At 45.3% G+C, this 288,358-nt stretch overlaps 2 protein-coding genes and 2 pseudogenes across 4 annotated transcripts; all 4 read left to right on the forward strand.

Annotated features, from left to right (window-relative positions):
- Positions 1 to 49,070: 49,070 nt before the first annotated feature.
- On the forward strand, positions 49,071 to 164,161 carry Col15a1 (collagen type XV alpha 1 chain). Its single transcript, XM_045142240.1, has 41 exons — positions 49,071 to 49,241; positions 49,325 to 49,416; positions 86,086 to 86,633; positions 87,335 to 87,409; positions 88,721 to 88,801; positions 94,030 to 94,174; positions 97,952 to 98,064; positions 102,917 to 103,051; positions 104,562 to 104,708; positions 106,446 to 106,595; positions 107,036 to 107,167; positions 112,627 to 112,680; positions 115,184 to 115,279; positions 116,983 to 117,108; positions 117,589 to 117,651; positions 127,452 to 127,487; positions 127,887 to 128,027; positions 128,209 to 128,277; positions 128,936 to 128,971; positions 129,080 to 129,163; positions 130,891 to 130,956; positions 132,938 to 132,973; positions 134,015 to 134,077; positions 136,296 to 136,364; positions 136,474 to 136,509; positions 139,618 to 139,671; positions 139,773 to 139,832; positions 140,497 to 140,565; positions 140,678 to 140,719; positions 142,906 to 142,951; positions 145,482 to 145,562; positions 146,317 to 146,366; positions 146,838 to 146,930; positions 147,721 to 147,865; positions 153,277 to 153,341; positions 154,305 to 154,433; positions 154,579 to 154,638; positions 155,800 to 155,859; positions 159,854 to 160,039; positions 161,678 to 161,793; positions 162,756 to 164,161. The coding sequence occupies exons 1-41, from the start codon at positions 49,231 to 49,233 to the stop codon at positions 162,967 to 162,969; spliced, it is 4,074 nt and encodes a 1,357-aa protein (XP_044998175.1). The 5' UTR covers positions 49,071 to 49,230; the 3' UTR covers positions 162,970 to 164,161.
- A 16,086-nt stretch (positions 164,162 to 180,247) lies between these two features.
- Positions 180,248 to 180,420, forward strand: LOC123458031 (annotated as a pseudogene).
- Positions 180,421 to 198,762: 18,342 nt separating this feature from the next.
- Positions 198,763 to 267,517, forward strand: Tgfbr1 (transforming growth factor beta receptor 1). Of its 3 annotated transcripts, none has more exons than XM_004656956.3 (9): positions 198,763 to 198,885; positions 232,791 to 233,036; positions 236,978 to 237,220; positions 243,450 to 243,680; positions 248,866 to 249,033; positions 252,239 to 252,395; positions 254,468 to 254,592; positions 255,912 to 256,042; positions 263,080 to 267,517. In XM_004656956.3, the coding sequence occupies exons 1-9, from the start codon at positions 198,798 to 198,800 to the stop codon at positions 263,203 to 263,205; spliced, it is 1,515 nt and encodes a 504-aa protein (XP_004657013.1). In that variant the 5' UTR covers positions 198,763 to 198,797; the 3' UTR covers positions 263,206 to 267,517. The 3 variants fall into 3 exon arrangements, with proteins under 3 accessions (XP_004657013.1, XP_045007229.1, XP_045007234.1); XM_045151294.1 differs by having other exon boundaries at positions 236,990 to 237,220; XM_045151299.1 differs by lacking the exon at positions 198,763 to 198,885 and adding an exon at positions 231,156 to 231,268.
- Positions 213,694 to 214,861, forward strand: LOC123464447 (annotated as a pseudogene).
- Positions 267,518 to 288,358: the final 20,841 nt, after the last annotated feature.

The following is a 288,358-nucleotide window of genomic DNA, read 5'->3' on the forward strand; positions in this document are numbered from 1 at the left end:
GGCAGGAACTCACTCTAGCACAGTCCACCAAGAACAGAGCTGCTGTGTCCCTCCCATTCACTTCCTTTGGTTCTTTCAGCCATCTCTTCCACAGTGGTCCCTGAGCCTTGGAGGGTGTGATAGTGATTTCTCAGTGCTGAGCACTCCATTGTTACTTCTCAGCACTTTGGACATTTTTTTGAGTCACCCCAGTGGTCACTGCCATCTGAAAAGAGAAGCTCTCTGCCCAAAAGTGAGAGTAGCATTAACATATGGGCATAAACATAAGTGTTTAGAGGACATTTGGTGGGCATAATATACCCATTTAGTCAGACAATGTTAGTAGTTCCCCACTAAGGCTTATGAACTCTTTAGCCATAAGCTTTTGACTAGGTTTTCTGTGCCAGGCAGGAATTCCCTCCTCTGGAGCAGGACTCAAATCCAATCAGAGAGCAATTTGTTTCTCGAAAACAGACATGCCACCATTGCAGCAGTTGGTACATTGTGTGTGGTGTTTTTGTGAGTAGAAACCAACAGGTGGAGTTGTTGGATGTTCTACTCTGAGTATTTGCATCCTCTGCAAACCCATACATGGAAACCTAACCCTTAAGGCAGTGGGATGGGGAGGTAGGATCTTTGGGAGGTGACTAGGTCAGGAAGATCTACTCTCATGAATGAGATTAGTGTTGGTATAACCTAGGCCACAAGGCACGAGCTTATTTGCTCCTTTCACCATGTAAGACAAAACAAGAAGTGCCACATATGAGCCAAAAGTTGACCCTCACCAGGCAGAGCATCTGCCAGCCCCTCAACCTTGTCTCCAGAACTGTAAAAAAAAATTTCAGATTTTTAAAGAAATTATTTTATTTTTTGTTTGCTGGGTGTGGTGACACATGCTTTTATGAGAGAATGAAAGACAGAAAGAGAGAGGAATGTGTGCACCACCTTGTGGGCATGTGCAACCTTTTGCGCTTGCCTCACCTTTGTGCGCCTGGCTTACCCGGCACCTGCAGAGTGGGACCTGGGTCCTTAGGCTTCTCAGGCAAGTGCCTTAACTGCTAAGCCATCTCTGCAGCCCATTTCTGTTGTTTTTTAAACTAGTCTCAGAGGAGGGAGGACATCTGCAGAGAGGGAGAGGGCAGGGGCTCCAGGGAGAGAAGGATGTGTCAGACTGTAGTCTTGAAACATAGATTGCAGGTGGAAGGCTGGGCTCTTGCACATGAGAGGTGAAGGACCAAACACTGGGCCAGGTTCCTGGGCTAAGACACTTGTTCAGGCCGCCTGGGAGCCTTGGCAGCCTGCCCTTCTCCAGGGAGAGGCAAATTAAAGAAAGAAACCCAGTATTTTCTTCCGTGCCCAGCCCACCCATGTGGCCTCTTCCTGCAGGCGTCAGGAGAATAACTGTCCCAAGCCCCTCTGTTAGGAGGAAGATCAGAGCCCAGGACAGTGGGAAGAAATCGGGGCCCAATGCACACTCAGCGCTGGCCCACAGCTGGGGCTCAGAAAGTCCTGTCACCAGAGATGGGGGAGCTGGGGTCAGATGCAGAGGCTTCAGGCCATGGGGTATGTAGAGGGCTTTGTGGTAGAAAGGCACTGGCTCAGTGTGGCAAAAGGACACCAATGTACCAGTGACAGTCATACCTGTGCCACGATGAGGATTAATGAGGAACAATTGAGAGAAAAGCATGGAGCACATAGAACTGTACTTACTTGCTTTGGGGCTGTCAACTGTGCACTGATGTCAAGCAGTCTCTCCTTGTGACTCAGCATGCTGGTGTAGATGATGGTGGAGATCCAGAGTGGCAGGGCAGGACTGACCAACTCGCCACCTTCTTCCCTTCCTTGAATTTCTCCACAATATCTGCATCAGACACTGCGCACATCAGTCTGGAAGTATGCTTCAAGGTCAGCAGTCTAGGCGGGCATGGTGGCGCATGCCTTTGATCCCAGCACTCGGGAGGCAGAGGTAGGAGGATCATCAGCTTGGGCTAGAGCAAGACCCTACCTCAAAAAAAAAAAAAAAAAAAAAAAAAAAAAAAAAAAAAAAGATCACCAGGCTTATACAGGGAAACTGAGGCCTACAGGGTGGCCATCTTCTCCGGGCTGCAAGTAAGACAGCAGTCGGTTGCACTCCCCTTGGACGGGACCCACGCCTTTCCATCTGCCCCATCAGCCCCGTCCAGGTAAGGCTCTTCCAGGTCTAGACTTTCCTGTCAGCAGTGGTCCCCTCCTCAAATGCCAATCAGACGTGCAGTGGCCCTGAGAACCCCAGTCTCTGAGAGCCCTTGTTTTGAGTGCATTATTCTGGCTTTCCCTAGAAGGGCATTGAAAAGTACTTGAAAGCCACTTCCACCTGTGTGTTCCCTGCAGTGCTCTCCTTCCCTGGGCCTTTCCGGGGCGGGTCTGGCACAGGTGAGCAGTGTGAATGTGCCTGCTGTCTTTGCTAAGGTTGTTGAAGGTGGTGAGGGTGAGTGGCCCCTTCCCCTCAAATGGTGTGCATGCCTCCCTCCCCCATCCCCTTCCCTTCCCTTCCCTTCTTTTCTTCCTTCCTTCCTTCCTTCCTTCCTTCCTTCCTTCCTTCCTTCCTTCCTTCCTTCCTTCCTTCCTTCCTTCCTTCCTTCCTTCTCTCCCCCTTCTTTCGTTGGGTGTGTGTGCACACCAGAGGACAACCTCAGGTGTCATTCCTCATGTGTCCTCTACTGTTTTTGTTTTGGATTTTTTTTTTGAAATAGGGTCTCACTGTAGCTCAGGCTGACTTGGAACTCTCTCTGTAGCACAGGTTAGCCTCTAACTCACAGGGATCCTCCCACCTCAGCTCCTGAGTGCTGGGATTAAAGGTGTGCGCCATCACACCAGGTTTTAATGTCATAATAACGTTTCATGTGCCCAGCAGAGTGGACTCCTCATGGAGCAGGCTCCTATTGTGCCCTCTGAGCTGTGCAAGTGCCCTGGGTGTGCAGCGGGCGGAATCATGCCGCTGCTCCTCTGACGGTGTGCCCTTGACACGGGTGTGCTCAAGGCTCTAGTCGGGGCTCTCACCATGTGTTCCGGGCTCATTCGGTTGTTCTACTGGCAAGAACTCCAGATCCTACCTTCCAGTTTCAGATCGGAGATGCAATTAAATGAATTGGAGGTAGGTATGCGCCACAAAAGGGATGTAGCGTGGTAAAGATAAGAGTGACCATTGAATCAATGCAAAATGAACCATCCCACTCTGGTCTCCTCTTGTCCAGTGTCTGAGTTCAACATTAGACACGACGCTTCCTCCTCAAAGCCTTCCCTGGCCCCCTTTACCCTCTGGGCCGGGTGGAGTATTTCCTCTCTGGGATGTTTCCCTGCTCCAGTCTTCTGCACTGCCACTGTGTCATTCATGTGACTCTTGTCCTGCATGCAGTGGGTCCTTGAAGTGCAGGGACTTCCGAGGGAACAGTAACCGTAGGCAGTGAAGCAATGTGCAGGTCAACTGGTAGGGTCACAGCAGCAGATTCTGTGTCTGGTGCTAAGGCACAAAGCAATGGTCTCCTAGGGTCCAGAGGTGTCCTGTAGCAGCAGGGAAGTGATGAGGGGCTGAGAAATGGGCATTAGGGGCGGTTCTAGACTGGTAAGCAGCTTTGGAGGAAGTTTCGGAGCCTGAGGTCTGAGCTTAGGACTCCAGTGTTTGGGGTTAGAGTGCAAGGTCTTAGAATGATCTTGAAAAAAAGTGAGCCGTAGGTTCGGGTTGGTATTAGGATGGGTCCGGGGCCCATCCACAGAGGTCTGGCTCACAGGTATACTCAGCTGGGAAGAAGAGGGGTTGGGAGAAGAGAGAAAAGGAATAGTCAAAATACAAAGGATGGGCCTGGGGATATATCTCAGCAGGGGAGAGCTTGCCTAGATAGCCCTTGGCTCAATCTCCAGGTCTGCAGAACAAAGAACAAAAACTGATGTGTGGAGCTGGAGAGATGGTTCAGCAGTTAAGACACTTGCCTATGAAGCCTAAGGACCCAGGTTCAATTCTCCAGGTCCCACATAAGCCAGATGCACAAGGTGGTGCATGCATCTGGAGTTTGTTTGCAGTGGCTGAAGACCCTGGTGTGCCCATTCTGTCTGTCTCTCTCTCTGTAATAAATAAATAAAAATAAAAACTTAGGGCTGGAGAGATGGCGTAGCGGTTAAGCGCTTGCCTGTGAAGCCTAAGGACCCCGGTTTGAGGCTCGCTTCCCCAGGTCCCACGTTAGCCAGATGCACAAGGGGGTGCATGCATCTGGGGTTCGTTTGCAGAGGCTGGAGGCCCTGGCGCGCTCATTCTCTTTCTCTCCCTCTATCTGTCTTTCTCTCTGTGTCTGTCGCTCTCAAAAAAAAAAAAAAAATAAATAAATAAATAAAATAAAAACTTAAAAGAAAAAAATAAATACTTATATGTGGTTCCCGGAGTCCAGAGTCTTGAGCAAAGGAGAGCTTGGCATTCTTTTCTCTTTTCCCTTCTTTTATCATTTCTTCTTCCCCCCACCCCCGCTTTTCTGACAGTGTCATTCTATGCATCCCAGGCTGGGTTTGAATGCCTGATGCTTCTGCCTCAGTACCCTGCAAGAGCTGGGATTGTGGGAATGTACCACAAAGCCAGGCTATGCCAAACTTTCTGACCTGAGTTCACCCCTCCTTAGGCAACCTGGCGGTACCCCATTCCTGGGAGGCCACCATATTGATAATGAACTTAGTGTGGACGCCCCATCAGCAGAGGGCGCTACAGCGCAGAACTCCTGGACTCGAGCAGTCCTCCCACCTCAGCCACCTGAGGAGCTGGGACTACAGGTATGTGCCACAGTGCCAGGTTATGCCCGACTTTCTTATAGAGCTTTTTGTAACTTCCATGCCGAGGAGACCACCTCTTTCTCTGTACAGAATGCCTTGTTTCTGCTTCTCCCAAGTGCCGCCATCCACCACTGTGACCCCAAAGCCTGCCTGGCTAAACCATTTGGATTTTGCACTCTATGTAAGACATGATTAAACCACGGCTACCATGGTTTCTTTGAAGACCTGGCCATGATGAAAGGAATGTACTTACTGTGAGAGGCACCAGCCTGCCCTCTGTCCTTCAAGCCAGGGGACTAAGGGGCCAATTCGTCATAGGCTTGGTGAAAAGAGGAACGAAGCTTATACTATTTACTGAGAGCTTGTGGATGTATAGACATGGTCTCAGGCCTTTCAGATATGTTATGATGTGTTCACATTTACATGTGTATATGCACAACAGCCCAGAGAGAAAAAGCATTCCAGCTTCTATCTCTCCAAATAAATGAATGGATGCTCAGTAAGAAGGAAACACAGTTGTATCTGGACTCAGCTCAGTCCTCTGCCACGTCCCTGCACAGCAGACACACCCGGAGAGGGTTGGCATGGCCTTCTCAGAGCTGGAGAAGTACATCACGACCACCAAAACTGACATGGCCCCAGGGGTTTCCTTCTTTCTGGTGTTCCTCCTTTGCTCCAGGAGCCACAGTTACCATAAGTTTGAGCAGAAGGAAAGGGCGCACCCTACCCAGGGACCCTTGTTGATGGGAAGAGTGAGGCCACTGGTTCCCACCAGGGGACCTGTGAACCTAGCTGAGAGGACGCCTGGCCTGCCCACGGCGCCTGCAGAAGGAGCCAGCAAGCACAGTTGGTCATGGGGAATTTGATGAACACAATCAGCTGCAAACTCCTAAAAAACAAACAGGCCTCCATCCAGAGGTTTGAATAACAAGCCCCTCCACCAGATGGCTTGCAGGAGCCTTGCCAGGGGGACAAAATAGGCCCCCTCGCCCTGAATTTCCTCTTTGTTCTCAACCTTGCTCTCGCTGAACGTCAGTAGCACGGCCCTCCCTCTTGTTCGCCAGCCACCCAGACAGGGGAGCTTAAGGCAGCTTTGTGCAGATTATGATTTGAGGACAGGGAATTGGGAAAAGGAGCAGCTTCCTTGTCCCAGGCATGACTCACCACATGCTGAAGGAATCGCGCAGCTGTCTGCATCTGGACCTGGAATGTGGGGACAAGGAACATATTCCCAAGGGGTCCCACACCCTTGTGGGTCCAGAACAGGAAGTCATAGCAGGGCCACCCTGCACGAGGCAGAGCCTCTGGCCACCTCTCACCTCTCTCAGAATATCTTCACGCTTGAGTTATAGGGACCCAAACACCACACCAGGAGCAAACGTGACCAGTACATCTTGCCAAACTTAGCTTCCCCACGTCTCCAAGGAGAACACCGGTATAAAAGCAAGTCCTCTGCAGATCTGAGTCCTTGCTGTGCACCACAGACAACTTACTTGACCTCTGTAAGCCTTAGTTTCTTGAGTACATTTCAACGAGAAGAATGGGTTGCATTTTCAACATTCGTAGCACAGTATCTGGCATGCAACAGGCAGGTAAACACTGGTTTCCTCCCTTCTAGCCTTCCTGTGCAAAGCTTTTGGTACCAAGCATCTCTCCTGCCTTCATTGATCCATGAGTCAATCTTTCTTTCTTGGCAAAACCTCCAGATGCATCCCCTTTCCATTTTCCTAGTGGATTCCATGTCTACCATTGTTATTTTAGCTACTCGGTTTGCCAGGATGTACTTGGACTTGCTAAGCTACCGTGGTTTTGTTTGGAAACAGGCAAGGCAGGGTGTAGTTACAGTGAAGTTGCATCAGCTCATCGTCTGACTTGCCAGAGTGCTTTTAGAACTTCCCTCCCCTCTCAGAGGCAGTGCCACTTGCAAAAATTGTCACAGGGCTGGAGAAATGGCTTAGAGGTTAAGAGCTCGCCTGTGAAGCCCAAGGACTCCAGCTCAAGGCTCGATTCCCCAGGACCCACATTAGCCAGATGCACAAGGGGGTGCGCACATCTGGAGTTTATTTGCAATGGCTGGAGGCCCTGGTGCATCCTCTCTCTCTCTCTCTTTCTCTCTCTCTCTCTATCTGCCTCTTTCTCTCTGTCACTATCAAATAAATAAATACATAAATAAATTAATTAATTAAATCTGCCTCTTTCTCTCTGTCACTCTCAAATAAATACATAAATAAATAAATAAATAAATTAATTAATTAATTTTAAAAAATCGCCACAACCACAGATGAATCTACTCACATGGCTAGGGCTTTTAGAGTGTCAGCCAGGATAGGATGGCCTTGGTGCAGTAACAACTCTTAAATGTGAAAGGCTTGCAACTGTAAAGGTCTGCTGTCACCCAGGCTTTATGTCCCTTCTCGGATGTCAGGGTCTCTGCTGACAACAGTCTCCTATAGGAGATCAGCACTCACCTTCTGAAATGTCTTGGTCACTGCAGCAGAGGGAGGAGATGATAAAGAGTCATTCTGAGGCCCTTTAGTGCTCCTGCCCTTTCACTGGCCTAAGCCGAGACCTGGTGTTGTGTGGGAACTAACCCAGGCGGTAACGAACAGCACCAACATCAGTCGTGCAGAGGACTGAGTATCAAAAAGGATGGAGGAGGACAATTTTGGAACCCTCTACTCTGCTAGTCACCACTGATGACTTATTAGTCATTGGGAAACAAGAATACACCCGGGTATTCCACGTCTCCCTTCGTCCTGCTTCAGTGGCCCTCAGTTTCCAGTGTGCATGGGACTCATTGCTGGGTATGGCGTGCCACTGTGGACACACTTCTACAGGGTTGCAAAGGATTCTGACATGCGCGGTTTTTCTAGCATGTGCCCAGTTTGGAACTTAATCTACTTCTGGTGTGGTTCTATTAGCTGTAGCTGATGTGGTGCCTGACTCTCACTGTCTTGAAGCATTTCCTCCTCTTCCCTTCTGGGCTTCTCTTCCACTGCAGGGACCACTATCTGCATACAACTGTGAGGGACATGAGTTTGATTATTCAGATGTACTCACAATTATCAACCTGTTGATCACTGAAATGTGTTTATAATAGTTTCCTCCAAACTGGTAAAGCTGGGCTGGTAAGATGGTTCAGTAAGTAAAGTGCTTGCTGTCCAAGTGTGAGGACCTGAGTCTGGATCCCCACCACCCATGTAAATTCCAGGTAGGTATGGTAGCAGGAACCTGTAATCCCAGCCCTCAGAAGGTAGAGAGAGGGCAAGTTGGCTATCTGGACTAACAAAATGGGTGAAATCTGGGTTCAAATGAGAGAGTCTGTCTCAATAAATAAGATGGAGAGTCATCAAGAAAGACATTCTAGAGCTATGTGTGGTGGTGCACGCCTTTAATCCCAGCATTTGGGAGTCAGAGGTAGGAGTATCGCCATGAGTTCGAGGTCGGCCTGAGACTACATAGTGAATCCCAGGTCAGCCTGAGCCAGCGAGAGACCCTACCACGAAAAAACATTAAAAGAAAAAAAAGAGAGAAAGACATCCAACATCAACCTCTGGACTATGCACATGCACACAGGTGAATGTGTACCCCCCCCTCCACACACACACCACACATGCATATGCATCCAAAAACAATCCTAAAATAAACCTTGTGGCTTGAGAAATGGCTCAGTGAATGAAGTCTTTTCCATAGCTGAGTTTAGATTCCTCAGATCCTACATTTAAAAAAAAAAGAAAGCTGTGGCGGGCTTCTATAATCTCAGTACCTATGCAGTGAGATGGGAGCTGGAGATAGAAAAAATTCCTGGAAGCTCATGGAACAGTTTTCTTGGCAAGAAACCTTGTCTCAGAATGAGGTGCAGGGTAAGGACCAACACTAGAAAGCTGCCCTCTGAGCTCTAAATGTATGCTGTGGTGCACGTGCACCTGCAGTCACACACACGCGCATATACATCATATACTCACACACACACACATGTCCATATACCAAAGTGATTGCTTTACAAAGCTTCTACCTTTTCTTATTCAGCAATTCTCACTATGAGCCTAAGGAATTGGTTAATATTAACTAATATTTTCATTATTCAGAGAGGCTAAGTGATTTGTTCAAAGATAGAGAGCAAATGTTGAATGAAGTCAGGTTTTTAAACATACTTCCACTTGGAATCGATTTCTGTGGCTTTTGCATTGTCCCAGGCAGCCTGTGGATTTGGACAAAGAGGTTCTGTTTGGAAAGTGAGTTCAAGAGCACTGAACATTTCCCTGGAAGGCACAAGAGGGAAGGAGAGGTTTAGACCCCAGAGGTCCCTCTCCTCACTGCTCCTACCCTGCCGTCCCTAAGAGTCAGGGCATGGGGCTGGATGTGCCTGGCCCCTACAAGGATGACTTTGAGCACACAACATTCTAGGAGCTGGATGGTCAGGAATTCCTGCTAATTAGACATTTATTCACAGAATAAACATTCCCCCTAAGAGCTCTCAGCAGTTGGCCAAACGTCATGGTCCTCCCCCAGCTTGGTCTGAGGCCATGAAATTCCCATTATTTTAAGATGAATTATAGTATAAGATATTCATTCACATGTGAATTGTATGTGTCAGTATGTAATATGGGCAAGTGTGTAAGCTTTATAACGTTTGTGTGGGGTCATACAAAATATCTAATTATATTTGAATTTCAAATGAACAATTGTTTTTTAGTACAAGAAGTCTGAAATATTGTATAGGATATAGTTATACTAAAGAAAAATCTGGGTCCAGAAAGATGGCTCAGCAGTTAAGGCTTTGCCTAACAACCTGACTTTGATTCCCCAGTGTTGAAGTCAGGTTTACACAGCTGATAGAAATCACCCAACCAAGACCAGTTTGTGGGGAGAAAAAGAGGTTTATTTTGGCTTACAGGCTTGAGGGGGAAGCTCCATGATGGCAGGGGAAAATGATGCCATGAACAGAGGGTGGACATCACCCCCTTGCCAACATCAGGTGGACCCAGGAACAGGAGAGTGTGCCAGACACTGGCATGGAGAAACTGGCTATAATACCCATAATCTCACTCCCAATAATACACTACCTCAAGGAGGCTTTAATTTCTGGTAGCTTTCAGCAGGGGAGACTAGCATTCAGAAGACCTAAGTTTATGGGGGACACCTGAATCAAACCACCACATCCCACCCCTGGCCCCCATAAACTGATAACCATACATGACTTAAAATGCAATGCATTCATCCAACTTTAAAAGTTTACATTGTTTTTTAATCAATCCCAATGATATTCAAACATCCCCATAGTCCAAGATCTTTTCAGTGAGCCATAATACCAAAAAATCTCCCCCAAAACACATAATGGCATGAAATAAACACTCATACTGCAAAAGATGGCATTGGGTATGACATAGAAATATTCAGCCAATATAAAATTTAAAGCAGAGCAAGTCCAACAACTGTAGCCAGTGACAACTCTACAACTCTGGTAATTCTACCCATCAACAAGTCTCTGGAATTCCAATTCCACCCCTCCAGGTCGGCTACTCACAGTCCTGGAAAACTTCATCGGGGCCAGCAGCTTTTCTTAGCAGTCATCTCGTGGTCCCTGCATCTCCACCTGGTCTCCACTGCAACCCACAGTTCATCCTCATAGTTCCACTGGGTCTCCATGCAGGCAATCCTGCTGCACACTGCCCATGGCCATTTCCAAAACACAAACTCAATGACCCTCTCTTTCCTGCATTTCTTATACTCCACAATACCAGGTAGGGTGCCGATTTGTCAATCCAGGAGAGAATAAATCAGATTTTGAAGAACAGGACACTCCTTGAGCACTCAGGACCCTTCAAAAGAGTTTATATTCTTCCTGTTGCCCTAGTGCAGGTCAGCTGGCCCAATCTCAAAGGTTGTAAGTTCTCAATTGCAGCTGAATGGGCAGCAGTTCACCCAAAGATTTCACTTTCTCTGTGCCATATCCCTCTGTTGACACCAGTCCATTTCTACACAGTGCAACCCTGCATAAGTTCTCAGGATATGACCATAACAGCAAGTCTCTCACACGAACTGCTTCTAGCCCAGTCCAGGCAAAGTTCTTTTTCACCCTCATAAACCAAACCTCACAGTCCATAGTTCTTACTTACATCATTCAGGTCTTCCAACTCTGATCAGAATAGTCCATCAAGCTGTACTTACAGCACTGCAAGGTGTCTCTTAGGCCAAGGTTTAAAATCCTTTCACATTCCTCCTGAAAATCAGCTCCAAAAGGCCAAAACCACACAGCCAGGTGTTTAGTAGCAATCCCACTCCTCAGTACCACTTTACTGCTGCAGTCAGGTTTGCATTGCTGGTAGAAATCACCCAACCAAGAGTAGCTTGTGGGAAAAAAAAAGGTTTATTTTGGCTTATAGGCTCAAGGGTAAACTCCATGATGACATGAGCAGAGGGTGGACATCATCTTCTGGCCAATATCATGTGGACAACAAGAACAGGAGAGTGTGCCAAACACTGGCTTGGGGAAGCTGGCTATAACATCCATAAGCCTGTCCCCAACAATACACTGCCTCCAGGATGCTTTAATTTCCAATTGCTATTACCTGGAAACCTAGCATTCAGAAGACCTAAGTTTATGGGGGACACCTGAATCAAACCACCACATCTAGTACCTACATAAAGCCAGATGCACAAAGTGGCACATGCATCTGGAGTTCATTTTCAGCAGCAGGAGGACCTGGAACACACATTCTCTTTCTCTTTAATAAATAAACATTTAAAAAAGAAAAATCTAAAAATCAAATGTAACCAGGCATCTTGTGTTTTATTTGCTGAAATTGTATCTATATGCATGTGTCAATGTCGGTATCTCGGGGTCTTCTGAGTGTGTATACATTTGTGTCATGTGTCTCAGAGTGTGTACAGGGGTTAATGTGCTTTCATTTACCTGGATAATAAGGAATCGCAGGTAGAACCAATGGCTCCATCACTTGCAGCTTCTCTCCAGCCAGGCCAGCATTCCTAGAGCAAGAGAGGCCCGGTTGGGCCTTGACTGTCAGGCTAAGGAGCACCATCCATGTGCCTGACCTGTAACAGACACTGTGGGGTTCTCTATGGCATAAATGAATGCATGTGTGAAGGAGAGAAATGACTCTGCGGGAAAAGGATGGAGTGGAGGAGGAGGGAGAAGTGTAGGAATGGGGCTGGTCACAGTTATGTGGGATGCCCTTGAATTTGACATGGCAGAGGGACTTTGGGAGCAATGTTCAGCTTGCTGTGGCCCTAGGCCTAATCAGGAGCCCAATCAGGAGGGGTCCAGGTTGGATAAAGAGATTCAGAGGGTATGAATGGGAAGAAGAAAAAAGTCCTTAGCGGGGCAACAGTCAAGTCAGGTCACTAAGGACACCACGAGGGATGGAAGCAGTGGCTGGGAAGGAGACTTGGGGACAGCAACATCTTAGGAATTGGAAGGGGGAGTCTGAGATGGTCACAGGGCTGCCAGGGGCTAGATGAGACACTCATGTGCCTGGGAGCCCCAATAGGACGAGATAGGGGGTGATATTTACAATACTGGCCAATCAGATCACAGGATAGTGGGATAAAGATTGGAGGAGGTAGGAGGGAGCTGGAGATGCTTATGGGCTCAGATGGCTGCTCTGTAACTGCTAGAACAAAAGCACTAACTATTTTGTCCAATGGGGCGGTTGTACATGGCCTCCCGGCTGCTGTAGTTCTGTATTGAAGAAGCATACAGCAAATGGCAGTGTAGGTGTTCAATGAAAGTGATTCTAACCTTTTCAGGGAATAAAGATGCTTCTAAATGTTCTGGGAAATTCCCCTCCTGAGCAGAGGTTCTATTTTAGGAAGTCAGATTGTCTTGTTGGGAAGACCCGTCTTTTCTGCCATTGAATCCCTGGGAATTTCAAAGGCACTGGGCCCAAAACTTGCTGTGGCTTACAGGACAGTTGGAGCCTAAGTGAACAATGGCAATCCCACGGGACAGTCCCTGTCAGGGTCACCCTCTGCTGGCCTTCCCTTCCTTCCGATAAGGCCTTGTCATCTGTCGGGAGCCTGGGGCTTCTCCTGGGTCTGGCACACAGTATGTGCTCTGTAAATGTTTGCTGTGATTATTTTTGTTATTGCTTTCCCTGGGCCTGGTGTTTCCTGAAATTGAATCATTTTTGTGGTGACTCTAAAGTTTCGTTTATTTTAGTTTATCCAGGCCTCGGGCTAGCACCTCAGTGGCCCTGCGTTCCCAAGGCAGGGGATACTAATTCCAACACAATCTCTTTCCGGTTCTTTGAAACACTCATAGCACAGGGGAAGGTGGGTTTGCTTCAAGAGCTCACTTAGTTTAGATAAACACTTGGCCTGTGGTTACACAAACAGTCATACAGGCACCTTTTCATAGGTACTGAGTGCCAGGAGCCCGTGTCTATTCAGCTAGTCACTGACTCATGCACCTGAAACCTCCCACTGGAATGTCAGACAGACCACTGCTTTGTGCCTGTTGGGTTCACTGTTGCAGATCTATTGGTGGGACAGTGTGTATCACATAAGCTCTATTTAATATAGATCTGTTGAATGAAAGCATGATAGATGAGCATCTTATCTGTGCCAGGACGACACAATGTCCACTGTCCTCAACCATGTGCTCTTATAGAACACCCTCAGCCTATCCCCAACCCACAACATCTTCCCGAAATGCACAGCAAATAACACAAATGCCATGAGCTAGGTAAGCACCCCTAGTGGTCACTGGAGCCTGGAGGCTTGTCATTTCCACTAGGAAGACAGAAAAGGTGTCCCAGATTCAATGGCATATGATTTTGGTTGGGTTTCAGCATCAAGCAATAGCTGGTGGAAGGGACATAGATAAACCAAGTCCCAGAGGTGGGAAACCTCAGCCTAGCAGACTGGTCAGGTCTGACAGGCCACCAGGTCGCCAGCTCCAGCGGGGCAGGCTCCTCCATGTCTGTCTCCACTACAGTGTATACGGCCTAGCATTTGGCATGATACAGTCCAAGTAAGTTGTACTATGGGAGTGAATGAATGACTTGAGAATGGAGGGAAAAGATGGAATCTAGAAATCATTTTTGAGGTTTGCTTAGCAACCACCATGGGTTCACATTGCCGCCATCCTTCCTGGAAGTGTGGGTGCTCTCACCTGGAGGAAACCTTAGGTCCAACTCCCATCACCCCCAAGAATTTCTACCATGTGATCCTATAGCGTGGGCTGAGCTCGGTGGAGGGGTGCCTCTCCCCGCCTCTGCCTACCCTCTCCCCCCATGAAGATAGGATTGTTTGAACTGCCAGCCTTGGCGGGCGGGGGGGGGGGGTTGGTGGGTGGGTAACACACAGACAGAAACGTGGCAAGGGAAAGACCCTGAACATGGAGCCGGAAGACTCGGGCTGGCCTGCTGGTGCTGAAACTGACCTACCATGCTGTCCTCAGATGGTGTTATCGCTGATTCTAAATGTGACTCTAACGTCCAACAGAACTGGTGTTCCTTTACATCTCCGTGTCCCTGTATCTGATTTGCACAATGGGGGTGTAACAGTGGCTTTCGCACGGGCTTCAGAAGTATTAAAGAAGACACAGGGGTGATGTTCTTAATAGCTTACTGGGCAAGTTTGTGAGCCCTCAGTGAAGGTCAGCTGCACACTTTAGTAAGGCTGCCCGTGTGCTCAGTTTCTTTGTGCAACAGGAAGAAGGCTCCCCACCCGGGTGTCACAGGGAGTTGGGGTGGGAGGCAGTGAGTGCATGGGCACAAAGCGGTCACAGAGGTGAGGGCATCTGCATCATTCCCATCAACTTGGCCTTTCCCTGCAGGACACGCCACCAGCTTGGGTTCCCGCGTCACTCGTAGCCCGTCCAGAGCCCGAGGTTTTCTCTCCCTTTGGTGACTGACTTCTGAGATACGCGGGTCAAGCTGGGGAAGGAGGGGGTGGAGAGGATGAAGGAAACCAGCAAGAAAAATGCTTTCAGCAGGTCCTTGGAGAGCTCAGGCCTCTCTGTCCCTTTGTCAAAGGGCCTGCCCAGCCTTTGAAATAACCATTTCCTGCCTCCTGGCATGTCCACATCAGAGAGGTGGGAGGAGTGCAGAGCTTCGGTCCCGGATGCTGTGAACAGGAGTGGACCACTTCACTCGGATGTGCACCTCCTCTTCAAGCCTCAGCTCTGGAGACAGGCCCCTTTTAGGCAGCTGCTCCTGCGGTTTGCCTTCGAATCACCAAAGGCCCAGCTGCCGATGACCATGCAGGGTTCTTTTAAGAGACTTGGCTCACCTCCAGCACAGCTAAGATGTCCCAGGGCCCACAGGGCATGAGCACAGAGCTTTAAGATGCTCCAGGCCAGTGGTTTCCAGAGGGCACCTGGCCCAGAGTTGGGGCCCTTGTGCGAGGCTCAAAGACCCCTAAAGGTCTCAGATGTCTCTGCTGTTGTCTGTAATGAAGACAAGGTGGTCTTCTGTGGGAGCTCTGGAAACAACAGCTTCCTGTTGAGTTTGTCATCAGCCTGCAGCTAGATGAGGCCCTTTGCTCACCTCAGTCACTGATTTTAAGTCCCAGAAAATGGGGATTTTACAAATGGAGATGGAGATGGAGAAGGCTCAGAAGGCTCCAGGCTTATCCAATGGGTTACATGTGGCCAAGCATAGGTATGAATGCAGCCCAACACCGAATCATTAACTTGAAACATTGAGCTGGGCGTGGTGGCGCACGCCTTTAATCCCAGCACTCGGGAGGCAGAGGTAAGAGGTTTGCCATGAGTTCGAGGCCACCCTGAGACTACATAGTGAATTCCAGGTCAGCCTGGGCCAGAGTGAGACCCTAACTAGAAAAACAAAACAACAACAAAAAGAAAAACATTGAGTTATTTTTGCACTCTTTTTGTAATTTGATGGTGGCATTCTTTTTTAGAAATTTCTACTTATTTTCACATGTGTGTGTATGAGCATGCCACTGTCTCATGCAAATGGAATGTCGGATGCTTGTGCCACTTTTTGTGTCCAGCTGAACATGGGTGGCTGAAGGACGAAATGCAGACAGGCAGGCTTTGTAAGCAAGCACTTCAAACTGCTGGGCCATTTCCCCAGCTTTACTTGTACCATTTTGAGTGTGCGCTTTGAAGATGGCAATGTTATCTCACAATGTCAGGAGGCTGGACCTGCCCAGCTGGGCACTTGGCCAAGGCCTCACATCTAAGTGTCTGAATGCTAGTCAGTACCCTCTCCACCATCTCCTGGAAGCTAAACCAAGGGTCTGGCTACCCCAAAGGGCAGGCACATTCAGAGTTACTCAGGAAAAGGGCCTTGGTAGAGAAATTGTGGGATTCAAGTGCTCCTTGTAGGAGGAATAAGAAAAATGTGGTGGAATCCTTGGGGATAGCCACCTGTTTAGGCAAGCTGGGCCCAGAGAAGATTTTGCCCATAGTCAGCCAGTGAATTGATAAGAACTTGTGAGGCCATGGGCCACAGGGAGCTGATGGCACATGCCTGTGAGTCTGCCTGGCAGTCCATGATTGCCTGTGCCTCAAAGGCTACTCCCCGGCCAGGGTCAGACCACACATCCTGACTAATTTTCCACCAGCCCCACCTTCCTCCCACCAGCTACGCCGGGCCTCCGCTTGCCAGACCACAGAGGCCACAGTTCAGAGCTGGCAGGGCCAGCAGTGCGCATCTTTGGCGAACTCTCCCCTAACTGCATTTTCCAGTTAGCAGAGGGCTTCCACATTTGTAGATTGAGCCCCGACATAGTTCTGAGAGCTGGGTAACATCTCTTAACACAAGAGAGACGGATGGGTATGGTCACATGCCTGCAATTCTAGCATTTGGAAGCTGAGGAAGGATGATTACAAGTTTGAATTGAGCCTGGGCTACACAGTAGGTTCAAAGCTAGCCTGGGCAACTTAAGCAAGACCCTATCTCCAAAAGATGAAAACAGGGCCTGGGAAGATGACTCCGTGGTTAAAGGTGCTTGCTCTGCAAGCTTACTGACCAGAGTTCGGATCCCCAGCACCCATGTAAACATAAAGTGGGACACAAGGTGTTATTTGTGTAGGTAATCCCAATGCAATTAATGGGAGGAAGGGTCAGAAAAGTCCCAAAGCTCATGGGCCACCTAGACTGGCCTTCCCAGTGTCAAAACAATAAAAGAGACTATCTCAAACAAGGTGGGTGAGAGGGCCAAGATTGTCCTCTGACCTCTACATGTGAGTAGTGGTACACATGTGCCCCTCCACACTAGCAATAACAATAATGATAATAATAATAATAACAACAATAATAATAATAAAGCTAAAAACAAGAACAAAATTACAGAAGAGGAGAAGGCAGTTCTAAAAGGAAAGGTAGGGCCCAGAAAGACTGCTTGGTGGTTAAGGCACTTGCTGACAAACCAAAGGTCCCAGGTTTGATTCCCTAGTACCCATGTGAAGCCAAATGCACAAAGTGGCGCATGTATCTGGAGTTTGTTTGCGGTGGCTGGAGGCCCTGGTACTCTCATCACCCCCCACCTCTCTCTCAAATAAATGGATAAAAAATTTTTGTTTTATTTATTTATTTGAGAGCAACAGATAGAGGGGAACAGGGAGAGAGAGAGAGAAAATGGGTGCATCAGGGCCTCCAGCCACTACAAAAACTCCAGATGCATGTGCCCCCTTGTGCATCTGGCTTACTTATGTACTGAAGAATTGAGCCTTGAACTGGGATCCTTAGGCTTCACAGGCAAGCGCTTAACCACTAATCCATCTGTCCAGCCCAGATAAAAATATTTTTAAAAAGCTGAAAGCAGAGCTGGAGGGATGGCTTAGTGGTTAAGGCATTAACCACTAAGGACCCAGGTTCTATTCCCCACGACCCACGTTAGCCTGAGGCACAAGGAGGCACATGCGTCTGTAGTTCATTTGTAGTGGCTGGAGGCCCTGGCACACCCATTCTTTCTCTCTCTTTCTCCTTCTTTCTCTGTTAAATAAATAAATACAAATATTTAAAAAGAACCTTCTTTTATATATAAAAAATTGAAATCAAAGGTATCTAGTTCAAGGTCACGCTCTCACCTAAGAATCACTGGAGCTAGAGGTTGGAATTGGCTTATCCTGATCTATCCCACCACTGTGTTCTAATGCCTGTTGGAACTTACCAAGAGAAGAGAGCAATGATGAGTCAGGGGCTAAACTGGCTTGTGTAAAGCACTTTGTATGCCACTAACCACACCACCATTAGCCACATCTTTCTTCCTTAGAGTGGACAAAGACAGGTACTCCAAAGTTATTCCCATGTTAACCAAGATTGCAGCTGCACTTCAGAACTCACAGTGGGATGCAAAGATGTGGATGTTCAGTTTAAGAAATGGTTTAAGCCCCAGACTAATAACTTTTTCACTGTGACCCTGGCAGGATGGTCTCCTTTTCTTGGACCTCTGCTCTGCATATGTCAAAAGAAGATGAGAGTGCTTACCCTGAGGGTTGCAAAAATGTGCAGGGCTATGATTTGTGAGTTTCTCTTTAAAAGTTTAAGGAGCACACCAGTGAGTTTTCATAATCAGTGAAGGCAAGGTGAACTTACTTGCTAATGATCATAAAGCAAGTCTTAAGTAAGTTTTGCAGCTCACCACATACATTTGAGCAATAGCCTTGTTGACTCTGAATAGTTTGAATCTGAAATGCTGCCCACAGGCTTATGTTTTGAGTGCTTGGTTCCCAGCTTGTGGCATTATTTGAAAGGCTGTGGAGGCTGGAAGTAGTGGACCACTGAAGGCATGCCATTGGAGGTTGTACCTGCCCCTGGCTCCAGGTACACATACTGCTCCATACTGCTCCTGGTCCATACAAGGGAACGGCTAGCATCATATTCTTCTGTGGCCTCAAACAGGGCCACTCATGTCACCCTGTCATTTCCTGACATGATGGACTGAAACCTCTGGGAAACTGAGCACAAAAAACTCTTCCTTCCTAATGTTGTTTCTGCTAGGTGTTTTGTCACAGCAACAAGAAAAGTGACTAGTAGAAGCCTCACAGGGACTGGTGTCATTATTTTACCCAGCTTTATAAATAAGCAAACTGAGACTCAGAGATTTTTTAAGTAACAAGTAGCATATGGCTTAAGTGAGCTGTGAAATCTTTGTGTATGTGTGGTACATGTTGTGTTGTGTGCATGTGTGGTATATACATGTGTGTGTGCAGATGCAATGCCCCAGGAACATGTGTATGGAGGCCAGAGGGGAACACTGAGTAATCCCTCGTATTGCTTATCTACATTTTAACTTGAGACAGAGTCTCTCACTGATTCTAGAGCTTGCTGTTTTCTGCAAGCCCCAACAACTTTCTGGTTGCTGATCCTCTCAATACTGGGTTATTGACATTCATGGCCAGCTATTTACATGGGTGTCAGAGAATCAAACTCAAGTGATCTCAGGCACATGATTACACATGATTACACAGGAAGTGCTGTTACCCATGGAGCCATCTCTCTAACCCTGAAACCTTAGTAACTTATCAGCAGCAGATAAACTAATAACCCTGGCACATCTGAGTCACCTGAAGGGTTGGCTCAACAAATTTATGGGTGCCACCCTTAGAGTTTCTGGTTAAGTAGACAGTTAGGCTTGAGCTCACAGGTGATGCTGCTGGATCAGCGATACATGCTGGCAACCACTGTGCTAGAGAGCTCTTCTACCCTACCAGTGGCCTGACCCAGGCCTGTAAGATCTGTTTGCCAAGGGTATCTGGGAACTCATGTGCCCCAGAGGCTCCACTGCATCCTGTGGACATAGATGATGCCAGTGGAGCAAATAAATGGGGGTGCTGAGGAGTCCTCTCCTTCCAGGTGAGAGAAGACACTCCATATGTTGGTCTGTGTTATAAATGGGGTTGCTGAGGAGTCCTCTCTCCTGAGTGAAAGCCCATGCATCAGCCTGTGTTATAGATGGGGACACTGAGGAGCTCTCTCTCCTTCTGGGTGAGAAAAGGCACTCCACACATCTGCATGTGCCATAGATGGAGAAGCTGAGGAGTCCTCTCTCCTTCTGAGTGAAAAAAGACACATCACGCATTTGCCTGTATTATAGATGGTGAAACTGAGAAGTCTTCTCTCCTTCTGAGTGAAATAAGACACTCCAGGCTTCCAGTAAAGATGGTGACTGCCTAACTGCGCCCCTGGGAAAGAAAGGCAAGGCATTAAGGGTTCACTGGGTCTTTTAAAGGAGAGCAGTCTCTAATAGATCACCAGTAGGAGGGTACAGAGGGGAAAGAAAGGGAATCACTGATTCTATCACTCACAGGTAGCCCACCAGTCCCCCAGATCCCCCAAGTAGCTGCCGTACCCACAGTTCCAGCTTCAGGATACTCCCCCACGTACTGTAGGGAAGGGGACCCAGGCCAGCATAGTTCCACTTGCCTCACTGCACAGGGGTGATCACCCTGCTGCACCTGCTCACACATGACCTTGGGCAGGCTCCGCCCACTGGCCCGCTTGAGCTCAGGCTCCATAAGTCCATCTGCCTGCCACACATGCACTGCCCATCTGCTTGTGCAAGCTTAGCCTGCTCTGCCCATGTGCTTGCTTACTGCTCTGGCTGCCTGCCCCATCCATGTGAGAGCTCAGGCCCATTCACCTGCACACTGGAGCTCAGGCTCACTCTGTCCGTCCGCCCATGCCAGCTCAGGCACAATTCCTTGTCTGCCACACCAGCTGCATGCCAGTGTCATGCTGCATGCAAGCTCAGGCTGCTTAGCTGTCCCAGTGCCCCGCCACAGGTGAGTTTAGGCTGCTCGGTGCTTTGGCGTTCCTCCATGCATGAGCTCAGGCTGCTTCAGTGTCCCTGCTGCATGCTAGCTCAGGCTGTTTGGTGTTCCACCGAGTGAGAGCTTAGGCTGCTTCAGCTTCCCGCTGTGCATGAGCTCAGACTGATCCACCCACCCACGTGTTAGCTCAGGACCACTCTGCCCATCTGCTTGCCTCCCTGCTAGCTCAGGCCAGCTCCCCCAGGAGGCACCACTTCCCCTGCCCATCGAGACCACAGTCCTACTCTCCCTGCCCAAACACTGTGATGGGCAGACCACAGTGCAAAAGAAATAACATGAAAAATCAAATGGAAGTAAATCCAGTTAGATCACCAAGTCCCACAATGATCATCTTTAATCAAAACATAGAAGAGTCATTAGGATCAGAACACCAAAATGAAGCTATGAGCAATGCAACCCTGACCAAGCTACTGGTAGAACTTGTAGAAAAGCAACAAAGGACCGATAATCACGTGGATACTGCCATCACTAGACTAGACCTAGTAGATAAGAAAATGGAAGGAGTTCAAAGACAATTAAGAGATATGAAGGAGAGTGAAAAAAAAGGAGGACCTCAAAAATTAGCTGGCCATGCTAAATGAAGACATAAAGAAATGCAAGGTTGAATTCCAAGAAGCATCAGGAAAATCAGAAAATGATATGAAAAGGGAGCTTGACAAAGGGATGGAAACTGTACATAGAAAAATAGTAGAAAATGCAAACCTAATTGAACAAGCCCAAAATTCTATAGAAGCTGTCAAGAATAGAGTCAGCCAAGTGGAGGATAGAAATTGATCTGAAAGAGAAGACAGAAGAAACAGTTCGAGAGTTCAAAAGTTTCAATAAGTTCAAAAATTTCTGTGAACAGAACATGAGGGAATTGTTGGATACCCTTAGACATCCTAACATCCGGATCATAGGAATACCAGAAGGGGAAGAAATTCAAACCAAAGGCATGGAGAACTTATTTTACAAAATAATCGAAGAAAACTTTCCCACTCTCTCAAAAGAAAGGCCCATCAAGATACAAGAAGCTAACAGAACTCCAAACAGATTGGACCAAAGGAGAAACTCTCTAAGACATTGTCATTAAGACTCTAAACATTGACACCAAAGAGAAAATCCTAAAAGCAGCTAGGGAAAAACAGCATATCACTTTTAAAGGTAACCTCATCAGAATTACTTCAGACTTCTCAATGGAAACCCTGAAAGCCAGAAGGGCCTGGAATGGAACACTGCGAAGTCTAAGAACCTATGGCTTCCAATCCAAACTACTTTACCCTGCCAAAGTATCCCTCATAATAACTGTTGGCTAATTTTGCAATGTATGACCCATATATCTCAACAAGGAGGGGCAAGGGGGAGGGGGTAGGACGTGGAGGAGGGTAACAATGGTACCAACTTGACTGTGTTCGCTGAGTACAAAACTAATTAATAAAAAATAAAAATAAATAAAGTAGCAAAAAAAGAAGAAGAAGGTGCAGATTGAAAGCTTTGTAAGGAATTGCAGTGAACAGATTTATGACTAGGAGATGGGATAATAAAGTAAATTAGAAGAAAATCCCAGGTCTGAAGTAGTTAAATAGTAATTCTACATTATAGAACATTTGCTAAATATCTAACATTAAGAAAGTATTAGCTGTTAATCTTTAACCAAGCTTGTTTCAATATTTGACATTTAAATTAAATAATCATGCCACATTTAATAATAATGTCACTGTATGTTAAACTAATTTAAAAAATAATAATTGTAATAGGCAAAGAAAAAAAAGAGACACTCTACCCACCAGCCTGTGTTATAGTTTGTGATGCTGAGGAGAACTCTCTCCTTCAGGGTGAGTGAAGACACTCCGTGCATCTGCCTGTGTTTGAAGCTCTGGGGGTACTTGAGTCCTTGTGGTGGTGGCAACCCAGGCCTCTTCCAGTGCCCAGGGGAGGATGGTTATTTGTCTTGGAGAGGTACAGAGAAGAGATACATAGGAAGCCACCCTGTTTCCATCATTCACATGTCTCTGTCAGCTTCTCACACTCCCAGATTTCAGGAAATGGCCTATAAATGGGAAGATAAGGCCTAGCTATTGCAAATAGAGAGAGCATAGGTCAAGAATATATAAAGTAATTAAATGCTTAAATTTATGTTTTTGGAAGAACATAGAAGAACAGAAGCATTTAAGAAAGTAGGAGTTCAGCCAAAAACAGTAATCCCGGAGAAAGAAGGAAAAATAAATAAGTGAAAGAAGATGGATATTCTGTTTTTCCTGAACTGCATTTGTGGTGGCTAATCTTCATTGTCAGCATGACTGGGTTGGGAATCACCTAGGAAACACACCCCTTAGTTGGGAAGACCCACCCTGAATGTGGGTAGCCCCAGCCGTGGGCTGGGGTCCCAGGCTGATTTTAGAAAAGGAAGAAAGGAGAAAGGAAGCTAGCTGAGCAGCACCATTCATGTCTCTCTGCTTCCCAATCACAACTGAATGTGACAAGTGCTGCATGCTCTTATCACTGTGCTCTGGAAGGACTGTGTCCCTTCAAACACTGAGTCAAAATAAACCCTTCCTTCAAGAAGTTGCTTTTGTCACAGCAATGGGAAAAGTAACTCGTACAATATTTGTTGAAAAAACTGTTTTAAAGGATCGATTTATTTATTTATTTATTTATTTATTTATTTATTTATTTATTTATGAGACATACACACACACAGAGAGAGAGAGAGAGAGAGAGAGAGAGAGGGAACACAGGTGTGCCAGGGCCTCTAGCCACTGCAACAAACTCCAGACGCATGTGCCACCTTGTGCATCTGGCTTTCGTGAGTACTGGGGGATTGAACCTTGGTCCTTTGGCTTCACAAGTAAACACCTTAACCACTAAGCCATCTCTCCAGCCCAAAAGACTGCTGTTTCCATTAAATTCTCTGCATGTCTTTGTCAACAACCCATTGCACAGGCCTAGAATATAATGTTGGTAAAGAATACACTAGAGAACTCTTACTTCACTCGGCTAGAATTTACTTCATGTCATAGAAACCACTCTGTATCTTGTTCTTGGCCTTTGGAGAGAGCAGCAGCTTCCTGGGAAGGGTGATGTTGGTTGTGGGTTTATAGCCACTCCCATCCGGTACAGGTAGGAGAACTGCCTGCTCTGCTCCCTCTCACTTTTAGTTTGATGAGTTTGTTGTTGTTGTTGTTATCAAGGTAGGGTCTTACTCTACCCCAAACTGACCTGGAATTCACTATATAGTCCCAGCCTGGCCTCAGATTCACAACAATCCTCCTACCTCTGTTCCCAAATGCTGGGATTAAAGGCGTGCGCCACCACGCCCGGTTCAGATTGAGATTTTTTTAAAAAATATTTTTATTTATTTATTTATTTGAGAGCGACAGACACAGAGAGAAAGACAGAGAGAGGGAGAGAGAGAGAAATGGGCGTGCCAGGGCTTCCAGCCTCTGCAAATGAACTCCAGACGCGTGCGCCCCCTTGTGCATCTGGCTAACGTGGGACCTGGGGAACCGAGCCTCGAACCGGGGTCCTGAGGCTTCACAGGCAAGCACTTAACCGCTAAGCCATCTCTCCAGCCCTCAGATTGAGATTTTTAATCAGGGAGGAATGTTGGATTCTGTCAAATGCCGTTTGAGTATCTCTGATGCAGAGAATACAGTGACTGTGATCACCAGTGAAAGTCAGATGCAAGAGCAGCCTTATCTTTCTCCAAGGAAGCAGGAAAAGAAGAGAGGAAGAGACGCGTGCAGCAATAGCGTGGTGACGGGAGGCTCTGGGAAAGCTAGGGATGACATTCGTTCCTAGTATGCAGCACGCTGGCCTGCTGACTTCAAAACCAGTGCTCTTTCCTGTACACGCCAAGCTTCCGAATGACTGTGACTCAGAGCCCATTCTGCAGGACGATAAAACCTGATTTCTTCATAACATGAAACAGTAGCAGCCTCAGTGAGCACTTTTGAAATTCTGAACACCAGGGCGTCCACTATGCATACGTGAGGGAGGCATTCCATAAGTTCACGTGCCTCAGACACCTGAGAGAAAGGGTTGACTGTGGCTCTGAATTCAGAGCTTTCAGTCCAGCAGGGAGGGAGAACAGGGAAGAACAGAGCAGCTCACTTCATGGTGGCCAGAAAACAGACAGAGAGGCATGGCCAGGGTGAGCCAGTTTTCTCCTTTTTTTTTTTTTTGAGCTAGGGTTTGACTGTGCTTTTCTAACAGTTGCCAGGGCGTGCTGGTCCAGGGAACATACTCTGAGAACCACTCCTCCATAGCCCATGTGCATTCATCGGTGCCTGAAGAGCTCATGATTAAAAGAGATATTTAGCCGGGTGTGGTGGCGCACACCTTTAATCCCAGCACTTGGGAGGCAGAAGTAGGAGGATTGCCACGAGTTCAAGGCCACCCTGAGATGACAGAGTTAATTCCAGGTCAGCCTGGACCAGAGTGAGACCCTACCTCGAAAAACAAAACAAAACAAAACAAAATTTAAGAGGGCTCTGCCAGATCCCCCTGGCTTGTGAAAAGAACAAGAGCATCCATTTCCCAAGGCATTTCCAGGGCCATAATGCCTGTTTTGGAGCCCAGTCCCCACCCCCCAAAACTACTTACAGAATCAGCGAGCAGCTGCACTTTGTGTGGAAAGCCAACTGACTAGTGATGGGAACCTTTGTAGAGACCTAACTCAGCTGAAAAGAATGCTTGACATTTATCCTGAAAGCTGTCTTTCCATCGGCCCTCGAGCCTTGTAATTCAAAGTGACATTTTTTTTCCTAAATATATTTTGATATATTTCAAGTGGTTTCTAATTTATTCTAAGATGTTGTATCAGAGGAGCACGGATTAACCATATTTGTAAAATAACACAGAGAGGTAAACAAAACAACACAGAACTATTCAACGTGTAAAAACCAAAAGTGGGGTTAAACCAGGCTTGGGGAAATCTCCAAGTTTTACATGTGACAAATTTACATGGGACACATTACAAGTTGATCTTGGTGTCCGATAGGTTAGATTTTTTTTTTAACCTCAAATCTTTTTTCTTTTTCTCTGGGCATGTGTGTATGTACTATGCATGCATGTGTGCTGTGTGCATGTTCATATGTGTGTGCGTATGTAAGTGTGGACAGGTGTGTGCACATGAGTGTGAAGCACAGATGTTGACATTGAGTGTCTTCCTTGATTGCTCTCTACCTTGCTTACTGACACAGCGTCTCCCACGGAAACTCAGAGCTTGTCATTTTGGCCAGTCTAGCTTGCCATCTTGTTCTAGCAATCCCCTGTCTCTGCATCCTGAGTGCTGAGATTACAGGAGGGTGGGCCTCATACCCACCTGGTACTGGAGATCCGAATTCCAGTTCTCATGCTTGTGCAGCAAGCTTTGTATCCACTGAGCCTTCTCTCTAGGCCTGACCTCTCCAATCTCTGTCGTCCTCCAGTACACCATCATCAGAGAAACTGATTTTATTCACTCACCGGTTCTCTCCTGGGAGCATCACATAGGCCCAGGGCAGGAATTTTTTACCCTACTAGACTTTGGAGGTACTTGGGGAGTTATTAACAATCTCTGTGCTCAGACCATCTCCCTCCTCCCAAAGAAAGCCCAGAAAAGTCCTTTTTATATTAAGAAAGACTTTTTAGTGACAATTTTCAAGAATTTGCGTAACACATTTTGATTGTTAGCCCTCCAGTTACTTTCTTTATCCCACTCCCCGCCCCCGTCACCAAATCCCTTCTTCTAGCAGAGTCCCTGAGGGTGGGAGCAGGATTGTGCCGACTCAAGTACCAGCCAAGGCTGAACACTTTTGCTTTCTCAACTGAGTTTTTGGTGACTCCCACTGCCTTTCCTGGTCTTCTGTAGGAACTGCACCAAATGCTGCTGCTCCCGAAAGTTCCTTCCTGGAGGAGGCCTTCCTGTAGAATGTGGTCGTGGCCGCTGCTAGGGCTTGGCTTGACCGGGAAGGGAAGCCCCTGTTTGTTCGAGGTCTTCCTGATGCCAGCCTGCTTTCACCAGCTTCTTCGCAGCCTCACGAGATGGGTGTACTTCATGGAAGAATATTCCAAAAGGCAAAGTGACTTGCCCAAGGGCAATCAGATGTAAGGTGGCATAGCTGGAATTTAAGGCCAGGTTTGTTTCCCTCCTGTTACTGGGCTGTTAGGGTCAGAGCCTGGGTCTGACAGCCCTGGAGAGCTAAGTTCAGCCACCTGTCCTCAATACACCAATGAAAGAAACAAGTAGCAGTGAAAACAGAGACAGGAAGTGGTCACACTGGGAAAGGTAACAGGGGGCTGGGACCCTCCAATTCCATTTTTCTGGATCCTGACATGAAGTTCAGGTTCAAGTAGAGGGAACGAGTTATGCATAACTGAGCAGTTCTGATTAGGTGTGGTCCCACTCCCCATTGTTGTTGGAGATCCATTCTCCTGTAAGGTGGTTTAGCAAGTTGTCAGAACTGTGTGAAATCTCTTCCCCAGGAGACACGTTCATCTGACTGGTACCAGACTCCCACATGAGATTTCTGGGGGAGGCTGAAATTGGAGACTATTGTTTCAATTGTCTGATAGCCAAAGGGAGGGGCACAACTATCTTTTTGTTCTTGCCAGGACTGTTACACCTTCTTGGGAAAGAGCAAAGTGTCCCCAGGTGGGCCTATTACAACCACACTTGCTGCTTCCAGACACATACTCCTTGAATGATTAAAGTACCTACGTGCAGAGTAAAGCAGGTGTCTGACCCAACACAAAGGAGACAGATATGAAATGAAGGTAGAGATTCCAGGTGTTATGTGCTATTTCTTTCCATAAGGAGTTGCGAACGCAGGTCCATTCACCCCAGATAGGGCACAGATGACAGGCGAAAGCACGATTGCACCAAAACCAGTGATTATTGGGGTTAATTACAGAGCAGGGTGAGGTGTTGTGGACAGGAGTCTGGAGACTCAAAGGCAGCCACAACACTGAAAAGCCCACCCCAGCACAGGGAAGCCGCATCTCTAGAGCACACTGAATGACTTGCAGGCAGCTCACGGGTTAAAAGTCTCTCCCCAAGCACTTATCTACCTAGCCTTTATATTTCAGCTCAGCTCCAGCTTGATTTCTCAGTGACCTGCAGTCTGGGCATGTGGAGTTTTCAGCCACAGGGTTTTGCTCTCTAGTGCTGGGAGGCAGCGAAGAGCTTCGGCCGTAGCCTGTAGTGTTTGGCCGTGTGAGGGGCCCCCTAACCAACACCTCACTGGGAGGCATCCCATTCCAGCATTGAAATTTCATAGTAACAATCTATGGCTTTGGGGCACATTATTCACCTTAATAAGATACTTCTACTGAAACTCTTTTTTTAAGCATGTATATTATTAGCTACTGAAGAAGTAGGCTTCCATATGACTTATTCATTACATCTTTAATTTTTTAAAAATTATTTATTTATTTATTTGAGAGTGACAGACACACAGAGAGAAGGACAGATAGAGGGAGAGAGAGAGAATGGGCGCACCAGGGCTTCCAGCCTCTGCAAACGAACTCCAGACGCGTGCGCCCCCTTGTGCATCTGTCTGACATGGGACCTGGGGAACCGAGCCTTGAACCGGGGTCCTTTGGCTTCACAGGCAAGCGCTTAACCGCTAAGCCATCTCTTCAGCCCTTTAATTTTTTATTAACCCACCTTCTACCCTTTCCCCTCATCTATCCCCTTCTCTGACCCCTGTTAGACCATTTCACCCTCAACATTTCTTCCTCCCTACTTACATTTCCGCTCTACCTCCACGTGACCCCTGCCCGCTCCTCCCACCCTCATGGACCCTTTTTAGCTTCCTAGCCCCTAGTACTAACTTTTACTCCAACTCACATGCAAAGCCAAACGTTTGAAGCTAGGATCCACATATGCGAGAGAACATGTGGCGCTTGACTTTCTGAGTCTGGGTTACCTCACCCAGTAATCCTTTCCAGATCATTCCCTTTGTTTTCTAATTGCGGTAAGAGCTGTGCTTTTATTTATTTCTTTATTATTTATTTATTTAGAAGTAGGGTCATATGCAGCCCAGGCTGGCCTTGAACTCACTGTGTACCCAAGGATCACTTTGAACTTTTCATCTTCCTGCCTCCACTTCCCACGTGCTAGGATTGCAGGCCTGTGCTGCTGAGCCCGTCTATGCAGTGCTGGGGATTGAACCCAGGCCTGCATGAGTACTAGGCAAGCACGCTACCAACTGAGCTGCATCTCCAGCCCAGAACTGGGCCCCTTTGATATATTTTCTCAGTTTGCATCTTTGTGATATTTGACTTTGCATTGGTGACTTCTCCCCTCTTTCAGTTAATTGCATCTCTGTGAAGTGGCCTTGTTTTGTCCTGGGTGGGACTTTGATTCTCGCTCACAGCAGGCCCAGGACTCCACATCCACCCTCCCGCCCTCATGACTGGGACACATCCTCCTGTGCAGGAGATTTCTACCCAAACGACCTTGGAGCTTTCTTCTAATTTCTCCCTGTCTCCCGTGTCCTGGGTGTGGAATGAGAAATGAGATCTGCTTCCTAAATCTAACATCCATGTCCAGCTGACCGCAGCACAGAGAGCTACAAATGGAATAAAAATGCAGAGTTCCTCAGCATCATTTCAGAACTCCCTGACAAGAAGGCCCTTGTAAGTGTATCCATAGCAACCAGAAAACACAGAAATGAGAGAGCCCTTAAGCCCCGATGGTTTCTGTAGTGCTATGATCTGGAAGTTTTGTGTCTTGAGCAAAAAAAAAAAAAAGTTTTGTGTCTTGAGCAAAAAGAAAAATGTATTTTTACATTTGCTGTTTTGCAGACATTTTATATGTACTTTATAAAATAAGAAGGCAATCTAAAGATACTTAATGATGTAACAGGCAGCCTTTACTCTCACTGTCTTTTAATCTTTATTCATTATGCTTTTTTCTGATTAAATCTTTAATAGTACCTATTGATTTTTAATGGATTTCAGTGTTTTTTAAAAAGTATAGATATAATAATACTATAAAAAATTGAAAACAAGGTAAAAATCCATAAGCCTACTATTTTGACATAGTGATAACTATATTTTTATGTTTCCTTGCTGTTTTTACAACTTGTGTGCATTTAAATATTTTTCCAGAAATTTCCACCTAATATTTTATCATAAGCATTTTCTATGACCCTTCATAAATTTTATACCTATCACTTTTAATGGCTATAGAATATTTCTTCAAGGTTTATACTTAACTACCCTCCTTCCCCTGTTTGAATATTTGGGTTGATTCCAGTTTTCAACTAAGCAGCTCTTTGATGAGTATTTTTCTGCATATGGCTCTTGCCATATTTCAGAGTATTTTCTTAGGCCAGCTTCCCAGGAGGGGATTATTGAGTCAAAGCAAATGAGCATTTTTATGGCTGCAGAGTAGCTTTTGAAGAAGGTAGGTGTTCCACCTCACTAGGCCCCCAAACATAAAAGAGGAAATTTGGCTTACAAAAAAATCCCTTGTTACGCATGTATGTTAGCATTTAGGCAAACGGATATTCTGATAATTTTCTAAGTAAAGCTTGCCCTTTCAAATTAAGCAAAAATAAAAGTGTTCCCCTTATTTTGCTCGTGTGTATGTGCATGTGTGTGTGTGCATGTAGTGGACACGGGACATGCATGTGCATGTAGTGGAACATGGGGTGTCCTCTTCAGTCACTTTCCACCTTTTTTTAAAAATATTGTTTATTTTTATTTATTCATTTGACAACAACAGACAGAGAGAAAAAGAGGCAGATAGAGAGAGAAAGAATGGGCGCACCAGGGCCTCCAGCCACAGCAAACGAACTCCAGACGTGTGCGCCCCCTTGTGCATCTGGCTAACGTGGGTCCTGGGGAGTCGAGCCTCGAACTGGGGTCCTTAGGCTTCACAGGCAAGCGCTTAACTGCTAAGCCATCTCTCCAGCCCTCCGCCTTATTTATTTATTTATTTTTGAAACATATCTAGCTGAACCTGAAGTTTACCAATTTTGGCTAGACTAGCTGGCCAGAGAGCCCTGGGGAACCTCCTGTTTCTGCCTCATCCACACCAGCACATCCAGCTTGCATGTGGGGTGTGGAGATCCAGACTTAGGGCCTCATGCTTGTGTTGCAAGCACTTGACCTACTGGCCATCTGCTTGGTCCCTGATTTTACTTACTTTGAGGGCAGTTTTTTTCTGAGATGTTTTATGGTTCTGAGTTTTCCTAGAGTCCAAGAAAACTCTTTCCTCTGGATTCCCAGACCACAGGCAGCTATGGGCATGGGGGTCAGAGGGAGACCCTGGCAGAGCCACAAGGCACCCACATCAGTCATGGTATGTGTGGGCTTTCCTGGATTCTTCTAGCTATTAGAAAAACCCCCAGGTATTTTTCATGTAGCAACAATTAGAATATGAGGTAGATGACTCAGGCTTGTTTTTTTTTTTTTTTAATTTCAATTTCAGTTCTGGGGCTTGAACTTAGGGTCTGATTAGGCTGGACAAGCTCCATGAGCCCAGTTTCGTTTTCCTGAGGTAGGAGAATGAAATGGAGTGAATGGAACATGAATGAGAGGCTGGAAGACTCAAGTTCCAGCTCTGACCCTTCTCCACCTACTGACCTTGGAAGAGTTAACTGCTCACCCCGAGTCTCACTTTCCTTAGCCCCATGATTAAGGTAACAGCATGTGTCTGCCTTTGTCAGGGCAGCTGTGGCGAACCCATGAAGTAAGTGGTGGGGTATCACGAAGGTCCTGCCCACATGGGCCAGTATAATCTCACTTAGGGTATAAGAACAGAGGTCACAGCAATGCCCACGCTTTGTTAGTTTGTTGGTGGGGAAATGAAATCCTGTGAGTCAGTGTTATTGGCAGTGGGGTTGGGTGCTGGGTGTGGGGGAGTCTGCTCTTTAGGGCACCAGGTACTGACAGAGGGAACGGGCAGTGCTTTATGGTGGGCTGTCCTTATGGGAACACTGAGTCACAAAAGCCAGGAAGTGAGAAAGCCATAAGCCAAATAGGCAGGGAAGAGCGAAGGGGAGGGAATGGAGTCTATTTTCTGGAAGTGGTATCTTTTTAACCACTTAACAGTAATGTGTTGACAGCATGGTTGTTAAGAACATTGTAAACATTTGGAGGAAGTAGTCAAAAGAGGGAATGGGACTATTTAATGTGTGACAAGGCCTCAGTTGGTCAGAGCACTGCCAGAAGTGAAGGCTGGGGAGGTCTTAGAGACATAGAAGCCCTCTGAGACCCGGGCCCAGTGTGCCCAAGCTCGTCACTGTTAGGAAAAGGATTCATCGGCAAAGCAAGGAATTGGGAGGAAGTTTATTACAGAGCCAAGTACATATGTACTCATGGGGTGATGGCACATCAAATGGGAAAAAGATGGGAGGTTCTAGGAATGGGTTGGGGTATTTCTGGAATACAGTTACCCACTGTATTCTTTAAATATTATATACCCATATAATATATAATCTTTAAATTTTATAATATTTAAATAAAACGTTTAAAAAGATGCTCACTTCAGCAGCACATATACTAAAAATGAAAAAAAAAATAAAATGAATAGTGATCGGAAAAGACATCTGACATCAACCTCTGGCCTCCAAATGACCTCCATCTTGCACATGCACACACACCCATCCACACACCTACAGAATGTGTAGACACACACACACACACACACACACACACATTTGGCTTAATTTACCCCTGCATACTCTGACCATTGTCCACTGTGATGCAGTGGGTTGGACCCATTGTTCTCAGTATGGAAGATGCTAATCACATGGGCACCTGGGCAGCCAGAGCCAGGGCTGGGGCCTCAGCAAGGCCCAACTGTTTATCTCTGTTTGGCCATCTGGTTTTGAGAGACATGGAATGACAGGTTTAGTTCATCCAGAGTCATGGGACTTTCACTTTAACCCTGAGATTTTTTTAAAGTCAGATACAAGTGTGAGAGCAGACAAGTGATTTCAATCATAAGAGTCACTCCATATTTCCACCCACTGGGGGTGATTAAGAGTTTTGAAATAATCACACACTAATATGGACTGTTGTCTATTTATGGGTCATGAAAGCTATTCAATGGGTTCTGATCAGTCTGCTCTCTTTTTCCTTTTTTTTTTTTTTTGGTTTTTTTGAGGTAGAGTCTCACTATAGCCCAGGCTGACCTGGAATTCACTATGTAGTCTCAGGGTGGCCTCGAACTTACGGCAATCCTCCTACCTCTGCCTCCTGAGTGCTGGGATTAAAGGCAAGCGCCACCACGCCCGGCTCTTTCTCCTTAATAAAATGGAATGGTTTAATAAAGTAGAAGAGACCTGAGAACACTGAATGTAGCTAAAACAAATATTTTTGCATGAAACGTTTGTTTCATGTGTGTGTGTATGTGTAGATTGATAGTCATAATCTACTAGCATTTCTCAGGAATCATCTCTGACCTTTTTGCTGGTATATCTCTTGAGTAGACTGGTGCATTGCAAAATGTGGCACCCTGTGAAATACCTCCTCATCAATACAATGGACTCCCCCATTTCAAAATGCTCCCTACTGGCCACAGGAAACCTCTGGACCTGTAGGGCTGAGGGAAGAGGAATTGTGACTTGCTGCTAACTGAAGGTACCATTCCATTCGTCCCCAGGGGTGTCTAACAGCAGGTTTCCAGTGCCACGCGCAGAAACCAGTGGGCATGACAAGAGGGAGGTAGAAGGGCTTGCCACTGGCCACTCTCAAGAGCAAGGGATGGCTCTGCCATCCTAAAACTCCTGTCACTTCTGACAGATTTCATGACCTGTCTTCTCTCCAGGGCACATTTACCAACACTTGAGACAAAAGTAGCAGCTGTGCATGGCGCTCTCATGCTCATTATGCCTTTCTGTAGTCTTATGTGAATGACAACCACAGTCTGGGCACTGCTGAGGAGCGGGGGGAGCGTGGAAGGGGTGACCCACATGTATGGAGTTTTGTTCACATCTTCTTGTATAGCATTCTATCAAGTCCAACGACACTAGGTGATTCCTGACTTGTCTTATTTCTCTAAACTAAAGAGATCTGCACAGCAGAGCCCTTGATTGGACTGAGCTTGGGATCAGGTACAATGTCCCTTTCAGTCCCACGCAAATTTCTCTGCAAAACCTTGAATCCTAAAGGCATAAAGCACATTTTTTTTCCTGCTCTTCCAAGGGTGGGGTGAGTGGGAAAATTAATCCATCCAAGTCTTGGCAGTGTGTCTGGGATGAAAACTGCAAATGCATGATTGTGGGGATAGTTTTTGAAATGAAAAAGTGTTGTGATGCGGGAGATTCCAAGACAGAGTTCAGCAGCCAGGTGCCGCAGGACTGCCCAGGAGACGCACAGGCCAACAGCTATGAAGCTTCAGCGTGCACGTGGATGCGGGAAACTGCTTCAAATTCCCACACCCAAGCCCCACCTGTGATGTTTGATTCTACAGAGACAAGAGGCTTGCATTTCCAACCTTCTTTCAACAATGTGATTCAGATGTAGATAGACTGCAGGTCAGAAAACATTAGTCTGAACCATGGCTGACCACTGCTGTTTGGTAGAGCAAATCTGTTTTGCTTAGCAGAGCTTGCAGAACCTTAGAACAATTTAAAAGCATGAATCATGTATCCCTAGTTCTTCTGATATGTACTGGCCGTTATTCTGGATGTATGGGTAGGGATGGGGGAACATGCTGAAGGCCCAAAAAGCAGAGAAAAGGACATTGGTAGTAGTTAGGACATGTGACTCTGGCTTTGTCCTGGATTGACTGTGTTGCTGGGTAAGCCTTCCTCCCTCTGGGCATGAGAGGTGTTGGGCTTGAAGGTCTGAGTGCTGTGTTAGATTTTGATATTCTATGATCCTAATTCAGGTCCTTTTTTTAAATTTTTTTAAAAATTATTTATTTATTTATTTGAGAGCGACAGACACAGAGAGAAAGAGAGATAGAGGGAGCGAGAGAGAGAATGGGCGCGCCAGGGCTTTCAGCCTCTGCAAACAAACTCCAGATGCGTGCGCCCCCTTGTGCATCTGGCTAATGTGGGACCTGGGGAACCGAGCCTCGAACCGGGGTCCTTAGGCTTCACAGGCAAGCGCTTAACCGCTAAGCCATCTCTCCAGCCCAATTCAGGTCCTTTTATTTTTACTGGACAGACAAAAATAATTATAATAAAATAGAAAAATATTTAGTGAAGTGCTATGTATTTGAGTCACGTAATTTTATATAGCCAACGACTTTGTATGATTATAATTATTTTTCAATTAATGAAATTTCAGAATCAGGGAGGATAAATAACTTGCCTAAGGTCATACACCCAGTAGTTGACAATGTGATGGTTAAACTCTGATTGTCAGTTTGACAGGATTTAGAACCAACATGGCAACAAATCTCTGGGCATGTCTGTGAGAGATTTTTCTAGAGTAGGTTAACTGAGATGAGAAGACCCACCCTAACTGTGGGTGGCACTCATCTCAAGGGCGGGGGTCCTGGACTGTATGTAGAGAAAGCTAGCTGACCTCTAGTATTCATTGCAGCCTGCTTCCTGACTGTGGGTGCAATGTGACCAGCTGCTTCATCTCCCGCTGCCAGGTCTTCCCCATCAGGATGGACTGCACCCCTGAGCTATGAGCCGAAATCAACCTTTCTTTCCTTAAACTGCCTTTGTCAGACATTTGTCACAGCAAGAAGAAATGTAATATAGACACTGTCTGAAGTTAAATCCATACAGTCTAATTTTGGATACTCCATGCTACTTACACAACAGAAAGTTGGACAGAGTCCTCTCTATCCGCTTGGAGTTGACCTCCACGTTCCCAGGTTCTGTGGCTTTGTGAAGCCCAAGGCCATCTTCAATTCAAGCAAATTCCCAGAAGGCTGGTGTTTTTGTGCTCACCTCTGATGCTCTTGTTTCTAGTCATAAGCTATAGAAATGACCTCTGGGGGGTGCTGGGGAGGTGTCTCAGCGGGCACAGTCCTTACTGCGCACACATAAGGATCTCAGCTTGGATGTCTGGGGCGCACTGGCTAACTTGTCAAGCTGAATGGTGAGCTCCAGGTTCAGCAAGAAACCTGTTCTCAAGGAATGGGAGGGTGATTGGGGAATCCCTTGACATCAACCTTTTCCCTCCACATGCTCATGCACACATGTGCAGGTCGATCTGTATACACATGTGTCAAAACACATATGAACATACACACATAAATACTCAAGCAATAAATTAAAAGGAAATTATCCCTAAAAGTAGTTTTTCTTTTTTGTTTCTATGTATAGGGGAACTAGGCAGGAGCCCCAAAAGACAGAGAGAAGGGCACTGGTAGGAGTCAGGACATGTGGCTCTGGCTTTGCCCTTGATTAAATATAACACTGAGCAAGCCCTCTTAAGCCTTGGTTATAGCTCATTGTAACATTCTATGTGTGCAGCCTTTGTTCTGTCCCTTTGACCAAGATAGGGAATTCATCTCTCAGTCCGTACCCACAAAACTCCACTGTCATAACGCACCCATGCGCTCGGCGGACTTGAGTGAAGGTCGCAAGGTTGTTGCTGCTTGAGGAACTCCTGGGAATGAGGGAGAGGGAGGAAGGCAGTACGAAAGAGAAAATAAAAAGCATCTGAGATCGATGACTTTGCACTCTTATGGAGCTGCCTGTGGAGAAACTGCTTCTTAGAGTGGTTTGTCTGCGAGAGGGAGGAACAAATATTTATTCCTCCATTGTTCCCATCTGCCATTGTTCAAAGTTGGCCACATATTCTTTGCTTTTCTAAGGGGCATATGTGGGGGCACTGAATGAGCTCTGCAGAGTCTTGTGCTCCAGGTTCAGTGGAGAAGACCCTGAGTAGGAAGGGGAGGTGGACACAGGGGTGTAAACTATGGCTCTGTTGAGTCCAGTCAGAGGTGATCTCTGCGGCCATGGCTGTGGCAGGAACACATGGCCACCCAGAGGCAGGGAAGGCTCATAGGCTGTGAAATAGTGCTGAAAGATTGCAATGGTGCCCTGGAAAATATAGGCCACCCCTTGAACTGCTTAGGAGTGCTTCTGCCTTCCCAACAGATCCTGTTCCTGAACAGTATCTCCCTCTCTCCATCTGTGGCTCTGCGTTCCAGTTTCAGGTGCCTGCAGTTAATTGTGGCCCAGAATTATCAAGTGAAGACTCCAGAAGGTTTTAATTATGGGTAGTTCTGGGTTCATTTGTCTCACTTCATCCCATCATGTAGAGGTTGGATGATCACACTTTGTCACAAGAGGAAGGGGGCATACAGTTCCATTAGACATTCTGAGAGAGACTACATTTGCATACTTTTAATATAGAATTTGATATAATTTTTCTAGTTTATCATTACATTATGATTGTTAGCCTCTTACTGTGCCCAAGTTATAGATGTCATTTTATCAGAATTATGAATGTACAGAACCACCTGTAGTTTCAGGCAGCCAGTGAGATAGAAGATACGAGGGGATGGCTATACTGTCATGTGCCTTCACTTATATCACAGCCTGGTAGTCTTGTCCATATTTTGTGTATGTGTGTGCATGTTCATGTATGTGTGCATCTGTGGAGGCCAGAGGATAACCTCAGGTGTGTCCTTCAGGTACCATCCACCTTTTTTTGTTTTGTTTTGTTTTTCGAGGTAGGGTCTCACTGTAGCTCAGCCTGACCTGAAATTCACTATGTGGTCTCAGGGTGGCCTTGAACTCTCAGCAATCCTCCTACCTCTGCCTCCCGAGTGCTGGGATTAAAGGCGTGCACCACCACGGCTGGCATCCATCCATCTTTTTTGAGACAGGGTCTCTCACCAGCCTGGGGCTCATTCAGTAAGCTAGACTGTCTATCCAGGAAGCCCCAGGGATCTGCCTATCTCCTCCTCCCCAGCAGTGAGATTACAAGCACATCACCATTTACATGTTTTTTTTCCATTTTAGTAAATGTATTTTATGCAGCCCAATATATCCAATCCATCTCAATATGTGATGAATAGAAACAAAACACAATGAACATCTTACACTTTTTTTCTTGCCATATCTTTGAATTCCAGCATATCTTACACCCGGAGCACATCTCCATTTAACATAGGTCCTAAATTTTGCAAGGCAGGCACTTTACCTCTTGAGCTATCTCTCAGTCCTCCTTACCTATGTTTTAAGGGGAGAGATAAAAGTCTAATAGTCATAGAATCACTTTCAAGATCATAGCCAACTGAAATTTCTAAAAAGCAAGAAAATAAAGGAAAGTACATTTCTCTAGCTGGGTTGCTTTCTTCTCCTTCTTCCACCACCCATTGTAGATGTCCTTGGTTCTAGATGACCTTGTTCTAGATGTCCTTTTTTCTACATGCTCTTTGTTCTAGATGCCTTTTGTTCTCAGCCCTTATTATGCCTGCCTTGTCTGGTGAGCTGATCTGTACCTCTTTATCCTTTCAATGTCTGATTGCAGTTTCCCCGATTGCTTCTTATATCTAGTAGTACCCTTATGAGATCAGAAACACCAGAAAGTACCCCAGGCCATTCTTTGGGTCTAGCCATATCTTTTCTGTTTGCATACAGTAGATGTTCCTGTGGCTCCTGGTGGCCATCATGATTCAGTTTTCTCATTTACACAGTCTCTCCTTTCCTATCCATTGTCATGATGTCACTCAAAGTGACCCAGTAGTGGTCACAGCTTCAAGCTTAGTGGTATGACTGTTTCCCTGTAAAAGTAGGTCTCTAGAAGAGGAAAAAAGCTTAATTCTAACAGCACCCCCTGATATTCAGACCCAAGTACAGTTGGCCCTTCATATCTGTGGGTTATGTATCTGGGGACTCAACAAACTTCAGATAAAAAATAAAAGTCCTGTCTAGAGCCATTCCACCCTGAATGTGCCCGATCTTGTAAAAAATAAAAGTCCTGGGCTCAGCTCTTAAGTGTACTTGCCACACAAGCATGAAGGCCCAAGACTGCCTGGGCCTTCATGCCCATGTAAAATAGCTTCTCATGGCCATGCATATCTGTAACCCTACTCCTGCAAGGGGGAGAGGTGAAGAGCAGATACTTGCTGGGGCTTGCTGAGTGAACACCAAAGCTCCAGACTGAGGGCTGGGTTAGAGACTGTGTCTCAAAGAAACACATAAATAAGCAATATAGGAAGGATACCAGATGTTTTCCTCTGGTCTCTGTGTGCACATGGGGGAACATACATCTACATACACATGTGCATGGGCTGCATATCACATCACATCACACACCACCCCACAATACTCTACATACACACATGCCAAAACATCAAGAAATATTAAAATTCAATGCATTGGCCTGGGAAGATGGCTCAGTGGATAAAGTGCTTATGTGTCAGCATCATGACCTGAGTTCAGAGCCTCAGAACTCACAGAAAGCCTGACAAGTAGCTAGTATCTATAATCCCAGTGCTCCTACAGCAAGATAAGTGGAGACAGGAGAACCCCTGGAAGTTTGCCGGCTAGCCTGGTACAGACAGTGATGAACAAGAGACCCAGTCTCAAATAAGGGGGAAGGTGAGTGCTGACACCTGTGGTTGTCCTTTGACCTTCACTCATGCTCTACATAGCACACATGTGCCCACAATACATGCATGGATATGCACACACAGAGAGAAAATTTTTTTAAAATCTATGTACTAACAGCACAGAGTGACCTGGCTAGAATTCAGAAGACAGCCAGGTCCCAGACAGTCTCGTGCTGTCTAGTGCTGGAAAGCGCTACATGAGCCTCTGGGACAAAGTGACCAACAATGGTCTGAGCAACCAGAGGTCTAAGCTACTCAGAAGCAAACACCCTGACACAATGTACACACCAGTGCAATAGTGGCACACAGCTTCAATGGGTAACCAATAGCTTTCTGATTGGATAAGAGATCCACTCAGTGTAAAGTAACCATATCTGTAATTGGGAACCACATCAGAATCCTGTGGAGACAAACATTATGTTTTCTTGTGTCAAGCTGTCACTAGTCTTTGGCTAAAAGCTGAGTTACAGACACTAAATTCTTACCTAAATTAATAATGCTTATCCCATTTAAACTATGCTGACTTCACTCACTGTTGGAGAGTCTGTTCTTTTTCAGAAGGTAGCGAGACTGGAGGAGATATACTACCCCTCACACTTTAGCCAAGCCACAGCTGAAACCAAAGAGGAATTGGGAAGATTAGCAAGAGTGCTGCTTCCATGCTGGACCTGATGATCAGTGCCAGGCTGTAGGAGACAGACCCTGAGGACGCTCAACACCTACCAAAGCAGAGATCCAGAGGCTCCTAAGAGCTCATCACTGAAGTACAGTTAAAACTGACCCATCATGGCTCAGGGAATTTTGCGGAAGAGTGGGTGGAAAGACTGTAAGAGCCACAAGTTGAGACATCATGCCCACAGGCATTCCCTACCCCCCAAAATAACTGACTGCTACGCCCACAGCACATAAACCACAACCTCATAGGGAATACCTGCAACCCCACTGAAGAGTATCCCCAAAGGAATGGGGCAGGGATGAGGGAAAAGAGGGTACCAACACATGATGTATCCATATGAACTATGTTGTTAATAGTAATAATAATAAAATCTGTGTCCTGAATGTGTGCATGCTTTTTTGTCATTATTCCCTGAACGATGTAACAATGATTTATGTTGTATTAGTATTATAAGTAATCTGGAGATGGTTTGCAATGTATGGGAGGATGTCCATGGTGTTTCTGTGAAGACTATGCTATTTTATGTGAGGAACTTGAACATTCATGGATTCTGATATCTGGGGATCTTAGGTCCAATCATCTCTGAGAACAACTATACTCTAGTTATTGGAAACACTCCAGATGCACTGGCCATTGAGTGCCTGTTCCTGCCTGCCTGGTGCCACCACTCCACACCAGGCTGTCCCTAAGCTTTAACAGGCCTGGCCATCGTCATATTAAAATCTGCTGCTTCTAGCGGTGCAGTCACACTAACGGGTTCCATGAATGGCCATGGGCCCACTGCCACACTTCTTTTACCATAAGAAGGGTCTCTTCACTGGAAACATATGGGTGAAGGCAGCATTGTCCACGTGGATGGTGGGACTGGCAAGGCACTTGGCCGGGGAAGGCAAACCATGTCCAGTCAAGTTTCAACGCTGGCGAGGTACACTTGCGCAGGAAGGGGCCTCACGGAACCCCCAGTCACCAGTCTGGTCTTTCTCTTGCTTTCTTTTGTCATGCGTGTTTACGTGGTATGCATGTGTCTATGTGTGGGGTGCGTGTGTCTATGCAGGCACACGCACATATATGTGCATGGGGATGCTAGGAGCTGTCATGTGCATTCCTCAATTGCTCTCCATCTTGTTTATGCATTTTGTTTTCAAGGTAGGTCTTTCTCGAGCCCAGCCTGACCTGGAACTCACTCTGTAGTCTCGGGGTAGCCTCCAACTCACATCAATCTTCCTACCTCGGCTTCCCAAATGCTGAGATTAAAGGTGTATGCCACTGTCCCCAGCTCCACCTTTTTTTTTTTTTTTTTTTTGAGGCAAGCCCAACAGACTGACCTTTTTTTTTTTTTTTTTAATTAGAATGAGACAGAGGAGGAGGGAGGGAGGGAGGGAGAGAGAGAATTGGTGCACCAGGGCCTCCATCCACTATAATTGAACTCCAGACATGTGCACCGCCTTGTGTGCATGTGCAACCTTGCACACGCATCACCTTGTGCATCTGGCTCATGTGGGATCTGGGGAGTCGAGCACGAACACAGGTCCTCAGGCTCCGCAGGCAAGCGCCTTAACTGCTAAGCCATCTCTTCAGCCCTCCACCTTATTTTTTGAGACAGGGTCTTCCACTGACTTTAGAGCTGACAGATTTGCCTAGACTCACTAGTTAGTGAGCTCCAGAGATCCTCCAGTCTCCATCTTCTCAGTGCTGTAATTGCAGGTATGCCACCATGACAGGCTTTTACCTGGGTTCTTGGATATTCAAACTCAGGTCATAATACTTGCATGACAAGCGTTTTATCAACTAAGGCAGTTCCTCAGCCCTGGCTGGTCTTTCAGAGGACTGGAATCATGCTGAAAGTTCAATGTCAGCCTTTGCAGATGGCAGGCTGGGCCTTCAGCAAGTCAGGAGCTAGACCTGCTTTTGAAGGACAGGGTCCATGAGGTTGGGCTTTTGCTTAGCATTTGTCCCTGATATCACTCTTCAAGGCTGTACTGGGTCAACCCTAGTGTAGGCAAGGAAAGAGACTGGCTGACTTCCTTGGAGTGTGTCATTCTGCTAAGCTGGCTACTGAGTCTCCTGTGAGACAGATGGTCTCTAGTGAGCGGTGTGAGGTACACAGACCCATGCTGGGCTTACTCCTGTAGTCCATGCCATATTTCCTAGGTCTTCTTGTCCTGCATCATCTAGTCTTGTCATGCAGGCCCCTAGCCACCACCCAAGATCTGGATCCACTGCTCAGAGATCTCCTTACCCCTCTTCCTTCTTCAAAGAGTGGACCAGCTGTACAGTTCATGGTTATACCCACTGGGAGAGTTCTCTTGGTCCACCAGGGTGTGTGGTGGTTTGAATGTATGTCCCCATAGCCTCAGGGATTTTTGATTTAGATTAAGCTTGCAACCTAAGTCTCCAACAGCCTGCTGGAGGAGGTGTCACTGGGGATTGATCTTTCTGTTCAGCTCTAAACTGTGTTGGGTACAATCTGAGCTCAGCTGTTTGTGTTTGCTGGCTTTTTGGTGGCATGTCTCTTTTATGAATCTGTGGACGTGAGCCAGCTTTTTTCCAATGTTGTTTCCCCTGGATTCTGTAAGCCTGAAATAAGCCCTTTTCTCCTATAAGCTTCTGGTCAGATGTTTGTTCTAGCGATGAAAGGTAATTGCAACAGGGTCCTTCTGTTGAGAGATGTAGCCAGCCAGCACCTACCCAGTGCACTGTTGTATTGGTGACACGACCTGGGTTCTTTCCTTCTCTGTTTATTGGTTGCAGGAAACCACCTACAAAGCCATCAAAAAGTTGAAGAAGGGGCCTTGGTTCAAAGCAGTAGGTGACAAGGAGGTCTGGGCTACCTGTTTCCATAATGTACCTGCACTTCCTGTACCTATTGATGTCTAATCTAAAGTATCTTGTTAGGATAGATATACTGACCAAACTTCTGGCAGAGGCTTACATTAGCAACTTGACTTCTGATAGAAAAGTCAAGTGGATGTCCTTGAAATTACCTCCTCCTCACTTCAAGCTAGGCCCAAGGAGAAAGAGAGAGCCACAAGCCAAAAGTCAAAAGCCAAAGCCAGGCATGGTGGCACACGCCTTTAATCCCAGCACTTGGGAGGCAGAGGTAAGAGGATTGCCAAGAGTTCGAGGCCACCCTGAGACTACATAGTGAATTCCAGGCCAGTCTGAGCCAGAGTGAAACCCTACCTCAAAAAAAAAAAAAAAAAAAAGTCAAAAGCCAAAAGCCACACAGCACATTTTAGGAACTCCAGGTGGAAGTAGGCACTTTACATTGGAATTTCAAATCCACCACCACATCTTAAGATCTGCCCAGTGACATCTCCTCCAGCCAGGTGGCTGCAGATCCGAACTACAAACTAATAAAACACTGAATATATTGGGGGAAAACTACTGCAAATATTGACCCCAGGAAATACTGTAGCTCAGAGTGACTGTAAAGACTGAAAAGACCAAGGTGTAAGGGGTTCCAGTGTATTTCCATTAATTTACTTACATGACCCTGCAAAAGCCAAATGGCAAATGACAGTGGCTCACCATGAACCTGGTTATTTAGTTTTATCAGTTGCACCAGCCATGCCGGATACAGTATCTTTCTTTCTTTTTAAATTGATTAACTTAGCGTGTGTGTGCACGCGCGTGTGTTCATGTGTATGAGTGTTAGCATGTATGTGCCACAACACCCTTATGTGGAGGCCACAGGACCAACTTGTGGATCACTCATTGCCTTCTCTCTCATTTCAGTCAGGCTCTCTCGTTCACAACTCCCATCAGAGACTTCTGGGAAATTCTCCTGCCTCTGCCTCCTTTCTCACTGCAGGAACATTGGGATTATAGAACCTGCCACAGCTTTGGCTTTTGGGCAAGATCTGGGCTTCGGAACTCAGAGTTGCATGGCAAGTGTTTTATCTACCGAGCCATCTCCCCAGCTGCAGATGCAGGATCTTCACTGGAATAGATCACTACAACCTTTGGACATGATCTCATAGATAATGCAAAGATTGCCCTTTCACATGGCAAAGATAATGATACATTTTTGCTATTTTTCCACAGAGCTATGTTAACCCCCTCCCCGGTTGTCTGTTATAACATAGCTCATAGGGACACACCTAGACTGTAATGACAGTACCCTAAATAGATGACATCAAGCTAATTGGAGACAGTGTGTAGGAAGTGACAGCTACCTACCACAGTCTATTAAGGTGCATGAGTGTGTCAACACACTCCCTTCTCTCATTCTGGCTACCCAGACTGAGTAAATCGAGGTACCTCTTTTGTATAGAAAGTATAGTCCTAGGGAGCAGGGGCAAAGAAAAGTGGGGGTGATGTAGGAAGGAGGAACAGCCCATAGGTGACACTGGAACTGGCTGATTAGTCCATATTGTGAGATCTTACTCCAAAATGCCTTAGAAATTACTCTAAGGTGTGCTTGGGCTGCAGCTCAGTGCTAGAGCGCTCAGTGTGTGTGTGTGTGTGTGTGTGTGTGTGTGTGTGTGTATCTGTCTCTCTGTCCGTCCGTCTGACCCCGGGAGCATCTAGAGCACCATGAGGAGGGAGGGAGAGAGGGAAGGAGAGAGGAGGTTAAAAGAGGGTGGGGAGCAGACAGATAAACAGACATAGGTAGATAGACACTGGCTTTCTTAGAACACTGCGTGAGGAAGAGATTTGGAAGAAGAGAGGGAAGTGTATTGACCTGATTCCCTTGGCTGAAATGCTGTAGTATGAGGAGTGAATCCTGCTGTGCATGCAGGCAGAGCGGCTCCAAGGCCAGAGAAAGCACCTGGGCACAGACACGCAGGTGCTGGCCGCTGGGAGATGTCCACTGTGCACACAAGTGACGCAGGAGAGGAGGTATGGACCTACGGACAGGGCGCTGACAGTGGTGCTTAAGAAGTGTCTGGCACACCTCCTGTTTTTACTTGTCCTCCTCGCCCTTGGCTTGTCAGATTTTGTAATCCATTGTTGCCCATTAAGCTGAACAAACAAGCTCTCTTGGCCCGTGGTCCTCCTTTGCACAGCCACACTCTTCTGGGGGCCCCTCAGAAATAAGGCCCTCCTTGGGAAGAACGCAGTTGTGTCCTGCAGCTGTCATGGCTTTTCTCATATTATCCAAGAGACGGCTTCCTTCTTTGGCTAGTTGAGGGAATTTGTTTCTACTCAGCTAGCTACGTTTGTCCTGCCGTTTCTGCTCATGAATCATGACGACACAGGCTTTGGGTATCTCCTGCGAGATACGAGAGAGATATCGCACCCACGTACTGAAGAAACTCAAGTTCAGGGTGACGTGCACTGGTTCTTGATAACTTCTTTTTGAACCAAGTTTGGGATGCGTCTCACTGATTTCTGTGCCGCTTCCAGCTGCTGGAGACAGTCTGGAGAATGCTTTTGGGATACAGAGTCTTCTGGAACATTTGGATGGATTATATAAAAATGGAACAGCCTATTCATTTAGTCAAGTCCTAGAAGAGTAGGGACATTACATCCCTAGTCTCCACACGTCCCAATCTAGCACATTGGCTTGAACCATGGTAAACAATTTAGACTAGTTTGGGTATGACACGAAGCTTCCTCTTGGCTATTTCTACAACTTCGCATTGAATGGAAGGAAATCACTTAAGCCCTCGCGGCTCTGTCTGGCAGGAGGTGGAATGCCTTGCTTGGCTTCCTGCCCCATGAGTCCCACACCCACAGCTGGAATCCCACCCTTCAACTTCCAGCCCTGACATCTTCCCTGTCCTCCATCAGTCTGAGGTCAGGATTATCATCCCTGGACTAAATTCCAAAATAAGAGCTCTTTTGTCTATGAACATGCTTTGGTTTCCCAGGTAAAATAGGTACAAAATCTACAGTCATAGCATAGACCTACTTCCAGTCACTTGCAGTGAAGAGAACAGCTTCAGGAATTTTCATCTTTAGATTCCAGTAAACTGGGCTTTAAATAGTTACTCAGAACCAGCAAAATATGAAATGTGCACACAGGACTCCCCTGGGAGAGCTGTAAAGGAAATCTACTGCCTTATTTGGGGCTGAGGAGTTGGTTCATTGGGTAAAGTGCTTGCTGCGGAAGCATGAAGATCTAAGTTCTGATCCCCAGCACCCATGTAAAATGCTGGGTGTGGCAGCATGTCTCTGTACTTCCAGGTCTGGGGAGGTGGAGACAGGAGGGCTCCTTGGGCAGCTACTTTTGCCAAATCTAGCCAACTTGATGAGCTCCATGTTCAGTAAGACACGTGTTTCAAAAATAAGGTGGAGAGTGATTGAGGAAGACACCTGATGCCAACCTGTGGTCTCCACGTGTATGCACACCTAGACACGCCCACACACATGCATGCAGGCCACACATGACACCACACACACACACAAAGAAATATGCTGCCTTACCTATCTGTACTTAGACTGATAAAGAGGACCACAGTCAGGCTCACTAAATAAATCACAGTTATACCTTCATCCTTCAGGTAACAAGTGTACTTGAGTCAGGCCAGTCTTGTTTCATGAATGACATTTTAGGTTTCATACTTTTAATTTTTTTTTATTTTTAAGGAGTTTTATTATTTATTTTTGAGAGAGTATGGGTGCCACCAGGGTGTTCAACTTCTGTGAACGAACTCCAGACACGTGTGCCCCCTTGTGCACATGTGTGACATTGCATGCTTATGTCATTGTGTGTCTGGCTATGTGGGACTTGGAGATTCAAACATGAGTTCTTAGGCTCTGCAGACAAGCACCTTAACCTCTAAGCCATCTCTCCAGCCTCATACTTTTTAAAAATGCAGACACACTTTATTGGAATATTGAAAATTTTGCAATATGTTCTTCCCTGTATTTCTTTAAACATGGCCTTCTCTATCTTCTGCTTGTCCATTTGAAACAAGCTTGTAAGTTCTAAACCAGTCCCACTCTTTTATTTATTTATGTATATATTTTTTATTAACATTTTCCATGATTATAAAAAAAAATCCCATGGTAACACCCTCCCTCCCCCCCCCCACAGTTTCCCCTTTGACATTCCATTCTCCATCACCACTCTTTCTTAAAAGCAGAGACAGAGTTCAAGTGTGGTGCTAAATGGAACTGATTCTCGGCCTTGGTATTGAGAGTAATAGGGAGTGGTAAGGGGCTGTGGTGAATTGTAGAGCATTACCTTAACTGATTAAATGCCCCTCTCGATGCCAATTGTTGACACAAGAATGCAGCCCTGTGTCACTAGGTGTTCCCAAATTTTACAAAACCCCCCAAGTCTGGATGGTAATTAACAATTTCTTTTTAAATTAAAACAATATTTTATTTATTTATCTGAAAAAGAGAGAGAACCAGCACACCAGGGGCTCTAGCCACTGCAAATGAACTCTAGACACATGTGCCACCTTGAGCATTTGGCTTACATGGGTACTTCACAGGCAAGCAGATTAACTGCTAAGCCCTCCAGCCCCTCTTTAAAAAATATTTTTTTTTTTGGCTTTTTGAGGTAGGGTCTTACTCTAGCTCAGGCTGACCTGGAATTCACTCTGTAGTCTCAGGGTGGCCTCAAACTCGTGGTGATCCTCCTACCTCTGCCACCATGCCTGGCCTGGCTAAATTTTTAAAACAATATTTTTATTTGCCAAGTGTGGTGGCACACACCTTTAATCCCAGCACTCATGAGGCTGAGATAGGATCACTGTAAGTTTAAGGCCAGCCTGGGACTACAGAGTGAATTCTAGGTTAGCCTGGGCTAGAGCAAGACCCTACCTTAAAAAACCAGAAATTTATTTATTTATTTATTTGTGAGCAGAGAGAGAGAGAGAGAGAGAGAGAGAGAGAGAGAGATCGTAAATGAGTGTGCCAGGTCCCCTTGGTGCTGTAAAAATCTCCAGATGTATGCACCACTTTGTTCATCTGGTTTATGTGGGTACTGGGGAATAGAACCTGGGCCAACACAGGCCTGCAAGCTTTGCAAGCAAGGACTTTTAACTGCTGAGCCATCTCCCCCGCCTATGAACAATTTCTTAACTATCAAATATTGTTAGCTAATTTAATTTGGAGGTTGACATACAGCAAGTCAAATAAATCCTGGCTGGGGGCAACATGGAGCCCATGCCATAAGTTAGCTCTGTCCCTGGTTTTAACTGTCAAGCACAACCACAGAGTAGTTATGTCATCGTGGCTTTTCCCAAGTAATAGAGAAATATTGTTCAGAGGAAATTGGGTACGGTCCTAGCTGATGTACTTTGTAAGCAACAGAGAAATAAGAAAACCAATTACATATGGTTTGTGATTAGTAAGAAAACAAGGCTATGCTCGTCACAGCACGGCTGTAAGCGGCAGTTCACACCTTCAGAGTATGAAAGGAGGTGGCGTCCTAAGGTGGACAGTGTTGTAAGAATGCACCTCGCCTTCCAGTTTGGTTCCTATGGGGTCAGCCTGGTTCTACAGCCACCCTGGTTCCTGACTGAGTTTGGCCTACCGTCCTGCCCTCTCACGCCTCTTCTGTATGAGCATCGGAGCCCATGGCAAGAGCAGACACGAAGGGCTACACTCCGTGCCAGGCACTCTGGAGAAATGCGAATTAACTCATCAACCTCTGAATGGTCCGCATTCAGGAGGAGGGATGCGTTCTCATACCGCCTTAGACACGCTCACTACTACCCTCCTTGCTGCTTCTTGTGGGCTAGGGGGTCTGCCTCCCACTGGCAGGGAACTCATCTGACTCTGCATGTCCTTGGCATTTGAAGACCTTTCCTATTTCCCCTATGAGTCTCCTGCCTTGACGGCCTGCCACTCACTGGGTAGATGCCTTGCTAAATTGCATGCCTTCCCTAGGCCTCAGTTCCTCCATCATTAACGTGGGGACAGGAGGGAGGAGGCTGGATTAAGTTTCCTAGGGCTGCGCCCAGTGTTCTGGCATTCAAAGTCCTACTTGTATATGACTTATGGCCCCTAAGGCGGTCATTTTGGGGGCATTGCTGTGGAATCATGGGGCAGGCTTTCTGGGTGGTGCCCATCAACTCCGTGCAGCTGCCCTGTGACTCTGGGACGCCGCTCTACCTCTCTGAGCCTCAGTCTCCTGGTCTGTCGTATAAAGAACCCTCTCAGTGACTCCAGCTGCCTGGGACCATAGGATGAAAGGAGACAGCTTTGTACGCAGGGCAGCGGGGCCAGGACAGGCCCGGGGCCGCAGTGGGTGTGGGAGGCGCGCGCAGTTCGCTTAGAGCCGCGCCGCCGGGGGCTTTCCTCGAGGGTTACGTCAGGCCGCCCCGTGTCTGCGCGGCGGGGAGCGCGCGTCCGTCCCGGAGGAAAGGGGCGTGGAGAGGCCGGCGACCCGCCGTCCGGGCTCCGCTGGCGAGAGCGCGCCGCTGCGCTGCCCGAGGTGGGGCGCCGCGCGTGGGGGAGCGCAGGGCGCGGCGGAGTCGAGTTTCAGAGCGCGGGTGACTCAGGCGCGGGCGACTCCGGGCGGACGCGGAGCCGGGATCCCTCCGAGCGCCGCCTTTGTTCCGCGAAGGAAGGGCGAGCAAGCGCAGAGCCCCGCGTGCTCCCACGGGCTTCGAGCTCGGCTCCTTCGGACGCCGCAGTCCCTTCGCCATGGTGCCCAGGTAGGACCCGCTTCCCAGCGCCCGACCGGGGCCCCAACACCCCTCCGCCGCCTCACCTCTCTTCTGCCCGCCGCTTCTTGCAGGAGGAACGCGCACCGCTGGCGCCTGCGGTGGCTGCTCTCCATCGCCGCGCTCCTCTCTGCGCTCCCCCGGGCGGCGCGCGCCTCCGCGACAGGTAAGCGACCCAGTCCCAGTCCCGGGTGGCACGGGCCGCCTCTGCGCTTCGGGGGGCGGGCGGCGGGCGCGCCTCATTCCTGGACATAAAAGGGAGTCCTCGGCGCTCCGTGCGCTCTGCCAGTCCTGCCCACGGCCGTGGGGGTCTGGAAGCCGGCGGAGGCGCTGGGTCGCGGGCGCTGAAGATGCTGCCAGGGCATTAGAGGTGTCTGAGCTGGGCACGGGCGCAGAGGGACTTTGGACACACAGCGACACCTCTTCTACAGGCTACAGTTCACCTAAACGCACTCCGCGCCTGCCCCTCGGGTCTGGCGCGCGGTGGCTTTGGGTGTGGGCAGGTCTGCAACAACCCAGCAGGGACACCTGGCGCCTGGGGCGCGCCAGAAATAACGGAACAAAATCTCTCACATGCTCAGTTCAGCTCTGAGTTACACGGGCAGAGGCGCTATGGATGATGGAAGAGCTGCAGGCGGGAGACCAGGCGTTCCTTCCTTCTGTTCCCCAGGGCTCCAGTCTCCCCCAGGACTCAGAGGCGGTTGAGTTATCAAGTGGTTAAGGTCAGGCTGTCTGGGTGTGAATGGTAGCTCAGTTGAGTGACCTTGGGAAACGGATTTCATTTCTTCGTGCCTCAGTTTCCATATCTGGAAGAGACATTAATTAGACCCTCTGACCTCCTTCGGGTGCTGTGAAGATGAACAGAGAGAAGAAAAAGAACCTTCTTTTTGTGCTTCAGCACTTGTGGAGAACAAAGTAAGACTTCAGAACGACTGCTTGGTCCTTGCAGAAATAAGTGTTGGCAAGCAAGGCCAGCTTTTTTTTTTAGTATGAGGCTGAGAGTCTTGGCAAGTGGCTACTCAGAAAGACAGGAGTTGACCCAGGGCTTTAAGCTCCTGTCTTTGCTCAGCCTTTGCCCTGTGCAGCTCGGCAGAACTGGGCTCTGAATACTTACCTCTCTCCTGTGCACTCGGAAGAGTAGTGCGTAGCCTAACTGAGTTGGGGATGGGAGGCTGGCAAGTGTCCTCTAGTCTCTAAGGAAACTGGGCCTGGATGAGTGATCTTAACTCCTTAGATACCTGAAGAAACCTGGGACAGCCCAGACTGTGGTCTCAGAGGGAGGAAGACCCAAATGCAATGATAGCTTTTCCTGCCAGGGCATCCGGCCTGGCATTTCTTGCAGATCAAAGGGCAGCTGGAGCACAGTTTTGGCTTCTCAGCAGCAAGGCCGATGTGGAAACGTTGCAGTTTCCCATGTGATGTAGAGCTTTGCCAACTCTGTGGCAGAAAGCAAGTTTTGGGTTCCCCGCTCCATGGGGAACTTGACTGTAATTCCTACTTCTTCCAGAAGAAAGAGGGTCTGGGGAAAGAAAGTGATGCTTCCTTCCTCTGGGTGTGTGCAGCTTGGTCCCCCCCCCACACACACACACCATGTCACTCAGAGCTGAGAGGAAGTCCTGTTTCCACCCATAGCATACATAAAATGCAACAGCGTTTTAGGAAGAAGCCCCCAGGAACTGAGAGCCTTCTGTGCCCCTGTGGGCTCTGAAGAATTCCTGGAAGTGTGAGCTGTTCAAATCTTACACACATTTGTGAATGCTCACACTCATATTCAGATGTAGTGTCAACCAGTTCCATTGCACCCTCCTTACAAGTGCTCTGGGGCTGGCATTGTGGACTGGCTGGCCTTGCTCTACAGATGAGCAAATTTCAGGCCAGCCACAGTTTCCTCGGTGTTCAAGGTAGGATTTGAAACAGGTATCCTCGCTCCAGGATCTTCACTGTCAACCCTCCCAGTTGAAGGAGCTGTATAGATGGGAAGGAATGTGGGGGCTGTAGTCTCCAGTGAACCCCATGATTGGAATGTCACAATCGTAGTGAGCCCAGCGTGTCTACATGGAACTGTGCAGTCTGCACAGCACATACCTCCACTGAGCCACTGGGCTACCAGCCTGATATGCTGAGAAGTCAGCTCTGTTGAACATAGGAGGCTCAGGGGGGCATGTGATTTGTCTGAAGTCACTCAGCTGCTCTAACAGTACATCTGTGATAACTCTGCAAGTCTGTGGACTTCAGGATTAATGTTGTTTCTCCCATGGGAGACATTGCTCAACTGACTATAAAAACGTTCTGGCCATGGTGGCACTGGGGAAAGAGGATGAGCTTGTGGCCAGCCTAGGTTACAGGAGACAAGGCTGAGGAGGTGGCTCGGTGGGTGATGTACTTGCTGCACAAGCATGGAGACACGAGTTCACATCCTCAGTGTACACATAAAAGCTGGGCATGGTGGCCCACACCTGGAATCCCAGCACCAGTGAGATGGAGGCAGAAGTAGGAGAATCCTGAGACAGGCTGGCTAGATTGAATCAGTGAGGTCTGGGCTCAGTGAGAGACCCTGTCTCAAGACGATAAGGTGAAGAGTGATTGAGGAAGACACCTGAGGGCAGCCGCTGGCCTCCACACAACCACAGCACATGCACCCACACACTTGTAAACATACATACACACATGCATGCATACCACATACACATGCCAAAAAGCAACAAAAAACCCCCAACAAACTTTATAGCACTAAATCTAGCCAGCAATGTTCACACCAACCTCAAAGAGTACCCCATTTCAGAGATGAGGATAGTGAGGCCCAGTGTCTGAGTGCATGTGGCCATCAGTGGCAGAAGAATAATTGGGGGCCAGATGGTCTGGTCTGTGTACAGAATTCGTGCTCTTGACCACTAAGTTAAAACTTTAGTGTAGCTTCTGAAGTGTGTTGGTACTTGGGCTCTTTATGAGCTTGTTTCATTTTTTCCAACAATTTTTGGCAGTTTCTTCAATATTTAAGTCTAGTGGTTCTACTCCTAAGAGTCTGCTCAAATGAAAGAAAAGCATATGCCTGCTCAAAAACTCTTACATGGCTGTTCATAGTTGCATTCTTCATAATGGTTGAAAATGGAAGCAAAGTACTTTATTAGCTGGTGGATAAATCAACCGTGGTACTTCCTTTCAGTAGTATACTAGTCAGCAATAAAAAGGAATGAAGCACAGATCCATGCCGCAGCCTGAATAACCCTGAAAAGCACTAAGGTAAGTGAAAGAGAAGCAGGGCAAAAATCTACACTGTCAGAGTCTATTGATCCACCACTTCTTAAAAGGAAAACTATAGGCAGAAAACATTAGAGGTTGCTTGGACTCAGGATAGAAGCAAGAGCAACTGAAAATGGGCAGGAGGAGACTTTCTGGGGAAATTTCCAAACTGGGCTGCATTGGCAGTTGTGCAGACATGTAAATTCCAGCTCATCTAACTATAAATAACTACAAATAAGTCATCTATAAGTTTCCTGGACTTCACAGTAGGCCTCAATAAAGCCATTTATAAAAACAGAAGAGCGGGGCATGGTGGCACATGTCTTTAATCCCAGCACTTGGGAGGCAGAGGTAGGAGGATCGACATGAATTTGAGGCCACCCTGAGACTACATAGTGAATTCCAGGTCAGCCTGGACTAGAATGAGACCCTACCTCAAAAAACAAAAACAAAACAAAACAAAACAAACAAAAAACTGAAGAGGGTTGGAGAGATGACTCACCTATTAAGTTGCTTGCCTGCAAAGCCTAAGGATCAGGGTTTGGTTCCTCAGTACCCATGTAAAGCCAGACACACAAAGTAATGCATGCGTCTGGAGTTCATTTTCAGTGGCAGAAGGCCCTGGTGCACCCATTCTCTCCCTCCCTCCTCCTCTTGTCTTCTCTCTCCTTGCCTGCAAAAAATAAATTAAGGGCTGGAGAGATGGCTTAGCGGTTAAGCGCTTGCCTGTGAAGCCTAAGGACCCTGGTTCGAGGCTCGCTTCCCCAGGACCCACGTTAGCCAGATGCACAAGGGGGCGCACGCATCTGGAATTCGTCTGCAGTGGCTAGAAGCCCTGGCGCGCCCGTTCTCAACCTCTCTCTCTCTCTGTCTCTTTCTCTCTCTGTCACTGTCAAAAAAAAAAAAAAAAGAAGAAAAAATAAATTAAAATAGTCTTTAAAAAATGTGCTTTGCAGAGCATCTAGAGCCCAGATCAGGTGCGACTTCTAGTCCAGTTCCTAGGCAACCCAGTACAGAGCCTGCACCTGGCTTACTGCTCACAAGCTGCTGGCCCAGAGTGTCCTGATGCTGTGGGAAACAGTCCTGACCCCCAACTGGAAAGGTCAGGTCCACCTGCTTCTGCAAGTCTCCCTCCCTCTTGACCCCAGCATCCAGGGTAAAGGGCCTCTGGTCTGGGGTGGAACACAGACATCTAGTAATTTGCAGAGTAAGTTTCTGACTAACCCCTCCCCTGCATACACACTCACACACCAGTTTCAAGTATTGACAAACCCTGGTTTCATCACTGGTGCTCTGTGAGCTGAGATGAGTCACTTTCCTTTCTGAGTCTGTTTCCCATCTATGAAATTGGGAGGCACAATTCGCTCAGCTCTGTATTCCTTTTAGTTTGGTTTATTTATTCTTTTTTTGTTTTGTCTTGTTTTAAGAGAGACAGAGAGAGGGAGAGAGAAAAAAATATGACCAGGGCTTCAGCCACTGCAATCGAACTCCAGGCGCTTGCGCCACCTAGTGGGCATGTGCGACCTTGCACTTGCCTCACTTTTGTGTGTCTGGCTAACATGGGACCTGGAGAGTTGAACATGGGTCTTTAAGCTTCACAGACAATCTAAGCACCGTAACCACTAAGGCATCTCTCCAGCCCCCTTTATTCTTTTTAAGGAGTGTGTGTGTGCATGCACGTGTGTGCACATGCGTGCACGGGCATGCACATATGGAGGCCAGAGGTTGATCTCAGGTGTCTTTCCTACTTGTGCTCACTTTATTTACTAAGGCAGGGTCTCTCATTAAACTCAGAGCTCGCCAGTTTGGCTGGACTAGCCAGCCAGCTTGCTTCGGGGATCCCTGTCTCTGCCTCCCTCATGTTGGAATTACTGCCTGGCATTTACATGGCTGCTTGACACACAAACTCGCTTCTTCATGCTTGCATGGCAAACACTTTACCAACTGAGTCATCTCCCCTGTTCACTCCCTCTAGTTTTAAACATTGAGAAACAAAATGGCATTTACCCAGCTTAAGGTTTACTTACTCCACTTAAGGCTCGCTTACCAAATACAGACTGAACACCCCACTCTGCCATCCCTCCTGCTGCTGGGCACAGAAAGGAACAGAGCCAAGATCTCCCTCAAGGAGTTCCCAGTTCACAGGCAGAAAGACACAGTCGCATCTCACCCAACATCTCAACTGTCCTGATGGCAGCCAGCCTCCTCCTCTAACCCCTCATCAGTAGAGTTTTACACACATGGCCCCTGGTGTCCCTAATGGGCCAGGCCTGGGCTGCAGGCCAGCATCTTCCTCTCTCTCCCGGTGGTTACTGCCATTGGAATTTCTGCTTTTTGGACGATGAGGTGCTATTGCTAGTGCGGGGATGATGATGTGCTTACAGACAAATTGCTCTTGTTAATAAAGTGCTGCAGTGTGCAAGGTATTCGCTTTTCTTTAAGCTGTCCCTCATGAAGTATCACCTCCACTCAGCGAAGCTCCCTAAAAGTACAGTCCTTGGGTGCATGCCGGAGCGAACATCCAATGGCCCAAAGCTCTGTTCTGCCTGGTGCGTGGCACTGGGTTGGGGGGGGGAGGCTCCTTTTGTCCTATGTTTTATTTTAATTAATTAATTAATTTGCATATGTGTGTGGTGGGGGCATGGAAAATGCCGGAGCCTCTTGCTGCTGCAATAAACACAAGACACTTCGGCCACTTTTTGCATCCCGTTTCCATGGGTGGCTTGGGAATCGAACCTAGGCTGGTAGGCTTTGTAAGCAAGTGCCTTTAACAACTTAGCCATCTCCCCAGCCCCTTTATGGTTTAAAAAGAACTTTATTTACTACCTAAGTATGTATCCTTAAATTCCAAAGCTCTGTCTTACTTGTCCCTGAGCTTTTATTTTCCTTCCTTCCTTTCTCTCTCTCTCTTTCTTTCTTTCTCTTTTTTTTTTTTTTTTTGAGGTGGGGTCTCACTTTAGCCCAGGTTGACCTGGATTTCACTATGTAGTCTCAGGCTGGCCTCAGACTTTCAGTGATCCTCCTACCTCTGCCTCCCGAGTGCTGCAATTAAAGGCATGTGCCACTTTGTTCATCTGGCTTTACATGGCTACTGGGGAATTGGGCTCCAGTCATTATGCTTTGCAGGCAAATGCCTTAACGAGTGAGCCATCTCTCTACCCCTGCCTATGAGCTTCTTTAAAATTCTTGTTTATTTTTATTTATTTGAGAGTGTCAGAAAGAGGCAGATATAGAGAGATAGAATGGGTACACTGGGGCCTCCAGCCACCGCAGACGAACTCCAGATGCATGCTCCACCTTGTATGCATCTGACCTGCGTGGATCCTGGGGAATAGAGCCTCAAACCGGGGTCCTTAGGCTTCACAGGCAAGAGCTTAATGGGTAAGCCATCTCTCCAGCCCTCCCTGAGCTTTTATGTATGGCAGTATCCTTCCATATCTGGCTTCTTTGTTGAATGTTAAGTATTGAGATTTATCATGCTGAAGATACTACATTTCAGTTGTTACAGAACATTTCATGTTGTGAATATACCTCAGTTTTCTCTAACAATGTGTAAGTCATCCCCATGCATGGTTACCCTGACAGTGTGTTGAGGACATTCTTGTATGTGCCTCTCAGGACGTGTGTGTAGGAGTTTCTTTTGGTTCTCTGCCTAGGAGTGGGGTGCTGGGCCACAGGGTGCACATTCTTTCCAGACCAGTAGGTACTGTAGCCCACTTTCTTCTGTGTTTGCAGCAACATATGTGCCACCCAGAAATGACAGTCCCATCTCTTTGTATACTCACCAGCACCTGGTCTTCTTGTCATGGAACTTAATTTCAGCCTTTCCGATAGGTGCACATTAGAATCTTACTCTAGCCTAAATTTACATTTACCCCAGTTGCTCAGTCGGTCAACCTTTTCTGTGTTTATGGACCATTAGGATATCCTGTTTTTTAAAAAAATATATATTTTATTTATTTATCTATTTGAGAGAGCGAGAGAGAGAGAGAATGGGTGCACCAGGGCTTTCAGCCACTGTAAACGAACTCCAGATGCATGTGTCTCCTTGTGCATCTGGCTTACATGAGTCCTGGATAATCAAACCAGGATCCTTTGGCTTTGCAGGCAAATGCCTTAACCTCTAAGCCATCTCTCCAGGCCCCCCCTTTTTTTCAAGATAGGATCTTGCTGTAGCTCACCCTGACCTGGAATTCACTATATAGCCTCAGGCTGGCCTCAAACTCACAGCAATCCTCCTACCTATGCCTCCCTCCCAATTGCCGAGATTAAAGGTATGCACCACCACACCCAGCATGAAATTAAAAAAAAAATTATTTATTTGAGAGAGAGAGAGAGAAGGAGGGAGGGAGAGAAAGAGAGAGACAGAATGGGTGTACCAGGTCTCTAGCCACTGCAAAAAAAAAAAAAAAAAAAAAAAAAAAAACCCACCAGATGTATATGCCATTTTGTGCATGTGGCTTTACATAGGTTAGGTACTGGGGATTCAAACCTGGGTCCCTAGGTTTTGCAGGCAAAGCACCTTAATCACTGAGACATCTCTCCAGCCTGACTTTTTTTTTAAGTTGAGGTATAATCCACATGACATAAAATGGACCATTTAAAAATATATAATTAGGGCTGGAGAGATGGCTTAGCGGGTAAGTGCTTGCCTGTGAAGCCTAACGACCCCGGTTCGAGGCTCGGTTCCCCAGGTCCCACATTAGCCAGATGCACAAGGGGGCGCACGCATCTGGAGTTCATTTGCAGAGGCTGGAAGCCCTGGCGCGGCCATTCTCTCTCTCTCCCTCTATCTGTCTTTCTCTCTGTGTCTGTCGCTCTCAAATAAATAAAAAATTAAAAAAATATATATAATTAATGGGTGAGAAATGGCTCATAAGATAAGTCACTTAAACATGAGGTCCTCTCTAGCTGGGGACCACCAAGTTTTGAGTTCTCAGAACCTACATAAAAATACGGAGGGCTGGAGAGATGGCTTAGCAGTTAAGGTGCTTGCCTGCAAAGCCAAAGGACCCAGGTTCGATTCCCCAGGACCCATGTTAGCTAGATGCACAAGGGGGTACACATGTCTGGAGTTTGCTTGCAGTGGCTGAAGCCCCTGGTATGCCCATTCTCCCTTTCTCTTTATCCCTCTTTCTCTGTGAAATAAATAAATAAATAATAAAATATTTTTTAAAAATCTGGGCATGGTCACACATCTGTGAACCCAGTCCCTAGGGACCAGAAAACCACTAGGGTTTGCTAAAGAACAGCTCTGGGTTGAGGGAGAGACCATGTCTCAAGGAAATATATGGATGAGAAATAAGAGAAGGACATCTAACGTTCTCCTCTGGACTCCAGACACATGTGCATGGGGCACACACATATCTGCACATGCACCACATCTCACACATGCTACACCACACATACACATGCAAAAGCAAAGGGATAAATAATACATGATTCACTGACATTTAGCATATTTATGCAATCCTCATTTCTATCAAGTTCAAAAATACTTTTGTCACCCCCAAAGAAAGCCCTACTCCCTGAACCCTCCGGCCCTGGCAAGCTCTAAACTGCTTTCTGTCCCCCATTCCTGTGGATTCCCTTATTCTGCATATTCATGTAAATGGAGACATGCAATATGTGACCCATTGTAATCACCTTTTGCATCTCTGCAGGGCTCGCTCATGCTGCTTCATGTATCCGTGCTTCATTCCTTTTATGACTGAGGGCATACACCACATTGTGTTTTTCCATCCTCTGTTGATGGGCCTTTGCCACCTGCCTGGCTATGGTGAACAGTGATGCTAAGAATGTTTGTCCACAAAGCTCTGTTTGCATGCCTGATTTTAATTCTCTATATGTTCCTAAAGTGGAGTGTCTGGGTCACATGGTGAATTTTGTGTTTAAGATTTTGAGTGGGTGGTGCATGCCAACAATCTCTGCGCATGAGGCGGGAGATTGTGAAGGTCCTCTCAGGTTACATAGCAAAGACAACTGAAAACACTAAGGCAGATAAAAGAGGGAGAAGATTTTGAGGAGCTCCTGAACTATCTTCCGCAGTGGCTAGACCATTTTAAGTTCCCACCAACAGTGTGTGAGGGTCACAGATCAGCCACACTGGTTACTTCCATTTTTCCACAATATCTGTATCAGTGAAGTTATCTCACTGTGGCTTATTGTATCTCCTTTATGGCTGATGACATGAAACACCTTTCCAAGCTCTGAAGGGCAGGGGGTGGGGTCACCTCTGGCCCTTTGCATCATCGGCCTCTGGCCTTCATCTTCCAGAGGATGATCTTCCAGGGCTGACCACTTGGCCTTTGACAAATTTGCCATTATTATTAACTTGCTGCTGGGAACATCTTCGGACAAGGGACTTTTGTTTTCTTTTTTGGGTTTTCCTGCTGTTATGCTTCCCCTGAATGGACCCACCCACCCAAGAACAGAACAAGTTGAATCATTCTTGTTGTATATTTAGATGGGTCCTTGTTAAATGCAAATGTAGTCATGCCCCTCTGGAGTTTAATTGCCCTTGGTGAGTCCTTACTATATCAGGGATGGAGTCATACTCCTTGCCAAAGGGTCCCACCTGTCTCCATGTAGTCCATCTTGTCTTGGGCTCACACTGGACCATCTCAGGTTCTTGGAGAAGATGTGTGATAATGGACATCTTTCTGCCCAAGCCAGAACTCTTTTGAACATGTTTCTCTCTCAGTCTGCCTAGCAACCCCCCCATCTTTCTTTAGGATTCTGTTCTAGGAGCACAGCCTTCCCTCCAAGGCATGTTGATGCTTCTCAGTCACAGGGCTGCGCAGACTGCATGGACCACTGATGACTCCTGTATCCCTTGCTACATAGGCAGTGCCATGAGGCAGGCCTGGACCATGTCCAACTTTGAATCCTAGACTCTAACACAGGGGAATAGAACCTAGGTCCTTGGACTTTGCAAGCAAGTGCCTTAACGGCTGAACCATCTCTACAGCCCTCGTGATTTGCTTTAAAGTCTGATAAGGAAAGTCATTCCTCCGTTACCACACCATGAGTTCTTTAGTACAGAGTGGCTTAGGAGATAATTTCCTCATGATACGATGAGATTCTTGGAGTATACCAGTGGTGGTGGGTAAGTGAGGGTGGTGAAAGACATACCGTAAGGCTCAGTGAAAGACGTGAATGCCCCTGAGGAGACTAGCTAGCAAGTAGGGTTTCAGAGATAGAGCAGAGCTGGCACCTCTGTTGTGGCTCAGAGTCCAGGGAAGCTGGGATGATGCTAGAGGTGCTGAGAGGGGCCAGGTGGCTGGCTGAACAGGTTCTGTCACTTCCCAATGAGAAGAGTAGTCTAGGGTCAGAGGAGAGCCTAAGAGAAGGCCCAGGCCCCTTCCTGGGCAAGTTCTAATGAAGAAACCAGCGGAGGCTCAGGTCACTCAATGACTGAATCCTCTACTCCATCCTGATCAGAGCTCAATTCTACTCAACCTAACCCAGCTGAGTCCAACCCAATCTGACCTAATCTAACCAAACTCAACTCTATTCAACTTAACCCAACTCAACCCAACCTAGTTCAACCCAGTGCAAGCCAACCCAATGGAATGTAGCCAATTCAACTCTGCTCAACTTAACCCAATTCAACTCAGCCTAACCCTATCTAACCACACTGAACTCTACCCAAATCCTCAACTCAACTCATCCTGACTTAACCTGAGTTCAATTCAATCCAGCTTAACCTCACACAATCAAATCAGACCAACTTAACAAACCAACTTAACCCAGCGAAGTCAACCCATACTAACCGATTCATTTTTGTGGCATCTGTGGGAAGAAAAAGCAGTGTTCTGACAACACTATTGTAAGTGCCCAGGACCCTGGCTTTAGAACATCCCTTCCTGGGTTTGGGGAAACTGGCTGGAGTCTGGCTTGCAGGGAGCAAGCTGACCTTGGACCTTTATATGGGTCACCTCTCCCACTGATGAGGCAGCCCAGTTGAAAACCCCATCCTATCACAAATAGGGGGTCTTTTACATCTAGTTTCTTCCTGCAAATGACTTCTGGGGAGGTCTCTTAGAAATGTCTATCTTCTACATTTCCTGGATGCCTGCTCTTTTGGGAGCTCTCTGGAGTTTGTGGGGGTTGTGGGGCTGGCTAGACAGCTGCATCAGACCCACTGCCCACCCTGGAGGAGCTCATGACCCAGTGTATAGCAGGTGGCTTGTGTGTTAAGGAGTTAGTTCTGAGTGTCCCCATGGAGTGACAGAAAACTTGTGTACTACCAGACAAGTATATCAGCAGCCTTGGAAGATGTATATATATGAAGACATATATACATACATACATACATACATAATGTGTGTACAATATGTTATATATAATATATAATACATTATTATATAAATTATATTATATATATATCTTTATATATGTCTGTATTTTAAAGACATACATGTATATAATTTTACAATATATAATATAATATAATATATATATTTATTGGAGAGAGAGAGAGAAGCAGATAGAGAGAGAATGGGTGCACCAGGGCCTCCAGCCATTGCAGATGAACTCCAGACTGATGTGCCACTTTGTGCATCTGGCTTACATAGGTACTGGAGAATTGAACCTGGGTCCTTAGATTTCCCAGGTAAGCGTCTTAACTGCTAAGCAATCACTCCATCCCCAAGATGTATATTTTTAAATAACATTAAAATTTTAATAATAAAAGTAACACATATTCATTATAAAACTAGGGTAGGAGGCTAGGAGATGGCCAAGGGGATAAAATGCTTGCCATGAAAACATGAATTTGGATTCCCAGAGCCTAAGTGAAATGCTGAATGTGATGGCATGTGCCTGTAATCTCAGTACTGAGGAGGTGGAGGCAGGAGGACCCCCAAGCCTTGCTGGCTAGCTTGTTTAACTGAACCAGGGAGCTCCAGGACCAGTGAGAGACACTGTCTCAGAAAATAAGGTAGAGAGCAATCAAATAAGATACATCATTGAACTCTGGCCTTCACAGACATCTCTCTCTCTCTCATACATACACATGCGTAAATGAAACCTAGGGTAAAAAAAAAGAAATTTAAAAAGATTACAAATTATCTCAAGGCTCAGAAATAAGCCCTGTTAACATTTGGTAGACTATCTTTCAAGTTTATTTTTCATGCCTAAATAGGAACATATATTATAATATGAATAGATATTTGTATGTTGTATTTTGTGGACTACTTTTTCCCTCAACATCATTTAGGCACTTCCCCTGGAACATTAAACATTCTTTTCTAGTATTATTTGTAATTGAAATAGCACTTCATTGTCAGATATCCCATTATTAAACTAGACTTCGGGCCTTTTGGTGGTTTCTGATTATTTACTATTATAAGTCCTATGTGGTAACCCCAGTGTGATGGTTCTGATTTGACTATTAGAGTAACTATTTCCTAGTTCTGACTCCAAATACAAATTTTTAGGTCTAGTGCATGCACATTTTCAAGAACCCCACCCCCCACCATGTACAGAAGGCAGCTATGGCCACAAGGAAGGAAGGTCATGGTAGAAACTTGCCCAGACCCTGTATTTTGGCATTCCCTTGTTCTTTCTGTGCTTCAGGCAATTTTTTATTTTAGAGAATGTTCCATGTGCTGCTGAAAAGAATGTATATTCTGTAGCTTTTGGATGAAATGTCCTGTATATATCTGTTAGGTCCATTCCTTCTATGACCTCATTTAGTCTAGATGCCTCTCTGTTTATTTTTTCCCGGGATGACCTGTCAATTGATGAGAGTGGGGTGTTAAAGTCACCCACCACCACTGTGTTTGGTGTTATTTGTGACCTTAGTTCTAATAGTGTTTGTTTGATGAATTTGGGAGCCCCCATGTTAGGTGCATATGTTTAAGATTGTAATGTCCTCCTGTTGGAGTGTGCCCTTAATCAATATAAAGTGACCTTCCTTATCTTTCTTGACTAACGTTGGACTGAAGTCTACCTTGTCAGACATTAGGATAGCAACCCCTGCTTGTTTTCTAGGCCCATTTGCTTGAAACACCGTTTTCCAACCTTTCACCCTAATATAATGTCTATCCTTTGTAGGAAGGTGAGTTTCTTGGAGACAACAAATTGTAGGATCCTGCTTTTTAACCCAGTCTGCAAACCTATGTATTTTTGTTGGGGCATTGAGGCCATTGATATTAAGAGATTATGAAAAGGTGTGTATTTATGTTTGCCATTTTTTTTTTGTGGTTCCGGTTCTACCTGTGCTCTCTTGTGTTAACTAGTATTTGAGTATTGCTTGTTTTTTCTAGGTTCCTTATATGTTTTATATGCTTTTCCTTTTCTTTAGCATGGAGGATTCTATCAAGTATTTTCTGTAGAGCTGGTTTTGTCTTCAAATACTCCTTTAACCTGCTTTTGCCATGGAATGTCCTTATTTCTCCGTCTATTTGAATGGATAGCTTTGCAGGATAAAGTAACCTTGGTTGACAGTTGTTATCTTTCAGAACTTGGAATATGTCGCTCCAAGCCCTTATGGCTTTGGGAGTTTGTGTTGAATAATCTGCTGTAATCCTGATGTGCTTGCCTTTGTAGGTAACTTAATTTTTCTCTCTAACTGCTTTCAATATTTTTTCTTTGGTGTGTGTGTTTGGAAGTTTGATTATAATATGGCAAGGAGAGGTTCTTTCCAGGTTTTGTCTGGCTGTGGTTCTAAAGGCTTCCTGTATCTGCATTGGCACCTCTTTCCCAATTTGGGGGAAGTTTTCTTCTATGATTTTGTTGAAGATGCCTACTATGCCTTTGGAGTGAAATTCTTCTCCTTCTACTATGCCCTGAATTCTTATATTTGATCTTTCCATAGTGTCCTGAATATCTTGAAATTCCCACTCATACTTTTCTATAAGTTTGTCTTTCTCTTTGTTGGACTGTATTAGATCTGCCACCTGGTCTTCTAGCTTAGATATTCTGTCCTCTCCTTCATCCATTCTACTGGTAAGATTTTCTATAGAGTTTTTTATTTCATTAACTGTGTTCTTCATTGCTAGTAATTCTGCCTGGTTTTTCTTTATTATTTCTATTTCTTTATTTGTGTCTTGTATTGTCAGGCAATTTTCTATACCTCTTTAGGGGTCACTTTCCTTATCTGGGAAATAAAGAGGTCAGACCAGGTGAATGTTTGAATCACTGTCAGCAAGAATATCCTAGCATATCCAAGTTCAGTTTTGGCTTAACTTTGAGACAGATGGGGGCAGTGAAGCGACTGAGCAGAGCCCAGCCCAGTCATACTGTCCAGAACACGTCCTTCACTGAGGCTCATTCATGAGTGGGACACAAATCTGCCCAACAACTGTGCCTATTTGGTACCAAACAGAGGCCACAGCTGCTCACTTCCACTGCCCGTTAAAATGCCAAATTACTCACGCTCCCACAGAAAGCAAAAAGGGGGAAGAAAATCATTTTTCACTGTAGCTTTTCCATGTGACACATTTTCTAATTTTGTTCCAGGTTAAGCCATTTATAGTCTGTGGCTCCATTTCAGAGCCTCCCCGTCTCCTTGCTAGGGTAGGAGGTTCTAGATTAAACAACAGAATGGTATTTGTTTGTTTAATCGTTGCAAGTGTGGGCTGATGTTAGATCACAACAGCGCATCTCCATTTTCTTCCCTCTGAGATTCATAGCCTCAGCTTCGAGGTCAGGTTTCTTGGTTCAAGGCCTGGCTGTGGGGGTTTGGCCACATCCTCTCCCATGTCTGGACTCAGACACTTAATCTGCAAGGGGAGGGAAAGGCTGCTTGGAGATGGAGACGATGTGGCTGGAAGGAGATGACAACGTGCCCAGGTTGTGTTCCTAAGGGCAGTTCTGTTGAGTCTGTTGGGATCATGTTTATACCTGGTGCCAGCGTTTGTGGTCTGTGCCCAGTTACTGTCTTGCACAAGCTGGCTGAGACATTTTCAGCACCTGAGCAGAGAGTGGCAGCTGGGTTGCAAAGACATGATTGTGCCCCTCCCGTGTCAGCTACATGCCCTCGCTCCTTTCCACCCTTTGCCTCACCGAAGGTCAGGCTCAAGTCATGTCTCTCCTCTGCCCTGAGGGCCTCCCCTCTCTCTGACCTCTGGCACATCCTCTCTCTGCAAGCAGAAGTGCTCGTCGAAAGCACAGGTCCCATCATGTCCTCTCTTCCAACCTGTCTGTGCTTTCCATTACAGTACAGTGAGCACTCCCTGGCTGCAGTCAAGCCCTCTCCTCTCTCATGCCTCTGGGGCTGTGGCTTCAGCCATGGCAAACTCCTTTCTGGTCTCAGAGGTCACATGCATGTGTCCCTTCTCAACTCTATTCACACGTTCTCCTTTATAGACTTGCTCCCCAAACTTAAGTCCCTGAGACAGCAGCAGCAGCAGCATTTCGCAGAGCTCTGTAGGAACACGTGGTCCCAGGTCCTGGCCCAGAGTTACCTTCATAACCCAGGCAATGCTAAAGCATGAGCTGCGGGGCTCTGGGGTCCTGGAGTAAGTCCTGGAGAAAACAGGGCTTAAGCGAGAGTCCTAAGCCAGGAAATGGTCCCATAGTCCTACTTGGGCCAGTCCTTAGGCAGGTGCCATTCCAGCTGCTTTCTGGTGAGGGGCAAGTGAGGAAAGAACCAGACCTCCTATCTGAAGAAACAGTAGGTCTCTTCCACTCCGCTTCTCTGAACTTCTGAGTTGAGAATCTGCAGGTGTAAACGCATGACGCGATGCTCTTGCACAAGGGACAGGAGCGAGATCTTGAGAGGAGTAGGGAAGACTTTGGGGGTAATTCTTTCAGAAACAGTGACACCTGTGGGATGAGAATGGCGCATTCCCCTCCTTCCGCCCCAGTCTTCCCTGGAGAGACCAGCTTCTCAAGCCAGTTTGTGCTTGTGGTTCCTGGCTGTGTGACAGAGGCCTGCAAAAGGCCACATTGTTTATGCCTTGGAGCATCTATTTTACTCACTGGTTGGTAGGTTGGGGCTGGGAGACCAGTAACAACTGGGGAATACTTCAGAGCTCTATTAAAGGAAAGAAGCAGCCATATGTTGTGGGATGGAAGCTGAAGTGCTTTGAAGGAGGCTTCCATTCAGTCTCTAGGCTTTCCGCACACTTGGCACAACTCAGCCCTGCAGATGTAGGGTCTCTTCTCCATGAAGATGGTGTTTAATGTAGATCCGAGGTTTCCAAATTGTGGGAGAGGCTTAGAATTACTGCACAGGGTGCCAGGATCAATTCTTATGTAAGCATTTTCTCCATCTCCAGCTGGCAGTGTGGGGAGGGCTGTTCAGGTTTGATATTGACAAGACGGAATCACTGATCTTCAAAGCTCTTGCACTGTGGTTCTCAGCTACAGCAGGAGAGGACCGTGGCCCTGTCACCACTAGTCACTATTAGGCCCTTGCTTATCACCTAGAATGGTGCCTTACCATACAGTGGGTGCTTGGTAAGTGCTTGCTGCATGAACTGCATGTGGGTGCGTGCATGTGTGTGTGTGTTCATGGTTTGGAGAAACTTGCCTTCCCAATCTGTTTACCTTTCCAGGAACAAGTGTGTGAGGTTGCTCTAGCATGGGAAGCTTGGGTGGAATGTGAAAAATGCTGCTCATGAATATGCATACGGGAGACTGGCCAGCCCAGCTCTAGTTCAAGATTTCTAAGAATCGCCCTTTGGAGTCAGCCTCCTACCCAGTGCGGTCTGCATTGCATAGTGGCTCCCTGTGGGCAAAGGCACAGTTCACCATTCGTGCGCTTTGTCGAGCTGGATGTCACTGTTCACGGGGCTTGCAAGCCCCCCAGTATCTTGCTTTCCTTAGAAACCGCAGGGAGCTGGAGGACAGAAAATGCGAGACTGTAGGGATTGTCTATTTGAACTCTCCAAAATTACAGGTTGGGAGAGAGAAAGGGCTTTAGTTAAATATGTACGCCTCTAGAACTGAGTGTAGAATGGGCTTTCCTGAGGTCCCGATGGGCTCAGTCCACCATCGAAAACTCCCAAGTGTGGCTTGAGCACAGACAGCTGTGTTTTCTGTCAGTACCTCCCCAACCCCCGAAGTGAGGCCAGAGCTGAGCTCCAGGGTCAACTGACAGACTTCAGATGCCACTTCCGCTCTTCTCTAGCTCTGTGGCCTGGGTACCTTGCTCAGATGTGTTGCCTCCATCTGGGCAGTGAAATAATGTAAGCCCTCCCTCCCTGGCTGGGTGAGATGCTGTGAGGGATGTTGAGGGGTGCTCAGGATAGTCTGAGGACTGCAAGCTCCTCCTGAGACCCACGGGCCTCTCCCTCTGTGCAGCAGCACATTCTGAGGATGACCTTAAAATGCCCAGGCCCGGGCCTCGCCTGCAGAGACTGTGGTTACGGTGGGGTCGGGCCCTACCAGGTAGAGCTGCTCCTTCAGGAGGGATGGGGAACTAAACACCAGGCCCTCATCCTGGAGAAACAGGACCATGCCCGTCCTACTCACCCCGAGTCTCTAGCACTAGCTGTACCAGGCAGGCGGTGGTTGGTTGGTAACCACTTGAGCACCTGGCGTTCACCTTGCGCCACTGCCCTGAGAGCTAGGCATGGCCGTCTCCGTGTCCAGATACATAAATTAATGCTCTGAGAAGTTAAAGAATGCTCCCAACATCTAGTAAGTGACTGAGCTGGGACAGGTTGGCAGGTCTCTCTGGCACCCGCTTCTGCCTGCACCATTCTGGGTGAGATTGCTCCCTCTGAGGACCCTCTGAGACCCTGGCCTCCCACTCAGTTTCCAGGGCCATTAGGAGGTTTTCACCTGGGAAGGTCTGATTCCCTCGCAGTGTCCTAGAGGCCACAGGCTCTTCCTCCAGCCAACATTTGGAGACTGTCAAGATGTGCTTTCATCTGCGTTAGACCACAGTCTGCTTCAAAACATGACTTCACGGTCACCATCTGTTCTGGCTGTTCCCTTAAACTCAAATCCCATTTCAGAGCCAGATGCGACTCCATTGCCCCTCAGAGAGCAGGTCTCTTCTCATAAGCGAGCCAGAAAATTTGGAGCAGGATGTAGTGGTTGATAACTACTGCAGGGCAGATGTTTCGCGTTCTTTGTTCTACTCTGCAATAGCATCCAAGTCATTAGGTGTGGACCACTGCTCCCTAAGTTGCAGTGCACTCATTCCTGCAGTGGGCACCTGGTGTCCACGGAGCACTACATAAGCCCTCTTCTTCAGGGTCACGGGTGGGTGTGGCCTGGGTAGCTTAGAAACATGACTCTGTAGGTACTTGCACAGGTCATGCCATCAGCCTGGGCCTCAGCATGCTCATCTGGGGGCCATTGGACTTACTATTTTCTGAGGTCCTTCTCTACTCTAAAGGTGACCCTGATTTTTTCTCTGCCTTGGTCAGTGTGTAGGCATGATTTCATGCTGCCCGCCAAAGCCATGAGTTCATTCTGCCCCTGCTTCTTACCTTCCCTGGCTGAATTCACACCAGCACATCTGTGAGGACGCCCGGGGCTGTTCCCAGGGCAGCTTGATTCTGCCCAGGGCATATATGCCAAGTGCTGAGAGACTGCAGGCAAGTGTGTCTCCTACTGCTGCCAAAGTCCCGCCTGCACTCCACATTCCAAGTCGCCCAGTCTCACTCGCTGCTTGGCAAGTGAAGGGAAGGGTCCCGCCTGCCAGGGCACCAGCTCGAGCTGAAGGAGGGTTTCCTCCTAAAATGGTCAGCCAGAGCCCTCCTCAGAAGCCCTCCACAGTGCTTTGCTGCCTGCCAGGCAAATTCCAAGCTCTTGAGCCTGAGGCTCAAGACGCCCCCATCTGTCTCCTTTCCTAAGTGGAAAAATGTTTAAAGAGAGAAGGAGCTGAGAAGTCACCACTGCCTCAGTCACCCACTGGCTTCACTGTCCATCATCCTCAGCCTCCTCACCGGGAAAACGGGTACCATAGCCCCATCCTATCGGGCTGAAAGCTCTCAAGTGAGCTGTGATCGTGGCCTGTGGTTAGTATAACACTTCTAATCTGCCTCCGTCTAGAACTGCAGCTTCCCTCCTGTCCACTGTCACACTGGGATTCACGAGTCCCTTTTGTCCCGTCCCAAGCTGCTCATGTCTTCTTAGCTTTCCTCACTATGGCTTTGCTCTGGCTCTATCACTCTACCTCGTTCACTTCTGCAGAGACTTCCAGGCCCTTTTCCATTGCTTCCTCCATCAGGCTTCTTTCTAGAGTTTCCAGTGGGCAGGGAGCCCTGCAGACCTATGTCTGATCTTGGCACGAGGCCCCAGGCTTGGGTACCTGTGTGAGTATGTTGGTAACTGGTCTCCTTTACTAGTTATGAGGACCAAGGTCCTCCTCTCTGTGCCCCTGAGTCCAGCTTAGGACAAGTCCTGACAGGGTGGGCCTATGGGCACTGCTTGTGGGCAAGGCCAGAATGGAACCAGCAAAAGTGAATGAGGAATGTTCTCCCCCGATGGCAGTGTTCTCTGGACCATGTAACGTATGACTGCCAGAGGTCGGTGGACAGAAACTCTTAAGGATCTATTGACTGTTTAGTGTTAACTATGCCACAGGAGTCAAGAAACACCCCAAGACAAGGGTCATGTGGAGACTCAATGAGATTTAAGAAAGCTCCAGAATTAAAGTGCATTTTCAAGCTCCTCTTACCACTCCATGCCCCTCTTACCCCATGCCTGTCTCCATGGAGGCTGGGCCTTATCCATGCCAGAGGACAACAATTCTCACTGTTCTGTGTCTGGGTCCTGGAGGACTAGCGCCTGTCCCATCCTATCTTGCCCACTGGACTATGAAAAGCCTTCCTAGACCTTCTGGTCCAACCTCTGGAATCTAACTGTGTCACAGAGAGGGGGGAGCCCCTGTTATTCACAAGCCTCACCCAGACTACTATTCCAGGGAGGGGGGAGCTGGAGGCAGCTGGAATTTCTGAACTCTGAGAAGCTAGTGTGTCTCAAAGACATCCCCCCACCCCAACACCCCATCCCACCCAGAGCCACGGAGAGCCATTTAAGGCTGAAAGCTCTCAAGTGAGCTGTGATCCTTCTGCTTAAGGATCAGCTGAATGGGTGGGATTTCAGCACTCCAGTGAGTCAACCACTAGTCTGTGGCTAGTAGTGAATTAATACTGTATTATACCAAGGCAACAGGGGTTACACAAGGGCTGGGCTATAAAGCACACATTAAGCTGATCAAACCTGGTGGGAATACTGTGATAATGACTGGTTTTCATGAGCGGTCTCTGATAGATGGTAAGTGTGATGTGCTGAGACTATCACACGGTTTACCCTGTCCAGGATCCATTAAGCTCATTCGTGTATGCATTAATTTCTTCATCTATTCATTCATCAAATGCTTAGCTTTCCCATTCCTGAGACAAGGTCCCATGTCAGTAAGTGGAGGGAGAAGTTGGGAGATTTAGAGAAGAAACAGGAGACATTGTCTTCCTCTTGGAAGGCCTGCAGGTCAGTGGGTGTGGAGTGGCGACAAGGAAAGTGAATGGATGAAAGCAGAGTCATCAGAAGTTGGGGCTTCCTGGGAGATTGAGCAGGACATCTATAGATGTGCAGAAGGAATCCAGTGGAGAATGGGGGCAACTGGGTCCACTTGCTCATGTAGTTGGAGTAGTCTTCCCTAGAGGTCTGTCCTTCTCTGAGCTCCATGTGAGGCAAGGGAGACTGGAACAAGGCTAGAAGTAGGTTCCTGGGGAGGATGGGACCACTCTGTTCTATAGGGCCCTTCCCCGGGGGCAGCGCAGGGGACCATAGACTTCCTTTCTTCTGGCTGGGCTGTTCCAGTGTCTGGAGTTATCATGCTCTTCCCAACCAACTTACCTCCAGGGATGGCTCCAGGCCATCTCCCTGCTGGTCGGCTTCCTTCCCCTTGGTGGGGGCCATGTGACATCCTCCCCAGTGGTCCAGTTTCCTATCCATGGGACCTAGTGGTTCAGCCTGTCAGGGAAGCCTGGGAGCTTTGGACTGCTTTGCTGCAATCACAGGGGAAGGCCCTGTTTTCCCATGTAAATTTCCTGGATCTTTCCCCCTGGGGGAAGCCCCTGGACTTCTGCTCCTAGTCTCTGAGCCTGGATCTCTGGACCCTGCGGGCTGCCTGCTTTAGCTCCTCTGTTCCTCACTGGGTCCGGGTATAAGATGCCACCTTAGCCTCAGCAGCAGAGAGGCCTCAAATCTGAGTGTGAGCCACAGACACATTCAGGGTTGGTTAATAGAGCATGTGGGGCTCCACTCTAGAGTTTGTGATGTAGCAGGTCTGGAGTAGACCCCAAGGACGTGTAACTCCTGTAAGTTCCCAGATGCTACTGGTGCAGGTGCCGAACTTTGAGAATCTCAGGCGTCCTGGTTGAGCAGATGGGCTGTGGGGTCTGAATGCAGGTCATAAGGGTTAAGGTTCCCTGCACGGCTGCATTCCTTTGTACCTCCATCTCTTCATCGAAAAGCAAAGGTCATTGTAACACATCCTCACTGGGTTCTTGTGAGCACTGACTGTAGAATAGCACTTGTATGCAGTAAGCGTTCAGGGAACCTGTGCGTTCCCTGGAGCTGATGTAACAAAACACCACCAACTGCGTGGCTTAAAAGCAACAGCCATTTATCAGTGTACAGTCCTGGAGGCCAGAAGTCTGAAATGAAGGTGTCCAGGGCTCTTTTCCCTCCAAGCTGTTTTCCTCCCAGTGTTGAGCTGATCTTTCTGGGGAGGAGTGGTGATTCATTTCAGCTGACGTCATGCCAAGGAGTCAGGGCCCTCCTCACACTAAAGGAGTCTTTGTTCCTCAAATCGAAAAGCAAAGTCCATAAACCGAGAAGGGTTGACTGAAAACTCTTCCCCACGCCCTTATCTGCATACATCTGGTCCATGGTGCTACCTGATCCTCATGGTTCCATATCCAGGTTCCAGAAGGGACATGTGAGGGGGCAAGCGAAGGGAGTGACCCGAGGCCGACACTGTAGCAAGGCAGCGGGACCCTCTGTACACTGCTTGAGTTCAGCTACGGCTCTTGTGTGGTTGCTAGGCTAGTGTGTGTGTGTGCGAGAGTGGGTGCGTGTGCTTGCGTACGTGTGCACATGTGTATATGTTGGGGTGGGGGTGAGCAGGCCCAGGTCACAAAATAAGGGAGCCATGCCATGCTGTCCAGGGTGACCTCTGCAGTTCATCGCTGTCTGGCCCCATTTTACCAATTACGTTCTTTCTCTTGTGGCTCATAAATGGAGGGTGTTTGCAAGGCTCTACTGGGATGCTCTGTTTTAAGTCAAAAGTGTCCAGTCTGAATTAGCTAGGCCTCTTACCATGCACCAAGTCCCCCCTGCATGTCAGGCTCTAGGTTTGGCATACTCATCACTGTGTGACCATTTTCTTGATGGCTCTGCTGGCCAGGGTCTAGTGCTGCCCCACTGTTCAGAATGGGAGACCCCAGCCCAGAGAGGGGAGATGACTTGTCCATGGCCACACATCCAGTTAGTGACAGGCCCAAGACTCATGTCCAGGTCTGATGCTGGCCGGATGGCTGTGGCTGGCTCTTAGGACAGGGCAGTAGGCCCACCTAGACCAGCCCCTAGAAGTCCACTTCCATGACACCTGGCAAAGTGGTCCAATTCTGACGCACTGAAAGATCCCTGGGGGACTCTGACATTTGGCTAAAGTGGGAATCTTCTCCCTGTGCCATCCTGTCTGCTGTCGTTGACATACTGACATCAATAATGCATTACCCTGCTGGCTGCAGAGCAGCGATGGAACTTCTCCCAGCTGCAGGTTTCTAACCTGTAAAGTAGGCTAATGGTACCTTTTACTTCTCAGAGTGTCACGCATGAAGATAGACTGACTCATGGCAAGCTCTCTGCAGAGTGCCGGGTGTGAAGCAAGTTGTAGCCATAGCTTACTATTGTTCTTGTCATTCGACTCATCGAAGGGTCACTCAGGAGCCTGTGTGGACACCTATGGGATGACAGAGTGCAGAGAGGGAGTGGATGTTGAGGTGGAAGGATGCGTGGGGCACTTGGAGCACAGAAGAAGTGGCTCCCAGGGGAGAATGACAAAACCCCCAAGGCAGTGGGCTGTGGTAGGCACAGCCCTCTTCCAACCTCATGGCTAGCCCGGGCACTGTGACCCTGAGCCAGCTGCCCCCTCTGGAGAGGCTGTCCTTGAGGAACAAGAGAATGCTTCTGATTTTGCTTTCTTCCTGGTAGGAACAAATAGGTGAGAAGGTCCTTAAGAGAGAGGAGAAAGAGAGGGAAGAGGGAGGGAGGAGACAAGAAGAGAAAGTTTAGAAGAGCAAGGGAGAGGGTGAGCAGAGCAAGAAGTGGGAAAGAGAGAGAGAAAAGGAAAAAGGGAGAATGAGAGAGAGAGAAAGGGAGAGAATAAATAAAGGGAAACAGGGAGAAAGGAAAGAGAAGAATGGGCGGCTGAGAGGGGAAGGAGAGAGAGAATACGCTTGCTTGCAGGAGTGCTCACACAGTAACTTCATTGAGCGGGAAAATTCCTTTGCTATATATGAAAACCGGAAAGGGGAAGGAGGCGTTCTAAGTTTACATGTAGAAAAATGCTCTTCTGTAATTCAGAAAAATGGGGTCTTTGATTGTCGCCCAGCCAGGTCTCCTTTCTAAGTGTGTCCAGGAATTTTCCCTGGCAGGGAAACAGTTCTTCTTCTTCTAAGAAGTGCTTCAGGACGTAGGTTTTTCTAAGAACCTCTTGCTCTTTGTTGGGCGCAGACCCATGTCCCGCAGCCTGCTGTGTGCTGTGGCCATGCCCCTCACAAAGGAGTCAGGTAGCACCAGAAACTCTGCAGTGTCCAGGAGGGTGGAGCTGAGTTTCCTCACGGGCTGGGAGCAGTGACATTTTCCTGGGCACAGCGCTCCAGGCCACGCTGTCCAGACACGATGACTGTAGGGAGGCCTGGGCTCACCCTGGTCTCTGTAGGAGTCATTCCTTCCAGGCCTGAAGGAACAGCCGTCCAGGGTGGCTAGAAAAACTGGAACACAGACGAGTAGGATGCGGAATTGGAGGCGCTCCCACCTGGCAAGGACCTTGGGAAAACATTTAGTCCCAGGCTGATGTTTGCAGATACTGAGCCTGACGCTCGGAGAGACAGAGGCCACTGAGACCATGGGTTGAGTTGGTGGCAGAGATGGCCTTGCAGGCTAGGGCCTTGCCCATCACCCGTGGGCGATCTGAGAGGCCATCATATGGGAGTTGAGTCTGATTGTGCATGGCCCCAGGAAGCAGAGCTCTGCCAGCCAGGGAGGTGGGGAGTCACAGAGAGAACTGGGCTTAGTTTGACATGTGAAAGACCCTTGGAGATTCTATAACTGTTCTTCAATGATCAGGGTTGCAGATGGAGAGTGAGCTCCCCAGCAGTGGAGGTATGGAAACAGGAACCAGGGGGCCTTTGATGAGGTTGCTTTGATGAGAGGAGACTTTGTCTCCATAGGGTGAGGTGCACTGGTCTTTCTTTCTTTCTTTTGTTGTTGTTGTTTTTTGAGGTAGGGTCTCACTCTAGACCGAGCTGGCCTGGAATTCACTATGTAGTATTAGGGTGACCTCAAACTCACAGCGATCTTCCTACCTCTGTTTCCTGAATGCTGGTATTAAAGGCATGTGCTACCATGCCAGCTCTCTCGTTTTTTAAAATTTAATTAATATATATGTTATATACATTATTATTTATTATATTATTAATATAATGTATATTATATATATCACATTATATATACATATATGTGTATGTATATATATTGCAGGCTATACTTTTTTATCCCCTTGATTCTGCTTCTGATTCCCTGAAACCCTCCTCAGTGGAGTTATGGTGTTCACTGTGGTGTCGTGAAGGCCTCAGTGAGTCCCTGAGTCCCTGTAGGGTAGTGAGGGGACCATGTGTGAGCTGCACTTTTTAATTAGTTTTTTGGTTTTGTGAGGAAGGATCTCGCTCTAGCTCAGGCTGACATGGAATCCACTATGTAGTCTCAGGGTAGCCTCCAACTCACAGCAATCCTCCTACCTATGCCTCCTAAGTGCTGGGATTAAAGGCATGTGCCACCACGCCCAGCATGAGCTGCACTTTCTGTGCAGACTGTGAAACTCCCTCGGCCCTGTCTCTCCAGGGAGGTGAAAGCAAAAGAACCCAGGAGCGCTCACTTGAGCACCCCGCGGGATGTGTCCCTGCAAGGGTGTCTAGAGGGAAAGCAAAGAGTCTTAACCTGGGTCTAGTGGCAGCAGGTCTATAATCCCAGCTGCCTGGCAGGTGGAGTCAGGAGGATTACAAGTTTCAGGCCTGCCTGGGCAACTTGATGGGACCCTATATCAAGATAAAAAGTGAAAAGTGGGCTGGGGTATAGTTCAACAGTGTAGTGTCTACCTAGCATATATATGTGAGGCCCTGGCTTCAATCCTTAGAACTTCGAAACAAACACCACCACCAAAAGCAGCTCGGAGAAAAGCCGTGCATTCTTGCCTCTAGTCAAGACGTCTGGGAAAGGGTGAAGGAGGAGGGACCCTGGGGCTCTAGCTTGGACTGTGGGTGGCAGGGGACCTTAACTGAAGCTCACTTTTCTTCCCCAAGGTGAAGTGCAGGGGGATTCCAAGTTGGAGGGGCCCTGCTGGAGTCCCAAAGATAGTCACCCCCATCTTTTCCTGTGTACTTCTGAGCCTGCTGGCTCCAGCCCTGGTCACAACCACCATAAATTGACCTGGTCCTGGTGAGGATACATTCACAAGTATAGAGCTCAACTAAGGTTGCTCTTGGTCTCAGACATGGGCGTTTAAAAAAAGGCAACCATGTTGTTAGAAGCACCTCTGCCTGGCTAAGCAGCCCACATGGGAAAGGTGAAGGGGAGCTTAGGCCTCTGGGTTCTAGGCCTGGCTTGCCCAGGGTTGACTGCAGATTCGCTCTCGTGTACCCGCCAAATCTGTCACCACTTGTCTGTGGTTGAGGTACCGCTCTCCCTCCTCCTAGCCTCGGGATCCTGTTCTCCCCACGCCCCCCAACCCTAGCCACCGGCCTACCCTACCCCCGAGGCTTCCTGCTTTCAGAGGAGGTGCAGGTCCCCAAAGGACCGCTGGGGGGCGCTGCGCTCCTCGCCACGCTCTAACTCTCCGGACTTCTCTGCAGCAGGTCTTGACCAGCGGCCAGAGGAAAAGCGCCTTAGCCTCTTGGGGCCTTAAATGCTGACAAATGCGAGCTCTGGGCTCATGTCCCAGATGGTCATCTGTGGGCTGGAGCTTTGCAAAGCCAGATGCAGTTCCCTAGGGAGGCAAGACTGCAAAGTTGAAGCCAACCTTGGCGCTGCCTCAGGACCCCACAAATGGAAAGGCCGACCTAGCCCAGTGCAAGGAAAGGGAAACTGAGTCCCCTCATGGCGAAAGGGAGGTGCCAGGTGTCCAGAAGCCTGTGACACGGAGGAGAAGGCGGGGCAAGGGCTCCCGTTCTTCATCTCCAGCCAGGTTTCCTGGTCTCTGCACGGAAATGCTGTGCCTTGTTTGTTTCTTCGCTGCTAGCAATCTGCCTTGGTCTCCATGGAAACTGGCATGGGACCCTTGGGAGGAAAGTGGCACCCTGTAGTGACTGCTCAGATTTTCCTCTGCCTGGTCCATCTCTAAACTCTGATGGCTCCTCCCTGTGCTCTGGAGAGGGGCCACCATGAAACTGTGCTGAGAAGTGTGAATCAAAAAATTTCCACCAGAGCGGCGCCTAGGTTGTGTCTCTCTGTCCCCTTTCCTGCCGGCCGTGCTGCGTGCCTGCCCTGCCCTGCCAGGCTCTTACGTGTGTGCCCGTGGAATGACTGTGGCTCTGTTCGTAGGATGGGAGTGGGGCATACAACTGACGGAGCCTGGAAACAGTCACCTGTGAATCTGCGAGAAGGCACAGAAGGTGATCGATCTAGATGGAGCAAACATCATGAGTGAAGGACAATAAAAGGGAAAGGGGGTGGAGAATAAGATGAAGGTAGGAGGCGCCCCATGTTCATCTGTCATCCCATCCCAGTCTGTCCCCTCCATCCCCTTCCCTCTGCCAGGTTGCGGCGCGCACTGGACCCCACTAGCTCACACACCTAGTCCTAGGTATCTTGAGTGGAATTTCCACTTGATGCTAAAGGTGCTGGGGGTCGGGGGAGGCACTGAAACTTTGCAGCTTGTGAGAAGCATGAATGAATGAGTGACCAAAGCCACCTACGCAGTGAGCTTCTTAATGGCAGATGTTGTGGGTTTGCCTCCATATCTTCAGCACTACACAAGGCACACCGCAGCGGTGTTGGGGTGGGGAGAGAAAGGAGCTCCTAATTGCTATCAAGTTCATGCATTGCAAAAAATTGAGCAACACTCACAGGAAACGAAAAGAACAAGACTGGTCAGATCCAGGCCCACCATGAAGACAGTGATGAATGCAGATGATGTCTCAGTGGGTCTGCCTCTCAGAGCCCATCTTGTTGAACCCAAACAGAGATCAAAAAGGGGAGCCATTTTCCCAAGAGCACAGATAGAATCAAGAGCAGATCTGGGATTTGAACTGAAGTCCTGCTTCCTCTGGCTGGGTTTGTCATTGCTCTGGGATTATGTGGCTCTTGAGCAGGGAGCTGGTTTTGGGGTATGGGACTAGGATTTGGTCTCACAGATGACTCTCCCCAAGGCCTCACACTCAGCCTTCAATTTGGTTAAGCAAACGCATCCAGAGCTGAGGACCAGGACCTGGTGCTGAGGAGAAAGAAGTGCTCCCAAGATGGCAGAAACATCTGTGAGATGAAGCCAGGCATGCTTGATAGAATCAGGGCCAAGATCAGGAGGTTGCCCAGGCTATCAGTGGGGGATCCATAAAAACTTCAAGGAGGAGGTGATGGAGGCACAGTGGTACTTGAGACCTGTGGAACAGAGCCTTGGGTGGAGGGAACAGGCTTGGAGATGGGAAAGATGGACCCCACCAGCTGTGATGGTTCACTCCCATAATCCCATCACTTGGGGAGCAGAGGAAGAATGATTAGGAGTTGTATACCAGCCTGGAAGAGCCAGTGACACTCTGTCTTCAAAACAGGCAAGCAAACAAACAATCCAAAAAAAAAGATGGAGCTGGGCACGGTGGTGCACACCTTTAATCCCAGCACTCGGGAGGCAGAGGTAGGAGGATTGCTATAAATTAGAGGCAAGCCTGAGACTACATAGTGAATTCCAGCTCAGCCCAGGCAGACCCCACCTTTCAAAACAAAAAACAAACAAACAAAAAAAAAAGGGGGCTCATTCAGGTTATACTGACTTTGGCTTCCAGTATGTGGAGAAATAGCAGAATAATTATAATAGTGAGAGAAATGTAGGCTAAACATTCTAGATGTTTCCTTCAAGGAACATAGCTGCCCTGTGTGATAGGTATTATAATCTGTGATGAGTGGTCCCTTCTGAGGACCCAGAGACCTGAGAATCCCCTGACACTTCTCCCCCATCAGCAGTATCTGCAGCCCCTCAGACCTGCCCCTCTGGGATGGAGGTTTGCCTTCCTTGCAGCTGTGACCTCCACCCTCAGCATAGAGCCATCCCAGGACAAGTCGTAGACCACATTGCTGGGCCTGTTGCTCTTGGCTTCCCGGCTCCTCCTCCCTCCCTGCTGGCTGCCTGAGCAGGTGGTTCCTTCCCTGGAGGCCAAGGGTAAATGAGCCAGCAGGCCCAGGCCCAGCCCTGAGTGCAGGTCACTCCGGGCCAGGGGTTGCTCCCTGCCATACGACGTCATGGGATCACACATGGGGAGGAAGGCGGGCGCTGAGAGGGCTGCTGGACTGGGGCTTGCACTGGATTCGTGCTCCCCTGTGGCCTGGCCAGTGCAAACAGGCCTGTGGCCTGGTGCCTGCACACTTGTCCTCTCTTGTACCTCTGAGATGGAGGTGGCAGGCGGGAGGGGGGGCTCCAGAGCCTTTGAGGACTGTGTTTTGTCGTCGTTGTTGCCACCTGTATACCTCTAAAGCAAGTCACAAAGCAAGCACTACTACTGTGTGCTGGGTGCCTGTATTTCAAGCCACTGATGCAGGATTTGGGGGTCTGTAAAGATGCAGGAGGTCCCAGGCCTGTGGAGCTCAACTTCTGAGTCCTTATCCAAATTATCAAAGAATTAAAAAAAAAAAACGGACTGCGAGAAAGGTAAATTATGAATTATGAGGTTTATTTTAGGGAAAATTGGAAATGAAAGAGAAGGCTCAAGCAAGAAAGAAGAAGGGAAAGGAGAAAATCGCTTTTACAGAGAAATCTCCAGGGCAAAAGCCTCTGGAGAAGACACACATGCATGCACACACACACACACACACACACACACACACACACACATACACACGCATGCATGCACATGCACAAGAAGATGAAACATGAGAGCCCCAGCCCACGGCTACCTTCACCTTCACATTCACACAGGGGCTCAGCAATGACTAAGAGAAAGTAAAGGACTCAGAGCTTAAAGGGAAATCCCACACATGGTAAAACAGGAAAGTATCCAAAAAACAAAATACACATAGAAAGCAAAGAGGAAAAGTACCCACAAAAGAAAATCCAGAAGCTTCCCAAAGCCAGGACCAGGAGCTACAGGAAGCAGAAGAGTGTGAACACCAAGAAGGGTTTTACCCATGCGGTTAGGCTCCTTCATATGGAGTTAACATCCAATTCGGATGGGCCTCCTCATCAGTTTTGGGCGTGTAAGGGAGGGACCTGATTGGTTGGTCGGTCCAGCCCACCCAGATGTTCCAAGCTGAGGAAGAAGCGGGAAGTGCTACTGGGGAGTGGTGCTTATGGCAGCATTGGAGGAGACTGACTCCCACCAGGGCAGGTGAGGTGGCCTCCATGTTCTCCCTGGGCCTCTGTTCTTGGCCGACTGCCTAGAAAAAAAGCTATCTTTCTCCTGCTCCTCCTCCACCATCGCTCCATTTGATCCTCACATGGGAAGGGGGTAGGAGGGTCTCTGCCTCGCCAGGAAGTCTTCCACTCAAAGGCCTTTGGTAGAGGCTTGAGGCCAGGTAGGACTCCAGCTGTGACCAAAGCTGATGGCACCTTCCACTGCAGCCTGCCCCCTCTGCCCCCCTCCAGCTGCCCAGGGCTTGGAACCACCGAGCAGCCTAGATCTTGGCGACTTGTGATTTGGAGTCTGGGTCCACTCTGTCTCTCTGCTCCACCTGCTGTCCTCTGGCTGGGTCTTATGACTGTAGCTCTTTCTCTCTCACCACCACTTTCCTGGCCTATAAAACAAAGAGGCTGGATAGAGTTGTGAATTTTTTTTTTAAAGCAGATGCTTGGAAATAGAAATCCACAAAATTGCCACGTGTAGGCCTAGATGTCTCAACCGCAGGCAACCTAGACTAAGCTAGACAGTTCCTCCCTCCTGTGTACCCAGAACCCTGGGCCCCCTAGGAATGCTACTTGGAGATAAAACACCATATGTGTCCTCAATACCATTTATCCTGGTGGAACCAGCAGTTCTGTGGAACCTGCAGCATCTCACTGGAATGGCTTCCCCTCTGTGTTGGTTAATATTGATCATTAACCTGACCAGATCTAGAAGTATCTAGGAGACAACCTCCAGGCGTGTCTGTAAACATGTTTTGAGATTGGATTAATTGGGGTAGGAAGACAAACTCCCAGTGTGGCTGTGATCCTGGACTGAATAAAAAGGAGCTTTCTTCTTTTTTTATTTATTTATGAGCCGAGGGCCAGCATTTCTCTCTCTCTGCTTCCTGACTATGGATCCAATGGGAGTGGTTGCTTTACACTCTCGCTGCCATCTCTTCCCCGCCATGATGGACTGTACCCACAAACTGTGAGCCAAAACAAACCCTTCCTTCCTCAAGTTGTTTTTCTTGAGTATTTTGTCACAGCAGTGAGAAAAGTAACTTGTACATACTTCTCCCAGTAGGAGAGAAAGGAGCCAAGTTTCCACCATCCAGCAGTGTTTGGATAAATGCAAAATGAACACATACACAAAATATGATTTAAAGGAGGGTCAGGGGTGCCCTGGAGAGAGAATCCCATACAGACTGCACTCACAGCTTTTATTTAGGATTCATCAATAGAAAACTATGGGGAGCTAGAGCCGAATTGAAAGAGTTTGTAATTACCGACCTAAGACAAATCACCAGTTGATTGACTGGTGCATGTCCTCATAGACCACAAGTTGCTTGCCTCGTGCTTATCAGTTCAGGTCACATTTACAAGTTATTTGGTTCATGATCACTTCAACAGGAAATCTCTGGGGAAGCTGTGAGCTCCTGTTTTCAAGATACTCCACCCAAGGTGCACAATCTTCCATGTCCTCAGGCTTAGCTTGCGCAAAGGCTCCCCTGTTGTGGATTAGTTTGATGCCCACATCTCCCTGATTTAGCTTGCTATCCACCAAGCTGGGGGAAAAGCTGCTCGTGGGTCAGACAAGGAGGGGGGAGGGCACGGATCTGTCCTGGCTTGGTCTTCTTTTCATTAGACTGTGGAAGGGAGAAGAGAAACCTTAGTGGGATGTTTGCTGTCTTTCTCCCTCCCTCTTTGGCTTTCCTTCTCTCTTACAAAGATGTGCTATAGCTGAATAAGGAAACCAAGATTTCTAAGAGCAGATGTGGGAAGTTTAAAATATCTAAACATCTTAATGTTCTGTACCATGTACATAGAGTAACATTGAAATTATACAGCGCAGTACCCCGTGAAGAGAAAAGCTCATTTTCTCTGCCCCACTCCCTTCCTGGGAGCCATTCTCTAGCCCATTTCTAATGCATCTTCATAGAGATATCCTAACATAGTTAAAATACATTGTCAGTCATATGTTGATTAATAATAAATGTATTATGAGAAATGTACCCTTAGTGGATTTTGTCATTGTGGGAACTTCATACAATATCCTTTAACACAGCCACCATGCCTGTAGGCAACATAATATTACAAGGCCATCTCATGTATGTAGCTCATTATTGACCAGAATGTTGTTATAACAGCACATGACTATGTATTTAAATAAATCTTACATATTTATTTGATATATGCTAATACAGATATGTCCAACTGGTAGCACTTACTCTGTTGTTTTGTCTATTTTTACTTACTATGTTTTGTTGATTGCTTATATTAGCACATAAGAAATCACATCTTTTGAAAGGCCACATTGAATTTCCTTCAAATATATTTTTTATTTTCACTGGGTCAAAAGTACATATGCATTTGTACTTTAAAAAAATTTATTGATTGATTTATTTGAGAGACAGAGAGAGAAAGGGAAGGATGGGAGAGAGAGAGAGAGAATGGGCGCACCAGGGCCTTCAGCCATTGCACATGAACTCCAGACGCATGCGTCACCTTGTGCATCTGGCTTACGTGGTTCCTGGGGAATTGAACTGAGGTCCTTTGGCTTTGCTTTTAACCACTAAGTCCTCTCTCCAGCCCTGCATTTGTACTTTATTTATTTATTTTAAATTTTTTTTTGTTCATTTTAATCTATTTAATTTAGAGTGACAGAGAGAGAAAGAGGCAGATAGAGAGAGAGAGAGATAGAATGGGCGTGCCAGGGCCTCCAGCCACTGCAAACGAACTCCAAATGCGTACGCCCCCTTGTGCATCTGGCTAACGTGGGACCTGGGGAACCGAGCCTCGAACCGGGGTCCTTAGGCTTCACAGGCAAGCACTTAACCGCTAAGCCATCTCTCCAGCCCTGCATTTGTACTTTTGATGAATGTTGTCAGATTGCCTCCCACAGATGTGACATCACTTAGGCTCCTGCTAGCTGTTCAGGAGAGAGCCTCCTGTCGCTTCTGTCCCTTGCCAGCATAACAGATTAGCCAACATTCTGATTGCTGCCAGTCTGATAGGGAAAATGGTGTCTCCTTGTAGTCTTAACTTGCACTGCTTTCATCATGAGTGAGGCTAAGTATTTTTCATATACTTACAAGCCATTTTAATTTCTCTTACTGTGGAAAGAATTTCTTCTTATTATTTGCCCATTTTTTTCTTTGCTTATTAGGGAAGTGAGTTTGTTGACTATGATATTGTGTTGTCTGTCAGCTTGTAGATTTTCTTTAACATCATGGGAGTTATCATTATTAGCATTTTTTTTTTTTTTGCTATGTAGAACTTTATCTGTCTAGTCAAATTTATCAGCTTTTAACCTATGCTATCTGGAATTTGAGCCTTAAACCCAAATTACTTTGAGTTAATTTCTGTTTTAAAGTAAGCTACAAACAGGAGAGGACAAGTATTCAATTAAGAATTAAATCTGAGTTTGTAGCCATTGGACACTTTCCCTCAATTTACCTTGGTTACTTTCATGTTTTATATAATGATGAAGGGACTGCACTTTTCCCCTCTATACATCCATTTGCTCACTCATTGGTTCATTTGTTCATCTTCACACTACTGGGTACTAGGAACAATGAATAGGGAAATCCTGTCTTCATGGGCCAATGTGGCGAGGAACCAGTGGCCCAGTAGTGACATGCAAGGCTGTGATGGAGGACTCAGGATGGATGCAGAGGCTTCTCATGAAGGACAGGAGGAAGAGTGTAGGGTGTGGGAGGGGGCGTGGGGCTTGCAGGAGAGGGGGGCCCTGCTGAGTCTTGACTGAGGAGCAGGAGTGACTAGAATATAACTGGAGTGGACTGGGCTGGAAAGCAGGGCATAAGCATTGCTGGTAGAGGCGGGAGGACCGCAGTTGCAGAGACCACCTCAGGATCTGTGCTGGGCCCATTTGAGAAACAGAGGGCTGTGGCTGTGTCCGGACCACAAAGGGCTTCTCAACCCAGGTAGCGACAGCCCTGTCAGCCCTGTTCGGGGGGACGATGGACGGCCTGGATTGAAGACTAAGCATTCTCACTGTGACTGAGAAGCCCCGAGGACCTCTCTCCGCGCACACCTCCATGCCTCCCGTCGACGTGGTCCACGTAGGCTGCTTGTGGGCGCACACAGCAGCAGGGTAGCTTCAGAGAGCGCGTGGGCAGCTGTTAGTGACCTAGACCCGGGTTATCTGCAGGTCCCCCTGTGGGTGGTGATGTGTTTTACACTGCTTTTTCCAAACTTCGTCTTTGAAATCCAGTTGGCATTTTACGCTTATGGCATATTTCAAGCAAGAAGATCACATTTCTGGTGTTCAGTAGCCACATTCAGCTAATGGCTCCCACACTGGGCAGGGCAGGGCAGAGCAGGGCAGGGTGTACCCATCTGAGGCAGAAGCTGCACCAGGCAGCCTTTGAAAGTCCTTGCTGAACCTGAAAGTCTGATGATGATGCTTATAGCAATGATGATGACAGTAATGTCAGTATTCATGATTGTCTGAGTATGTGCCCTGTGCCAGAACCTCATATTATTTCATTTAATCATCACAGTAAACTTGTAGGCTACATATTTTTTATTTTTTAAATTTTTTTCAAGGCAGAGTCTCATGTAACCCAGATTGGCCTCAAACTCACTGTGTAGCCAAGATTGGCCTTGAACTCCTGATTCTCCTGCCTCCGCCTCCCAAGTGCTAGGATTGTAGGCATGCACCACCATACTTACTTAATGTTGGTATTTTTAAAAACATTTTTATTTTTATTTATTTATTTAGGAGAGAGAAGGTGGGGGGAGAGAGAATGAGCATGCCAGGGCATCCATCCACTGCAAACAAATTCCAGACGCATGCAACCCCTTGTGCATCTGGCTTACATGGGTCCTGGGGAATCAAACCTGGGTCTTTTGGCTTTGCAGTCGAGTGCCTTAACTACTAAGTATCTCTCAAACCCCAATGTTGGTATTTTTATTGTAATGAGATACTTATAAGATATGCCATTTTAAGTGTCTCCATATTACTTCTTGTATTTGGGAGGGGTGGTGTTTGGAGGTAGGGTTTTGCTGTAACCTAGGCTGACTTGGAATTCACTAGGTAGTCTCAGGATAGACTTGACCTTATAATGATCTCTGCCTCCCAAGTGCTGGTATTAAAGGCATGTGCCACCACACCACCACACCTGGCTACTTCTTGTTTTTTTTTTTTTTTTTGGCATGGCTAATAATGTGTTATGACACTTGCATATGAGACACACATATACAAATTCTAGCTACTGAGTGTGGGTACCTTCTCTGTGGGGACTATGGATGGGGGTGGGATACAGTAGTCAGGGCACCTCTCTGTCTTCAATTGAGCCCCACCTAGAATCCCTTTAAAGACCCCCTCCTCTCAGTAAGACTGTAGGTATTGAATTAAGTTGGCCGCCTATGACTCCCACACCTCCTGTCCCTCGTTGGCTAGGAAACCTCAGGTAAGACGTTCCAAGTCATAAGCCTCAGTTCTTCATCTGTAAAATAATAGCAGAAGAGGGTTCCCAGGGCTGCTGTGAGGAGTCAAGACAAAAGTGACAGTTGTTGTACTTTATAAGTGAAGGATGTGGTGGTAACCCCATCCCAGCACAGTGAGGCAGCTATGCCTGTCCACTGGCCTCGGGATTATGGTGTAAATATAACAAAACCAAACCAAAGGCAGTGCAGGTGTGCTGTAATCCACTATCACTGACTGGGGACTCTGTGGATGGTCTCACCTGGGCATTCACTTGGAACCTCTCCTGGCTCCTTTGTGGGCTTTTTCATGTGGCAGAGGTAGAGTGTCCAAGATCACGCAGCCAGTTCGTCATGTCCAGCAAGACGATGACAGGATGGGCTAAGTAGAAAACAGTCTTGCTTCCCTAAAACGGCCTCAGGATCCAGCTTCACCTCAAGGGTGTTTTGGTCCACTGTCCCAGCAGTACCGGGCTTGTCCGTCCTCCCTAGGCCCTGCCTGCCTGTCTCGCTCACCACTGGCATCTCAGCATTGGCTCAGGAGTGTGCACATGCCACTGTGACCACCCTGCACCCTTCTCCTGGGGCTCCCAATCCTGGGAGATAGAGCTCTTTCACTTCTCCCCCATGGGAAGGGCACACAATCTCTGAGTTTAAACTCTGCAGCCTTTCCTTGGACAATTTGGTTAGCTCTTTTCAGCCTCAGTTTTCTCAGAAGTAAAATGGGAATAATAGTGTCTCACCTCATGAGATAAAGACGTGAAGAGCTTCTAGTCGTGCTTGCTCAAGCGAGGGCCCCAGTGTGGATGATGATGAAGGGTGATGACCATGATACAAATTTCAATTGTGCCAAGCCCTGGGAACATTTTCTTCTGTCTGTGTTTTCCCACTACACTCTGAGGCACTTAATAGTAGGGCTTATTCAAAACAAAGCAAAAAAGAACAAAACAAATCTATTTGGTTTTGTAGTAGAGAAAGAAACCTCCACGTTGATGAGGAGAACACTACAGATTGTAGGGATGTTCTAGGAATTACTTGTAAATACTTTCCAAACGGTAGATCATGACCCATTAGTGGGTAATCAAATGAATTAGTGGGTCATTTCCAGCACGCTTTTAATTAAAGAGAAAAATTAATGGGAAAGAAGAGAAATGTTCGAGGGCCTGGTAAGTATTAAAGGTCAACTCTGTGCTTTATGAAACATTTGTTTCTGCATTATACTCATGCATTTTTTTGTGCACATTGGGTTGAAACCTAAATGCATTTGTTATTGGGCGTTGTGTTTAAAAATTTTGAGAACCCACCATTTAGAAACTAAGGTTTTGGTGGGCTCCCGTGGGCTCTCCCTGCACTTGTGACCTTCTCATCCTCGCATTTCCAGCAAGATGGAAACGTGGTCCCTCTTCCCCCTTGCAGGGTCAGCCGCCCACGGCCATCTGGACCTCACAGAGCTCATCGGCGTCCCGCTGCCCTCATCTGTGTCCTTTGTCACGGGCTACGGTGGTTTTCCAGCTTACAGCTTTGGACCTGGTGCCAACGTTGGCCGCCCCGCCAGGACCCTCATCCCGTCCACCTTCTACCGGGACTTTGCCATTGGAGTGGCAGTGAAGCCCAGTAGCGCTCAGGGCGGTGTGCTCTTTGCCGTCACTGATGCCTTCCAGAAGGTCATCTACCTGGGCCTGCGGCTCTCCGGTGTGGAGGATGGCCACCAGCGGGTCATCCTCTATTACACCGAACCAGGCTCCCACGTGTCCCAGGAGGCTGCTGTCTTCTCGGTGCCCGTGATGACCAACAGGTGGAATCGCTTTGCCGTGACCGTCCAGGGCGAGGAAGTGGCCCTCCTCATAGACTGTGAGGAGCACAGCCATGTCCTTTTCCAGCGCTCCTCCCGGCCTTTGACTTTTGAGCCCAGCACAGGGATTTTTGTGGGCAATGCAGGTGCCACGGGGCTGGAGAAATTCACGGTGAGTTCTAGTCCAGCCCCAGCAGATCAGAGAAGCCATGGACGAAGACTCTCCATGTGCTGAACGTGAGCAACGAGCACTGTCATTCCTGTATTTTCACGCTCTCAAAAGGTGCATGGGTTCGGCTGGAGAAACGACTAGCTGGACGCCAAACCTCCCCATTCCAGTGCCCTGCTTTAAACTCAGCCTGCAGGACCTGCACAGGACTAGATAGATCCTCGCACTCCCTTTGTTTTCTTGTCTGAACCCTGTCCTGGGGCTGGGCTTGGTGATGCAGGCCTTAATCACTTGAGGCTGAGGCAGGAGGATTGGTTTAACTTCAAAGCCAGCTTTGGAACTACAGATGATCCCTGGCTCAAGAAACAAAAAGCAGAGAGAGACCACTAGGGGGCGCAATTTGGATTCATTTGCAGCACAGTGACAGCCGGAGTCTGGGGAAATACACTCTGGCTGGCAGTTATCAGACTCACTTCGGTGTCTCATGGAGAAGGAGTAGCAGAGCTGGGGAGCTGGCGAGGGTAGAGGTGGGGAGGATGCTGGCAGCTCTCCTAGGGGCGAGGACTTCTAGCAAGTAAGCTTTGAGCTTTGGGTTTCTGCACACCCATCCTTTCCCGTGTTCTTTGTCACACTCACATTTTCCACTGGCATCGCGCTGCACACGGGGAGTCACGTCCATGGTTTCCCATCCTCTCTTTGCCCAGGGCTCCATCCAGCAGCTCACCATCTACACTGATCCAAGGACCCCCGAAGAACTGTGTGAAGCCCAAGAGTCTTCGGTGAGCACCCCCCCCACACACACACTAGCCAGGAGAGGAGGGTCAGGCGCCTAGCACCTCTTCATCTCATGTCATGCAGTCAAAAAGCTCTCCTCGAGGCCAGCGCTGCCCCAAGTCCTATTTTGGGCTTTTGGCTTTATTTCTCTTTTTAAAGCTCTCGGCGGTCTGTTTGGCACGGGAATCATGTGTCTTATAAGGTGTTCCCGTGGCTGTGGCAGTCAATGGCCTGATTTCCAGCCTTCCTGCCAAGAAGAGTGTCAGGATTCTAAAATCAGAATTAGGATGCTAAGATATTCTGGGTGCAAAGTCCTATAAAAATGAACCTAAATTTAGGTTCATTTTATGCTTGGCAAGCGAATCAATTCCTAAGTTGAGGGGAGGGGGCAAGAAGGAAAGATGGTTCCTTCCTTTCCTTCCTCCTTTCCTCCCTTCTGGACTTACTGGTAGGTCACAGCCTGGATAGAGGCTGGAGATGAAGGGCCACACTGGGCACTGTCCCCCTTCTCCCGCTGCTGGCACATAGTTACGGTTCCAAAGGAAATGACAGAGTTGAGTTGAAACTCTAGTCCCCAGCCCGGCAGGTCGGGCAGCTGAGAGGTGGGAGGATGGGTGAATGCAAGTCCAGGCATACAGGGGCCCTGTGCCAGAGCCAGAGGCCGGCTTCCCTAGGACTCCCATTGCTCTTTGGATGACGTCAGCCTCTAATCAAATCAGATGTTGGTCTTATTTGAATTTGGTATTTTTTTAAAGCTTTTTATTGAGCTGCAAGAAAGACTGTCAGAGGTGGGGTTGGCCCTGTAGGAAGATCATTACCCCCTAGCCTGTGACATCCTCAGGGAGCAGGAAGAGGGAAGCTCACATTAGTTATGCACTTATCACTTCACTGCCGTTCATGCTGAAGAAGCAGAAACAACGCAGGAGTCCCAGGGAAGAGGCATGCTATGAATTGACGACACACGGCTCTTTGGCTGCCTCCGGTGGCTACTAGTGAAGGTTAGGCAATACCAGGAAGTCAGGCTCTGGATGAGTGCTTCCTGAAGGGACTCCAGGGGCAACCTAGAACAGATGGGGAGTAAAGGGACAGGCTGTAGCAATAAAAATGTGGAAGGAAAGACAGACTAACCAACCATGCACACATGCTATATCCTCAACCCCACTCTGTCTCTGGCACACATGCACACACATGTATGCACATGCACATATACTCATGCATACATGCGCACAGCTTCCCTGTAGCAGTCAGTCAGTCTCTGACCTTCCTGTGTAACCTGCTCCCCTGCTCAGCATGTGGCATGGTTTTTCTCCTCACAGGCATCTGGAGAAGGCAGCGGGTTTCAGGAGCTGGACACCGTCGCTGAGATCCTGGAAGCTGTCACCTATACTCAAGCCCCGGTGAGCACGGGGTGTAGATGGGTCACCTGTTCCAGGGCTGTTGCCCAGGGCCCTGTCTGACATCTGCTTCCACATCTGGGAGGTTAAGTACCAGTCCCCAGGAAGCTGTCTTAGCAGTTGCTCAGAGCCACCCTGTGAGGGCTATGTGCAAAGGCAGATGTACTCTGTGGCCCTGGGGAACTTCCTCAGCCCTTCTGAACTCCAGCTCGTCTTCTACAGAATGACGGTAGCAACGGTTCCATCTTACGGGGCCTTCGGGAGAGCTAGATGATGCTGGATGCAGTAGACGGGCAAGTTGCAGCAAGGGCTTAGCATGAGGGAAATGACCACGAATGATATTCTTTGTTGCTTTGTCCCCATGGGAAATGCAGCTCTTCTGGTGTCTGAATCCCTCCCTCCTGAAAATGTGGCCTGTGGCCAAGGAGGAAGCAGTTTCTAGAGCCTTGAATCAGGCTACTTTTCACGAGAATAGCCAGGAGAACCTGAGTCTCAGCGCAGAGAAAGCTCCTAGGTTGGCCTGGGCCGTTCTGTGAAGGCACCTCTGATAGAAGAAAGCAGGGAGAGAGAAGTAAGGCAGAGACTATATGTGATAGACCTTAGGCAACAGGAGTGTAAGCATGGCGGAATAGGGTCATAATCTACTGGCTCCAGAAGAATGCATGGTCACCTCTTCCTATACAGAAGCGTACAACAAACTGTTCTTATTACAAATGGACAGATTGAGCTCAGAGAGGGGAAGAGATTGACTCAAGAGCACCTGGGAAAGCTGGGATAGAGCTCAGGTATCCAGAGGCTCACCCATGGGTTCCTGGCCTGGGTGAGCTGTGACAGTCATAACCTCATGATCTGGGCCAATCTCAGCTAGGATATGATAGCCAAGGGACCAGGAGCCCACTCACCTAAGATGGGATGATGTCTTCTTTGGGCAATGTGGGAGTCCTGTGAACCTTTTGGACCTGGCAACCACACAGCAACAGGGCATAGGAGGGTGACCACTTGGGGCTGTAAGCATGCTGCTGCTTCCTAGTGTACCAGGTTGCCATTCAGAGGGAGGGTGACTCAGGTAGAATGGCCACCAGAGAGGGACGGGAAAGGAGGCAGGGTTGGAGGTAAGGCAGGAGTTTGGGAGGGAACAATGGTGTCTGGCAGCTTAGGAAGCCCGGGGGGCATCAGGATTCCCAACTCAGGGCTGGACTGAGCCTAGCACGTGTGAGTGCCCCCTTCCTCTCCTGGAAGGTTGGTGGCTGGGGTGACAGGTGTGCTGAATCCCTGTGGCTACTTTCTGTCTTCAGAGGATTCCACTGGGCTGTGGTGCCCTCCTGGTTCCTGGCTCTGAAGGTCCAGACACTCCCATGTTTGTTCCCATCCTCAGCCTCACACCTGCCTCTGGTCATGTGCGGTCCACCCCTCGCCTCCAGGTCATTGCATTTTCTGTAGTATCACTTGCAGAGAGGGACCCTGGGGTCTCTTGTTCAGAAGAGGCACAAAGCTACGAGATTGCCACGAGGCCACCCAGATGACGGTGGCAGAGCCAGGTCTTTGGCTGTGGCCCCCGTGTGCTCATCACCCCACGCTGAGCTGGGGACCTCCTCTGAAGAGCTTTGTGTCGCTTTTCAGCAGCCACCCTTTGGGGATGGGAAATTTCCCTTTTCTCTCAGACAGTGCCCTCTCTTCTGTGTCTGGCTTCTTTCTTGGTGCCACCCTCCAACACATGGGACGTAACCAGAACGCTGAACCAGACACTGGCTGCACAGTCAGGTCCTGGCTTTGGAAATTCCGCCAGCCCCTTCTCGTCCTCCTCCCCCGTTAGGGTTGGAGCCTCTGCCACCTCGTTCCTGTCTCTCTACTGAGCTTGCCTCTGCAGGAACATCTCTGCCTTTCTGGAAAGTTTATCTTAAGTGACGTTAGAATTAACTCCCCTGTTTCTCAGCCCTCTCTGGGAGTGGGAGAGAAAGAGACTGACTTTAATAAACCTTTGCTTCTGGGCCACCTCCCCTGAAGGCAGTAGGTCTGGAGAGATGTCCAAGAATTTGGATTGGCAAAGAGCTCTGCAGGTGATTGCAATCCTCAGCCAGGGCCCAGCCCCACCTCAGAGCTCACAGATCCCCAGACACGCCATCCGGGCCTTTCTCCTGCCAGCATGTGCAGTTGCTTGCCCGAGCCCCACCCACCACCCCCACACTCATCCTTTCTTCTCTTCGGGCAAATTCCTACCCACCCTCCAGGGTCTAGGCACATCCTCTTTCCAGAGGCCACTACTGTCACTCCCTTCTCCCCAGTTTGACTCTCGTCTGCTAACAACCTTGTATGTCCCATGAAACTAGTTGCCCGGGGCTGGTCTGAGCATCCTCTGTGCTCTGGCAGTTGGAGGGAAGATGCACTGTGTTCTCTGTTTCTTTCTCTAGCCCTGGGACTCAGGCAGGACTGGTACACAGTAGGGCCGCAGGACACGTGTGTGGAGTGAGTACAGCTTCCTGTGTGACAGTGAGTAGGCTCAGGAAATCTCTTATTTTTTAATAACCTACGAAGTTATTGAGGTCTTTAGATATTTCTTGCTTTGTCACAGACCATCCTGGTTCCTCATCCACTTTACCTCTGATACCTCATTTTCTTCGTGGAGGGCCAGCTCCCCAAACCTTGGACTGTCCCGGAGCAGGACTAGGTGGCTGTGGCTGCCTGGCCGAGATTCGGCATGAGGTTGAAGGGCTAAGCTGGTGGTTTCGTAGAATCCCACAGGATTACCCTGAGTGAGCCAGCTCTGCCCGCACTGCCTCGCCCTTCTGTGTGCCCTCAGCCTCATCTGTTCCAGGTGCCTGCAGCCTCACTCCTGCCCCAGCCTCACTCTCAGCCCCTCTCTTCCTTCTTTCTGGCAAATTCCTAACTATATGATGTTTTACAAAGCACCTTTGCTTCTAGCTGCTGGCATCCACTCGAGGCTAGAACTGTGTTTCTGCGAACTTTCCCAGCACCATCAGGGAACCGTGGGGAATGGCTTCCGCTTTCAACTCTCATGGTGGGAGAAGACGCGCTTCCTGGGGCAGGCAGGTGTTTGCTCTCTCTGCTGGCTCAGTGTCCAGCATGCAGCGGTCAGCAGCAGTAGCAGGTCTTTGCTCCCTTACCTGGGTGTGAGGAATGGCCACTACGCCAACACCACCTAGCCTCTGCCTCGTGACCGTATTTTAGTGCCCTTCCTTCCCCCGCCTCCGGCCTGGGCCTCAGCTCCCTTAATCCACACAGCCTCTGGTCAACTCTCCGAAGTTCACAGAGGACCATACCACTACCCAGTCTAAGATCAGGCTCTGTCTGTGGTCCCTGGGTCCCAGCCCATCTCTCCGTGAACTAGCCTCCCCTCTGTCTGCCTCCGCAGCCCTGTCCTGCTGTTTCCTCCTGCAGCCACGATTCAGGCCCAGCTCAAGTGGCCAGGCTAACCCTTCGAGGCTCTCTCCTTACAGCCCTCTCTCTGACCTTCCTCTTCGGGTGACACAGTGCAGTAAACTTGGCTCTGGTTTCTCTGGGTGCTGGCACACATAGTGACTGTTTTCTGCCTTTGTTAGTCCCCACTTGCAGTTTTTCCAATAACAGATATGGAATGTCTGGGGACTAAAAATACAGGAGCATTTCTACGTTGTTTTTTTAAATGACTTTTCGATGCAGGGTCTTTCTCGAGCTCAGGCTGACCTGGAACTCTGTAGATCTAGGTTGGCCTCACAGTGATCCTTCTACCTCAGCCTCTCAAGTGCCAAAACATGTGCCACCACTTCCATGCATTCAAAATGCTTTTCATTTTATTTCACTTATTTATTTGAGAGAGAGAGAGAATGGGTGCACCAAGGCCTTTAGCCATTGCAAACAAACTGCAGATGTATATGCCCCCTTGTGCATTTGCCTTACATGGGTACTGAGGAATCAAAACTGGGTCTTTAGGCTTTGCAGGTAAGCACCTTAATGGCCAAGCCATGTCTCCAGCACCCATGTATATTTTTTACCCTTGGAAAAAAAAATATATATATATTTACTTGAGAGACAGAGGTATGTGAGAGACAGAGAGAGGAAGAGGCAGAAAAAGAAAGTGAAAGGGAATGGGCATGCCAGGGCTTCTAGCCACTGCAAACAAACTACAGATGCATGCGCTACCTTTTGCATCTGGCTTTATGTAGGTCCTGGGGAATAGAACCAGGATCCTTTGGCTTTGCAGGCAAGTGCCTTAATCACTAAGCCATCTCTCCAGCCCCCTTGAATATCAATTACTGGAGCCATTGGACAGAGGAGAAAGCAGAGGTCCTTGTCTAACATAATTTAACTAGAGAGCTGGCATTTGACTCAAGTCTCACTGTAAGTACTGATCCATTAAATCCTAAGTCATGGGTCTCCTAGATGCCGCCCTGTTCTGATGGGCCAGAGATTCCTTGTCTATATGCTATATTCTGACATTAAAGGGTAAATCTTCTGCTGATATGTAAGTGATACCACATTAACAAATTAGCCCTTAAATCTTAGCGTCTTAGCAAAGGAAGGACATGTTTCTCTCTCAACTACAAGTTTGACACTAGATCCTTCCACGCAACTCCCACCTTCCCTGGGCCTTTGAGCTTAACACAATGAGAACATTTAAATCCTGATAAGCCCTGGGTCTCAGGACCTGTTCCCAGCGTCTGGGGTGACGTCACGACATCTACACGCTGCATCAAGATTTCCTGCCTGGATTTCTGAATGGCCCATTCCAGCTGTTGGGTTTTGTTTGTTTTCCTCCTGTTGGTACGATTGATTAAGACATTGGCTGGCTTTGCCGAAGGTCTAGAATCCTTGGAAGGAAACCATGTGAGCCTGTCACTATCACAGCCTTCTCAACCAGTACGTGTCCAGGATGGGATTTACTGGGTGTTTGTGAGCAGTGTAGCTTGTGCATTTGTGCATGCATTCATTCCTATATGCAGTAGATCCTTATTGGGCATCTGCCGAGCACTGGCCGGACATGTGGTCCCTGTGCTCAGAGACCTCAGGATGAGATTAGCTGTGTCTCCCTGTAAAGTGAGTGCATTTCAATTGCTTCCAGTATGTCCCTTTCAGCTCTGGGAGACATGATGATGTTGGGTGACACAGCTAGTGAGTCTAGACATTCTTTATGGGTTTATTGGAATTTTGTGGATAAATTAATTTCCTGTCTTTTTTTTTTTTTGTCTGCATCACTGTTAAGTAAATCCTTTTGGGTCTCACTTTTTCCCCTTTAGCCTAAGGAAGCACGTGTTGAACCCATAAGCTCACCTCCTACTTCATCCCCTCTTGCTGAGGACACAGAGCTTTCTGGTGAACCTGTACTGGAAGGGACACTGGAAACCAACTTGAACATCACTGGGCAAAACAGCCCTGAGCAAGGCAAGTCCTAACCCTTCCACAGAAGGGGGGTTCTCTTACTGAGTGGTCTCACACACACATCCACACATGTAGCGACTCATTCCACCTTCCCTTCACCCTCCAAGGGAAGAATGATAATCACACTCATTTTGCAGGATGGGGAAATTGATTTACAGAAAAGTAAAATAACCCAGCCAAGACCACATGGCACTTGTTCAAGTCTGAGCTTTTAGCTCCCAGACTCCATTCCTTCTCAATCCCTATGAGATAGCCTGTAAGGGCTGGAGAGATAGCTTAGTGGTTAAGGTGCTTGTCTGCAAAGCCAAAGGACCCAGGTCTAATTCCCCATGACCCATGTAAGCCAGATGCACAAGTGGTGCATGTGTCTGGAGTTTGGTTGCAGTGGCTGAAGGCCCTGGTGTGCACATTCTCTCTCTCGCAAATAAATAATAATAATAATAAAACAGAAAGGGGAGGCATAGTGTCTACAGTTTCTGCTCTAATCCAAAGCTAAGCCTGAGTCCAGAATCTTTACCTGTTCTGACTCTGCCACAAGCTCTCTGAGTCCCCAAGGATCTTGGTCGGCTAACTGATGATCAAAGAGGGGCAAAGACTGCTTTCCCAGTAGGACAGCAGCAGCCCTGGGAAGCGGACAGAGTGCTGGTCCCCACCTTCTGCTCCTCTGCTCATGATCCCCCAGGTAGAAAAGCATTCACGGGGGCTGGAAGGATTGCTTAGCAGTCACAGTGCTTGCCTGCAAAGCCTAAGGGCCCAGGTTCCATTCCCCAGGACCCATGTAAGCCAGGCGCACAAGGTGGCGCATGCATCTGGAGTTTGTTTGCAGCAGCTGAAGGCCCTGAAAGCTCAGAGAATAATTGATCCTCTGTACAGCAGCTTGACAGACACCCAAGACCAGAGGTTATTGCCCTTTCCCAGAAGGTTGTAACCAAGGCCAGAGCTCTGAGATGTAGGGATACGGTCACACCCAGCAGTGCTGTTGCTGGTAGCAAAGTCAGCTTGAAGCACCCATTGTAGAGATCGGTTGGGCAAAGTCGATGTCATTCATACATGCAGCTCTGACACAGGTGATATGAATATTTATGACACAAGGACATATTCGTGATGATTTCATTAACCAAACGGTATTCTGTGCTATGACCATCACTTTGAATGCATCCTACATACATTTAGATGCCATTATTACAGAAATGCTTGTGTATGAGATCCAGTGTACCTTATATATAACACTTTTCTATGTGTTGTAGGATTGCAGGCAGTTTTGATTTTCTTTATTGGACAAGTCTTTTATAATAATACTTATGATATTTCTTTTTGTGTCTCTCATTATTTAATGAATGTTGTTATAATAACTGAACTTGGGAAGTCTTGGGTAAGACATATATGAAGTACTAGACAGAAATGAATGGTATAATAATTTAATAAAGTGACAAATAAAACCAAGGACTATTGATGATGTGGCTTCAGAAGCCTGGTGGATAGGAGAAGTCTGGGACAGCTTTGAAGGAAGCCTACTTGGCCACCTACTTGCTGTGGGCTTGGGACGTCACTGAGATTTCCCAACTTTCTCAACCCAGTCCTTGGAGTTGTAACAGTCTTTGACTCGTGGTAAATGAGAGGATTGAATGGTCTGTGGTTTCTGTCAGTGGTTTAAGAATTGTAGACACTGTTGTCCTGGGTGGACTTGAATCCCGGAGAGAGGGAGGGAGGGAGGGAGGGAGGGAGGGAGGGAGGGAGGGAGGGAGGGAGGGAATGAGGAAGGAAGAGAGGAGAGGAAGGGGAAGGGGCAGGAATCAGGGCAAAGTGGCTTTCCCAGTCTGAGGAAGCAAGATCTGAATGGAGGCTGAGACTCACATCTGAGCTTCTTATTGGTACCTGGGATCAGCCTTACTCCTCATTCAGATGATAAAAGGCATAAAGAAAACCCCAGAGCTTGCTAAAATGTTCTTTTATTTCTTGTTGTGTGGACAGTCCAGATAGGGGAAGAAAGGATCTCATGGCCCAAGAGGCATCCTGGCTAGGGAGAGTCCCTTAATATTTGCATCTGTCCTTCCAGGGTCATGACTGAGAGGGTTTGGTGGTGCTGGCTGCATGCACAGCACCCCCTGGTGGTTAAAGCAGGGAGAACTGGAGCGGCCGCCTGTGCTAGGCAGACAACTCCATGGTTCAGGTTCCACTGGAGTTCAGCATCCTCTCCCCAGCATGGTCCTGATAGTGGGGGACACTGCGTGGAAGTGGGGGCATTTGTGAATGCTGCATATGTGGGGGGAAAGGTCTGGTCTGGAGACAGGCACGTCTGGCTTCAGAACCCCTCCCAGCACTACTCTCTATGTGACTTTACTCCTGTGCAGAAAGGGGTTCATCATGGGCCTGTAATCCCAGCCAAATATGAGGCTAAGGCAAGAGACTTGCATACTTGAGAGCTGTTTTGGCTACAGAGTTAGTTTAAGACCAGCCTGAGCAAATTAGTAAGACCTTGTCTCAGAATTTAAAAGAAAAAATAAAACAGTTTAGGAATAGAGCTCAGTGTTAGAACACGTGCCTGACATTCACGAGACCCTGGCTTCAGTCCTCAGCACTGGCAGTAGTATTAATAATAATTATTATAGCAACAGTAAAACATATTAATGTGCTGCTCATAGAAGGACACTTGCTGAGGTGTGGGATTCTGGCCCTGGCTCTGCCATTGGCAGCAAGTTGGTGGCATGGGTCCTTCAAGAATGACAGATTGGTTAGCAGGAGGATTAAAGGAGAGCATGCATGCATGGGACATGCCTGGCCTGTTGCCCAGCTATCATGAGCATGCGTTATTTCATGAGATTTCTTCTCTGCTTTAGGATTCCTTTGTTTTTCTTTTCTTTTCTTTTTTTTGGAGGAGAGGGAGAAGGAGAGAGAATTGGCACATCACGGCCTCCAGCCACTGTAACACTGTAACATGGAAACAATTTAATCCATATTATGTTTTGGGTTTTTTGTGGTTTTTTTTTGAGGTAGGATGTCACTCTAGCTCAGGATGACCTGGAATTCACTATGTAGTTTCAGGCTGGCCTTGGAGTCATAGAAATCCCCCTACTTCTGCCTCCCAAGTGCTGGGATTAAAGGCTTGTGCCACCACGCCCGGCTTCAATCCATATTATATTGTTTGTGCATGCGCACGCATGCATGCATGCACACACACACACACACAAGTTATTTTCCTCTTCTCCTTCCATCCTTATTATCTGGAAGATACCAGTATTAAGCACTGGGGTTTAGCATATTTATGTAAATATATTATTGCCACATATACATATATTATACACATTAACCACATATAACAACGATAAAATTGGATACTCATACCCAAGGTTTTTTTTTCTGATTCATGAATCTAGAACCCCAGTGACAACAAGCATTTCTCAGTTGTTTACCTTGTGCCAAGGGCTGTCCTCAGTGCTCTTCTTGCATTAACTAATCCTCCTGACACATAATCCTCAAAACAACCTTATGCGATAGAGATTACGATCTCCCATTTGTAGATGAGGAAAGTGAGGCGTAGTTTAAGTGACTTGCCCCAGGTCACATTCCTGGGAAGTGGCGAAACAGGATTCCACATGGGAGGAGATTCCTAGTCCCACTCATGGAAACCACTAGACCCAGCACTTTGTCACTGCTTTCCCTCTTAATTCCAAAGTATTTGGTGTTACGTACATCTTTCCAAGTTAGCAGGTCAAGAGTGCTTTGTTCTCTCCCACGTTTGCAACCAGGGGTTACTGACTGCGGAATTTCTGCTTCCTGTAGGGTCTGGTGAGATCCTGAACGAAACACTGGAGTGGGTTCCTGCTGCGGACAGGGACCCCAGAACTGATGAGGGTTCTGGGGATGGGACTTTCTTAGATGTCACCGAAGGTTGGGTGAGTGATTGGTATATTTTATTTGATAAACCAGTCAGTGGACTTGTTTGTCAGTTTCACATTTGAGGGTGACTGGGTACCCAGAGGGCTTTAGCTGCATATCATTAAGATTGATTCTTCCATGCGGGGGAGATGGCTCAGTGATAAGAACACTTGTGGCTTAAGCTTGAGGGCCTCTGTGCTGAACACCAAGTTCAACTCCACAGAACCCGCGTCAACAGCTGGGCATGGCCACACATGTCTAACCCCAGTCCATGGAGGGAGGTGGGGAGACTGGAAAATCTTTGGGGCTCACTGATGGGTAACAAGTCCAGGTTGAGGGAGAGACCCATTTCATGAAATAAGCGATGAGAGGACGACTCCCGGGCTTCTTGTCTGCCTTCTGCATGCACACACACGTGCGTACACTGTGCATCACACGTATATGCGCGCGCACGCACGCATGTGCAACAAGGGAAGACTGATGCTGTCTTAATGGTACAGAGGAGGCAAGAGTCACCAGGCTACAGAGATGTGCTGGGACAGGTGGCCGCGGTGTAGCCCAGCTTATCCTCAAGTCTGCCTCCTTACAAATGCAGGGCCCTCACGGCCACCGTCGTGGTGACCACCTGCTCCTCTGTAAAGATCACAGTCCTCTCAGCACATCAAGCTCTTCAAGGACAGCATTGAGCTAACTCCAGCTATGTCCAAGCTACTGCTGAGTAATTGGCTTTCACACCTGCAAAACCAGCTTTAGAAATGTCACAGTAGGGTCACGATGACCCCTGCCTAAACCCACAAGGCCAATTCATTTCTTCCCTATCCTGGAATGAAAATGCAGACAATTCTGAGCTCCCCAGTTGTTATCTAGGAACAGCCAATTTTCAAACGTGTAAGTCAGTTCAGCATAATATTAATAATTCACAAAAAAACATGGTCTTTTTTTTACATATAAAATATACACATGTATATCTTTAATAAGTAAAGTAAGTATGATAACATGTATAATAGGCTACAGCAGTGATATTTTGTGTTCCTAATTTTTTTTAAATATTTTTTGTTCATTTTTTATTTATTTATTTGAGAGTGACAGACACAGGGAGAAAGACAGATAGAGGGAGAGAGAATGGGCGCGCCAGGGCCTCCAGCCACTGCAAGCGAACTCCAGACGTGTGTGCCCCCTTGTGCATCTGGCTAACGTGGGACCTGGGGAACCGAGCCTCGAACCGGGATCCTTAGGCTTCATAGGCAAGCACTTAACTGCTAAGCCATCTCTCCAGCCCTGTTCCTAATTTTTGTATCCCAATTATGCAATGAAACAAACTATAAAACCCTACCAGTTGGGAATTATCTCACTTTGGCCTCATCCAGCTCATCAATATTCATCATTATGTTCTGTCTGTGGAAAGATCAGGATTTTATACCTATAACAATCCACAGTATTAATTGTCTACACTGGGGCTTCTTTTTTTTCTCAATTTTTATTAACATTTTCCATGATTATTAAAAATACCCTCCCTCCCCCCACTTTCCCCTTTGAAATTCCATTCTCCATCATATCTCCTCCCCATCTCAATCAGTCTCTCTTTTATTTTGATATCATGATCTTTTCCTCTTCTTATGATGGTCTTGTGTAGGTAGTGACAGGCACTATGAGGTCATGGATATCCAGGCTATTTTATGTATGGAGAGAGCACCTTGTAAGGAGTCCTACCCTTCCTTTGGCTCTTACATTCTTTCTGCCACCTCTTCCGCATTAGACCCTGAACCTTGGAAGGTGTGATCAAGATGTTACTCAGTACTCCAGTCACTTCTTTCCAGCACTATGATACCTTCTGAGTCATCCCAAGGTCACTGCCATCTGAAAAGAGAAGATTCTCTACCCAAAGTGAGAGTAGTATTAATGTAAGGGTATAAATATTAAGAGAAGTGCTTACTGGGCAGTTTGATAAGCATAGCATATACACTTATCCAGACATCAGCAGATGTTACACCCCTATGGCTCATGACTAACCCTGTTTTAAATTTTCAGTATCAGGGATGTGTTCCCCCGCCATGGAGTGGGCCTCCAGTCCAATTGGAGGGCAGTTGGTTTCCACCATGACAGATGTGCCACTTTTGCACCCGCTGGCTCATTTGGCCTGGCTGGCCAATTATAAGGCTTGCAATATCCACTGTTGAGTATCTTCACTGGTGGTATCTCTCTCCTATTGAACTACATGTAGAATGGCTTCTTCTAGCTTTCTGTCAGCTGGTCTACATGGAGGAGGTTATCAGCTCAGTTCCAGCAGGATTTCTCAGTGGCCTTGCAGCCCAAGTATGTGGGGTCTTCAGCAATAGGGTCTTACCATCTATTCCTGGTGGGAAACCAAGGGCCTTGGCAATGGCCTGTGATGTTTTGGGGGCATCAGGGACCTCCCTGGCCAACAACTCACATCCCATCCCTGGCACTGAAAATTTTCTAACAACAATGTATGGCTCCTGAGTGTTCCATTGTCCAAAACTGGAGGATTCCATATGATTTATTTGCATCCTCTTAGAGTTTGATTAGCCCTCCCTCCACCTTTCCTTTACTCAATCTCTTCCCCTGACCTCCCTTTGGGCCTTTTCACCCCCATTAATCGATTCTTCTACTTACATATATACAATACCAACCTATTAAGTCTTTCTCCTTGCATACATATTCAGGCCTGTGGCAGACCAGAAATCTGTTGGGAAGCAAGCCAGCTTAGAGGTTTCCTCTGTTTGTAACTTCTGTCTGTCCTCCCCACACTCTATGACTCCCTCCTTACAGCCGCTGTTTTCAACAGCTGCAGAGCCTGGCCCACCTGGAGAAAAGGGCATGACTTGGGTGGGTCACATTGTGACCTGGGCCTTCCATATGAGTGGTTCTTGATTACTGAACTTTTTCTCGGAGGGTTGGGGTTCTAAAGTCCCATTATTGGCATTTTAACTCCTGCTTGAGCTTCCCCCACCCTGTGCCTTGTTGGGTACCCTGAGCCTCTGGGGATTCCATTTTCAAGATAGCTTTGGCCAGCTCTCCATGGAGGGGTCCTACCATATCATCCCCTAGTAAGACCACCTGTGGATGGATCCTGCCAGCCTCCTAAGCCCCAGAGCTGAATGCCTAACTTCTACCTTTGGTCTTTGGTGTCAGTCCCTATGTCTCCCAAACCCCAAGGAACATATACCCAGCTCACCCAAGGTTCTGTAGGAGAGGGAGAGGAGGGCCAAGGAACTTCTCTCCAAGGCAATCCTCCTGTCCAGACTCTCCAGCCCACAGCAGATCCTGAGTTGATTCTTTCAGAGCTTGGGTGGGTCACTGCAGGTACAACGGCCACCACGCTCTGGCTCTTAGCAGACCCTGTAAGTAGCCTGGCAACTTCCTTTTGCAAGTGGAATTGTACTTGCCCCTTGGGGCTTCAGTTGACCTCAAGTCTGAGAGTCTCGTTTGTTATCTTGTGACATCATCTTTCTTCTCACTATTTTTGGGATAGGTCTACAAGGGCTTATTGTATTTTATGAAAAAGAGTTCTAAGGTCAAGTAAAGTTCAGAATGCTCCAATTTGTCTTCCTCCTTTTATAAACTCTGAGAAGTCCTGTAGCAAGGAAATTGGTCTATCAGTGGAATATGTTTAGCATCTAAAGAATTTTTTTTTTTTTTTGCAAAAAAGCAATTGAATTAAGAGAGGGGCATGATGATGCATGCCTTTAATCCCAGTACTTGGAGGGGGCACAGGTAGTAGGATAATGATGAGTTCGAGGCCAGCCTGAGACTACAGAGTGAATTCCAGGTCAGCCTTTGCCTAGAGGGAGACCCTACCTTGAAAAAACAAACAAAAAACTTAATTAAAACTAAAAAGGTAAGGGATAAAGAGATGGCTCAGTGAGTAAGAGCCCTTCCCATACAAGTATGAGGGCCTGAGGAGACCAGAGATTGCTTGAGTTCATTTCTCTAGTACCCACATAAACAACAGTGCCTGGTCATGAATGTCTGTAACCCCAGTCCTGTGGTGAGCAGAGGCCAGAGGACAATCACTGAGGTTTGAAAAACTGACACACTCCAGAATCAGTGAGAAACCCCGTCTCAAGGAAACACATGTATGAGTGAGGGAGAGGGCACACTCACTTGTTCTCCACATGTGCACACATGATACATATACAAACTACACACATATACCCCATTCTACACACACACACACACACACACACACACACACACACACACACACACGTGAAAACTTAAAACTTTAGCAAATGGGGATAAACATGATCTGTTTGGCAGCATCAGCTGCCACAGCTGTTCTTTCCTGGGTTTTTTTTTTTTTTTTTTTTGCCTGTGTTCTGTAAGCCTTGGGAAATCTACATTACTCAGAGGAAACTGAGTCACAAAGGAGGAGAGGAAGGAGTGTCTGGACAGGAGAAGGCTGAGGAGCTCAGAGGCATTGCCAGCTCAAGTCTGAAGGACTTATCATGGGCAATACTATTGTCCCTTTGTTTAGATGGGTGTATGGGGGAGGTCCCAGGAGGTCCATATGTCTAGACAGAATGTCCAGAGCTGGAGCAGACTGACTCAGGAGACCTTGACCTGTGGTCACTGGACATACAAACAGATGAGAGGATCAAACATGGGACATTGGTGCCTTGGAAATGTTTCCTGTCCCTGGGCTTGGCAAGCCTGGACTTGGTGTGGGTCTAGGGTGAAGGCATAAACGTGGAAGTGCCCTGAGGTCGAGAAGCTACAGAAATGCCAAGTGCCAGAGGATGTGCGTGGTGATGAGGGGAGCCCGGGTGCCCCGTTCCTTTCAGCCATAGGCATGGGCAGGTATGACGGGCTTGGTAGCAAGGTCTCTCATGATGCCCTTGTTTCCAGGTGCCGTCAGCAACAGTGACAGGGGAAGCCAAGGAGCCTGTTACCACTGCCCAGGGCACAGAGATTGGCAGTGTGCCCACTGGGAGACCACCTCTGGCCATGTCCACCCAGAACCTCAGGGAAGTGTCCACTCTCGTAAGTAGCTCAAGCATACACTTCATCCCCCTGCCTTGGTAAGCTGGGTGGTCACCCCAGATAGGAGCAGGCACCGGCCTTCCTCATCTGCCTGCACAGGGTGGGATGAGAGCGCGGTGGGGCTGAGTGTGCGTGGGCCCGGAGCAGCCGGCTACAGGGTGCATGGACTTGATGGACTTTGATGGACTTGAGGTTTGCAGAGCGCTGTGCCAGGCCTGGTGGTGCTTCAGATACACTGTGTGCCTATAGACATAGTGGTTAAGGTTCTAGAGAATCCCAGGATGCCCTGAGAGCACAGGAAAAAAAAAGACCCAGAGGACTCAGGGATCAGGGAGGTTGGGAGATGAGTCTGGGAGTTTGAAGAGAGTTGCTGAGCAGATAGGATGACGGGAGTTCTCGGAGGGAGACCAGGGGAGCTAGGGCCTGGAGGCTGTGCAAGGACGAACCAAGAGCAGTATCCATGGAATGGGCCCGGGATGAGAAGACGGGGCCAGAGAGGTCCAGACCTAGGAGGCCTTCTGCCAGAGGGTCAAAGAACATCCAGTGGAAGTGGGAAGCCACCAATAAAAGGAACTAGGTAGAGATCATAGTCAGATTAGCATTCTAGAAAGATCATCCTGGCTTCTGAGTGGAGAAAGGAAAGGAGAAGCAAGCCTAGATGCGAGAGGGTATGGATTCAAGCCTGCATCCTGGTCTTCCTGAGCCCTGGTGTCTGCTGGCTCTAGAGAGAGGATGAACATGTCAGATCCCACTAGAAGTCCCAGTGAGTAAGAGACTTAAAAGTGTCCATTGAGGGCTGGGGGGATGACTTAGTGGTTAAGACGTTTGCTTGCAAAGCCAAAGGACCCAGGTTCAATTCCCCAGGACCCATGTAAGCCATATGCATAAGGTGGCACATGCATCTGGAGTTTGTTTGCAGTGGCTGGAGGCCCTGGTGTGCCCATTCTCTCTGTCTCTCTCTCTCTCGCTCTCTCAAATAAATAAAAAAAAAATAAATAACTTTTAAAAAATTTATTTATTTATTTATTTGAGAGCGACAGACACAGAGAGAAAGACAGATAGAGGGAGAGAGAGAGAATGGGCGCGCCAGGGCTTCCAGCCTCTGCAAACGAACTCCAGACGCGTGCACTCCCTTGTGCATCTGGCTAACGTGGGACCTGGGGAACTGAGCCTCGAACCGGAGTCCTTAGGCTTCACAGTCAAGCGCTTAACCGCTAAGCCATCTCTCCAGCCCATAAATAACTTTTTAAAACACTTTTTAAAACGTGTCCATTGAATATCAGCATGACTCCTAGTGGCACTGGGCGAGCAGTGTTAGGCTGTGGCAGGCCCTGAGTGGGAGACAGGAGTGGTCAGGCGTTCAGCAAGTGTGTATCACTAAAGGCAGCAGGTAAGAGGAGGGACAGAGCACAGGTACAAGGGCTTTGGCTCTCTGGCCCCTCCAGCTGTATCCCGATGGACTGGGGCAGTGGTCCTCTGAGGTGGCCCTTCAGGATGTCTTTCCGCTCAGGATCCAGAGAATGAAGAGACTCTAGCAACATCCGCAGCAGGGAAGGCCGAGGTGCCCACCAGCACTGCTGGGCAAGCAGACACTGGCAGCATGACACCCGGGGAACCAGCCCTGACCACAGCCCCCCAGATGGAAGGAACCACTCTGGTGAGGACCAGCTTCTCATGCTCTGCACACCCAGGGGTGGGGCGCCTCTGACCAACACTGGCTTTGGGGTATGGCTCACCAACCTAAGTATATGGTACAGCCCCTTCGCATTAGCCAGGTCCAGGAAGGGCTGTGTGGTCAGAGCGGGGAGGAGTCCCAGAGCTGTGTACAGAGCCTTCTGCCTCCACCAGCACAGGCCGGGAGTCAGGGGAGGCCAGAGGGGACAAGATGACGCTGAAGAAGACTGTCAAAGGGAGAAGGGAAGAGATCAGAGTGCAGCAAGGTGGTGGGCATGGCCAGGCCTTCTCAGCCATGCCACCTTCAGAGAAGAGACACCCCTGAAGGCTGGATACTGGACCAGCCTGTCCCTAGGGTGTCCCCACAATGGCTCTTCACTCATTGGATTCAAACCTACCTCCTCATGGCTACTTCTGTGTCCTCACCTTATGTGAGGGACAGCCCTTGACCCCCAAGCTGCTTCACACAGAATTCTCTCCCCTCTTCCTTTCATCCCATATCCCATCAAGGAGTTTTCTACCTCCATCCATTATGAATCCACCTGCACTGTCCTTCTCCAGTGTGGGGGCCACTGGACAGAGCCATCTTGTCCCTAGTCTGGTGATTGTCCAAGCTCTTCCTCCTTGACCTCTTCATCTTCTCTCACAATGCGTCTCTTGGTGTCTGCCTTCTGCAGCGTAGCCTCCTGTCTTTCTGACATGCAGAACTAGCTCCTGTGAGAAGCCAGCCAGGGTTTGACCACACCTCAGGCCCCTCTGTCACCAGTCTGGCACTGTAGTCTCCCACTTTAATCTTCATTCACTTTCTTGCTGCCTGGCACTTTTGCCATGACCCTTCTCTCAACAGAGAGCCTCTTCCTGCCTGACCCCTGCCCCCTCTCGTGTGTCCTTCCGAGTTAGCTCAAATATCGCTTCCTCAGAAAGATGTCATTTGGGACTGTGCTGCGTCCTCATCCTTGGACATCATTATCACTGTCCCTGGCAGCCAACTCAGTCCCTAGTGCATGCCTAGCTCCTTAGCAGAACACAAGCTTGGTGGGGACAGGCCTCAGTGATCTCTGGTTCGTGGATCTGCTTGCTCCTGCCACGTGGTCAGTGTGGAATGAATTTGCTGAACGATTGCACAGAGGGCAAAGGGCTTCCACGTGCGTGGCTTCCTGTGTGTGGCATGCCTGGCAGGCAGCCTCCTTGCTCACTCTGTGTCCATGCAGTTAAACCCTAGTGATGCTGGCCAGGGACGGAGCTCTCCAGGCTACCTGAATGTGACATGGATGATTTCAGAGAACAAAGTGGTCTCTTTTTCCCTTTCTTCTTTTCCTTCCCTTTCTTCTTTGAAGACAAAGTATTTATTAGAGGAAGGGAAAACTAAGGATCAGGCCTCAGTTCCAGCAAGTCTTAGCTTGATAGAATTAGAACTTGGGCTACAGCACTCTCTGTAGAAGTGGTGAGCTCCCCGTGACTGGAAGTATGCCAACAGCCCAGATAAACGCTGGGCAGAGATGTCCCAGGGAGATGCCAGGGGCGGGCCGTGCATTCTGACCCTGTGCTGCCCCAGGGTTCTGTGCTCTGAGGTTTAGTCCTCCCTCCATGAGCAACAGGAAAGGTGCAGGGAGCTGCTGTGATCCGATGCCCCGTGGTTTCCTTCCTGCAGCCATGTGCATACCCACCGAGGCTGGGTGCGGCCCATGTGGGACAGTCTCTCATGCCGGTTCTGTTGCAGGGTTCAAGTGGCAGAGAATGGTCGGGCACAACTGCAGCTGCCTCCAGAGTGCCGCTCCGCACTTTTGAGGAAGAGGAAGCCAGCGGAGCTGCCACAGACAGCCTGGCTGCTTTCACCCACGCAGTAGACCTTGGACAAGGGGTCACTTCTGTAAGTCCCAGTAGCGTCCTCACTAGGTCATGGGGGACAGAAAGGTTGGCATCCTGAACCAGGAGCAGCTAGCATCCCGCAAAGAGATGCATGTGCCTTTAAGTCTGTTGTGAGGCGTCTATGAAGACACTGGCCAGACAGGGAGGATGGCAGTGACAGAAGGACAGAAGGGGCCAGGCACTGGGTTTTGTTCCAAAACCTGCTCCCGTCTATCTTTGACCACAGACTTTCTTAGAGACAAGTGGCCCAAAGGTGGGAGGGGTTGCAAGGGGCAGTGTCCTTAGAAGAGATGGGGGCTTCTGAGATGTGTGAGTCATGCTTCTGTAGCTTTGTTGGACATGCTGAGCAAGTGTTGAACATGGTCACCGTAGGAGTGACAACACCGCTCCCGCAGCTCATGGACTAAGTGACAGGATTCCTTACGCTGACTTCCTTTGCAGGCACCTGCTGACGGGGAAGACGTGGTGGAGGCCTCCACGGAGGAGCCTGGAGGGGAGGGGTCTGGCGGAGCACCCCCTGGCGGGCCTCCACTCCCTATGCCCACTGTGACTCCTGAGAGACAGGTCACTCTGGTAAGTGGCCTAGAGGTGTTGCCTCGGCTGGCAGATCTTACAGGGTGGAAAAAGGCCATCCTGGCCTTCTCAGGGTCAGTTTTCATATTGGCTCATAAATTTGGGCATTTGAAGGACTTCAACATGGTTATATGAAGGACAGTACAGTTTGGGAAGGAAAACACAAGAAGTCAAGATGGCAGAGTCCCAGCTCCCAGTCCCCAACTGCCTTTGTGATTGAAGCGAGATCTTTCTGAATGGCAGAGATGCCCTAGTGTGCAAACTTCCAACCTTGGGACCCAGTAGGGACTGTATGGACATGGAAGCATGAATGGCATATGTGGGGGACCTGCCACATTCTCTCAGCATCAGACTCCAGGGCTGTGGGTTGCTACTGGGTGAGCTCCGGTAATCTTTTGGCTTTTCTGGGACTACTTCTGGCCTGAAGGGGCTTTGTGGGGTCAGATTGTAAGGTGTTTAGAACTCTGTGCACACACATGTGATTGCCACCACCCAAGAGTTGTCCCTTTGTCTTAGAAAAGTAGGAAACCCAGACTTGGGCTTGTGCAAGGCAGGGAGTGAAATCGCTCTTGAGACTGAAGACTGTTCCAGAGGAAAACCTGCGGCTGATGACCAGCTTCGGAGTGTCTGTCAGTTCCTGAGCAATAGCACTTGGGCGCAGATGCTCTGGGAGCCATGCATGACTCAGAGTCTAGCCTTGTGGCCCTTTAGCTGCAGCACTCCAGGACAAACCTGTGAGCCCAGGCAGGGTGGGAGAGCTCTCTGGACATCCTGAATGACCTTTGTCCACAGGCTTCTTTCAGTCGCCTGCTGGTCACCACGCTGCTTCCTGTCTGTGCGATTAGACAGGACACTGACACGTGGCATTTCTGGAGTGTCATCCAGATGCTCAGAGGCAGAGAGGAACTCATGGTCCGTGGCAGGAAATAAGCTATCTGAAGGGACACTGGTGGAGCACTGTTTTCCAGATATCTGATCCAACTCACCTCCATCCTCCCATGTAGGATGAACCCTTTTCATTCTAGACATGAGCCGAGGAACTCAGCAAGGCAGAATCGCCTCCAACTATTCCAGGCTGAGTGGCCAGGCTGGGGTCAGCCTCAGTCTGCCAGTGTGTGTAACTCCTGCCTTGAAGCTTTATCTGCCTGTGTCCTCATAGCTGAGCATCGAGGAGCAGGAGGTTTTTCTCTAGAACTATCTTCAACCTGAAGAGCCTAAGCCTGAAGGGGAGCCAGGGGTAAGGGCCTACATCCAAGGAAGCCATTGACTTTTAGAAGCCCTGAGTCCCTCCTCATCCGCGAAGGAGGGTGCAGAACAAGGTCGCTCATTTCTAACCCCAGGTGCACACTAGAGGCTGGTGGGCAGCTCAGAGCCCTGTGGCACCGGACTCCATTGATGACTTCATGAGTAAGGCATGGGGCTGGAGCTCCAGAGAGCTTGTTCTCACGGTGAACAGCCCTGGGAGCTGCTGGCTGGCTGGGATGCCATGATCTAGTCACAGTCCATGCACCATGAGTCCCCAACACTGTCCCTCTGCTCCCAACTCCACAGCATGTGCAAGGCCAACACCATATCCTCTGGGGTGCCACATTCCGAGCAGGCAGAGCTTCCTCTTTGTTTTAAACCTTTTCATTATTAAACATCTAGAATCTTGGGCTGGAGATATGGCTCAGTGGCTAAGGTGCTTCCCTGCAAAGCCAAAGAACCCAGGTTTGATTCCCCAGTACCCACGTAAGCCAGATGCATGCATCTGGAGTTCGTCTGCAGTGGCTAGAGGCCCTAGCACACCCATTTTCTCTCTCTCTCTCTCTCTCTCTTTCTCTCTTTCAAATAACTAAAATAAAATAAACTTCAAAAAATAATTTTAAAAAATCTAGAAACTTAAGGCTAGGGAGATGGCCTAGCAGATGAAGTACAGATCCCAACTCAGGGGGCTCTGTAAAACCCGGATGTTATAACAGGCATCCATGATCCCAGCATGCCTATGGGGAGATGGGAAGAGGAGACGCATGCTCATGGGTCAGTGAGTCTGGTGACCACTGCAGTGGACAATGAAAGGCCCAGCCCCAAACTAGGAGGAAGGTGAGGACTGACACCCAAAAAGGTCCTTCACCCTCCACATGTGTGCCATGGTGTGCACATGCCCTCTCTCTCACGCATACATACATAAGGCACACAAACACACCGGCAAAGGGGGTCATAATGGCGTGAACTACTCCCTACAGAGCCAGTGTGAATAAGCACCAATGCTGTGCCAATCTTGCCTTGCCTTTCCTCTTCCTCCTCCTTCACCATGTTTTCGGAGGGAAGAAGTTGTCATGCCAGTTCACTTGTTGATGATTCAATGCATATTGCCATTAGGTTGATCTGGAACCTTTGTTCTTTTTTTTTTTTTTTTGCCATAGCCACAGTATGATTATCCATCAAACAGTGGCTCCTTTATATTATCTAATACTCTGGTTGACTTTTAAAATGCCTTGTTAGTTGACTCTGAATCCAAACAACGTCTACACATTATGCACGTTGATGTCTCTCAAGTATTTTCTAATCGGTCTCCCACCTGTTTTTTTCTGCTTGCTTTTGGTATATGGGAGAAACTTAACAAGTTGTCCTCTTATCCTTGATTTTTCTGCTCTGAGAAGTTGGCCAGGCCAGCCATGCTGGTGGGGGTGATGAGGATTTGCTTCTGGGAAACTCTGTCTACATATATTAACAACCATAAAATTGCCTATTAACAACCAGAAGTGAACCACCACAAAATTGTGACCAGGACCTTCAGTTCTCCAGCTCCATCTTAGTGGAGAAAGTCTGTTGATTATAAGAAAAGCTTTGTTCACATGGATGTTAATCTTAATATTGTCCAGGCAAGAGGGAAATTGGACATGATTTAATTATCCAGCAATAGTAGAGTAACTGAATTAAAGTCTATTCAAATAATGGAACATTAGGAAATATTGGCATTATTCTTATTAGTACTTAATGGTAGGAAAATGCTTACCATATCATGTTAAGTGAAAGAAGCTGGTAATAAAGTTGAGTATGTTATGTATATTTTTAAGAAGCTAAGACCACACAACATGCTTCTAGAAGGAAGTGCCCTCCCTAAATGTTGGCCATGATTGCCTCAAAGTGGTAAAATTTTGGGAGGTTGTTAGATTATTCATGCATCTTGGTGTTTTCTACCATGAGGAAAACAGTAGATTTTTTTAAATACTGTTTTTGCTTTTGTGGCACTTGGAATTGTACCCAAGCCTTTGTGCATGCTTGGCAAGTATTCTACCACTGAGCTACATCAGCTGTCCTTTACAACAGCCTTTTCTTCAATCTCCGAAGGGGGGTTAGAGAGGTGGCTAAGTGGCTAAGTGCACTTTTTTCACAGGCAGGATGGCTGGAGGGGACTTGGATAACTGAGTTTGAATCCCCAAAACCCACATAAATACCTGGGTGTGGTCACTATTAAGACAGAGTGTAACCCCTGCCCTGTGGGGAGCATAGAATCAGCGACTGGAGGGAAAATCTCTGAGACTTGCAAAAACAGCCAACTCCAGAAACAGTGAAGAGATTCAACCTCAAGGAAGACAAGGGATGAGAAGTGTGTGTGTGTGGGGGGAGCTGCAGTCAGGTTGGCATTGCTACCAGAAATCACCCAAACAAGAGAAGCTTGTGGAAAAAAGGTTTATTTTGGCTTACAGACTCGAGGGGAAGCTCCATCATGGCAGGTGGAAAATGATGGTGTGAGCAGAGGGTGAACATCACCTCCTGACCAACATCAGGTGGACAACAGCAACGGGAGAGTGTGCCAAACACTGGCAAGCGCAAGCTGGCTGTAACACCCATAAGCCTGCCCCCCAACAATTCAATGTCTCCAGGAGGTGTTAATTCCTGAGTCGCCATCAGCTGGGAACCTATCATTATAAGGGACACCTGAATCAAACTACCACAGAGGGGAATACCTGATGTTCCCCTCTGGCCTTCATGCACACACAGGACATTGCATCTTCACATGCATGTGCATACACCACACACATACCACGTCACACCTCCTACATACACAACATATAAATAAATAAATGTCTAAGGTGATAGAAGATAGAAGGAAAGAGGAAGAGAGGAAGTGAGGGTGAGTGAGAGAGAGATTGAGAGAGAGAGAACGACAAGGAGGAGAATGAATACACAGTGCAGCATCTTGGTTTATAGCTTATGAAAGCAGATCTCCTGCAAATGCCTGTGTTAGAGACCTGCCATGAACAGCAGCTGACATTGCAGAGAGCTCAAAAGCACGTAGGGATGGTCAAGAGAGAACCTACTGGAATATTTTTGGCATCATTTTGATTCTTAGAGTCACCCAGTGAGTACAGTGGCAGCATCTAAACCTGGCTGTGCCACTCATCTGCAGCCAGTCTCTTCACCTCTCCCTGTGTCCCTGTAAGGATGAAGATCGCAGTCATCGTCCCTGCCTCTTGATTTGTGGCAAGGACTAAATGAATTAATGTACAGAAAGCTTCGCCTAGCACATAGTGCTTGCTCAATAAATTAGCTATATAGAATTACTTTTCAGATGAGGTGCAGAGAGGCTTGTCAGGACTTTGCTTAAGGCTGTATCATTCCCACAAGTAGGAGTGACATTATGGTGTCTGGACTTCATATCTTGGGTTTCTGTACTTTTCCACGGCTACCATACTCAGACATGAGCCTGAAGTTGGTTAGCCAAGCCAGCAGTGGTGAACATGAAGCCATTGCATTTCTGAGCACTAACTAGACACAGAATGTTTCAACAGTGCATGCAGAGCATTGCTGTTGAAATAAACCAATAGATTTTAAAGATTTTAGGGTTATGGAACTAACTGGAAAAAGTTGAGGCATCAATCTGGGTGATGCCAAATGCCATGGTCTTCAGTGGTCACTTGACAAATAGGTGCTTGGAGCCTGTGGTCTACTGGGTTGTTGCAGTGACCTTCTTGTTGCTGGGACAGAACACCCAACCAGATGCAGCTGATGGCAGGAAAGGGTTTAGTTTGCCTTACAGGTTCAAGAAGAAGTTTCATTATGGCAGGAAAGCATGGCAGAGCAGAGACTGGACATCACATCTTGCCACAGCAGCTGGCAGGAAGCAGCAAGAGTGCACAAACCTGCAATGGCAAGCTGGGCTACTAAACCTAAGGTCCTTCCCCAATGACACACCTCCTCCAACTAGGTTCCACCTCCCAGATTTCCACCAGCTGGGGCTCAGTGTGAGGCTTAATCATAAATACATGATATTGTGAGGGACATTTCACATTCAAATTACCACACAGGCGCAGAGGACACAGAAGTGACCATCACCTCTCTCAACATGGGCTTGCTGACTTCAGACAGTACAATCCTTCAGCTTTCTAGATGGGGCCAGGAATAGTCTCAGAGTTCAGCAACTGCATGTCCCAAAGATCCTGTGACCACATTTTGACCAAATCTTGTTTCAGGCACAAGGAGTACACATGGGAACAACGGGACAGGCCGCACCCACAGAAGAAAAGGTTTGTGTTGTTACTGTTACAGAGAATACACTCAGTTAAGTGTGATGAGAGTATATTTGGGGTAAATTTAGCAGATTCTGGTAATGGTGGTGATGAAAGCATCAAGTGAGGTCCCTAAAGGAGATGCACTGGGCATTCTTCTGGGAGAAGCACGAGAACTGGCACAGCCTGGTTCGTCTCCCATGACCAGTTAGTGACCTTGACCAAGTCCTATGACCTCCATGAGCCTCATATCTGTCATGGAAAGTCCTCTGGATTCAGGTGCTCTGGCCCAGGGATTCCTCCTGAAAAAACCGGCAAGTAAAAGCATCTGAGGACTTCAGTCCTGGGCTGACTCTCGACAGCTGCAGGATCTCCAGATGGTTTGGCCACTCCCTCACTCTGGCTTCATAAGCTATAGGACTGGACCGTGGTGATAACTGCAAAGTTGTGACCAGGATGAAGGGCGGGAAGTTGAGGCAAACATGGCCCAGTGTCTAGAGATAATAAGTTCCTCTCCTGAAAGGACTGCTGTGGCAAACCATGCCCAAGAGTTTGCCTCATAGTGACCCCTCCTGTGGACCACAGTGGGTCCTGCTCTAGCAGTCTACTCTGGCCTCAGGTAGCACCTTATCGACCTCAGGTCTAGCCCACTGCTCCTCTTCAGCTCCCTCAGGAAGTCGTCCCTGGGGAAGACGGTGCCAGGGCTTTGAGCCTAAGAGCCTACCTCACAGGGGTGGGATGGGAGGACTGCACCCCAGATGGCGTGTGTGCCTTTCTTTCTGCCTCTGGCCACTTCAGGGAACCTCAGAGGCACCGGGGCCCCTCAGGAGCTACAAAAGGACCTAAGAAGGGTCTGACAACACCCATAGGTTGGGATTTCACTGCTGAAGTGTCCATTCTCCTTTTGTTTATTTCAGCCATTCTGTCACTTTATTTTTCAGGCCAGTGGTTCCTCTGTAGCTTTGGGGAATTCAGAGGACCTTTGAGGCTAGTACTCTCATTTTTCTTTTCTCATCCTCCTTCCCACATGGGAACATTGGCATTCTAAAGGCATTTCCTGAACACCAGGTATGCCAGATGCCGGGACATGCAGGTGCTCCCTGGAGGGGTCCAGGATCCCGGGAAGGCAGACCTGTCATTCTGGCAGAGCCCAGATCAGGGCTGGGGTGGATCTGGGCAATAAGGGGGTATGTACAATATGTGTCCACACTCTCAGCTCTTCCCACATCCCCCCCCTTTCCTAGTGTGGTGCAGGAACAAAGCCAGTGAACCCAGGGTTTGGGGAGAAGGAAGAGCAAGAGTATATCTCTGGGCTGACCCTATAGAGCACAGTGCTTTTATCATTGTGGGTTCAGAGCTTGAATGAGTAGTCTCTGCGGAGAGGAAAGGGCACCTCACTGACCTATATACAAGTCTCTTTAGGATGATGCTAGACAGGGGCTTCCTGGTCCTCTAGACACTCTGACCCTGCCAAACCCACAGCAAGATTGCCACCCAGGCAATCACACCCACAGCATTCAAGGACAGTCGCAAGCCGGAATTCTTCTAGTCAGGCTTCCCTTGCACTCGAACTCTGCAGAGTGCTGCCCTGCATTCATTTACGTCTCATTTATCTCCTGCACCCCAAGGGGCCCAGAAGGTTTGACCCAGTACTTCCTAACGTAACTCATCACCCTGGCCTCAGCCTTGCTCCTCCCCTTGGTATCCCCATTTCTGGAATGGCACCCCATCTACCTGCCTGAGGAAGTATCTTCAAGGGGCCTCTCCCTGTCAGCTCCTCATCCAGGCCACCTACTGCTCCCTTAAGTCTACTGTGCTATGCTTCCTCCTCCTCCAGACAAGGGCAACAGCCTTCTAATCCATCTCCCTGCTTCCATCACCACCCTTCTCCAGACCTATAGACCTTCCTGCACCAGCTAACCCCAAACCCAAACCCAGCTCCTCCTTGGGCCTCTCAGCAGGGACACACACACACACACACACACATACTCTTAATGAGGAAATGGATCTTGCCTGGTTTCTGTCTTCATGAAAAAAAAATAGCAGAAAGGTATCTGGAAAGTGCAATTCTTGTTGCTTCTTCGGAGACACTTGATCTTGTGCTGAGCTCTGGACACCCAAGGGGTCTCAAAAGTGGGCTTTCCCATAAGGAGGCCAACAGACACCCAAACAACTGAGCTTCTAGCCATGTAGCCCCAGTCCCAGCTAAGACCTGGACATATTGCACAGAGAAGGGGAGGTGGGCTCCAGAGTGCAGGTTTCACACTGGAGGCGATTGTGAAACTAGGCGTGAAGGGAAGAGCAAGGATTGAAAGGTGACTGAGGCATGGCCACCTGTGGGCTGGACAGTGAGGCTGTCGAGGCAGGAGGGCAGCTGGATAAGGGCATGAGCGGCAACTCCAGAAGGGAAGTTGGCCATAGACATTTTAGGAAAACAGAATATGGAAAAACTCCTGGTGGCGTGGCTGTCCTTGGAGGCTGGTGGTTGATTCCAAGTTGTGGGAATTTCTTCTCTCTGCAGGTGGGAGTGGAGGCTGAGGGCTCCGGCCAGGGCTGGGGCCTAGATGTCGGCGGCTCGGGGTCCGGAGACGCGGAGGGCAGTGAGGAGCTGTTGAGAGTGAGTGTGAGGGGCGCTGAGGCCTGGTGTCTGGAGGGAGGGCTGCAGGGCTGACGGTGGGTGAGTCCAGACTGGCCACTGTGGGAGAATGTTGGCATTGAGTTTGTGGGGTTCATCATACCTCCCTTTCCCTTTGATTTATTTTTACTTTTATTGTTTGGTTTTTCAAGGTAGGGTCTCACTTTAGCTCAGGCTGACCTGGAATTCATTATGTAGTCTCAGGTCCAGTCCTCCTGCCTCTGCCTCCCAAGTGCTAGGATTAAAGGCGTGTGCCACCATGCCCGGCTTTTCCCTTTGATGTTTATGTTTGGAATGCTCCACTTTGAGTTCCATTTTAAGTGAGTATGAGTCTGAATTGGTGTCCGAGCCCCTCTTGCCCACCTCCTTACCCAGCAGCGGCTCCTTTCTCCACACACTGTTCATAGCAATCTGCTCTCCGATACTCAACTTCATGTGTGTCCCCATCTTAATCCTTACTTGTGACACACCCCTGGCCTTTTCTTTTTTTTTTTCCTGGCTGGATAGTGTTTCACACTTGCACTTCCAGGCCATTCTGGTAATCTTCTCTACCCTCAAGTAGCTACCACCTCATCCCTTTCATTCTGCTCTTTCTCCCCCTCCTTGGCGCCTGTAGCTCCTCTGGCCTCATGCCCAAGGCTGGGCTCCACCAGTCTCTCTCAAATCATCCCAGAAGAGTGCTGCTGGCTCCAGCTGCAGCTGTTGCTCCTTTCTGGGGCCCCAAGCCCCTCCTCAGCCTTTCCCTTGAGCCCATGTTCTAGACCTCCAGCTAGAAGCTTCACTTAGCTGTCCCTGCCCACTCTTCATGACCAGAGCTGGAAGGGCTTTGGGCTCAGTGGGTGAGTGGAGCAAGAATCCAATGGATTCTTGTTCTGTGTGGGTATTTATGTGTAATGTTTGTATGTGTGTGTGGGGGGGTGTAATGCATGTTTGCACGTGTATGGGCGCATATGGTGTGAATGTGTGGTTACATGTGGGTATATGTTTGTGGAAACCAACCACAGGTTGACATCTGGCATCTTTCTTGACAACTCTCCACCTTACTTATTGAGACAGGGTCTGTCATTGAAACCCAGAGCTTGTAGATTTGGCTGATCTAGCCAGCTGGCTTGCCCTAGCTATCCCCATCTCACTCATTTCCCAAAATCTGGAATTAGTGGAGGTCAGTCTGCCATGCTCGTTTGGCATTGACATGGGTGCTGAGGATCTGAACCCAGCTCCTCACACTCATACAGCAAGAGCTCTCCCCACCCAGCCATCTCTCCAGCCCATCCAGTACATTTTGCAGGCTGGTGGGATCTGCCAAGCCAGCAAAAGTCTATAAAGAGTTTCAAGGACAAGGCCAAACACAGGCTATGCCTTACAGTTAATTAGAGAGTTAATTAGAAAGCTCCTCTATGAATCCCAGCTAATTGGATTTTTATTATATATGCCATTTGGGAGAAAGCAGTAGGTGATGGGGGTCAAAAAGCCCTAGATTCACAGCCCAGCCCTTCTGCTTGTCAGCTGTGTTTATGAGTCCTCGAGTTACTTTGTCTGACAGAGCTTCAGTTTCCCCTCTTGGAGCTGGGAATTCCAATCCCTCTGGTAGCATTGTTACAAGGACTAGAGGGAAGGCACGAACACACATGCTCAGGGTATCTTCATCCTTCCTCACAGTTTCTAATGCAAGGTCTGTCTTTCAGGGTCCCCCAGGCCCTCCGGGCCCACCCGGATCACCTGGGATTCCAGGAAAACCAGGAACTGATGTTTTCATGGGACCCCCTGGCTCCCCTGGAGAGGATGGAGCTGCTGGCGAGCCTGGGCCCCCGGTGAGCAACTGAATCCTCCTCTCTCTCTGTGGCCATTGGCCTTCCTTTAGCCAGGGAGGGACAGGCAGACTCCAGACCCAGCACTAGCTGAGGCTCAGGAGAAATCCTCCTCAATGAAGTCATCCTGACACTCCCAAGAAACAACAGCTCAGGACATCATAGTACACACTGACTTCCTGCTTCCCCGAGGCCAAGGTAGGAAATACAGGCTCATGGAGGACCTTGAAACCTGCCATGGGACCCTAGAACAGGGCCTAAGGTAGAAAACTCCAGGAGACCATCTGGTCTCATCCTACTCCTGGTGCCCTCCAGAGGACAACCTGTGACTCAGAGACTGAAGGATGCTTTTCTCTGGGACATGGGCAGCAAACCCTAAACCCACTGACCTTCCTAAGCTCCCTACACCATCCTCCTTTCTAGCTGGTTTGACTGATTCATAGCAAATGAGGCTGTGAGCTGATCGTCACTCATGTTCCCTAGGGCCCGGAGGGACGGCCTGGACCTGATGGAGCCTCTGGCCTTCCAGGGATTAAAGGGGAAAAGGTATGGGGACTGTGGGAGATTCTGACAAAGGGAACCAGTAGGACCCCGTTATCTGACCCTTGGCCATCTGTGCTGGATGTTCCCTTTGTGGGATCCACTATGTGCTCAGCTTCTGTCCTGTTCAGCCCTGTAGGTCGCAGCTTCAGTGACCTGCACCCAGCCACACGTCTTCCCTAGCTCCCCCTCCTTCCTGTCTCCTCCTCTTCCGGCCAGTTGCCAAGACTGAATCCCACACCTATCACCTTTCTCTGCATCCTGGCCCGATAGACACGCATCCCTCTCTACTCCCTCTGTGGTGATGGGCTCTTCATTGATGTCCTAACTCACTCTACCCTCGGTCATTCTCCACCTTGTCCTGTGCACCCTCCTATAGCAGGACTTCACCAGCCACTGCCCTGGCCATTGAGAAAATACCAATGGCTTCTCATAAGGCAAAGCCCTAATTCCCTTGCCAATTAGCAGCAGCTGCCTCCCTAGCACATGGCCCACTGCTTTTTGGAGCAGCTCCAGGCAGCAAGTCAGCTGCCAGCATGCTTGGCCACTCCCTACTCTGCCAGCCTCTGAGCTCGGCGCATAGTTTCCACCCTGTCAGGGGTGTCCTCTCCTTTTGCAAGGCCCTATTCAGACACATGGTCCTCCTTTATCCTAAGGGTTATGTTCCAAGACCTCCAATGGCTGCATGAAATGGAAGCCCTACATGTACTCTGTCTTCCCTGTATATGCATATATATATATATATATATGTATGTATGTATGTATGTATATGTATATAGGAGGAAGTTTAGATTCTAACTTAAGCCTCGAGGTGAACAGCAGTAGCTAGTGATGCCACAGAATAGTTATAGCAACAGTCTGCTGCAGTAAAGTCGCCAGCATCACGACTCTTCACTTTGGGGTCACTCGTCAGTAAAATGGGGGTTACCGAACAGGATAACCACCATGCTATGACAGTAAGTCCAATAACCAAGATGGTGGCTAAGTGACTGATGGGTGGGTAGTGTATACAACATAGATCTGCTGGACAATGAGGTGGTTTACATCCTGGGCAGGATGCGGCAGGGTTGTGTGAGATGTCGTTGTGTTACTCAGGATACTGTGAGGTGTAGAACCTGTGAATTGCTTCGTTTTGGAATTTTCTATTTAACGTTTTCAGTCTGTGGCTGGCTCTGCAACTGAATCCATAACTGATGAAACTGGGTGGGAGGGGGTACTGAACATCCCCCGGGAAGCTTTCCCCCCACGTTTTGTTTAGGTTTAATTTTTGTTTGGGGATTTCGGAGTCTTGCTGTGTAACCAGGCTTGCCTTGAACTTGTGATCCTACCTACCTCAGCCTCCATTGTGCTAGGATTATGGGTGTGTGCTTTCATGTCTGCTTCTCCTTGACCCTATATGAGCAGACAGCAGCTTTTCATCTTCCACTTTGTAGGAGCATAGGGTTTATGCTGCTGAGCACTGCCTTAGCCCATGACCCTGGAGATGTTAGTATTTCTATGTGCTCTGTGTCCTCTCCTGCCTCAGAGCCTGGGGAACTCTCTCTGGACCTTTATTGTCCGTTCTCAGTCAGCCTGCCTTCAGTCCTTTGTAGGCTTGTCTGCCTACTCCTTGTAAGTCTGCACTGGTACTTTGAAAGGAAGGCAGTTTTTGCCCCCGTGGCTTTTCGAGCCTACTTAAGAGACAAGCCACTCTCTGCAAGGGAGGCAACAAAAATAAGGAATCTTGGGCTGGTGATGTGCTAATGGGGTTTATTAAAGTCTGAGGAGGGAATCTTCCCTTTCGGATGGGCTGGGGACCTCTGTGACTGCTCTTATGAACATGTGGAAAATGTCAACTGCCAACACACCACAGCACGGTCACTGAACTGAGTTTCCATTAGCTCTGAAATATGTTCAATTGAAACAGAAACCTGATTTTCATTAAAGGTAAATTTCTCAGAAAAAGAAAATTTAGGGAATTTGTTTTACATGTACACATGCTTCATAAGAAGTTCTGCAGAAAACACCACTAATGGATACTCATCTTACGTGTTCTTACCAGATCTTACCTGTTCTTACCAGCTCCCCTCCAGCCCTCCCACAGGGTCTGCCCTTAGAGATACCCACGTTCCCATCTGCACCCAGGGCCCCTGTAGGCTGCAGGTGGTTCTGTAGCTGTGGAGAATTTAGGAAAGGAATTGCCCAAGGACTTCACAGGAAATGAAGTCCAATAATACATTTGATTTTTTTTATTCCCTCCACAGAATCTGTCCTTCAGCTTGTACACCTCCAGTGAAAAAGGTCTTATTCCCTGGCCAGATAGAGCCCCCACCCTCCCACAGTTCCCTCAGTTGTAGGGAAGTCTTTTCTCATGCTATGTGAAAATTAGTTCGCTTCTTCATGTGCAGGGCACATAGAACAGACTAGGCAATCGCCCACAGTAAGGTTTTGGCTTGTTGGCTTGTTTGGGAAAGTCTCGTGTGGTCCAAGATGGCCTCAAACTCACTATGTTGCTGAGGGTGCCTCCGCCTCCCAACTGCAGGGATTACAGACTTATGCCACTACGCCCAGCCCAAAGTGAGGCTCCCCACCTCCAAAAGAATAAGGTTAGCTTATTAGCTGAAGAGCTTAATACATTTAGATTTAATCATTATTATCAAATGTGAGATTGCCACCAAAATGTGTGCAGTCATTAAGAATGCATCCAATAGATTATTTACACTGTTTAGTAGTAGAAGTATTGCTTCATTTATTTTTACCCAACTAACATGAGCAGCTAACCCTGCCATCATTTTTTTATGAGAGAGAGAGAGAATTGGTACACCAGGATCTCCAGCCATTGCAGTCGAACTCCAGAGGCATGTGCCCCCTTGTGTGTACGTGCTACCTTGCACACTTGCATCACTTTGTGTATCGGGCTTACATGGGATCTGGGAAGTTGAACTTGAGTCCTTAGGCTTCGCAGGCAAGTGTCTTAACCGCAAGGCCGTCTCTCCAGCCCTAACCCTGCCATCTTCAGTGAAGTAGGAGAGAGTGGGTTGACCTGCTTTCCCAGCTGTGGGGCCTTGGGAAGGGACACTGAGGAGCTTGCTGAGAACACAGCACCCCTACCGCAGCAGCATGGCTTTCTGCACTGCCGTTTCTTCAGCTGTTAGGATTGACGCCATCAGTTCTTCAGAATTCAGGGCACTCATGGTACTCTTCAGCCCCAGAGGATTCTGGGACACCCAAGCAGGAGAGTCTGCTCAGAACTTTCATTACCTAGAGTAACATTGAGCTCTCAAGAACTGCTTTTAAAAATTATTTTATTGATTTATGAGAGAAAGGAAGAGAGAGAAAAAGAGAGAGTATGGGTACACCAGGGCCTCTAGCCACTGCAAACAAACTCCAAAGATGCATGTGCCACTTAGTGCATCTAGCTTATGTGGGAACTGGGGAATCAAATCTGGGTCCTTAGGCTTCACAGGCAAGTGCCTTAACCACTAAGCTATCTCTCCAGTCTAAGAACTGCCTTTTAAAAAAGTACTTAATTTAGTGTTTATGTGTGTGTTCATGTGTGTGCAGGCATGTGGAGGTCAGAGGAGAACTTTTGGCTTGGCCCTTGCCTTCCACCTCTTTGTGAGGCAAGATCTCTCCCTGGTGTTCACCACTCTGTTTGAAAGCTTTCTGGAAATCCTCCTGTCTCCTCTTCCCTTCTGCCTGTAGCTGCACAGTAATTACAGAAGCCTGCCACAGTTTGCAGCTTTATGTGGGGCTTGGGGATCCAAACTGAGATACTCAGAGTTGCCCTTGTCAAGTGCTTTATTCATCACAGCAACTGTCAGAGTAATTTCACTGGGCCACAGGTATCATTGTAAAATCAGCTTGTGTCTTTCCTATAAATTGGAAGCAAAATGCAATGATGTTATCACTACCTTCTGTTTCTCCTATCACCCTGGTTTTCATTTGAACAATTTAAAAAATACTTTATTTATTTGAGAGAGAGAGAAAGACTGAGAGAGAGAGAGGCAGATAGAGAGAGAATGGGTACACCAGGGTCTCCAACCAGTGCAAATGAACTCCAGATTCTTGTGCCACCTTGTGCATCTGGCTTACATGGGTACTGGGGAATTGAACATGGGTCCTTAGGCTTCACAGGCAAGTGCCTTAACTGCTAAGTCATCTCTTCAGCCCCCGTGTCAACAATTTTTTAAACAGTATATGATAATGACCAGAGGCCCCTTCATGAATCTGAGTGACAAGCTTCATTAATGGGTTGTATTTAAAGTCCAAAACATCACTATAGTTGCCTAGTTCCCTTTCTTATCTCTTCTTTCATCTTCAGATAGCTTTGGCAGAACATTTGGGTGACTGGCTTCGAGAAAACCCAGACAGACCATGGTCAGTGGCAGTGGATGATGAGCTGACATCATCATCACTGCAAAGACCATGAGCAGACCCAGCAGACATCCCCACAAGGAATCTCGATGTCACAGCAGAAGAAAAGTCCAGGTTCTTTCAGGGCTCTGTGTGCTGAAATATAGTAACATCCGTGCTCATTTGGTTCACTGTATGAACTGCTATAGTTAGCTTTGTTGTCATGACAAAATAGCCTAGAAAAGCAGCCATAGGCAGGAAGGGTTTGTTTTCGCTGGTGGTCTCAGAGGCCTCGGTCCATGGAGGTGGAGTGACTCACCTCAGGACAGTCAGAATGCAGAGAATGTGTGTCTTTCTGTTCCAGTGAGCTCTGTCCTTGCCCCCTTTATTCCCTCTGAGACCCTCAGGCCTATGGGATAGTGCCACCCACATTCAGGGTGGGTTCTCCCTCTGCGATTAGGCATCTCGGGAAAAACCCTCACAGAAGTGTGCTGTCCTCTTCTCCTAGGCACTTCTCAAGTGACTCAAGCTGGCAGGTGAGATTCACCAGCACAAACCCTAAAGCACACTTTTGTGACCTGCAGCTCTGAAGCCTGTCACTCCTCTGAGGAGCTGCGCTCTCCATATTTTCCCACTTAAACCAATGTAACAGCTCTGCTAGTTGAAATTCCAAGATAGCCTCACTGCACAAAAACTCTTTCTGACTAAAGAGTAGAGTACGACTCAACCATCCCCACTAGAAGTAGGAATTTTCCTGGGCCGTTCATTACACGCTGTCTAGTCTCCAGAATCCCAAATAAGTGGGCTCTTCATCTCAAGCTGCACCACTTATGCCAAACTGGTGGCCATAATATTTTTTTTCCACCATATCCAGGCTGTATAAAACCATCTGTTTCTGAGACCCATAAGTGAAGGTCCAAGCTGTCCTTAGAACTTCTTTTTAATGTGCTAGTTTGTCCTCAGCTTACAAGAACTAGGAAAGGCAATTGGAAACAGTTTAGTTATTCACCTAATGGTTACAATTTTCCTTAATGGTCTCAGCTGGTGGCACAGCCAGAAGGTTTCCAGAGCTAGGCCTACTTCACGTTGTTGTTCCTGAGAGCCCTGCTGGTGGCTTGATGTGTCACCAGGAAGATGCCTGGAGCTGGCACTTCCCTTGAAGACAGATTGAGGCAGTCAGAAGGTGATGTGTAACTGCTCACACTCAAACCCAGGGAGGCAGACACAAGAAACTGCAGCCATTGCACTTAACAGAAAAATAGAAACTATTTTTTTAATAAAAATTTATTTTATTTATTTGAGAGAGAGAGAGAGAATGGGCACACCAGAGGCTTCATCCACTGTAGACGAACTCCAGACGCATGCACCAACTTGTGCTTCTGGCTTATGTAGGTCCTGGGGAATTGAACCTGGGTCCTTTGGCTTCACAGGCAAATGCCTTAACTGTTAAACCATCTCTGCAGCACTGAATTTAATTTTTTGAGACATGTTTCTGCCCAGGTGGAAGGTCATGGTCAGCTTCTCCATTTCCCCCAGGGGCCGCGGTAGGGAGGGCATCAGTCATAGGGAGGTGACAGTCCCAGCTTTAGTCACTTGCTCAGTGTTCCTCCTCATTCCACCCGAGATCAGCTGAGGCTCTGCAAGGCTTCCTGAGCAGCACCTCAGTAGGAGGTCTTGATTGTGACAAACAAATGTGACTGTAGCATCTACCTATCCTCCCACTGGGAGCCTGGTACCTCCTGCAAAAGGCCCATGGCTTCCCCCAACATCATCCCTCATTGCCCCCATCTCTAGACTAAGGACTAGGTTGGATGCCCCAGCAGGAAACCAAGGAGTGTTACTGTGAGGTGGGGTCTCCCCCATGCCTCAGACATGCCCAGAGGGGAGGCCCTTGTCTTCCTCCAGTACCACAGGACAGCCCTCACCTGCAGTTTCCTAAACCTTACCTAGGGGAGCACCCAGGTTCCCTAGGAAGGTTGGCATGGCCACATAGCAGAGTGCCTGGCTTCTCGGTCTAGAAAGAAAAGGGGGTGGTGGTATGTTGGTAGCCTGCTATGCACAAGTCTTTGTGCTGGGCTCACTAGGGCCTCATCTTTGTGGTTTATCCCTAGAGCCTTCTTTCAGCTCTCCTTGGTGAGAGTCCCCAAGAGCCAGCTAGAAGCAACCTGCAAAATTAGATAGCTCCCCACTGATCTACCTCTGTCTTGACAGAGCTTTGGGACATCATGGAAGTGCCTTGGGGCTGTTAGGCAGAGGGACAGAGCAACCTTAGCCAGTCTTTAAAAAAAGATTAAGGGCTGGGCGTGGTGGCTCACACCTTTAATCCCAGCACTCGGGAGGCAGAGGTAGGAGGATTGCTGTGAATTCAAGGCCACCCTGAGACCACATAGTGAATTCCAGGTCAGCCTGAGCCAGATTGAGACCCTACCTCAAAAAACCAAAAAACAAAACAACAACAACAAAAAAACAGATTAGGTGTGTGTGTGTGTGTGCGTGTGTGTGTGCGCGCGTGCATGTGTGCATATGCCATGGTGCACATGTGGAGGTCTGAGGATTATCACGGAGTCTTCGTTATCTTCTTCCCCTTTGCGTGATAAAGGGTCCTTCTTGGCTTTTGTTGTTGTCCTTTGCTTGTTGGGTGTACCAGTTTAGCTGGCCTTCGAGTTTCTGGATTCTCCTGGCTCACCATTGCTGTGGGTGTACTGGGATGACAGGTTGAGTGTACCACTTTGTATCTGCATTTACGCTGGTGTCAGGGAATTGAACTTGGGCTATCAGTCTTAAAAACAAGCTCCTTTAATCACTGAGCCATCTCTCCAGCCCTTTAAATCAGACTTTCCACTTCATTTTTAAGAGTGAAAGTAGTCTAAGCATACATTTTTCCTTGCTTCCTGCCTCCTGTGTTTCCTCCATAGGTAGCTGGAGCCTGTTCTCTAGTCATCTTTTCCCTTCCTTCCTTCCTCTGTCCCTCCCTCCCTTCCTTTCTTTTTTCAAAGCAGGGTCTTGCTTTAATCCAGGCTGACCTGAAATTCACTACGTAGTCTCAAGGTGGCCTTGAACTACAGTGATCCTCCTGCCTCTGCCTCCCAAGTGCTGGGATTAAAGGTGTGCGCCACCATATTAAGCTTCTAGTCATCTTTTCAGATAGATCGATAGAGATGAATTTTCTAGACTTTAAATATTAAAATGTCTTCTTTTACTTTCCTTTGAAAGTCATCTCTATTGTTTTCTGGCATGAACTCTGATTATACTCTTCTCAGTCGGCTGAGGGTCATCTGGGCTTCCCGTTGGATGATTTTAGGATTGGTATTTCTTTCTTTTTGGTATATTGAAATTACCTGTTCTCTGTGCCTGGATGTGGATTCTTTTCAAATGGTTTTCTTCATGGTCCTTGGAGTGCTAAAATGAATTTAGAGACATCTACATTTGTTCAGAAATTTTCAGTTATTTCCTCAGTTGCTGTTTCTATTTATCCTCTGGTGCTCTGTCTTGGGAAAATTCTGTAGCCTGATTTTCTCTGTTAATTTCCTCTTCAGGTATGTCTATTCATTTCAACAGTTTAATTATGTGTTTTTTTTATTCCCATGCCCTCTAGCTGGTTCTTTTTCATAACCACTGTTCTCATCTCATAATAGCTTGTTCTTGTTTCATGGTTATAGTATCTTCCCTTTTCTCTCTAAGAATACATATTGCACTTCAAGTCCTGATTGCACTGTTATCTTTTTAATATTTTATTTTATTTATTTTTTTCTGAGACAGACAGAGAGGGAGGAAGAGAATGGGCACACTAGGGCCTCTAGCCACTGCAAACAAACCCCAGACGCATGCGCCACCATGTGCATCTGGCTTATGTGGGTACTGGGGAATTGAACCTGAGTCCTTAGGCTTCACAGTCAAGAGCCCTAATAGCAAAGCCATCTCTCCAGCCTGCATCTTCCTCCACTGTGCAGGTGCTTTTCCTTCTGTGACAACTCTCCATGGCTGAGGCCTTGTCAGCGTCCTGCCTTTTTCTTTTGGCACTCTAACGATTGCAGGCACAAACTGACTCCCCTCTTATTTTTGAGGATGGCTAGTTTAGAACCTCCCATTCTGGAATTTCTGTGGATTTGATGGAGCCCAGGGAGAAGGAGATTTGAAGGAAGACCCAGTCTTCTGTGGCTGGGCTGTCCGTGTGGCTATGCAATAGCTGGCTTATCCCCCTGCAGGTGTGTTTGTAATCTGTGAGTGCCTATGGCTGTACCTGCCAGAGTGTGGCGTCTCCTGTGCCTGACCGCTCCTGGCCACCTACTCAGTGTTGGTCTTCCCTCTTGCTTAGAAGTCACAGCAGGTCTTCCCTGTGGTTCCCTTGTGCAGGGGGGCACTGTGGCCAGCTTTTGGTCTTTAAATCTTTGCAGAAGAGATGTAATCATCATTTCAATATCTTAGAGCATAGGGGACTCATGCTGAGCTCTTCTTTTAAAGTATTTGTATTTATTTAAGAGAGACAGAAAGAGGCAGAGAACAAGAACACACAAATGGGCACACCAGGGCCTCTTGCCACTGGATATGAGCTCCAGACGCATGTGCTGCCTTGCAAATCTGGCATGATGTGGGTACTGGGAAGTCAAACCCAGGCTGGCAGGCTTTGCCTTTGACTGTTGAGCCACTTCTCCAGCCTCATGTCAGCTTTTTGAAGACCCCTGTGTTAGCCAGGCTTTTTGCTGCTATGGCAAATACCTGAGGGAAGACCACTGAAAAGACGGCCAGCTTTGTTTTGGCTCACAGCGTCAGAGGTTTCAGGTCAGCTGAGCCTGGCTACATTGCTTTGCAGCATGGTGACACAGCAGGTCATGGTGACAGGGTAATGTGACAGAGTAAAGCTGGCAAGGTTGCTTATCTCAGGTTGGTCAGAAAGGAGGGGGGGGAGAGAAAAACAGAGAGAAAGTGTGTGCGTGCATGCGTGCGTGCGTGTGTGTGTGTGTGTGTGTGTGTGTGTGTCCCCATGCCCACGTGCCTATGGGATCGTTCTGCTCACACTCATGGCCAGTCTTCCTCCACCCCACCATTGGTCCTCTGTGGAAACTCCCTCACAGTCACACCCAGAAGTGTGCTTTATTATTCCAATCATGTTGACAAAAGATTGCCCACTGCACCCCTTCCCTTGGTTTAGAGTAGGAAGAACCTCCTTACTCTGTTGTGGGTGGGATGGGGAAGTCTTGGTGCACTGACAAGTCTCCAAGGGAATTCTGTGGTCTCTCCCTCTCCAACTTCTCTAATTAACTCTCAAGGCAGGGAATGGGCTAATCGCTGAGATGGGTTTCACAGCTTTGGGTCTGACTTATCTAACAGAATGACACCAAGTCTGCCAAATTCTAGGCAGAGAGAGCCCGTTTTCATATGCTGTTACTTAAGGGTCCATCATTCTGCATTCTTTTTCTGGAACTTATCTAAAGCAACCCATGCTAACTGCTCCTTGTGTTTGTGTGTTTCAGGGAGCCAGAGGTCCCAATGGCTCCGCGGGTGAGAAGGTAACCGAGAGCAGTTCTCTCCTTCCTCCCCTTCTTTTGCTAGCAGTATATCCTTGGGCAAGAGTAGTGACCCCATAAATGTCATGAAGCAAGAGAAGCACCCCTCAGAGTGACTGCTCAGGGAAGGCAGCGTAGCTGGGGGGAGGGGAGGCAATACCCTGCCATGGCTCCCTTCCTCATCCTCCCTACAAACCTACAAAGGCATTCCGGTGAGTGTATCTGCTCATCTCCGAGGGAAATATCAATTAGCAAGACAGCTGCTCTGTGCCAGCAAGCAGTGCCTTCCAGAGGATCCCTCAGACTAATTAACTTCAAAGAGTCGCTGTCTGCCTCAGGTGAATGCCTCTTTCCTCCCATGAGGGAACCTGGCTGGTAACTGATCCCATCCCTTCTTTTCAGGGAGACCCTGGAAGCCGGGGCTTGCCAGGGTCCCCGGGGAGAACTGGACAAGCCGGCACTCCTGGAGTCATGGGACCTCCAGGACCACCTGGACCTCCTGGGCCCCCAGGCCCTGGATGCACAACAGCACCTGGATTTGAGGTACTTTCCCCCTTTCGTGTGTGTCTAGAGAGGGACGTATAGGAAGGGCTACTGCAAAACTCAGTACGCCAAGCGCGGATCCCGGGGCTGCGCTGAGTCTGCAGCGAACCCCCGGCTCCCAGCACTTCACCAGACACGTCAGCAGCCAGCTTCGAAATTATCCGTCTTCCTTCCTCCCCAGGATCCTGAAGGCTCCGGAAGCATGTGGCTGCTGAACGAACCCAGAACCCTGGGGCCTGCTGTTCCGAGTGTAGGTGGACTTTTGAACCTTTCTTGTGAGGCTTCTCCCGTTCTTATGCTACAGCGGGAGGAACACTTCGGGGCCATCCTGACTTTGGCTCTTTGGACAGTTCACACTGCCCGTGCTTCCACCCCGAGCTGTGCCGCCTGAGAGGGGCTTTCTGCAGCCTGACCCGCACAGACATTTTGCGCAGAATATCATGTAGGAAAACTTGAAAATTGTCTCTGTCCTTACCACAGAGCACTTCGGTATCATTGTCTCTATCCAGCTGCTCCATTCAATACTCCCTTTACTCCATGCTCAAAACCCTCTGCTCCTCATGCTCTGTCCATTCCCAGTGGGCACTGAATGGTCCACTGAGGTACATTTTCATGAAGACCACCCACTGGATCGCATGACCTTTGTCACATGGGACCCAGAGCCGAGGACCCAGAAGGGAGCAGCTTCTGTGAAAGAACACACAGAGCTCCCCTCCCCACATGCACAGGGCTCTGGGAATGATGTCAAGGAGAGGACATCTGAGCCTTGCTCTCTATGGGGGATTTTCCCTCTCAGAGTGCAACAGCGAACAGCAGAAAACTAAAGCATGTCTAGCAGCCTGGCTAGCTTATTCGGTAGAGCATGAGACTTCAAGAATGTCCATTTATCTGCTTATTTATTTTCCCAGGGTCCCAAAGGAGAGAAAGGAGACCAGGGACCCAAGGTAAGGTAGCAGGTCTGAGGTAGAGTGTGGGAAGAATTTTCTGCAAGGTTTTAGAAATGTTATCTATGGACTCTGAAAATTGTTTTCATTTCTGTCTGCTGTAACCAGGGTGAAAGGGGACTGGATGGGGTCAGCACGATGGGACCTCCCGGGCCCAGAGGGCCACCTGGGCGCATTGAGGTCTTGTCCAGTGTGAGTAACTCCCAGGCTGGAGCTTGGCTGTGAGTTTTCTGCCTTTGCTAACGATGAGTGGGGGCATAGCAATCGCCAGTTGCCAGTTGCCTTTTCTTTGCTGAGATAACACATTCCACCAGAAGTAGCTTATGGGAGGAAGAGGGTTTTGTTTTTTTCAGCTTAGTTTCTAGGGGAAGCTTCAACATGGCAGAGTAGCCAGGCTTCTCCTCACATCAGCAGCAGAGAGAGCAGCCAGAGTGAACGAGCTCTGATCACCCAGTGGGCAGGACCGGTTACCCTCAAGGCCTGCTCCCAGCGACACACCTCCTCTAGCAAGGCTCCGCCAGACCGGGACTAAGCAGGAAGCTGAGTCACAAACACTTGAGGCTACAGGGGACATTTTGCTCTCAGCTCACCACTGGGTTTACACTTCCACCCCATGCTTGTCACATCGCAAGCCAGTGTCACTTCGTGTGGTCACATCGGCAGGGGGAAGCAGATCCTGGCAAATGCTGAATTCTTGGCTTGCTTTCTCCTTTGCGTACAGTTAGTTAGGAACCAAGACCCATGGAAACGCACTGCCCACGGTTAGGACGGGTCATAATCTAGAAAATAACTAACAGACCAGCCCAGGTATTTGTTTCCATGGTGATTCTAAATCCTATCAAGTTGACAACCAGAGATGAACCTTCACAGGCATACACTCTGCATCAGGTCCAGTGTATAAAGATAAGTAAGAAGCAAGCCTCTCTACCTCCATCCCCCAAGTATGGCTAGAAAGATGGCTGGGGCAGAACTGTAACCCAGTGACAAAAGAACATAGCATGGTGGTGGTGGGGGGAATAAAACCATCTGAGGTATAAGAAATAAAGGAGGACTTTTGGAGGAAGAGTCTTTGGAAAGTGGAGTGCTCTCTTAACAGGCAGGCATGGTAAAACCCTTCTCCCAATATTCCAGTGGGAGCAACACTCTGAGCCTAGGCAGAGGATAGGACTGTGTGGGAGTGCCCAAGATACTGAATATTGATTGACAGTGGAGAGAGGATTGGGGTAGGCAAAATCTGGAGAAAGCCCAACTCTGGTTAGTCTGCTCAATGCTAGGCCACCAAACTAGAGAAAAATCCCAGCCCTTCTGAGAGATAAAAGACAAAAAGACCCAAAGACCTGGAAAAAGAATGAATAGAGTTAAAAAGAAAAATGAGTATGATTGGAAAGCATCAAGCATGATAAAAGCATGAAGAAATAGGTAATCTCACATGCTTGTAGTGGAAGTGTAAATTGTACAGCCCCTTTGGACCGCTCTCTGACAGTCTGTTGAAACTAAAAATAGACATCTTCCCAAATTGTACATGGAAAGCTCTACACACAAGATGACTGAATGAAAAAAAAAGCAAGCTGAAAAATAGTACATACAGCCTGATGCCATTTATGTAAAACACACACACACACACACACACACCCTAGTATGCTTTATGTGATGTGACATGTATGCATGTATTTACAACTTTAACAGAGAGAAAGCATTCATAGACTGTGAAATTTTAAAATTAATTTAAAAAGAAAAGTGACAAGGCAACCTGGGACTGTTTGATGGGAAGTAGGAGGGATGGATGCATTTGGCAGTGGCTTTGGGGTGTGATCAGCATGTGCCATGCTGGGTGACTTTTTAGTTAAACCCTCACTGCCAAAAGCAAGGCAGAGCATGTGCCATCTTTTGTCCTCACTGTGTGCTTTTTCTCTTTGCAGTCTTTGATCAATATCACCCACGGGTCCATGAATTTCTCGGACATTCCTGAGCTCATGGGGCCTCCGGTTTGTATCTGCAGCTGCCCTTTGAATGGGGCTCCTAGCCAGGTGCTCCTGTAGAAACAGTGTTGGGTTGGTTAGGAATCCTCTTAGCTCCTGAAGCACAGAACTAGAGCATATCAAAATCAAATGGAAAACAAACTGCATTTTTGAGAATTTGGTATAAAAGTGTGATCATGTGGAGCTGTGTCCAGTGCTGCAGCGGCTTCTGGTCCTACATATCAACATTCGTGTAATAGAAATCCGAGACGCCCAGTAACACACAGGCTGCCATTTGTGCACTGCTGGGTCTGCTTTTATCTACAGGATCTCTTTTCAGAGGACGGGAAACACCCAGGGCCTATCATGGTAACAGGACACTAGAGCTCAAGAGGGACTGAGACTTGCTTCAGTCTTTCTCACACACACTGTTTTAGAGATGAAGAAATTAAACACACGGAACTCACGTTACTCCTGCAAGTCTTCAGAGCTGACTCAGACATGACAGAACCTCAGAGGAAGGAAGTGTCCCCCCTCACTCTTGACAAACCCCATTATATCTGCTGGGTGGCTGGGGAGGAGGAAAGCTCACCATAGGAGTGTTGGGGTCCCAGCCCCATCTCTTCCACACTACTCTGAGCCCCTGGCTCTATCCCTGATGGCACCTCACCAGGCTTTGGGGCAGCCTAAAGAAGACAAGAGATGTGAAACTGCTTGGTGCGCTGGGACTCTGAAAGTCACCATGGAGCCAGAGGCGCATACCCCACAGCAGTGCAGTGCTGATCCCCAGGGAGGCTGGCCAGAGCATTCATGTCCTGGGGTGGGGCACACCTGGGACCTTTAAGATTTTCGCAGATGCCTGAGGGGCTTTTCTGCCCCTGGGTTTTCCTTCTGTGCAGCAGCATCGGCTCTGGCTCTGTCCAGAGCTGCATCCTGGGGTTTTCTTCCTTTCATTGCTCCTGAAGTGAAGGACTCCAATATTCAGACGCTAAGGCAAACAAGCTAACAAACAAAAACCTATTCGGAAGGTTACTCATTCTCTCCAAACTACTGGAGGCTTGGGGTGCTAGTGGGTCAATATCGAAGCAAGCACAGACAGCCTGGAATGGAAGAGCGGCCTCTCTGAGCTGGTGGTCCTGGGCCCTGGTTGCTGCACTACCAGGCTTCACCCTCCTCTCTTTTCCCACTTCTGACCTCCCTGTGGGTGAATCCAGGCCCTGTTATCCCTAAGGCTGGATCAAGGTTCGTCCCGCTCAGTGGCTGCTGTCTCCTAAGAGAACTCAACCACTTTCATGCTCTTCCACCCTGTTCTGCATCCAGTGTGTTGAGAAACTTGTCTCCACCTCGTTCCTATCTATTTATTTATCATCTGTCTATCTACCTTTCTATCCATATATCTATCATCTGTCAATCATCTGTATATTTATCATCTATCAATTATCTGTCATGTACTAATGCATCTGTCTTCTATCATCTATTTGTATATTGATCTATTGATCATCAATTGCCATTTATATCAATTATCTGATATCCACTGATCTATATAACCTGTCACCTGTCCATTTGCCATCTATCTAATCCATAATCTACTGATCTATCTATGATCTTCTATCATACATGTACCTATTATCTATGTCCATCTGATCGAGCTCATACCTGTTTAATGCAGCAGGTATCTGGGACTGGCAGGCCAAGGGGCTCCGGCCCCTGTGAGCACAAACTTTGTGTGCTGGAACCTTTAAAGTTACTGGTCCTTTAAAAAGTCTTGCTCCTAACAAAGAAAAAGAGCAAAGCTCTTCCCCGTGGCCCCCAAGCTCCTCTTCAGAGTTGCACTTGTTCGGCCCCCATGCTGCCCACCGCCCTAGAGATTTAAAACGGAGTCACCTCACACAGAGGAAGCTGCAATGAACAGCAGAGTTAGGCTGGGGAGCAGAGCAGGACGGTGGCAGGTCCTGGGGGCGGCAGGCCCCTCTGACGCTGGAAATGTTTTCTCTTTGGTGTTTCACAGGGGCCGGATGGTGTGCCTGGGCTGCCGGGATTTCCAGTAAGTAGTATAGGAGCTAGCTTCTGTCTGTGCTAGGGGGCAGTTCTCATTCTGTCCTCCTCCCTACCCCCCATGGAATTTTCTTTTCCTCCATCCCTGAATGAGCAAGCTTTACCGTCTTCCTTATTAATTCTTACCTTTGTGCTCCTTGGAAGTGTCCCTGTGTTTGAGACCCACAGGACTTTTTTTTTTTTTTTTTTTTTTGGTTTTTCAAGGTAGGGTCTTGCTGTAGCTCAGGCTGATCTGGAATTCACTATGTAGTCTCAGGATGGCCTCAAACTCATGGCGATCCTCCTACTTCTGCCTCCTGAGTACTGGGATTAAAGGTGTGCTCCACCACGCTTGCTTTATTATTTTTTTAAAGCTTATTTTATTTGACAGAGAGAAAGAAAGAGGAGGAACAGAATGGTCACACCAGGTCCTCTAGCCATTGAAAATAAACTCCAGATGCATGCACCAACATGTGCATCTGGCTTACATGGGTTCTGTGGAGTAGAACCTGGGTCCTTTGGCTTCACAGACAAGTTCCTCAACCACTAAGCCATCTCTCTGGCCCAAGACTTTAATCTTACCACCCTTGTGTTTGTTCTCCACTTTAAATTAGTTTCTGTGTGTGTGTCTGCTATATGAACAGTTCGTGGAGGATTAAATCATACTCATATCTCTGTACCTGGGATCATCCAAAGCCTGGGCCGCAGCTGGCCTGCTATGAATGCAAGCGCACGAGCCTGGTAGTAAATAGTCTACTTAAGTCCCTGAAGAGAGAGGAGGGTGACAACAGAATAGGAGAAGGGGGCCATGGAGTGGAAGGGCCCTAATTAACCATCTGTGTGCACCGTGATTGGAGGAGAAGTGTGTCTCTGCATAAAAAGCATTCAGTTTTGTCTAGAAGTTTGTGCCCATGCAAAAGCCAAAGCCTGGCCTCAGGGCAGGACCAGCACTGTTCCTCCAAGACCCTGGGACTTTGAAAGGCCGAATGTGGTTATTTCAAACATTTGAGCCTTAGTAATCAATACAATACACTGAAATGTTTCCTTGCAGGGGCCTAGAGGACCAAAGGGTGACACCGGTGTGCCTGGCTTCCCAGGACTGAAAGGAGAACAGGTAAGAGGGGTTAGAGGACCTAGGTATCTAGGGGTGGCGGAGGGAATCATGTTCTGGAATCTCTGACCATTTCCAGTTGGTCAAACATAGCTGTGGACTTTTTTCTTCTTGGAGATAGAGTTCATATACCATATTAATAATTCCTTTTAGTTGTACATTTTAGTGATTTTTAGCAGATGCACAAAGTCATGCAACTATCACCACTAATTCTAGAACATTCTCATCACATTGCAAAGAAACCCTGTGCCCCTTAGCAGTCATTCTCCAGCTGTTCACTTTCATAATCTCAGAGGCAAAGGTTCACCATGGGAGAGATGACACTGATTCCCCCTAATCTGGAAAGAGAACGCAGCTCTGCGCTCGCTTGAATGCTGTTCTTCCGTGTGCTGTGCTCTAACCACCTGTGGGGCATGCTGGTTACAGGTTCCCTTTTGCTGTAGTTCTGGTACTAACCTAGGCCAGGTACACAAATGGCACCCCTGAACACTTGCTGGCTGGAAGAATGAATAAGCGATGAATCAATCAATTGACAGTATTTCCTGATTGTGAGTCGGGGTGTTCTGCAATTGGATGAAGCTCAATCCAAAACCTTTGAAATAAATAGCCTGTAGAGTACCTTTGGAGAGCTCCCAGGGGACAAGGTTGGCCTTTGTACCTCTACAAGGCCTCTAGGCCTCTGAGAACCAACTTCCTGGTAAATTTTCATAGTTGAGGGGCCAGTGGCATCTATAAACAGATGACAGAGATTGTGGATGGGAATCAACTTATTCAGCCACCCACTTACATGGTCACCCTCTCTCACTCATTGGCCCCAAAGGCTCTAGCAGTTTCCTATACCAAGCTTTTCAGGAACTTGAAGATGGGCAGGTGGAAAACACAGCAGACAGAGCTGCTCTGCTATAGTAGAGGCTGACCAGAGCTGAGGACTGAGCAGCTCCAGAGCCTCACTGGGAGTCAAAGAAAAGCATCCTTTCTGAGAGGAGTGGGGTTTAGGATTCTCTCTAGCCTTTTGTCCACCATGCCACCCTGGCTCCAGGAGGAAGAGACAGGATCTAGGGTCTGCTGATCCCCATTCCAGGTGATTGAGAGCTTAGTATACTGGGAAGACCACATGGAAGTGGTCTCTGGCTGCCACAGACTTGCAGAAAAGGGATGCTGGCTGTGGGTAGGGGAATCCTGGACAAGTTGGGTTGTTCTTGCTTTCCTTGCTTTATTTCCTATGTGACAAGGTAAGATGGACCTAGAGTGTCTGACATGCCACTCCTTCCCCTAAACTCCTTGCCCCTTTGAATGGCTGGGACAAATGCCCAGGCAGCTTTGCTCAGCCTTTACAGCTAACGTACTTCCTGTCGCTGTGCCTCTAATGCTGTGTGCTTGTCTCTTGCTGCTGGCGTGCTCAGGACTGCCTGTCCTCACCAGTGGAGTGGTAAGATCCAAATACCAGCTGTGAGTTTTGAGGGTTGGAGAGAGGGGCCTCTCTCTACCTGGTCACTTCCCACCCTGTTGAAAAGAGGATGCATTGTATCCGTCTCAGTTTTTCCCCAGGGGTGGGGGGAAGGGGCATGGAGGTCTCAGAGAGATGCAGGATTCTCCATCTGGCTCTTCTCGGAACAGGTGTCTCTCTGGGATGGCCCCCACTAAGAACAGAACTTCGGGCAGGATCCTGCGTCCTCACCCCTGGTCTGTTATCATCTCTCTCCCAACAGCATAGCTTTGCCTGACCAAGTGTTTTGTGCAGGGGCCTGGAGTATTGGAGACAAAGCTGCCCAGAGACACGAGGCCCCTGTTTTGAGAAAGCCCTCTGGGGTTCATACTTTTGGTGTATTGCCTGACCAATTTTAGCTGTTCAAACAAGAACAAGGATTGTTGGTGCAGACAGATTTTTAAATCACTGGGAAAGCAAGTCATCAAATATGTCAGGTGTCAGAGCAAGAGATAGACAGGCCCATGCTGGGGCTGGATCCTGGGGGACTGAGAGAGTGATGGAGCAGAAGAGGGAACATGGAAGGAAGAGCGCAGAGAACATTTGCTCCATCGTGTCCAAGGCTGTTGTCATACTCCAGGCTTGCAAGAAGGTCCTGCTGGGGCATGGGGCTGGAGGGTGGCAGGAAGGGGATGGAGGTGAGGAATCGTAGCAGTAGGACTGAAAGAGCTCTGTGACCTTCTAGAAGATGGCAGGAGGAGGTCCCACTTCATCAAAAGAGTCTCTGTATTGCAGGGTGAGAAAGGAGAGCCGGGTGCCATTCTGACTGGGGACATTCCTCTGGAAATGGTGAAGGGCAAAAAGGTAATTATGTCCCTAGGCCCTGAAGGCACACATCTGCTTTGGCTTCTCATTTATGTTTGTAAGTCCAACAGTCTTTCTCTGAGTGACGAGTATGTGTCTCTCATTACAGGGGGAACCTGGAATGCATGGAGCCCCGGGACCCATGGTAAGCTAGGTACCTCTCTGCCCACCTGGGGGCTGAGGAGTTTCTCATACTTTGACTCACGGAGACGGAGTTGTCTAGTTGTGAAAATACGTGTGTGTGTGGAGGAGAACTGCAGTTATATGGGAATCTCGGCGGTTATTAAGACTACATGAGCCCTTGTCTCAAAAACAAAACAAAAAGAAGCACTTTGGTGGTTAAACACAGACGCAGAGTGTTTCTCATGCTTGCTGAGTCCACTGTGATTATTCCTTTTGGGGCCTCTCCCCTCCAAGTAGGAAGCGGGGACTCAGGATGTGCATGTGCAATGACTCTGCCATCTTGTGGATTCAAGGTCACACTGACATCTTCCACCTGACTGAGGTTGGGAGGGGGAAGAGACTGGAGATGATAATGGACACCATTTCTAGTATTTTTCCGTGGGGCAGAATTCAGCTTCCAGGGCCTTCGATTTTAGCACTGCTGTCTGTCCAGGAAAAGGAGAGGTGAATCCAGTGGTTTTGAGCATTCAGAGTTATGTCACAGCACTGGCCAAGTGCTGGGGAGCCCCACAAAGGAACCCCATAGAGTCTCCCTGGGCTTTTAGAGTTCTATTGCTGGATCTGCTGCTCACTTGCTGTGAGGCTAGGGCCATGCCCTCTTTTTTCTCTAGGCATCTGTCTGCCCATCTGTGTGCTGAACGGACGGGATTCATAGTAGATGGTATTACAGGCCCTCTGGCCTTGTGGTTCTAAGATGCTGTAGCACATGTGAGCTTCTGAATAGTTTTCCTAAGCTCCTTTTCTTAAGGATGAACCCTAAACTTCCTCCCCAAATGAGGCAAGTTCCTGTGTACACAGTCACTGGTAGTTAGGCATTATCTGAATATCACATGGGTCATCTCATTACAACCTCACAATCCTCACATTTGTGAATATTAGTGTCCTTGTTTACAGACAAGGAAACCAAGGATCAGAGAGTTTAAGTAACATGCCTACTCTTACATTGTCAGCAAGTGTCAGGTGTGGGATTTGAGGGCAGCCTATCACACCTAATATCCAGGTTTTCTCCCCTTCCATACTTCGGCTCTCAAGGAATAAGCACCCCTTGATTCTTTTGAAACACTTTGGGCTGTAGAATGGCACTCAGGGTCTGTTTGGTTGAAGCCAGTCTCAGGCTTAGAGAAAAAGGGTCATACTCTTGTGATTGGCCTCTCATCAACAAGACCATCCTTGAGAAGACCTTCAGTCCCTGAAGTCAGGCAGCATGGATGCCCTGGAGTGGGGAGGGGGAGAGCTGAGAGCAGAGGCAGATGGGGGAGTCTTGTTCTCAACTGTTAACCACTCAGTAACCCTCGGTGCCATGGGAAATACAAACAGTTAGCAGTGGGGCCAGCAGGCGCCTGCAGATGGCTATGGCGGGTGTCCCACTGAAGGCCAGCTTGCTCACAGCTTGCTAAACACAGGCAAGAAGGGCACCTTTTAATTTGCATAATGCTACCATATGGGCTAGCTGTGGCCCTAGTAACTAGACTAGCTTGCAACTCTTTTACAAATGGATAGGGCTTGTTACTCAAAGTGTGGCCCCTAGATCAATATCAGCCTGTCTCCTGGGTTCTGAAAATGCAGATCCACCAGCTCCCAGACACAAGCCCCTTAACAAGGTCCAGGTGGCTCGTGTGCACATGGCCATTTGGGAAATATTCCGCTATAACCACCTGCCAAGTGTCCCAAACCCTGGTAGCACCCTCTGTGTTCTGTAGTTGCTTTTTCCTTTCCTAAGTCATATGGACTGGAGACTTGTCCTACACACCCTGTTTAAATGCAGTCTATTTTTCTTTTCTTTTCTTTTTCGAAGTAGGGTCTTACTCTATCCAGACTGACCTGGCACTCACTCTGTAGCCCCAGACTGGCCTCAAACTCACAGTAATCCTCCTACCTCAGCCTCCCAAGTGTTGGGACTAAAGGCGTGCACCACCACACCACTCTGTACACATGGGCTACTGAATGCAGTCTTTCTTTGCCCAGTTTCACAGCATGGCTGTCTGTATTAATGGCAGTGGGCACAGGGGCTTGGAGGCCTCCAGTCTTGTAGCTGTGCCATTCCTCGGAACCCAGCACACGTGATGCTTCTCACAAGAGCTTGGAACAGGGCCGTGGCTCAGGAAGTATGTGAATTCAGTAAGCCAGCCCTGAAATAGGACCCACGGGTCAAGGACTCTGCTGGAGGCCTCGGGTGCTAGTCTGAGACTGGGCCTAAGGACAGATAGGAATAGGGCAGGAGCCATGTTCTTCTCTGAGTTAACAGGCAGACTGGCGTAGGAGAGGCGGGGCTGCGTTATTCAGAATGTAAGACACGGCGAGCCCTGGGACATAGGACCTGCAGTGAAGCCCGTGCTCTGAGCCAGCCCAACATGTGGCTACCTGGGACACCTGAGGCCCTGAGCCTCTGACCGTTTGACACTCTGACACTCGGAGTGAGGAGTGGGGTCCTGGATCTGCATCCGGGGCAGCCTATAGAACAGTGAGGTGACAGGCTGAGGAGATGAAGAGCGTCCGTACAGGGCTCTCTATACACAGTGAAAGCCTGCGTTCAGATCCCCAGTGTCCAAGGAAGTGCCCGGCAGGCATGGAAGCCCTCAGGAGGCAGAGATAGGAACCCCCCATGGCCAGCTGGCTAGCTAGTATAGCCAAATAGGTAAGGTCTGGGTTGAAGTGAGAGACCCTGCATCAATAAATAAAGAGGAGAGTGATGGAGGAAGACATCTGATGTCAACCTCGGACCTCAACATGTACGTTCATATACATGGGGACATGTGCGCGCACGCGCGCTTGTGCGCGCGCACACACACACACACACACACACACACACACACACACACACTGAAATCATGCCAAAACAAAAAGTGAAGTGAGCCTTGAGCAACCACTTCCTGGCTGAGGAGGAGAGGCAGGGGACCAGGAACCAGGCCAGTGAAGATGTCAGAATTGCTGCATGCCTTCCTTCTTCCTATTCCTGCTTCATCAGTGCTCCCTCCAGAAAAGCAGGCTTCTCCCCTCTCCCTGCCCCCCTGCATCTCTCTGGAACTTGAGTTTCTGTTATTTTCTAACCTGGTATTTGCTTTGCCTGTAGGGACCCAAAGGACCACCAGGACACAAAGGAGAATTTGGCCTCCCAGGACGACCTGTAGGTATCAGTGGTTCCCCCCATCCTGGATGGTGGGGGTGGCATATGGCCAGCCTGGCCCACAGGCAGAGAGCTCACTAAAATATCTGTGTGGGTCTCAGGGTCGCCCCGGATTGAATGGCCTCAAGGGCGCCAAAGGAGACCGAGGGATCATGATGCCGGTGAGTGCCACAGTCATTGCCCACATCTTATATCCCGAGGGGCAGAACCTGGGGTGCTGTGGGCTGGGGTCTAGAGTCGTGGTGAGGGAAGGTCTGGCCTGCTGACTGGCTCTTGTGGACCTCATGTTCAGGAACGGTTTTCTTCTTCCCCTTATTTGCATTTCCAAAGATCCTTGCACCCAGCCCTGCTCAGCTCCTATGGAACACCTCCATAAGTCTCTCCCCGCAGACCTCCGAGACAGGGAGAGAGAAAGGGCTCTGAGCATGCTCAGGAGAGATGGTACCAAATCCCAGGGTGCTAGTGTCCCCTCTCTGCCCAACACCCCCCTACACAGTCCCAGAAACACAGATAGTCACTGAGAATTTCTCTGGGAACCAGACTCTGGGCTCTAATCTGTTTTCTGTAAGTTGCTGTGTGGCCTTGAGCAGGTCACATCTCCATTCTGGGCCTCATTGTGTGTCTCCACCACGGATGGTACAGTTACTCTGCTGTCTCTCCCACGCTGTGTGGTGAAGACACAATGAGGTCCCAGATGTAGCTGAGACATTGGTTGGCTCCAGTGGATCCTCCCTTCCTGGTTGCCAGACCAGAATTTAGGGATTATTTTGCAGCTCCTTCTTGCTTTCAGTTCCTTGAAATAAGAATGGGCCTTTCTTCCCCCAGGGCCCACCTGGACTACCAGGCCCTCCAGGACCGCCTGGGCCCCCTGGAGCTGTGGTTAACATCAAAGGCGTAAGTTAGAATGGAGCTGGGGATGGCTTTGCCCTGGGATCATGCTGGGGCTACCAGATTGGCTTCAGCTGGTGTCTTGATGGCCTCACCTCTCTTGTTCACTTTCTCACAGGCTGTTTTCCCAATACCTGCCCGACCACACTGCAAAACCCCTGTAAGTAAAACATAGTCACACCATCAAGAGCAAGTTTTATAGAGATGGCAACTCAAAGAAAAAAAAAAAAATCAGCCATGCATTGGGTCCCTTCCATCCATGGATGTTACCTCTAGTATCTTCAATTGCCCCTTTTAGATCGTTAAGAGTCTAGAAGTTTCTAGGTAACAGACCCTGGAAAAACTACCTGCATTGTCTAAGGTGTCTAACGTGCTCACATTGACTTCTTTTGTTATGATCCATATGGCTGAGTCCTCTGTTAGTGGGACCACACTAACTTCATGCTTGGAGGAGCATAAAATTGTGAAATAATGTCTTTAAAATTGGTGAAGAAAGAGACAAGGCCAACCTGTGGCCTCAGCACTGAGATTCCAAGGAGTTGGACATGCTTGTTTAGTACTCTGGGCAGCAGTTGGCAGCACTTTCTTTGAGATTTCATCCATAATGTTAAGAGACACTTGATTGTGTAGGGAAACCCAGGAAGGATGACCTGTCCCTACACAGGGCCATGAGTCATGAAACTGTATAATCCTTCTCTCATTCAGTAAATATTTATTGAGCCCTTGGCAGTCCCAAGGACTGTGCTAGGCCCTGGAAACACAGGAGTGAATTGGACAGGCCTGGGTTCTACTCTCTGGAATTTGAAAATGGTAATTTATGAAGGCTCTTGGAGGTAGACTCCAAATCGATGCCTGTGGGAGGTGTTGATAAGGCTAAGCCCCAGACATATGTCCAAGTCTGACCTTTGAGACATATAAGTGTGGAAGGCAGAGGACAGGATCTACCTGTGCAAGGTGCTGAAGTCCCACATGAGGCCAACAGCATGCAGTGCATGTTTATATTAATGGCCTAGAGAGAGGCACCCAGGGTAGTTGCTGGGGACGCTTGAGAGAAAGCACTGTGTTTGTGCCTCCTCATCCAGAAGAGGCTCAGCCTCGGAGGGCAGAATGCCCACTGGGTCCCACTCTGTGTGAGCGTCAGAGGCCCCTCTCACCTACATGGATCCAGGCACCCAGTGGATCCACTGTGGACCAGCCCATGCCAAACGTAACGATTCCGTGAAAAATGCTACTGCGGATATGTAGCCTACGCTGGAACCCTTTGCCGCAGCCATGGCCTTTGGGCGTCATGAAGCTACTTAAAAGAAGCCATTGATGGGCTTAGAGTGTTTGGGTGATTTTTTTTTAATTTCCTGAGGGAACTGGGGCATGGGTGTTTCCTAGGAAGCTCTCAAAGGGAACATTTTTCAAGTAGAAGTGCATCCTCTCACTTCCGGTGTTTCACAGACACCTTCTTATTCCAGCCCTTCAACACCACAGCAACTTACGGCTCACCCCCACTGTGTAGGAACTTGCCAGCACCCCAGCAATGTTTATCCTTGGCCTAAATTTTTTTTTTTTTTTCTGAAAAATTCCCTTCTCCTTTCCTATCTTCTCATGGTGCCCCCGCCCCCCCCAGTGGCTGTGACCTCCAACCCATAAGCGTAGAAGGATCTGGTTCCAGGTGGATCACTTTGATTCTACCTGTGGAAAGATGAAGGTGAAATATTAAACACCAGGTTGCAGGGGGCTCCATCCTAATAGATAAAGGAAGACCGGAATCTGGGAAAGAGCTAGGCTGGAAAATTATCCAGAGTGGCTTTGATTCCAGACCCCTGGTGTTTAATGAGTCCAGAATATGACTTCCAACCCAACAATATACACGTGTGACTAATTGCTGTCGCTGCCATCCGCTCTTGTGCCTTATGCTTGCCTGTCATTGCATGCAGTAGCAGAGCTGGTAGCTGGCCCAGCTTCAGGACTGAGTGCATGGCTGGCTCAGATACTTGGCTTCACACGTCCATCAATCCTAATTGATAAGAAAAAAGAAAGCCAAGAGTTCCCAGTGTTAGCCACGCCAGCACTTGTCACAATTGTTGTCTGACAGAGTTGGGTTTCCCCTTTGCTGAGATTTTTGGCCAATAAGTCTCACTTCTGTTTACCCAAAGCTAGCTATATGATGGGATGAACTTGGGATGTCTGTGTAACGAGGCTACCTGGGTGCTCAGGAGCTTCAGAGCCAAAGGCAAGTCTGACTCCATGACATTACCATTTCTTTGGTGTGTTCTCAGGGTATGGCTACCTGTGTTTGCAAGTGTCAATCTGGGGCTCCTGGTGTCTCCTAACCTGGCCTTTCTCTCTTCCCAGCTTGGTTCCAATCACCCTGAGGATCCAGAGCTCGTCACTTTCCATGGTACGCACTCCTTTCTTCACTGTATGTTTCTCTGGGATATTTCCTGAGACTTGATGCCTCTGAAGAAGAAGGGCTCCAAGTGCCCAGTGTTATATACCAATGAGGTGGTCAGGAAGGGCTGACTGAGTGTGGAGAGAGGTAGCAGCTGAGCCAGTGCTAAGAGTTGCACCTCTGTTGGGTTTTGTCATGTTCCTGTCTATTCTTTTGTTTTGGTTAAGCCTCTCAGGCAACAGGACGTACTTTATTTGTTCATTCCTCTGTTCACTTGTTCAGAAGAGTCACCGACTCCTTGTGTGGTATCATCCCATGTGGTTCTTGTTTTCCAGACACTTAGAATGTTATAGGTGATAGTGTATGGTCACTCAAACCTCGCAGAAACAGAGATCTAGAGTCTAGAGAGAAAGCAACACTAAATCAGATCCCTATCTTGCCTGCCAAAGCTCAGGGAACATTGTGGAGGACAGGACGGAAAGATTTTAAGAGCCTCAGGGTAGGTGGGAATAGCTTGAGGCATCATATTTCCCTTGCCCCTGTAGAGACTGACTGTGGCGTCTTGGTCCCCACAATGAGTATCAATACCCCTGCCAAAGAAGACCCTTAGCAGAGTAGGGCCACTCAAAGAGTACAACCGTTTTATTAAAAAAGCAATAAATAATTTAAAAACCCCAAGAGATGTAACTTTACTGTAATACCACAAGATACCCTTGTGAATGGAAGAATTTAGTATTTGTATTCACTGTGACATTGTATATAATAACTTGCACATAAAATTTTATACATAAGAGCCAGGAGTGGTGGCACATGCCTTTAATCCCAGCACTTGGGAGGCAGAGGTAGGAGGATTGCTGTGAGTTCAAGGCCACCCTGAGACTACATAGTGAATTCCAGGTCAGCCTGGGCTAGAGCAAGACCCTACCTCGAAAAAAAGAAAGTTATACATAAAATATATACACATCAAGAAAGAAAATTCTTTGTAATACAATAAACCAGGAGCTAATCTAGGGCTCAGAAAGCCCTTGCCTTAGAGCATGCAACATCATCATCCCCTGGGAGCACTCTGGGACAGCTCGGTGGGAGAGCACTCACCTGGTATGTGCGAGGTCTGAGGCTCCATCCCCAGCACTGAAAAAAGAATGGTGGGGGCGGGGGGAGCATGTGACGGTGGTGCATACTAGTGGATCGCAAGGTCAGCCTGGCTACACACGAAGATGCTGAAAGAAGGAGTGGTCTCTGTCCCTCAATCCTCCAGCTCTGCTGTATCACGCTGGTGGGCTCCATGGCTTTTCCGTCATTTCAGTTACTGCGTTCTGACTTGGTTCGCAGAACTGATTCAAGACTGCTTCCACTGGGTGCTGCATGGAGCTTAGGGAAGAAGGGAGCTGGGTTTGCGCTCTGCTATCTTCAGTCCTTCTCTGTCCTGTGGGGCTTCCCTGGGAGAAAAGAAAGGAATCAAACTTTCTGGAGGTGATTCTCCTGGTCAGGTCCTCCACTTACATAAGAACTTGAGGACATTCTTCCTGCCCTCCTCAGGGGAGCAGCCCCATCGCCTTGTGCTGACGAGCCTGCTGTCTTCTTGCCCATCACAGACCAATGGCTGGGGCAGGGGAGGACCACAGTCTTCCACCTTGGTCCTTGAGCTCAGCAACTTCCCAGTATTGGTGGGGCTTGGGGACATGGATGCAGCTCCTTGATGGTCCCCAGTGTACACCGTTATGCCCCTGATGCTCACAGTCCTTTCCCCACATTGAGAAAGCCCGAGCCCTCAACACTTGTCTACACCGTGAGCTCAGCTCTCAGCTTGAGAGCATTGGAGGGTTTATCTGCCACAACACTCGGGGACAGGAACTGGAAGGCTTCATGTCCACTTCTACTCTCTGGAGGAGGGGGAAGGAAGCCTTGCTCTCTGAGGCTTTGTCCTCTGTCTCTCTCTCTCCTTTATGAAAAGAAGGGGAGATGGAGGGTGAGGAAGGCAAGCCCCACAAAAGCAATGCTTCCTGTTCCTGTGAGTGGCAGGTGCCGCACAGCTGGCATTCTTTCTCCCAGTTGTGTAAGTGAAGAGCTCCGCACACTTAGCTGCCCTGTGCTGCCACCCCTTGGAGATTTCTCTGCCCCTCACACCATCAGGCTGCACATGAATCTGTGAGGGTTGCATGGGTGCTGAGCCTTAGTCTACATATGGTCCGAGGGAGTCTTTGGGCCAGCCCCCACTGGGCTCTGTAGCACCTGGCTGTCCTCTCTTCATGACCTCATATATTTCATCCCTCCCTGGGTTACTGGGAGCTGGGTCTGTCTCCCCGGTCATGGCAAGCTTTTCAAGATTGGGAGATGTGGATGTACCTATCTGGCCCTTCCTCATCTTTCAGCCAAGAGTTTCCGACCTCCTTCTTGGTTTCTTGTTGGGTCTTACAAGCCTAAGACTTTGCCAAAGATTCTCAAAGACTTTTTAAATAAAATGAAGGTGATTTTCCACTATCCTTTCCCACCTTTTTTTTTTAAAAAAAAATGTGTATGCATATGTGTTTGATGGCAGGTGTTAAAGGAGAGAAAGGATCCTGGGGTCTTCCTGGCTCAAAAGGAGAAAAAGGTGACCAAGGAGCCCAAGGACCACCAGGTATGCCAGCTCTTGTTCCAGGCCTCATTTTTGATTTTCAGGTCTGAGAAAGGTCACTGAGACAGAAAGGCTAGTTATAAGACCCTCCAAGTCTCGTGAGACCCAGTCATGGGCTGGACATTTCCAACGTGGGGCATTGTTTAGAGAGACCAGGGGCTGGGGCTGAAGCTCTGTAGTAGAGCACTCGACTAGATGGTCAGGACCCTCATTTCAACCCTAAGACTGGTGGGGGGGGGGGGGAGAAGAATGGAGGGAGGGGCAGAGGGAGTACTGACTTCTTATTATTGTTTTTTTTTTTAATTTGTTTATTTGAGAGCAACAGACAGAGAGAGAAAGAGGCAGATAGAGACAGAGAGAATGGGCGAGCCAGGGCCTCCAGCCACTGCAAACCGAACTCCAGATGTGTGTGCCCCCTTGTGCATCTGGCTAATGTGGGTCCTGGGGAATCGAGCCTCGAACCAGGGTCCTTAGGCTTCACAGGCAAGAGCTTAACTGCTAAGCCATCTCTCCAGCCCTTCTTATTATTGTTTATGTGCAAAACTTAGCACAAAGACAACCATGGATTTGCCCAAGGTAGTGTCTGGGTGGCTGAGCCTAGACTAAGACTGTAGATGCCTCCAAGCCTAGCGTCAACCCTAATAAACCAAAGTAGTGTCACTGCCACTAAGAGATAACTATGGTTACCAATTTAGAAACTCTTACTTTGAATTTCTGAAATTACAATGGTGAATTTTATGAAGCGTTTTCCCCTCAGGTCCTCCTGTTGATCCAGCTTACCTGAGACATTATCTGAACAGCTTGAAGGTGTGTATTCTCTACTAAACATTTGGCCTAGTATCTCAGTCTGTTTGCCATTAATGCAACTGTATACCACAGACTGAGTAACTTAAATAATAAGGATTTGTTCTGCTCGTGGTTCTGGAGACTGGAAGGCCCAGGGCTTCTTGCTGGTAGGGACTCCGTTGAGGCTCTGAGATGGTAAAGGGCATGAGCTGGTGAGACCAAATGAGTATGCCAGAGAGGTTTTTTATAACAAGGACACTTCTAGGAGCACCCATAAGTTCTCTAACCCAGAGCCCTCCTGACCTGGTCACCTCACAAAGGTATAACCTCCCAGAGGTCTCCACTTGCAGTGCCATATGACTGGTGATGAAGTTTCCAGCACATAGAATTTGGGGCCCCATTCAAACCATAGCATCCTGTGTTTCCAACTTCTTGGGTTTATGTGAGGGTTCATGCCAGTTGTATTAAAACTTCCCATGTTCTGTCTTCCAGGGGGAGAATGGAGATGCTGGGTTCAGGGAACACTCCAACGGCAACTTCTTTGTGTCTGGGCCTCCGGGCCTGCCGGGCAGTCCTGGCCTGATTGTGAGTAGTGACCCCCTCCAAGTCTTCTTCCCCAGGGACAGTGGCTCTTCCTGAGGCAGGCAGTTGAGAGTCAGCTTGGTGGGCCAGCCCTTGACAGTAGTTGTGGATGGGTTAGTAGATTAACTGAGTGTGTCGATGGTCCAGGCTATATGCAGTCAGTTAACTCCAGGCACAGCTAGCCTCATGGCTTTGCACATGGACACAGGGGAGAACTCACCCAAAGGAAAGAGCTATGGTGAGGACCTATAATGGAGGCAGAACAGAAGGTCCTTTACGCTGTCTAGTCTCTATTCTTTTATTTGTGAAGTGCGAAGATCAGACCAGAATGGACATCTCCAGGGCCTCGGGCTCCTGTCTGGGTTCTCTGGTGTCTTTGGTCATCATAACTGGGTCACTGCTCAATGGAGCTAACACCACCTAAAACATGCTCAAGAATTATTAACAAGAAAACTAGCTGGAAATCAGACTGGAGATAAAAGTTCCGCTGGTAGAGTACTTACTTATCAAGCGCAAAGTCCAAGATTTGATTCCCAGCACTGCATAAAATCAGACATGGTGGTACATGATTATAATATTAGCACTGGGTAGGTAGAGGCAGGAGGATCAGAAGTTCAAGGCTTTCACTATATAATGAGTTCAAGACCAGCCCAGATACATGAGACCATACCTCACAATTTATAATAATAATAACAATAAATAGCAGCAGCTAGACCTCACCTATTTCTTACAAATGTCCTCATAAAAGAACTTTGTGTAACTTCTCTCCATTACTGTATGCTTGCCTTGACAGGGGCAGAAAGGAGAAACCATCATTGGGCCCCAGGGACCACCAGGAATTCCTGGCCTGCCTGGGCCACCTGGCTTTGGGAGACCTGGTGCACCTGGGCCCCCAGGACCTCCTGGTCCACCAGGGCCTCCTGCCATCCTGGGTGCAGGTCAGTACTGAGTGATGCCCTCATTCCTGCTGTGTCTCCCTTAGTGCTCATGGTCACACGTCTGGGTGGCGTGCCAGAGTCACACTGTAGGAGAGTGTTGTTTTCTGGTTTGTTTGTTTTTTTAAGTAATACACATTTAAAGTCAACAATCCAGTAATGTTTAATATACCTACAAGTTCATATAGTCATCACTACTGTCTAATTCTAGAATATTTTATTATATCAAAATGAAATTTCGTGGGCTGGGGCCATAGCTCAGTGGTAGAACATGCCTGAGACCCTGGATTTCATTTCTAGCATCATGAAAAAGAAGAGAAGGAAGGAAGAGGGGAAGGTATGTAGGGAAGGAGGATGAAGAAGAGATAGAGGGTAAAAGAGAGAAAGGAAAGAAAAAATCCTGAAATTTTATATCAATCAGCAGCTATATCTCCTCCACCTCCCTCCTATATCTTGGCAGCCACTGACTGACTTTCTGTCTCTGGACTTCCCTGTTCAGGACATTTACACATATCTAGAATCATACCACATGTGCCTTTTTGCCTGCTCCTTTCAGCTAGCGTGTTTTCAAGGTTTGTCTATGTTGCACTGTGTGTCAGTTCTTCACTCCTTTTTCTCTGGACAGACATGTCTCTGTGTGGACACTCATTTGTTGTTTATTCATGTATCTGCTTGTGGACACTTGAGTTGCTTCTACTTTTCAACTATTGTGAAGAATGCTGCTAGAGCATCATGTCTAAGGTTTTATGGAAACATTCTCCTGGGCACATAAGCAGTGAAATTGCTAGGTCATCTGACAACTCTATGTTAACTTTTTAAGGAATTTCCAAACCATTTTCCAAAGCAGCCACCTCATCTTGCATTCCCACCAGAGTGTGTAAGAGTACCCACCTCTCCTCACTGTCAGTGACACCTGTGACTGCTGTCGCTTTTTTTTTTTTCTCTTTTTGGTTGTTCCAGGTAGGATCTCACTAGCTAGGATGTTTGCTAATAATTGTATTACAGCATTCTGTGAATTCCCACAATAGTCCTTCAAGAAAATTACTAGAATTCCTATTTTACAGGTGAGGAAAATAACACTCAAAGACATTAAGCTTCAAGGTCATGCATCCGTAAAGTGACACCAGCAGCATTAAAAACCAGATCAGTATAGCTCCAAAGCTTATGTTATTCCTACTACATTCATGTGGGAAACAGAAACAAAGCTGAGCATCCCTAATCTGAAGAATTTAGTCTGAAATGTCCCAAATCTGAAACTCCTTGAGTACTGGCATGTTGCCATAGACAAATGTGAATGCTCAAAACCATTTAAACTACTGAGGGCTGGGGGAAGAGTTCAGTGGAGCATGATGAGCATGTATGAGCCCCGGGACCCAGCATCATGCCAAAAGATGGAAGGGAGGGAGGGAGGGAGGACACAGGGAGAGCAGGAAGGAGGGAGCAGGGAAGAAAGAAGAAAAGGAATGAGGGAAGGAAGGAAGGACAGATGGAGAGAAAAGGGACAAAGGGTGGAAGAGGGCAGAGAAGATGGCCCAGCGGCTAAGCGTTCTTGCTGCACAAGCGTGAAGACTTGAGAGGGCCTGATTTACTGAGTGACTCCAGCACCAATGTAAACAGCGAGGCATGATCACACAGACCTGTAACCCCAGTCCTATATGGAGTAGAGAGCAGGGAATTTCAGGGGGTCACTAGTCATCCAGTTGGACCAAAACCCACAGCTTCAGATTCAGTGAGAGACTGTTGCAAGGGAACATGGAGATGAGTGATAGAGGAGGACACAGACATTGTTCTCTGACCTCAGCACATGCACACATGAATCTGTGCACACACACACCCCCACACACACTACACATACTCCACACACACCACACACACACACACACACACACACATACCACACACCACACACACAGACCACACTACACATAATACACACACATACACACCACACACATGCACATACCACAGATCACACACAGACCACACTACACACACACTACACACACACAAGCCACACACAGACCACACTACACACACTACACACATATACACACCACACACACTACACACACACCACACACACACACTACACACACACACACGCCACACACAGACCACACTACACACACACCACACCCCACACACAGACCACACTACACACACACCACACACAGATCACACTACACACACTACTCACACATACACCCCACACACAGACCACACACACACACACAGATCACACTACACACACACACACACCACACACAGACCACACTACACATACTATGCACACACACTACACACACACACAGACCACACACAGACCATACTACACACACACATGCCACACACAGACCACACACACTACACACACATACACACGCGCCACACACAGATCACACCACACACACTACACACACACACTACACACACAGATCACACTACATACACAGACCACACTACACATACTTTACACACATACATGCCACACACACACACATACACACAACGCACACAGACCACACTACACACACTACACACACACACACTACACACAAAGATTCACACTACACACACACCACACTACACATACTATACACACATAAACACATGCATGTCCCACACAGAGGCCATACTACACATACTACACACACCACATATATACAAAAAAATTATCTAGATTACTTTCAGCTTATGCATGTGCAGTGTTATTTAAAATATAAATAAATTTTGTGCTTAGACTTTAATATATAGGCAAATGTTCCATAAAAAAAATTTCTGAGGGGGTGGAGAGATGGCTTAGTGGTTAAGCGCCTACCTGCAAAGCCTAAGTACCCAGGTTTGATTCCCCAGGACCCAAGTTAGCCAGATGTACAAGGGGGCGCATGCGTCTGGAGTTCGTTTGCAGTGGCTGGAAGCCCTGGCGTGCCCATTCTCTCTCTCTCTCTCTTTCACTGTTTCTCTGTCACTCTCAAATAAATAAAAATAAACAAAAAAATTAAAATAATCTCTGAAGCATGTGTAGGTGACAACACCCGAGAATTTGAGGTGCAGCCAGAATTGTATGAGTGCACAGCTGCTTGCTGATCACCCTGTGGCACGAGAACCTTAGAGCTGCTGTGCTAATGGGAGCTTTACAGAAAGTGCCCTGGAGGCTGGCTTTGACTTGGCCTGGACACTTGCAAGGGAAAAACATGTCTCAAAGTAAAGCACACAAAAGGGAAATTGGTTGGCTGGAAGTGGGGAGTGAAAAATAAATTGGTAGGAAGGGCAGAGAGGCAACTGGGCCTCAAGAACAGCCCAAGCCTAGGATTAAACCCTGCAAGGATTCTCTGGCCGCTTTTGCCTCTGCTTCTCCCTGGCAGCTTTGTGCTCCCTTCCCACAGACCACATCCTCTGCACAGAGGGGAAATGGTGACCGGCAGCTTACAACTTCCACCAGTAGCTAGAAATCATGAGCTTCTTTCTGTGTTTTGTTTTGCACATCTTGGGGGTGAAGCAAGTCCTGAGAAAGGAATCTGATTGGCCTGTCTTGAGCTAACCCTGGACCAATCATCTGGAAGCAGGAAGTAAGTCACATGAGAACAAGGTAGCTCTTTCTGGTACTAGAGGTGAAAGGGAAGGCCTCGTGAGAAGTTGATGACGTCTATTCTGCAGAGAGAGAAGGTGCTGGTAGGGCCTTGAGGTATGAATGGGAGCTGCAGGAGACGGAGGCACATGGCGAGGGAGCGCAGGGTGCAGAGAATCCGTTGTTCATCGCGGTACCACACTAGAAGAGGGGGACGCCTTGCTGCATGGAGCAAGGATTATGCCCTCACCTACCACATCTGAAGTCACAATTTACAAAACACTTGCCCTGCCACTCTCCATGCAATCTCCCAGCGATGCCAAGGGAGATGTAGTGGATATTATTAGAGAACTCTCTGCACGGAGGAAGACACTGACGCTCAGGGAACACGAGGACCTGCTCGAGGTCACATATCATAATATGAGGAACCACTGGGATCCAAATCCGAGTCCGATGACACTGTATCCGCTGGCCACTTTCCACCTATGTCTGGACATACAAGTTCTGTGTTGGAACGGAAAGCTTTCAGCAACCTGAAGAATTGAGTACAGTAATTTTGCCAGGAATTGTGAAAAGATCCTTAGCTCTGCCAAGAGCTTTGAAGAGTGTGGAGAGGCAGGGCTTATGTGAGCAAAGGAATGACTACTAGATCCCTTCATATTGGCCCGAGGCAAGGGCTTTTCAGTTAGGGAATCATGGGCTCCCTCTACCTCAGGCACATTCACACATTTTCTCTGGGGAGGAATGCAGTAACTCTGACCTGACTTTTGAGAATCCTGTGACTTCAAAAGCTAAGAAGCCCTGGGTTAATGCTGTACAATTTTCAAATGTGTGTATTAATTTTTAAAAGTCCAGGTTGGAGAGATGGCTTAGCAGCTAAGGCATTTGCCTGTGAAGTCTAAGAACCCAGGTTCAGTTCTCCAGTACCCAAGTAAGCCAGATGCACAAAGTGGCACATGTGTCTGGAGTTCATTTGCAGTGGCTAGAGGCCCCAGCATGCCCATTCTCTCTGTCTTTCTCTTGCTCTCCCTCTGCCCTCTTTCTCTTTAATAAATAAATAAAATATTAAAAATAATGAAATCCCCTTGTATGTCCCCACACATACACACCTACATATACACATTCACATTATGCACACACACAGACACGAAAGAATAACCTATAAACATAAATAAATCCCCCAAATGACACTACTAATGTATGTACCAAAAGAGATGCATATGCCCAGTAGCAAAAAAAAGACCCCACTATGCAAAACTCATTCCTAGACTATAATTCATGCGTTCTCACTACCTCCCAGCAAAGCAGAAACGCCAGCTGACGTCTCATAAGCAGTTTCAGAGGGCTTGCAGCTTCCACAAGACATGCTGGGCTCTGTGTCTCCTGGCCCCACGGCCATTGCTCCTGCCACTACAACACCCAGGCTCTCATCCCTCAGCCTCTCCACTTCCTCTCGCTGAGCCTGCGCCTCTGTTCAGTGGTCACATGCTTGTCTTGGAGGAAATAAGTTGCATGTGTCAGGGTATTTTTGGATGCAAGTGACAGACAATTCAATTTAAACTGGCTTTTTAAATAACAACAAAAGGGATTTATTCACCTATAATTCTGAAAAGTCCTAGGCACAGCTTCACCCAAGGTGACAGTGAAAAATCTCAGCTCTTCCCCCAAAGCAGCCATTGTGGCCTTTGTTCACATGGGGTCCAGAGCCCTGAGGATACAGGTGCAAGAGAGAGGGCCTGCAGTCCTAGAGGGACTGTGGGCGCCTCTTGCTGGTGAACCACAGAGACCCGGGGCATTTTTTTCGGAGACATTGTTTTGGTAACTTCTCTTTTTTGTCTTGTCTTAGCTGTGGCCCTTCCAGGCCCGCCTGGTCCTCCAGGACAGCCAGGGCTCCCCGGATCCAGAAACCTGGTCAGTATTATCATTGTGGAGTCAACATTCACCTTTGAGTAGATTAAGCCCTGGCTACAGTATGTAGGGGTGGCATCCTTTTTTTTTTGTTTGAAATTGAGACCCCTTGACAATGGAATTGGTAGAGTTCTACCACCAGCGAAAGTCATTTATGAACTATTCAGGTGACTCATCAAATAGAGATAAAGGAAAATGAAATAATTGATCATTGAAGTTCTTTACTCTAGATCTTTAATTGACTAAGTTTATCATATGCATTATAAAGAAAACAAACATGGGCTGGAAACATAGCTCATCAACAAAGAGTTCACCTCACAAGCATATGGATAGATTTGACTTCGATTTCCAGAGCCCATGTATGAAGTTAGGGGTGGTGGTGCATACTTGAAATCTCAACACTGGGGAGGCTGAGACAGGCGGAGGGACACCTGTGGCTGGGGTTTACTGGACAACCAGTCTAGCCTGATAGGTGAGCTACAGGCCAGTAAGAGACCTTGTCTCAAAGAGGTGGATGACATTCCTGAGGCTAACACCCAAGGTTGTCCTCTGCCTTCTACATGCATGCACCAATACCTGCACCCCACCTGGATAATACACATACACATACAAATAATACACACAAAAAGTTACTTAAAAACATAAGCACACATGTGTAAACAATATCTCAGCAGGTGCTTGTGCTGGTGGGACACCCCCTGGGTCATCCAGCCCTCTCTATCCAGCTGGAGGATGTCTTGTATGTGTGTAGTGCTCTGAGTTCACTGGCCTGGGGTTATAGCTTTCCCAGATTATGATAATGCCCAGAGAGATGGACAGATGACCTTTATTTTTAGTGAAGTATTTGTGTACAGGGCAATAAGGCTTTTCTCTGGCTGTGAGTGGTCCTTTACACAAGGGCCAGTGTATCACATTTTGCCGCTGTTCTGGTAAGAGCAGGGTTGTGAATTTAAAATGGTCTGACAGGTCACAGCATTCAGCAACATGAATGACATGCTACAGAAAGCACATCTGGTCATAGAAGGAACACTCATCTACCTGAGGGACACCACAGAGGTTTTCATTCGGGTCCGAGAAGGTTGGAAAAAATTACAGGTAATTCTTAAATTTCCTTGAAGAACCCCCTCCAAGTACCCTCTGCCATAAGGTCCTCCGCCTGTGAGTACCTTTTTCCAGTTTGGAAAATAGCCAAACACTTTCTAGCTGCTGTTTCATGGACAATGTGCTCTTTCCCTTCCAGCTGGGGGAACTGATCCCCATTCCTGCTGACAGCCTCCCACCTCCAGCGCTTTCCAGCAATGTGAGTAGTTCCCCTGCCATGGCCCTGGTGCCTTCATTCATTGAACTCCAGCTCTGTATGGCAGAGCACCACAGAAAGTACCAAGCACCAACAGAATATTGTCACAATAGGGTGGAGGGAGAACTGGATTCAGAGGCTGGAAGCCCCCTGTTCCTATGGAGCAGCCAAATTCCTCATAGACAGCCACCCTCTTAGTCTCAGTTTACCCATTTGCAAAATCACTGCTTGGTACAAGCAGTCTGTATGAACCCTCTCTGCTGAATAAGAAGCTAGGCAGCCCTTGGGAGGCAGAGGGAGGAGGATCACCATGAGTTCAAGGCCTCCCTGAGATGACATAGTGAATTCCAGGTGAGCCCAGAAAAGAGCAAGACCCTACCTTGAAAACGGAAAAATAGTTTTGTCTCCCATGATTTTTCTTTGACAAAATAAAGATTTACATGCTTATTTATATGTTGTTGATTTAAACCTGTTTTAATGCTTTTAAAATGGCTTACAAAATATGTCTCATGTTAACATCTCATGTCATCTTAAATACAAGCCTTAGATTATGCCCTAGTGTTTAAAAAATGTTTTAATTTTTTTCAAAATATTTTATTTATTTTCAAGAAAGAGAGGGGGCAAGGGAAGGAGGAAGAGAACAGGTGCACCAGGGCCTCTAGCCATTGCAAACAAACTCCAGACACTTGTGTATCTGGTTTACAAGGAATCGAACCTGGTTCTTTGGCTTTACAGGCAAGTTCTTTAACTGCTAAGCCATTTCTTCAGCCCAAAATATTTTAATTAAAAAAAAAAGAACATAAGCACTGACAGTCTACTGTTGAACCTATACCAACTCTTTGAGGTGGCTACTGTCATCCCTATTTTTCAGTTATAAAGCCAAGGTTTTGAAGATGTGGCATGCTTCACTAAGGGATGCTGGCTGCTAAGCACAGGGCCTCTGTGTCCTTGGCACAGGGCTCTTTTGAAAGGTTTTGAGGACCTCCATTCCTTCCCTGAGGATGACTTTTTCATAAGACCATGAAAGTCTTCACAGTTAAGAACCACAGTTAAAAACAATGGCAAACGATTTAAAGTCTCATTCCTGGAAACACTGACCTTGAATCTCATTGAACTCTTAATAGATATTAAGATGTTTTTTTCTTTTCCTTTTTTATGTCACAGCCATACCAGTCTCAGCCTCCACTGAATCCTGTTCTAAGTGCCAATTATGAGAGGCCCGCTGTAAGTACAATTCATGTGCTTACTCTGAAAAAGCACGAGAGCCCAGGAGTAAACTAGGTGGGAAAAATGAGAGTAGAAATCCCAGGCAGAGGGAAGATGCAACAGAAGGAGGCTAGAGGAAAAGCCATTCCTTCTGATGACTTCAAGAATCTCAGCCCTGCCTGAGGAGTGGAATTCAAAGCAGAAAAGGCAAAAGTTGAGTCTGCAGAGGTCAACAAGAGCCAGAGCTAGCTATCAGGCCTGTAAGCCCAGATAAGGACTTTGACCTTTTCCTGTGGGTGACGGAGAGCTACTGGTGGGTGTAAAACAAGACAAGGGTATGATAAGACTGGTATTTCAGAAATGACTTTGGTTATAGTGTGCAAGTGGATTAAAGAAGACAGGAACATAGGCCCAAAGGTTACTTAGGTAGCCCCCTGATCTGAGACCGTGAAATGAGTGTCTTGAAGAGGGCAGGCTGCGGAGGCATGAAGGGTCAGGAGAGGCCAGTTCAGTTACTGGTTGATGTAGTGAAGAATGACAGAGTCAAGGCCACATTCCTGCTTGGGCAAATCCAGTGGTCATAGGTTCCCTTCCAGGCATCATTTGGCGTTGTGGGGGATGAGACACTCACTTCATTCCTTTGCTAGTATAAATAAAGATCTTATCCCAGTCATTCCAGGAACCTCGTGGAAATTGGTCACAGGAAGTACAACCTGTCTTGGCAACTTTTGTTCCTGCTCTTAGTCACTTTACTATCTCCACAGATCCTTCTTTGTAGGAATCTGTCTTCCTGCCTCTTTGTACGTGGCCTCAGTTGCCGTGGTACTAATTCTGGCCCCAGTGCTCCAGTCTTAGAGCCGCAGAGCCAAAAGACTCAACTGAGTCTTGGGAGAGACGGTTTCCCTGCCTTTTTTGAATGAACTGCTCACTCTCAACGCACCCAGGAGTACCCAAGAGAGTAAGGTCAAAGGCCCAAGGCTATTATGGGAGTATTTCCAAAGAACAAAGAAAGCATGAGCCCGACAGACCCTGGAAATAGCTGTTTCTTCTTACTGTGTTGGCATTTCCAGGGAGGACCTCAGGTAGGGCATGGTAACTTTGAGGTCCCTCCAGGATTTTGAAGAGTGGGAGGGAGGAAGTAGGGTATAAAGGTCTGAAACCCACAGTAGGACCTGGCCTGGAGAGATAGGCTTGGCATTTTAAGCAGAACTGTGGCCATTGCAATAGGAATGCTAGGATTCCCCAGAGAAAATCTATATGGGTCAAGAGATTGGACCGGGAGAATTAAAGCCAAAAAAAAGGGGCTGATGGAAGAAACATGAGAGGCAAAATGAGAAGTCATGGCTGAGGAAAGGAAGAAGGCCAAGCAAGGTACTGGCCAGCAGTCAGAGGCTGCCCCGGGGGGAGGGGCAGGGGGTGCTAAAACAAACTAACCGGTGTCCTTCAAATTTAGATATGATTGCAAAGCATTTCAGTGGCCAAGAAGATTCTAGCAGGTTGGGAGAGAGGGAACTGAGTTTAGGTAACCTTTCATAGAGCCCCAAAAGAAGCTAGTAAAGTGGCTTGTAGATTTTGGTTTCTTTGTTTATTTATTATTGGAGACAGTTTCATGTATTTGTCTGACCTTGAAATTACTGAAAATTCAAAATGACCTTGAATTCCTGATAAACCTTTTCCTACCTCTAAGTACCAGAATGATAGGCAGGTACCAGCATGCCTAGTTTAAGGCAGTGATCTGTGCATGTTAGACAAGCACTCCACCCACTGAGCTTTCTCCCAAACCTCACCTAATAGATCTTTAAAGCAGTATTTTGTAAACTCAACAGTAATACATATCATTACAGTAATATGTTGTCAAGACCTATGAAGAATGGGGAAGAAAATAGTGAATTAACTCCAATTTTACCAAAACTAAAACTAACTACAAAGTAAAAATAGCTTTTTAAAAATTTTGATGTCATAACATGATTGTTGTCATTAAAATGATACTAATTTACAAATACATTCTAGTGGCTAGAGCAATGGGAACAAGTGAGCACAAGGCCCAATCCCATACTTTGGAGATAATCAGAATTCTGGACATTTCTGTGTGTCTTCTTAGAGAAGAAGAATGAAAGGAGATTGGAGGTGTAACTGGGAGACCCTTCCCTGCCCCTTTCTAAGGTGGTCCTGGTATTGAGGAGCCACACCCTATTAGGGCCTCCATGAGTGGCCTGAGAAACAGCCCCAGAAGCATTTTAGAGGGGATGCCACTACCAGAGGGTACCAGAGGAAGATGGGTTTGCCAGATGGTGAGAGGATCTGAGAGCTAGAATGTGTGTTGGGGAGAGGGATTAGGCCGAGGAGTGCTCATGTAATTGGGTGGTACACTGAAATCTTCTCCTATCCTAATGGCTGAGGTCATAGAACATCAAATGTTACTTCTGGGAGGCCTACTGGGGAAGCCTCGTCCCTGCTGGGGCTAGAACAGGGCATGCGAGGGGTGCTACCCGCCCTGGATCCCCATCCAGCGTGGGGATCAGGGCAGAGCCAGGGATAAGTCAACAGAGAGAGACTGAGGGAGGCATCAGGGGTGGAGTCTGATTTATGCAGCATGAAGGAAAGAGGTAGTGAGGGCAAGGAAATGCATTACAAGGATCATGTGAGGTAGCCTGGGCATGGTAGCTATGGCTACCTGTGGCAAGTTGTCAGAAAGCTTGGAAAGCAGAAGCAGACCAACATGGAGACACGACCTGCTGAGACTTGCAGAGGCTCTGTCCGCGCCTGAGGGGCATCGCTGTGATGGGAGAGAAACAGCGACAACTTCCTGCCTACGACCAGGGGTTCACCAAGCATGTGCTGTGCTGAAGAGACTTACACGTATTTTCCTGGGCTAAGGGTGTGTCCCAGTGGTAGAGCCCCGGTGCGCCCATTCTCTCTTCCTCTCTCCCTCCCTCTCCTCCCTGCTGGGTATGGTGGCACACGCCTTTAATCCCAGCACTGAGGAGTCTGAGGTAGGAGGATCACTGTGAATTCAAAGCCAGCCTGAGACTACATAGTAAATTGCAGATCAGCCTGGGCTAGAGTGAGACCATACCTCAAAAAAACAAAAACAAAAACAAACAAACAAAAAAAGAACAATAAAACAAAACAAATTTAAAAATCTGGCGAACCCATCTTCCTCTGGTACCCAAGGCTGGAGCCCTGTAGTGTCAACCCCTCCAAAATGCTTCTGGGGCTGTTTCTCAGGCCACTCACAGAGGCCCTAATTTCAAGATTGATAATTTGGGCCTGGTCTTACACCAACCCCTCCTCAGTTCTATGCTGGTAATATAAATTACTTCTGAGCTGAGACTAAAGTGCAGGGTTGAGTATTCCTCAGTAAATGCCTTTATTCCAGTAGGTACAACAGAATGGGGTGAGTGAGGGGGCAGTAGAAGGACAAGGAGTTTGGAAAAATCATGTATGGGAGGAAACAGCCTATAGAATAGCTTTTGTTTTGGGCTGCTGAACAGGTTGTCATAAATGGGAGGCTAGAGTTGCTATATGATCCTAGTTTCTAGAAGGTTCTACCCCAGAAGTATTGGCAAATAAGTGTCATGTCCTTCCCCTGGCCCCTGCTGTGATCAGCCACAGGCTTACTCAGGGGAAAGAAGAAAAGGTCACCAGGGACTGCCTGAGAAGCTCTGGGAGACAGGACCAAACCAGCTTAAAAGCTATGCTGAGGACTGAGCTAGAGGCACACCCAGAGCTTCCAAACATGGCCCATAGGCCAGCTCTAGACCTCCTAAGGGCTTTATTTGATCCAAGCAGTTTTCTTCTTTTTTTCTCATCTGAGGGAGATATGTCCATCCAGTGGGCTGTGCAGAGCTGAGCTGCCTGGGGCACCATGACTGTCTTCGTTGGGATGGGACAATTCCCATGTCGTAGAGGTTGGCTGAGATGCCTTCCATTCGAAGGCTGGACTCTTCTTCAGAGCATGAAGTGGCCATGGGATTACCAACTAAGATAACTTTCCTCTCTCTCTTTTCAGCTGCGCCTGGTTGCTCTGAACATGCCAGTTTCTGGGGACATTCGAGCAGATTTTCAGTGTTTCCAGCAGGCCAGGGCTGCCGGACTATGGTCCACCTTCCGAGCGTTCTTGTCTTCCCACTTGCAAGATCTCTCCACAATTGTGAGGAAGGCAGAGAGATTCACCCTTCCAATAGTGAACCTCAAGGTAAAGACAAATCCTGTTCTCGCTGCCTGCAGGCACAGAGGTCTCTCCCCCTCCACCCCCCAGAGAGCAGAGCGTTTGCCACTCTGTGACATCAGCCATGGTTCAAGGTCTAGACCTTTCCCTGTTGACTGTGAGACTTTGGGAGGGTTTGGGAGGGATCGTAGTTTCCTCATATTTACAGTGATCTTCTACTTTGATTTTCTTCAGATCTTGGGGTAGATGGAAATGATAATAATAGCCTTTTTCATTTTATAGCTTTTTGTATATAAAACACTTTATATCCATTAGCTGAATAGGTGCTTCTGACAAAAGTGAGGCTAGCTGGGCTGAGGAGATCACTCAGTTAATAAAGAGCCTTGCAAGCATAAGGACTTAAGTTAGAGCCCTTGTATCTACTTAAAAACAGGCATGATGGCATAAATTTATAATCCTAGCACTGAGGAGGTGGAGACAGGAGACAAGAGGGTCTCTGGGGCTCACTGCGCAGCCAGTGCAATCTAATTAATGAGCCCCAGACCAATGAAAGACCCTATTTAAAAAAAAATGTGGATGGCATTACTGAGGAACGACACCTGAGGCAGTTCTCTGACCTCCACATACATGTGCACATATGTGTACACATCACATGCACCTGCTTATACACATAGCATAAACAGTTTTTTAAGGGAAACACTCTGTTCTCAGTTTGGCGAATGAGAAAACTGAAATTTAGGGGCCAACTAAAAAATTTTATTTGACTAGTGTACTGTGGGGGGACGGCTCTTAGTTTCATCAAGGATGAGTTCTACGGGGTGTCAGCTGATAGGCACCAGAGTCCAGCTGCTGGAAACACTGCTCCCAGGACATGGGTACTTCATCTTGACTGTGGCTCATGCTTTCTGAGAGTTAAGCGTGGAAAATATTTCTCTGACACGCTTGCTGGATAGGAGGCCTGGTAGATCCCCACGTAATATGGAAATGGCCAAATCCTTTGTGGCCACATATGAGCAGCTCTGTTGACATTCATACCTGTCCTAACTAGATCTCAAATGCGTGTCTAGAGCCTTCATTCCCTGTAACCCCAGTCCTCCAGCCTGTAGCCTGCAGGCTGATAAGGACAATCTACCCACTGATGTGATTGATCATCTTCCATCCCTGCACAAGAGACTAGGCTCTTCCTGTATACAAAGGACTGAGCCTTATCTCCACACCACACACAGTGGAGACTGGCTCCAGACCTGTCACAAATTTAAAAAGCATAGTGTATATGCATACTATTTTAAAATAATAATAAATACCTTAAACAGACTTAATGACAGTGACCTGGAATTCACTATGTAGTTTCAGGCTGGCCTCAAACTCACAGCAATCCTCCTACCTCTGCCTCCCTAGTGCTGGGATTAAAGATGTGTGTCACCATGCCTTGCCTACACACATATATTTTATATATGTGTGCTTCAGAAAGAAGGCAGTAGAACCAAACAGGTTGAAGAGCTAACTATAAAACCAACCTAAACATATTCCTTGAGTTCCCGCTCTGCCCAGGATCTGGGTTTGGAGCTTAGGACTTCAGGCTGAAGAGGAATCTTGCGTTTTGAAGAATGAATTCAAATCGAGTCCATTACAAGTCCAGTGGAATAACAAGTTTTGTCTTCATAGGGCCAAGTACTTTTTAATAATTGGGACTCGATATTTTCTGGCAATGGAGGTCAGTTTCCTACACACATTCCTATATACTCCTTTGATGGCCGAGACGTGATGACCGATCCTTCATGGTAAGTGAGGGGAAGGGACAATTTTAGGTTGACATCTTAACAAGAGAATGCCTCTATTAGCTGCCACTGTGGAATAACACCAATACAAAGCCACAGTGAGGCAGCTGAAGGCCATGGAGAAAGCTAGGGCCTTGGAGCCTGAAGACCCAGCTCCAGTGACTCAGTGTGAGACCTTAGACAAGGCACTTCCATTCTCATTGTCTCATGTGCTTTACCTGTCAAATGTGTAAGGCATCATATCTGTACCACAGGGTAGTTGTGCAGATGAGTATGTTTGAAAACACATAGTATGCACGGGCAGTTAATAAGTTTAAGTGATGCAGCCCCGCCAGTTACAGTTCCTGTAACTGTTCTGCGAATCACATGCTGAGTCTTTGGAAATGAGGTGTGCTTTTCAGAATAAAAGAACCCAGTGTCTACTCTGTAACGTGCCTACTACTGGTAGAAGACACAGTCACACACCTATGTCGCCCCTACACTTTAAAGGCTCCCAGTGTGCAGGAGAAGATAGGCATAGACTATGACTCTAGGCAAAATATTGTGGTTTTTAAATGAAAAAATGGGTTATACAATAAGAGCATAGCAGAAGCATTAATTTTCACGTGGGGGTGAGACTCATGGGTGGCACCTTTCAAGAGGAGGCCTCTAAGGGGCTTTGAAAGATGTAAAAGAACTACTGGTGTGAGAGTGAGAGTCCACTAGATAAAGCGGCCTCAGGAACAATGGTCCCGAGTTGTGAAAGGCAAGGGTGCAACTGGGAAATGCCTGTAATCTGAGTATGGCTGGAACAGAGCACATCTGGAAAGCTGGAAAAAGCCGAAAAGAAAGAGAAGGGATTTAGCATTGGACTATGGGTGGAGAACGATTATGACTCAGCTCACTACGCTTACACCAATTCACTTACCAAGATATATCACAAAGAAACATCATTTAAAAAGTATCATGCTATCACTCCTTTTTAGGCCCCAGAAGGTCATTTGGCATGGCTCCAACAACCATGGTGTCCGTCTCGTGGATAAGTACTGTGAGGCATGGCGAACCACAGACATGGCAGTCACGGGATTTGCCTCCCCACTGAGCTCCGGCAAGATTCTGGACCAGAAAGCATATAGCTGTGCTAACAGGCTAATTGTTCTGTGTATTGAAAACAGTATCATGACAGACGCTAGGAAGTAATGTGCTTCCGATAGTTTGTAGAAGAGTTTTCTAATTGTTCTTATGTGAAGAGTTGACACTGAAATCTAAAAACGTTTAAATGTTGTAAATATTAGGTATTTTTTATTACACAGTCATCAAAAGAGCAACCAAAGAAAACATACCTCAACATACTCAAAAGGAAAGACACGAGGACTCAGATCCAAGTCAAAGCTGATCCACATATTGGTGCTAGATTCTGCAGGAAGCCCCATGCAGTGTGAACACACCCCAACACAGATTAAAGGCAGGGTGAAAACCGAGGCCATACCGTTTCCCACTCCGTCCTTTGGAAAGGCATTTCCTCCTTTCAGTCACGGTTATGGAGTGTAAGATGTCCTTCGTGTTTTCTTACACAGTCAATGTTTGGAAACACTACCCCTTTCTAAGTTATGTACAAACCGAATGCTTTCATATTTTGTATGCATCCATCATTTTCAGCTGCTGCTCATACAGAGAAATAGAACTGCTTTGAAGATTCTATTTGTATTTTCTATTTGCATTAGACTTTATTATGCTTTTCCCTTAAAATAGTATTGCCGTCATGCTATAGTAGTTTTATATGCTTATCCAATCATATTTTGCTGTGGCATCTGTTTATGTAACTGACCTACTGGGCAAGTTGAAACTGTAAATTATCCTAACCTAGAAAAGAAGTAGCACATAATTATTATCTTTCCGTTGATGGCCTTCCTCCTCATCCCCCACCCCGATTCTATGATTTCCATTTGACAGTTCTGAATCATAACTTCACCTGAAAGAGGTTCATAGAGATGAATTTTCTGAGAGGTATCTCTTCATGCTGTATACTTTGATTTTTTTTCCATGTAAGAACATAAAGCCAACTTTTCCAGGTGCTTTCTTCTGTCTGACTTCTTTCCCCAGGTTCTTTATTCTTCATCACAGCTGTGGAAGTGACCCCGGAGAGCTTGCTAATCCTGTCACTGTCACTGTTGCTGGTGCTAACCCTTAGGCAGTGATCTAAGAACTGAGGTTCTTCCCACAATGTTCATTGCGCCCGTAGTCCCCACACAGTAGGGGGGACAAGGTAGAAGAGTTCCAGGATTTTCTGTGATTTCACACTGTCGCAGCACATGATTGTGATGTCTGAAGGAGGCTGGGATAAACATGCACAATATCAACTGTGCTTATTAAACATCAGATTTCTCTAAGATCCCATTTGCTTTATAATTTGTAACTCTATTATATCTCTGCAAATTGACTCTTTTTAAAAAAAACTCAACTTTATAAATGAGGCAAAAGAAAACATTACTTACTGGGTCGAGGTTGCATGGCTGGTATGTGGCAAGGCGGGTTTCAGATTCAGACTCTGCCTCACTGCAATCTCCACAAGGCTGCCTGCTGCCCCACCCATCCCAGCCACCTCCCAGCTCCCAGTGTGTGACTCTAGTTCTGGTCTGACTCTTAGAAGAAACATAATTACCAGCCAAGAAGCATGCTGGGATACTTCCTTCTATTCAACTGGACTGGCCCAGAAATCGAGCAAATTGAATGCATCCTCATAAGTCCTTGAAGAAAGAAGGAAATTGAGGAGAAAAAAAAAAAAAAAAAGAAGAGGAATCTCAGCCCAGAACCTCCACTGAGAGCAGCGAGAATCTTTCATGGAGTGAAGGCAGCTATAGTAGAAAAGTCCCAGGGTAGATGTTTGAGGACAGGCCCACCCACTGAGTTACAGATAAAGGTGCTTGGCATGGGTAGGAGCAGCAGAAGGTGGGGGGGCTTGGAAGCTCCACTCACTTTAGTCAGAGCCTACATGTCCCAGAAAGAGCAGGGCAGGATGGGGTTTGGGGGAGGAGCCAGGAGGAGAGACCCCTTCTGCCAAAGCCTACAGGAAAGGACTGAAGCTCCTGCCCTTGCTCCTTCATGCACTGGCATAGGCGTAACCCACCCTTCCAGAAGGGGCCAGGGTCAACCATAGCCTCACATACACATACCCTGATTGACTATCAGTCTTAGGCCTGGCATTCAAAACCCTTCACGTTGGCTCTCCTGTCACATGCCAGACACCTTCTTAGTGTCCTCATGGTTACTTAGGCAAGCCGCTCTTCCACTGGGTTGGGCTATTCATACCCTCCCACATCTTGATACCACTTTGATCACTAGGTCTCCCCCAGCCCTTCCCAGTGACCAATGGCCCTATGATATCCTCTAGTCCCCTGACCTGTTATCCTGCTCCACCCTCTGAACACCAGGTGCATTTCACATCTGACTCTTTAGTCACGTGACTGCAATACAAGGACCAAAGGGTCTTCAAGCCTTTTCCATCCTTTAGCCTGGGAGCTTTTAAAAAAAAATATTGACAACTTCCATAATTATAGACAGTAAGCCATGATAATCCACTGCCCCTTACTTTCCCCTTCACAACTCCATTCTCCATCATATCCCTTCCCCTTCTCAATCAGTGTCTCTTTGATTTTTATGTCATCGCTTCCTCCTATTATACTGGTCTTGTGTGGGTAGTGCCAGGCACTGCAAGGTCATGGATATCCATAGCCTGGAAGTTTTTAATCAAGATACCTAAAGGCTGAGAAGCCAGTTTACACTTGGGAAAAGTACAAGAGGGAATTTGGCTCAAGTGGCTGATCTTGATAAGCTGGAAGGCTTTGGGGTACTTGCTGTGAGTCCATAGACCTTCAAGCTCTGAAGCTTCAGGCTTCCAAAGCCTTCCATCCCACAACAGAAACAGCAGGACAGAAAATGCTGCCAACCCATATCAGGAGATAGTTCCCACAAGGAGGCCAACTTGGGAGGGACAAAGGGAAAAGGAGACTGGGAGGCTGTTGTGTTGGCTGGCAGTGAGCACAAAGAAGGTCCATGGAGTACCTCTGCCAGCCAGGATGTGGCTGTGTGGTATTGAGGGAAGCAGAACCAGTAATAAGAGGAAAATGAGCCACACGTACCACTCTCAGGTGTCTGGTATCTCTGGACACTGTGGCTTGTACTGAGTTACTTGAACCTGTAAGGAGTGTACGTAGAATTCTGGGAACTTGTCAGCAGCCCAGTGCAGCTGAGTATTAATGAAGGTTCTTTGTATTAGTCAATAAGGCAAACACACTCAAATTAAAAATAGGAATGAACTGGTAATGAAACTAAGGAGAAGGATGAGGGATACAGAGACTTAGGCAATATGACAACGTGGCACTTGGTCTGGGGTGTGCGTGACATGCACATGCTCATCTGTCTGTGGCTTGCTTCTGCTTTTCTCTGTATATATCTTCTTCCCTTCAATTGAGAGCAAGATGCCTTCGTGTGCCAGAGGTGATTGCAGACCATCTCAGGCTTATGTTGCCCTGGATTAACCCATCACCTCATAGCAAGGCCACAGAGAAAAGAGGTGGCTTCCCCTCCCTCCTGGGATTGCATTAATTCCTGGAAACCACCCAGTTGATCTCACTTGTATTATGTGCTTGACCTGTACAGAAAAAGTCATTTCTCTACCCTAAATGCCTGAAGGTTTGAAATGATCAAAAACAAGGTCATGGAACATTGAAAGACAGAAAAAGAGAGAAAGAAAAACAGAAAGAGGGAGGGAGGGGAGATTCTACCACACCCAGCAGCAGAGATGTGTTGAGAGACAGGGAATATGGCAGTGGAGTTGTAGGCAGAAGTGATCATGCCACCCTGATTTCTAGGAGAAAGCACTAGATCTTATCCTACAGTGGGTGAGGTACATTGGAAGGGCTTTAAGAAGGGAAGAGATGGGATCAAATCCATGTTTGAGAATAATAAACAGATTTCTTCTTTGAAAATATTTTTGAAAGATACAAGTATGACACATCTATTTCTTTCCTAGAACTAATTTCTTTTTTGTTGTTATTTTGGGGTTTTTTAAATATATTTATTTATTTACTTGGAGAGAGAAAGAGGCAGAGAATGAGAGAGAGAGAGAGAGAGAATGGGCACACCAGGGCCTCCATCCCCTGCAAATGAATTCCAGATGCATGCTGCTGAAAGTAATCTGTGCACTTAACCCTTTCCTGCAGCTCAACGTCTTCATCTGTTAAGTAGGGAGGCATGGAAGGTACCCTCCATATGATGAACTCACCAACAGTACTAGAGTGAGGTTCTGACCCTGAAGAAGCCTCTTATCAGTGCTCCCCATCCTTGGCCTGACCATTTTGGGAAGTCTTCTTGCAGCTAAACTACATGGTGTCTTCCAATCTACCTGCTTTCTCTGTCCAAGCCCAGGGATGACTCAAGATGTCTTCACCAATACAGCCCTGCTTGCTGTTAGTGAGTAGCCACTGACCCGAACTCCACGGGCTCTGGTTGCCCGGTCCCTTTACTCCCCTCCAGTAACCCAACAACTGAAATGTTACCATCAGGCTCAGTAGGGCTCCAGGACTCACTTCTGACACTAGGGCGAAATTACTTCTGATTGACAAGAGCACATGCCACAATAGCTGTCACATAGACTTATTGTCCCCTGAAAATGCAAGCTCAACACACAGTTCCAAGAAGGAGTCAATGTGCCCTGTTATCTAACATCTTGGGAGAGAGAAACCCCCACCTTGCTCTCCTAGACTTGTTCTTTCTCTCAGTGAATTACACCACCATCTAGCTAGGAGCCAGGGGTCATTTATTGACTCTTTCATTCAACAAATATATATACATATTTAGTAGGCACAAAGAAATTGTACATGTGCATGGGGTATGATGTGACATTTCAATACATGAATTCAATGTGTAATGATCAGATCAGGGTAATTGGTACTTCCATCTACTCAGATATTTATCATTTCTTTGTGTTAGGAACATTCAAAATTCACTAGCTATTTTATGCAACAGTTATTGACTGAGTGCCTCTTTAGAAGTAATAACAATCAAAACAAAAAACCAGAACATAACTGCTGGGAACTTCAGTGTTATGTTTTAAATCTGAATCCCATGAGCTCATGTTTTGAAGGCTCAGTTCCTAGCTTATGGTGCTATTTTGAAAGACTTTAAAGGGTGAGGCCTGGCTAGTGTAAGAAGGTCATAAGGGGTAAATCTTTTAAGATAATATCCACTCCTGACAGGGGAGTTCTCAGCACAGAAATATCTCTATCACACCTTCCAAGGCTCAGGGTCCATTGCAGAAAAGGTGGCAGAAAGAATGGAAGAGCCAAATTCCGGAAGGGTAGGACTCCTTACATTGTGCTCCTCCAGACACAAAATGGCCTGGATATCCATGACCTCACAGTGCCTGACACTACCTACACAAGACCATCATAAGAGGAGGAAAAGATCATGACATCAAAATAAAAGGGAGACTGGTGGAGAGGGGGAGGGGATATGATGGAGAGTGGAGTTTCAAAGGGGAAAGTGGGGGGAGGGAGGGCATTACCATGGGATATTGTTTATAATCATGGAAGCTGTCAATAAAGAAATAATTATTATAGTTTAGAAGAAGCTTGTATCCCCTCCTGAGCCATGTGAGCAGTCTCCATCCTGTGCCCCCCGTCCACAGACAGAGCCAGTCTTGCCACCTCGCCTTCCCTGCCATCCTGTGCCCCCGTCCACAGACAGAGCCAGTCCTGCCGCCACGCCTTGCTGCCATCCTGTGCCCCTGTCCACAGACAGAGCCAGTCCTGCCGCCACGCCTTGCTGCCATCCTGTGCCCCTGTCCACAGACAGAGCCAGTCCTGCCGCCTTGCCTTCCTGCCATCCTGTGCCCCCGTCCACAGACAGAGCCAGTCCTGCCGCCACGCCTTCCTGCCATCCTGTGCCCCCGTCCACAGACAGAGCCAGTCCTGCCGCCACGCCTTCCTGCCATCCTGTGCCCCCGTCCACAGACAGAGCCAGTCCTGCCGCCACGCCTTCCTGCCATCCTGTGCCCCCCCCCCTCCACAGACAGAGCCAGTCCTGCCTCCACGCCTTCCTGCCATCCTGTGCCCCCGTCCACAGACAGAGCCAGTCCTGCCGCCATGCCTTCCTGCCATCCTGTGCCCCCGTCCACAGACAGAGCCAGTCCTGCCGCCATGCCTTCCTGCCATCCTGTGCCCCCGTCCACAGACAGCCAGTCCTGCCGCCTTGTCTTCCTGCCATCCTGTGCCCCCGTCCACAGACAGAGCCAGTCCTGCCGCCACGCCTTCCTGCCATCCTGTGCCCCCGTCCACAGACAGCCAGTCCTGCCGCCTTGTCTTCCTGCCATCCTGTGCCCCCGTCCACAGACAGAGCCAGTCCTGCCACCACGCCTTCCTGCCATCCTGTGCCCCCGTCCACAGACAGAGCCCGTCCTGCCGGCACGCCTTCCCTGCCACGGTGGACTGAAATGTCTCTGAAAAGAAAAAAAAAAGAAAGAAAGTGTGAGCTGAAACAAACTTACCCTGGAGTTGCTCTTGTCACAGCAACCAGAAGAGTAACTAATAGTGGATTCATCAACATTGGGGTGTTTACATGATAACCACTTTGGGTTATATATGTATATGTATGTGTATAAATATATGTACACATACTTATGTATACACATGTATGTACACATATGTAACCAGTGTGTGTATGTGGATGCCTATGTGGGGGTATGCACATGTATATGTGTGTATGTGTATATATGTGGGGGTATGCATGTGTGCATGTATACGGAGGCCAGAGGTGGGCATAGAGTGTCTTCCTCAGTTGCTCTTTGCCTTATTTTTTGAGACAGGATCTCTTGCTGAACCCAGAGCTCATTGACGGTACTAGACCAGTCAGCTAGCATCCTCCTGCTCATATCCCCAGCTCTGGGATTACAAATACACACTGCCAAGCTTGGCTTTTACGTGGGCACGAGGGAACTGTATGCAGGTCCTCATGCTTGTGTGGCAACCACTCTGCTTACTGAGCCATCTCTCCAGCCCCATGCTTTGATTTTCAAGGATTACAATATCTTGAGGCTTTCTTGCTTTGCTGCGGGGTGGGGCACATGGGGTGCTGGCTCCTCTCTTGCCCTCTGGTCAAATCACTCACACCTCCCCCACTCATTTCCTCCCAAGTTCCCACTTCTCTTCTCCAGTTCTTTCTCCATACCAGGAGAGGGAACTTTTCCCAAAGCCTGCGATGCTCAGAGTCTGGACTTGGGTTCCCTTTAGAAGAGATTCCCTTGCCAGCAGCTTGTGAGAGAGAGGAGGTCCCTGGTCACACCCGAGAAACGAGACAAGGGAAGGATGGCAGTTGTGAAGGGTGTGTCAAGCTACTGTTGAGGGTGGCTAGCTCATACTCTCCTCTTCAGAACTTTGGGACCTGCATATTCTGGCACTCAGAACTTCTGCAGGATAAGGGTACTGTGGAATTGATGTATTTGTGGATTCACATGAACGTGACTGCAGCCATCTTGAGTCATAACCACTATGATTGCCTCCCACCCTTTGCCCTAGTAACCCTGGTCAGTTTTTCCTGTATAGCTTCCCACCAAACTATACTGGATTGTTCCATTCGTGTCATGTGGAGCTTTACACCCTGCTTCCATAGATGCTCCCGACTTTTCCATACATCTAAAGAAAAACGAGGTACCTTTCAGCCATTTTCCTATCCCATAAGCCTACTCTCCTTATGACCCAAATTGTGGAGATCTAACTAGTCATGCTGCCACCCAGAACTATCCTTCCATCATTAGATTTCCCAATAAATTATGCCCCATGAAAACCTAGGTCTGTGTGTTTCTTTTCTCCCATGGCACCTTAGATCCAGCTCTCATACACAGGGTGGATTGAAGAGGATGGGGTGTGGCATCATTTCCAGCATACCACACACAGGAGTGGGCTCCGGTGGCCAGAGATGCAGAATTTGGAGGTCTGTGGGCAGTGTACTCCAAAGCCTGTGTGTTGGGCCCATGCTGACAGGAAGCCACGCAGGTTTGATTTCAACATAACAATTTGAGCTTAAGACTGCCTCGGATCTTGAGATGAGAAGATGGAGAAGGAAAAGAGGGGGGGGAAAGAAGGAAGGGAGGGAAGGAAGGAGGGAGGGAGGGAGCGGAGGAGAGGAGAAGAGAGGAGAAAAGAGAAGGGGAGGGGAGAGGATGGGAGGAGAGGGAAGGGAAGTTTCAGGCCACAGATAGAAAAGGAAGAACATGGCAGGGCAGAAACAGGAGTTCTTCTTGGATGGGATGAATCTGGTATGACTGGATATCTGCCAACCATGCCTGTGTGCCACCTGTGCAGGGACTGATTGTGCCAGTGGGGACTGAAGGCAAAGATAAGCTGAGAGAGCTGGGAAGATGGCTCAGTGGCTGAGAGCACTTGCCACATAAGCCTGAGGGTGTGGAGGGGCCTGAGACAACTAGAGCCTGAATCCCCCAGAACCTATGCACAAAGCTGAGCACATCCGTGATCTCAGTCCTCAGAGAGCAGAGAATGGTGAATCTCTGGGGACTTTCTGACCAACAGCAGCTCCAGATTGAGGGAGAGACCCTGTCACAAGGAAATTCGCAGCTTAGCAATAAATAAGGGCACCTAAAGTTCTGTCTGCCAGGGGGAATGCACACAGCATACAGCTGCACACATGAGCATATATCACACATGACACATCCATATGCTCTAAACACACACACTCAGTATGGGTGTGTGGAGGGAAATACATAGGCACCTATGTCATAGCTGAGGCTGGAGCTGAGCTACTGATTCTTATCTGCTGATTTCCATATTCATGAGAGTAACAATAACCAGTCAGTCATCTGAGATGCTCCAGCAGCCTCCAAGTAGGAACTAGCAGCTTGGTCAGAGTGATGGCATCTATGTAAAAAGAATTATACCAATCAGGAGGGTTGTCAAGTCAAACTTCAATAAAGAATGTAAGTCAGAATGGCATTGGCGTTATCCTTTGTAAATCACAATTTGAAGATAATGGAGCCATATGGAAATAATCCCATGGATTAAGAATTGTCACCAGGGGTCTGGAGAAATGGCTTAGTGGGTTAAGGCACTTGCTTGTGAAGCCTAAGGAACAGGTTCTATTTTCCAGGTCCTGCGTAAGCAAGATGCACATGGTGGCGCAAGTATCTGGAATTCGTTTGCAGTGGCTAGAGGCCCTGACACGCCCATTTTCACTCACTCTCTTTCTCCCTCCCACCCCTCTCTCTGTCCCTAATAAATAAATAAAAATAAATCTTTTTTTAAAAAAAGAATTGTCGCTAGGTGTGGTGGTGAACGCCTTTAATCCCAGCACTCAGGAGGTGGAGGTAGAAGGATTGCTGTGAGTACAGGCCCAGCCTCAGACTACATAGTAAATTCCAGATCAGCCTGGGCTAGAGCAAGACCCTACCTTGAAAAAGCAAAAAAAAAAAAAAAAAAGAACAATTAATGCTGCCAAGAATGGAGATAATATGCCTAGAATCCAAACACTTGGGAAACAGAAGCAGAAGGAGCACAAATTTAAGCCAGACTGAGCTATCCAGGGAGACCCTCTCTCAAAAATAAACACCTTCAACAAAAAGCATGAATTGTCATGTTGAAATTCCATAGCCAAGCAAAATTTCCCATATGAGAACAAAAGAAACACACTCAAGAATGTCAAGACTCAAAATTATGAATACAGGTTCCATTCTGGAAAACAAACTTTGTAGAAGAACTATAATCAAATGGAAATTAATAGAGAATTAAAATCTCACAAGGTAGAGAACATGGAAATCTTATAAGAGGTCAGAGCCTGGGGAGATAGCTCAACAGGTAAAGTGCTTGCCTTGTAAGCATGAAGAGTTCAATCCCTATGTTGCAGTCAGGTTCTCATTGCTGGCAGAAATCACCCAACCAAGAGCAGTTTTGGGGGCAAAAAAAAGATTTATTGTGGCCTACAGACTCAAGGGGAAGTTCCGTGATGGCAGGGGGAAACGATGAAATGAGCAGACTGTGGACATCACCTCCTGGCCAATATCAAGTGGACAATAGGAACAGGAGAGTGTGCCAAACGCTGGCATGGGGAAACTGGTTAGAACACCCGTAAGCCCGCCACCAACAACACACTGCCTCCAGGAAGTACATATTCCCAAATCTCCATCACCTGGGTACCTAGCATTCAGACCACCTAAGTTTATGGGGAACACCTGAATCAAATCACCACACACACAGAAAGGCATGTGCACACCCTCACAAACACACACACAAAAAGCTGGAATAATTTATAGTTACATTTATATCAAGGTTTTCAAATGTGTAATATGTGGGTTGCATCTGGAATAAAGTGGACTTGATTTAAGAGTTATATATTTATTTTAGAGCCGGGCGTGGTGGTGCACGCCTTTAATCCCAGCACTTGGGAGGCAGAGGTAGGAAGATCGCGGTGAATTCAAGGCCACTCTGAGACTACATAGTGAATTCCAGGTCAGCCTGGGCTAGAGTGAGACCCTACCTCAAAAAAACAAAAAGAAGTTATATATTTATTTTAATATGTGTTAGAAAAATAAAGGCAGACACCAAATTCATAATTTTGTATTTATTTTTATTTAGTATGAAGTTAACTGAATTGAATTTTAAATTTTTTAAATTAAATTTTCTTTGAAGATTCTAGACACATGCATAAGCTTGTGCATCTGGCTTATTGGGTCCTGGGGAATAAAACCTGGGTCCTTTGGCTTTGCAGGCAACCACCTTAACTGCTTAGCAATCTCTCCAGCCCATTTAATTAAATTTTTTAAAGTCTGCTTGTTTGAAGAAAATATTAGGTTAAGACTAACTGTACAAATGGTACATTATTAAGATGGTAGGGGAATGACTGAATTTGGGGAAATGTTGAACTGAATAATTATTCATAATATAGTCAAATATGTTCCAGCCTTGACCAAACTACAATGGTAAAATACATTGATGCTTTAAAAAAAAAAAAAAAAACCCATAAGTTACAAAGTGCAAAATCATCATGAAGTTCAGTCACCCACAAATTCTTCCTTGAAATATTGCCTTGAAATCAGCTCAACTCCTTGTTTTATTGTGGGTATCTTCCAGAAGGAACTGAGAGATGTCCCCGCAGCCAGACCACGTCCTGAGTGTCAGTACTCCATTGGCTGGTGGTGAGCTGAAGTTGCTGGGTGCTCGGCTGTACTGATGGTCATCTTGAAGAGGTAGAGTCCAGGACGGTTTGAGTGTGAAATGTATCCCACAGGCTCACGTGCTTGAACACTTGGTCCCTCGTCGGAGGCAGTTTTGGGAAGTTGTGAAGCCACCAGGACATAGAACCTGGCTGGAGGAAGTGGGTCATTAGGAACTGGCCTTGGAGGCTGTACCCCACACTCACTTCTGGGTATGGCCTGAGCTCATGGCCTTCTGGCCAGAGTCATGTAAACAAGCAGCCATGTGCGATCCTGCTGCCACCAATGGAGATGCTTCTGTTACCATGCCTCCCCCACGCTAAGGGATCTCAACCCCTCTGAAACCATGAGCCAAAATAAATCTCAAGTTGCTTTTGTCAGGTGCTTGAGCACAATGATGAGAAAAGGAGCTAATACAGAGTCTGACATGGTCACCCTATCTTAGTGAACTTGTCACCCCAACCAGCCCAGCTGCCTCCAATACCAACTGACACTCTGGTATTCCCTATTGGTTCAAGGAAGGTAGCTTTGTATTAGTGTTATACTCACTTAAGGATCCCTCAATAAAACTATGCACTGCAGTTTTCTTCAAGGCATCACCATAGGCAGAAGTATGGCAGACTTGGAAGCTCTACCATTTGACTCTGTCCATACCATGCACTGCACAGACTGTGGGGGTGAGTGTCCCACAAGAGCAACCTGAAGAAAGGACTTGAGCAGGTAATTTCAGGAAGCAGGGCTGAGGAATTACAATGGGTGGAGCAGAGGAGAAGGACAAGTCCATCCACAGATGTATTACCGAGATCATCACTGTCCCAGTGGGAGCTTGGCCCCACCAGGACTTCTGAGGAGTGTGCAGAATACCTTCCTCAAGTGAAGGACAGGACCTGGTGGACAGGAGCCTGGACCTTTTGAGGGTTGACCATGGATATAAATTCCTCTGCACTTCTTCCTGGCATGGAAAAGAGGCAAGTGGAGTGTGTCTCGAGGTAGAACCCCAGCAGTAGGAGGTGAGCCACACCACCTATCATCAGTAGCAACAGGGCTAAGAGGGGAGACTGAGGCTGACATAGGAGGCATCTACTGCAGTCCTCTAAGCAGGTCAGCTCTGTCATCAGTGCCCCAGATAGCCCCTATCTCTGTGCAGTAATTCCCCCTTTTCTGATGTTTTACTTCTATTACCAAGATTATCCATAGTATTAAGTGAAATTACCAGAATAAATAATTCATAAGTTTTACATTGCATACCATTCTGCATAGCATGGTGAAATCCCACAGTCTCTCCAGCACATCACAGCTGTATATGCTACCCTCTAATTCGCTGGCCACTCCATGTATCAGATTGATTGTCACAACATTTACTAACCCTTATTTTATTTGATGCGGCCCCAAAGCAGAGGAGACCTCTCTCAAGTATGGCAAGCTCATTTCTGTTTTTTTTTTTAAAATATTTTTATTTTTTTGTTTGAGAGAAATAAAGATAAAGTGTGTGTGTGTGTGTGTGTGTGTGTGTGTGTGTGTGTGTGTGTGTGTGTTTGTGTGTGTACTCACATGCTCATACCAGGGCAGCCTTTTATCACTGCAAACAAATTCCAGATACATGTGCCACTTTATATGACTGACTTTACAGGGATGCTGGGGAATCAAACCCAGGACAGCAGGCTTTCCAAGCAAGCCACTTTAACCATTAAGCCATCTTCCCTGAACCCTGGCAAACACATTTCTGATTCCCCAGTACACATATAAAACCAAATGCACAGTAGTACGTGCATCTGAAGTTTGTTTGCAGTAGCTGAAGGCCCTGGTACACCCATTCTCTGTGTGTGTGTCTCCTTTCTCTCTCTCTCTTCTTGCAAATAAATAAATAAAAATAGTAAAAATATAGACTGGAGAGATTGCTTAGTGGTTAAGGCTCATGCCTGCAAAGCCAAAGGACCCAGGTTCCATTTTCCAGTACCCATGTAAAACCAGATGTACAAGTTGGCACATGCATCTGGAGTTTATTTGTAGTGGCTAGAGGTCCTGGTGTGTCCATTCTCTCTACTTACCTCCCTTTCCCTCTCTCTCAAGTAAATAAATAAAATATCTAAAAATAAAAATCTATTCCCATATTCTGCCTTTTTAGCTAGTTTATGGGTGGGATAAGAGCAGTTCCTCAATGAAAAGAGAATGCTGCTGAAGTAAGAAAAAGAAATGAGCAAGTAAAAATTATAGCTGCCCATGGTGGTCCATTCCTTGGGCACTAAATACATCACACACAAACTCCCCATATGCAATCCCAAGAATGCTCTGTCATACAAGAAAACTATTCACTGTCTCCTTAATTGTTTACAGCCAAAGTGACATCCAGCTGTCCTATGCAGTGGTAACACCAGGGTGTGTGAGTAATGTCTAACCCTCCTAATCAGATCCTGATGCTGATCAGTCAGTCATTGCTGATGAATTGAATGCACAGAAGTGCAGAAGACAGAGCAACTGCCCTCAGTGATTTATATTCCAGTTTGGGGGGAGATATACAACAGACATGTAAACAAAAAGTAGATTCAATGAATTCAGACAATTCCTGAATGGCAAGAGAAGCTGGCTCAGCAGTTTGTTTGCTTGCACAGCCTGCTATCCTGCGTTCAATTCCCCAATACCATGTAAAGCCAGATGCACAAAGTGGCACGTGCATCTGAAGTTTGTGTGCAGTGGCAACAGACATACCTCTCTTTCTCTTTTCTCTCACTCTTTCTCTTGTCCTTTTTCCTCTTTGAAAATAGATAATTGATTTGATTGATAGATAGATAGATACATACATACATACATAAAAAGAAAAAAGGAATGGAGTTGAGTGGGACGGGGAAGAGTGCCACCTTTCCTAGTGTACAGAGACGAGTGTGAAGAGAAGATATTTGAGTTGAGATGTTTGTAATTGCTTTATTGAGGTGTCTTGATTAAAATGTAAGTAAGAAACAATTTGATTTCTTGCCATCGCTGCCCTCAACTCTTTCTACCTCCATAACATCGTATCTTATAGAATAGACTTTTAAAAATCTCTGGGAAAGCACACTAGTTAGGATCCATTCAAAAGACAAACAGTACTTTAAGTAATTGAAACAAAGGGAATTTGATACAATTAATTATATGGGTAATGGAAGAACCAAGAAATGAATGGAGGACAGCGAGTCTGTCCAGGTATTATCAAGAGGAGGCAATTAAAGGAGGATGTGTCCACAATGCTGGGAGACCAGGATCAAAGCACGGAAGTTAAACCAAGCTGGGCCTGGAGTCCCGAGGGAGAGAGAACCTGCAGCCACAGCATGGCTAGCAATAATGGAGAATGAGTTCAAGAGTCTTTCCTTCCTCTTTCCAGTCCTTCGCCTGTGCCTGCTTTGACACAAAGCCAAAGGTCATCCACACCAGCCTCTTGGGAAGCACAACATATATAATATGTCTCTATCTCTACTGAAGAGGAGGGGTGAGGATGAGGAGGGCCACCAGGCCTATGACAGACTCAGGAAGATTGCATGACTTCCCAGTTACTTACTGTCTACTCTGTCTATGATGTCACTCTCACACCCATTTTGCAACTGTTCTCTCTTGTCCTGACTCTCTCAGCTCTCTTGAGCTGAGACCATGAGTTTTAGGAATAAAGACTGGAAAGAAAGGATTGGGATCTGGACCTGAAAGATCCCTTCTTCTTCCTTCTTCAAGGCCCAGCTCTTCAGTATCTGACATGGACTGAAGGAAAAGAAACCAGACAAGAGTCTCCACCTACCTTGCACAGCTACTGTCCTTTCTCCGTTGGCTGTTGCTGCTTCTCTGGCTAATGCTGGCCACTGGTGTTCCCTGTGTGGCAGGCATTCCTTGCTGGGGAGTCTTTCGGATGATCTGTGGGGACAAGTATTTTCTGTCAGGTTCACTGGGTCCAGCCAGCATCAATACTTGCCATCCACAGGGAGATAGGCAGTTCCCCTTCTACCCCCATTGTCACCTTGACATTTGGCCAATTATCTCCTAAGTCCAAGGACAAATAGAAAGCAATGTGTAACTTTGGAACAGCATGTCAATTTCCCCTCCTGTCAGTCCCTCGCCCGTCTCTAGTAGACTCTGGAATCTCACCAAAAGTTGGCTTGATGGGAGGGTCTCCTACCACAAACACTACAATCTCCACAGAGCAGGTGATTGTGACTTTACCTACCCTTTTCCTTCCCACCTCAGTCATCTCATGGAGATTGGGACAGTAAGCCTGGCGGAAGGATGGCGTATCATGGTGGGCAGCTTGTTAGTTACTTTTCTCATTGCTCTTTCTTCTTGTGGCCAAATACCTGACAGAAGCAGCTTAAGGGAGGAAGGGTTTATCTTGGCTCAGGGTTTCGGAGTCTAAAGTCTATCATGGTGGCGAAGGCATGAAGACGGAGATGGCTGCATTCACATCTTGGTGCTTCAGCAAGCTGAGTGCTTTCTCTAGGGTGGATATTGCCTTCAAAGGCTGTTCTCAGCAACCCATTTCTGCTAGTTAGGCCACAGACCACAAAGGGTTGGCAACCTCACAAAACAGTAACACCAACTGTTGAAACATCTGAACTTCTGGGGGATATCTGGGAACCAAACCATAAGAGCAGCTCTTTTAAGCAGATGAGCCCTCTTTAGAAGATGTGTGCTGACAGCCCCTTTGTCTTGGCTCTGCGATTTAGCTGGAACATGCAGACAACAGGAAAAGTCCTGAGGAACATCCTGTTACATTTGAACAATAGAAAGGAGACAGGCTCACAGAGGGCTGGGAAAGAGTGTCCCAAGAAGTAGGAAGGACAAGTACAAAGGCCTTCAGGGGGAAAATGGCCCAGTGTCATTAAGGCAGAAGGAGCTGGAGCTGGAGCAGGAGAGAATGCAGAGAAGACAGCATGAGGAGAGGGGCCAGCTGCAGAGCGCCTAGCTCTTAGAGGTGGAAGAAAGTTGAGAGATCCTGTCTTGTGAGGGAGCTGCTCAATTGAACTGATTTTTTTTTTTTTTACAGTGCTGCTAATTGAATGAGGGCCTCATACAGCTAAGCAAGCATTCTACTGTTTTGTCTTTATTTTCAAACAGGATCATACTAAGTTGCCCAGGCTGTCCTTGAGCTCTCTCTGTAACGTAGACAGGCGGGCCTGGAAGTTTAGCTCCTCCTGCTTCAACATCTTGAGGAGCTAGAATTACATGCCTATGTCACCAGACCTGGCTTTATTTTAATTTAGTTAGTAAATTGCATTCTTCCTCTCACATTAGATAACTGGGTATGTCATTATGACAGTTTCTATTTGTTGATTTGTTGGTTGGTTAGTTTGAGATAGAGTCTCTTAGAGCCCAAGCTGGCTTTGAACTCACTAAGTACCCAAGAATTATCGTTATCCTACTTCCCCTACCTCCCAAGCACCAGGATTACAGGCATGTGTCACCACACCCAGCTCATGACATGTTAGTCAGGACAAAAAAAAAAATAATAACATTGGTTCTACATGCCAAAAGAGAATATAAAAAAAACACATATTCATCTCCTGCAAAGTAATGTTTTATTATTAAAATAGATAATTTTTTTAATTAGAGCTGAAATTTCTTCATTAAGGAAGGTACTTTTTTAATTAATTAATTAATTTATTTATTTGTGAGTGACAGACAGAGAGAGAGAAAGAGAGAGGCAGTTAGAGAGAGAGAGAGAGAGAATGGGCGTGCCAGGGCTTCCAGCCACTGCAAATGAACTCCAGATGTGTGTGCCCCCTTGTGCATCTGACTAACGTGGGTCCTGGGGAATCAAGCCTCAAACCGGGGTCCTTAGGCTTCACAGGCAGGCGCTTAACCGCTAAGCCATCTCTCCAGCCCTAAAATAGATAATTTTATTGTTAAGATAGATCCATGTATCTAGATGTTAGCTCTGAGAATCTGTTAGGTTTGGGGTGACCACTGTGACTTCTGTGTTCTGCCACGAGTATGGGGACAAGAGGAGGCATGAATGACTTTGCTGAGAGCTAACAATAACCAAGGTTTTGGGCAAAGCAGAGGAGGTAAGAGAAACAGGCAGGTTTGGGATAAATTCAGGAAGAGGCGCCTCACCGAAAGGTCTGGTTATGACACAACAATCCTAGGATTTGGCCAACTGCCTGGATGGTGATGCTATTTCCTGGTATGGGAATGGCTCCATGAGGGTGAAATTTGTTCATGATTCTGTTTGTTTTCTTCATTATCCTGTCCCCAGGGTCTAAAGGACTGTCTGCCAAGTAGTCATTGCTCAATAAATAGTTATTGATCACTTCTCAGCCATTTGGCTAAGATCAAATGTAGTATCTGTTCTTATCAGTTTAATAAATAGGTATTGAAAAATTAAACAGGCAATCATTTAATCAGGACAAACTCACATATTTGCCACATGAGACCAAGCAATACATTGAGCCATTCCCTGTGTGTTTGCCAAAGTCCTTCAAAAAGGGAGAGGAAAACAAATTCCGATTGTCGTAGCTCAGAGTCTGTCCCATCCTTCAGGATAGGAACAACACAGCTCACTTTCCTGGTGGGAGGGAAAGTTCTTCCTGTCCTGTGGGCTCTGCCCTGAAGGACCTGGGAAAAATCCACTGAGCACCTAGAAACAGGGCTGGATCCTAGTGTGACTTTGCCTCGGAGCTCTGAGTGCTGAGGAAGGTCCACGCTGACTGGGGCTATGCTCTGGACCATGCTGCCTCACAATGAGGCACTCTCAGGGATGGGGGCTAGCCCAGCAGTTGAAGGCACTTGCTCACTGGGTTCAATTCCCCCAGCTGCCCATGTAAAGTCAGGTAGGTTTTCACCATGACACCATGGTATGCCCATACACAGACAAGCATGCAAATAAATTTTAAAAGGAATATAAAGATGAGGCACTCTCTCTACTCTCTGAGCACACATCTTTGTCATCACAGAATAGTGCTTTTGCTTTCCTTGGGGAAAGATCAGCGAACCTTTTGCACTCTTAGAATCTTGTTGCAAGTTGAGCCTCTATTCACCTGCTGCTCCGTTCTGCTTTCAGACAGCTCGGTTTTAATGGAAGCATCCTTTCTGATTGCACCTCACTAAAGGGAGGAGGTGATAGCCAACATACTCCAGCCTCTTAATGTCTTTCAACCTCAAACCTCTTGAAGCAGCTGGTGGCTGTTTGTCTATTTACTGCGGCTTGGGCTGCCAGCTTCCCCACCCAGAGAGGAGGCTTCTCGTGCCTCCCTACCACCTGCTTTGGCCTGTTCCATATTTTAGAGCCTATTACATACAAGTCCATTTGAAGATACTAATTTCTGTATCATTCAAGCTTTGTGACTTCTGGGACAGAAATCCAAGTAAAATTAGCTTAACTAAAAAAGGAGAGAGACTGGCTCTTATAAAAAGGGGGCCTGGCCTAGGAATCTGTGTGTCCAAATAAACTATGGTCAAGTCTTTCTTCTCACCTTTCACCCATCCCCCCACCCCCTGGCTGTCTCGTCATTTCTATGTGTTTGCACTTCCCTGTCTCTTACCCCACAAGTATTATATAGCCTGCCAGTGCACAGCATGGAGGCAGGGTCCCTGAAGATCCTTGTTTCCATGGTTTAGCTCACTTCCGCTGTAACAAGAGGGCTTCTCTCTCCTAACCTTTGAATTACTGCATGTATTTCCTAGCTGACCCTAGCTTTGACTGGTGTCCTCATTCAATCCTGGTGGCTGGATGTGATGTTATGTTTGTGATGTTATGATTGTTATGTCCATGGCTCCTGGATTATAACCCTTTCACTGAAGTACGTTACGGAAACTAGAACTTCTTTTCCCCAAGATGGGCCCTATGTTCCACTCTTCCTGTGAGCTTCTGACTTGGAGCTGGCCACAAAGAAATTTTGTAGGTTGGTCACAGTGGTGTGTTACCTGTAATCCCAATACTCTAGAAGTGGAGGCAGGAGGATCACTCGTTCCAGGCTACCCTGGGCTATATGGTGAGTTCCAGGGCAGACTAGAGGAAAGAAGGAAGGGAGGGAGGGAAGAAAAGAAGCTCTCTGACTGATCTTGCCTGATAGCAGACACTGGCGTGTACTTGGGGAGGCGTCCCACACCAAACCCTTGAGCAAGGTCTGCTGCAGAGTCTCAGGGGACAGCCTTACTGAGCTGCCCTGCCCAGGTTAATCATACTGGAATATACGCCTTTTGTCCAGTCATGTGCTCTACATGGCTGTCCATGCTTTGGTCAAGTCTGTGCAATGAAAACCCAGCAGGACAGGGTTCAGGGAGCTTTCAGATAGTGGAACACATGGAGGCTCCTTGAAGGTGAAGCTACTCAAGGGGGCATGGAAGCTCTGTGCCCCTCCCCCACACCCAGGCCTGTGCCTCTCCTCATCTGCTATCTGAGTAGGTGGCTGCAGGAACCCGATTTATGGGAACAAGCAGAAGCACATGCTGCCTTGGGCTTGCAACTGTCCTGTGAAGGGGTGAGGGTGGGGTGGTGTCAGTCTTGTGGAGCAAGCCCTCAGCCTGTGGAATCTAATGCTGTCTCCAGGTAGATAGTGTCAGAACTGAGGTGAGTTGGGGATACCAACTGGGTCTGCTGCAGAATCGCTTGCTTCCTGCTAGGGAGAAATCCCCACACCTTCTGGGGTCACAGAAGTGATCTGTGTGGTAAGGGAGGGCCTGGCAGAAGAAACAGATTCTGAGCCCAATGTTTGCATCCCACCAGATCTACAGAGCCAGGGCGGGTAGGCCAAGAGCTTGTCATTGTCTCTCTGGCCGGGCATCAAGAATCTGCAATTGGCCTCTGTACCTACCCAGAAGAGTGGATCTCTATCGGAAGAAAGTGAGGGTGGCTGCCCTCTTAAGAAAGGAGAGGGCAGCTAGGCAGACGTGAGCCGGGATCCCTCCTCCAGTGAATAGGAGAGAATGGTGGCATCTGAGAACAAGCGAGCACTCGGAGGTTGGCTTTGTTTTCTTTTCTGACTTGAAACCAAGTTGGTGGGCAGGAACTGAAATGAGGAAGTGAGTGCAAATGTCTTCCTTTGCGGAGACATACTAAGCAGAAGGTGAGGAGGGCAGGGGCTGCTTGTGCCAGCCTAGCTCTGGAGCCTCTTGGAGAAGGGAGCCTTTTCAGATGGTGATTCAGCGCGGCGGGGTCACGCCTTCCTCAGGCCGGCTCCTTCCAATTCTCCAAAGCCAAACAAATAGGAAGTGTGGCAGACGGATCCTTTTTGGTACTGGTACACTTGGGTTTGTTTTTATGGGCATGAATCCACTGGAAAGCAATTATTTTCTCGTGCATCTTTGCTGCAGCAGAGAAATAGAACTATTTTAAAGAGAGATGTCAAAGAAACAATATTGTAGCCTGCAGCACGGACTCACCTACAGGCTGCCAAGTCAGTTGGGCTAATGTGATGACTTCTTGTGATCACAGTCTTTTATTAGAGTCTTAGCATGCCAGGATCAGAAGGAACCTTTAGATTGCAGCCAACCCTCTCACACTCCAGAGAAGGAAGCTGGAAGGCCCAATAGGGGCATAGAGTGACTTAAAGAACAGTGAGCCCAAAACAGTGAAGTCTAATGCAGAGCTGTTTTAATTTGGCGCCCAAGGAACTAGGTGTCAAGTCACTCCATGATGCTTACTTAACAAGGTAAATGATGTAAGTGTCGTGTCTGCTGAAATTTGCTTCAAAATGTCCTTGAAAGCATGGATGGAAAATTTTCAACCTGGTGTTACAACTGAAATGGTTCTGTGAAACTGGATTCTTCTATGTGGACTGGATTCTTATAGGACAAAAATATCTTTACAAAGGAGTAGACATGTAAAGATGTGACTTTGTTCTGCTTTAAACATGGAGTCCGGAGCTCAGCCATCAAGATCGTGGTTTTCCTCAAGGTGCCCTTGCCTTCCAGGATCTTTTTTGGTCTGTGAATTTCGGAGTTCTACCCGTGTTCCTAGCAGGGGCTTGCTTGCCTTCTGCTTTTGATCATCTCCGGATGATCCGGGTTTCCCCGTGCTGTCTGCTGTGCAACGCTGCTCAGGACTGGCCCCTGTGGAGCCTATCATCCCAGTGACATAGCCTCCGGTTGCTTCTTCACATCTCCCTGGCAATGAGCTTCAAGTCGACTCATCTGAGATACAACAGAAATTTTTTTGCTTCCAGGTGGGTCCAGCCAAGTGGCTAGAGACGGGAAAGAAAAGCATGAGGTCCAGAGTTTGGAACCTCCAAGGGCTGGCTGTGCCCTTCCATTGAAAAGGGTAGCCCTTCTCCAGGGGCTCCGCCTGCACAGAACTCTCTTTCCTCTCCACGTCCTGGAAGCCCTTCCTCCCCTCACTGGTCCAGGCATGCGCTGATTATAGCGCCTGTTCATGCTAAAGCTTTGATGAGCCCTTTGGGGGTTCTGTGTTCTCCGCTGTGGCCTCTCCACACCCTGCTAGCATTTTGGAAAACAATCTCTTTACTGAACACGCCTCAAATTACCTGGTTTTAGTGGACCTTCTGTTCAAATTGGTCTCTGGTTGATAAACTACCTAATTCCATCCTAGGTCTGTGCTCCTCTCACCCCCCGCCCCCGCCCCGCCTCCCACCATCTATCCAAAGAGAAAGAGACTGTCAGAGCCTGCTTGCAGGAGTCAGGGTGCCTGCAGAGTCCTTGAACCAGCACTCCTCAAGTGCAATCACAACTTCACACCTTACTGCTAATAAATGCCCCCCCAAGAACCCAAGGTGGAGCCTCTCACGTAGATTTGGCTAGAAACCAGGAAGTCAGTCTGCTCTCCATGCTGGCTGTCCAGGTGGGCACCAGGTATCCCATGTAGCACAGGGGCAAGGACAGAGTCTGGTGATCTTGAAGAAGCACCTACCCTGCTGGCAGGAGAGGCAGAGTGGCAGGGTGCTTCTTCCACTCAGGCTGAGGCCATATGGGCAGAGGGCTGGCTGTGGTGGAGCATGCCTGTCATCCCAGCCCTTGGGAAATAGAGACAGCAAGATCAGGAGTTCAAGGTCATCCTTAGCTACACTGAGTACAAGGAGGCCAGCGTGGATTGCATGAGACCCTGTCTTGGGCAACAACAACAAAAACTGGGGAAGGGAATTACGTGTGTGCTGGGCCCAGGTACAAAGAAAAGTAGCACTTGCCAGGTCCCTGGTGACAGTGGTGGTGAGGGGCTGCTAACAGCACTCAAGGGGCTTGTGCAAGATGAAGCACAGACCTCCCCTCCCATAGCCGCCCTTTCGAATCCTCATAGCCCAAGTCTAACCAACCAGGGCCTCTGAAGAGCAAGTCCTGTCTGACAATAACGATCTATTCAGCAATAGCCAGGGTCTTTATTTCTAACTTCATCGTGCCAGACACAAAATATGTTAGGTTGAGAATAATTTATAGTCACTTACAACCTGCTTGCTTCAGACTGCCACTTGAGCACAAAACTGTGTGGGATAGCAGTTTCACAGAAGAAATAGACAGTTAGTTGCAAAGATACCCAGAGTGATAATATTATCACACATTTTTTACAGTATTTCACAGTTTGTCAGACATTTTCTCATGCATTATGTATATTAGTTGATTCTCATAATAAATCAGTTATATATGTGTATAGATAATATATGTGCATATATGCAAATGAAATACACATATATGTATGCTGTATATAATGCTTCTGATGAAGGAGGCTTCGAGAAAGAAAAATGACTTATCCAAGGTCATATAATCAGACAGAATGAATTGCCTCTTGCCATTTCTTATGATCTCATCATATAATGTATTAGTTGTGATGTCTGCTTTCCACTTGAGTATGTGGAGTCATTGAGTATAGAGTCCATTGCTGGTGTTTATTTTTATATACTCCAATAGGTATGCTTGTGTGTGTATACCAAGCATTATTTGTAGTTACACACATTAAAGCAATGATTCATACATACCCCCAACTTGATCAGGACAAGAAGTCACTATTACCATGAAAGACTCCTGGAGAGGAGCCCCTTCTCCCCCACCCCCCACCGTCTTGTATCATAGGAATATATCCCTTAAGATATAGCATTTACCTGTGTTTGCCATTTAGTGGTATATAAAGAGCTACATGGTTTATTTTCCCCATGCCCTCTCTACACACAGACAGTGTCTTACACGGTAGGACTTTGAACAAGCCTCATCTGGCATGTCCAGAAAGGGTTTGCCTGTTCACTGTCACTTTTAAGATACTGAATATGTCGGGTCAGAGCTTGGAGTGAGAAAAGTCATGGGGACAAAGCACAGTGGCAGACCCAGCTGTGGTAATGCCCAGTCGGCTGCACAGAGGAGTGGCTTATAGCCACAGGCCTGGTTGAAGCAGGGGAAAAGAAAAGTTCTAATGAAAAGCTTGTTACAAAACTCAAACATTGTCTCTTTTAAGGCCATCATGCTGCGCCCTAGTAAAATGTGCCACCCACCCCGTCCTCTTAATGATCCTCTATGACCCAACTTCCATTTCTCTTTCAAATTCCTAGAGAATTTTATGCCACATTTTACAAACATTTCAACCACAAACAGCTTATGATAATTTAAAGGATGACATGCGGAGAGGGGACAACTTACCTTGCATCACAATGCCTTGGGTGCCTTCCCAAGCATTCAAGGAAATGAAAACTCATCTTCAAATTGTGTCTCATGACCTCATAGTGAGTTATGAAGTCAGTTTAGTAGGTTCAGAGTATAATTTTAAAAACAGAATTGGGCATTCCCCTATGTAGCCAGGACCACAAAATATCAGAATGCATTCCTAATAGTAAGAAGTAAAAAATATTTGTGAAAATTTTGTTTCAGTTGTGCGTGCATGTGTGTGTGTGTGTGTGTGTGTGTGTATCTTCTAGGTCACAATGTAATTTTTTTTATTTTATGAATTATGTTCAAAACCTCGTCCTGAGCCTCTGACCCACCAACCATCAATGCCCCCTCCCTCCCCCTTAACAGCATGGTCTATAGTTTGGATGTGCAAGTGGCCTGGATGACTTAAACCAGTGACATAATCCCAGTGCAGAGGCCACCACGATTGGCTCAAGGATGGACAGAAGCCTTGCCTAGTCTAACTAGAATGTGTCTTTCCCTGGAGACTGTGAGGGGTACACAAGGCCCAATCAATCTAGAGATCTACCCTTTGGTGAGCCTGTGAATCTTACAAATATATGCTTTGGAGAAGCCTAGTCTAGTCTGAGACATGAAAAGCCTCTTCAGTCTCCCCTAGTCCCACCCTAGGCCAGAACTGCTGGGAAGGAAGAAGACAAGATCAGGAACAGCAAGGCACAGAGTGATTTCTAAGTGACTCAATAACACACACAAAATCATGGTTTTGCTGTCCTCCCGGAGCTTTATCAGGGACCACAGTTCCTGCTCAACATCTAACCCTACAGTAGTTTATGTACTGGAAGGTCTTAGGTACTTAGGTGGCTAATTTCCTAAGGAGACAGATTTGGGTGTAGTCAGCATGTCCATGCCAAGGGAAGCTGGGGAGCATTTGGTCATTCAAGGAGAGTTATAAGCCAAGGAGAGCTGACCTTGAACTCACTGTAAGATGGAGGATAGTGCTTAGAGATGGGCAGAGAGAAGAGCAGTTACAGACTTGTCCTATTGCATCATGATGGGTACAACAGGGCAGTCTTTCTGCTTGCTTCTCTCTGGCAACCTGTCAAGGCCCGCCTCCATTCACCTGTCAGACTCCAAGAGCTTTTGCCATACAGCATGTGGAGCCCACTCTGAAGAAAAGGACATCCAAGAAAGTGGATGGGCTGAACTTAGACCACATGGGAGATAAGACTCGAATTCAGACTCTTCTGGCACCATTGAAGGTATATTTTCCACAGAAACTTATGTGACTCTTTGGTGTTTGGGGTGGGAGAGATTGAGACTGTCATTTCTTGGGATCAAACAGTGTGAGTGAAAGAGAATATGCTTGGTTATGCTGGAGTTACAATGGTAGGAGAAGTAATTAATTACATTTGGCCAATACCCCTCACAAAATGATGAGCACAAAAGGGGGGAAATAATAGATGGGCTGAGGGGGGATGTGGAATCTACAAATGTTGAAAGGAGGAAGAGGGAATGAGTGTAAGGGTCCTTTATTTCATTGTGTCTCCAGAGACACCTGCCCTTCCTTCTTCCTTGGCTCTTGAGGACCAGGAGAGAAAAAGCAGTGTACCCAGGGAGCCTGGTATCACATTGACTTTTTGTTGAAATTAAGAGGGAGACCCTAATATAAGAAATAAATAGAATTCTAAAATACAGAATAGAACCTTCTAGAAGCTCAGATACCCATTGTATGAGGTTGATGGACTTCGGGTTAATTTGTCTTCTACTTCCCTTATCTGCACAATTAAAGTTTTTTTGGAAAGTACCTAACTGTCTCAACTGTCTTACTGTGAATGAGAAAGGAGTTGGGTTTACAATCTAGGGCCTGATGGAGGAGACAAGAACTGTTCCTTAAGACTGGGCTATGATGACTCAGCAGTAGAACTGGGGATGCTGGCATAGACTACTTTACCAGAGCAGGGTTATCCAGTGCTTAGATGCTCTGAAATCTCTCCTCAGAATGCATCCTGGCCTTTGCTTTTAACTCATATGAGCTCTTTCCCAGAATCACTGTGGCCATGAGACATCAGTTTAGCTCAACCATGGCCCCATGAGGATGCTAGAGAACTTCAATAACAATCCTTCCACTTTTTCTCAGAATCCAAAGACAGCTGGGGCACTGGCCACTCAGTTCTTTCCTAGAAATACCAGATGGCCTAGCTCTAATAGGCTCACTTACCCTGGATGTGGTATGTCCATATATCTTATTTTCTGGTTCTATCTTGGTCCAGAAAGTTTCTGAGCTAAATCCCAGGGCCAGTGTCTCAGTCTGTGAGGTCCTTGGCACTCTTAAAGATTGTAGACACCCATAGATGGGTCAAAAAGAAGACACTGGGAGACTTCATGTTATAGTTTAGGGTTTTGTTTTAAGCTAGGTCCCAGGATTAGTTTCTGAGGCATGGAGGATGGTTGGTAAGAGGAGAGAGGGAGTTACTTCCTCTTGGGAGCACTGACTTTCCTCCCAGAGTGGTGCCACTCAACAGCTGTTGAGCTTTGTTAGTGATGAAGCCCTTCTGTAATAGGAAAGTGGTAACAGTTCCTTTGGGAACAATGTTGGTTGATTCTTCCTCAGCCACCAGTGGATTATCCAAACACAGCACTCTGTCCATCTTGACTCCACTCAGGAGAAGGCAGGAACCTGGGGGTTAGCCAGTCACATTGCCCAAGACCCTGGTTTCAGTAGTCAATACAAGTGAGGTTTACAACATAAGGTCGTATGGCACCCTGCTCTCCTGGCATTGGAAATAAGAGGCATTTCTGTTTTTGTATTTTGTGATGGTTGTCACAATAAATAGAGAGTGCTTCTAGAATGCAGTAGCCAGGAGTGCTAAACATGAGCAGGAACCAGGAAAGTATCCTAAAACAGAGAATTTTCCCACTAACAAGATTACTTGCTTTTCTGTAGATAAGCCATAAGCAGAGTATGGGTGCCTTACCCCAGCTGGGTCAATCTGTTTGTTCTTGAGGTTTTAAGAATATCTAGCAAGAAAGGGCTTCTTCTCTCTTGGTTTCCCAGCTGAAATAAACCTGAAACTACTTGGCCATCTCCTCCCATGCTGTAAGGCATGCAAGAGGATGTCTAAAGGAGAGGACAAGGCCAACACTGAGAAAAGGCTGAGATGAAAGGTGCAGGTGAGGTGAGAAAGAGCCAGTGACATCATCTGCCCTTGCCTTTTTTATCAGGAGAGCCAATTTTAATTTTTTATTTTTGCTTAAACTCAAGAGTGGACTTTTTTACCTTATAACACAAAGAATTTTGACCTCTCTGATGCTTCAGAAAACAATGACCCTCCTCCCTGGTGATGGATGGAAGGAACCTGGATTTTAGAAGACAGTTTTAACTCTCTTATCATTCCCACATCTCCCTTCCTACTTTCTAAAAGTAGGGAAACAGTCCAGGGAAAGGTCACATAGCAGATTAGTGACAGTGATCAGGCTAGAAGACAAGACTTTAGCCTGTTATTATTTAATAAGATTAAATTGAAACTCTCATCAGTAGGATGTGACTATGTCTTTACCATGCCATCTGGCAATCAGGGGAATACCAATTTCAGGCCCACAGGAAAGTTGTAAGCTGGCTGGGACCACCATGATCCTGTAGCTCTAGGTTTCGAAGGAGAATGTTCAAATGAAAGGAAGAAAGAAGAAGGGGCAAGTGCAAGAGCCCTTTATTTTTTTTTATTTTTTTATTTATTTTTTTTTTTGTTTTTTTGAGGTAGGGTCTCACTCTGGCCCAGACTGACCTGGAATTCACTCTGGAGTCTCAGGGTGGCCTTGAACTCACGGTGATCCTCCTACCTCTGCCTCCTGAGTGCTGGGATTAAAGGAGTGAGCCACCACGCCCTGCTATTATTTATTTAGTCCCATCTCTAAGTTGGAGAATCTGCTGTCAGACATTTTCTCCCCTTCTCGCTTTCAAGCTGATTTCTCCAAATGTTTTAGTTACTCCAGGAATTTTTTTCAGTATTTTTTGAATATTTTCTTTGCTCTCAAACATTGATTATGAATGTTCAACTTGAAACACACCAGGGACAAAAACATCACCCTCTGCTTTGAAGAATTTATTGAGGTTTTACAACATTATGATTAGTTTTGTAATGTCCTATGCAGTCTCATAAACAGAAGAGGAATCTGCCTTTTGGTCCTGTGAAGGTATGAGCGTGTGTGTACATGTGTGTACAGCACTGGTAGTTACCTGTTCTGGCTTATTCTTTGCACTGCTCAAGTAGCCAAGCCGAGCTGTGTCTGTAGTTGTGCTTCCGCTGAATCCTGTCAGCAAACGTGGATGACTGTGGTGTGGATGTATATTCTGCATGTGCATGGGAATTGTAGTGTGTGTGTGTGTGTGTGTGTGTGTGTGTGTGTGTGTGTGTGTGTTTATAAAATCAAGCTCACACAGACCTCTGGCAAAGAGGCCACATGGGCATGCGCCTTCTATCCCCCAGTCTCATAGCCCTGCATCTTCTAGCCTGTTCTTTGTCTTGGTGCTTTTTCAGAGCATGTGATTAAGGAGGAATTTGAGCCAGAGGAAGGGCAGTGGCAGTCTATTGAAAACCCTCAATTCGTTTTGACCACAAGCACATCTTCCTGATTGAACAGGCAAAAAGCCAGGCTCTGCCTGAGACAATGCAACTTGAATGGGGCAGAGCAGTATGGAGGAAGGGTCTGGGATCATAGGGAGGCAAGGCATCCAGTCAAGCAGGGAGCAAACAAGGCCAGAGTGACAAAGTGCAGGCAGTTGACTCTGGAGACTCTAACAAGGAAACAAGATGTTTCCACATATAGAGAGGCAGTGGTACTTGAAAAGCAGAAAGACAACTATATTAGGGAGGTGGGTCCAATGCAGCACACACTCCTCCCCTAGGCTGGGTTTGGGCCTGATATTCCTGCCTTAGAAGAGGAAGGCTGGACCACTTGGAGAAACTAACAGCACAGAAAGTGGAAGCTACAGCCAGGTACAGGTGTAAGGCAGACGCGTACATGAGCCCAGTGGAGTCTGTGTCTAGGGAGAGTGGCTGGGACAGCTGGATGAGTGTCCAGGGATCTGAGGGCAGGGCTGGTGCTGGGAGCTGCTGAAAGCAGAGCCCCAGGCTGTAGATGTGGGATCAGTTCTCAGAGACAGGGAGCTATTAACACTCCCTGCCTTAACTCAGTGATCAGGAGGTCCATGCCTCACTTTAGTTTTTTTAAGTACTAGGAAGAGTGGTGAAGACCAGAGGATGTGTTTCTAGGGAAACAGGGAAAGCAGCAGGGAGTATGGATAGATTAGTGCACCTCTATCTTTGAAAGATTAAACATTCAAAAAATAAGCAAGGATTAGCTGTCAGAATTCTCAACACATATATACACACAAATTAAATATAGTCACAAGTTCACATGCACAAAAAATTGAGTCCATTTCTGTTTTCCAGTGTCCATAGGTTGTTTATAAAATTAATCACCATTCAAGAAAGAAATTACTTCCCTAAATCAAAAAAATTTACCCACAGATCTTATCCATAGTATATCTTAAAATTAGACATTCATAACAAAAGTCCAAGTGAAAACCAAACAATGTAAAACACACAACAAAATAAAGCAAAACATTTTCCTAAAGTAACCCAAGCATTTGGGGGACCAGCTTGAAACACGGGGGCGGGGATAGACAGCCTGTGAGCATATTTCTAATGTTAGAGAAGTAGAGAGACAATGCCAGAAGCAGAATTTCCCTGGTACTCTATTGGCAAAATAGCTTTTGTTTCCATCCTCTTGGATCCCTGTAACAGTTACAATTGTATCCTGCTACAACAGAGAAGCTACAAATGATTTTTAATTTGTTGTGTGTGATCCAGGGGTTAGATAGTAGGAATTTTGTTCCTGTTAATTAGTAAATTGACCTTTCCATGAAAAAGTGAAAAGCACCACAAACAAATGAAACACTGAAAATTCAGGGGGAATAGATCTTTCTAATTGCATTTATGAATTGGCAAGAGAGTAAGAGATTCTGCAGCCAAAATATGAAGTGAAAGAAGAAATTCAGCAGGGCAATTGGCATGCTGCAGCTAGCTGTTGCTTTGAGAGTCTTAATTGCAGAGTAGATTGAGCTGCTGGTATCTGTTATCATGAAGCACAGAGAGTAGGCCACCAAGATCAGGTCCATCCAAGGCCCTGGGATCCTTCCCACAGAATGATGAAACCTCAAGGGTCTATGCGTCCAATGAAAGGAAAGCTGCTAACCCCATCAATCCCAGGAGGGCTCGGGAACCTAATGCTGAACAAATATGGCAAAATGATGTAATCACTAAGGATTTGAGGCCATAAACTGTCCTTTGCATCGTTGAGTCCAAATTCATCTTACCCACCTAGTGTAAACAATAACCAAATAAAACAACTCAAGCCAATAATTTAATTTACATAATCAGAGACTGATAGGGGTCCAGATGCCAAAAATAAAGACAAGCTTTAATAAAGGGCCTTATCTTTATATCAGACTTCAGAGAATGTCTGCCAATAAAATCTAAGGTAAATGAGCTGATTTTGGTAAGAAGTTACAATGCTTCCACAGAGGCTCTGTGAATGAGAAAGAGTAGATAGCAAAAATAAACTCACATCAATTTAAAGACTGGAATTGTCAGGTACAAATTGAACTCTGATTGCTAGGGTTTTTTTGTTTTGTTTTGTTTTGTTTTTTAAAGGCGAAATAGATAACCAGGAACTACAATAGAAAGCAAAGCAGACAGCTGGGTGTGGTGGCGCATGCCTTTAATCCCAGCACTTGGGAGGCAGAAGTAGAAGGATCGGCATGAGTTCAAGGCCACCCTGAGACTACATAGTGAATTCCAGGTCAGCCTGGGCTAGAACGAGACCCTACCCCAAAAAAAACCAAAAAAGAAAAAAAAGAAAAGAAAGCAATGCAGACTTGGAAAAGATAGTACATAAATTTGAAAAATGCAACAATTGACATTGAAACTTCATGGAAAATTGTACATATTTTAGAATTGGCTGGGAAGATGGCTCAGCAGATACAAGCTCTTGCTGCATAGAGCATGAGGATCCAAGTTCAATCCCTAGCACCCATGAAAAAAAGCCATGGCTATACAAGGCTGTAATCCCACACAGGTGGTGTGGAGACAGGAGGATTGCTGGGCCCCCTTGTTCAGCTAGTCAGGCCAAAACACAAGGATCTCCAGGAGCTCCAGGTTCAGCAAAAGGCTGTCTCAGGGAAATCAGGTAGAAGAAAGAGAGAGGAGGACACCTGATGCCTTTCTCTGGCCTGTGCATGCATAGACACAGGATGTGTGCATCTGGGCACACACCACACACACACACACACACACACACACACATATGGAATTGAAGAGGTAGATGACAAAGATCAATATCTAAGGTTGTTCTATGACCTCAAGATGGGCACTGTGGTATGTGTACACCTGCACTCACATATGAAAATAGACACATACATACAGAGAGAGAGAGATTAAAAAAAGAAATGGGTATGTTCTACTGTGAATAGCCTGGCTACCTGTCAGATTCTGTGGAATCCCTTGCTCAAGGGTAGAGAGTAGGACACCTTCTCAAATGCAGTTCTTCTGTTTTGCACTGTCAGGAGTGAGAGGTCTGGGTTCTTTGACCAGTTTCAAGGAAAACAAAAATTCTGGTTGCTGTGGCCTATGTTAAGGGTGAAAAAGAAGTCAGGATAAAAACAAAATATACATGTATCATAATTTTACCTCCATGCTTTGGAATTCACGCCCAAACTGGTGGGGTGTGGCAGAATGAACTAATGAAGTGCTAGCTTTAAACCTGAGCCTGCCACGCAGTCTCTCATTACCTTGGATTTCTGAACTGTCATGTTAACAAGTCCAGGCTAGCCTGTTGGAGGAAGAAAACCACCTGAGGGAGCTGATTGAGACCTTATGGACCTGTTCAGCCCTCAGTTGAAAGGACAGCATACGCATGCCAGAGCACAGCTTAAATTGGCCTAGACCAGAGAAACTGTTCTGCCTACCCACAGTCCCATGGAAAATAACATGCGGTTTTGGTTCCAAGCCAGTAAGTTTTGAAGATTGTTATTCACCTAGGAGAACCAAGAGTTTGCAACAGCTAATCATGGTATAAATCAATAATATCTTATGGGATAGAAAACAGGAGAGAAATAACATGTGCAGTCATAGAATCAACATGAGTAGAAGTGAAGTCTTGCACGGTCAAAAAAAAAAAAAAATGAGGGGCTGGAGAGATGGTTTAGTGGTTAAGTGCTTGCCTGTGAAGCCTAAGGACCCTGGTTCAAGACTAGATTCCCCAGGACCCATGTTAGCCAGATGCACCAGGGGGCGCATGCATCTGGAGTTCCTTTGCAGTGGCTGGAGGCCCTGGCACGCCCATTCTCCCCCCCCCTTACTCTGTGTCTGTTGCTCTCAAATAAATAAATAACAATAAAAACAAAAACATTTTTAAAATGAGGCTTAATTTTCCTCATATAAAAAGTCGTGAGTATCTCACAGCTAATATATTTGGTCAAGAGATTTACCAAGGATCCGTTTTCCTCTCTTACCACATCCAGTTTGGGACATCCCCATTATGTTTATAAAAGTGCAAAAGGCAGCTGTATCTCTAGGTACTGCAACTATGTTCCAGGAAGAAAGTGAGAATGTGATGTATTTGTCTCTTTTTTCATGAGGAAATCAACTCTATTTTAGAGAAAATATGCTTCTGCTCCCATCTCATGGTGTAGAACTCTGTCACATGGTCATATCAGGATATCCAGGTATAGGAAGCCCAGGGAAGATTGAAATGTATTTTTCTTTCTTTCTTTCCTCTTTCTTTCTTTCTTTCCTTTCAAGGTGAATTGATCCCACACACACATAAGAAATCAGGATTTTGATAGAAGACAAATCTAGGAATTGATCTAAGTGAGGCATTTAGCGTCCTCTGTTCACTATTTTGGAGCAAGTATCTTAAGAGAAATACCCAAAAGGGAAGCACCTAATAAAGATCCCAAGCAAAGATTGAGAGGGTGCATTGTGTAGGGGACAAGAGGCAGGAGTGTCTCAGCCCTGGCTCTGTAGCTGACTAGCTGGGAGAGAATCCTTGTTTTCTCTCCTTTTAAACCAAGACATTAGAGTGAACAACCTATAGGCCTTTTGAGAACGAGTGGACACTGGGCAGGGAATTCCATTTATGATAGATTTCCTGTGTGTCAAAGCTCATTTAGGCCTCACAACAAAACAGTGACTAGGTTATCGTCACCCTGCTTTACCTCAGGGTGGATGGCTAGAGATCAGGCAGTTCACAGGTATCGAGAGTCATCTTTAGGGTCTGCAGGCTTCCAAAGCCAGAGGCTTTTTCCCATGGCCCAGGCTTTCTCAAAGTTCAAGTGGGTTCATTCACTTTTATCTACAGTGTAAGTAAACCAATGTCTTTTTTAAAAAATATAATTTCATTTCATATATTTCCTTATTAGAGAGAAATAGGCAGGCAGACAGTGAGAGTGTATGGGAACACTAGGGCCTCCTGCCCTTGCAAAGGAACCCGAGACTCAGAAACCACTTTGTGTATCTGTCTTTACATGGGTACCGAGGAACTGAAATCCAGCCCCTCAGGCTTTGCAAGCAGGCGCCTTTACCTGCTGAACCATCTCTAGCCCAACCAGTGAGTTTTGAAAGAGACCAGGTGCTCATGCAGCAGAATCATCTGGAAGTTTAGTATCAGTGCAGAGTTCCGAATTGCCCCCAGAGAAAGTGAAGCTCCACAAAGAATCTGGAGAAACGTTTTCAAGTTTGAGAGCCGTGGTTTGTTTTAAACTGACAGTTTATTGTTCCATTCTGATTTAGCTTATTTTCAGATCTGTGGCTCACGGGAATTTCCTCGTAATATCAGGAAGATAAAATTTAAAAATAGTCTGTTTCGCCTTCCTGTTCCTCAGTTTCCAGGTGAACACTCTTAGTTCCATGGAAAATGTGAAGGATCTGGAGGCGTGTCACAGAAGACAGCCTAGGGTTGATCAGCACAGCTCTGCAAGGTGAAGGCATGTGTTAAAATCAAGGTCAGAGCTGAAGGGGGATGGTAAAGGGAACGGTACAAACTAAATATTTACCTATGTTCCAGACACTGTTCCAGACACATTATGTTACCAAGGGAGCCAAGGCGTGTGATTCAATCCCTTTTATTTACAAATGGGGTAGGTTCTATTATTATTTTGTACCTATGAAATGATAGTCATAGAAAATCACTGAGATAGGTGGGCGTGATGGCACACGCCTTTAATCCCATCACTCAGGATTCAGACCTAGGAGGATCGCCATGAGTTCGAGGCCACCCTGAGACTACATAGTGAATTCCAGGTCAGCCTGGCTACAGCAAGACTCTACCTCGAAAAACAAACAAAAAAAGATTTTAGGGAAATCATTGATTTCTACAATAAAAATCTCCTGAGAGCTTATGCAAGACAATGAGAATAAAACAGGAAAAAGGTAGTACAGGTGGGGCATGGTGGCACATGCCTGCAATCCCAGCATTTGGGAGGTGGAGGTAGGGGGATTATGAGTTCGAGGCCAGCCTGAGTTATATAGTGAGTCTTTAAAAATCACGAGCTGGGGATGATGTGTCTAGGTGATGGAGCAGTGTCTTGTATGCGCGGGGATGTAGGTGCAGACCCCAGCACTGGGGGAGAGGGTGAGGTTGAAAGAAGGCACTGGGAGCCTCAGGAGTGACATGGCCCACCAAACCTCCTTTGAAGCGATTGGAACTGACAGCAGACTGGAGCTGGAGCCAGCCAGACACAGTCTCTGCCTTCTCATGGGTCTGAGCCAGGAGAACTTGCGCTGAAGGCTCCGGAGCCCAGAAAGTAGGCGGTAAGAGGGGAACAGGGCAGCCTCCGAGCCCAGCCCGAGTCCTCCACCATTCCCCTTTGCAGCTCAGGACTCTTCGCAGCTGGATCGGATGCTCAGCGAGTCAGCTCTCAAGTCGTTCATGAGTGCATACCAGAGACTGGTTGATTCCTACTACCAAGCTTTATTTAATTGCGAGTTCAAATCACACAGAAAATAAAATTTTCTCCTTAAAAGGTTCTGCAGGAAAATTGTCTCGGTGCCATGCAGCAGCCTCCTCCGTGGCTGTTTGTGTCTGAAGAAAGGACTAGTCTGACAGGAAGAATTACAAATCTGGAGCTCATTTTGGCGTCCCAGAGGGAAGGTGGGTGGAGCGTCTCACAGTAAATTAGGAATTCAGAATGAAAACGTAGCCGAGTTTATTTGGGTTTTTAGTGACACCCCGGAATTATTACACAGGCGTGTCAGAGCCAGTTTAAAGCAACGACTGCTGTCGCTCCGCCGCCCCCTTCTCGCGGAGCGGGGTGCTGAGCTTGGGGAACCCCCCTCCCCGAGGCGGGTGGGCCCTGGCCCGCTCACCCTGGTCAGGAAGGGCCTGCGGGAGGGCGGCCGGCTGGGATCCCAGTCCGGGCTCGCGCTGCAGAGGCGGAGGCCACTCGGTGGGGAGTGTGTGTGTGTGTGTGTGTGTGTGTGTGTGTGTGCGCGCGTGTGTGCGTGTGTGTGTGTCTGAGCTCTGGGGTCTGGACTCGGAACGCCGGGGTCTGGGCACTTTGAGGAGCGCGGGGATGGACACCGTATAGGGGGGACCGCGCAGAGCAGGACCGTACTGGGTCGCATGTGCAGGACGCCGAGGACGGGTCTGCGGAGGGCCGTTCAAAGTTGAGGCGCGGGTCTGGGAAGGGGACGTGGACCGCGGTCCGCGGAGCACATCGCAGATGTCGGTGGCCGGCGTCGGGTTTGCGGGCCCGGGGGCTGCGAACGGCAGGTCAAGGGTGGGGTCGGGGTGGTAGCAGACACGAGCGTGGAGCGGCCACGGCCTTTCCCGCAGCAGCTCACACGGACACGCCCTTCGCGGGGCGCCGGCGAGCTAGACCCTGCCGCGCGCCGGCCCAGCCGCGACCGCTCTGGCTGGGCCGGGGGTCTGGACACACAGCCCTGGAGTGCGGGGGGGTGGGGTGGGGGGGCAGGGGCGTGGCCAGCAGCCGGCGCTCGCCGCTCCTCATTGGTCGTCTGGCGGACCTTCGGGCGGGGCTCGCAGCTGGGTCCCGCTCGGGGCGGCGAGGAGGCGGGGCCTGGAGGGAGGCCGGCAGCCAATGGGCGCGCGTCCCCAGAGCAGTTACAAAGGGCCGGAGCAAGGCGGCCTCGGCGGCGGGGAGGTGGGGCGAGGCGAGGCAAGGCTTGGCGAGGCGAAGCGGCAGCCGGGCCGGGCCGGGCCACAGGCGGGGACCATGGAGGCGGCGGCCGGTGTTTTGCGTCGCCGGCTGCTTGTCCTCGTGTTGGTGGCGGCGGCAGCGACGCTGTTCCCGAGGGCGCAGGGTGAGCGAAGACGGCGGCCCGAGGACGGGCGGGTGGGCGGGCGGACGGCCGCGGGGCGCGCGGGCCGGGCCCGGCCTCTGGCTGGCTCCTGCTCTTTCTCAAACATGGCGCGGGGCCGGGGGCGCAGGTGGCGGCGCCGGGCCGGGCCGGGCTTTCCTGACCCGGCCGCCGCCGCCACGCGAGCTGCGGGCGGGGAGGAGAGGCGGGGCGGGGCGGGGCGTGGACGGGCGTCCGAGCGCGGGTGGACGTGCCCCGAAGCTCGTGGCCGGACCTCACCGGGCTTCCCGGGGGACAGTCGGGCTAGCGGTCCCGAGGTCCCGCACTGCCCTAGCGGGCCCCGCGAGTGACGCTGACCGGACCGTGGCCCTTGTTCCGACCGAGGTGCGGGGGCGCAGGCGGGCTGGACGCCGGAGTCCGAGACGTTTCTCGGGTTCGAATCCCCACGACTTCCCAGAGCCAGGAGAGGGTGCCGGGGACGGGGGGTCGGGTCGAGACTCCGTGGTCCAGCGGGGTTGCCCCGATGACTTGGGTCGGGGCAAGGGGCTGCTTCTGCGGCCGGCCGGCCGGGACCCGGGGGCTTTGTGTGTGGAGGAGGCGCGGAGATGCGCGCGGTGTTTCTCTCCGGGTGCAATCTGCCAGTGTGGAAGCGGATCCAGCGGATCCTAGAAGCAGAAGCTAGAGGCTGCAGATCGTCCTGGGAGTAGAAACTTGAACGTTTGCTCACTCTGCCGGCTTTGGGACATTTGAATGGGAGTGATTGAATTGAGATGCTTTCGCTTCTTCGAAAGGGGCACCCCTGGCGTTTGTTTTCTTGATTGAAAGTAGTTGAGAATCAGACGTGTACCTGGGTTTCCAGGAAGAATTTCCGTGCGGTTTTCCAAAATATTAAGTCAGGTGGTGTGATAGATAAATGGTTGGCATTCTGGTGAAAGGAAAGGAGTGAAAAACTTAGTAACTGAACTAAAGTAAGAGATCCTACAACTTAGAGCCGTAGCAACTTAAAAAAAAAAAGTGAAAGTACATTTCTGTTGCTAAAACTGTTCAGTAAAACTAAAAAAAAAAAAAAGCAAACCCATTTCTCAGTCTGTGCTCCAGAGGAATCTGCAGCCGCCTTGGGCATGTATGCAATACAAAGCTGGTGTAGATGCCTATACTACTCAAAGCCTAGACCTAGGCTTCTTAAACTTTTTCCACTCGTGACCTCTTTTTGCCTGAGATATTTTTACATGGCCTTGAGTATATAAGTATGCTAAATATATATATGTCAAACATGAACAGATAATCATAAATTTATTTTAGAACAGTTCTTTGGTAGACATATAATTTTTCCATTTATTAAATTGAAAACAAATTTGCATGGTAATTAGATGGATGTACTTATTAATTTTTACACAAAGAATTAAATCTTGGTTGAATATTTGGTATTGCAGAATATAGAAAAACTTTTAACATTTTTCCGAGTTGATCAATATTTTGATTTATAATCATCCATGCTGAGAACTGCACTTCACATACAGCATTTAAGAAATTGTTGAAGCCAGGCGTAGTGGTACACTCCTTTCATCCCAGCACTCAGGAGGCAGAGGTAGGAGGATCACGGATCACTATGAGTTCAAGGCCACCCTGAGACCACATAATGAATTCCAGGTCAGCCTGGGCTAGAGTGAGACTCTTCCTTTAAAAAAGAAAAGAAAAAGAAAAAAGAAAAAAGAAAGAAATTGTTGGAAATTCTGCCCTAATCCCAAACCAAAATCATATAATGATTTTTTATGCAATTCAAATCAACAATTCAAACAGAATGCTTTTAAACATTATTTATTTATTTGAGAGGAACCAGGGCCTCCTGCTGCTGCAAATGAATTCCAGATGCATAAGCCATTTTGTGCATCTGGCTTTACCTGGGTACTGGGGAATTGAATGCTGGCATTCAGGTTTTGAAAGCACGCACTTTAACCACCAAGCTATCTTTTCAGCCCTGAAGCAAAAGTTTTAAAAATCAAACATTCTAACACATAATCCAAAGATACACCACTCTGATACTTACATGCTGAGGAATGACAGGAAAATAATAGTTTTTATTTTCCATAATTAAGCTATTATGTTTCAGTAAGAGCAGAAGACTTTGTATGTGCAGTAAAAGCACTGCATGCAGTTCATAACATGCAGTAGTCTGGAATCTGAGCCAAAGTGTTCTAGGCAGTGTTTGTTGGCGCCTTGTGGCATGACAGTATGCACAGAGCAAAGTGCACATGTTGAGTTTGGAACTAAGGCTGCAGTGAAGTTACATGATGCAACACGAATGAGCGCTGCCAGAAGCACCTTGCATTCATTACACGTTTGATTTTGAATTAATTTTGGGGGTGTTGCACATTCAGAAAGCCTTTGTTAAAATTCTTTGTGACTTCTGTATTCACTTATATGACCCCACAGAGTTGTTTAAGAAGGTATGGCTGAGTCAGGTGTGGTGGTGCATGCCTTTAATCCCAGCAAAGGGAGGAGGATAACCGTAAGTTTGAGGTCACCCTGAGACTCCATAGTGGATTCCAGGTCAGCCTGGGCTAGAGTGAAACCTTACCTGGATAAACAAAAAAGTAGAAGGTGTGGCCTAGACAACCTGCTCTGATTGGTTATGTTGATGATTGAGTTCATCCTTCATTCTGAGAATTTTTCTTTTCCTATATAGTTCAGCTTCTCCAGGAACTTGAAGTTTCTTACTATCTTGAGTATATTTCTTTGTTCAGCTTTTGCCCTCTGCAACATAGATTTCTGTAGGGAAATTGGTTCCTTGTTCTTGGTACACTCTTTAGTACTATAATAGCTATATCTGTGTGTCTTGGAAGAAAATTCTGCCATTCCATGATTTTTTTTTCTTGTCTAAACTCCCACTCTACCCTTCTCCTATTATGCAACCATCACCTTATTTCTGCTTATTATCCTCCAAATTTAGTTGCTTTACAGTGTTTTTCACATCTAGGTTTTTCCATGGGCTGCTGCCAAGCTAATCTTCCTGGGCCATCCAGGGAGGTTTGCAAGATTTCCACCAAGAACAACACCATCAGAATATCTAAGCAGAGATTTCACATCTCATTATGCAAACCCTCAGTTCTCGATATAGCTATTTTCCCACTGACTCCTGACTCTTGCACCTTTTCACTCCATACTTAATTTTACCCTTTTTGTGGGAGTGGAAGAGAATGTTCTCAGTTCTGACATACTGTGTCGATTTTGTCATTTCCAAGTTCTTCACCTCCTGAACGGCATGACACAATTTGTTGTTCATTTCTACCATCTTGCATTATTAACTGTATTTGAGCATATTTTAGGTGCCCAGAGGGTGACACATGCCTTTTATTTACTCAGAACCTAGTTTTACATGTGTTTGTTGAGTAAATGGATTTCATTTTACTGAGCATTACTTTTTTATGTACATACAGGTTACACAATATTGATAAATAATTGGGGAAAGTTGTATGAAGTAGTTGGTTATTTGATTTGGTTATTTGTTCCAACTTCACATCTAGTTATATTGAAAAATAGGTGATAATTCCTTGACTTAATGCATGAGATTGAATGAGAAAAGTGTATATATTCAAGTTTTCAGTTGCTGATGTTAGTAATAAGTAGGACTAATATTCAGCCAGCCATTCCCCTTGGGCTATTTTTGTTTTGGTAACTTAAACATCTGTGATGCCAGTTACTAACATTGTTTTTTAATATCACCTTTGTAGAGAGAGATGTTAGTTCAAAGAAATATAGTAGTATAAATTGAAGTGACAGAGGAAAGCTTTCTGGACACATTAAGTCTCAAACTGACTTTGTAGGGAGTCTAGACTTCAAACAGGCAGAGGGGGATTTGATGACTATTAAAGTTTTTGTCTTTAAGTTATGTCACCAACTGTCTACTCCAGGTCATATATTTACATGCTTTCTTTTTTCCTAGTCTTTCTTGCATGTATGTGTTGTGTGGGGCATATTTGTTCATATGTGTGTGGGCACATGTGAGTTGAGGCCGGAGGTCATTGTTGCGTGTCTTTCTCAATAATTCCCCACCTTATTTTTTTTAATATTTTATTTTACTTTGTTATTTACTAATTTGAGAGAGAGAGGGAGAGAAAGAGGCAGATAGAGAGAATGGGCGTGCCAGGGCCTCCAGCCACTGCAAATGAACTCCAGATGCGTGTGCCCCCTTCTGCATCTGGCTAACGTGGGTCCTGGGGAATCAAACCTGGGTCCTTTAGCTTTGCCGGCAAGTGACTTAACCACTAAGCCATCTCTGCAGCCCATCTACCACCTTTTTTTTCCCTGTGTATATGTGTGTGAGTGAGGAACATACATGCTAAGTGGAGGGCAGAGGGCAGCTTTGGGTGTCAGTCCTCACCTTCTACTTTGCTTTGAGTCAAGGACTCTTTTTTTTTTATTTTTGCTGCTTAGTGTACCAGGCTAGCTGGCCTGTGATCTTCCAGGTATTCTCCTGGTTCTGCCTCCCATCTTGCTGTAGGCACACTGGGATTACAGACATGTGCTACTGCATCTGGCTTTATGTGAGTTCTGAGGAGTTGAACTCAGGTTGTCATGTTTGTGTAGCAAGTGCTTTTATCCACTGAGCCATTTCCCCAGCCTGTCCATCTTAGTTTTTGAGACAGAGTCAATTTAGCTAGACTAGCTGGCCAGCAAACCCCAGGGATCCTCCTGTCTGCCCCAGAATACTGGGATTAAATGTTTGTACTGCCATGTCCAACAAGTGGTTGCTGAGGATCAGCATTCAGGTACGCATGCTTGCACAGCGAGTGCTTTGTGGACCAGCCACTTCCCCAGCCCCTTTTCACCCCACCTCATCCCCCATCCTAAAATCTGTGTGGCTGGAAATAAAGAACAGGAATGTAAGTGGCTAGAGTGAGGGAACATGGCATAATAGGATGTCTACCAAGGCTGGGCATTCTAATGGTGACATAATAGGTTTATCATCACTTCATTTTACAGATGGAAAAACATAAGATTATCTGAATTTCTCAGGACCACAAAGGCTCATACTGAGAAAGGAGCTTTTAATTTCCTGATGGCAAATTTTGTACTCTATCTGCTGTATAACAATATGAAGGATTTTGAAGGTCTTGAATTTTTGAAAAACAAATTCTGCAGGTGGGAGGGAGGGAGGATGACTTTAAAAGGTCTTCCAGGATTTGGTATAGTAGTTGTTGATTGAGAAAAGTGGACTGATAGTAGTTTGGAATTTGGTTTTAAGTAAGGTATGGTTGAATTAAATGTAACTGAAAGACCTTGTTTAGTTTTAGAGTGTTAGGTGATGGGGGAACTGACACGATGGAAATAATCAAGAAGGAGGTAAGTATTGCTCCTGTGAGAACACCTCAATTAGGATTGACTTTTGCTTGAAAGACTAGGTCTGTTGAAAGTTATCCAGACTCAGCACCATCCTCATAGTATTGTATTGCATCAGGTATTTTCATGTGTAATGAAGTTAGGTTTTTATGCATGGCCTTTGTTATGTGAGAACGTGTCTCTTCAAACCATGAAACCCCTTGCAGATAGATATCAGCCAACTATGTGAGCCTTTTGCTGCTCTTTCTTGGGTATGACACACATAATGCAGCATTCTCTGAACAGGTGGACACAGTTTGATATCATGTGATTGCGATACATATTTGTTTCCTGCTTCTGGAATTAAGGGCAGATGCTGGCATATTTCTTGCGGACTTTTGTTTGCTTTACCTCATTGGACTGGCTCTACAAAACTTCTGGAATCTTCTCATTATATCTTCTCAGATAGATCTTGACTCAGACTGACAATGATACATAGTATTCAGTTAAGAAAGACATTCAGTATAATCTCAAGTATTAATACTGAGGATAATGTTGAAAGCTTCACTTAACTGAAGTTTCTCAATGGCAAATCCAACCAACTTCCACAAGCATTAAAATTTGCTTCTACTCTGACATAGACTCATCTTTAGTTGGCTTTCAGTCCAGGCAATGCAGATGCTGGTTTCTGGTGGCTGTTCTTCAATGTGAACTTGTAATTGTCAGTTTTCTCCTCAGAATCTCTCTTAAACTAGTGGAGTAAATCTGATTGAAAGGGCTCAATTTTATAGATCACGTCTGACCTTTAAAAAAAATCCAAACACTTATGTGTGTGTATGTTCATGTGTGAGTGTGGTTGTGTGCATGGAGGTCAGAGGACAACTTTTGGGTCAGTCCTCTCCTGTCCACCTCATTTGAAGCAGAGATTTTTTGCTGTGGATTCTCTCTCTACTGTTCTTTGCTGGGCTCTCCAGGAGTTTCTGGGAAATTCTCCTGTCTCAGCCTCCTAGCCTCCATCTCAGGTCAGTGTTCCCAGACTACAGAAGCCCGTGGCTTTTTATGTGGGATCTGGGAATTGGATTCAAGTACTGTAGCTTGAGTGGTGAGTGCTTTATCCACTGAGCCATCCCCCCAACCCACATCTGGCCTTTTTAAAAGCTGTCCCCTCATTTGACAATCTGAAAGCAACACATGTAAAAATGATTTCTAACGTTAACAGTTAAGACAGGCTATACACATCAGCTGCTTTGACATTTCTTGCAGGAATGAATATATGATAGAAATGTGACAACCATTCTACCTTCTGTCTCAATGTCATAACCTGTCCTGACTCTCTCTTGGAAGAAGTAGCACAAAAAGGAGCAGCCTTATATTTATGTGCTGAATAATTCCCAGAAGACCTTTTCTGGTGCTGTGAATAAAACCCAGGACCTTGAGCATGCTAGGCAAGAGTTCTACCACTGAGCTACATCTCCAGCCCCACAAGATTCTTTATTCTAAAGTCCATTTGTTCCCAAGTGACTAGAGCTTAGAAGAGAATTTGTGGGTTTTGATTCTTTTTTTTTTTAAAATTATTTATTTATTTATTTATTTATTTATTTGAGAGCAACAGACACATAGAGAAAGACAGATAGAGGGAGAGAGAGAGAATGGGCACGCCAGGGCTTCCAGCCTCTGCAAACGAACTCCAGACGCGTGTGCCCCCTTGTGCATCTGGCTAACGTGGGACCTGGGGAACCGAGCCTCGAACCGGGGTCGTTAGGCTTCACAGGCAAGCGCTTAACCACTAAGCCATCTCTGCAGCCCAGGTTTTGATTCTTGAAAGCTGTTTTCAACACTAACCAAAGGTGTTAATATTTTGTCTTTCATCCTTTAATCATAAATAATTTATTAAAGGAAGACTGCACTTCAGTTAGGATAGATACAGGCCAACAACGGCACAGCTACTGAGATTTAACTGTGTGTGTTACCATTAACTCCATCAGTGTGGGTAGGCAGAGTTAATAGGTGTTTACTTAGATTGGGCCTTGGTTTGTATTTATAAAAATGTATAAATAGAAGGGTTTCTGGTTTCCATTTGACAGGTAAGAAAACTAAGGCCATGCTGTGGTAAATGGTGAGGTGTTGCATTGAGCACTCTATTGAAAATGCCCTTTGCTAGATGTTGTGCTTCTTTCATATACCCTAATATAGAGAGTCACTTCAGCAGGAAGGCCCTTGGTTCCTCCCTCCCTTCTAGAAGTTGCTTCCGCTTTTATTATTTTTTGCTTATTATTTTTCTTTTGAGATAAGGTCTCTTTAAATATCTCAGGCTGGCCACTGTTTAGCCTAGGCTGGCTTTGAACTCGAGGCTATCCTTCTTCAGCCTTCCAAGTGCTAGGATTACATGCATGCACCACCATACCCTGCTGCCTCAGCTTGTCTGAGTTGGCTTTGCACCTGCAGTTTACCCAGAGTCTATAATCTTTTCTTGGAGTTCTATTTTTAGGTAATTTGAATCTCACTGAGTCCAGCGATGGTTGATCACTTACGTTTGTTTTTTTTTTTCCCAGGCTGACCTGGAATTCACTATCTCAGGGTGGCCTCGAACTCAGTGAACCTCCTACCTCTGCCTCCTGAGTGCTGGGATTAAAGACGTGCACCACCATGGTTGCTTCTTTTTTTATAGCACTTCCTTCCCATATGTTGTGTATATACTTGTGTATATACCATGTGTGTTTTCTTTCTATGTTTATAGTTTCCCCTTTTATCCTAGAAGATAAACTTTTTGAGAACAGGCATCTTTTTGTTCACTGATGTATCTCAAGTGCATAGAAAGTGCCTACTGCATCATGATAGGCACCCAGTAAATATTTGTTAAATGGTACTAGGCTTTAGCTGTAAAAAGGCAGAGTGTAGAAATTAAGGATGCTATGGGGAAAAAAAGGCAGGTTTTTATACCTGAAAATGTTTTTAATGAGGAATTTGGAAAGAGATGAAGGAGAAATGAAATTGGACAAGAGCAGGTTGGGTCAGAGGTGAAGGTAGCTGAACAGAATTGTTCAGTAAGTAGTGCAGATAACAGACTGGAGCCTGCTGGAAATGGGAGAGGACTAAGTCAAAGAGATGATTTACCAGTATTCTACTTTCACCTCATTGTCTTTTTCTTTGGAGCCCAGTAGCCTAAAAAATAGCTTAAGTGGAATATTCAAATCTTGAAGTCTGAGCCTGGATATTGTTCCCTGCTCCTCTCCTTTGTTTGCTTACCTCTAATACCAAAGGTACTTACATGCAAAACATGAGCATTTAGTTGTACTGAAATAAATACAGTGTCTGGTCTCTTGTGAATTTGCTCTGGTTCCCGGTTCAGATAGAAGACAAGATACTTCCTGTTTGGAGCTTATTTATACCATTGACTTTGGGTCATGGTTGATGATTTACAGATATCTATTTTTTGGAACTCTCTAATATCTATCATGTTAAATGTTTTTCCTGTTGTTTTGCTCCATGATTCAAACATTGGTACAGTTTTATCTCTAGACTGTCTTCAATTTTGTTTAGCTTCATCTATCTGGTTTGTTTCTCATTCAATTTTGAATACAGATTCCCAGAAACTTAACAATATTGTTGTTTATAAGAGTTAAGTATGCAAGCCCTGAATATTTTTCTGGAATTAGATTTCAATCATGTATTTTTGTGGTGGCTCACTTTGCACTGGAGGGTTAACTACTGACTTGTATATAGATATCATGAAATAGTACACAGCATTGTCTGTAAGGTATTTAGCACAAGCTTGATATCAGTAGGTAGTTACTACATAAGAAAAACTCTCTTGGAAGAAGTAGAATGATTTGACAAACTAGGCAGATTTCAACTCCAGGAAGGACTTTTTATCACTAGTAGTTGTCACAAAATAGCCTATTGCTGGAAATATTCAGGTAGAGGGTGAAAAAGTATAGTAGAAATTTATTACATTAGATGGAAGAATGGACATCTTTCCAAGCTCTTTTTCTGCTCTAGAAGTCTGTACTTTTCTATTACATTTCTATGGCTGTATGGATGTGTGGATGTGGGAGGGCACATACGTGATATAGAGCATGTGCAGAGGTCTGAGGACAAGGATGAGGTGTTTGTCCTCTTCTCCTGCTTTACTTGATACAGTCTCCCTTCTTGTTTATGCTGGTTTATGTGTCCCAGTCTAACCAGCCTATGACCTTTCTAATTCTCTAGAGTCCACCTCCCATTGCTATAGGTGCATTGGTATCCTACATTTATGTGGCAGTCTGGCTTTATATGGGTGCTGGAGAATTGATTTGTGCCAGCAGACTTGCAAATAAGTGCCTTTAACCACTAAGCCATCTTCCCATCCCAGTATTCTGTACTTTTAAGTAAAGCCCAAACTTCCTTGCTTACTGTTTTCAGCCACTGTACAGGGTAAACCGGCACAGATTTCATGGTATTAAGATGAACTCTTATGTGGTAACTTCCTTGTGGTATGAGAAAATTTCACTTACTGATTGACTTATATTCTAGCTATTTTCCAAAAAATGATTTAGCATGCTTGAAATAAAATTGAGACCCAATCTACTGACCACAAAAGAGAAGAACCAGTAACTAAAGGCAAAGAAAAAAAAGTACAGCTTTAGCATTTACTGTTTTCCAGTAGCAAGGACAAATAAGAAAACCAGATAGCTTATATAGATCTCATTGCTTATTGAGAATTTATGAGGAGCCCTCCATCTTGCTTAAAATACAGAAGTCTTGCAATGCTCAGAGACACTCCCAGAGGTAAAAAGATGTTGCTGGATCTGTCATACTTTTTGTCATGCTTCCTTAACATGATTTAGGGTTCAGTTTAGTACTATTGCTGCAGTCTTTCCTTGCTGGTTTAAAGCTGTGATCCAAGCATGGACACATGAGTCTCATATCAGTGGAACAGCTGATATAAAGCTAGGACATTTAAATCAAGGTTTGCTAGAAGCTAGACTGTAGAGGATAATGGGCAGAGAACAACATGAGTCTATTCAGGCTGGCTTACAGAGACATTTTCCTAATATCCTTATCTTTTGGCCTATATCCATTTGACTGACATCATCAAAGTATTACCACCAAAGATAAACAGAACCAGACATATCATTTTCTTTAAACAGGTCCAAGTAGGCCAGTTCTAAGGAGTATTTTTGCTTGGATTTCTTTTTACAAGTGGGATTTCTTGGTGATAGTTGTTGAGAATGATGACTTTAGGAAAGACCATACTTAAGACACAGTGTGGCTGTACCATACCAATCTCACAGTAACCTCAATATTCATGTAAAAGATAACCACATATATTGGTTTGGGGCATTTAACTTTTCCTTGCGTCTCAGCAGGATCTGTTTATACATAGGGGCTGCTGGGAAATGTACACTTTGTGTTTATCACTCTCCATGGCTTTTATTCTGCAATTGTTTGCTACTTTAGGTCCATTTCAGTGTTTCCTTGATCTCCCCAACAGAATTATACCTTATTTCACTTGGATCAGGATGAACAATAATTCTGTTTAGATTTCTTAGGTGTGAACCCCACTAATTACATAATAGTGTATATTTATAGTACTAGGACACCTTGTGCAGGTATCCTGTTACATTTCTACAATATAAGAGCCTTTAATATGCATTGAAACACAAATATATCTCATGACAAAAAAACACAAGGGTTTTTCTACTAGAAGCTAGAGCTAATATAAATATTGGAGAGCACTGAACATGGAGAATATAGCTAAACATTGAGAGAAATTGAGATAGAAAAGCAGTCACTGTGGCTTTCATTTGTGTGTATTGCAGATATATGTTCTTTCTACTTGATGTATTCATTTTCAGATTAAACTATAATGTACTCTAATTGAGTCTCTTTGTTTAGCACATGGCTGTTGATTTGAATATTCTTCAATTGAGAAACTGACATTTTGATTTTGTTACTCAATCTGCAATGGATTTAAATAAAAACATCAAGATGGTCGATTGTAGATTTCCTTCAGCAATAATTATATGTAATTATTTTTACCAAAATAAACAAGTTAAAGCAATTTTAGTTATCTCATTTTTACATTAAAAAAATAAATCAAGGGCAAGATTTTTTTTCTCTTTCTCAATGAGGAAAGATAATTTCTATTTGCAAGCATTGTAAAATTGGTTTCTTGGTTCCGAAAGTGTAACTGTGGATTTTTTTTCTTGTCTTTTTCCCTCCACCTGTGCCAGGGGTTAAAACTGTGGCCTTGTGCATGCTAGGTCAAATGCTCCCCACTGAGTTATATCCATCCTCAACCCTCCCTTTTTATTTTGAGACAGAGTCTTGGCTGGCCTTGAATTTGTGATCTTTCTGTCATAGTCTGTGAGTAGCTTGGACTGTTCAAAACTGTTCCACTAGGTCCCACTTATGGATTACTTTCTTATGAACAAATCCTCTTTATTTTCTCTTCCATTATTTTGCTTTCCTTCTTTCCATGGTACATTTTACTTTAATTCTTTTTTTTCTGTATATATACTTGAGTCTTTTATTCTTATATTCATTCTTCCTTGGTCACAATTGTGTCTTTCACTGTATCTTTTTTCTGCATGTGTGTATGTGGTATGTGTGCATGTGTGAATTCATGTTCATATGCATATCAGTGTGTGTGTTTGCATGTACTTGTGGAGGCCAGTGATGGATGGATGGAATTATTTTCCTCAATCACTTTCCATCTTATTTTTTTAAGTTTAAATCATAATCTTTTGTTTGTTTATGTATTATGTGTGTGTGATGAGAGAGAGAGAAACAGAGAATATGAATATGTGTTTGGGTGCACTGAGGCCTCCTTCCACTGCAAACAAACTCCAGATCTTCTGCCACTTTGTGCATCTGGCTTTATGTGAATACTGGGGGATCAAATCCAGACCTTCAAGCTTTGCAAGCAAGCATCTTTAACCGTGAGCCATTTCTGTAGTCCTCCATCTTATTTATTTATTTTATTTTGAGACAGGTATTATCTTAGTGAATCTGGAGCTCAACTATTTGACTATACTAGCTAGCCAGCTTGCCCTGGGGATTCTCCTGTTTCCACCTCCCCAGTGTTGGGATTTCAGGTGCATCCTATCATGTCCTGCTTTTGTATGGATACTGGGGATTGAATTTTAGGTCCTCATGCTTGCATAGCAAGTACTTTACCAACTGAGCCATCTCCAAACCCCTATTTTATCCGTTTTTTTAAAAATATATATAGCTATTTTAGATAGACCTTAGTTATGCTTAGTCAGATCCTCGTTTTTTTTTTTTTGTTTGTTTGTTTGTTTTTCCCTTATGATGGGAAAATGGAAAAGATGACAGCTCAAGGAGGGTAGGCATCAGGCACAAATACTCTGCAAGCAACTCCCATCTTTTGGATTAGCTATGCATTGAAAATAGATAGTGTGCCCCCGAGGAAATAGTTGTCCTAAACAACTGAGTGTTTTGTCTAATTTAGCTTGGGGTCCATAGAACTGGGAAACAAGTCATAAGGAACAAATAGTTGTAATTACCTGTGATCCATCCTAAACGATAGCTACAACCCCGTAATCATTTGAGTTGTATATAGATGTCATCGTTCTACAAGGAGAGTCTTCTATGCTGTATTTCATTTCTCAAAGGATAAATAGCAACAAGGCCTGTGATTCTGATGTATCTTCATCTTTATATCCCCCTTGTTTAGCAATAACTAATTGCTACAAATACCCCCCTCACACACACACACACACTAAGGTTCCTACAGCCAACTCAAATTTTAAAAACTTTTTTATTGATGATCTTCATATATGTATATAATGTATTTGATCAAAATCTCTTCTGATTACCTCTACTACCTTCTCTTTTCTCTCCTCCCTTTATCCTTCTTCCACTGAGCTCACTCTTCTTTCCAATAAGTCCTCTTTTTTATTTTGATATCTTCTTTTGGGGGTGGGGGCTTCCTAGATCATCTGTCATGGCATGTTGATGGACCCATTGTTGTGCAAGTCTTGTGCAGATAATGACATTAGGCTTCAGTTTTCGTATACATGTAGGTTATTCTGAAAGGGCAAGTTTGTTCCCCTGAAAGGAGTTCAGTTATTAGTAGATGCTTGCATCCTCATGCTGCCAAGGGGTCCATAGTAAAATACCTTCCAAACATGACTTAAACTGTTAAAATGTAAGAAGAAACTTATAAAATCATTCCAGATTACTATATAATTTGAATTATATTCCAAATTTGTAATCATAAACAGCATAATTTCAGAATACTTCAGGAATTTTCTGGAAAGTTGGTTGAATGGAGATCTATAGAGACCACTTAAATCGGAAATTAACAGTAACAAAAATTGTATAATTATTGAGAAATTTTATAATACTGTCAGTAATCCTGTGATTAAACTGTAATGGAAGACCATCTAGAAATTAATAAGAGCCCTACATATTGAAACTTGTGGGAGTTTTACTAAAATTGTGCCCAGAGGGAAATTTCAAAGCAAGAAGTTTGAAAATCAAGCTAGAGACAGAACATCTAAGTAAGTACAAAGAAAATAAAATGTAGAAAAAAAACCTGATCAGTAAACTCATTTTTATAAACATTATTAAAAGAGACACTTGATAAATCTAAAAAGGGCACATGAAGAGAAAAATAACAAGAGAATGATATCTTTTAGTGCATGTTACTTTAGGCTTTGCTTTCTGAGGTTAATACTTTTGTGTGTATGTGTGTCTGTATACCATGGCATGCTTGTGGAGGTCTGAGGACAACCTTGGGGTGTTTGTTCTCTGCTTCCTTCTTTGAGACAGGGTCTCTCCTTGTTTTGCAGCTGTATGTCTCAGCCTAGCTGGACCACAAGCTTCTGTGTTCTCCTAGCTTGGCTTCTTTGCCACAGCTGCATTGGGATTACAGATGTATGTGCCATTTTGCATCTGGCTTTATGTTGGGTGCTGGTGACTGGAATTCAGGGTGACAGGCTTGTAAGCATCTCCCTAGCCACAGTTTGAGCTTTGAAAAGAAAAAAAAAAAAAACAAAAAAACCCAACATACTGTTTGATTTATCTTTTTGGACCCAATTGTCTTAATTTTTCCCTCCATGTATTTGCCAAAAACAGATGGCTTAGTGGTTAAGGCATTTGCCTAAAGCCAAAGGATCCCAGTTTGATTCTCCAGGACCCATGTAAGCCAGATGCACAAGGGGGCAAAACCATCTGGAGTTCTTTTGCAGTGGTTGGAGGCCCTGGTGCACCCTTTCTCCCCCCCCACCCCCCTCTTTCTCTCTCCCAAATAAATAAATAAATAAATAAAATGTATTTTTAAAAATTTCTGCCTTCCCCATTGAAATGAGGTATATACTCCATCTGAAATTAATTCTTTATTTACAATGAGGTTTATTTTTTCCATCTTTAAAATATGGATATTCAGCTACTGTGTTACTTACCTTGGTGACTGTAACTGGGACTTGGTGTCTGCTTCTGTCACTTTAATTTCTAAACTTGTTCATTGAGCGTGACAGCCAGATGCCAAATGACAAGACCATTGGGGGAGGAGATGACTCCTTCAATATCTTCTTCAGTAAGATAGGCACTGGCAAGCATGTGCCCAGGGCAGTGTTTGTAAACCTTAGACCTACAGTTATTGATAAAGTTCACACTGGTACCCACTGCCAGCTCTTCCATCTAGAAAACCCATTACAGGTAATAAAGATGTTGCCAATAACTATGCCTGTGGGTACCACACAATTGGCAAGGAGATCGTTGACCTCATCTTAGACCCAATTCACAAGATGGTCTTCAGGGCTTCTTGGCTTTCCACAGCTTTGGTTGGTGGGGGTTGGAGGGGTGACACTTTGTTTTCATTTCCCTGCTTCTGGAATGTTTCTTTTCTCTGATTACTGCAAGAAGTCTAAGTTGGAGGTTGCCATTTACCCAGTTCCCCCAAGTTTCCATTGCTGTAGTTGAGCCCCACAACTGAGATCACCCTGGGGTACTCTGTGCCTTCATTGCAGATAATGAGGCTGTCTATATCATCTGTCTCAGAAACCTTGATATTGAGCACCTGTCAGATTTGATGGAGTCCTGAATGTTGATCTGACAGAATTCCAGACCAACTCAGTGCCTTATCCCCACATCCACTTCCTTCTGGCTACCTATGCCTCACCTCTGATGAGAAAGCCTACCATAAACAGCTTTTTTGTAGCAGAGATGTGACTCTTGCTGTGGTAGTAATTACATGGCTTGTTGCCTGTTGTACAGTGGTGATGTGGTTCTTGAGGATGTTGATTCTGCCATTGCCACCATCAAGACCAACTGTATCATCTGATTTGCAGACTGGTGCCCCACTGGTTTCAAGGTTGGCATTAATTAGCAGCCTCCTACTATAGTACCTGGGGAAGATCTGGCCAAGTGAGCTGTGTGCATGCTGAGCAACAACACAGCCATTGCAGAGGTCTGGGCTCACGTAGATCACAAATTTGACCTGATATATGCCAACTGTGCTTTCGTGCACTGGTATGTGAGTGAGGGTATGGAGGAAGGGGAGTTTTCTGAGGCCAGTGAGGACATGGCTGCCCTAGAAAAGGATTATGAGGAGGTTGGTGTGGGTTCTATTGAAGGAGAAGGTGAGGAAAGAGAGGAATACAAATTGCTCAGCTCTGTAGCATGTCACACTCACAGAACCTCAGATTGAAAATTAGCTGATAGGCATTAGAGTTGTCTGATTGTCTTCATTCTGATCATGTCTTTATCCATGTGGATCTGTAAGAATGTTCTATGATAACGCAAAGTAAAAGCTTTTTCAATTAAAAACTATATATGTATAGGAATAGTTGATCTAGAACTGTTAACAATAATACATTCCCCCAGTGTACTACAGTCTTTCAATTATTATAGATCAAGTTATTTTCCATGCAAAGGCCTGCTTTTAGAGTCTTTATTTCATTAGTCTGTTTGCTTATATCATACTGTCTTAATTAATATAATGCCATAAGTCTTGATATTTAGTATTGTGGTTACTATCCCGTTGCTGGGACAAACATCTGACCAGAAGCAGCTTGATTGGAGGAAAAGGTTTATTTCAGGTTTATAGATTGCAGGGGAAGCTCCATCACGCCAGAAGAAGCTGGCTCACGTCATCATATGTTCACAGCAGAGAGACAACAGCTAGCACCAGCTGATTCTGAACACACGGGGCTGGGCTGCACCCAAAGGTGGTGACATACTTCCTCCAGTAGGTCTCCACCTCCCAAAGACTCACTGGGTGGGAATTAAGTAGGAAATTTATAACAAACACTGAGGAGATGAGGATGAGGACATTGCATTCAAACCATCGTCTTCCACCCCTATCCCCAAAGGCTTATAACCATTTCATAATGCAAATTGCATTCATTCCCCATTGTCTTTACCACTTTTAACACTGTTCAAAAGTTCATAGTCTCATCTGAGATTCAAGCCTGTCTCTTAGCTGGAGCCCTTTAAAAATCAATGCAGTTTATATATTTCTAACAAGCAATGGCACAAAGGAAACATTTCCATTGTAAAAGAAGGCATGGCAAGGAAAAACTGGACCAATGCAAAATCAGTAACCAGCAGGCAAACATCTGTAACCAGTGACAAAGTCTCTGGGTTTCTAGTTCTGTCCCTTCAGTTGGGCTGCTCATATTCCTGCAAGGATTTTTTCAGTCTAAAGTACAAAATCCTTCCATATTTCTCCTGAAAATATATTCCAAAAGACCAGAAACTACATGGTCATATTCATCATAGCAATGATCCCACACCTGGTGCCCATTTTCTGTTGCTGTTACCTTCTTGTTGCTGTAAAAACATCTGACCAGAGGTAGCTTATGGGAGGAAAAGGGTTATTTCAGGCTTACAGATTCTAGGGTAAGTTTCATCATGGTGGAAGAAGCTGTCTCTCTTCATCATATATTCACAGCAGAGAAGCAATAGCTAGCACCAGCAAGCACAGGCTGACGCTAACACGCAGGGCTGTACTCCATCCTAACTTCTGCCTGTGGTGACATACTTCTCCAGCAAGGCTTTACCTCCCAAAGACTCTACTAGGAACTAAGTAGGAAACTTAATCACAAACATCTGAGGCTATGGGAACATTGCATTCAATCCTCCATATCTTTGTTCTTTTTCTTATACTTTTTTTGTTCTTTTCTTTGTCTTGTCTCTTTTCCCTTCTTCCTTCCCTTCTTTTTTTCTCATAAAGCTGACCTTGAACCCGTTATGTAGTTGAGAATGAACTTGAAACTTCTAATCCTCCTACCTCATCCTACTCAGTGCTGGGATTACAGGTATGTGCTGCCAAGCTCAGTTTTACACATGCTGGGGTAACCATGGCTGTATGCATGGTAGGCACCAATCTATCAGCTGAGCTAAACTCCCAGTCTCTCCAAGTTGCTTTTATTCTGTAATTTACTAAGACTTTTAAAGCAGACATAAATATTGAATCTTAAAGAACAGTTATACTGAACATGAGTAACAATTTTACATGACTTCATTTTAATAAAATCACATATTTGAAATTCAAAAAGTCATTTGGGCTAGAGAGATGGCTCAGTGGTTAAAGGCGCTTATTTGCAAAGCCTGATGGCCAGGGTTCAGTTCCTCAGTAAACACATAAAGCCAGATGCACAAAGTGGAGCGTGTGTCTGGAGTTCATTTGCAGTTGCATGAGGCCATGATGTGCCCATAGTCACTCTCTCCTGCTTCCTCCCCTCCTTCTCACTCCCCCTCCCTCCCTACCTCCCTCTCTTCATCTTAAATAAATATTTTTAAAATATCAATAAAAAAGTCCTCTCTGGTACACATTGCTAATTATAATCAGGGTGTCTTAATTAGAGTTTTATAAATTTTATTTGCATCTTATAAGCTGCCAGATTCTTATATGTGTCTAATACTTGGGTGTATCATCTTCTCCAAATGATTTTCCTTTCATTAGCTTTCCTTGTCTAAATGTAGGTACCTCCTTTGAGAGAAAATTCCCTTTTCTATATTTTTTCTACACTTTGCCATTATTAGTGGCATTTTTTTTCCCCTCTGAATGGTGAACTTGAGGAGAGGAACGTCATCCTATTCATCCTCCTAAAAGTGTATACTGTCTCTCTGTGCAAGTTCAATAAACTGCTCTTTTCTGGGGAAAGGTATTCAGATCCTGCACTCTATAAAATTATTAATTACTTAGCACTACTAGCTTATTTCTTCAGCTATGGGTCTAGTACGGTCCCTTGAGGTTTGCTGCTATTACCTCCTGGGCTGTAAGTCATAGGCAGTTGGAAGGTAGTTACCACTTTCTTCTCTTACCTCAGTTATATTTCTTTCATGCCTCACCCTTCCAGCCCAGGACAGTCTGCCATTTTAATTTATGTTTATCACCTATGCCATCTGTATCCATGCAACCAAATCACAGTGTCTCCTATAGCCACTTGTACTTTCCAAAGGGAAACAGTTGAGTTATGGTGTTGTACTACAGCGAGAACAGCATATATTTTGTTAAAATAATTCTTTTATTTTCTTTTCATGTTTTTGAAATCAAAATTATGTTGACGTAGCTCTTAATGCATATCTTGTTTCTTGTCTATATAATAATGGGTTATCTTATTTATATTTATTTTATTTAGAATCAGACATCAGGTTCCAGCATGAGTATTTTATTATTTAGTTGAGATATGAACTTACTACTTAGGAATAGTCTATGCAAATGCACACATTGGATATGTTATAATACTATGTATCCAGTAGATGCCTTTTGTGATGCTATTGCAAAATATAGTGGTTGGCTAGGATAACCTTCTGTTCCTACTGTAATTTTTTGATTCTCTGATAGGTTTATGTTCAGTTATGTTCAGTATGTCTGAACATTTATGGGATTTTGAGCTAGTTTTTCCTGTTTTCTCTGCCACACAAATGTGGTCAACAGTTAATACTGTTGATTCTTTCAGAATCTATTAAACAAATCGCACAAATATACTAAGCAGATATTTATCTAGTGCTTATGTAATTTTTTTTCATTTTGAACTTAAAGTAAAACATTTGTATTAATCCCTTCTGTTACATATCATCTTCCCATTGCACAGACTTCTGTTAACATTTTATTAACTAATTCCAAGGAGCCTGGAGAATTGGGAAATGAAAGTCTTGTGGAGAAACAAGTGAATAGGAATTTAGAAGTGCCCCATGCTTCTGATGAGATGTGATGAGATGTGGTTTGAAAGTGTTAGTTGTAAATGGCATTCTGATAAAATGAAATTTCTGAAGCCCTAACTTTAGAGGTGAGATGTTATCCAGACTATAGGAAATTTATTTTTATTTTTTTAGAGAGAGCAAGAGTGAGAACAACAAGGAGAGTTGGCATACTAGGGCGTTAGCCACTGCAGTTGAACATGTGCTTGTGCCACTTAGTGGGCATGTGCGACCTTGTGCACTTGCATCACTTTGTACATCTGAGTTACATGGGATTTGGAGAGTTGAACATGAGTTCTTAGGCTTTGCAGGAAAGCGCATTAACTGCTAAGCCATCTCTCCAGCATGGAAATTTTAGTTTTCATTATATGGTGCTCTGTGTTTTGGTAATATCACTTTGACATTATTGCTGCAGGGTAAGCCCCAAGGGAGCTGAGTTGAGAATGCTTTGAAGATCAGAGCCAAGGCAGTAGGTTGGAGGGAGACGGTGATCAGCATTGCAGCCTAGTCTACAGAGATAAGCAGCATATTGGAGTATTGTTGGGGGAGGGTGGGATTCTCCCTGGTATGCTTTACCCAGAGGTAGGAGCTCAGAGAGGGGTAAAGAGGATGAAAGGTCTTGAGGAACATGGCATAGCATTGAGAATGGAGTAAAGAAAGAAGGTACATGACTCAGGAGAATTGCAGCAGAGCAATAGGTTGGATGCTAGAAGGGGTTGACCTTAATACCTGAAAGGAATTATCATGTACTGTCTTTTGGGTTCACCTTTACCTATAGTGGTGTAAAGACAGAGTGCATGTTAGGACTTTTACAAGCCTGCTGGGGCAAATTTATAATATTTGGAAATGTTCTTATTGATAAGCAAGGTATAATAGTGCAGTAGTGGGCAGGATAAGGGAAGTGAGGGCCATCACATGATGGAATTCACTATTGGATATCTTCATCCTTTAAAACAAAACAAAACTAAACAAAAAACTCCTGTGAGCTATCCAGCAAGGAGCCCAGTAGGTCCTTCCCAGTCCTTTTAAAATCAGTTTTAGAGCTAGAGAGATGGCTTAGCAGTTAAGGTGCTTGTCTGCAAAGCCTAAGGACTCATGTTTGACTCTCCATATACCAAGTAAGCCAGGTACACAAAGGTGAGGCAAGCAAAAGGTCGCAGATGCCCACTAGGTGGCACAAGTGTCTGGCATTTGATTGAAGTGGTTGCGTTTCCCTCTCCCTCTCTGTCTCTCTCTCACACACACTCTCTAAAAAAAATAACAGGGCTGGGGAAATGGCTTAGTGGTTAAGGTGTTTGCCTGTGAAACCTAAGGATCCTGATTCAGTTCTCCAGGACCCATGTAGGCCAGATGCACAAGAGGGCACATGCATCTGGAGTTCATTTGCAGTGGCTGGAGGCCCTGATGCGCCCATTCTGTTTTTCTCTCTACCTCTTCCTCTGTCTCTCTCTCTCTCTGATATAAATAAATAAAAATAAAAATAAATCACAAATTTAAAGGTACTGCCTTTATGTTAATAAGCCTAAAGTATTTGTTGAAATAGTTACAAGGTGAAATTGCAGTATAAATGAAAGACCAAGAAGTTTAGAGATGCAGATTTGGATGGGTAATGCGATGTCAGGCAATAAAGGGTGTTACCATGTCACATACCATACAACATTTCAAAATCACATTGAGTTCATTCCTAATGAATTTCAGAGATGTTTCAGTATAGCTTATATCAGGGAAGATCTGTAATGAAAGGAGAAGGCAAATAGCATGGTTGGAAAAGTATAAGAATACTAAGTGTTTTCATAAAACCAAGAGACAGTTGCATAGATATATTTACTTTCTAGGCCAGAGAAGACACATATTTTTCTGTTTTACAGAGGAAGGGTAGTTTGAGGCAGAATTGTGCTCTGTATCCTCAGACTGACCTTAAACTCACTTTATAGCCCAGGCTGGCCTCAAATTTGTAGGCTTAGCCTCCTGAGTGCTGGGTGGGATTACAGGGTATGCCACCACATTTGACTGCTGAAGAAGAAACTGTTGATACTACTTTTTCAGATGATAGAAATGTCTGAGCTATGTTTAGGCTATCTCTACCTCAGCCCTTCTCTAGATAGATATGTAGGTTATGACTAAACCCGCGGTGGCTCTGACAAATGGGTAGAAGACAGTGTTTCCACGTGTGATCTCCAAACCTACTGAAGTGAGGTAACCATGGTAATCTTTAAAAAAACTATTTATGTATTTATTTATTTATGTCAAGCAGAGAGAGACAGAGAGAATGGGCACACCAGAGCCCCTAGCCACTGCAAATGAACTCCAGATACATGTGATACTTTGTGTTTCTGGCTTTATGTGGGTCCTGGTGACTCAAACCCAGGTCATAAAGCTTTGTTGCAAGTGCCTTGACCTTTGAGCCATTTCCCCAGCCCCATGGTAATCTAAAAAAAAAAAAAAAACTTTGAGAGAGAGATTGAGTGAGTATGGGTATGCCAGGGACTCCTACCGCTACTAATAAGTTCCGGACATTTGCACTACTTTGTGCATCTGGCACAAATTCAACAAATGCTGGGGAATTTAACTCGGGTCATTAGGCTTTTCAAGGAAGCACCTTTAACTATTGAGTTATCTTTCTAGCCTTCATGGTAATCTTTTTATTTATTTATTTATTTATTTATTTATTTATTTATTTATTTGAGAGAGGGAAAGAGGCAGACAGAGAGAGAGAGAGAATGAACACGCCAGGGCCTCCAGCCACTGCAAACAAACTCCAGATGCATGTGCCCCTTTGTGCATCTGGTTTATGTGGGTACTGGGGAATCAAACCAAGGTCACTTGGCTTTGCAGGCAAGTGCCTTAACCACTAAGCCCTCTCTCCAGCCCCTCATGGTAATCTTATAATTGGGCCAAAAATCAGGATCTTAACTTGAGATTTATTACCCTTGCACTAGAATACAGTAAAGATAACCTCAAAGGTCCTGCTGTCTTTTTTATTGTGGCCACTTCCTTTGACATGCTAGGTGTTTGGTGTCTAATAGTCTTTCACATCTTGCCAAGATCTAGAATTTTGAAAATGCTGACTTTGCAGTATTTGGAAATTTTACTGCTAATACTTGTATTTCCTGGTATGGAACTGATTTTTTTCTGTGAATATATTACCTTTTTTTTTTTCAGTGCTGAATTATAGTGAAATCTTTACACAAACATTTTAATAAACATCAAGCTAGATTAAACTCTGATCAGCTGAGGTTACAATAGCCTTTTTTACCTTTCTGTTTTGGATGCTGGAGTTCTTTTTCATTTATTTTGGGGTTTTGACCTTGGTTATGAAATATGTCCAGATTTCAGAAATGTTAAAAAGTGTGAGGTGATGTGCCTCTCCTAGTTAAGAAAGCTATGCCTATTTATAGAGCTTAAGACATGGAAACAAAGTTGAACTATATAGAGTAGAAAAGTACCAAGCAAAGAGTTTGGTTCTTTGCTATTCTAAAGAAAGTCTCAGACTAGGGATCTGAGTGTAAAGCTGTCCTGTTGATCCACCTAAGAGTCTTCATAAAGTGTAGAGTTACTTAGCACGGAGCTACCAGTTCAGAACACACTCACATACACTTCATTTGTGTTCATGCTGATAGTCTAGTGGGAATTCACACCCATTTACAATCCAGATAGAATAATTGTTATAAATCATTTTGGTATTCAACTTTTTATTTCTTCATAAAATGACATAATTATATGCAGTTGATCTTTGAGTTTTATGTACTTGTATCAATTTAGGTTTCTAAATTGAATTTTAAGTACTACTTTTGCAGAGGTGTTTCATTGTTGGAATACTGATGACAACTATGTATGAAACATTTCCATTAATCATATATAGTAATTCTGTGTTGATATAATTTATATTCATTTCAAAATGTATTAATGTACAATATCTCACTTGATAATATCAATAGGATTACGAATTAGGTTGGGAATATTATTATGCTCATTTTGCTGATGAAATTAAACCATTGTGGCTAATGTTTTAAATAGTTATTTAAATTTGATATTCTTATTTGGGATTATAACTAATAAAATTGAAATCTATCACTGAAGAACAAAACCCAGTGAGTATAGCTTTCTCATATGCATTTATGTAGTAAGTTTCACACATTCCCAAAGGTCTGTCTTGCTTGCCCTATGAAGCTCTTCTTGCTATTTCCTGTACCTCAGCAGAGTTGAAGCACTTTGGTTATTTCCCTTGGAATTCTAGGTCTTAAGTATGTTTAATGCCTTACCTCATCCACCCTAGGGAACTATTTAAATGAAAGTACCTGTTCTGCTTAGCCAACTAGAACACCTTGTATGTAAAGATGCTTAATGAACAATTGCAAAATTCAGTAAAATAGTCAAGGTCCTAATCTGGTGTTAACAGAATGGGGAGTGAAACTTGGGCTCTAAAGTGGAGTGAAGACACATGAGTGTGTATGTTTTTAGATAGAAATTTTCCCTATGGAGACATTTAAAAAGTGAAACACTTGGATACTGAACAGTATGTTCTTGAATAACCAATTAGTTATTAAAGAAAGTAAGAAGAAAAATTTTAAATTCCTATAGTCAAATGAAAATACAACTTATATGAATCTTTTTTTAATTAATTAGTGTTGTATTCAGCAAATACAATCAGTTTGGTACCATTATTAGCTCATCTGTGACCTACCCCCTCCCCATTGGCCCCTCCTTGTTGAGGTATATGGGTGGTGCATTGTGGAGTTAGGTCACAGTTATGGGTAGGAGAAATATCTCTGCATATCATGACCCAACATGTGGCTCTGACATTCTTTCCGCTCCCTCTTCCAGGTACAGCCTAGGCAGTTCTTAGAGGCAGATATATAGCTTTGAGTGCTTAACATTAAAAAAAAAAAAAAAAAAATTAAGCCAGTAGCTGGGCTACAGAGCAAATTCCAAGTGAGCTTGAGCTAGAGTGAAACTCTGCCTCAAAAAAAAAAAAGAAAAAGAAATAAAGAAAACAAAAACCATTTAGATTTCAAATAGCCTAATGATGTACTTCAAAGTCTTAGAAATATAAGAAAACACTAGATAAAAACAATAGGGCTGGAGAGAGGGGTCATCAGTTAGGTATACTTCTTATGCAAGCATGAGGGCCTGAGACTGCCTGAGTTCACATTTCCAGGACCCACACAAGCGGTTGGATGTGTCCACATGTACCTGTAACCCCTGTCCAGTAGAGGAGCTGAGACCTGGGAATCACTGAAGCTCATAAAAATGATTAGCTCCTAGATCAGTAAGTGTCTCTGGCTCAAACAAGAGTTAGTGATAGAATAATGGAGTGAGACAGCTGACTTACTGCCCTGGCTACTGCTGCCAATGTGTGCACAGGTTGCCTTGAGGGCACATGCATAATGCATAACTAACACACACACGCACGCACACACACACACACACACACACACTGTGGTGGTTTGATTCAGGTGTCCCCCATAAACTTAGGTGTTGTGAATGCTAGCTCCCCAGCTGATGGATATTTGGGAATTAATGCCTCCTGGAGGGAGTGTATTGTTGGGGGTGGGCTTAAGGGCTTTATAGCCAGTTTCCCCTTGCCAGTGTTTGGCACACCCTACTGTTGCTGTGGTCCATCTTATGTTGGCCAGGGAGTGATGTCCATCCTCTGCGCATGCCAGCATTTTCCCCTGCCATCGTGGAGCTTCCCCTCGAGCCTCTAAGCCAAAATAAATCTCTTTTTTCCCAGAAGCTGCTCTTGGTTGGGTGATTTCTACCAGCAATGCGAATGGGACTGCAACACACACACACACCCTACATGCACCCAAGCAAATAGAAAGAATAAAGATCAGGGCAGAAATTAATGAATGGTGAATGAGAAAAACAGTCACAGAAACAAAGACTTGGTTATTTGAAAAAATAAAAATTGACAAACCCCTAGTGAAACTAACCACAAGAAATAGAAGGCCAAATTAATAAAATTAAAGATGAAAAGGAGTGCCTTGCAACAGATCCAATGAAATCCAGAGGTTCATCAGGGAATACTGTAAAAATTTATATTTCAAAAAAACTTGAGGGCTGGAAAAATGCCTGCAAAGCCATAGGACTCAGGCTGGTTCCTAAATACCCACGTAACACCAGATGCGTGCATTTGGAGTTCCTTTGCAGTGGCTATAGATCCTGGTGTGCCCATTCTGTCTCTTTCTCTCTTCCCCCTCCCTTTCAAATATATAAATAGAAATAAAATACTTTAAATTAAAAAATTAGAAACTCTAGAAGGAATAGACACATTTGAGGCACAAAGGATAAAATTGTTTGAGCCAGACAGCAATTTAATGTACTTATGTGCAAGCTTGCTGACCTGAGTTAAGTCTTCCTTAGTGCCAACGTAAAGCTGGTTGCAAAGTGGCAGTATGCATCTGTTATCCCATGTGCCTACTGCAACGAAAAGCAGAGCCAAGAGAATCTGGAAGCTCTCAAGCAGCAGTGCCACGAATGACTGGTTTCAAAAAGGTGCAAGGAGAGGAGAAACACCCCAAGGTCGTCCCTGGATCGCCACATGTGTACTCATTTTCTCTCTCATACACATACATAATAAAAATGGGAAAAAATAATATCCCAGTAAAGAACAGATCAGGACTGGGCAGATGAATTGCCAAATTCTTTTTGGTGGGGTCTCACTCTAGTTCAGGCTGACTTAGAATTCACTATGTATTCTCAGGGTGGTCTTGAACTCATGGTGATCCTCCTACCTCTGCCTCCCAAGTGCTGTGATTAAAGGTGTGCACCACCACGCCCAGCTTCATTCCCAAATTCTTACCACAATTTAAAAAAGTGTTAACACCAGTGTTCCTCAATGTGTTCATAGAACACAAAGGGAAAGAGCACTATGTCATGTGAAGCCAGGATAACCTTGATGTCAATATTGGATAAGAACACAACAACAAAAAATGAAAACTGGAGACTATTTTTTCTTACATACATATACAAAAACATATACCAAAAAATTCTAAATAAAATCTTGAAAACCAAATTTAAGATCACATCAATAGGATTATTCATACATCACAAGTTGGTTTCATTCCTGGGATACAAGGTTGGTTTTTCACATGGAAATCAATGAAAACAGTATAGCACATAAATAGACTTAAGGATGTAAATCATAGGATCATCTCAATAGATACAGAAGAGGCTTTTGACAGAGTTCATCATCCCTTCATGATGAAAAGCCTCAAAAGAACTAGGACTAGAAAGAACCTTATACTAAAGGCTATATATGACAAATTTATAGCCAACACTATTCTAAATGGGGAAAAACTGAAAGCATTTTCTCTACAATCAGGAACAAAGCAAGGGTGTCCACTTGCCTCTTACTCAATGCAGTTCTTAAAGTATTACTTTGAACAATAAAATAAGAGCAAGGGAATAAAGGTAGGAAAGGAAGAAATCAAGTCATTGCTATTGAAGATGATATGGTCCTATACTTAAGATGCCATAAAGACTCAACAGATAACTCTTAGACCTACTAAACACATGAAACAAAGTAACAGGTTATACACATTTATGTCTGGTGACCTGTTCTTATTGAAAGAGAAGCCTGTAGATTATTGACTTTTATCATTGTATAATGATTTCTTTGAAAGGAAAAGTACAGCATATGTTTTTCATCCTGTCATTTAAATTGTATAGACAGGAAACTAGAAATAAACCTCTTATGTTTTTGGTTTATTTATGATTACAAATCTATAAAGTTAAATACAGTAACAACTACAAAAAAACAAAATTCAAATTAATACAATTATTCAGTATGACAGATGATGTTTAGATTTCACAGTAGAAAAAAATAGCCTTAGGTCTTATTCCATTTTAAAATCTGTTTGAGTATTTTTAACTTGAGTGATTTAAAAAAAAAAGCTGCCTATTCTCATCAGTAATGTGCAAGATAGTATTAATGACCTCAGGGCTTTGTTGATAAGTTCAAGATAATGAGATCTCATACCTAAGGAAAACACTTGCTAGCAAGCATTCTTCAGATATCAGTTTTTTAATGAGATGTCAGTTGTTTTGTTCGTTGGAAGATGGGATTAACATTATTGTATTATTGATACATTCATTAGATGGTCTTCTAACCCAGTGGTTGCTGAAAGTGAGAATGGAATTCTGTCATCATGTATTATAGTCACATTTACTACAAATGAACTTTTACAAATTGTATAACAAAGAAAAGATCATGCAAGGCTTGTATATGCCACATTGTGCATGATTCTGGCTTTTAGGTTATATTGGATATACCAGGTGTTTATTGTACTTTGCTCCTATGATTTATGTCTCTTATCTTTATTTTCTACTCTGTTACAACTAATATGAAACTAGCTGTATGTAAAGTATGCATGCAAAGAACATTGAACCTGAGTGAGCTTTTCACACAGCTACCCAAGTAGCAGTGAAAGATTAGTAACTTGATAAGGTGGTGGTTGCTCAGGATCCAGAGAGTTTATCATTGTTTATAGATGCTTTAAAATGAAAATATATACATAAATAACTCTTAAACTACTACTCTTCCTCTTCTGATAGGTTTGTGAGCTCTTATATGGGAAATATTGTTTTAGCAAATGTTTTTCTGATCACTATCTAGGGATTCAGAATTTAGACATGAATAAACAACTAAACATGGCCCTTCCTAAGGTAAGGAAAGACACTAACAATACACTATAAATATATTTGCCCATATCCTGAAGGCATGTAGAGATATATTAACATAATGCAAAGAACACCAGTTATGTGAAGGGGAAAGTTTGAGATCACAAATGGAGACTTGTTTGAATAAGATCTTAAAGGATAAGAGGCAGAAGAGAGATAGATGGGTTTAAACTAGGCTTAGAGAGGATGTGGGAGGGAGTATGTATAAAAAAGCAGGATCATAAAAGACATAGCCATCATCGTAAGTCTTTTTTTAAGGTTTGTTTTGGTTTATTAGAGACAGGCGTAGTGGGAGAGAATGGGTGTGGCAGGGCCTCTAGCCATTGCAGATGAACTCCAGAAGCATGCCCTACCATGTTCATATGGCTTTACGTGGGACCTGGAGAGTCGAGCCTTGGTCCTTAGGCTTTGCAGGCTAGTGCTTTAAATGCTAAGTCATCTCTCCAGCCCATCATCATAAACCTTAATTGTTAGACCAATTGTCACTTTACCCCTCTCTCGTATAACCTGGACAGCCATGATGTTTTTCGAACTGGAAAGTATTCATGACAGTAGGTTTTAGACAAAGCATTGAACTACTTTATCTTCTATTGTTCTCTACCAATAATTAATGGAACTCTTCAAGGGCTATGATTTATTTATTAATATTGTATACTAAGTTTTTGGTAGAGTATCTGATAAAGATAATACTTAGGCAACATGAGTTGAACTCAAGTAAGGAGATTCAGGAAAGGATAATAACATCATCCTATTGTGGTGGCTTTAGTCTTTCCTGAGTCAGACTCTTTTTGTGTATGTTCTGCTGAAAATGTATGTATATTCACTTGCCCTGTAGTGTCATGGGATTCATAAAGTCCATGAATTCCTAGCTCAGAATCCCTCCTTTTGAAATGATACCTGGATTTTACCATGGAAGGTGTCAACAAAAGTAACAATTCCTTCAAAGTCCAACTTGGTGAACCAGTGAATTTAACTGAGGTTACTTTTACAGGAGTGTAGCTGACCTCCAAACAACTGTATCACCAAAAAAAGTCTCATTGCAGCACAGATGATGACTTTCCTATAGCTTCATAGGTGGACCCCACCTCCCTTCAGGTAACTTTCTACACACACTGTGTACTCTAACACCTCCCAAGACCACATGCAGCTGGGCAGGGAGGAGCTGGAGGGAATGTCGACAGGCCCATTCTTAAGGGTCTCTTGCTATTAGTCACAGCCACTCTGATGAAGGTTATTGTTGTTACACTGGGTGGACAAAGTTTTGTAACATCAAGGAGCATAAATTTATAACCAATACCAACATAAATAATTTCTGTCCCTTTTAACAGTCTGAACATAGATTATGATTGTGTTCCTTAGCTATACTTTTTTTAATACCTTTTAAAAAATAACTTGTGAAGGATTAAGTCAAATAAGTGAACTCTGTGAGGAAAGAATAATACAGTTTTTATAATGGCTATAATAAAACTTTGCTCATCTGTAAAGATAACAGGCAAACCTGCTTATTGTGCCAGCATGCAAATGGAGCTGCATGAAGGGATCTCAAGACCACCAACCCTCAGGCATGATTTGATAGAAGAATTTAGTGAGGCAGGATAAAGACAGAGCAAGTTCAAGGGGAAGGGAAAGAAGCCCTTCACTGTAGACTCTGGCTGGGAGTCAGAAACACAGCTGACAAAATCAAAATTGCCTGCAGAGTGCTCGGCTTCTGAAAGCCATCTTAAACAAACAAGGGTGTTGAATAAAACAGACTGTGCTTGCTTAGGGGCAGAATGTTTGTGACCTTGAACTTTAACTGTGTTACCACTCTTCCTTCTCATCCCTAAGTCTAAACAGTGCACCTAATAAAACCAACTTAAATAATTTCTCTTACAAGAACAAAGTCTTTATGATAAGAGAAATAAGTAAACTAGCTCATGTGTTTTTGCTTCATTTTTTAAACTTTAATTTTAAGCTTTGCTTAATCTTTAAACCTTATAACTTGCATCCTTTAAGGAATGTATATTGGCCACCAGGATCATATATATAGCCACTACAAAGACACTTAAATACAGCTCTTGAACTCTTGTCTCAAGGAGTCCATGTCTTAGGATTGTGTACTGCCCCCCCCCCCTTGAATACTTACTGAATTCACTAACTTTGCTTCACTCTGACTCAGGTGATTTTTTTTTTTGCATTGTCAAGGTTCTGGCTTTCCCTGGGGGGAAGGGAACTCCTCAATTATCTGGCCACAGAAGTGTGCCTGGTCTCCATGCTGATGCTAACAACAGGACTCAGAAAAGCTTTTAGGGTTATAGCTAAGACTTGTTACAGTGGCTTGATACAGGTTAAAATTGGCAAAAGGAAAAGGTACCTGAGGTGCATTTTGGGAGAGAACAAGTGCAACTTTCCAGATATCCTCCTAGTAGAGTGGACAGATGGCCTTCATTCTCTTACCAGTTACATGTGCAAAGTATTGCTAACCAACAGAGCTCACTGGAGCCTTGCTTGGTGTTTAGGGTTTTTATTGGGAATCAAACATTGTAATAGTTAGGCTTTTTAAAAATTGTTTGTTGTTATGAAACAGGGACTCAGGTAGCCTAGACTGGCTTTGAACTCAATGAGTAGCTGAGGATGACCCTGAACTTCTGGCCTTCAGCAGTGCTGGGAAATAAACCTAAGGCTTCATACATGCTAGGCAAATATTCTGCCAAGTGAGCTACATCACTTTTCATTGCTATAACAAAATACTTGACAGAAACAACTTAACTTTTAAGCCTTAAGGAAGGATTTATTTTGCTCATAGTTTCAGAGATTTCAGTGCATCAGAATGGAGAGAAATGTGGCAGAGCACCTTCTGTAGGGGGAGAGGAGATGGATTGAGTGATGGTGTCCTTTTTCCCATTTTACTTCATGTCCCCAGCCTATGGAATGATACCACCCACATTCATGGTGGGACTTTGCAACTCATGTGTATGTGTGTGTGTATGATGCATATGTATGGGTGATTATGTGCCACAGCATATATGTAAAGGCCAGAGGACAGCCTTGGTGTGAGAGTCCTCATCTTCCCTTTCTTGAGACAGGGTCTCTGTTGTTGTTCATCACTGTAAAGATGAGATTAGCTCTTCCGTGAGTTTCAGTATTCTCCTGACTCCACCTACCATTGTGGTAAATGCATTCCACAGACCTGTGTCCAGTTCTATGTGGATGCTAGGGATTTGAACTCCAGTGATCAGGCTTGTGCAGCAAGCACTTTTAACCACTGAGCCATCTCTCCAGTTCTGAGAGCCTTCCTCTCAATATTCTCTGAACATGCCCTCAGAAACACCCATAGGTGTGTTTAATGAATCTCAAACCAATCAAGTTAACAGTGCAGATCAAGTCACCACAGTTATGTAGGATTGTAGTATGTATGACAGAACTGAGCTCTGAACCTCACATGCCCCTATCCCAACAAACAAAAAGTTACTCACTGTTAATCACTTTGCTAGCATAAACTATTTCATCAAGTTGGTATTGTGTGACCCAAGGCCTCAGGCGTACTCAGGCATAGTATTCCAAAGACTCGGCTTACATCCTAGGAATTAGTTAAACCCAGTCCTAAAGACAGGTCTTTCTTGGAAATATGCTGATTTGTGCAACTCAGGTGTGCTAAGTAATTTTCTCTATATAGTAAATTAGTCATATGGGGAGTTAACTTTCTTCAGGCCTGCTGTCTGCTTAGCCAGTCCTTTTGTAGGTAGAATGAACCTTCTAGTCTCCTCATAGATGGCCATTCCACATACCTGAAACTTTTCCCTTGCCAATGAATAATTGGAGAGTTTGATTGGAATTAGATAGGCCTGTGCTATGTAACTTCATGATATCACAGTGAAATGTTGGCACCCATTCTTTTGTTCATTCCTCAGATTTTGAATGCTACTGTCAGGTATAGTGCTAAATGACGGATTTACAGAAATAATTAATGTTAGCCTCTATACTCAAAGAGCTTATATTCAAAGGGTAGGGAAAACCAAATTAGTAATTCTGCTAAGCAGTGTGTACTTTGAGGAACACTTAACCTCATTAGAGAACATGGCTATATATGTGGAAAGTGTTGGTGATAAAATATTTCTTTTCTGTAAAGGGTCATTTCTGGAGTTGAACCATGGAGTTAGTGCCTGTGTGGTTGGAATATATAAAAATTGTAATTGGTGTACTTTTTGATGTTACTGAGTGAAACCCCCATACTAGCTAGAAGGTAGGTGTCTTTTCCAGAGTTTGTACTAAAGTGAATAGAAAGCATTTGAATATGAATCTGTTCATTACTCCATTACCATAAGTCGACTGAAATGGCATTTCTAACCCAAAATGAGTTTGTGGTAGTATTTTTCACATTGTTCTGCAGCAGTGTGTATATGTGTATATACAGTGTAGGGGTAAGAACAAGCATAACCATTAACAAATTTTAATGAGCCTTGTTTCAAATGGGAGGACAAAATGCTTGTCTCGTTTAGATGAAATTTCACTAACTTTTTTTTTTTTTTTTTTTGCTCGTGTGTATGTAATTGTGTGTGTTTAGTGTATGTGTATGTATTTGCCCTTGCTGGACCACATGGGCTTACCTGGGGTGGCTGGAGCAGAGCATCAGGTGTCCTGTTCTATTGCTCTTTTATCCATTCTTTTTGGTTTTTTGAGGTAGGGTCTCACTCTAGCCCAGGGTGACCTGGAATTTACTATGGAGTCTCAGGGTGGCCTCGAACTCACAGCGATCCTCCTACCTCTGCCTCCCAAGTGCTGGGATTAGAGGTGTACACCACCACGCCTTGCTCATTCTTAATTTTTTTATTGACAGCTTCCAAAACTATAGATAATAAACCATGATAATTCCCTCCTCACTCCCACGCCCCTCTCACAAATCCACCCTCCATCATATACTCTCCCCCTCTCAATTAGTATTTCTTTTATTTTGATATAACTCTCTTTACCTATTAAGACCTTGCAGTGTCTGGTACTACCTACATAAGATGGTCATCCTTAATTTTTGAGCTAGTTTCTTTTTAAAAAGAAAATTATTCATTTATGAGAAGGAGGGAGGGGGCCAGATAGAATGGGCATGCCAGGGCCTCCAGCTGCTGCAAACCAGCTACAAACACCATCCCCCCTTCTGCATTTGGCTTGCGAGAGGGTCCTGGGGAATCAAACCTGGGTCCTTTGGCTTTGCAAGCAAGTGCCTTAACCATTAAACTATCTCTCCAGCCCTTGAACTGGTTTCTTATTGACACTAAAGCTTTGTGTTTTCCATGAGCCAGGGCCACTCCCTGGTTTCTGCTTCCTTTGCAGGGTTGAGGTTTCATGTGCACATGAATACAGCCAGCTGTTTCTGTTGGATCTGGAGATTTGAACTTGGATGGTTTTAGACCCCCCTCAGGCCTTCCTGCTTGCACAGGAAGTGGACTTATTTGCTAAGCCATCTCTCTAACCCATCCTTTTTTTTTTTTTCTATTAGAAAGAAAAACATTTTAATAGAAAATCCTGGGTCAGAATTTTATTATATCTTGGAAATGTGTGTGTGTGTGTGTGTGTGTGTGTGTGTGTGTGTGTGTGTGTGTGTGTATGGACTCAGACATTCAAAGGGCAGCAAAGAGGTTTGTTTTTGAACAATGCATAGATAGAACAATGCTATGATAGTAAGATCAAGAATGTGTTAATAACTCAAATGTTGGAGAATTTTAAACTACTCTTTGAATTTTTTCTAATAGTATCTTGCTCTCTTTTTCCAGCATTACAGTGTTTCTGCCACCTCTGTACAAAAGACAATTTTACCTGTGTGACAGATGGACTCTGCTTTGTCTCTGTCACAGAGACCACAGACAAAATTATACACAATAGCATGTGCATAGCTGAGATTGACCTGATTCCTCGAGACAGGCCATTTGTATGTGCACCCTCTTCAAAAACTGGAGCTGTTACTACAACATACTGCTGTAATCAAGACCACTGCAATAAAATAGAGCTCCCAACGACTGGTAAGTTGTTGTGTACCCTCCTCCAAAGAAAAGCTCCCAGGCAGTTTACAAGTTTAGAACTGGAAGTGTTTATAGAAATGATGCAGCCCAATTTGTTCAAGGTAGAGGCAGAAAGTAACCTCTCCACAGATGTAGAATTGTGGGTAGCAAAGATCATGGCTCCTGGACATTGCAGGAGACACTCTCATTGAGATCTATTGTGCTTACAGGATACCTTCTTAAAAGTGAATTCTGATGAATCCTAGAGGGCAGTATGCCTATGTCCTTTTGTGTTTTTTTTTTTCCTTTTCTACATTGTCTCAGAGTAAATTTCAGGCAGTCAGCTGCTTTTTAGTGGTCTGGATATTTTCATCTTAAGATTTCACCTTATTTCATGATGTTATTTGTACATTAATTATGTACAATGTCTAGATTTTTTTACATCACCCATAGTTAATACTTTTTAAAAGTCCTCAGGCCTCATGCTAAATAAATTAGGAAGCATTGCTGTACCTCTGAGGAGCAGTCCAGTCCTTCCAGGCACAGAAAGGAAGTAATCCTCCTCATAGATTGAACCAGCTAGTAAAGCTGCCCATGGTAAGACTCTGAGATGCTGCCAGCTGGTAATTTCCTTTTAACATCCATGTAGGGGTGCCTGTGGTTCTAATACAGCAAAGGAAATGATAATGCCCACGTTTCATATTTCTGTTGTTTGAGCTTGAAATACTTAAGTAGAGATTTATAAAGCCTTGAGAAGTCTCCCCATTCCTTTTCTGCATTTGCTGTATGGTACCCTCTGGAGCCACCGTATTTCTAATGCTAAACAAACATAAATTCCTTGTTTTTAACAAGGGTAAGCCAACAACAAAAAATAACCAAAGGAAAAGATTCAGTGCTTCAGAGAATGTAGAATTAACTGGGTAAGTTAGAATAGGTGTCATTCTATCAAATAGGCTTACCATTTATTTGTAAGGAAGAACTTTCAGACAGGCCGGGAATTTTAGTTGTTCACTACACAATGACAACATTTCACAGTTGTTAAAAGATTACTTTCAGTGAAAATCTCAGTTGAAATGCAGTATTGAAAGTGAATAGTACATTGTATGCTGTAATTTTAAAGTTCAAGTTTGAGAAATCACATTATAGTTCAGAGAAAAAGCCAGTTGGCCTGTAAATTTAAGGGAGATGGAGAACAGATCTAGGTAATCCAAAATACATATTGGAAATTCCATAAGAAGAGTCAGGTGTGGTGGCGCTCACCTTTAATCCCAACACTCGGGAGGCAGAGGTAGGAGGATCTCTGTGAGTTCCAGGCCATCCTGAGACTACATAGTGAATTCCAGGTCAGCCTAGGCTAGAGCAAGATCCTACCTTGAAAAACAAAACAAAACAAAAAAAATAGTATTCAGGTAAGAGATGCACAAGGTGAGGCATGTGTCTGGAATTTGTTTGTTTGCAGTGACTAGAGGCCTTTACATGCCTATTCTTTCCCTCCCTCCTCCCTCTCATAAAAAAATAAATTAAAAAAAAAACTCTAAATAAAGAATATCAGGCAAGATAAATGAAGAAATGCTTACCCAAATACATAAAACTATAAAAAGTAACATTTTTTAAAAAAAATTTTAAATTTTTACTAACATTTTCCATGATTATAAAAAAAATCCCATGGTAATTTCCTCCCTCCCCACCCCCACACTTTCCCCTTTGAAATTCCATTCTCCATCATATTACCTCCCCATTACAATCATTGTACTTAAAAGTAACATTTTTGAGCATGAAAAAAAATAAGCATTTAGTACATGTAAAACATGGACTATAAAGGGAAAACCATTCAAATTTTCTATTTCTTTTTTTTTTTTTTTTTTTTTTTTGGAAGCAGGGTCTCACTCTAGCTCAGCAGCCTGACCTGGAATTCACTATGTAGTGTCAGGTTGGCCTCGCATTCTTGGCAATCCTGCTATTTCTGCCTCCCAAGTGCTGGGATTAAAGGCGTGTGCTACCACACCCGCCTCAGATTTTCTATTTCTTATCATAGGTGGTGTTGCAGTCAGGTTGGCATTGCTACCAGAAAACACTTGACCAATTGCAGCTTGTGGGAAAAATGATTTATTTTGGTTTACAGACTCGAGGGGAAAGTCTATGATAGCAGGGAGAAATGATGGCATGAGCAGAGGGTGGACATCATCTTTTGGCCAACATGAGAAGGACAGTAGCAACAGGAAAGTGTACCAAACACTGGCAAGAGGAAGCTGGCTATCACATCCATAAACCTATCCCCAACAGTACATTGCCTCTAGGAGGCTTTAATTCCCAAATTGACATCAGCTGGGGACCTAGCATTTAGAGCATCTATCCAAGTTTATGGGGGACACCTGAAACAAACCATCACAGGAGACAATGGAACGTACAATGACTATAACCCAACATTCTTAAAGTCAAAATTTTCATATACAAAAGAAACAATTGTCTGTATATAACTATTTAATGTATAAACATCAGTATACACTTCCTGAAAGAAATGACTGGAGATAGAATTCTATGTGATAAGAAATTAATCCAAGGGTTGAGATAGCTTAGTCTTAGTTGTTAAGACCATTTGTCATGCAGGCATCAGGTTTTCCCTGAGTTGCATTCCCTAGCACCCACATAAACAACTAGGGGTGGCCACTACACAGTCCTGTGAGGTATGGAGACTGGAGAATCATGGGGTTCACTGATCAGCCAGTGTGACTGAAAATGGCAGCTCCAGCATAGTGAAATACCCCATTTCAAAGGAAACTCGTGATGATTGATAAAGGAGGACACCCTGTGTTCTCTGGCCTCTGCGTTTGCATGGGGCATGCCCATCTATGTGCACACACGTGCATACACCATAGCACATATACTACACAAGAGAAATTAGTCCAAATAAAGATTTTAAAAAATGATAGTAGTAAATGCAAAGTAAAGTTCAGGATGAATGTCAAAGTAATTATAATGTGTTTTTGAAACAACACAAAATGTTAACTATTAAGAGATTTAAAAAAAGTAAATAGGTAGAATTAAAAGTAAAAGTGACAAAAATAGTTCAGAAAGTAAGTATATGCATCAACTCTTGCAAAGGGGGGGGCAGTGTTTAGTAGGCAGAGGCAGGAGAACCACAAGGCTGAGGCAGGCCTGAGTGAGCTACATGGCAAGATTCTGTCTCTGTCCCCAGGGTGGGGTGAAGTGGGAAAGAAAAACTAAAATAAAATTAAGCAAAGGAAATATTTTTCCTTACGAATTGGTAGAGGCCTGCAGAAATTGCTCAATGGTTAAAGCACTTGCTTGCAAAGGCTGATGGCTGGGTTCGATTTCCTAGTACCCATATAAAGCCAGATTCTCAAAATGGCACATGTGTCTGGAGTTTGTTTGTAGTGGCAAAAGGCCTGGGCTTCCTCATTCATTCATATTTTCTCTCTCTCTCTTCTCTCTTCCTTTCTTTCTGTCCTTGCAAATAAATAAATGAAAATATTTTAAAAGTTGGGAGAGATATATGTATTTTGTGAGAGTTTTGAGTGTTTTCTGGATGATAGAAGGTAGATAATTTTTAAAAACTTATTTAACTGTATTTATGTGTTTTCCTCTGTTGTAAACATCTAATGGCTTTGAAATAGGAAAATAAGCCACATTAGCATCATTGGAGGCTGCTTTAGAGAATTGCTTCTTTTTTAGTAGATCTGAGGTGACATATGGGGAGGGAGCCTTCTGAATTAGATAATGGGAGGGACATGGGAAGAGAAGAGTACTGACAGAGTTGGAGATATTAAAGGGAGACCGAAGAGGGAATCAAATAGGTCACTTTTTCAAGGTCTAGTCTTGTGACCTGGGATGAGGCTGTATGGCAAAGTGGTGGCACTTGTCACCTAGAAATGTGGAGGGTTGTGAAAATGTGAATACCACCTACAATGTTCTTGTTGTTGTTGATATTTATTTCATTTGAGGCCCTTTTTCAGAGAAGCAGTCTCCTGGCCTTGGTCCTGTTGAGCTGGCAGCTGTCATTGCTGGACCAGTCTGTTTTGTCTGCATCTCACTTATGTTGATGGTCTATATCTGCCATAACCGCACTGTCATTCACCATCGAGTGCCAAATGAAGAGGATCCTTCACTAGACCGCCCTTTTATTTCAGAGGGTACTACATTAAAAGATTTGATTTATGATATGACGACATCAGGGTCTGGATCAGGTAATTTTTTTTAAATTTCATTTTGGCTAAACCATTTGACTTAGTTTGTTAAACTTGCTATGTTGTGAACAACATTTCCAGGTTAGAGCCTAAGGTTGTTAAGCTTAGCCTGTATCTGTCTTTTACAAGTTTAGTATAGATAAATTGTTGCTTGCTTTACTGTTGAAACAAGCCAGCAAGTCACCTTTAGCTGTAAAAATTTCAAAGTATTTCCCCCTATGTAACCTCATTTGCTTTCTATGAATATGAAAGAAAGGAAAAATTCAACTCTTCGCACAAGGATGAGGCTGAAGTTCAAAGTTACTGAGATTCTCTGCAAGTACCCAGTCTACTCAAGACTATTTAGCAGCTTTATTTTTGCGCTTGAAGGCAAGCATGACAGAAATGTGTTCAGAATTGGGGAAGTTTTTTTTTTTTTTTTTTTTTTTAATTTATTTGAGAGCGACAGACACAGAGAGAAGGACAGAGAGAGGGAGAGAGAGAGAATGGGCGCGCCAGGGCTTCCAGCCTCTGCAAACGAACTCCAGACGCGTGCGCCCCCTTGTGCATCTGGCTAACGTGGGACCTGGGGAACCGAGCCTCGAACCGGGGTCCTTAGGCTTCACAGGCAAGCGCTTAACCGCTAAGCCATCTCTCCAGCCCTTAATTTTTATTTTTATTCATCCATTTTGAGAGAGAGAATGGACACGCCAGGGCATCCAGCCACTGCAAGTGAACTTCAGATGCATGTACCTCCTTGTACATTTGGCTTATGTGGGTACTGGGGAATCAAACCTGGGTCCTCAGTCTTCACGGGCAAACACCTTAACTGAGGTTGCTATCTCTCCAGTCTGGTATTTACTTATTTTAGCTCAATGATTTTTTTAAAAATTAAAATCAGAAGACTCTGTCATTGAGCATACTTTGTGGATACATGGCACTTAGATGTTTCCTTTTCTCTCTCTTTTTTTGGTTTTTTGAAGTAGGGTCACACTCTAGCTCAGGTTGACCTGGAATTCACTATGTAGTCTCAGGGTAACCTGAAACTCCTACCTCTGCCTCCTGAGTGCTGGGATTAAAGGCATGTGCCACCACACCTGGCTTGCTTTTCTCTTTTATTTATTCATTTTTTAGAATCAGGGATACATTGACTAATTACCTGAATCATCCCGAGGTAAATTTTGGCATGATGATGTCACTTCTAAACCACAGGGGAATTGTCATTTGTTTTCTCATGCATATGGTTTGGAAGGAGACTTAGAAGTTTGTCTTTACCCTCTGCAGTTTTGGAAATTGAATGTACTTAGCAATCAACTGATCTAAATTCTGGTCCAAGCCGTTTGACCTGGTTAAACCATATTTACTTTTGGACTTCTGTTTTCTCATCAGAAATACAGAACAGATAATATTTGTAAAAATATTTAAAGTGATTTATTAGGACTCTTAAATGTGGTATACTGTCCTTTAAAAACTTTGAATCAACTTCAAGTAAGGGTTAAAGTAATGGATAAAATGAAGATTTGTAAATACTCAAGTAATAAGGAACATTAAAGCAAGAGTTGTGACAGAGAAGTAATACAGCTCTAAAACACCAAAATCTCATTAATGGTATAGAAAGTTCACATAATGACAAAGGCCTTTATTTTAAGGAAGTCAATCTGTACTGGTGTGTGTGCATATGTAAAGTGAGGGAACATGACTTGAACCCTTTTGTAAAATTAGACCATATATATTCAACATTTTTTTTTCTTTTTTTTTGGTTTTTCAAGGTAGGGTCTCTCTCTGGTCCAGGCTGACCTTGAACTCATGGCAATTCTCCTACCTCTGCCTCCCGAGTGCTGGGATTAAAGGCGTGCGCCACCACGCCCGGCTCTCAACATTGTGTTTTTTCTGTAACTGGTAGGAGCCATGCAGGCTTGCACACAAGCCCCATCTCCAAAGGCAAAGGCTGTCTTAGGACTCCTTAGGCTACTGTGAGAGTGAGACACCAAGAGGTTGGCTTGAGCTGGGACAGCTTGAATCCTGAAGATCGGACAAACTGGGCAGGACAGGGGGTTTCCTGGGTTGTTTTATCATTGATTCTGAGTTAGTTTACTTTGTTCTCAGAGGAAAGTCTTCTCACAAGTTAGCCTGGTCAAGGATCATAAGACGCAAGGACCAAAGTCACAGAAAACTAGGGTGACTGCACAACATTTGAAATTAGTCCTTGGAATCTGGCCTCTTGCTGCCAAGCATATGTCCAAGAATGTTAAAGGGGCTCCTCCTTTTAAGCTCATTGAGAGGATTAGAAACATTGCCATGTGGATGACAGGTGACATCTGAACAAAAGCATGTTTACTTGCTTCTTAAAATATAAACATGAATTCAAAAGTGGAAGCAGGGTTGGCGAGATGTTTCAGTGGTTAAAAGCAGTGGCTGCACAAGCCTCATGACCAGAGTAGTGCATTCCCTGGTAATTCCAACATGCCTATGACAATGGGAGGTTGAGTCAGGAGAAGCTCAAGCTTGTGGGCCAGCTGTCTGGCATTTGCAAAAGGGAAGACAGACCCTGTCTTAAACAAGGTAGAATATGAGGACCAACACCCCAAGGTTGTCCTCTGCCCTCCATACATGTGCTATGGCATGTACATGTCCATTCCTACACACACACAATAAATAATTTAAAATACAATAACAGAATTGCTCTTTTTCTACCTTGTGTGCATTTTGAGGACTATCAAGTACTAGTGTCTGAAAGCATCTCTCCTTTCATGCCTCACTCACCTTGCAAAACATTGTGTACATCAATGCTAGCTCTGGCTTTGGGCACTGATGTCTCACGCTTGAGTTATTTCATCTTTTTGTTTGTTTGTTTATTTGTTTTCAAGGGAGGGCATCAGACTAGCCCAGGATGACCTGGAACTTACTCTGTAGTCTTAGACTGCCCTCAGACTTGCAGCAGTCCTATCACTGCCTCCCTAGTGCTGGGCTAAGGGTACACACCACCACACATAGCTGAGTTATCTCAGCTTTAAAAGCAATGAGTAGTGCCTGTCATTGGAATGTTGTTACATTTAAATGAAATAAGATGTTTCTGTGAAAGCACTTGATAAACACCAGTCTTAACTGAAAACTTTTTTTTTTTTTGTATTTTGAGGTAGGCATTCATTCTAGCCCAGGCTGACCTGAAATTCACGGTGGCCTTAAACTCACGGCAATCCTCCTACCTTGGTCTCCCAAGTGTTGGAAGTGCCTGAAGACATAAGGAATCAATTTACTGCATTATCCAAAAAAAAAAAAAAAAGAATTAGTTTAAGGTCTTCTCAGTCATAGTTGATTATGTGCTAAATTCTCTCAGACCTTATCCAGACAAAAGTCAACTTCTGTTAACTGATAGCAGCAAAAGCCATATTTCCTGTATAATGAAACCTTAACTCCACCTTGTGCATAGTACTTATACCCATAATATGCCATGCCTATTTATAATACCCTGTGTAGTTCTTTCAACTAAACATTGCCTATTTTGAATTCTCTTGTTTATTTCTTTAAATATGAAAATATTTAAAGAAAGGTCTTAGTTGTGTTTCTCAGAGGCTGTACTTTTAAGTTGATAACTAAAGGGAAGACAGAGAAGATCTGCCTGATAATAGCTCTAACCTTGAAGATAACCTACTCAAATCCATTAATTTTAATCACAAGTTGTAAATACGCGTATATTTAAGCTGCAACTAGATTGTAAAGAATGTGTCAGTTTTTGCAAGAGCAAGTTCCTTAGACCAGTATTCATTAGGCCTTGTGCAAGTTTAAAATCTCTTATTACAAATGCATATGTTAGGTATATGATTAACTGAATGCAAAGCTTCTAGGACCCTAGTTCCCTATTGGAGTTTTCATTTCAAGGAGTTTTAAAAGTACAGAAGAATAAAGCAGATAGAGACCTAAGTTAGGCTTGTTTATTTTTAGGAGAAATTTTTCTTTTTCCAAGGGGGGGTCTCACTCTAGCCCAGGCTGACCTAGAATTCATTATGTAGTCTCAGGGTGGCCTTCAACTCACAGTGATCCTCCTACCTCTGCCTTCCAAGTGCTGGGATTAAAGGTATGTGTCACCATGCCCAGCTTCAGAAAATTTTTACTATGAAAAAATGCTCATGTATTCATAGCTGTTAAACACAATATGATGAATATAAATTTAGTGCTGCATCTAGGATCCAGTGAGGAAAATCTTACGTCTCTGGCTTTTCAGACATTCTATTTATGATTGCTTTTGCTTTGTGTGTGCGTGTGTGTGTTTTACTCTTTAGCCCACACTGGCCTCAAACTCATAGGATTCTCCTGTCTCAGCTTCCCAAATGCTGGCATTACAGTCCTGCACCACCACACCTGGCTTGCTTTTGCTTCTTTGTTAGGATTAACCTTCTAAAATGAACTCTGCAGGATACTTTTTGTGTTGTAGCCCTTTATAAAGTCTTAAAGAAAAATTAATAACAGTATATTTACACTAAACAGTACTTAATAATTAGGAATTGATCATTGATTGAAATAAAATTATGGATCTATTTTTATCTGTCACTCTTTGTACACAAATAATTGTTTATAATTAGACATAATCAATTTGTAGGAGGTGTGGAGGGTAATGAAGAGAAAGGAAAAACTCCTGATGAAAGAGAAGAACTTCTAATTGATGTAAAGATTTAGCATGTGGATTTTTTAAAATTACATACAATTTATTAACTTGTTCAACTTTCATTAAGCTTAGAACAAGGTATAGTAACTTATGGTGGTCCTTCTACTTCAGCCTCTTGAGTAGATCTAGAACTAAAGGTATGTACCACCACCTGGCATACTTAGCTGATTTTATATGGCTTTTGGGGATTCAACTCAGGTCCCTATGCACGTTACTCACCGTGCTGTCGCCCAAGTCTCCAGATACAAGGAGACTCTTAAATGTGGTAGGAAACTACCAAATCCTTTTTGATCATGTAACATGGCAATTAAAAAAATATATGTATTTTAGGGTTGGAGAGATTGCTTAGTGGTTAAGTTTTGCCTGCAAAGTCTAAGGACCTGGGCTTGATTCCCCAGTACCCATGTAAGCCAGATGAACATGGTGCACATGTATCTGGAGGTTGTTTGCAATGGCTAGAGGCCCTGGCATGCCCATTCTGTCTATTTACCTCTTCCTATCTCCCTCAAATAAAAATTAAAAATATGTATTTTTGAATGAGATAAGGTCAGTGAGTGTAAAAATGCAACTACCCTGCTATCAGCCTAAGTTTTTATATAGGTCTTTCAGATAACAGGGGTCACTTGAGTAGGAAGTTCCTAGCAAATAAATTGCTTGCCTTGAAATAGTTTCTTTGGTGATTTTTAATGAATTACTAAAAGTTGGGTCAATTTATTTCTTTTACTTGTGTTCACTTCCTTCTCCCTTCCATAATTAAAACCATGGCTAGATATATCTTCCTAAAATAAGATTTCAAAATTATTTTCCCTCTTCATGGTCCTTTTTCTAAAATCACTGGGGTCTCTTTAACCCACAGCCTTCATTGGTCATCATGGAGCCTTGTCTTTAGGGCGGTTCATCTTTTGGTGACAGCTTGCCTTCTCTTCCACTGCTCTTCCATAGTCATTATCTCTGAGTAATGACACTGTTTATTCCCATCCTCTACTTCTGCTGAATACTCCTCCTACCAAACTCTTCCTTTTCTCACCTATGGCCCTATCTCTTCTATAAAAGGACAGTCAAGGGCTGGAGAGATGGCTTAGCAGTTAAGCGCTTGCCTGTGAAGCCTAAGGACCCCGGTTCGAGGCTCGGTTCCCCAGGTCCCACGTTAGCCAGATGCACAAGGGGATGCACGCATCTGGAGTTTGTTTGCAGAGGCTGGAAGCCCTGGCGCGCCCATTCTCTATTCTCTCTCTCCCACTATCTGTCTTTCTCTCTGTGTCTGTCACTCTCAAATAAATAAATAAAAATAAATAAATAAATAAATGGACAGTCAAAATTGAACTTACATATAGAGCCTGTCCCAGCCCTCTAGGCAGGAGTTTCTATCTTATTTTAATATATTTCCCTTTTTCATTATTATTAAATTTATATTTATTTATTTATGTATTTATTGTATATGTAGTCTATCTCCCCAGACTACAAGTTCCTTAAAGGTAAACATAAGAAATAGTACCTTCCTGTCTGTCTCACTGCAGTGCCTGTCCTGGTGTTTGAAATACATACTGTTGATGGTTCATGTTGAATACTATTTATTTTTGTCTTTAGGTTTACCATTGCTTGTTCAGAGAACAATTGCAAGAACCATTGTATTACAAGAAAGCATTGGCAAAGGTCGATTCGGAGAAGTCTGGCGAGGAAAGTGGCGAGGAGAAGAAGTGGCTGTGAAGATATTCTCTTCTAGAGAAGAGCGTTCATGGTTCCGCGAAGCAGAGATTTATCAAACTGTAATGTTGCGTCACGAAAACATCCTGGGCTTCATAGCAGCAGACAATAAAGGTCAGTAATATGGCCTTACTTGTATGTAGAATTTGATGCAGTCTACTTGAGCCTTTTTTTTTTTTTTTTGTCTGTCAGCCTGCCTTCCTTCCTCCCTCCCTATATTTCTTTCTGACTCGCTCACGTACTCTCTCTCTCTCTCCCTCCTTCCCTCCCTCTCTCTCTCTCTGTCTCTGTGTGTGTGTGTGTGTGTTTGGTTTTTTGAAGTAGGGTTTCACTTCTAGTAATTCAGGCTGACCTGGAATTCACTATGTAGTCTCAGGGTGGCCTTGAACTTTTTGTGATTCTCAAATAAATAAATAAAAATAAACAAAAAATGAAATGTATTTTTGTTATTTTAGTTCTAGCCATTAATTGAATATAGGCATAAGATAGAAAATATTAAATTGTAGTTGCTTAGAATTGGAGGTAGGATAGGGCTCAGGTATTTGTTTTCTTTTAATTTCTAATTTCTTCTTGACTAATAATTTATTTCAGTGTAAACCAATGATTTCTTCAGTCTTTTCGCTTCTCTTCTGCGCTTTTGTAGCTTGGCAGACCTGTAGTTAGTCATCTTTTCCCTTCTTTCACTTTCTTCAATAATATTTATTCTTCACAATATTAAATATTTAATCTTAGGTGGTGGTTGTGGGTGGGTTTGGGATTTTTGTTTGTCTCTCTGTATTTTCAAATGCATTTACATTAGGCATATATTGCATCTTTATAGGAAATTTCTAGTATACCTAAAGGTAGAGAAAAGTGTTCTGATTCCCAGTGAATTAACTTCCAGAATTATCACTCATTGCCAATCATGTGCCTGTGATCTTAGCTACTGTACCCTAACCAAATTGTTTGAAGCCTGTACCAGATATTATATCATTTCACCCATAAACATGCCCATTTCCTATCTTTAAAGGTTAAGGAAATAATCTTTATTAAGTAACTCTTAATATTGTTATCATTTTTAAAAATCTCATCCCATATTCTGTCTACTTTTAAAAAAATGAATAACAACCAATTGTTGGAGATGATCCTGAGTATGCACATGGCAGTTGGTTATTTGGTTGTTGCTTTCTATACATCTTTTAAAGGTTTTAGTTTTCCCTTCTTTTTTTGTAGTTTATTGAATAACAGATTCCGTAATTTGCTAATTACAGAGACACTGTAGAATCTCTGTTTATTTCTCTGCATTTTTTGAAAATAGAGGCTGTATTTTTCTCATTGCTATGACAAAACACCAAAAAACCAAAGCAAGTAAAGGAAAGACAGGTTTACTTGGTTCCCGGCTTGTGCCAGGGAAGATGTGTGACAGTAGCTTGAGGCAGCTGGTCACATTGCTTCCACAGTCAGGAATCATCAAGAGATGAATACTGATGCTCTACTTGCTTTCTCCTTTTTCAAGTTAAAATTATTTATGTGTGCTCATGTACTAGTCAGGGAATGCATGTAGATGCCAGAGGGTAACCTCTGTGTATTGGTTCTCTTGCTTAAGACAGGGTCTCTCCTGTTGCTGGCTGCTGGGAAGTCCAGACTAACTGGCTCCAGCTTTGGAATTTTCTTGACTCCACCTCTAGTTGCTCTGAGTTCATTAGGACTACAGATGTGTGCATTGTTATGCTTCTATCTTTACGTGGGTTCTGGGGACCTAAGCTTGTAGTGCAAGCACCTTCAACCACTGAGCCATCTCCAGAGACCCCCTTTATCCTTTGTATTCAGTCTGGGATCAGCCCTGGAATGCTACTGCTCACAGTTAGAGTGAGTCTTCCACTTCAGTTATTGAAACCATCTTCACAAACCTGCCCAGAGGTTTATCTCCTAGGTGATTCTAAATCATATTAAGTTGACAGTCAAGATTAACCATCAGATACTCAAGACTTACCACAGCAGAGATCCAGAGGCTCCTAAGAGCCCATCACTGAAGTAGACTTAAAACTTACCCACCACAGCTCAAGGAATTTTTCAGAAGAGGCGGTGGAAAGACTGTAAGAGCCACAAATTGAAACATCATGCCCAGAGGCATTGACTCCCCCCCCCCCCAAATAACTGACTGCTGCTCCCACACAGTGCATAACCCACAACCCCATAGGGAATTCCTGCAGCCCCACTGAGGAGGGTCCTCAGTGGAATGGGGGCAGGGACCAGGGGAAAGAAGGTACCAGCACATGATGTAGTCATATAAAATATGTTGTTAATAATGATAACAATTTAATTAGGGAAAAAAGATTAACTATTAGAGAGTCTTAATCTGACTGATGCTTACTGGTTTCCTAAAATGCATCCTAGGTATATTGTGTACTTCAGATCATGTCACATCAGGAAGCTTATGATGTTTGGTTATGATAGGGACAGTGGGGGTGTAGACAGTGATTATCAGTACTGACTAACTGTAAACAAAAGCAGTGTTAATAGTGTGACCAAATCTTTTGTTCTCATTTTCTTTTGCCTTTAACACCGTTAGTGTCTTCCCCAGCTCTTAAAATAGCTTTTTCTTTGTTGGGTTTCTTTGCTTATTCTTTCACATTTTTACTTTTTTTAAATAAATATTTATTACAAATATTTATTTATTTGAAAGAGAAACAGAGAAATAGGATAAGTGAGTATGGGCACACCAGTGTCTCCTGCCACTGCCAACAAACTCCAGATGCATGCACCACTTTGTGTATCTGGCTCTACATGGGTACTGGGGGATGGAACTTAGGCCATCAGGCTTTGCAGTTAGCTGCTGAACCCTCTCTCTGGCTTTCATATTTTCATTCTTTTTATTTTTGACACAGCCTTTACTGGTCTTGATCTCAGGATCCTCTTGCCTCTGTCTCCCCATTCCTGGGATTACAGGTGTATGCCACTATTTCTGCCCTATTCTCATTTCTTAAGTTGTCTTTTTTTCTCAACCTTATTCTTAGAAGTCTGTAATTCTTCAGATGGTAATTACTGTCTTAAAGGGACATTCATGGTCTCAAATTCTGCTGTAATAGTGACTCTCAGACCTGTATTTTAAAGCTTAAACCTATCTAGTGCATGTAGTTAGCATGTTCCGAGTTATAGACACATGATCATAAAATACTGGACTTGCTGTGCCCTTAACTTTCTCATTTTATTCAAGCAGCTGTCAAGTAAGTGCTGTCATCTGGTGGTCACCGTGGGAACTCGCTGACCCTGCTGCCTCTTTTCTACCCCCTTTCTTTGAAACCAGACCTTCCACCCCCCAGCCCTTTCCCTTTATCTTTCTCCTCTTGATTAAGCTAATCAGACAGCCCTTTCTATGTTCAGCCTCTTACATAATCTTTCTTTGGCCTCTTTGTTCAATTATCTGAGGAAATTTCCTTTTTCATGATCTTTATTTCTTGTGTTTTTTAATTCAGTCATGATTAATAGGCATACACATAAGGTAGTAGTGTAAAGGAAAAGAAAATCAAATCAGTTTATGAAATTAGTGAAGAATAAGTTAATACAAAGTAGCATCACTAATTTCTTAAATACTTTTGGGAACACCAAGAAATACTCTGTAGAAACTGAAGCTCTGTTTTCCTCCTCAGTCTCCTCTAATCAGGCTTGTTTTTCTTGAAGTAACAATTTACAAAATGTAGAACTTATTTTATATCGTTTTTTTTTTCTTTTGTTTATAGCTAGTACTGAGCAGCACATCAGCACATATTAAGTTCTCATGTGTCAAGCACTATACTACTTGCTTTTTGAAAAGTTCTGGTACTATGTTTTATTTAAAATTCTCTTAAGAGTTTTCAAAGTGAGATATCCTTGTTGAATAAAAGGAGAAACAAAAACTCATTAAGAAGCATGTCTGAGGTCATGCAATCAATAACATGCAGCCTGGATTCCATCTCAGGTCAGAACGACTCAAGTATGCATCGCTCACTGAGTTTTGCTGTCTCTTACAGTTGTAGTGCTTTAAAAAAAAAAAAGATTAGAATGTTTTCTAGCCATTTCTAGGTCAAATAAGGTTTAGTAACTAGATAGCCTAGGAGGCTAGCTAGCATCTTTACCATGCGGAAACACAGTTCAAATTTGTATGTTGGGTTACAAAGTAACTTTTGTAATCTTCATTTCAAGTTGTTTAGGTTCTAAATCACCTTGACTAAAATTGGGTTGAGTCCTAGTCTTTGTAGCCTTTTCTGTTCCTGACCTTTCAGTTCCTAGCTCAGTTTCAGAGGTTACCACTCCTTATTGTCTAAGTTAGCAGCATTGGAATCATCATCATTCCTGTCTGATATCTTTGTAAATTATACACAGTCTGTTACTTCTCATTAAAGCTCACTTCAGTTTTGTCACATGCTGTTCCATTCTCACTGAAGTCACAGTGGCCTCCCCTGATGTTTGTTTCCTTCCCTGTTGCTTTCCTTTCTGACTCTTCTTTCAGAAATAGCCACTGGGTATCTAATCTGACCCATGTGTTTTTCTAGGCAGTGTAGAGTCCCAGCCTTACTACTATCTGTATAGACTTGGGATATGTTTCTTTTTCTCCTACATAGGATTATATATATATATTTTTTTCTTTATCTCTGGAATAGGAAGTGTAATTTGAGGACCTAAAGGATATATACATAAAAGTATAGGAAACACAGTGTATAAGAAAATGTGGGGTCAGGGATTAACTGAGGCCTTCATGACCCTTCAGTGAATACCATAACCCTACTGAGGAGGCTCCCTGTTGGTAACGGGAGCTGGGGCAAAGGAATAAAAGAGAATAACCTATTATAATTAATGTAAAATAAAATAATAAGAAAGGAAAAAATGTGGGGTTGCAGAGCTGGCCCAGTGGTTGAAAGTGCTTGCTGCACAAGCCTGGTAGCTGGAGTTTGGGTCCCAGCACCAGTGTAAGTCCAGGACTCTAATCCCAACATAACCTGCAGCAGTGGGAGGTGGAATCAGTGAATCCTGAAGTTTATGGACCAGATAGTCTAGCCTTCATTCACAGTGACCAACAAGAGAGTCTCTCTCAAATAAGATAGAAGGACTAACACTAAGCTTGGCTTCTTAGTTCAACATTATGCCATGGTATGCACATGCTGTCCTGTACACACATGCCAAAACTTTGAAAAGGAATAGAAAAGAGGAAGGAAATGTATACAAAGGTAAGGTGGCATCATGTTCTAATTGTGTGATTAAAGATTGGTAGTAAAATGTGATAGTAACTTTTGAGTAATAAATGTTCTACAGCCCAACTGAAACATGCTTTCTCTGTTTACAGACAATGGTACATGGACTCAGCTTTGGTTGGTGTCAGATTATCATGAGCATGGATCCCTTTTTGATTACTTGAACAGATATACAGTTACTGTGGAAGGAATGATCAAACTTGCTCTGTCCACGGCAAGTGGTCTTGCCCATCTTCATATGGAGATTGTTGGTACCCAAGGTAACACTTTCAACAGTTGCTAAACTGTAAATTCCCATGAACTTAGTAGATTTTCAAAAACAGATGTTAGCCTAAGTGGATATGTTTAAAATTATTTTTTATAAGAAATTATTTTGGCTGAAAATCACAGAAATCTGGAAATTTGTTTAAAGATATTTTTAGTCATCATAATAAATTTTGAGATGGACTACAAATCATTATGTAGTTTAGACTGGCCTTGAAGTCTCGATCCTCTGGCCTCTACCTCCCAAGTGTTAGAATTACAGGCATGCACCACCATCCCAGTTCTTTATTTTAGAATTCAAATTGAATCTATTTTTATGTGTAGCATTAAAGGAAATATAAACATGCTTTGTCAATGTCTACATGCTATGTAAGTGTTACCTTACCATCTGATATTTAAATTTTTTGTTTTTTATTTTTATTTATTTATTTGAGAGCGACAGACAGAGAGACAAAGAGGTAGAGAGAGAGAGAGGGGGAATGGGCGCGCCAGGGCTTCCAACCACTGCAAACGAACTCCAGACGCGTGTGCCCTCTTGTGCATCTGGTGAACATGGGTCTTGGGGACTCAAGCCTCGAACTGGGGTCCTTAGGCTTCACAGGCAAGCGCTTAACTGCTAAGCTGTCTCTCTAGCCCATTACCATCTGATATTTGACCTATAGATAAGTAGAACACATGATGTAGTTATCATATTAAATACTGTTCTAGCTATGAAGGTTTGGTCTTCTAAATCTTAAAACAATCTGTCTCTCTCTTGTTCTTCTTCCCCCAACCCACATGTACTGTCTCTTGCTGTCTTGTTTTTTGTGTTTTGTTTTGTTTTTCAAGGTAGGGTCTCACTCTAGCCCAGGCTAACCTGGAACTCACTATGTAGTTTCAGGGTGGCCTTGAACTCATGGAGATTCTCCTATCGCTGCCTGCTGGGTGCTGGGATTAAATGTGTGCACCACCACACACAGCTTTGTCTTTTTTTTTTTTTTTGAAACTATGTCTTATGTAGCTCAGGCTAGCCTTAAAATCACTGTGTAGCTACATATGAACTTGAATTCCTCATCTTCCTGCCCTTTTCTCTTCATTACAGATAGGTACACAAAGCAACCTGCCCAGCACTTTTTCTTTAGTGTATTCTATGACCCTAAACCTTCTGCTTATTCTTTCCTAAAAGTTGTGTTTTCTGTCTTACTCTTTTTACAGATTCCTATGAAGCCCTAGCTATACAAACAGTAAATTTGGTGCTACACTATTTGTACAGTACAGATGTCAGGTGCTAATTGATGCCTTTGCTCTCCCTGCCTTACTGCACATGTGCTATTTCACATCTTAGCCCCATTTTTGTTGTTATTCATTATAGAAGCTTGTTGAGTCATAATTCACAAATAATACAGTTTTACCCATTTAAAACATAGAATTCTTGCTGTTTAGAAGATTCAGTTGTGTATTTACCACCTGTAGCAAACAGCTTCAGGTTCACTGAGATGAACTTCCAGACCAGGCATGGTTATGGAGGAAGGGATATTTATTGGAGCTTACAGATCCAAGGGAAGTTCCATAATGGCAGAAGAAGCTGGTCTGCCTTCACATGTCCAAGTAGAGAGAGAGGAAAAAGCACAAGCCAAAAGTCACACAGCACAGCATACTTCAGGAACTCCAGCTAGGCATATTTTGCATATGTTTAGATTGAAATCTCAAACCCATCACTCCACCTTAAGATCTGTCCAGTGACACTACATGGCTCCAGCTAGGTGGCTGCAGATGCAAAGTACAAACTAATAATACAGTGAATATACTGGGGACCATCTCTTCAAACTATAACAATCAATTTTAGAGCATTTTTATTACTCTAAAAAGAAACCTAGTTATTAGCATTATCCCTTACTTTCCACAAATGCTTCGACAACCAAAAATCTGCTGTCTGTCTCTATTGATTTACTTATTCTGGACATTTCATATAAATATAATGAGGTTTTTTGTGACTAGGTTTTTTTTTTTTTTTTTACTTAGCATGTTCAATGTATTGTAACATATGTCAGTGTTTTCTTGATTTTATGATTCTATACATTGTATGAATATATTCAATATGTTGCCTATCCATTCTTTAGTTGATAAACATTCCAGATGGTGGTTTTCAATTTATCTGGGGAATTTGAATCTAGGAGTTGATCCTAGTTGAACCTAGATCATATGGTAAATCTACTTAGAGGTTTTAGAAACTACCATGTTTCTTTTCTGAACTATTATATACCATCAGTAGATGACAGTTCCAAGATTTCTACATTGTAATAGCACTTATAATACTTAATATTACTGAATGCATTCTAGGAATGATTGGAAGGGGAAGTGATCTATCTATATGCTTGGTCCCTGGGTTAAAATATCAACATGACTAGGGACTTAAAATTTTTTAAAAAGTTTAACAGTTTTATACCTGTATATAGAATACATATTGAGTATAGTCCCTTCCCATTGCCCTCTCTTCCTTCCCCAACTAAACTCCTTTCCAACATGATGCCTGTTGTTTGTTTGTTTTTTATATTTTTGAGAGTGACAGACAGCGAGAGAGAGGGAGAGAGAGAGAATGGGTGCGCCAGAGCCTTCAGCCACTGCAAACGAACTCCAAACTCATGTGCCCCCTTGTGAATCTGGCTAACGTGGGTCCTGGGGAATCGAGCTTCGAACCAGGGTCCTTAGGCTTCACGGGCAAGCTCTTAACCACTAAGCCGTCTCTCCAGCCCCCCTTTTTTTGTTTGTTTTACCCTCCTCCACCATCTATGATGGGATATTGATATGCCCAATATTGTGCAGGTCTCATGCAAGTAATGCAACAGCCATGTCCAGAAGACAGCATTCCAAAGTACTCTTCCCCATCCTCTGGCTCTTATATTCTTCCTGTTCCCCTTCCCCCACCCCCCACTTCTACACTGTTCTCTGAGCCTTGAAGAGGGTGATGTAGATGTCTCATTCAGGACTGAGCACTATAATTAAGTTCTTGAAAAAAAATTATAAGATCCTACAAACAACCCAATAACACTTTTTTTGGCTTTTGTGTTGGCTTAGTAATTCACTTGAGGTTAGTAATAGCCGAAATTTATTGGCTAAAGTTCTTAACACTGAGGCAGGAAAAGAGGTTTTGAACCTAAAGGTAAGAGTACTGATTGGTATTGCTTCTTAAGCAATCATGTTTTAATTTTTTTTTTTTTTCAGGAAAACCAGCCATTGCTCATAGAGATTTGAAATCAAAGAATATCTTGGTGAAGAAGAATGGAACCTGTTGTATTGCAGACTTGGGACTGGCAGTACGACACGATTCTGCCACAGATACAATTGATATTGCTCCAAACCACAGAGTAGGAACAAAAAGGTATACTTGTGAAATGGTGTTTTATATCTCCTGAAGTTAGTTTCTTGTTCATTTTTATGTACCTATCAAACTTGGTCCTTTATTAGTTTGCCCACTAATAGAAGCTCTTAGAGTATTTTCTGCTCCTATGTCAAGGTTACCTAACTTAAAAACATATATGCTGATAGAAAGCAACCCTTCTAGAAAATATTGCCATTAACTAGGTTAATTGTAAGAACAGTAATAGAGCTGAAGAGATGGCTTAGTGGTTAAGTCCCTTGCCTGCAAAGCCTAAGGACTCAGGTTCAATTCCCCAGGACCCATATTAAGTAGATGTACAGGGTGGTGCCTATGTCTGGAGTTTGTTTGTAGTGGCTGGAGGCTCTGGTATGCCTATTCTCTCTATCTGCCCTCCCCGTTCTCTCTCCAATAAATAAATAAATAAATAAAAATTTTAAAAGAAAGTAATAACTAGTAGTAATCTATATCCCTCCTCAAATGCTGTGCTGCGGTTAGCCTGTGCCTTTCTTTCTTAGGACGTGTGTGTGTGAGGGGGGAGGGGGTGCCTTGTCATAGAGTATACTTTCTCTTACTGTTCTCCATGGGAAGGCTTTTCTGGGCCTCAAAACCTTTCTTTAAGTGTTCTTACCAAGGGTTCTCTGAACTTAATGAAACAGTTTCCATATCATATTCTAATTGTTTTTTGCTATTTCATTGGATTACATGCTGTTTGCAAATAGCCTTGTGTTCCCAGTATTCATCACAATACCTAATATGCCTTAATAAGTATTTGTTATAGGCGTGAGTTCTCAAAAGAATCTAATTAAGTAGGTGTTATTGCCATGAATTCACAAATCAGAAAATCACTTTGTAGAAGTTAAATGTAACCAACCTGATATAGATAGTAAGCTGAAGACTGAAAGATCTGACTGAGAAGTTTTTGTGAGGCTTAGAGGTTAGGGTACTTGCCTGTGAGGCTTAAGGACCCAGGTTCTATTCACCAGTACCCATGTAAGCCAGATGCACAGGTAGCATATGCATCTGGAGTTTGCAGCAGCTAGAGGCCCTGGCGCGCCCATTCTCTCACTCTCTCTCTAATAAAATATTTTTAAAATAGCTTTTGTGTTTATAACATGCAACATTTAAAAATATTTTATTATTATTTATTTGACAGAGAAAGAGGTTGAGAATGGGTATGCCAGGGCCTCCAGCCACTGCAAATGAACTCCAGATGCGTGCGCCCCTTGTGCACCTGGCTAACATGTGTCCTGGGGAATCAAACCTGGGTCTTTTGGCTTTGCAGGCAAATGCCTTAACTGCTAAGCCATCCCTCCAGCCCAACATGCAACATTTATTCATAACTACTCACTTGACCTTGAAGAAATCCAGAAGCTTTAATCAATCTAAACTGTGCTCATGGTTTCTGGGTTTAGTAGGGACTTTAGAACTCTTCACTGGCTGAGAGATCAACAGTGGTGGGCCTTTGCAGGTCTTCATAGTCCTGACTTGGAACTTCAGCAGGGTTTTTGAAACTGTAGAACCATGTAATGTGGCACCAGCACAAGGACTAGCACTCATTCTTATGCATTAGTTTGTTCCATATAGTATGTTCTGCCCTTTTTCATATTGTTGTAGTGAGAAGACTTCCAGATTAAAACAATGTGGTCTGTACATAGTATGTAAGGGTGGTGTGTACATTAGAGAATTTGTAACAGTCACAGGTGTTATAACTAAGATCAGAAGGTAAATAACATTAAACTGCCATTTCAACATTTCAAGGGATTTAGTTAACATAATTAATTTGCAAAACAGTATGGGTATTTAATATTTATATATGTGTCTAGGTCTGGAGGGACATTGATCCAAATGCTATTGCTGTCAGTAATAGGATAAGTTTTCATTCTGTGTTCTGTGCACTTGGGGAAATTGTTACAGTATATGTGAATCATTTATTTATTTTGGTCTTTTGTTTTTAAAAACAGTAGAGCCATGCTAAAGGGAGAAAAAGTTAACTGATCCCTTACACCCCGCCCCCCATTGTCCAAAAGTAAAAGAAAATGTTCAATGAGATAAAATGTTGACTTCTTTTTTAGATACATGGCCCCTGAAGTTCTAGATGATTCCATAAATATGAAACATTTTGAATCCTTCAAACGTGCGGACATCTATGCAATGGGCTTAGTGTTCTGGGAGATTGCTCGACGATGTTCCATTGGTGGTAAATGCTCTCTTTTCCCCAATAGTCTTTCATTAGCAGAAGTTACTCAAGAATTGACCTCCTTACTGATTGAAATCCTATAGTTAGCAGTCTGACAGGCAGTCCTTAAGGGAACAGGAGATAAAACCTGGAGTGGGGGAGATGATTTGGCATGCCAATATAGTTTTCTCCCAGTGTTGTCTTCTGTTGCCATTTGAATCTTCAGCAGAATCAGTACCCAGCCTTTTGTTTTCTTGGACTGTAGTTATTTAGAATGGACCACTGCTTGAGAGGCTACCTGGGAAGTTGTTTCTAGGATGGGCTTTGATCATACTATTTTGTTTTTGTCTTGATATTATGGTTACTTTTTTCAGCTTAATTATTGGAGATTAATGTAATGACAGTTACATTAATATTGCATTAGTTTTTACACTATGCTTACTTTAACTTTTGGGTTTTACTTTAGATTGAACAAATTGTCCGTGTTGGCTTAAAAAGCAGCCCAAGGGCTTGAGACTGGGCTTGGCTTGGACTTAGGGGGTTCAAGCTTTTGAGGCAGTGAAAGAATATGTCTTGTTGTTATACCAAATAGGATATGTTACTGATGAATGCCAGTAGAGGAAGAGATTTCTACTTCGTGCTTACCTTATATGATTCATAGTTAACTGATCAAGTTTTGTACTCCTACACCCAGTGAGAGTGCAATCACATAATAAAATTTCATTTAATGCCTAGTAGGGTAATAGGGTCAGAAAACACCTGACCAAGGAGCAGTTTATGGGAGGAAATGTTTTATTTTGGCTTACAGACTCAAGGGGAAGCTCCATGGTAACAGGTGAAATGATGGCATGTGCAGAGGGTGGACATCACCTCCTGGCTAACCTCAGGTGGACAGCAGTAACAGAAGAGGGTGCCAAACACTGGCAAAGGGAATCTGACTGTAATACTCAGAAACCCGCCCCCAACAATACATCACCTCCAGGAGGCTTCAGTTCCACAATTGCCACCAGCTGAGGACCTAGCATTCAGAACACATAAGTTTATGGGAGACACCCAAATCAAACTACCACAAAGGGAAATATCAACCTTGTCGTCATAGCACTCATAGTTAACGATCCTGGAAATAGTCTTTACTCATTTCATGGAAGTGTATAGTTTCAGAAGGTGGGCCCGGTCATGTCTCATGGGTGGGTGGGGTGTGGATGAAGTAGAGTAAGCTATGAGCCTTCCTCCACCCACTGGATTTAGTAGTGGGACACATAACAAGCTTCAGGTAATCTTTCTAACAGTGTATCAGTGGCTGATTAAGTTCTTCAGAATGGCTTTTTTAATCAATACAGGTATTCATGAAGATTACCAGCTGCCTTATTATGATCTTGTACCTTCTGATCCATCAGTTGAAGAAATGAGAAAAGTAGTTTGTGAACAGAAGTTAAGGCCAAATATCCCAAACAGATGGCAGAGCTGTGAGGTGAGTATTTTGTCACTAGACCATTATTCTAAACTGATTTTGCTTAGTAAGTAGAAATTTGCTACTTTAAGGAAAAGAGGCTAGATTTTTTTCATAGTGATAGTTATATCTAATAGTGATAACTATTTTTATAGTTTTAAGAACATTAAAAATGTGTAGAACATTTGCCATGGTCATCATCATGTCTAAACATGGTTAGATCTACCAAATTAAGTTTGGTGCCTGCCATTTAAATGAATGCCTCCCTTCAGCCAGGGCAGCTCAGAACACTGTGACAAATAAATACTGGACAAGAACTAGGAGGTCTGTATACTACACCAGCCTGGCTCCTGTTTCAGAGTTGGAGTTTGGAGGACCCTATCCTTTCTCAGGAACTTACTGTCCTTTGTAAAATGAGGAACTTGGTTGGATACAGTCACTGGAAAAACGTTTCAGATGACTGCACATTTTGTTCATATGATTGTCCAGGTGACTGTTCACTGGGAGTGTCCAGCAGGGTCAGACTGTGTCATCCCCAGCTCTGAGAGAAAGTTTTAGAAATGAATTTCTAAGACAAATTTTATTGAATCTACTCTTAATTGCCATCTATTATAATATTGATGAGGTAAAGGTATAGCCTTCCAAATTTGAGGTCTTATAGTGTAAGTAGTATAAAAAGCTAGTCACTTTGGTGGTTTTTACATTTAAAAATAATGTAGGACTCCGGTGTCAGGCACCAATAGAGTGTGCTACCTCCAGCAAAATGAACTATCCAGGCCCAGAGGAGATACAGCTCAGTGTACTCAGAGAAATTTCACGTGGCAGAGCTTGACAAATGAGAGTATCTTTTAAAAGCTTTATCTGGATACTTGAAAGTACAGACTTTAAGTACTTGTATAATAATTAAAAAGAGGCCAGGCATGGTGGCTCATGCCTTTAATCCCAACACTCGAAAGCAGAGGTAGGAGGAGGATCACCACAAGTTTGAGGCCACCCTGGGACTACATTGTGGTCAGCCTGAGCTAGAATGATACCTTACCTCGAAAAACCAAAAACCAGTTACTATAAACATGGATTTTTTTTTTACTAATGAATTTATTGTCATAAACATGTGGTTTTTAAGCACAAAGAACATGTACAATTTACAGTTGATATTATGTCATGATGAAGTAATGCTATTTTTAATTTTTCTGAATTTGGTTAATTTTCTATATACTTATCCACTATTTCAACCTTTTGCTTTTCTGGGATTTTAAAATCTCTTAGTTGCAACGTATTAAGAATATGTAACTGGCTGGACCTATTAGTACAGGCCTTATAATCCCATCTTTTCAGGAAGCTGAGGCAGGAGGAATACAAGCTCCAGGCCTGCCTGTTCTGCAGAGCTAGTTCAAGGCCAGCCTAGGGAGTTTATCAAGATGCTGTCTTAAAATAAAAAATGAACCAAAAAAAAAAAAAAAAAAAAAAGGATTGAGGATACAGTTTAATGGTAGAGTGCCTGCCTAGTATGTAAGGCCCTTGGTTCAGTTGGAAGTAACATCTGTATACACAAGAAACTGATGACTTTCAGAGTCTTCTTGTTGCTTCCAGTTGAGGGATTATTCTCAAGGCCAACTGTATAGCTTTTGTCTTGAGATGCCCCCCCCCCCTTTTTTTTTTGCCAGAATGACCTGTCAGTTGAAGTCACCCACTACAACTGTGTTTGGTGTTATCTGTGACCTTAGTTCTAATAGAGTTTGTTTGATGAAGTTGGGAGCCCCCATGCTAGATGCATATATGATTAGGATTATAATGCCTTCCTGTTGGAGTGTGCCTTTAATCAATATAAAATGACCTTCCGTATCTTTCCTAACTAGTGTTGGGCTGAAGTCTACCTTGTCAAATACTAGGATAGCAACCCCTGCTTGTTTTCTAGGCCCATTTGCTTAAAACACTGTTTTACAACCTTTCACCCTAAGATAGTCTCCATCCTTTGTAGAAAGGTTTCTTAGAGGCAACAAATTAAAGAATTCTGCTTTTTAACCCAGTCTGTGAACCTATCTTTTGGTTGGGGCATTGAGAATGTTGATATTGAGTTATTATGGAAAGGTGTTTATTTACTTTGGCCATTTTTGTTGTTGCTGTTTTGTAGTTCTTCTGGTTTTACCTTGCTCTCTTGTATGTAGTTCTTCTGGTTTTACCTTGCTCTCTTGTATTAACTAGTATTTGAATATGACTTGTTTTTTCCAGGTTGCTTATATGTGTGCTTTTCTTTCTCTTCAGCATGGAGGATCCTTTCAAGTATTTTCTGTAGAGCTGGTTTTGTCTTCAAATATTCCTTTAGCCTGCTTTTGCTGTGGAATGTCCTTATTTCTCCTTTTATTTGACTGGATAGCTTTGCAGGATAAAATAACCTTGGTTGATAGTTGTTATCTTTCAGAAGTTGGAATATATCATTCCAGGCCCTTCTGCTTTTAAAGTTCGTGTTGAGTAATCTGCTGTGATCCTGATGGGCTTGCCTTTGTATGTGACTTGATTTTTCTCTCTAACTGCTTTCAATATATTTTCTTTTGTTTGTATGTTTGGTAATTTAATTATAATATGGCAAGGAGAGGTTCTTTCCAGATTTTGTCTGTTTGGTGTTCTGAAGGATTCTTGTGTCTGCACTGGCATCTCTTTCCCAATTTGGGGGAAGTTTTCTTCTCTGATTTTGTTGAAAATGCCTACTATGCCTTTGGAGTGAAATTCTCCTACTATGCCCTGAATTCTTAAGTTTGATCTTTTCATAGTGTCCCGAATATCTTGAAATTCCCATTCATTCTTTCCTATTAATTTGTTTTTCTCTTTGTTGGACTGTATTAGATCTGCCACCTGGTCTTCTAGTTTAGATATTCTGTCCTCTCCTTCATTCATTCTTCTGGTGAGATTTTATACAGAGGTTTTTTTTTTTTTTTTAAATATATTTCATTGACTGTGTTCTTCATTTCTTATAATTCTGACTGGGATTTCTTTATTATTTCTATTTCCTTATTTATGTCTTATATTGACCTCCTTATTTCATTAAATTGTTTTCCTGTGTCTTCTTTCATTTCTTTGATTTCTTTGAACATATTTACAATCATTCTTTTGAAATCTTTCTCAGGCATTTCCTCTAAATCAGTTTCACTGGTGGTCATTTCTGATGCTTTAATTATTTTTGGTGGATTTATATTGTCTTGATTTTTTTTGTATTTCTTGTGTTATAACGTATCTTGGATTAATTTAATGCCTAGACTTTCTAATTATCTGCAGTATTATTTGATGTATCAATCAATCTGATGTTATATATCTTCAGGGTAGGAGCTTAAGGTTCTAGGTGTGGCTCTTAAGACTCTCAAGAGTATCTACAAAAATGACCCTAGATTAGATGTTGGGTTTACCTGCTATGAGAAGATACTCAAGTAGGCTGAGTGGAGAAACCTACAGGCAGATTCTAAAATTTAACTGAACAGTGTACACATTCAATGAAAAACAGCACAGAGACAGGCTGGAGAGATGGCTTAGCAGTTAAGGCCTTTGCCTGCAAAGCCAAAGGACCCGGGTTCGACTCTCCAGGACCCATGTAAGCCAGATGTACAAGGAGGCGCATGCATCTAGAGTTCATTTGCAGTGGCTGGAGGCCCTGGAGCACCCATTCTTCCTCTATCTCTCTCTCATTCTCTCTGCTTCTTTCTCTCTCACAAATAAATAAATAAAATATATTTAAAAAAAAAAGAAAAACAGCACAGAGTATTTATGCAAGAGTTGGTATTATGACAACCAGATTCTCTAACAAAGTCACAGTCCCTAAGCATGTGTGTTGCCCCACCCTTAATCCTGTCAACTGGGAGGCTAAGCTTTCTAGTCTATAGAGGGTTCCAAGTCAGTTTGTGACCAAGTGAGACCCTTCCCTAATGAACAGCAGAAGAGGAAACAAAGGCCCTATAATATAAATCAGGAAAGCAACAAATGACAAGCCCCAAATATAGCTTATTTAAGAATGGCAAATCCCACCATCTATCAGATTTAACGTATAATTTATCCTGAGATGAAAGGTACAATTAGCACTTCCGAGTCAAGTGTGTGTGTGTGTGTGTGTGTGTGTGTGTGTAAGTATATATATATATAAAATCAGGCTTATTTGGCGGGTACTGACCTGGTATAATCCCAGTTACATTTTGGGATGGTTTTGGTCTCAGTTATGCTGCATGCCCACTTGTGTCCCTCTTTGCTGTGCTGTGGACTCAGGTAGGCTGCCTGGGTCGCTGGATGCTGTTCTGGTTGACAGTGCCAGGTGCTGTGTGGATGAGCTCCCTTCCCCAGGTCTCTGATCTTGCTGGCACTTGCGCTGGCGGTAGGGGTGGGGAGGCTGTAAATGGTGGCTCTAGTTCTCCCACTGGTCCATGTGATCCTCTACCTCACAAACAGCTCCTCCATTAGTCCCTGCCGTCCTCTCTTCACGTTTCTTGAGTTTGCATGGAGGCCATTGTGGGTGGAGAATCCCCTCACCTGGCTCTTCCTGTGGCTCAGGCCGAGCCTTGTGGCTGTGGCCCCATGGACCTGGTCCCACTGCTGCTGGAGCCGCTTCTGCCTGCTTCTGTGGGCTCTAGATGCTGTGGATCTCTCCTACTGCTACAGTTGATAGTTTCATATACTTTTTAGTACAAGAGTGCATTTTGCTGATTTTTTTTGGGGGGGAGGGATTTTCTCCCTAGGCTGCTTTGGTGTGGTTCCTATGCCGCCATCTTAACTGGAAGCCCCTTTGCTTTTTATGTTGAATCACTGCTTCTGATCTCACAGCTTTGTTTCTTTGCTCCTCTTTCAGGTCTCTAATCAGACGTTGCCTTGTTAATGAGACATTACTTCTCTTCCTATTGAAAATAGCCCTTTTTTCCTTGCCATGCTTTGTCTACTCCTGACTACTATCAGAAGGTTCATGTATTTTACAGTAATTTTTTATGTGGACAGGGAATTTGTCTGTTCACTGCTATATTCCTAGCACCTAAAATGGTACTTGGTATATGGTAGACACTCAAAAATATGTGTTAAATAACATATATGTGCATGTTAGCATGTGGTCCTTTAACTCTGGAAGCATATGTTCTTTTCCAGGAAATACTTCTATAGTAGTATTGGATAGATAGCTTCACTTCCATTTTCTTTTGTTTATGTTCTTCAACTCTGGTTACATGAAGGTTAGACTACCTGTCTTCTCAATTTCTTTTCTGTCCTCTTATCTTTCTCTCTCTCTTTTGGTAGGATTTTGCTTTAGCTCAGGCTGACCTGGAATTCACTGTATAGTCTCAGGGTGGCCTTGAACTCATAGCAGTTCTACTTCTGCCTCCCAAGTGCTGGCATTAAAGGTGTATGCCACCACACCCATGCCCAGCTTCTTGGTTTTGTTTTGTCTTTTGTTTTTCTCTGCTCTTTGGGGTGGTTTATCAGTTTCATCTTCCAGTTCTTCTCTCGTCTATCTCTGTCTCTGTTTTTCCATTTATATTGTTTCTCTGTCTCTCTCTCTTTTCTCTCTCCTTCTCACTTACATTATTTCTTTTAACATGTTTCATATTGGTCATGTTCCCGTTGGGTTATACTCATTCTCTCTCCCTTGGCTCTGTTCCACTGAGGGTCCTCCTCATTGGGATTATTGCTGTTTACTGTGGGGGTCATGAATGTGCCAGTCATTTGTGGTGGGGACAATACCTCAGGATACTCCTTCCCACCTGTGGCTCTTACAATTTTTCTGTCCCCCTCTTCCACAATGTTCCCTGAGCCTTGGAGAGTATGTTGTAAGTCTCCCTTAGTATGGAGCTCTCAGCAGTCTGGTATTCTGCTTTGATGAGTTTTGAGTCTCCTCAGTGTCTACTATTTCCCTCAAGGAGATTCTCAGGCTAGCAGTTGTTCTCATATTTTTAATTTTAAGTACTTGTTTGTTCCCTCAGTGTTCCTTCTATTTACTACTTAAACCATTATCCTGTTAATACATGTTTGAGGAATACATCTAATATGGGATATGTGGGCTGAAAGATACAGTGGGGACAGATTGAAGCAACTATAAGAACTACCAATGATGGATATCAGTATTGTCTGTTTGTGGTGGTGGTGGTAGTAGTAGAGATTGAACCTAGAGCCTTGTATATGCTGGGCAAGCACTGTAACATTGAGCTATAACCTCATCCTTTATTAATAGTTTTGATACATTGTTCTCTCCTTACGTTTTCTGTTTTCGCCAAGTTAATTTTTTTGTTGTTGTTGTTCAGTTTTTCATGGTACTTTCCTCAAATGTGTGATCAGACTCTTCACTTTCAAAGAGGGTCTGAAAACTGACAGGAACCTCTGTGCCTGGGGATGGATCTTATTGACTATGCTCGTTAGGTGATCTGTCTGGATTGCTTTCTAGGGAGGAAGCCACTGATGTTAGTCTTCCCAGTCTGTTTTCTTGGGCTGCTCAGATTTTAAGAAGGTTCTTTCAGTCTCCTGTCCTGAGGAGCATCTACAAGGTGCTGCCCATATATTGAGGAAAAAACTTACAGTCTTAACATTCAGTATGTTTCCAGTATGAAGCTTCTACCCTTATATTTCCCAAACCAGAGATAATGTCCTCTCAGACAAAAACCTTCTAATCTGCTGTAGTAGCAGTGGATTGTCCAGGTATATAAAGTTGGTGGTGGACAAGTACTTGGGTTTCAGCTGTCTGAGCTCATACCCCTAAAATTTTACTCCAAGCTTTCCTCTAAAAGTACTTCATGCAGGTAATTTCTCAGTTCAGGGGAGTTTCACTGTAGGGCAGATTCCTTTTGTTCTGTCTTAGTGCTGGCTTAGGTTTTTCAGAGAAGTGAATAAATTTTTCACTTGTCCATCTGCTTTCTAGCAGGTGGCACCAGTATCCTGATGGGAACTGAAGTTAGTTTCACTCATTTACTATCACAAATAATGCTAGAACAAAAACTTTTGTGTATATGTGTCATTTTAAAAGAAAATTCACAGGGGAAAAAATCTTACCAGTTTTAATAACGAGGTAGTAAGTGTACCTTAATTGTGATTATTGTGTTTTCTTGTAGGCCTTGAGAGTGATGGCTAAAATTATGAGAGAATGTTGGTATGCCAATGGAGCAGCCAGACTGACAGCTTTGCGGATTAAAAAAACATTGTCACAGCTCAGTCAACAGGAAGGCATCAAAATGTAATTGTGCAGCTTTGCTGGAACTCTTTTTCAGATGTGCTTCTGGGTTTTCATTTGAGAGGTCAGCTGTTCTACCTCACTGAGAGAACAGAAGGATATTGCTTCCTTTTGCAGCAGTGGAATAAGGTCATTTGAAAGCTTCCCAGGATTTCCTTGGATCCCGGAAACAGCCCTGTGGGTCCTTCTGTGCACTATGAAGCTTCTTTCCCAGGACAGTTGCAAATGTTGTGTAGTCTACCTTTATTTTTTATTAACAAGACTTGTCTTTTTAAAAGATTTCTGGTCTTAACTTTATGTAACTCTGCTGTGTTGATGATTGTCTTTAAGGGTAAAGGAGCAAGATTGTTGAGTTACACAAAACATTTCTTACTGTTAAAGAACTTGACTTATCCTGGTTAGTACATTCTCAGAGAATTCTGAACCACTAAAGAAGTTTCCTTGATTCATGCTTTGAATGTACTGTTCTACGGTTTTTTCAGGATCTTAACCTAAAACTTACAGAACTCTTACCTGAGTCTAAAAATGACCTCATATAGTGGTGAGGAACATAATTTATGCAAGTGTATTTTGTATACTATTAGTGTTCTTTCACATATTCATAAAATTACATGCCTTCACAATGGGATTGTACTATACCAGTAAGTGCCACTTCTAATGGAAAAGAATAGAATTGCTTAATGTCTCTGTGTTCAATCTGTAGTGTTTGAATGCAAAAAGTTTATTTATCTGGGTAACCCCAAGCCTTTTTTGTGTTGCTTTTTGGGAAGAGTTTTTGTGATGTCATTAAGTATTCCGTTTTGAAAATGCCTTTCTCCTACCAAAATGTGCTTGAACCACTAAAGAAATGCAGTGGCATTAATAATAATGGTTGTCATGGTCATGTTGGAATATTCTCACACTGAGCTTTGCAGTTTTGTTGTGTTGTGGCACTCTAGATGCTTACAGTGCTTTAATAATGTAACCTTTGTAGTATACAGACTAATTTTTCTGTAAAGGAAAGTTTGTCTAGCTGCTTGTGAAAGTGGTGTGGTATTCTCTAAGCCATTTTTCCCTTATCTGATCAAAGACAGTGTTATTTTTTTTTCTAAGAAATGAATTACATTTAAAACTCAAATATGGCTAATGTTAAATAATAAACCTTTTCTAGGGAGGCAAAGGTAGTTAATTGAAATAGACAACAAATGTGTGTGACCGTCACATTTACTATGTAGGTATAAGTGTTTGGTGGATTCTCTGTCCTTTGTAAGGTTAGAGTTGGTGTAGTTTTGAGGTCTCACTGCACTGAGGAAGGCAGCTTTTAATTCAGTCTTTTAAAATCTCATTATACGTACAGATATTACAGCTACCTGTTTGACATGGTGACATAACTGAAGTCAGTGTGCCTTTGGTACTGGGATAGGTGGTAGCTAAAGGGCATTCTGAAAGAAGGGTCTCTGCTTGCAAATCTTTTCAGTGAAATTAAATGTTCACAGTGAGCTTGTCATGGTCTACCCGTACCTGATGTTGGAGTTAGCTGGTTAATAATTGGGTTTTTCTTCCAGTGCTGTAAAGTCCTTACAGGGCTTTTACAGTTTTCAGAATCCTTTTTATCACTGTGATCTTACTCTGAGGATGAAAAGGCTATCATAGCTGTAAGACAAGATTTGACAATAGTGATGACAATGCCTGGATAAAGGGCCAGCAGAATCACTATTACAGTGTTTTGGCCAAGAGATTATGACTGTTTATGGTGAATTAAGTTGCATTCTAGTAATGTCTTATCTCTTATACCTAGAGTAAATTTGAAGACTATTTGGTCTTAAATTACCAAAGTAATTTTAGAATATATGACATATTACATAGGAATTTAGTGTCAATTTAATATGTTTAAAAACATCATGGGGAAAATGTAATTAGAGGTTAATATTTTCACTACAAATTTGAGGTTTTTTTTCCTATAGTTACCATGATTTCATTAAAGTAAGTTTGAGAGATTTATGTTTTATAGTTGTTATATTACTTGTTTAATAATCTAAGATCAGGTACTTTTTTTATTTCTAAACCTATGAGATCTGCTTTATGAAATCCAGGGGACCAATGTATCTTATTACTAAAACTATTTTCATGTAATTTTAAAAACATGCCAAAAGTTGTCTGATTTTAAAGTTGTAATACAGTTTCTCACTTTAATATAAGGAAATCAGTTTTTGCTAAAGATACTCCTTATTGCATCAGAGATTGAGTTACAGGTGTACTATTCTTGCCTAAGTAGATAAAATGTGCTTTTGATGAATCAGGGAATTTTTTAAGTTGAAATTTAGTTATTTTTGAGTTTACATGTTTCTACAGCTAATTCCTTTTTGGTTTAGTTTGATGAACACAACTGGCTAACATTTGAATATAGAAATAACTTAAATGCTGAGCTAGGTCATGATTACTATGGCTATAATTGTAGATGAATTTACTTTTTTGTCATTTAGAAGCCCAGTCATTTGTTTGTTCATCCTATCCAACATGCTCAACTTCCATGATTTATTTAGTATGGCTCAAACTTATCTTCTAGAAAATTACCTGCCCGCCCACATTATTTTGTCAGCACCATAGACTCACTGAGTTATAGACATCCCTGGTCCTTCATATCTTCATCTCTATTCCTCTCATTTTGCCTTCCTGCTAACCTCTGGCTCAAGACCATTACCCCCTGTCTGCCTCCTGCTTTTTGACAGAAGAGTGGCTTTATTTTTTTTTTTTTAAGGTAAGGTCTTGCTCTAGCCTAGACTGACCTATATAGTCTCAAGCCGGCCTCAGACTCACAGAGATCCTCCTACCTCTGCCTCCCGAGTGGTGGAACTAAAGGTGTGCACTACCACGCCTGGTGAGTAGTGGCTTTTGAGACCTAGAGTGAAGTGGTCATGGAAGCTATGGGATATTTTGATTTCCTTGAGTCACTGGATGTTGCAGGGATTAGATGTCTGTAGGTATGGAGAGTGAGTGATGCAGCTTGGGGTACTCTGCTGGTTGCCCTGCTTTGACCTGAGCCATGGGTGAGGAGTAGGGTGACTGCAAGGCAGCAGCTGTGGCAGCAAGTTTCATCACAGTCAGTGTCCGCTTGTGAGGCTTGGAAAGCTGAGCGGCGCTCTGTTGCAGTGAGAGTGCTCAAGAAGTGCCTGAGTCAGCATGCGGTGCCGCAGCATCAGAGTCCCAGGTCTCCTTTCTCCCCGCGGAACTAAGTGATCACTTAACCATTTTGTAATACGTGTGGGTGACCTTTTTTTTCTTCTCTGAAAACTGTCAGATGTAGACAATTTTGTAAAAACAGTGACAGAATGCTAATTAACATGCACAACAAAATAAACACACCAGACATATCAAACTTTTTTTAAAAACCATGCACTGATAAAAGAACAATTGTAAGTTGTTTCTTGATTATAGCTATGTTCTGGCTCCAGATCATGGAGATTCCAAAAAAGGCTACATTGCAGCTCAGCAGAAAATACTTTTATATTTTGAAATCCTAAAGAATATCACTCTGGAAAAGTACTGCAGCTTCTCATTTGTGTTTTGGAATTCCCATGGGCCCTCTATAGGAATGCTGTGAGGATTGTCAGTACACATTATTTTCAATCCTAATATGCAATCTTACTTGTAAATGTAAATTAAAAGTACAGTTAGTAACATTGAATCTCTTTCTTAAAATTTAAAGTGAACCTTTTGTTTTTTAAAAAGATTTGTGAATTTAATATCATGAACCATGTTTTGATATTCCCTCTTCCACATTGTGCCAATAGAACGTGGGGTATTTGATATTTCTTTATATGTCAAGGAGATGCTTCAAAATGTCAATTGCTTTAAACTTAAATTACCTCTCAAGAGACCAAGGTACATTTACCTCATTGTGTATATAATGTTTAATATTTGTCAGAGCATTCTCCAGGTTTGCAGTTTGATTTTTATAAAGTATGAGTATTATGTTGCTAAATTACTCAAATGGTACTGTGTTTATATTTGTACCCCAAATAACATCATTATGCCTTGTTTTCTATATTTTATTGTATTTGTGCAAAGTTCTTTTGACTCTTATCGATGTGATCTCTGCCCCATGAGATATGTACAGAAGATGTCCTTATAAATATTCATTTAAGTTGAATGACTTTGGAAAGCCTGTAAAGAGAAGAAACTTGCATTTCCCCATAAGTTTTTAAGAATTGTACATTGTATTTGTAGTAATATTCCAGATGACCTGTAAATAGGAAATAGGAAAGTGATGGTTCTGTTAAGTCCTAACACTACAGTAGAAAAATGGAAGCAATGCAAATAAATTACTTCCCCCCTCCAAATGCCAGTGGCCGCATTCTTTTCTGGAATCTCAGGGGAATAAGTTCCCAAATTCATTCAGGTTGTTCTATTTCATGTGACCTATAGGACCAAGTTCTCCACTCCCCTGGTGATCCTTGCTGGAGTGTATTCTTTTGAGTCCAGAAGCCATTCCCTGGTTCACATCCCTCTCTCCCATCATCCAAGACAGTCACAACTGGTTGAGTCCTTCATACATTTCCTTTCTCTGATCACCCTGCCTTGTCTCTCCTCTACTTCTCTCTACTTCTGCATGCTTGCTAGAGAGATGGTTTAGTGGTTAAAGCATTTGCCTGCCAAGCCTAATGACCTGAGTTCAATTCCCAAGTACCTATGTAAGCCAGATGCACAAGGTGGCGCATGTGTCTGGTATTTGTTTTCAGTGGCTAAAGGCCCTGGCATGCTCATTCTCCCCCACCTTCCCCCCCCCCCCACACACACACAAAGATACCATAAGCAGAACAGAAGCAAAGTGCTGAAGACATTAGAGGCATTTGCAAAATGGTAATATAGCATGCTCTGTCTTCTGGGAGAAGCTGCTTACTCTTGTATAGGCAGGGTACTCCAGGTAGACTAAAGGCCGATTTCACCACTGTTAAACCTGGCGAACCACTGAGTTCATTGGGCTTCCTTGCAAAACATGGGCAAGGCTTTACTTACAGAAGTATGGAGACCACAATGTAGCAGTGCATCAAGGGGTCTCATCCCAGCATGAATAATGAGTGGAGCAGTCCATCCCTTGACCTTTCACCTCTACATACTTTATCTCCATGCGTCATTACATACAGCTGGCACGTGCGGGGGGGGGAGTCTGAGATCTTGGACAAGGATCTGATGACCCTTCCCGTCCCTCTCCTATGAAGGAACATTAATAGACCCAAGAGAGTGCATGGTTACAGGTGCTCCTGGTACAGGCAGGGCTGCAGTTGTCTCATTGCTGAGACAAAGCACACAAGCAGAAGCAGCTCGGGGGAGGAGAGGGCTGCTTCAGGCCTACAGTTGAGAGAGCTTCGTCATACACCCACAGCACAGAGAGAGCAGCCAGAGCTCAACCTGGCTCTGAACACACAGTAGGGTAGGCTCAAGATCCACCCCCAGTGGATACCTCCTCCAGCAGGGGTACAACTCATGGGAGGTCACCCGACCTTGGCACTGGATTCTCATTTAACCAGACTGCTACTTGGGCCCTTCATGCATCAAGCATCTTTGGAGATAGGTAGTGTCCCTTTCTGCACTTTGGTTGGCTCAGTTACTACGGGGTACTTACTGGCTTGAAGAACTGATGGTCCTAATTAATGAACAGGCCCACGTTGCTGCAGATGTGCATGCCACCTTTGCCAAGCTTGACTCTGCCACCTCTGAAAGAGGCTTGAACAAAAGGCTTTCAGTCCACCCACCCCTTTTTTGATGAGCTATCTTTCCTCTTAGTAAAGTGAACCCAAGATTCTACCTGTTGCATTGCTGTCTCTCTCTGTATGAGGACTGTCTGCTCAGTTCTTTCTGTTGTAGCCTCTAGCTGTAATCCTCTGGGTTTAGGATTTCTAACCTGATAGGACATTAAGTTACTGGGGCATGCTGTGTAGTCTGTCCTCCTTGCCCCAAAGCTTGTTGAGCCTTTCTGTCTTCTCCTCATGTGGCACCCCTCTTTATCAAGTTATACAGGTGTTTTTTTTTTTTTTCCAGTAATCTTACAGAGTGTACACATCTTACTGGGCAACAATATCTCTAGAAGTTTTACTGCTATGTTCTGCCCTTGCTCCTTGTGGGTACTGAGCTCCCATCCTGTCCATTCCTTTAGGTGTACTTGTGTCTCAAATGGGTTTTCCAAATCTGTAAAACACTCAAGAAGTGAGCACAGTACCATCTATGTGATGGAAACGTTACAGGTAAGCAGGATTTTTGAAGGCCCACCTCAGTCCATCCCAAGCAAGTGCCAGTTGGTCTCCGGAGTCAGCAGCTAAGAGGACTGTAAAAGTGTTAGCAAGGTCCAATTAAGTATGCACTTGTATTGGTGGCAGTTTTCTCAAAGAGTAATGTTGGGGACAGCTACATGGGTGGGAGGCATTACTTTACTTGGCTGTCCACAATCCATTTCCTTTTCCATGTCTCGTCCCTCCTCCCTTATGCTGGAGAGCTTCCCTGGGGCTGCTTTGCATCTCCCCACTCTAGTCTGGCTTCATATGGCTGAAGGGGAATGAGGCCACACTCCTGCCTGCTTTCCTGCTGCTCAGTCTGACGCCCCACTGCTGGCACTGCCACTGTCTGTCTGGACACACCTGGCTGCTGTGAGGGCCCCAGCGTAAGTAAAAAGTCTCCACCGTTGACATACTTTTCTGCAGGGGAGAATACAGCTCATTCTGGGGAGATGACTGCTTATCCCTAGGGACAAGCTTGGTCCTTTTCACCCACACCATATATCACATGCGCATTCTAAGAACTGTTCTTCAGGGTTTAAAGCCTTCCAGGGGCTCACTACCATAGCATTTGGCTTTCTGCCTTTTTTTTTTTTTTTTCCCTTTAGGAAATCAAATTCAATACAAATATTGCCACACATTTGCTTTTTAGTGCCCTGAACAGTCTTCTGTTCCTGTTTTCTCTCATTCCCTCTTTACCACCTTACAAACTTGATTTACAATGTTGGTCTATCAAAGTCAGATCTGCCAAAACCTCCCCTGCCTCCCAGGTGAGCCCTGGCTCACCAAGGCTCAGCAGCACCACCAGAGCTCCATACCAGTCTGGAGGTCCATAATGAATTTATTTTAAAAAAAAATGTGTGCGTGTGTGTGTGTGTGTGTGTGTGTGTGTGTGTGTGTGTGTGTAATTAGAGAGAATGGGAATGCCAGGGCCTCCAGCCACTGCAAATGAACTCCAGATGCATGGGCCATCTTGTAAAATGGGCTTACATGGGTATTGGAGAATCAAATTTGGGTCCTGGGTCCTTAGATCTCACAGGCAAGCACCTTAACCATGTCATCTCTCCAGTCCATGAGTTTTTTAACTCTAAAGTGGCCACATTCCTGTCTTCCCTGGGAACTGTGCATCAAACACCACCTCTCACATGCCCAGCACCCAACAATGCCTGTTCCTCTATAGTTTTCTCATTCTTGGTACTCATGGAGCACTTCTGCTGCTGACAGCCAGGTGTCTCTAGTGGCTCCTACAAGGCAGTCCATGAAACTAACTTGTGTTTTCTTTCACTTTGGGCTGCTAGCTATAAGAAATAGCAATCCAGGGCTGGAGAGATGGCTGAGCAGTTAAGGCGTTTGCCTGCAATGCCAAAAGATCCCAGTTTGATTCTCCAGAACCCATGTAAGCCAGATGTACCAGGGAGTGCATGCATCTGGAGTTCATTTGCAGTGGCTGGAAATTCTGGCTCACCCCTACTCACTCTCTCTCTCTCTCTCTATCTATCTATCTCCTTGCCTCTTTCTCTCTCTCAAAATGTTTTATAAAATTATTTTTAAAAAAAGAAATAGAGGTGGGAATGCAGTCTGGTCCAGCCATTGTGGAAAACAGTGTGGAGGTTCCTAAAACAGCTGAAGATTGATCTACCATATGACCCAGCTATAGCACTCCTAAACATATATCCAAAGGACTCATCTCATTTCCTTAGAAGTACGTGCTCAACCATGTTTATTGCTGCTCAATGTATAATAGCTGGGAAATGGAACCAGCCTAGATGTCCCTCAACAGATGAGTGGATAATGGAGATGTGGCACATTTATACAATGGAGTTCTACTCAGCGGTAAAGAAAAATGAAGTTATGAAATTTGCAGAAAAATGGATGGACCTGGAAAGTATTATACTAAGTGAGGTAACCCAGGCCCAGAAAGCCAAGCGCCACATGTTCTCTCCCATATGTGGATCCTAGCTACAGATGATTGAGCTTCTGCGTGAGAAGGAAAATACTTAGTAGCAGAGGCCAGTAAGGTAAAAAGGAGACATAAAGGGTAGAGAAAGAAAGGGAAGAGGATACTTAATAGGTTGATATTGTATATATGTAATTACAATGATTGTAATGGGGAGGTAATATGATGGAGAATGGAATTTCAAATGGGAAAGTGTGGGGGTGGGGAGGGAGGGAATTAACATGGGATATATTTTATAATCATGGAAAATGTTAATAAAAATTTAAAAAATAAAATAAAATTCAAAAAAAAAAGAAATAGAAATACAACACCTCCATTTCCCATTGTTTTAATCTACTTGCCAAATCAGAGCTAATGTGGAGGGTGCTAGCCATATGCCTCTTTTCTGTTGTAAGTCCTTTACTCAACCAAGTTCCCTCTGAGCAACTGTCTCTGTCTCAGATGCATATCTTTTATTTCATTTTAATTTATTTATTATAGAGGGAGAGAATGGGCATGCCAGGGCCTCCAGACACTGCATATGAACTCCAGATGCATGTGCCACCTTGTGCATTAGTCTTATGTGGGTCCTGAGGAATTGAACCTGGGTCCTTTGGCAAGCACCTTAACCAATAAGTCATCTCTCCAACCCTCAGACACATATTGTAATATGGCATTTTTGCAGCAGTTGGCTGACACTCCTTCCTCGTCACTCTGTAGGACTGTTATGTATGGTCTGGGCCTTCAACTGTTTGTTTTTAGGCTATCCCTGAACTAATGTGGTGGACCCCATGCATCGAGCAGGCATGTCTCCCTATACCAATTACATGAAGACTTCCATCCTGCGATTCCCCCCATGGAGACTTTACCTCCAGATGTTCTAGCCTTAATTATGTGACTCATAACCCATAGCAGGGCCTATGCAATGGCACCACAGCAAGAAGGCACACTACCAGCCCCCATATGATGACAGATAGCCACCTCAGTATTTCCCTGCTGATGCATCCCTTGGACAGTTAAGCCCTAGTTCTGTGCCCTGCTATCCAAAGTATGGGGTATGCAGTCATTCCACCCAAACTCATCTGTCAGGTTCTTGTTCAGGTGCCAAGTGATTTCTGGCAGAAGCCTCTTGTTTCCCACTGGCAGGGCCAACACTGCCAACAGACTAAAAGGCTGAGTCTACCAATGTTCAACTGGGTGAACCAGTGAGGAATATATATATATTTTTTACTTCATTACAGAGCATGGATGAGGACTTCCTTACAGGAACACAGAGACCCCAAAGTAGCTGTAGCATCAAAGGTCTTATCACAACATGGATGACCTGTATAGATCTTTTTTTTTTTTTTTTTTTTCGGTTTTTCGAGGTAGGGTCTCACTCTGGTCCAGGCTGACCTGGAATTAACTCTGTAGTCTCAGGGTGGCCTTGAACTCACGGCGATCCTCCTACCTCTGCCTCCCGAGTACTGGGATTAAAGGCGTGCGCCACCACACCCGGCTGAGATCTTGATCTTCTAGTATCTATATATTCTTCTCCTGCCCCTGAGACCACAAGACTCTGTATCATTGCATATAGCTGGCACAGGACACCATCTTAGATCTCCAGTGAGACTTGGACAACCCTTCTCACCCTTGCTTTTTATGGGGGAATGGCAATAGGCCCAAGAAAGTCTCTTGTACACTCTCACAGCTGCTTCTGATAAAAATGGCAATAGATATTTTTTCTACAAGGTCACTGTTACACAAGTTTAGACAAACCAATAATTTCATTAAATAAGAATGACCAGCAGGTGTTGTGTAGACTGTGGTCTCAGCACTTAGGACACAGATTGAGGTAACAAGTTTGGGAGTAGCCTGAACCGTCCAAGTCTTGCCTATAGCACCTACCTTCTCATTTCTGGGACAAAACATTCAACCAGAAGGAGTTTATCAAAGGAAAGGATGTATTTCTGGCTTATAGTTTTTGGGGGAAATTTTATCATGGCAGAGAAAGCATGGCAGGAGCAGACAATGGGGCATCACATCTTTCCATCAGCAAGGAGGAAGGAGAAAGAATGAGCTGAGTGTGGCAAGCAGGGCTGGGCTATAACACCCCAAGGCCCACTCCTAGCAACATGCCCCTTCAAGCAAGGCTGTACCTCTGCAAGACTCCACTGGCTGGGGATTAGGCATGAGGGTTAGTAGCAAACACAGGAAGCTATGAGGGGAGCATTTTACATTGAAACCATCACATTAGCAAGATCTGTCTCAAAACAAAAAGCCATAAATTATAGAACTGTAAGGAAGAATATCAACTCTAATGTCTCCACAGAAGCACACTGTAATGCAGATAGTTTGACAGTGACACTGGGAAAATAGGTATTATTAATATTAGGTACCTGGTACTGCCACACACACACACACACACACACATATATATACACACACACAGAGAGAGAGAGAGAGAGAGAGAGAGAGAGAGAGAGAGAGAGAGAAAGACTGACTGAGACAAATATTAATAGAAGTAGGATAAAACAAATGTCATCATGGTATCAGGGAAATATAACATTATAAATGTAAATATGCATACCATCTGCAAAATACATGCAGAAAATGGCAATTAAAAGGATAAATAATTCAATGATAATACTTGGAGATTTTGAAACCCTGTCCTCAATAATTAATAGAACAACTCAGCAAAACCCCCAGGCATGTAAAAGACAATTCTATCTGTGAAATTGTCTGGACATTTATAGAAACACCATCCATTACCAATGGAGCACATTTTCCAGTATATCTGGGGAATTTAACAGGGAAGAACATATGTTATGTTATAAGACAAAATTCAATGAATTTACAAAGATTTAAATGATAGAATGTTACCCAACCATGTTGAAATTGAATTAGAAGTCAGAAAATATACTGATTTCAAAATATCTGAAAATTAACACACTTCTAAATCCATATACTGAAGAAATATCAAGAGAAATTAAAATTTTAACTGGATGATAGTAAAAGCATAGTACATCAATATTCATAATCTGCAGCTAAATCAGTAATTAAAATACATATATTTAAAAGTTATTTAGAGCCCATGAAGATTGATGCAAAATTCGTAAAATACAATATTAACAAACTGAATCCAACAACAAATAGCTGTATATACCAGGACCAAATGGGAGGTACCCTGTAGCTTCAAGTGTCATGCCACATCCAAAAGTCAATGAACGACTTACATCATAACAGAAGAAATAACAACATAATTATTAATGTGATTTAGTTGAAAAAAGCATATGATGTGATTCAGCATCCATTCATGAAAAAAGTCAACAATCGTGGAACAGAATTCATTTAGCTAATGAAAAGTATCTGTGAAAAGTCCATAGCTAACACGAAGTGTACTCAGTGATGAAACATCATCCACTAATAATTTCTATTCAATAGCGCAGTGGAGTGGTGTTCAAATCCAGAGGGAAGCCATTCTCTCTCTCAAAGTGACTAAAGACATCTGATTGCCAAAAACTTCACAGTAACATGATCTTACAAAACTGTAAGGTATATACTAAAGATACTAAAATTAATACTTAGTCAGGTTATATGGTACAAGATCAATATTTAAACTGTTAAAATTGTATCAGAAATGACAATTCTAATTCTCCACAAATTTAAAAATAACTGCTTGGAATACCATCAAAAAGAATAAGACTAAAATTCTCTTACTAGAAGATAGGTATTGCTGGGAAGGTAAAGAAGATAGAAAAAATGGGAGACTGTACATATTTATGAGCTCGAGAAACCAATGCTATTAAGAGGGTAATTCTCCCCAGAGTGTTTTATCCACCCAACTCTATTCCCTTAAGTATTCCAGCAGGTTTTGTTTTAATTAACAAGCATATTCGAAAAGCTAAGTGGAAATGCAAAATATCAAAAATAGCCAAAATGTTGAAACAAAAGTGAATTACTCTACCCAGTTTTGAACTTTGTTATAACATGATGTGTATGAATGGAGGCAGACATCTATAAATGTATTCAACATTGTACATATGCAGTGGGTTAATTGTATGATGTGTAAATTATTCTTCAATAAATCTGTTAAAAAAAAATAATCAAACTCTCTCACTGCCATTCTTCCCTCCCCAGACTTTCTGTTGTCACCATATTAAAAACCCTCTGGTTCCCAGGCCCTCTGGTTCCTGCTTCTCTACTCAGTAATTGAACTATCTATGCCTTTCCCTCCCCTCTGCCCTGCATGCTTGAATTATCCCTAAGGCTCTACTCCAGAGGCATTCCCTCCACCATTATTCCTCAGCCTCCCTCTGTGGTAGTGTTAAAGGAGAGAGCTTTAGGTGAGATTAGAACCCTGAGCCAGTGACTGTCAAGTCTCAAGTTCTTGTCCACGTTTAGCAAAGAACTGAGAAACAGACACAGAGAGGGTAAATTATGAAAGGTTTATTATGGGAGGGTAAGAATAAGAAAAACTCCCAAGCCAAGAGGGTCCCGCCACCCCCCACTTCAGCCCCAGCTGGCACTTGGAAAATCTCATGTGGAAGTGTTTATATATAAAACAAGATTGCCAAGTAAGAATGTATGAAAGTAGGACCACTGACTCAAGAAGGACCCACCCTCAGGTCCTGGGGAAAGTTCAGGAAAGAAGCCAGAAGTTGCTGCTTATCACCTTCTCGGAGGACACTTAATCAGACTGGAGGCCTCCTCTCACCAGAGCAGGGCGGTGTCCATGTTTCTATAGTACCTAACTCACTACCTTCAAACAACTCCCTTGCTCCTCCTCTCTATGTGTAGCTCCAATTTGTAAATTCCACTTTAACCTGCTGTGGGTTGTTTGTTTTTTTTTAAAAAAAAAAAAAAAAACTCTCTCTGCACCCCTGAAGGATGCAGGTAGTTTTCACACATTTAAGTTTCTAAACATCTAATATCTGATGAAATAATATGTGATGACTTGGATGTGGATCCTTGAATTCCCAGAGCACCTGGCATCTGGAACAGCTCCCTGACAGGCTCTTCCTGCCTCCATGCACTTCTCTGTAAGCTGTAAGAATTCTGCATTCTTATGGGTTCAAAGGCTGCTGCAGATATGAGCACCACAAGAACAAGAGCAAGGACTGATCTGTCTCCATGATCCTTTAGCCTAGCCCAGGCTTTGGCTCAGAATAGACCCGAAGAAAAGCTTGTTGAAGGAGAGAGCATCCTGTTGAGAGAATTCTGAATAAACATAAACTGACCTTACAAGTTGCAGGTAGGGAGATATTTGCTTTATAGAAGCAAAGCCCTTCCCCCAGGGTTCCCAACTGCAGGATATACGCATATTCCCCACTGCAATATCTGTTCTGTTTTTGGTGGGGGGAAGAGCTCTTTACTTTTGCTGGGTTTCATTGTTTGTTTGGTTTGGTTTTGGTGACAGCAATGGGATCACCTTTGGGGGTTTTTTGTCCTTTTCTTTCTGCCTCATCAATTTCTGCCTCTCACTTGGTTAGTGAGTTTGTTTGATTTATTCCATCAGCTCTCTCCATTTTATTAGTTTGAATTTTTCTCCTTAACGTTGGAATTCTGTGTTTCTTTTTAAAATAAAATGGATGATGTCTGTTGTGATCTTGTTGGGATGTTCATATTTTCAGCTTTTACTTTGAAAGGGAACAAGAGTTAGGTTCATGAGCTTGCAGGGTGGCAGCTTGTAACGCACGTGTCCTGAGCACTGAGGGGCGACATGGAGTCCAGTGCTTCCGTATGTGGTCTGTGCTGTGCAGGAACCCTTACCAGGCACATGCTTTCATTCCTCCTGGTCTCTGCTGTCCTGGAGGCATTTGAATCTCTCTGAAGGCCAGTACGCTGGGCTCTGCTGCCTTGCACTGAGCCCGAGAGAGTATGCACAAGAAGTCTTTGTGGAATTCACACGTGTATGCAGATGTCCAGTGACTTCCCTCTGACACACAAACAACCTTGCTGGGATGTTAAGGATGGAAAGTTAACATTCTCAGTGACCAGCGTGAAGCCATTGTTTTCATAAAATATTACTTGTGGAAAGTAAGACTTACTTAAAGATATTTCTTTCGGGCTGGAGAGATGGCTTAGTGGTTAAGGTATTTGCCTGTAAAGCTAAAGAACCCAGGTTTGACTCCCCGGGACCCACGTAAGCCAGATGCACAAGTGGCATATGCATCTGGAGTTCATTTGCAGCTGCTGAAATTTCTAGTGCTCTCAATCTCTGTCTTTCTCTCCATCTCTCTCTCAATAAATAAATAAATAAATAAATAAAGACTCTCAAATAAATAAAATAAAATAAATTTAAAAGAACATTTCTTGCATTGCTCTGTCATGTGTCTTCCTGGGCATGCCATGCGAAGGCTTTGCTCTAGTAAAGTCATGTCAAGCTTGACACCTCATTCCATGTGTGGGTTCTTTAGTAAGGTAAACAAACTTTATTTCTTGAACTGTTTCCTAATACCTTCCCAAACTTCTCTCTTTAAGACCCCAATTTCTTATATTGCTCCTAATTTACGCATCAAGTGGAAGATTACCCAGTTTCAAGCGTTCACAGGTCTCAAAAGGCAATGTTATTTTAAAAGTAAACAAAAAATCTTTCCAGTTTAGCTTATGCTCCAGTATTTCCCCACCAGGGGGAAGTGTTGTTCTTTCATTCTGTTTTTGGCCTTGGAGCAGGTTCTGTTTTTGTATGCATTATAATAGCCGAGGTTTCTATTAGAGTTTCACAAAATGTACTCAGTTTGATTCTTATGCCTGGCCTTACCAAGAGCTGTAAGTCTCTGAGACTAACTGATAATTTAAGTAAACCTTTAACTGTTCTATTATTTAACATTTTACATTACAAGTTCATTTTACATGCTTTTAAAATTTCAAAAACTGTAAGTATAGGAAGCAAAATGGTGGGCTGGAGATGTAGGTCAGTTGGTAGAGCACTTGCCTAGCATGTTCAAGGCCTTGGGTATCATCTCCAGTACAGAATGAAATGGGCATGGTAGCACACTCCTGTATTCACTGCACTCGGCTGGTAGAGGCCAGAAGATCAGGAAATCAAGGTCATCCTTCATTATGCAGTGAGTGTGAGGCCAGCCTGGGATACATGAGACCTGTCTTTAAAAAAAAAGGAAAAAGAAAAATGAAAGTTGTCTAGGTGGTTTGCTATGCATATAAAACATATGAACAAAGCATGACACAGAGAATCATATTGTTCCCATTATTCTGCAACTCCACTTGCTTCTTCGCAGTATGAGCTCTTCCATGCTGGGGCATAGGGTCTTCATCTTCCCACTCTCATGGTCTGTAATGTGTGCATTTTGATCCGGAACTGTGCCCAAGTCTTCACAAGCTTGAACTGCTGAATACTTAAACCCAATAAAAATAGTATTTACCAGGCTGGAGAGATGGCTTAGTGGTTAAGCACTTGCCTGTGAAGCCTAAGGACTCCGGTTCAAGGCTCGATTCTCCAGGACCCACGTTAGCCAGATGCACAAGGGGGGCGCATGCATCTGGAGTTCGTCTGCAGTGGCTGGAGGCCCTGGTGTGCCCATTCTCTGTCTCTCTCTCTCTATCTGACTCTTTCTCTCTCTGTCTGTCACTCTCAAATAAATAAATAAAAATAATAAAAAAAATTTTAAAAAATAGTATTTACCATGCTGTGGTTATGTAAATGTTAATTCCTACAGATTGTGATCTGATGAACTGTAGAGAAAGAAAGTCCCAATTACCTAACTCCTACCTCACTTTTGTCAAGTTTGTGTTTTCATTTCACCTTTACATTCCTCACTTAAGTCACACATCCTTCCTTTATGCATTTGTTTTTGTTTTTGTTTTGTGGTGCTGGGGATGGAACTTAGTGCTTTGCACATGCTGACGTGCTCTGACACTGACCCACACACCCCTGTCCCCTGAGCTCATGTGTTTTAACTCTCAATGTTATACGCTTTCTGTTTCCTTTAAGGACTTCTTGGAGTAACTGTCAGGTTTGCATAGATGATCCAATTTCCTTGCACAGATGATGGCTGGTTGGACCTGCCGTGTAATTTAAGCCCCAATTCATATTCTGTGGGAACTTCAAAGACCTGGTTTAAAGCATTTTGATGGAAATCTGATGTTAGCTGGATTTGTACTCCTTGACAAGGGACTTGGTTTTTGTCTCTCCCCTCGCCCTTCCTGGAAGCTTTTAAGACTTTCTGTTGTTTGGTTTTGGAAGTTGCCAGCACAAGTACATAGGTATGGCTCTTATTTCTTTATAAAAATATTATTTATTTATTTATTTAAGAAAGAATGGGTACCTTAGGGCCTCTAGCCACTGCAAACAAACTCCAGATGCCTGCACCACCCTGTGCATCCGGTCTACATGGGTCCTGGGGAATCGAATCTAGGTCCTTTGGATTTTTGCAGGCAAGCGCCTTAACCGCTAAGCCATCTCTCCAGCCTATAGCTCTTATTTCTATTTATCCTGCTTGGTAGCTGGTGGACTTGTACCAACTAAAGACTTGTCCTTCTTTGGTTGCAGATATGTGGAGAAGTGGAGGAAGGGAGAAAGGTCCAACTGGCCTGGCACTGTGAATGTGGGCCTTGACTCTGTGGTCATGATTGCCTTGTGGCTCCAATTCCTCCCTGCAGAAGCAATGGCGCCAGGAGCTCCCGCTCCTCCTGCCTAGTCTTGCCCACTATGACAGGTTGTAGCCCTACTGACTGTGAGCTTAAATACAACCCTTCTTCCCTTAAGTTGCTTGTTGCCAGGTATTTTTGTCACATTAGTGAGAAAAGTTACTAATAGGCATTTGTACAGTCCCATACTATTTTTTATATAAATGGTACTATAGTTGTTCCTTAAAGAGATGGTCACCCCTTGGGGAAGGTGGCTGGTGACAGCCCCCAGCTCAGCTTGTCTTCAGGCTAAGTGAACTCTGCCTCCCAGTGCTGCTTCCACTTAAAACCCAAAGCTCTGCAATTGTCTGAGCCCCCTCCCCTATAGGGCAATTGATACATAAGAGTGTCTGGCATCATTCTTTTCCCCTTATAAACACAGATTGTCATGCTCCAGTCACACAAAATAATCTCCTTGAGAGGAGTTCTAGCAAATTCATTTTCCCTACTCTTCACTTTCTCTGTGATCTTTGGGTGCAGGGGACAGGTACTCCAGGTCTACCCACTCATTACCCCAGCCTGGGCACTGGAAGGAAGCCCTGAACTTAGTAGGTGACTCACTGACTTGGAGCTCCTGCCCCACCTCCCCTTGCCTGTGGCCATGGTCCCATGCTAATCCAGGGCCTTAAACTGATTCAGGAAAAGCCCTAGAGACTTGACAGCATCTTCTCTGAACACTGACTTTTTCTAGAAGCAGTGAGAAGCCAAGAGTCCACTCGGGTTGCTTGCAGGGGAGGGGAAGCAGCCTCATCACTGACAGCCTCGTGGTTGCGGTGCTTCCTTGACCTAAGCACTGCCAGACTTGCATCTCCCCAACGACCCCCAGCGCTGTTTGGCTCAAAACCCACAGCCTTGTGAACTGCCTGTCCGTCCCATTTGTCTGGTGCTAACTTTACTCTCCATTGGAGAATCTGCTTTCTTCAGATAGACACAGATCCTAAGGAGACAACCACCCCATCATACCTCAAAAGGGCCCCAGCTGAAACTAAGAACAATTGGCAAAATAAGCAAGGGTGCTGTTTTCTTGGTGAACCAGGTACCAGCACAAGGGTGAAGGAGATCGACACAGAGAACAATCATCTCCTACCAAATCAGAGAGCCAGAGACCCAGAGGCCCCCAACACCTCATCACTGAAGCAGACCCAAAATGAACCCAACATGGCTCAAGAAAATTTTGCAGAAGAGGGGGCGGAAAGAATGTCAGAGCCACTTGTTGGGTCATGATATGCAGAGACATTTCTCCTACCCATAACTACGAGCTAACTCCACAATACATGACCCATATACCTCAACAAGGAGGGGCCAGGGGAAGGGGGTAGGACATGGATGAGCCTAACAATGGTACCAACTTGACTGTATTCGCTGAGTACAAAACTAATTAATAAAAACAAAAAACCACAGCCTGTACTCCAGCCAGATTCTCATGCTGACATTGTTCTCTCCCTTTCTTTCTGTCTAAATCATTTCTCTGTCCCCACAGTCCATCTCAAAGGAGCTCAAGAGCTTGTTATAGAACCAATATCTTTTTGAAATTTCTATTTTGGGGGCTGGAGAGATGGCTTTGTGGTTAAGGCGCTTGCCTGTGGAGCCTAAGAACACAGGTTCAGTTCCCCAGAGCCCACGTAAGCCAGATGCACAAGGCGATACACACACAAGGTTGCACATGTGCATGACATGGAACAAGTGTCTGCAGTTCAGTTTCAGTGGCTAGAGGCCCCGGCACCCAACTCTCTCTCTCTCACTTCTTCTCTCTCTCTCTCACACACACAAAATATTAAAAATTTCTATTTTTTGAACTAACAATACACTTCAACAACTTAGAAATACAAACATCTTTTAGTGAGAAATCCCTTTCTCCCTCCCACCCCATCTCCATTACTACCCACATCCATAGGTTAATTTATTCTTCTACTGATCCTTTATGAAAATATGAACATATTCTCCTCTTCTGTTGACACAGAAGGTATCTAATATTCTGATTTTACTCCATCCCATCATAACCTGGAGGTTTTTAAATTAGTACATTGAAAAAACCCATTTTTCTCTTTCTCAATAAAACATGAATAGCTACAACCCCTGTGTGTCACAATAACACATCTTTGAAAGAAAAATATATTCCTCTATGACCTCTTCCTGAGAGGGAGTTGTAGGGGAGAAATTGTCCTAGAGATGGTAGAGCAAACTGAGTGACATCCGGGCTTGGGAGGCCACAGGACCTCAGGTACGTGGAGAAACTTTCTTACAGAGGCTCTGAGAGCTAGCAGATAAGCCAGCCCTAATTTCCTTTCTGAGATATACTGTCAGGGGAACTGAGCCTGACTCAGGAGAATGTTCCCCATCCGTGAATGACCAGTGGACTGTGTATCAGTCACCCAGGGTGACTGTCTGACGGACAGACTCAAGGCCTCTGAGCCTGTAGAGGACATATATTGAGAGATTTATTACAAGAATTGGCTTATGAAATTGCAGAGCTGGGGAGGTGAGTCCAAAACAGGATACCCATAGGAAAGGAGGCTGGGACTCCAGAAGAATCTCAAGTTGTGTCCCCAGGAGGACTGCCTTTTTGAGTGGCTCAGGCCTACCCGGGGTCATCTAGAGCATCTCTTTATTTGGAGCCAGCTGACTTTAGTGCCATCTGTAAAACAGCAGTCCTAGGCTAGCATGTGGCTAACTAGACTGTAACCTGGCCAGGCTGACACAGTAAGAAGGGACTGGGTGGCAGGCAGAGGACTAGTGAAGGGTACTTTTTTCTCTGGAGGATAATATCTCAGGGTACCTACTGTTCCAATGCGTTCTTTTTGCTGTCAGTGGGATGAAGCAGTTTTGGCCAAGTTTCTATTGAGTGATGCCTAACACAGCATGCATACTGGCAAGAAGGGTCCCCGCGCCTGCTCCACCATGAGGAACACACCCCCAGGGCTCTACCTCACAAATTCTATGGGTGTCACTGGGATTTTTCTCTGTCCTCGCTCTGAAAACAGAAGGGTTAAAACTGTGCAGCCTCTGCTGACCTCAGGGGTTTCCACTGGTACTCCAAGGCCATTAATCATCCAGGCCCAGGGCTGCGGGAACAACACTTACCAGCAATTAACCTACAGTCCAGGCAGCAGCGCTCCCGCCCCTCATCTGCACGCCCAATTACTCTAAATTAACATTTACCAGGCAAAGTGCCTGTTAATTGGAAGGGCAGTAGAAAAGAAAGGCCACACACCTACCCAGTCTAACTTAATAACCTCAGAGGCAGCCATTAATTAACGGGGTAACGCTTCTATTCAGATCTTGTTTAGAGGGTTTGCAGTAAACTCTGTGTGTTGGAGCTCAGCTCGGCACCCCACCCTCCTCCTTGACCCCCTTGCCAGCAGCTCAGATGATTAAAAAAAAAAATACTTATCCACAAACCTTCCCTCTGAAGAATGTATGCTCCAGAGACAATCTTCTTATTGTATAAGTGGGGAAACGGAGGCTGAGAGAAGGAAGAGAATGGGTCAGGGTCAAGGGCCACATGATGCCCAGTAGGTGTGTGCCACTCTCCGCTTTGCCAAGTGCATGCACATCCTGACGTGCCGCGGCAGGGTCCCTGCTGGCCACGTTTGCAGCTTTGGTGCTGCTGTGGGTGAAGTGCAGGAGGCCTCTTTGAGGGACAGGGAGAATGGAAGGGAACGGGACTTCTCTCAGGAAATGTAACATCAAGCCGGCCGTGGGGGCGCACACCTTTAATCCAAGCACTCGGCAGGGAGGCAGAGGTAGGAGGATCGCCATGAGTTCAAGGCCAGCCTGAGAATACATAGTGAATTCCAGGTCAGCCTGGGCTAGAGTGAAACCCTACCTTGAAAAACAAAACAACAACAACAACAACAGAAAATGAAATGTCTCCCGTCCTCACCTGTACAGTGGGCTAGTTGGCCCTTACACACCCGGTGCAGTACTGGGAGGGTACCAGTAGATGCTTCTCTCTCCCCCTTACCTCCATCAGTGCCAGGTCCTCCCCAACTAGAGGGGAGGACAAGGAGAATAGCAGCTCTGTGATGATGACAATGACAATGACAAAGTGATGAGCCAGTCTCTCTAGTGCATCTCCTGAACATCACACCTCAGCCCCACTCAAACCTGCTTCACTTGGTCCACTGGTCTGCATGCCCCTGGTGGGTTCTCTCTCCTGTTACTTGCAGGCACTGTTGTATGACTTCCAGACTTGCCTGAACTTCCTCTTCAAAATCATCTGCTAGCCCTCTGCTCAGGAGAGGGAGCCTGCTATCCCCACATGCCCTGTAACAAAGTCTCCTCAAAGCCTTGCTCTCTCTCTTTCCTCAGTCTTCTGGGTCCTCCTGCAACAAAGAAATATACTACTTAAATTTTTGTTTTTTCGAGGTAGGGTTTCACCCTAGCCCAGGCTGACGTAGAATTCACTATGTAGTCTCAGGGTGACTTCAAACTCATGGTGATCCTCCTACCTCTGCCTCCCAAGTGCTGGGATTAAAGGTGTCTGCCATCACGCCCAGCTAATTTTTAATTTTGTTTTATTTTTTTATTTTTCGAGTAAGGTCTCACTCTAGCTCAGGCTGACCGGATGTGGTGGCACACGCCTTTAATCCCAGCACTTGGGAGGTGGAGGGAGAAGGATCACTGTGAGTTGGAGGCCACCCTGAGACTACATAGTGAATTCCATGTCAGCCTGGGCTACAGCAAGACTACTTCGAACCCCCCCCAAAAAAAGTGTGCACCACCACATCCGACTTTAATTTTTAAAATCTTTATTTAGCATTTGTGTGTGTGTGTGTGTGTGTGTGTGTGTGTGTGTGTGTGTGTGTGATCACAGGACACCTTTCAGGTTGGTCCTTGCCTACCACCTCATTGGTCCTTGATTCCATTTGAGGCACAGTTTCTAGTTATGGGACATTCTATTGTTTCTCTGCCTCCCTTCTTGCAATAGGCGTGCTGGGATTACAGAAGCTTTCACAACTTCGGGCTTTTACATGGGGTTTGGAGAGCTGAACACAGGTACTCAGCATTGTGTGGAAAGTTCTTTATCCACTAGCCAGCTCAGCCAAATACTGATATTATACCTATATAATACTATATATACACATAACATATATATTATATACTTATATTCATGAGTGATTCTGTGGTCATTAATGTATGGTTGTCAACCTGAGAAGATTTCACACCACCATGGAAACAAATTTCTTGGTCTATCTATAAAAAATTTTCTAGATGAGATTAATTGAGATGGGAAGACCCCTAGTTGTGGGCAATGCCATTTCATGGGCTGGAGTCCTGGACTGTATCCAAAAGAGAAATTTAGCTGACCACTAGCATTCATCTCTCTCTACTTCCTCCCTGCTGGTGTGACAATGACATTCCAGCTTTGTGCTCCTGCCATGTTTTACCTGACATGATGAGACTTTCTCTTGAAATGTTAAGCTGTTTCTGGTTAGGTCTTTTGTCTTAGCAAGAGAAAGTAACTGCAACAGGCTCCCATTTTTAAGATAGTCCAACTATGCAGGTGTGATATCATCCCAGTTACTTGGGAAGCTGAGATAACAAGATCTCTTGGGCTTGATGGAACCAGACCAAACCTCAAACAAAAACAAAACAGAACAAATTCCAAAAGACAAAATACCCTGTGTTCCTCAGCCTTCCGATAGCTACCATCCACCCTGTTTCTTCCCCTCCTTACTGAGTATCTCCAAGTGGATGTTGAACTTATAATGTATTTTTTGTTGTTTTTAGAGGTAAGATTTCACTCTAGTCCAGGCTAGCCTGAAATTCACTATGTAGTCTCAGGCTGGCCTCAACTCATGGTGAGCCTCTTACCTCTGCCTCCCAAGTGCTGGGATTAAAGGTGTGTGCTACCACACCCGGCTGAACTTATACTGTATTATCACTTCCTACCTGAGGTGGTTTGAATGTAAATGTCTCCATAGCCTGAAGTATTTTATTTTATTAAGTGGAAAACTTTGTATGGCTACATCATATGTTGATACCATCATTTCTTTCCTCCCTGTCGCCACTTCACTGAGGGCCCTCCTTAGTGAGATTGCTGTTATTTACCATGGAGTTGTGGGTTCTGAGTTGTGAGTGCAGCAGTTCAAGTACTTTTGGATTAAGCTTAAGCTTCTAGGCCAGGCGTGGTGGTGCATGCCTTTAATCCCAGCTCATGGGAGGCAGAGGTAGGAGGATTGCCATGAGTTCGAGGCCATCCTGAGACTACATAGTTAATTCCAGGTCAGCCTGGACCAGAGTGAGACCCTACCTTGAAAAAAAAAAAAGGAAAAAAAGATTAAGTTTCTTACTTAAGCCCCCTGCAGGCAAGGACCTGCTGGAAGAGGTGTGTCACTGGGGGTGGATCTTGAGTCCAACCCTACACTGTGTGTTTAGTGTCAGCTCATGCTTGCTGGTGCAGGCTTCTCTCTGCTATGGTTATATGATGAACTGAGCCAACTTTTTCTGTCATGATGGAACTTCACCTGGAATCTGTAAGCCTGAAATAAACCCTTTCTTCCTATAAGCTGCTTCTGGTCAGATGTTTGTCCTAGCAACTGCAACACCACTCATACTCAAATTGCGATTGCTCAAGCTCAAAATTACCTCCTGGTTACAAAATCCAGAGTCCCCTGCAGGTCTTTGGTTTGAGGTTTTGAATATGACCCCTTTGTAGCATTTCCTGCTGATGACCATGTCCTCCTTCCTCAAGCCTTCTTCTCTTTGCTTCCTGGTACATTCTGGGATTTGAAAACACGGCTTTCTGCCTGTCTCCTTAGGATTTCTGTGCTGGGCTACTTCTCATCACACAGTCCCCACAAGAGTATCATCTACTCCATGGACAAGGAGTACGACAGCACCATGATGATGACAGCAACAGTGATGTTCCCCCAGGCTCTACTGCATCCAGATGTGACTCCCAAACAGGGCACTCACATCTATACCCCTGGAGGTATCTCACAAGGAGTCATATAAGCATCTTACACTGGGTTTAAAGCAAGCTTGTTTTCCCATCTCATTGAAAGTGTCCTGTGTCTCTCATGTCCTATCTCTGATGTCCAGTTGGTTAATTTCAAGTCCTACACATTCAATCTCCAATAAGATTCTGTATCTCCACAACCATGGTCTTGGCTATGATAAACCCCAGGCTTACCCTTTTGCCATCAGAGTAATCCTGATAAACCTAGGTTTATTGAATTCATACCATCGGGTGGCATAGCACTGCTCATAGTGTCAAGGTCAAGCTTAGGGTGGACATCATTCATTTAGTCATTCTCTTCCGACACTTCAAGATCACCAGCTGGTGTATGCTCTGGAGAAATGCCTGGGTAGTATGAGGGCACAACACTTGGTCTTAGTTTCATTTTTAAAAATAAAATGAACCTCTAGTCAATAATGTTGTGTCTCAGAACTTTGGCATCTACTTTCTAGTTTAAGTCTTGCAACACTTCCATATTGTAGGTGTTGTGTATCATGCAAGTGAGAAAAACAGAGTGTTGTAGGATCCAAGCTCACAAATACAGTCAGGCACCATATGTCCACCAATGGCAGACCATGCATCCAATGGTGGTCCCCTAAGATTATATAGGGACTCATGACATTATAGAGGTCTTAGTTCCTAGAAGTGCACATGTGCACAATGATGACATCACCTAAGAAGGTGTTTCTTACAATGCATCACTGCTGTTAAACATCGCAGCATAACTGAAGCAGGACTGGGACCAAGCCTCACATTCTCTATGTTCTTTCCACGACTCCACAGGGAGCTGAGATGGATGCTTTCAGTGACTCAGAGGCCTCTAACCGGGCCACAGGCCCAAGAGATTTCTCACCTTGCAAAGGCTTTCTCTGTGCCACTGTGTACCTGGGGCCTGAGTCCCTACCTGAATTCTGGGTTGGAGATGGACCTTTTCTATGCCTTGCCTCAGATGGGACAGGGTTGACAGACATGTGGAGGATCAGTACCCTTTTGTCTGTGCTCCCTTTGACAAGCCAATCTTTCCAGCAAACATTTCATTAGCTCCTGCTAGCTGCTGCAAGTGCTGACAGGAGAGCAAGTGGGGTAAGGGGGGGACTACTGATTTATGGAACGGCTCCCTTATCAGCAGGGGTCTCTATGCCCCTAAAACATCATCCAAGCTCAGCTAGAATACTCACGCCATGCTCTGGAGTGCCCCGAGCTTTTGATAACTTCTGGAGACATACCTTTTCTATTTTCTCTGGTTTTTCTTCCTGACCCACCTTCTCACCATCCACTCATCCCATGGCAACTTCTGCTTTTTTCTCATCCTACAGTTTCCACTGCTGTTGCCCCCAGTGATGCCTGCTATATTAATAATCACTATGTCCAGTGTCTACCGAGC

Source organism: Jaculus jaculus, chromosome 1 (assembly GCF_020740685.1).
Source record: "Jaculus jaculus isolate mJacJac1 chromosome 1, mJacJac1.mat.Y.cur, whole genome shotgun sequence".
In the NCBI taxonomy this organism is placed as follows: Eukaryota; Metazoa; Chordata; class Mammalia; order Rodentia; family Dipodidae; genus Jaculus; species Jaculus jaculus.

Excerpts from the sequence above, each read along its gene's own strand:
- Col15a1 (XM_045142240.1), top strand. Across the intron at positions 104,709-106,445 it reads AGATGGAAGGAACCACTCTG|GGTTCAAGTGGCAGAGAATG; the intron begins GTGAGGACCAGC and ends GTTCTGTTGCAG. Across the intron at positions 139,833-140,496 it reads ACCGAGGGATCATGATGCCG|GGCCCACCTGGACTACCAGG; the intron begins GTGAGTGCCACA and ends TTCTTCCCCCAG.
- Tgfbr1 (XM_004656956.3), top strand. The coding sequence starts at position 198,798 with ATGGAGGCGGCGGCCGGTGTTTTGCGTCGCCGGCTGCTTGTCCTCGTG. Across the intron at positions 198,886-232,790 it reads GCTGTTCCCGAGGGCGCAGG|CATTACAGTGTTTCTGCCAC; the intron begins GTGAGCGAAGAC and ends CTCTTTTTCCAG. Across the intron at positions 249,034-252,238 it reads GGAGATTGTTGGTACCCAAG|GAAAACCAGCCATTGCTCAT; the intron begins GTAACACTTTCA and ends TTTTTTTTTCAG.